This window comes from Muscardinus avellanarius (assembly GCF_963383645.1).
Source record: "Muscardinus avellanarius genome assembly, chromosome: 6".
Taxonomy (NCBI): domain Eukaryota; kingdom Metazoa; phylum Chordata; class Mammalia; order Rodentia; family Gliridae; genus Muscardinus; species Muscardinus avellanarius.
In genome coordinates this window covers 42571-258616 of record NC_137791.1, presented here as the reverse complement: position 1 = coordinate 258616, position 216046 = coordinate 42571, and the positions used below count along the sequence as shown (strand labels likewise).

The 216046-nt window shown below is 45.7% G+C and overlaps 4 protein-coding genes across 8 annotated transcripts; 2 read left to right on the top strand and 2 right to left on the bottom strand.

The window, feature by feature from the left end:
• Window positions 1–24282: 24282 nt before the first annotated feature.
• On the top strand, window positions 24283–91201 carry SEC24D (SEC24 homolog D, COPII coat complex component; the record flags this gene model as incomplete). 3 transcript variants are annotated; one of them, XM_080697619.1, is made up of 22 exons in its annotated part: window positions 24283–24400; window positions 33019–33148; window positions 36063–36211; window positions 37597–37848; window positions 38094–38224; window positions 44130–44241; window positions 45667–45794; window positions 62677–62815; window positions 65182–65297; window positions 68193–68317; window positions 71415–71606; window positions 72489–72582; window positions 77068–77184; window positions 77610–77780; window positions 78907–79003; window positions 79117–79262; window positions 80199–80337; window positions 81053–81171; window positions 84427–84606; window positions 86096–86287; window positions 87506–87595; window positions 91061–91201. In XM_080697619.1, the coding sequence occupies 22 exons, from the start codon at window positions 24283–24285 to the stop codon at window positions 91199–91201; spliced, it is 3078 nt and encodes a 1025-aa protein (XP_080553745.1). The 3 variants fall into 3 exon arrangements, with proteins under 3 accessions (XP_080553745.1, XP_080553744.1, XP_080553743.1); XM_080697618.1 differs by having other exon boundaries at window positions 36063–36244; window positions 38097–38224; XM_080697617.1 differs by having other exon boundaries at window positions 36063–36244.
• Window positions 91202–94469: 3268 nt separating this feature from the next.
• METTL14 (methyltransferase 14, N6-adenosine-methyltransferase non-catalytic subunit) lies at window positions 94470–112264 on the bottom strand (the record flags this gene model as incomplete). The annotated part of the gene is made up of 11 exons (XM_080696963.1): window positions 94470–94774; window positions 96870–97080; window positions 98886–99002; window positions 100993–101085; window positions 103565–103706; window positions 104429–104519; window positions 106156–106243; window positions 106590–106670; window positions 107942–108029; window positions 109197–109285; window positions 112199–112264. 11 exons carry the CDS (start codon window positions 112262–112264, stop codon window positions 94470–94472), a joined length of 1371 nt encoding a protein of 456 aa, XP_080553089.1.
• Window positions 112265–126560: 14296 nt separating this feature from the next.
• On the top strand, window positions 126561–163226 carry PRSS12 (serine protease 12; the record flags this gene model as incomplete). Its single annotated transcript, XM_080697816.1, has 11 exons — window positions 126561–126894; window positions 131997–132147; window positions 139443–139621; window positions 141813–141954; window positions 143684–143877; window positions 145335–145476; window positions 148574–148779; window positions 153386–153464; window positions 154067–154189; window positions 160142–160422; window positions 162919–163226. 11 exons carry the CDS (start codon window positions 126561–126563, stop codon window positions 163224–163226), a joined length of 2139 nt encoding a protein of 712 aa, XP_080553942.1.
• A 7907-nt stretch (window positions 163227–171133) lies between these two features.
• CSGALNACT2 (chondroitin sulfate N-acetylgalactosaminyltransferase 2) lies at window positions 171134–198754 on the bottom strand (the record flags this gene model as incomplete). 3 transcript variants are annotated; one of them, XM_080696967.1, is made up of 7 exons in its annotated part: window positions 171134–171426; window positions 179708–179789; window positions 186174–186268; window positions 187959–188137; window positions 191171–191272; window positions 193912–194128; window positions 198097–198754. In XM_080696967.1, 7 exons carry the CDS (start codon window positions 198752–198754, stop codon window positions 171134–171136), a joined length of 1626 nt encoding a protein of 541 aa, XP_080553093.1. The 3 variants fall into 3 exon arrangements, with proteins under 3 accessions (XP_080553093.1, XP_080553094.1, XP_080553095.1); XM_080696968.1 differs by lacking the exons at window positions 171134–171426; window positions 186174–186268 and having other exon boundaries at window positions 179704–179789; XM_080696969.1 differs by lacking the exons at window positions 171134–171426; window positions 186174–186268; window positions 187959–188137 and having other exon boundaries at window positions 179741–179789.
• Between the last annotated feature and the right edge of the window lie 17292 nt (window positions 198755–216046).

The following is a 216046-nucleotide window of genomic DNA, read 5'->3' as shown; positions in this document are numbered from 1 at the left end:
CACATCAGAGGGAGCTGGAGGGCGTGAACGGATATTTTTCTCTCTGTGGCCTGCAGAATAAATCCCATAAAAAAAGGAAATTTTAAAAGGCTGAGTGTGGTGGTGATTGTTAACTCCAGTACTTAAGAGCCTGAAAATAGCTTAAAGCTGATTGTAATTCCAGTACTTGGGAGGCTGATACAGGAGGGTCACAGATTTGAGGCCAGCTTCAGCAACTTAGCGAGCCCCTCAACAACCTAGCAAGACCCTGTTTCAAAACTTTAAAAGGAATGAGAAAAAGAGAAAATAACAAGGAGTAAAACTCTTTTTTAAAAAAAAAATACTCCTTGCCAGGCGTGGTGGCACACGCTTGTCATCCCAGCATTTGAGAAGCTGAGACAGGAGGAATCACAGGTTCACAGCCAGCCTCAGCTACTTAGTGAGGCTCTTTGCAACTCAGTGAGACTCTGTTTCAAATATAAAGAATAAAAATAATAGGGCTGGGGGTGTAGCTTGGAGATACAGTGCCCCTGGGTTCAATCCCTAGTACTGAAAAAAAAAAAAAAAAAGCCTATTGCATGGTTTGGAGTGTTTTAAATTTAAATGTTCCATTACCCCTTCCTGCTAAGAACAGAACCCAGCAGTCAGTCAGCTGCATACAGTGTCGCCTGCCTGCCTGTTTTACTACTTTCTCATTACATCTCCAAATCTGGGTGGTCCAATATGAAAGCAGATTTTATATGTGTTGTGCCAAAAATGTGTAAATGGAACACTTTAATTTTCTCATAATAATCTTATTTTCCATAACAATTGGTCCCACAAAAAGAAAACACAATAAGGAAGTGCCTAGAAAGTTAGTGTGGGCTATATGTGGAATAGGACAGCATAGCTTTGGGCCAGAGTCTTACAGGGCCACCAGGGCCACATGCTCAGCCCAGTTTCACCCCCTTCAGAAAGATAAGCTAACTTTCCCCCAACCTTTCTTTTTTTTTTTTTTTTGGTAAGAATTTTTTTTTTAATTTTATTTTATTGGTGCACTGTATTCATACATCATAGTGGGATACAAACTTTTGTAGACATACATGCACACATCACCCAGTCAGCCCCCACCCGATCCCCACCCCATTCTCTCTCCATCCCTCCTTCCCATGCTTGGCTTAGTGGTTGACATCTAGTATTATAGCAATTTATCCAAAATTAAAAATGATAATCTCACATAACAGTTTCATTTGTCTGATACCAAGCGTTTGATGATTTAAAGATAGCATTTCAATATTTCTTTTTGCTTTCTTTCTTACTAGAGCATATTTTTTTCTGTTTCTTTTTTAGGTGAAACTATCATATATTTATATATTTATTTTTCAGAAAAAAATCTATCCTAATATGGAGTATGAATTCTAGATACCCAAAACGATCTTGAAAAAGAACAAAGCTAGCAGATATATATTTTCTGATTTCAAACCATATAAAGCTACAATAATTGAAACAGTGTAGTACTGTTCTAAAGGCAGATATATAGACCATTGGAGTTAAATACAAGCCTAGAGCTAAATTCTTCCCTATATTATCAAGTTATTTTTGACAAGGTTTCCACGAACATTTGGTGGTGGAAATAATAATCTTTTAACTAAATATTGTTGAAAAATAATAATTACATGGAAAAGAATAAAATTGGACCTTTACCTAATCCCACATACAAGTATTAACTCAAAATAGATAAAAGACCTAAATATAAATCTTAAGACTATAAACTTTTAGGAGAAAATCCGGGTCATAAAACCTCACAACATTGAAATTGGCAGTGATTTCTTGGATATGATTTCAATGGCACAGGCAACAGAAGAATATACAAACTCCCTAAAAAATAAATAAAAAAAAATATTGTATATCCAAAGACAATGTAAACAGAGTTAAAAGTTACTAATAGAATGGGATAAAATATTTCCAATTGCTGTATCTGAAGGTATATTAATATTCCAACTAGAAATCCTAAAAATTAACAACAATAAAGGCAAACAATACAACTTAGAGATAGGTAAAAGACTAACATAAATAATGAATCTCCACAGATAACCAATCTTAGTTGTCTGTTGGATGGAAACTCTTGTTTCTCTGGTTCTGGTGAGTGTTACCTATTTCTTCTTTGTAGTTAATCTCTTTGAGTATTTTCTCTAGCGCTGGTTTTGTAGACATAAATTCCTTCAGTTTCTGTTTGTCATGGAAGCTTCTTATTTCTCCATCTAATTTGATAGAAAGTTTTGCTGGATAGGAAATTTTTGGCTGGAAGTTGTTTTCTTTCAGAGTTTGGAATATGTTACTCCAAGCCCTTCTGGCTCTCATGACTTGGTTTGGGAAGTCTGGAGTGATTCTAATTGGTTTGCCTCTGAATGTCAGTTGGCCCTTTGTTTTTGTTGCCTTTAAGATTCTCTGCTTGGCTCCCACATTGGTCATTTTGACAATTATATGGCGTGGGGATCCTCTTCTCCGATCCTGTCTAAAGGGAGTTCTATAAGTTTCCTGGATCTGTGTATCAACCTCTTGCTCTATATTTGGAAAATTTTCTGCTATTACTTCCTTGAAGAGATTGTTGATCCCTTTGGTATCACTTTCTTTTCCCTCCTCTATTCCAATTATTCTTAGGTTAGCTCTCTTAAGATGGGCCCATATTTCTTCAATGTCAGATTCCTGCTGTTGGAAATTTTTTTCTAGATTAGAAACTATGCATTCATTTTTGGATTGCTCATCTTCTAAGAGCGAGATTCTGTTCTCCATGTGGTCTAATCGGTTGTTTGTGCTTTGAATTGAGGCCTTTACTTCATTAATTGCATCCTTTATCTCTTTTTGGCTCTCTCTGAGTTCTTTTCGAAGCACCTCTATTATTTCTACAGTTATTTTCCTGATTTGATCTTCTAGAAATCTCTGATTTTCTGTTTTATCAGGTTCTGATGTTGTGGGGTTGTGCACATTCATTACTCCAGTGTTATTCCTCTTTCCCATGATTTCGGAGGTTTGTGCCTTCTCTGGGTTCTTCCCTTGGGTCACTATGGCTTCACTTAAGGTGCTCTGGATCTCGAGTCTGTATTATCTCAGACCCCACTACTTCTTTACTGTGTTGTATCACAGAGTCTCCGACCCAGGGAGTCGATAGAGGCTGCTTTAAACTATGGGGGGTGCCAGGTTGCACGTTCTCCTATGGTGTGATATCTCTGCCACCACCACTCCCTCACTGGGTCAAGTCCCAGGAGGCACAATACTGCGATTTCTCCTCTGTGGCCCGCAATTTGACTCACTGTTCTTGAGTACGCAGATGTAGCTGTACTGGACTCGGTGAATTCACTGCTGCTGCCGCCGCCGGTGGCAATATGGCGCCTCTGCCACGCCCTTGGCCATGAGGCTGGCGTATTTTTTCTTCTCTGGTTTCGTTTTCCACTCTGAATCCCTGCAGCGTGTGCTGAGCTCAGCCACTGGGAGCTTTAAATGCTGTCTGCGCCGAAAGATCCCGCCTGGCTGTTCCGCAGCGGCTCACCTGGCTTGCTGTAGCCGTCTGTTGAGTTCGCCGCTGCTGCCGGCAGTATGGCACTGCTGCCGCGTCCTCGGGCGCGTGTGTCTCCTCTGTGGCCCTGAGCTCTGTTCTCAGTCCGCTTTCTCTCTGGAGCCTGGTGGTTTTTTTTGTTTTTCTGGTGATGGTGTTTTCTGGCTATGAAAGGCGCTCTTTTTGTGGTAATGGAGATTGGTTGTTAGCGGGACTCTTAAGCCCCGCTTTTCTCGGTCGCCATCTTCCCGGAAGTCTCAAGAATTTTTTTTTTATTGGTTCACTGTATTCATACATCATAGTAGGATACATACTTTTGTAGACATACATGCACACTTTTCCCAGTCAGCCCCCACCCAATCCCCACTCTATTCTCTCCCTATCCCTCCCTCCCATGCTTGGCTTAGTAGTTGACATCTAGTATTATGGCAATTTATCTAAAATTAAAAATGATAATCTCACATAACAGTTTCATTTGTCTGATACCAAGCTTTTGATGACTTAAAGATAACATTTCAATATTTCTTTTTGCTTTCTTTCTTACCAGAGAATATTTTTTTTCTATTTTTTAGGTGAAACTATCATATATTTATATATTTATTTTCAGAAAAAAATCTATCCTAATATGGAATATGGACTCTAGGTACCCAAAACGATCTTGAAAAAGAACAAAGCTAGAAGATATATATTTTCTGATTTCAAACCATATAAAGCTACAATAATTGAAACAGTGTAGTACTATTCTAAAGGCAGATATGTAAACCATTGGAGTTAAATAAAAGCCTAGAGCTAAATTCTTCCCTATATTGTCAAGTTATTTTTGACAAGGTTTCCACGAACATTTGGTGGTGGAAATGATAATCTTTTAACTAAATATTGTTAAAAAATAATAATTACATGGAAAAGAATAAAATTGGACCCTTACCTAATCCCATATACAAATATTAACTCAAAATAGATAAAAGACCTAAATATAAATCTTAAGACTATAAGCTTTTAGGAGAAAATCTGGGTCATTAAACCTCACAACATTGAAATTGGCAGTGATATCTTGGTTATGATTTCAATGGTACAGGCAACAGAAGCGTATACAAACTCCCTAAAAAATAAAAAAAATATTGTATATCCAAAGACAATGTAAACAGAGTTAACAGTTACTAATAGAATGGGATAAAATATTTCCAATTGCTATATCTGAAGGTATATTAATATTCCAACTAGAGATCCTAAAAATTAACAACAATAAAGGCAAACAATACCCTTTAGAGATAGGTAAAAGACTAACATAAATAATGAATCTCCACAGATAACCAATCTTAGTTGTCTGTTGGATGGAAAATCTTGTTTCTGTAGTTCTGGTGTGTGTTACCTATTTCTTCTTTGTAGTTAATCTCTTTGAGTATTTTCTCTAGCGCTGGTTTTGAAGACATAAATTCCTTCAGTTTCTGTTTGTCATGGAAGCTTCTTATTTCTCCATTTAATTTGATAGAAAGTTTTGCTGGGTAGGAAATTTTTGGCTGGAAGTTGTTTTCTTTCAGAGTTTGGAATATGTTACTCCAAGCCCTTCTGGCTCTCATAACTTGGTTTGGGAAGTCTGGAGTGATTCTAATTGGTTTGCCTCTGAATGTCACTTGGCCCTTTGCTTTTGTTGCCTTTAAGATTCTCTGCTTGGCTTCCACATTGGTCATTTTGACAATTATGTGGCGTGGGGATCCTCTTCTCCGATCCTGTCTAAAGGGAGTTCTATAAGTTTCCTGGACCTGTGTATCGGCCTCTTGCTCGATGTTTGGAAAATTTTCTGCTATTACTTCCTTGAAGAGATTGTTGATCCCTTTGGTTTCACTTTCTTTTCCCTCCTCTATTCCAATTATTCTTAGGTTAGCTCTCTTAAAATGGGCCCATATTTCTTCAATATCAGATTCCTGCTGTCGGATATTTTTTTCTAGATTAGAAACTATGCGTTCATTTTTGGAATGATCATCTTCTAAGAGCGAGATTCTGTTCTCCATGTGGTCTAATCGGTTGTTTTTGCTTTGAATTGAGGCCTTTACTTCATTAATTGCATCCTTTATCTCTTTTTGGCTCTCTCTGAGTTCTTTTCGAAGCACCTCTATTATTTCTACAGTTATTTTCCTGATTTGATCTTCTAGAAATCTCTGATTTTCTGTTTTATCGGGTTCTGATGTTGTGGGGTTGTGGGCATTCATTGCTCCAGTATTATTCCTCTTTCCCATGATTTTGGAAGTTTGTGCCTTCTCTGGGTTCTTCCCTTGGGTCACTATGACTTCACTTAAGGTGTTCTGGATCTCGAGTCAGTAGTATCTCAGACCCCACTACTCCTTTACTGGGTTGTATCACAGAGTCTCCGACCCAGAGAGTCGATAGAGGCTGCTTTAGACTGTGGGGGGTGCCAGGTTGCACGTTCTCCTATGGTGTGATATCTCTGCCACCGCCCCTCCCCCACTGGGTCAAGTCCCAGGGAGTACAGTACTGGGATTTCTCCTCTGTGGCCCGCAATTTGACTCACTGTTCTTGAGTGCGCAGATGTAGCTGTACTGGCCTCGCTGAATTTGCTGCTGCTGCCACCGGTGGCAATATGGCACCGCTGCTACACCCTCGGCTATGGGGCTGGCTTTTTCTTCTTGGTTTTGATTTCGACTCTGAATCCCTGCAGCGTGTGCTGAGCTCAGCCACTGGGAGCTTTAGACGCTCTCTGCTTGGAGAAATCCTGCCTGGCTGTTCCGCAGTGGCTCACCTCGGCTTGCTGTAGCTGTCCCGTGAATTCGCCAGTGCCGGCAATATGGCGCTGCTGCCGCTTCTGCCGCATCCTCGGGCGCGAGGCCGGTTATCTCCTCTGTGGCTCTGTTCTCAGTCCGCTTTCTCTCTGGAGCCTGGTGATTTTTTGTTTCACTGGTGATGGTGTTTTCTGGCTATGAAAGGCGCTGATTTTGTGGTAATGGAGATTTGTTGTTAGCGGGGCTCTTAAGCCCCGCTTTTCTCGGTCGCCATCTTCCCGGAAGTCCCAACCTTTCTTTTAAAAAAATGAAATAAAATAAAAACAGAGAGCCAGGCATGGCGGCTCATGCTTGTAATCCCAGCATGTGGGAGGTTGAGATAGGAGGATCGGGGTTCACAGCCAGCTTCAGCTATTTAGGCCCTTTGCAACTCAGTGAGACCCTGTTTCAAAATAAAGAATAAAAAATAGGGCTGGGGGTATAGCTCAGAGGTAGAATGTCCCTGGGTTTCATCCCCAATACCGCAAAATATAACGACAGGCTGGGAATGTGGCCCCTGTGCGGGGAGCTTCCTGGTGTGCAGAGGTCCTGGCTTCCATCCCTAGCACTGAAAAAAAAAAAAGAAAAGAAAAGAAAGAAGAAGAAGTGACAGGTGCAACATGAAGCAAAAGGAATCAGAAAGCTTTCACCCTGGAGATCTCTGCTTCTCCGGTCTCTGGTTCCTCACCTCCAGGCTGGCTTCTGACCCACTGCAGGGAAGCTCTGGGCAAAGCCGCATGCTTGCAGAGTCCTCCACCAACGCGTCTACTCGCCTGTCCTCTCCACGTCCACCGGGTATTATTGACCGTGTCCTCCAACCGCTCCCTCCCTTGCACTTGAGGGCCCAGCGCACTCTTGGCTTTGCCCCCTGCTCCCCTCCACCAAGCCTTGGTGCTCACAAAAGGTCCTCCTTTCCCCTCACTGCCTACCCTTTGTGGGGTTCATTCCTTCACCCTACAGAACTCAGCTGTCCTCCGCAGTCTCGATCTTTCATAACTCCATGCCAGTGATTCCAACTGTTTACAAGACCTAAAACGCGACAGAGTAAAATGGAAGCTAATCACCAGTACTGCTTCTCCAACCACACTCCCTGCCTCAGTTGGTTCCCTCCAACTCTGGTCTAATATCACTGTGAGGTCACAGAAAGTGAAGGGGTGATGGGATTGAGCTAGTATTGATGGTTAATAAGAGCTATATTAATGGCTAATAAGAATAAGCTTTCTTACTTAGGCAAAACAATAAAATCCTTTTCTCTGCCTCTAAGCTGTCCGCCAAGAGCTGCAGTCAATATTGACCTTGGTCAGCTAAAAGTTAGCCATTAGCTCAGCTAAACATGGAACATTAGATTAAAGTTAAGAGAACCCTATATTGATTGCCAAGTACACAAAAGAGTTGTAGCCCAGGGCCTCCATACTCTAAAGATGAGTTTACATAATAAATAACTTCTAGCAAATAGAGATTAAAAAAAAAAAATTGGCTAAAACTCCCCAACGACGTGGAGGATGGTACAGGCCTTCATCAAAGAGGACATGTGCCCCCTGACTTTGTTAACCAAGTAATACATCTTGGTCGTAACAAAGGCTTGCACAGGAGATAATGGGCGGGCCCACACCTGTCAGATCAGGGGCAGATAGAAAGACTACTGGTCAAGCAGGATGGGAGATTGTGAATCCTTATGAAAACTGAAAACTGTTCTATGTTCAGAAACTTCAGTGTGTTACTTTCAAGGCACTCCACTGTGTCCCTTTCTCTGACACAGTGCTTTATAGTTCTGTCCCTTCTTTCTACCTTTGCAGTAATAAAATTTGCCTAAGCATGCAGCAGTATAGTTCTGGCTATTTTTTCTAAACTAGCTAAGAACAAGAACCCCCCCAAGGCAACATTTCAAACCATTAAGGGGCATGTGTCTTCTCTAATCTGCACAAGCTAGGGAGTAATTGAGATACTAGAGGGACTCCAGATAATGAACAAAACCCAGTGGAGCCAGGGAGGTGGTCTAATGCAAGGGGAGGGGGAAGACTGGGGTTCATCAGTGTAAATACTGTCATCGACTATGTTGCATGTGTGGATATGCCAACTTCAGTCTCAGTGCTCTGTATCGGTAAGAGGAGAAATGGGGAGGTTTACATTATGATGTGAGACCAATGCACCAATAAAAGTATATCTCTATGTAATACATATATATATATATATATATATATATATATATATATATATATATATAAAATCTGTGATACTGAGGTTGAAGCCTGGACAGCAGTACTGCAACCAAGCCCAAGATAACCGCAGAGCCTCCAGTCCTCAATGAATCAGCAGCCATCCACCCCCAGTCCTCTTTCTGTGGGAGAAAAATACCCCATGTTGATTGAAATAGCTTTAAGCTGAGATATTGTCACTTGCACCCAGCACATAGCTTACTGATACCTTTGGTCAATACTGTCTCCCACCCAGCCAGTTCTTTATACAGAATCAGGAATCAGAACTGTTACCATCACTGAAGATTTACTCTATACTCAGTACTTGACACATACATTTTATTTACTCTCAAGCAACCATGCTAGGCCATTATGAGTCTCTTGTACTGATTGAGTCATAGATCCTAAGAGGTAGAACCAGGATTTGAACTTTTCAAACTTTTATCTACCTAAATTGAGCATTTTTTTTTCAGTGCTGAGGGTAGAACTCAGGGCCCCTTCAAATACCTGTTCTGAATTATTGCTGTCCCGCCCCCAGGCCCCATGTACCTCTTCCCACCCATCCCATGCTCCCAGTTACCCCTAAGCCCATGTGCCGGCGTCTGGGGAGGCTACCGTGCTTCTGCCCCTCCGCCTCACTTGCCAGACCCCTCTCAGCAAGTGCTGGGCCACAACTCTCCCAGTGACCCCTGTTCCAGGCTAGCCGGTTATAGAATTCATGCGCACTCTACAGCCAGCGAGGAGTTTCTGAAACAGAAAGCCATTCTGTTTCTCCTCTGTTTAAAATCTTCAGGCTCCTAGGATGAAGGTAGCACTTTCGGCCTCTTATTCCCCACCTTGGCCCCGGTGCTGTTCTCACCCGGGGCAGAGTGGACGCAGAGCTACTCTGAGTGCCTCTAACTGCTTTGTTGTCCCGTCTGCTCGGACATTCCTAAAGCCACCGAGACCTGGCCTGTTACTCGGTAGTTCTTATCCCTCTTTTGGGCTGAGAATAAGACACCTAACCTCCAGGAAGCCTGCCTGGCCCTCCGGCATCCAGCCAGGGGCTCCCATGCTGCTCTTAGAGATTGGGTCTGCAAGGTTCCCAGAGTCTCACGAGCTCGCAGGTGGGCATTGGGGGAGTGGGTGGGTCTTGAGGGCTCTGGCCTTACACACTTCTGGGAGTGGTGGGGCACAGCGGGAGGAAGTCGGGATGCCCTCGAGGCCTGTATCTCATCCCTGCCTCCCCTCCCCTCCTGGCTGCCATGAGCTGATACTAGTCATGACTTGGGTTGTACTTTTGGAGGAATACAATGTTTTAACAAGTGCATCTAATTAAAAGACCTGTGAAATCCAGCAGAGTCACTGCACAGAAATTTCTAATGAGCTTATGGCCCTTGTTACAAGACTTTCCATTAAGCGAGGAGTTTCTTGTTTATAAGTCAGAGAAGGAGGATGGATTAGGTCACTCTAACTGCTTTTCCTATGAAGTACACACTTTTATTCAAAGCTAATCATGACAGAGCCTGACTTAGAGGGAAGGTTTCAGTCCAAAAGCAAAATCAGATAATGATCATTAAAACTGATTTCACTTCATTTTTTCCAAAGCCATCTCATCCTGCCTTAGTAAATAAATGAAATCCAGATGTTGGAATGATGCAAAATCCTTTGTCCTAGTGGAGCAGAGACATGCATTTAGTCAGCCCAGCCATTCAATTGAAAAACAAACCTGTTCATTTCTTCACAGATTGTTTCGACTAAGGAACCCCTGGGATGTAAATTATTAAGAATTACAGATAGTTTTCAGGATATAAGTATGTACCGGCTACTGCCCAGGTTCAGTGGTGTTTTGGCCAGATGTACAATGTCCCCTGCAAAGTTCACTTATCAATGTTCAGGGCTGGTATAATTAAGTTATGAGGGCTATAATCTCTCAGTAGAGAAATCCACAATGGGTCCATCTGGGCGGTAGCCTGGGCTGGTGGGCTGTGGCTAGACAAAGTGGGTCCCTTGGGGTGGCTTCACCTAGAAGGCTGGTGCGGGATATGCCTAGAAGGTGGTGTGGGCCCAGGTAAGCAGCGCAGGTGAGCTTGCCTCCAGGGACTCTGGGCCAGCCAGGGGCACTTCCGAGAGTTCTGATTCGGGAGGTGAGTGTCAGGATTCTGGCCTGCAGTGAACAAGCACAAGCACCCTGCAATGCCCCAGAGCGGCGCCACACCTCAGAGGTGGGGCTGTTTGGACCAAGATATCAGGAGAGTTCAGTGGAAAGCCTGGCAGGGACACAACCAGAGACTTAGATACCCCCTCCCCCCCGAGCGCATACCGTTCTATTCCCAGCTATGAATCAGACATTTCCTATGGATCATCTTGTTAAATTCTTAGCCTCATCTATGGAATTTATTAAATTAAATTCCATACATGAAGGTCCCACCCCCAATCAGCCACAGCCATTCTCAGCAAAACACCCTCATTCACCTCATGATTTGGCTAAGGACATGCTACAAAAGCTCTTTCTACTTCCTCCTGTCCACTATTTCCCCCCCTAAAACTTCACCTCTTCCATCTTTTAGAAAGTATCTCGGCCGGGCTTGTGATCCCCGCGCTTGGGAGGCAGAGACAGGAGGATCGCGCCGGTTCGAAGCCAGCCGTGCGCGCTGGCTTAGGAGACCCTGTTTCCAAATAAAAATGTAAAAATAGGTCTGGGAGTGTAGCCCGGAGGTAGAAGGGCTTCCAGGAACCCCAGTACCACCAAAAAAAAAAAAGAAAAGAAAAAAAAAAGAAAGTATCTCTTGCCAGCTGTGCTGGTGTACACCTGTAATTCCCAGTACTGGGGAGGTTGAGACGGAGGACCACAGGTTCAATACCAGCTGTGTCAACAAGACAGTGCTTGAAAAAACAAACAAACAAAACAAAACAAAACAAAAAGAAGAGCTGGAGGTGTAGCTTGGAGGAACCCCCAAAAGATTCAATTCCTGTACCAAAAGAAAAACAGAAAGAACCTCTTCTTTGCCAAGAAAATGCCTTATCAACCCAGCAAAACTTTCTATCAAATTAGATGGGGAAATAAGAAGCTTCCATGACAAACAGAAACTGAAGGAACTTATGTCTTCAAAACCAGCGCTAGAGAAAATACTCAAAGAGATTAACTACAAAGAAGAAATAGGTAACACACACCAGAACCAGAGAAACAAGATTTTCCATCCAACAGACAACTAAGATTGGTTATCTATGGAGATTCATTATTTATGTTAGTCTTTTACCTATCTCTAAATTGTATTGTTTGCTTTTATTGTTGCTAATTTTTAGGATTTCTAGTTGGAATATTGATATACCTTCAGATATAGCATTTGGAAATATTTTATCCCATTCTATCAGTAACTTTTAACTCTGTTTACATTGTCTTTGGATATACAATATTTTTATTTTTTAGGGAGTTTATTTACCCTTTTGTTGCCTGCGCCATTGAAATCATATCCAAGAAATCACTGCCAATTTCAATGTTGTGAGGTTTTATGACCCAGATGTTCTTCTAAAGTTTAAAGTCTTAAGATTTATATTTAGGTCTTTTATCTATTTTGAGTTAATATTTTTATACGGTGTTAGGTAAGGGTCCAATTTTATTCTTTTTCATGTAATTATTATTTTTCAACAATATTTAGTTAAAATATTATTATTTCCTCCACCAAATGTTCGTGGAAACCTTGTCAAAAATAACTTGACAATATAGGGAAGAATTTAGCTCTAGGCTTTTATTTCACTCCAATGGTTTATATATCTGCCTTTAGAACAGTACTACACTGTTTCAATTATTGTAGCTTTATAAGGTTTGAAATCAGAAAATATACATCTAGCTTTGTTCTTTTTTGAGATCATTTTGGGTATCTAGAGTCCATATTCCATATTAGGATAGATTTTTTTCTGAAAAATAAATACATAAATGTATGATAGTTTCACCTAAAAAAAAAAAAGAAAAAATATTCTCTGGTAAGAAAGAAAGCAAAAAGAAATATTGAAATGTTATCTTTAAGTCATCAAAAGCTTGGTATCAGACAAATGAAATGGTTATGTGAGATTATCATTTTTAATTTTGGATAAATTGCTATAATACTAGATGTCAACCACTAAGCCAAGCATGGAAAGGAGGGATGGGGTGGGAACAGGGTGGGGATCAGGTAGGGGCTAACTGGGCGATGTGTGCATGTATGTCTACAAAAGTTTTTTTTAATCCCATTATGATGTATGAATACAGTGCACCAATAAAAAAATTTTTTTAAAAAGAAAATGCCTTATCAACTTTATCAGCTCTCCTTCCTTTTATTTCCCAAGCCCAAAATAGAAGCCCCAGCCCTGCCACCTTTCCCAGCCTGTCTTCATACTTCTCTCTTTTGTTGCCAAAACATTGCTGGTAGTCACTGCATCTATTCTATGATATCCTCGCCCTATTTCAGGGATTCACTGCTGTAAACGCCTCCTTAGCCGGATCTCAAGGATCTCAACCGTAGAACAAAAGGGCCTTCTTCAGCCCAGTACTCAGACCTCGTGTCCTCTGACAATTGCTAACCTGCTTAGGGCCTCTCTGTCCCTCTTCCCCACCCCGACCACTAAGCACGCCCCAACACACTCTGCCTGCTCTGTGGCCAGTGATAGACCACCTCAGCCTCAAACCCTCCTGTCCCTGGTGGGTGAGTGGTGCTGCACTCCCTGACCCCTCCCTGCCCTGCCAGAGGTCCCTTGTGCTGTCAGCAGAGCACGCTGGAGGGAGACCGTGGGCCAGAACTGGAGCAGGGGCTTGGTCCTACCTGCTTCTACATCCTCTGGCATTAGTTTCAGGGACAGCAGCTCATTCTGTCTGGTTGGTAGCTATTCCACTCCTTACAGCCTCAAGACTGCCCCCTGACTGGTATGAGGGACTGGGCATCCATGGGTCTTCATATCCACAGAGCCCTGAAACCAGTCCCTTAGGACACCTCAGGGTGACTGTGCTTGTGTATTATGCAATATGCACACTGTCAAGGCTGATGCTGTGCCCAGTTTAATATGGGGACCATTTCACAGTTTCCTGAGGAATTGGGTTACTTGATTGCCGTACTATTAGTCCCTAAAATGAAGAATTTCCCCACATTTAGCATTTCTTTACACTGCTTTTTAATTTACTCATTGCTTCCAAAGCAGAAAATTAGAGAATATTCACTTCTGTACTCTTCCTTTAATGTTTTGAAAATCACAGCATTCGCAGATGACAGATTCGTCAAGAGTACCCCGAGTTTAACATACTACAATCATATGAATAGCTTGATTATTTATTTATTTATTTATTATTTTGGTGATGGAATCCAGGGGCATTCTACCTCCGAGCTAGACCTGCAGCCCTATTTCTTATTCTTTATTTTGAAACAGGGTCTCACTGAGTTGTAGAGGGCCTCACTAAGTAGCTGAACTAATCTAAAACCTGTGATCCTTCTGTCTCCCAAGTACTGGGATTACAAGCGTGTGCCACCACCCCCAGCAAACAAAGTAAATTTATACTCTTTATTGGCAATATTATATGGGAGGATGCCCATTATTTCTACTCTTTGAAGGCTCTATTTTCTTCCTTATATCAACAACGGAAAAAGAGAAAACTGTTTTTTTAGGACACACATATTTAAACTGGACATGATGGTGCACATTTGTAATCCCAATGCTTGGGAGGCTGAGACAGGAGGATCACAGGTTTTCAGCCAGACTCAGTAACTTTGCGAGGCCCTTGACAACTTAGCAAGACCCTATTTCAGAATAAAGAATTTAAAAAGAGGGCTGGGGGTGTAGCTTGGAGGTGGAATGCCTCTGGGTTCAATCCCCAATACCACACAAAAAACCCTCTAAACTTCTAAAAATGTGTTTTAGAACACACTTAAAATATATAAAAATGTTTAAATTATATTTATATGTTTATAATACCCAAAGCTCTGGAGTGGTCCTTTGCATCAGTATAAACCATGGCTCAGCATGAAGTTCTGCTTCTAGGGAGCCTTGCTTTCCTGAAGTGGGATTCATAACCCTCCCTGAGAACTCCACAGGCCAGTCTGAACCAGATATGCCAACTCCAACACACAGAGAGACACTGGGTGACTCCTTTAAAAAAATTTATTGATGGCTGACACTGTGTTCAACCCTATTAAACGGTACAATAACTAAAGAAACAACACATTTTTGTAGGATACTCATTAATACATGCCGTGCACAAGCTGCTAGATGCCAGGGGTACAGCAAGTTGGATGTGCACAGCCAGCCCTGCTTAGAGACAAGCCGTGGAGGGCTGCAGGCAAAGGTCAACATGAAGCCCTTGGCACCACATGACTGTCCTGGAGTAGAGGCCATCGCTGTGTTATGCAGCACAGTATCTTGCAGGGGTGGTGAGGAGAAGGCAGCTGGAGGAGAGACCACCAGGTCTGAGAGGCCCTTGTGGGGAGAGAGGGAGAGGCTAGTGGTGCGGGGCAGGGCGTGCGTGTGTAGGAAACTGGCGAGCCTAAGACAGGTGGCCTTTAGCATACGTGAGCTATGTCCTTAAAAAGACAAATGGATGACACTGGCAGTACAGTGACGGGATGATTATTATATTGCATCTTTTCCCACCTGCGTCAGCTTCCTAGCCACGTGCGTCTCTACTGTCATGGTGGCGTGTTTGCCTCCCCCGTAGCCTGGCTATTTGTTTGAGGTTTGTGAAGTTCCCCGCCTGCTCGTCTGATTGTTTCTACCCAGGTTCCTTGTGCTATGTCCATGAGATCCTCACAGACGCCGAGCTGCCGGCGCCCTGATCTTGGACTGGAGCTCGACCACCGTGAGCCTCAGCCGTTCTGCTTTAGCAGTGGAAAGCAAAGTAACACGTTTACAACTGTCCTGTTTTCCCAGCTCTTTCCGCCTCCAGTCTTGCAACGGGCTCACAGCAGGGCCGCGGCTCCTCAGGTCTCCCATGGGTTTCCATTCCCACGCCCAATTCAGGTACTTTCTCTTCTAGGATGCCCTTCCCTGCTTCGTCAGTAAAGAGTATGAACTCACCTTGGCGGACTATTCCCAAGAACGCTTCTCTTCATGTGAGGGTAAGCAGTATGTTAAACTTCCTCTTTATTCATCATCTTGAAAGTGATTGTTTGCATTTAAAATCTGTTTCTAGGCCAGGCGTGGTGGCGCACACTTGTAATCCCAGCATTCGGGTAGCTGAGACAATAGGATCATGGTTTGAGGACAGCCTCAGCTACTTAGTGAGGCCCTCCGCAACTTAGTGAGACCCTGTTTCAAATAAAGAATAAAAAATAGGGCTGGGGTGTAGCTCAAAGGTAGAATGCCCCTGGGTTCCATCCCCAGTACCACATAAAATAAATAAATAAATAAATAAATAAATAAATAAATAAATAAAATCTGTTCTGAACCATTCCTAGTTGATTTCTTCTGTCCTCAGCCAGGTGACATGACTTTCTCCTCCACAACACAAAATAGCCTGGTGTGGAGCGTTTTGCACAGGCTCAGGGCGTGCTGAGGAAATAGAAGAGAAAATTTAAACAGCTGGCAGAAGTACCAAATTACATATTTCTTGTAACCTTCCACCCTATAAACTGGCAAAAAAAAAGGGGGCTGAGGTTTATAAAACACATGTCCAATATCCCACTGTCTATTATACCCTTCAAAAGTGATCTTATTTTGCTGAACGTTATGGCCTTTGAATGTTATGCAAATTTCATTTGTATGGATTTGATGTTCTTTTACATTATAGTTGGGATTTTGTTGAGAGGCTTCCCCCCACTCCAGAGTCAAATTTCGAGTCTTTCATTTTAAGGTGGTCATTCACAGTTCACTTTTAAAAGGATTAAAATTCCTTAGCAGCAACTCATGGTCCTGTTTGCCATCCCTGAACTCAAGAGGTATCAGAGTGTGAACGGGCCTGCTGGCGGCCCCTCCCACTGTTGGATTCAGGTCTGACCAGCAGCCGCCTCATAGCTGGCCAAGGAGCACAGGGACCTGGAGGGCTTTCCAGGAGCCAGGCTGATGAAAGGGTGCGTCTTGGTGCAGGAAAAGCCTTCAGCTTAGTGACTTACCCACACCTAACACTGCCCATGAATTCCTCTTGAGCAGAACTTGGTTCACTGTTCCAATCCTACTTCAAGAGGAATTTTGTCAAAGGTTTGTAATGAATGGTATCAGCAAGAGAGCTGCCTGGCATCAAGTGGCTTGGGGTTCCATGCTGAGCCAGGTCCTGCAAGGAGCTGCGAGTCACACGGGCAACGTCTCCTGAACGCCGAGGCAGAAAGAACCCGCACAAGACGAACTTGGTGGGAACAGAGGTGGGTCCCTGAGGAGGCACAATGTGCAGAGTTGATTATATCAAGAAGCCTTCACCCGACTCTGGAGATGGAAAGCCCCACGTTGACACTCTGGCCTGGACTCTGGGCCAGTCAGTCATGCTACATCAGAGCATCCTCACGAAGGCAGGACAAGTCCCATAGCTTCCATTCAGGGCCCAGTGACCTGAGAGCCGCAGGAAGGCTAAGACGGTGGTCACACTTTCAGAACAACGTGCAGGAAAGGAGGGAGCTGGGTTTTGTTTCTTGTGTGTGTTTGCTTGTTTTGTTTTTTTTTGTTTTGTTTTTTTTTAAGGCAAAGGCTTAATAATAAAGCAAGTTCAGGAGAGCTTGCTCCTGTGACCTCGAAGCTCCTTGCAGGACCTGGCTCCGCACAGGACCCCAAGCCACTTGGCAGCAGGCAGCTTCTTGCTGATACAATTCATTAAAAACCTTTGACAAGATGAGAAATAAGTAAAGGGGGCAAGGCAGTTAGAAATCAGAGAAGAAGCCGGGCATGGTGGAATACGCTTGTAATCCTCCGTTTGGGAGGCGGAGATAGGAGGATCGCGCAGGTTCGAAGCCAGCCTCAGCTACTTAGTGAGGCTCTCAGCAACTTAGTGAGACCCTGTTTCCAAATAAAATATAAAATAGGTCTGAGAGTATAGCCCAAAGGTAGAAAGCCCCTGGGTTCCACCCTCCCAGTACCACCAAAAAAAAAAAAAAAAAAAAGAAAGAAATAAGAAAAAAGAAATAAATAAAAGAAAAACGAAATCAGAGAAGAAAAGAGATGCAGAAAGCACCCGAGAACTGGCCGATGGTAGGGAGAGCGTAGGGTTGTAGGCACTGGTGCCCTTGATGCTGAGAGCAAGAACCATCAAGATTTACTGCAGCAGATGCTCTATGAAAGAGTGGAGAACTTGAAGATAAACTAGTTTTTTCCCATATACTTTCTTGTGTCAAATATTCTGCTTCCCTGTGGGCCCTGTGGTCAGTTTGGTGGGGCAACCAGTGGCTTGAGGCAGTGGAGCAAGTGTACCCGTGCCATGCCGCAGGGGAAGATGGCTCTGGACTCAGGGCCCAGAGGCTCGCAGGAGCAACACTGTGCGGCTTCCTCCCCACGCAGGGACACTGTCTGCAGCTTGTAAAGATGTGATGTCAACACTGAGTCAGGAGACAGAGAAACTGCTTTTAAAGATAAATCACCCCCCAGGCGTGGTGGCGCACGCTTGTCATCTCAGCAGTCGGGAGGCTGAGACAGGAGGATTGCGGTTCGCAGACAGCCTCAGCTACTTAGTGAGGCCCTCTGCAACTTAGCGAGACCCTGTTTCAAAATAAAGAATAAAAAATAGGGCAGGGGCTGTAGCTCGGAGGTCGAATGCCCCTGGGTTCCATCCCCAGACCCGCAAAAATAAATAAATAAATAAATAAATAAATAAATAAAAAGACTATGAGGCAAAAGCAGGTTTGCACCTTCCTTTGAGTTGCCTGGAAATACTGGATACAAGCCACAGAAAGAATGCTCGGGGGAGCCCGGAAGGCCAGGGTCAGAGCTAAGCTCCCGGCACAGTGCTGGGTTACAGCGATATCTCCTCGTCCCCTCCTTTCTTCCCTCCCCGTCCGCTCCTCCACGCTGCACTGCGTTAGCATGAGCTGTAAGCAGGCACCTTCCCTCCTCTCTCTCCCCTCTCTCTCTGGTATGTGTCTGGCACCCTAAAGAGACCTGCATGTACATTCAAATTTAATGCATGCATACACAGAATAAAACTGGCTTCCAAGGAGAGTCCGGGCTGACTTCTAATTTTCCATCTCTCATTGTCTTTCAGTTACTTCCAGTACAGATCCCTCCCCTAGCTCCAGACGTGTACGTCTGGACGGCTTCACTCAGACGTTCCACAGTCGCATGTAAAGAAGCTGGACCCCAAAGAAGCCCGCTCTTCCTGTTCGTTGCTCCCTTAAAGAGCGCCACAACTCAGCCACCAGCTGCCAGGGCAGCTCTGAGTGGCCGTCTGACTCCCTGCCCTGCTTTCTGCCCACCGCATCCACCCACTGCAGGGCCTCTTCCCACCGGTCTGACGTTCACGCCGCACCTCTGCTGCCATGGTGAGGTCATCATGTTTGCTCACCTGATTGTCCCAAGGTGTCCTCACAGTATCGCCCCACCATTTTTGCTTCTTCCTCTTCTCTGTCCTTTCTCTGTTAGGTAGCAGTATAGAGATTGGCAGGGCAGGGGAGGGAATGGGGCCAAGGAGCCAGCCAGCCCTCAGGGGAAGAGGTGCTGAGACTCCCTGCCCAGCTGCAGTGGCCAAGTAGACACACACACACACACACACACACACACACACACACACACACACCAGCCAGGTTTCGCCAATGGGAAGGTTTCTAACATGGTCCAAACAGCACAGTACACTCTGCTGTGGGTGAGAAGAGAAAGTGGCCTCCCCAGATGCACACACGGGGAAGCTTTCCAGACTGAATAAAACTCACCCCGTTCTGCACTTCTGAAATTGGACTCTTTCTCTGGAATGTAAGCCCTTTGTCATGGCTCTCCTACACAGTCCCTGGCTTCCCTAATAAGCCTTTTGTACTCCCGTGCTTGGCCTTCCCACATGAAATGGTTCTCCTGGGAAGCAAGGACCTAGGAAGAGATCACCACCCTCTAATATTAACTTCCAGAGGATGTTATCTCCCTTTAACAACCCCTAGCTGGCCTTCCTGGGAAAGCCCGCTGCGCACTCTCCCATCCAGTGCCTTCCAGGACCCACGGCCACCTGGCTCCCTGATGATCTCCCTCCGCTCTCTGGAAACCCCGACTTCGGCGACCGGACTAGCACCTCTGAACGCCCGTGCTCCTCTCCCTCCTCCCCGCTGCTCTCCCTGGGGCCTCAGCTTCCATGCCATCTCAATCCGGGAGATACTCATCACTCCCCAAGCCTGGCCTGTGTCCCTTACATATCCCCATGGCAACCTGTGTCTCCTCACAGAAGGGGAAGCAGCCCTGCTGTGATTGTAGGCCCTGAGATCAGGGTTGACAGCTCTTTATGTAAAGGGTCAGGCAGTATATATTTTAGGTTTTGCAGGCCTTAAGAGGTGACGGTTACTCAGCTTTGCTGTTAGAGTGCAGGAGCAGCCCAACCACAAGTCAGCAGGGAGTCGCTAGGTAGGGGGACTTGGGGCCAGGAGGAGGAAGCAAAACTAAACCTAGTGGCCATTTAGTAAGAAAAGGAGACTGTGCTTAGTAGCTCTGGCCACTGGTGGTACTGTGCAGCTAGTTGATACCCCGGGTACTCGGAGGGAGTACCAGGGACATACGAACAGAGTGATAACAGAAGGACACATACAGAGGTGAGACAGGTGGGCAGCGCCATGATATCCAGCCAGCCCTAAGTCTGAGGGGCCATGCCTATATTCTCAGTAAACCTCAGGTTCCTAACCTAGTAAATGATAGATTGAGATCAGTCCTCAGGGAACATGGGGCTGAACCCTCACATCTCCAAAGTCCCTTCTGGCTTCAATGATTAGAAGTTCAAAATGTCGGAATTGAAACCATGAGATGTCTGTCCTGGTTCAGGTGAGCTGGCCCTTGAGCAAAGGTGAAGGTTGATTACAGTTCATACTCGGCTGCTTGGGAGGGTCAGCAGGTGACCTGGCATGGCCAGGCCTGCACTTGGCGACTTTCTGACTGGCCCCTCTCCTGAGTGGCAGCCATGGGTGGGCCACCTGTCACTACAACTACCTGGCTGCTGTGCCAGCCAGGACCTCCCTCCACCAAGCATGTCCATGCCACCTAAGCAGGAGAAGCCATTTGAACCAAGGCTTTCAAAGTGGATTTCCAGCCATGCCTTACTATCTTACACATCTTCACTGCCAGAAGACTTAAAACCCATGCACAACCCATGTAGACCCAGCAGTGTCCTCACGGCAGTTTTTACCTAGAGCAATCTTTAGGTTAAAAAAAAAATTGCTCTAGGTAAAGAGTTTGTTGGTAGCTTTTATTTTTGGTAACCCAGAAGAAAGTACATTTTAAAACAAAATCACTGGGCTGATATTGCGAATTTGAGCAGAGTTAGCCATGCCAAACCCAGATGGCTGAGGGCCGTTTAACAGTTGGGGGCAATACTGAATTTAGGGCAAGATGGAGAAACAGGTCTAGTTCCGGGTCTCCCCAAGGTCGCCCTTATTAAACCTTAACTCTCTCTCTGGAGGGTGAACTAAAGGCTGGGCACTTTTACGTGAAGAAGTTCCTGCTTGGGTGGGGCCAGCAGTCCTCTTTCACTGACGGGGTGCACTGCACACTAGGAGCACAGGACCCCAGCACCGGCCTCCACGGAAGGCCTCCTCCACACTGTCCAGCGGGGCCCACAGGCCGCCCCGGCGCTGCAAGTGTGCACGCGCCACACTTCACAGCAGCTCCTCGAGGTCGGTCACGTGCCCTCCTGTGTGTGCAGTAGCGCAGCGCCTGAATCTTCTGTTCAAACAACATGGAGTGGCCAGCCTGCATTCCGCTGCGGGGTGGACGCAGACCACCTAGTGCCCTGTCCTTCCTGGGGCTCACGTCAAGAACACCTCCGATCTAGCAACACGTTAACGTCTGGCGTGCTGAAGAGCAAGAACAGGGAAAGAAAAGTAACCGGAAAAAAATGGGAAAAGGGGAAGAGAGGAGACTGACGGGTCAACTCTGGCCAGCCTCGCTCTATACCCCGCCCGGTGGCCACGCCCACGCCGTAACTCTGCTGGACGCCACGCCCTTTGTGATCCCGCCCCCTAAGAGGCCACGCCCAGAGGTACCACCCCGCCCTGTGCCTCGTCCTGTCAGGTGGCTCTGCCCCCAGTGGCCACGCCCCTCCTCCCAGCTCAGGGCCGACGCCCCGCCCCCTAGCCCGGTCAGGCCCCGCCCCTCCTGCCCCGCCCCCAGAGCGCATGCGCGCTGCGCGGGCCGGCGGCGCCGCGGGGCGGGTCTGACGTGGCAGTCCGGCGGCGCGGCGAGGCACCCGGAGCAGAGCACTGCCCGCAGCGGCGCGCAGCTGAGGAGCCGCAGGTACGCCGGGTGCCTGGGCGGGAGCGCGGGCCGGGGCGATCGCGGAGGGGCCGCGGGCTGCTGGCGGGCTGGGGGCGCGGGGCGCCGTCCTGGCCCGCGGCGGCCTCCGGGAGGGCGGGCGGGCCCGGGTCCGGGTGGAGAGGACGGCCGTGGCTTAGCGCCTTGGCGTGCTGATGCTGGGCACGACGTGCCGCCCGGGTGAGAAGCTCACCTGGCCGGGCGGGGCGGGATCTCGGCCACGGGATGGAGGTCTGCTGGGACTGGGGCTGGGGTCTCCTGGTGACAGGGGACTGGAGTCCGCTGGTGACGGACAGGGGCCTGGGTCCGCCGGTGACCTGAGGACTGTGGTCTGCCGGTGCCAGGGTTCTGGGACTGGGTCCTACCGATGACAGGTATTGGGACCGGGCTCTGCCGTGATTGGGGCTGGGGGCTGCCAGACGGGGTGCTGGGGTCGCAGTCCGCTTTCTCTGGGTGGCGGCTTCCCAGGTTTTGGCCCTGGGCCTGCCCGGCCAGGTGGCTCCCTGCCACGTCGCCTCTGGAAGCTGAGTCAGGGTTCTGCAGCTGGAAGCTCAGCGCGAGGAAGTTTGACGTGGCAGAGAGGCGGTGAGAGGAAGCAATTCCTCCCCGGCCCGATGGAGAGGGACCGGTCGCTCCCAGCTCCTGACGACATCTCTGCCCTCTTCTGGGATCCAGCAACAGGCGGCTGCGTGGGTGTGTTCCTGCGACTTCCTCGGCAAGGGGGTTGGAGGAGCCCGACCAAAGCTCAGGCTGCCACGTCTCTCTGCGCTCCGCGGGAGGAGGGGCAGGGCTGCCCAGCTCATCAGACCGAGCCTGCTTGCTGCCTGTGTTTGCTTTCCCCATCCAAGGAGGGGGAAATGATCTCATATTTTCACTTGGTTACTTTAGTTTTGTAAACTTAGGGTTTAATATGAAAACGAAAGCAAATCACCAATTTTAGGCTTCAGATTTCAAATTTGAATGTCATTTCTGGATGTAGACATATCCCAAGTCTTAGCAGGTATGACCAATCTTTACTAAGAAGGAGCAAACAAAAGAATAAGAGGAAGAGTATGCTGGTACTTGCTGGAGAAACTGAAGAGAAGTTGCAGAATCAGTGTTTTATATCTTTGTGGGGTACTGGGAAATGTACCCAACGGTGCCGTACCCCTGAATTACATCCCCAGAAACATTTTATTTTTTTCTTTTGAAACAGGGTCTCACTAGGTTATCAAGGGCTGGCTTTGAACCTGCGATCTTCCTGTCTCATCCTCCAAGTACTGGGATGACAGGCACAGGCCACCTCATCTGGCTGGAGGCTTCATTTTCTAAAAGAGGAAACTGAGTCCCAGAGGCGGTTTTCAGCTCATTCTATGTTTTACATCTAAGAATGGGCAGAAATGGAGTGAAAACCCACTTCCTTTGCAGGATCCAGATTCCTTTCAGTCTTCTTATAAAATGCCTTTTGAAAATAGTCCTATGGAATGTCTCATTTTGTGAAAACCTGGAAAAATGAAAAATATAAAGCAAAATTATGTTCTTGTTCTCAGTAGGCTCAAGATGGGTTTGCTGTATTTGTCAGTGTGTGAAATTGTTCTTAGAGATGTGGTACCATTTAAGTCAGAAAGAGAGTCTGTCTGAGAAACTTTCCACTGGTAGCTCTCAAAAGGCTATAGCTGCTGCTCAGGTTGGTCGGATTGTGAATCATAAAATAAGGTGCTTAACAGCTTTATCTTCTGCTTGTTTGTTGGACTAACTGCCAGATTAAAATGATTACTTCAAAAAGCACGAAAAGATACAGGTCATAGCTGGACATAGTGGCACACCCTTGTAATCCAAGTACAGGCAGATCACAGGTTCATAGCCAGCCTCAACTTCTTAGGTCCTCAGCAACTTATGAGACCCTGTTTCTAACATAGGGCTGGGGGTATACTTCAGGGGTAGAATGCCCCTGGGTTCCCTTCCTAGTATCCAAAACAACAACAATAATAAAGATGATAATAATAATAACGATGGTGATGATGCAGGTCCTGTATATCTGGTCGCAGCCCCTGGAAGACAAGGAGGCCGGCCAGTTGGGTGTATCAGGAGCTCTGTGCTGCACAGTGGCCCTGGGGCCCAGGTCACATGAGGGCAGTGTCACCGTGAGAGGCTTTTCCTGAACATTTGGCTGGCTGTGGCCATTGGTTCTCTGCCTGAGTATGTGCCTAGCACTGCTGAAGAGGTATTACTGAGTTCCAAAGAAGTATAGGCAAAGCTGTCTTCAGGGATAAGGACATGGCATATCCCATTGTAAGATATGAAGATACCGCCCGTGCCTTATAACTGGTGCCTTTTCTCCAACCGTCCTAAACATTAACAACATTGATGGTTTTGATGATCCTACATGATGAAAGCCCTCCTTTGACATGCTTGTTTTTCTGTTGCAGGGTTCTTTTGCAGGACTACCCACTGGCATGATATTTTCACAATGAGTCAACAAGGTTATGTGGCCACACCTCCCTATTCTCAGCCCCAGCCGGGCATAGGCCTTTCTCCACCTCATTATGGGCACTATGGGGACCCTTCCCATGCAGCTGCTCCACCAGGTAAAGGGTGTTATTGGGACTGGGATGTGATATTCAGTCATGCCTCAGGCTCATAGATAGAGGATGTTCTGAAAGAGTTGGATGGGCATTCTGTGATACCAAGGTTGGAGATTACAGGATCATATGGAAAAGGTACTCAGCAGTTTGATTATTTATGGAATATAAGTTTGATTTTTAAATATAGACTAAAACAAAGACTATTTCTTGAGTGTTTTAGTGTTATCACTAGACTTATTTTGCTGTTAATAAGTGCTGTGAGGTTATTGTAAAAATGAATTGAATATATATGTTAAGGTGGTTTGGACAATAATATTATAAAGTCAGTTTTAGATTAGAAAAATACTATTAGATTTATACCCTAAAGATTACTTACTGATAGTAATAACAAGAAAAACATGGCCTTGCTTTAAAATCATTATTGAACAATATGGTTGCTTTAAATTATGGGCCCCAAGCATGAGTCCTGGCTCTGGGATGGCCGTGGGGAGAACAGTGGTGGCATGGACTGACAGCTACTGTCCAGGCGGCAGGGGCCACCTTGAGATGCCCTCCTTCATCGAGGGGCTCCTCTGAGAAACTCGACTTTAGGAGAGCGGCTAATAATAGCTGGCTTCAGGCCTGATGGTCCCCAGTTTCCTAAAAACGTTTGTGTAAGACAGTCTGAGCTTCTGAAAGGATAGGAGGAAATTCAATCTGCACAGAAGATACATCACTATATGTAAATGCTCGGGAGGACTAACCCACCAAGTAGAGAGAAACCAGGACAAGATGGGTTTGCATTTCCTCTAGGACCCAGAAAGGCAAGTTTACAGGTGCTATGAGGATTCTGGTCCTGGCTGAGTTTATGCCATTTATGCATTGTAAGTCCTTGTGGAAAGACCACTGTAAGTCGATGCGTGGCCAGCTGGCTTCTGGCTGGCTAGAAAGCATCTAGAAAGCATCTACAGGGTGCAGGGGCCGCGAGGGGAAGGAAGGCTGCATATGGAGCCCTGTTGGCAGCCACACGCCACGCTGCAGAAGGTGCTCCAGCTCCCTATGGAAAGACACCCAAGGGTCTAGTCTTCCTCAAAGACTGAAAGAGCTTCACACAAGAGAATCCTCCTCCTGTCCAGGACCAATCCTCCCAGACATTTGTAACCCTGCTTTTCTTGGTCCTGGAACCATTAACTCATCTTTCTCCAGTTTTTCTCTATTTGATGGCTCATTTTGTTCATTTATATATAACGATAATTAGGAATTACCCCCTTTTGGTTATTTACCATGGATCAAGAACTGGTTGTGAAAAATTAGCATTAATCATCTTATTTAATCCTCATACAGCACTATGAAGTAGAGTACTAGCCTCTTGCAGTTAAGAAAGCAGTGTCTTTCTGAGTTACTCAGGGACTCTGCCCCTGCCTCTGCCCCTCGTGGCCCAGGGTGGCTTCCACTCCATAGCTGGCACCCACCCTGCTGTTCCTCTCTGCAGGTTACGGGAGAGTGACCTCAGCCTGCCCGCCCTCTTTAGAGTGGGCTGTTCATTATTCTCTCTTCAGAACTCTCTTCGCCTTTGGTTTGAGTGACTTTGCTTCTCTTGATTGCTTTTCAGCATCTCTATAGAAGGAGCCTCCTGCCATGTGAGTCAGGTCCTGCTGTTCCCTCTGTTTAGCCCTCACACCTCCTCTGCGGGCCTTTCTACACCAGCGTGGGCCTCCCACTTCTGTGTCTCCACACAGATGTCCCTCCTGGGCTCAGAAGAATATTCCCCACCACTCACCTGCTTACACGGCATCTCATACTCACATCCAGGACGTTCAGTGTTCTTTCATTGAAACCTATTTTACTGGCATTCTCTATCACACATTAGCATCATTCATTTGGCGATTTGCACCAAAAAATACAAAAAGAACCCCAAAACTATTCCTTGTAAGCCCCTCTAAGCCATTGGTTTCCCAGATCTTCTTGGAGCAACTGTAAACACCTTTCCAACCTGATTCTTGCTCACGCTGCTCTGTCTATCCATGCCTCCCTGGATTGCTAAAACATCGGGTAACACTACGCGCCTGCCCACTGCTGCCTTTCTCCTGAGCCGGCAGGATTTTATTCTACGTACAACTCTAGTGACTCTCCTTTGCATAACACTCTTAGGTCCACCCCCCCCCACCCCCGTGTATATTCTAAGCTCCGCATGCCACGGTGTCTTAGTAGCGTTCTTTTTTCCAGTCCATCTACCCCTTCTGCACACGTCACTGTGGATACTGAGTTGTCCCTCGGAGGCCACCCCTCACTCCCGGTCAGCACTTGCCTCCGCACTGTGCTCAAGCCAGGGCTGTGGCCAGTTCCTCAGACCCACTTCTAAGCCCATCTCCTGTGCCCTTCTTGCCCTGCACCACCTCTCCCTGAGATGGTGCAGGCATTCATCTCTTTAAAAAGACCTCAAAACACTTTTAAAAATCATGTGTTTTTTAAAACCTTAATTGACAATTTAAATTACATATAGTTACCATGTGCAGCATGTCCTGAAAACGTGCCTGTGCTCTGGGTACTGGGCCAAGCTAATTTCAGGCGCTCATCGTGAGCGGCAGCCAGCAGCAGCTCTGATCAGCACAGCGCCCTGCTGTTTTCCCCACACGTCCTAATGGCTGCTTTTAATACTGCATTTAACGTGTCTCACTTCTGTTTAAGTCTCTCTCCTGTTCAGTTCGCGCACGGATAGCCAGTTAAGGCAGCTTTCTGTAAATCATGGTGTCTTTAATTACTTACGCCTTTCCCTAAAGGACTCCATAGCTTTGGATACCTCGGTCCGTAGCCGTTCTGTGTCCCATGTCTACCCCCTGAAGACCCTTTTGCTGGTTTTCTGACAGACACAGGCCTCCGGGTTGTGCTTTCCTGGAGTGCCTCTTTTGCTGCAGACCTACCTACCCTTGCTCTGTTTCCCACACAGGTCCTGTCTCCTAGAACGCCTACTGATTGTGCTTTTCAATTCTTTGCTGTGTGGTAACAAACTTATTAGATTTATTGAGTGAGCAAAATACATGTGATATAACAGCAAGGACTAGTTTCAGCCCTTATAGTACTTACCTATCGTAGTAGAGGGAAATGCACTAAGGCTTATCTTTAATTTAAGCAAACATTTCCCCCCCATGAATAGTTTCTAATTTGGTTCAAGTGTGTTGAGTCCAGAGCTAAGTTCAATGTATGCTTCTTTGGTGATGTTGTGTTGAGTAGGGTTTCCTTACTGAGGGTTGGATCCCTTGTAGTGGAAGGGGATTTGTTAAGGGTGTCAGGAGGCACTCAGAATGACAGACAGGCAGTGAGCCAGACTTAGGACCCCACTGCCGAAGGAGAAGCACATCCCACAGGGCCTTTTTCTCCCAGAAAAACTTTCTCTGCCACCAAGCCGAGGAGCACCAGGGCGTGTTGCCTTGCTGACTTGTAGGACATGGCAAAGTGAGTTGTAGGAGAGCCTGGGAAGTGGACTGTCCCGCTGGAGGGTCCAGGCTACAGTGTTTGCCACTATGTGGAAGATGGCCCGTTATTTTAGACATCTTTCAGCAGAAGCATGGTAGTTCATTCTATGTGGTGCCCCCTCCCTGTTGACATTCTTCCGCTCTGCACAGGACCTGGTTCTCTTCATGTCTGATTGCTTTTGAAAATGCCAGCAGTGTGGCTGGGGAGACTCTGCTCAGATAGCAGCCACGCTGATGTTCCTTGCCAGGGTGCAGTCCAAAGGGCAGGCACACCAGCCGGTGGACTCTGAAGTCTGACCCTGCCTGCCTGGTACTCCTGGTCTCCCCACCCGGCCACCCACATTCACGGTAGTGCCCTGCCCTCGGGTCTCAGCTCAGGCTTTACCCATGGTGCAGCTGTGTCCTGTCCCTGTGCTGAGAGAACTCCTGCTTGTCCTCAGGACTTGGATCAGGCCAGCCTCCCCCAGATCCCAGCACCCCCAGGCAGGATCGGGGGTCTCTCAGGTGACAGGTAGGCCTTCCCCAGATCCCAGCACCCCCAGGCAGGATCGGGGGTCCCTCAGGTGACAGGTAGGCCTCCCCCAGATCCCAGCACCCTCAGACAGGATCGGGGGTCCCTCAGGTGACAGGCCTCCCCCAGATCCCAGCACCCCCAGGCAGGATCGGGGGTCCCTCAGATGACAGGCCGGCCTCCCCCAGATCCCAGCACCCCCAGGCAGGATCGGGGGTCCCTCAGGTGACAAGCCAGCCTCCTCCTGATCCCAGCACCCCTAGGCAGGGCCAGGAGTCCCTCAGGTGACAAGCCAGCTTCCTCCTGATCCCAGCACCCCCAGGCAGGATCGGGGGTCCCTCAGATGACAGGCCGGCCTCCCCCAGATCCCAGCACCCCCAGGCAGGATCGGGGGTCCCTCAGGTGACAGGTAGGCCTCCCCCAGATCCCAGCACCCTAGGCAGGGCCAGGAGTCCCTCAGGTGACAGCAGGTGCCTGCTTACTTGGTTATATCTCTGTTAGAACCCTCTGTGCCCTCCAGGCATGTTAAGTACACAAATGAGTGGGTTTGAATCACTGCCATAGAGGTGATTTCCAAAAATAAAAGGGAGAGCATGTCTTCTTAGATTGGTGTGAATAGTTGTGCTTGGAGATACATACGTACATACGTGAGAACTGGGTTCGATTCTCCAGACACATGTGCAGGTTGGTGAGAATGACTACTACCAACCTTATCCAGAAAGTAAGAATATCTTTGGTTCCTTGTAGTGCATGTAATTATTTAAGTTGGAAATATTTTACTGGTACTATTGTGGATTTCCTACTTTTCTTCAAAGTAGTTTTAAAAGTAAACATACAAATGTGCATGTAATTAGGCTATATATGTTTAGTTAGAACATAAATTCTTAATCAAAGGCGAGCGGGGAGTATGGGTGGGAGGGGAGGTAGTTGTCCAGCACCCGTGCCCTTGCCTCGGTGAGTCCTCACAGTGGCCCTTGGAGAGAGCAGTCAGAGCCCAAGGCCCTGACTGAAGGATGAAGTGGCCTGTCAGGCTCAGCCACTAGAAGCTGGGGAAGGGATTCAAACCCAAGTCTGTGTGACTGCAAGTCTCACGTTTCCCAAACTTTGCTGGGTGTGAGGTTTAGAACACCATATAGAAATTTTGCGGATTTACTTATTTACTTATTTTTGTGGTTCCGGGTATGAAACCCAGGCCCTTGTGCATGCCAGGCAAGTGTTCTACCACTGAGCTATATCCACAGCCCATCTGCAGTGTTATAAGTATTTGTTTTTCAAGAAAAATAAGAACTACATAATCTCACTCAAAAATAAAAAAGACTAGCCAAGCATGGTGGTGCACCCTTGTAATTCCATCATTTGGGAGGCTGAGACAGAAGGATCATGGTTCAGGACAGCCTCGTGGTTCAAGGACAGCCTCCGCTACTTAGTGAGGCCCTTTGTAACTCAGTGAGACCCTGTTTCAAAGTAAGGCCAGGGGTGTAGCTCGGAGGTAGAATGCCCCTGGGTTCAATCCTCAGTACCGCAAAAGAAAAAGAGAGAGAGAGAGAGAGAGAGAGAGAGAGAGAGAGAGAGAGAGAGAAAAGAAGAGAAACTGATTCAGAGAAGTTGAGGGTAGTAGTTGCCGAGGGGATGTGGGGCAAGGCTGGTGGGTGGGTACCAATGATAGGAGGAGGCAGGGCTGTAGGGAGCTATTGCACAGCAGCTTCAGTATATACATCACCAATACGAGCTATATGTCTCAAATAGCTGGAGGAAAGAATTTTGAATGTTTTCCCCATAAAAAAAAGATAAATGTTTGAAGAAATATATGTGTTTAACCTGATTTACACCTTACATAATATATGAATGTATTTAAATATTACATGGCACCCCATTAATATGTAAACTTTTTATGTATTAGTTTTAAAAAATGAGCCAGGTGCAGTAGCACACACCTATAATCCCAGTACTTGAGAGGCTGAGATAGGAGGATTGCAAGTTTGAAGCCAGCCTCAACAACTTAGGGAGTCCCTGCTTTCAAATAAAAAAAAGAAAAGGGGGGCCTGGGGTATCGCTTGGAGGTAGAATACCCCTGGGTTTAGTCCCCAGTACCACAAAATAAACAAACAAACAAATAGAAATAAAATAGATAAAATGAAAAACTAAAATTTAAATGCAATATTTGTGTTTGTGGTATATGAAAAAAATAGTTAGATTTTTAGAACTAGGCCTACAAAGCTAATGTAATTTCTTCAGTTTAAGGAATTCTGTCTTGGGAAGAACCCTTTGTAAAAGTTTTGGTATCATCATTCACAAAGACTGCCATGTTGGTGCAGACGGCGCTCTTGATCACCCCGTGTCTGAGAGCCCTTGTCGGGGGTCCTGAGGACAGTGAGAAGCTGCCCCTCACCCGGGTGTTCATTCCACGAGGGATGATAGCGGAGGAGCTGTGGGCACACGGTCCCACCCAAGGCCACATGCAGGGCACGCGGCCCTGGAGACCCGCATGGCTGCAGGAGAGGGCCAAGAGTAGGGCGACAAGCAGAGCAAAAGCGAGCGAGAGCAGGAGGATTAAGGAGCTGGGCTTCCTCTCTCTCTTGCTCTCGCTCCTTTTTAAGAGGCTAGGAGGGTCTCACTTGTACTTTACAGAGAGGAAACAGGTCCTCAAAGAAACTTGTTGCCCAGTTTGTACAGCTACTAGGCACCGGCAAGAAGAGCTCTGCACTACTCTAACCCAGCCTGAGGATGTCTTCCCCTGCCACCGTTTCTCTCAAAAAATAAGAGGAAAATTGCATGAAAACAGCAACCAAGAGAAACTTTGCTTTTCTTTTTTGGGCTTTTTGTGCTTGAGATTGAACCCAGGGGTATTCTACCTCTGAGCTACACCCCCCAGCCCAATTTTATTTTTATTGGAAATGGTCTTGCTAAGTTGCTGAGGCTAGCCATGAGCTTATGATCCTGATCCTCCTGTCGCAGCCTCCCAAGTACTGGAATTACAGGTGTGTGCTGCCACGCGGCTCCATCAGTGGGCTGTGTGTGACCCTGTGACTAGCACTTACAGCTGTGTACCGCCCAGCCCGTAGGGTCCTGGGAACGCTGTAGACCACATGCTCAGGATTTGTGGGGGACAGCCCCTCTCTCCACAGGTATCCCCACACTGGAACCAAGAGGCATTCCAGTGCCCTCCTTTTTGTGGTACTGGGGGTTGAACCCAAGGCATTCTACCTTTGAGCTATGCCCTCATATGCTATTTTATTCTTTATTTTGAAACAGGGTCTCACTAAATTGTGAAGGGCCTCACTAAATTACTGAGGCTGGCCGCCAACCCGCAATCCTCCTGTCTTAGCACTCAGATTGTGGGATTACAAGTGTGTGCCACCACACCTGGCTCTTACCATGCCTCTTACTGGTTTTTCTCCTAGATTTCTTTCTTGATATCTAACTAGCATAATTTCATTATGGGATCTAATATTCTTTGTGATGGAGAATACTTTGTGTTCTGTCATAGTGCCTCTACTATGCAAAGGTTATTTCCTCTGTTTTAGTTTCTGTTTGGTGTTTAAAAGGATTCCCTTTTTATTTTGTTATCATGATGATAATCAAATAATTATGACATAGCTTAACTTTGGCAGGTCTCTACGGAATGGTTAAAGCAGGCTGGAAGTGTTACGGATTGAGAGAATATGGTTGTGGGGAAACTGTTCCCCGGGAACCCCTGCTAGGATCCCGGACACACTTTCCCTCAACCCATAACAAAACCCCAAATGACCAAAAACAGAAAAAAAAAATTTAGATTCTTGTCCTAAGCTAAGAATAAATATACATAGCTTGGACAGTTGCTCAAGATTTAAAGAAGTTTATTAAAAGATAGAAATACAGAGGATAGGTATAGCTCCATATCAGACTGGCATGGAAGGGTGACTCAAATAAGTACACCGAAGAACTCCAGTTTATTGAGTGTTTTTATCCCGACCAAGTCTGTGGCAGTTCCTTTGATCTGTAGATATGCTAGCCCTATCTCTAGCCCAGTTTCTCTGCTGTCTCCAGCCGTATTTGCCCCGAAGGGGGAGGGGGGCTGCCTCGTCTCTGTCTCTGTCTCCTCCGTCTCCTGAACACCTTTTGTTTTACTCCCAAGATGTGTGAAATTGTTTCTCCAGGATCTGGATTTGCTCCCATACCTGGCTCCAGCTTTCTTCCTTCTCTTTAGAAATGTAAATTACAAGTCCCTCCTTTTTGCTAGCCCTGGCTTTCTTAGTATGCACGATATATTTTTAAAATTGGAAATCTTTCCCAATACTGGTACATTAATACATTTTAAAACCTCTTCACAATACTAGTACAGAAAGGGCATGTTGTCCTACCCTTTCTTTCTCCTTCACCATTTTGTGTTGTGATGTCTTCTGCCTTTGTTTTATCTCTTGCCGTTAATCTGCCATCTTTGTTTTGTCCCTTTTCAGGGGCATTCTACCTCTGAGCTACACCCCCAGCCCTATTTTTTATTATTTATTTTGAAACAGGGTCTCACTGAGTTGCAAGGGGCCTCGCTAGGTAGCTGAGGCCGGCTGTGAACTCAGATCCTTCTGTCTCAGCCTCCTAGATGGTGGATTACAAGCGGGAGCCTCCACGTCCAGTTTCTCCTGGCCTTTTAATAGACTTCTAATCCACATGCTATGTTGCAGGTGTAATGAAGCCGGTGGGGCCTCTGGGGGCTGCTGCCCCTGGGGTGGTGCTGTCTCCAGGTCCCCCACCTCCTGGACCACATCAGTTCGGCCAGAATGGAGCACATGCTTCAGGCCATTCTGCCCAAAGGTGAGCTCAGCTCTGCTACGTTGTCTCAGAAATACCTTTTAAATGTGCATGTTTACTGGTTGAAAGTTCCCCCTCCTTGTGATATCCATATCCTTCAAAAGATCAACTGGAAGACTGCCTACAAACAAAGCAATTAGAAAAATTAGGTGGGGAGTATTAGTACATACTTTTAAATGTATCAGAAAGATACTTGTCTCAATGCCACACGTTTTAGTGTAGGCTTATATTCAGTTTATTTTATATTTCGTATTAATTTGCAGTTCATTCGTTGTCCATGATCTTTATTCCCCATAAGACTTTCAGTCACCCCATTCTCTTGTCTCTTTCACAGAATCTCAGTACCAGGAGGTACTTAATGGATTGGGAGGGGCAGTGGACTTGAATCCACTAGCCCCTTTTATTTTTTATTTTGAAACAAGGTTTGAGTTGCTGAGGCTGCCCTTAATGGGTATTCTAAAGTGAGCTCAGATTGAGCCCGCGGGGTCCTGTGGGGGAGGCACCGTGGTGTGGAGGGCAGAGACAGTGTGGCAGGGCTGTAAAGGCAGCCCGGAAACAAAGTCTCCTGTCTATGCTATAGTGAGCTGAGAAGGGGAGAAGCGCGAGGGTGGCCTGAGCCAAGCCGTGAGGTGTCTGGGATGATGTTGGAGCCTGCACCCAGAGGACTGTCCCCTGGGCAGGAGCCAACCTCACCTCTCCCTGCTGGAATCCCTGTTGTTGGCCCGGGGAGCTGCTGCCGGCTGGGCTGCGGCAGCCACAGAGTCTTGCTGCCGCAGCTTGGGCCTTGGCTCTTCCCCAAGGATAACCAGAGCTTCCTTTCCCAGGGTGTAGGCCAGGGGAGGGAGGAGCGAGGAGCTATCTACTGTGAGTCTGCTAGTGGTGAAGCCATTAGTTACCTCTTCAAGGAGCTTTATTAGTTCCTGCTAATTAGACAACTCTTCTGGGATAACGTTCCTGCGGGCATTTGCTGGCTTGACGCTTCAGGCTCTTGTTTGTTGTGATAACGTTTGGTTGAGTGGTAGCTGTGGGATGCGGAGGCTGCGCTGCGTCCACTGGAGTTCAAGTGTGGTCAATCTTGGTTTGAGCGCAGAGTGGGAGTCAAGGGCTTTGTGGACCTGACCCCACTGCGTTCCCAGCCTGCTCATCTTGCATCCGGACTCCAGCATTGCTCACCTCTGTGGCGGCCTCACAGTGCAGGCCCCTCCCACCTGTGTGCAGGTGTTCCAGATGCCCGCTTGCCATGAACCAGCACTTCAAGAGGACAGGAAGTGTCATGTCTTGGAACAAGGAATTGTTCCTTTATGCAGCAATGAATGCACAAATCAGAATCTTAGAACACCTCCTCAAGTCATTCACTGGTGACCACAATATATTTTAAGTGTGTCCAGCAAGGCTTGAACCACATTTTTCTATATGTGTTTTACCCCTAGTATCATTAATTGATTAGCTTAATGGAAAGTTAACTTGTGTTTTCTGTCTTTTTTCAGACTCCCTCCATATATATTTTTATTTATTCATTCATTTATTTATTTGTATTGGGGATAGAACCCAGGGGCATCTAACTCTGAGCTTCACCCTTGCCCTTTTTATTTTTTAAACAGGGACTTGCTAAGTTGCTGAGGTTCTGAATAACTTGCTAAGACTGGCCTCAAACCTGTGGTCCTCCTGTCTCAGCCTTCCAAGTACTAGGATTACAAGAATGTATATGCCACTACACCCGGCTCCAAAATAATTTAAATCAAAGGAAGCCTAGTCTAACTATGTTGGTCTTTTTAAGATTTTTGGCAAAAGAAATTTGAGAATTTTGCTTAGCAATATGTTAGGGTTAAAAGATTTTCATCCTAACATTATAACCCCTTATAAAAATTATCTGCCAGAGGAAAACTTGTACTTGTGGGTTTTGTGAAAAAGCACTTTGATCCTTCTTCATCTATATAATGCAAAGTGTGGGCTATCACCATTCTTGAAATGTGGTTAATACACAGAGTAATAGTTTGAAGGTTAATTTTGAGTTTTGTTAAAATGATTACCCAGTTTGGAGTGTGTGAGAAGACAAGCCCGGGTCAGTGTGATGTTAGGAAGTTCTCAGCTGAGGCCTGGAGAGCTGGTCAAGTGGCAGCGGAGCCGAGACGTTGGGATCAGAGCATGCCACCTGGGAAAATTAACTTTTATTAAAAATTTAAAATTCTATTAAAGACTGATAGCAGGACTCCAAGCATGCTCTGAGCTCCTATGACTGATGAGCGTGATAGAATACTGTTCAGATGGCGGCCAGTGCTCACATGCAGAGCAGAGGAAGTGAGTGCAAGTACAACCCAAATCCGCGGCGGTGCATGCTGAGACTTTAGGATTTGAAAAGTGAGGGAAGCCAAGGAAAACACTCCGCCGTGATCCAGCAAGTCACAGGCTGAGCACTGCAGGTGAGAGGCTCTCTGCAAATAGTGAGGCCCTGCCTCAAAATAGAAGAATAAAATAGGGCTGGGTGTCGCTTGGAGGTAGAATGCCCCTGGGTTTAATCCCCAGAACCAACCAACCAACCAACAAACAAACAAAATGGGTAGGAGATAAGCAGAACTGTCCTGAAGACACAGTCACAGAGCATTTAGTTTATGTTGATCTTGACTTCAGAGTGCCAGGCTGTGCTGGGCTCTGCTTCCCAGTTTATTCCCACAGCGCTTCTGAGTCCGCAGCAGGAGTTTGCACTTTTCTGTCTTGTCCCATTGGACACATGAGTATTGATGTGGGATGCTGCTGCCCGGTCCACTGGGAGCTCGTGTCAGGCTTATCCATCTGGCATGCGCGGCCGGTCGCTTTCCTCGTGCACACAGAGATGGCCATACTTCACTTTGCAGCTATTGACATCTGTGTCTCTCCTGCTTAAGAGACTCCATCATCTTAGCACCTTTTCTCTTCTCAGATTCCCCGGCCCTCCACCGGTCAGCACTGTGGCTTCCTCCTACGCCGCGTACCAGCCCTCTGTACAGCCATCCTACCCAGGCCCTGCATCCACATCCTCTGTGGCCCCGCTGAGCAGTCAGCTCAGCGCCATGCAGATCACCAGCCACGGTGAGTCCACAGCCGTCCACATGGTGACTGTACGTAATAAGAAAGACTGTCTTTGCTTAAAACAGATGCCACTGGCATATCATACTGAAGGAGTGTTGGACCTTTCAACATAAATCACTGGCATTGTGTGTGGCTGTGATTAATTCTCTTCCTGATCACATTGCCGCTTATTTCAAGATGATTGAAGATGGATACTCTACGTTTAGTGTCAGAGCAGTTACAAAAAAACACTGACTTCGCAAGTGAACCTTAGGACAGTGAAATTAGTTTAAGAACTATGAGGGAATTTTAAACTTATATTTCTTATTGTGGGTCTTCAAAATAAAAATAAAATACTCATTGTTGCAGAGTGCATTTTAATTCTGTGTTTAGACCATGGGAAGAAAAGAAGCTCAGAGGTTGTGATGAGGAAAGGAGAAGAGAGAATAGCGGTCACGGTACTGAGACTCCATCAGCAGAGAGGCTTGTGATTCAGCGAGCCCGGAGTCTCTAGCGTAGTAACATCAGAGGTAGCCATTTATCTCGGTGAAGCATGCTTCCATATTACTTAAACTTAGTTCTTTAAACTCCCTATATTTTACTTATTTCCAAATAGATGGGTCTTGAGGCTGGCGGTGTAGCTCAGTGCACAAGACCCTGGGTTCAGTCTCCAGCAGCACCCACATTCCCCAAAAAAGGATGCACCTCAGAGAAGCAACTCAGATTGTTTCACATAATTAAGAAGCAGGAAAATATAGTCAGTCTTCTAGTTATTTCCAATATTATTGGAATATTAGTGGCCCATCCCTCCTCTCTGGTTGTTTCTATGTAGTTCAGAAATTTGTTCAAGTCAAGCACAGAATACAAATAATGTATTGAATGTGTGAGTTAGCTGATTAATAATGCTTGCTGAATAATACAGTTTTCTGCTATGTTATTTTCTAGATAATGTACCAGATACAGGTGTCTTACTTAATGCATCTATCATATAAAGTTAATGTAGTGAAGTTAAAATTTATCCTATTCTTGCTGGGCGTGGTAACGCACGCTTGAAATCCCCGCACTTGGGAGGCATAGACAGGAGGATCACGCAGGTTCGAAGCTAGCCTTGCTGGCTTAAGAGACCCTGTTTCCAAATAAAAATATAAAAATAGGTCTGGGAGGGTAGCCCAGAGGTAGAAGGGTTCCATCCCCCCCCAAATTTATCCTATTCTTTCACTGAAACTAGGAATGTTGCTTTTACCCTTCTAAATTTTTTCGGTTATATAAGATACTCCTGATAGCAGAGTGGAGTTTCAGTTTGAGCCCCCCATATGGTTTGTAAGCGTGCTCCTGGCTTCATTGGGAACATGCGTGTCTGTTGGGTCAGCCGCCCGCTGAGATGGCTGCTCTTCTGTCTTGCACAGGCCCGGGCAAGGCTCCTCCAGGACCCCCACCGGGGGCCCCCTTCCAGGGCCCTCCTGGGCCTCCACAGCCATCCATTCTGCAGCCTGGAGCTCAGGTTCTCCCTCCTCCGCCCACCAAGAATGGGCCTGGGGCCTTGCCTCCCCCGCCAGCACCCAGGCAGGATGGACTCCCTGGGCCTGCTCTGGGTTCACAGTACCAGCCCCCACCTCCGCCGGGTCAGGCCCTGGGCACCGCGTATCCTCCGCAGCAGGGTAAGAGGGCAGGGCACGGAGGGAGGCTGTGGGTACCTGGGGAACCAACCCTGAACTGGAAGTCACTTGTTTTTAAAGGGTGGTGGATTAACAGTGTGGAAGAAGCAGAGAAAAGGGAGCTATGGTTGCTCAGTTAATTTCCCGCCTCATTTAAAGAGCTGAACAGTACATGCTTGACCACAGCATGGTGCTGAGTATTATTTCCGGGACTCCGGGTTATCATTTCCTTCTACGTTTTTTCCAAGGAGCCAACTATGTCCCCGCGATGGCAGGCACGCAGCTCTCCTACCCGGGTGGCTTCCCCGCAGGTCCTGCGAGGATGGCCGGTCCCCCGCAGCCCCAGAGGCAGCTGGACCCTGACTCCATCCCCAGCCCCGTAAGTGCCTCCTCTCTCCTGTGGGCCCCTTGCAGGAGAACTCTCCATCCTCTTCTCAGCGCTCTTCCTGGGAGCATCTGTCCTGCCTTGGCTGGAGGGGAGATCTCATCCTGAGAGGCTTCCCTCAGCAGCTGCGCAGGCCTCTCTGAGAGCTGCCTCTGACGGGTGGGCTGCAGGTCACACTCAAGGGCAGGAATGCCGAGGGGGCTGAGGCTGCTTTATACACAGGACTCTTCTACATTTACTTGAGTATAAACTGGAAGGTACAGGATAAAGTACCCAGTGCTTATTACATGATTTGTAGCATGTTAGAAGTTACATTTCAACAACTCTCGTGCCTCCATTTTATTAAGATTCCCAGTAATTCTTTTATTTACTTATTTTTTTTTGAGATGAGGTCTCACTCTATTTCTCAAGCTGGACTTGGACTCCTAGGCTCCCCTGACCCCACTTGGCCTTCTGCATGTCTGGGCCGCAGGCATGACTTACGCCCTATTTTCATGCTTTTATCACCTAACACGTTGGATCATCCCGGTTAAACCAACGCCGGTCCCATTGCACGTGTCCTGATGTTGCATCTGTGTGGTGGCAATGGCGTCCCGGCCTCAGGGCCAGGCCCTGCACTCTCGGGAGGCTCTGGCTCGGCCCCCTTCACTTGCTCCAGCTGGGCTCCTGTCCTGCTGGTGGGTGGTGTTGATGTCTGTCCCCTGAGCTCACAGTCTCCTGAGCTCTTCTTCCACTCCTCCTCATTGCCCAGAGTCTGACATAGACCCTGTGTGGCCATCCCTGCAGCCCCAGGTCACAGTGGACGCCTGGGCCTCCACGACGGCGCCCCTCTGCGCCTCTGGCTTACTCCGTCTCCCGTTGCCTTGGTCTTCTCACCCCTCTCTTGTCCAGTGTCCATCCTATGCTCCATGATGGTAGTCTGCCCTCCGGTTCTCCGCCCTCAGGTCTGCTTCCTGGGAGCTGTGTGTGACCTGAGGAGACTGTGCCGTGCCAGCCAGTGTTGCCTCCTATGACTTACGTGGTTCTGCAGCCTAACTGGACCAAAGAACCACTGGTCAGACTTTAGAAACGCCGATGTCTCCTCCCATGCATTCAGATTTAACAAAGCAGGGTGTAGAGCTGGGTGTGATGGCACAGGCTTGTAATCTCCGTGCTTGGGAGGCTGAGACAGGAAGATGGCACAGGTTCAAAGCCAGCCTCAGCTACTTAGGCTGTCAGCAGCTTAGTGAGACCCTGTTTCTGAATAAAATAAAAAATAGGTCTGGGAGTGTAGCCTGGAGGTAGAAGGCTCCTGGGTTCCACACCCAGTACCACAAAAAAGCAAAAATGAAAAACACGGCAGGGTGTGGGCCGGCAGGGTTGTGTCAAAGCCCCACGCCGCATCTTGTGCCGCATGCATGAGCATCGCCCGAGCCGCTGGCGCTGCCGTTGTCCTGGTGACGGTCATATTTGCCCTTTTCAAAAATCTCACATCATCTCCCTTCCTGACTGTAGTAATGATAACCTAGCCTTGACCTCCCAGCAGCAAAGTGACTCATATCTTCCTGCCACCGTCCGTGGACACTGACTTTGGCTTCTGGACGCCACCCAGGTGCTTGGCCCCTTCCCAGGGCTCTCTCCTGTATTCTCTATCAGCTGCATCATGTCTCTGACTTTCCAGTGTCAGGGGGTCCCTGCCTGGTCCTTGGAGCTGTCCCTCTCTCTTGACACTGGCTCCTCGTGCTCCCAGCATGGTGGGCACCTCAGTACCTGCTTCTCCGGCTCATCCTGACCCCATTGTGGGGCCTGGGTCTCTGAGCCCTGCGATGAGTTTTGGCTACCTAAGGTTTGGGAGGCTCTGCTCTAGGTGACCACCTGTCTCGTGGCTATTCCTAGTCAGGACTTTGCCCTGAAGTCAGACCCCAGCCTGTGTTCTAGCTCCTCACAGCAAAACACCTGGAGTCACCACTGAGCTTAGTCCTGCTCACTGCTGGCCCAGCCAAGCCTCTGCCATCGCCCACCTGAATGGTAGCGAGCGCCCTCGCCTGGTCTCCCCGCCTTGCCCTCTGCACACTGAGCCCAAAGCTCCTTCCAGTTCTGCAGCAAAGAGGCCATGCCCGAAGCAGAGCGCACGGCATGCTTCACGTCACACTCAGAACCCTTGCAGGCACCTAGGGGACTCCCTTCCTGGCCACCCCTGGCTCTTCTGTGCCCCTTCCTCCCCTGCCGCGCCAGCACCTCCGACCTCCTGGCTTCTGCTCTCCTGCTGCTGTGGCCAGCCTCTTCAGCCAGGGGCGCCTGGCCTCTGCACTGACCTGTCCTCTGTGGGCACACCCTTTGCCGAGGGCCTGCAGGCTGGTGTGACTCCGGGCTATAGGACTCAGTGCCTGGTACAGGGCGTGGTGCTCCGGCCCTGCGTCTGCCCACGGGAAGGTTCAGCCTCGGCTTTGCTCCCAACACCTTGAGCAGAGCCTGGAGCAGAGTATGCATCTCGTGTCTCCTGAATGAAGGAGTGAATGAGTGTTAGCAACGAAATCAAGAAGCAGTAGGTCTGTAGCTCATTTAGACCCTTAAAATACACACATACCCATCAGGCCAGCATTTATTTTTACCCTAAAAGAAATGCAATAGCAACACCAGATGGAACCTGTCTGCATTCTTATTACCAGAATAGCATGCTTTTGCCAGCTGAATAATTCTTCCTTCTGGAAAGGGAAATATAAAGTCGTGCTCACAGTCTCCCACTGTGCTCTCAGCCGGTGCAGGAGCTCAGGGGCCCCTGGTGGCGATGCGCCACGCTTTAGAGCAAGGAAACTGGAGCTGGTGCTGAAGTTCCTCACACTCTCTGTGTACACTGGAGGATTATTCAGAAGTTGAACACTGTCACCAGCCAAAATTCACATAATTCTGCTTTAAGCAGCCATCCTATGTGGCTCAGTCTTCTTTATCCTGAGAGATGTCATTGCTCTTAAGAGAATCACTATATTTTTCTTTCCTGATTCTATTTTTTGAAGATTTAAAGAAGTTTATTAGAAAGAAATATAGAAAATAGAAATACAGAAAATAGTTACAGCCCCATGCCAAAATGGCATGAGGGGGGAGGGTGGCCTGGGCCAACTCACCACTCCTCTTCCTGATTCTATTTTAAGAACTCAGAATATTCATAGAAATAGTGTGAAAATAATTCCAGTGGCTCATCTTCTGAAGGAAGAAGTCACTTTGCATTGTCAAGAATCAGCGCGTTAAATTAGGCTTTGCAGCACCAAGTTTCAGAATCACATGACATTTTGGCTCATTGTCCCTGCCCTCCAAACTGGAAATGGAAACCAAGGGTATTCTATCTCAGAGCCACACCCCCAGCCCTTTTTATTTTGTTTTTTGTGGTGCTAGAGATGGAACCCAGGGCATTTCTCTTCTGAGCTACACTCCAGCCCTATTTTATTTTTTACTTAGAAAGGGGATCTTGCTAAATTGCTGAAGGCCTCAATAGTTACTGAGGCTGGCTTTGAAGCTACGATTCTCTTGTCTCAGCCTCTCAAGTGCTGAGATTACAGGTATGCGACACCATGCCTGACTCTTTTTTATTTTTTGTTTTTAAACAGGTATCACTAAGTCACCACATGCTGGCCTCTATTCTGTCTTACTGTCTCAGGCTCTCAAGTACCTTTATTTTATTTCTAATCTTGTTTTTCAAGAACATTATTTTAAAGTAGGTGTGTGTGTGTGTGTGTGTGTGTGTGTGTGTGTGTGTGTTACTAGGGATGGAACTCAGGGGCCTTCTACCTCCAGGATATAACCCTAGACCTGTTTTATATTTTCTTTGGAAATAGGGTCTCACTAAGGCTGGTTTTGAACCTATAATCCTCCTATCTCAGCCTCCCAAGTACTAGGATTACAGGCATGCACCACCACATCCAGTTTCCTAGAGTAGATTTTTAAGAGTTTTAGTGTATTTTGTAACAATTACCAGAACTGCCATGGTAGCTTTTGCTCTTCCTTTTAGTATTACAGCCAAGGCTCAGTTTAGAAATGTGACTCCTCTTAGAGTGCTGTTTCTAGGAGGACAGGCTTTGTCAACTGCAGGCAGGGAATTTACAAACACGCTTCTTGGCTACGTCTGTTGAGGACTGCTGGGTTTACGAGCCATTGGTGTTGAAATGTGTTGCAGGGTTTTTTAGCCCACTTCATAAATGACTGTTGTTTGAGGTAACGACAATAAGTGTCGATAATAGAAAAACTACTCTCACTTTTAATGACCTCATTGGCCTTCTGATCAAAACCAGTGTTTTGGTTTTCCTGCTGAGCTCTGCGCTCTGGGCCTGTGGCTGTTGGTCTCATCTGCCTTACTGCAGTTGTGTTCAGAGCACATTCTTTGTCCTTCATTTACCAACAGTTCAAGCTCCGTAAAATATGGGAGGCAGATGACAAATAGATGTAAATGTGGGCTGGATCTCTGACCCGCGTGCTGGGAGGTCAGGGTGTCGACGCCGGCAGGATGGAGGGAAATGGAGGGGCTGCATCACAGAGCTTGCTGGAAGGCAGTTTTCACTGTGTGTGTGTGTGTGTGTGTGTGTGTGTGTGTGTGTGTGTGTGTGTTACCGGGAATGAAACCCAGGGGCATTCTACCTCTGAGTGACCCCCAGCCCTATTTTCTTATTCTATTTTTGAAACAGAGTCTCACTGAATTGCCAAGGGCCTCACTAAGTAGCTGAGGCTGTCTGCGAACAGCGATTCTCCTGTCTCAGCCTCCCGAATGCTGGATTACAAACTGGGAGCACAAGCGTGCGCCACCACGCCTGGCTAGTTTTCACATTATTGACGATTTCTCTGGGGATGTTAGGAGCTATACTTCCTGCACTCTTTACTCCTCGTCTTCCCCTTTCCTTCCCTCTTGGGTTCCTGTCTTTGTCCCCTCCTCGTCTTCTTTCCGCTATGGAGAGTGGAGGAGGAAGACCATCCTGAGGATTTAGCTTCTCTCTGTAACTCCATAATACTGGAGTTTTCTCATAGCTTTTATTCCTAGACAGTTATAATAGGAAGACATATTTTAAGCTTTACTTTTTATTGGTGCATTATATTTACTTAGTAGTGGGTTCATTATATATTAGCGTACACACACAGCATACTTGTTCAGTCTACTCCCCAGCACCTCCTCCTGCCCTTCCTCCCTGCTCACCTCTCCCTCTACTTACGCGGTGTCCCTTCTACAGAAGGTAGATCTTAGAATGTCTTTACTAAACAATAACAGGATTATTTCCAATTTAGATGGCAAAATTTGGGGAAATTTTGCTCCTGTTAATTTCTATATAATAGTAGAAAAAACTGCACGGGACACTTTCTCTCTTCTGTTGTAGGGGTACAGAGGGGAAAATACAGAAGGGAAACCAGAGATCAAGAGGATTTTGAGGAGAAAAGTTAAGATTTAGGTCACATGTTGTACATAACTTGTTTCTTCTGAATTAATGATTTTTTAGCCTTATAGAGTTTCTTTTGATTATAAAAACTTTTTTTTAAAGCTTCCAAATTTACTTTTCTACCAGAATGATTTTTAAAATGCTTTCTTATGGTTTTCAAAAAACAAGTGAAATAAAATCAGCATTCTCTGAAATGTCAGGGTTAGAGCAGAGCATTATAGAACAGAACTTAGAAACTACTGATCTAAGCTCATGGAATTAATCAAAGAGGGACTGAAGACAGATGGCAGGCTCTTGAGGGGACGTCTGTGTATGTGTGTGTGTGTGTGTGTGTGTGTGTGTGTGTGTGTGTGTGTGTGAGAGAGAGAGAGAGAGAGAGAGAGAGAGAGACAGACAGACAGACAGACAGACAGACAGACAGACACGAGGGCGAGGGAGTGAGTTCTGAGCTCCTGCGTGGGCTGGTGTCAAGGCCTCACCTCACTTGAGCTTGCTTCCTTCTCCAGATCCAGGTGATCGAGAGCGACCGAGCCGCCAGAGGAGGGCAGGTGTACCCCACAAGCACCAGGGGCCAGGTCCCTCCCCTGGTCACGACAGACTGTGTGATTCAAGACCAAGGTAACACTGACAGCGATGTTTCACTGAGGTTTCTCCCAGCTGCTGGCGAAGGCCCAGCACTCGGGCGGCTGTTGCAATGGGAAGCCCCCCGCAGCTGGGAGCAGCCGCCCACCGCCACCCTCAGAAATGGAGGTGCTCCACATCTCTGCTGTGACGGGCCGGCCTGTACCGCCACCTCTCTCCACCTGTCCCCGCAGCAGCCTCCTCGTGGAACCCTGGTTCTGTCCCTCCCGTCCTGTCCATTCTCAAAACCAGAGTTCGAGGGAACCTGGGCTAGACTGAGGCACTCGAGCCCAGCGGTGGCTCACCATGTCACCGAAGCAAACCAGAGGGCTTGAGTGGCCTCGAGAATCCACCAGAACTGCCCTTTGGCGTCTCTGACTCACCACCAGCTGCTGGTCCCACAGGGCCTGCTGTCCAGCCACACAGGCCTCCCGCTGTTGTTTAGCGAGGCTGGCTTCCCAGGAGTTGGCCTGGGTGACCCCTGGCCTCCCGCGAGCTTTGTTTAAATTGTACCTTTATAGCAAGGCCTGCCCTGAAGATATTTAAGGCTGCAGTCGGCCCCACTCTCCGGTCCCCTCTGTCAGAAAGGCTTTGTTTTAGTAGCTTCTGTCATGTTCTAATGTCCCATTAATGTACTGATCCATTGGGCTTAGTTTTTATCATCTGTGACTCCGCAAGCTCATCAGCTCTATAGAGAAGCCCCTAGGTCATTCCTAGAACAGACACCCAACAAACACTGTCTAATAATTACATTCTTTTGGTCCTGATACGTTATAATTTCATCTCAGAACTTTAGACAACTTTTTATAGTGACTTAAAATATTCTTTGTTATAGATTTTAACACTCATGTATGCCATAGAATAAAAGATATTTGGTCAGGAAACAATGTGTAGTAAAAATAGATTATGGTGTTTTTAAATAATATTCTTATTTTTAGTAGAATTTTCACTTCTAAATTTGATTTCCAAGTTTAGGAAAAAAGCAGAGTCAAAGTGGAACTGTATTTAACAGTCTCCCTGATAGTTTGAAATGGGCACAGATGTGGCAAGCAGATGCATTGGCAGGAGAGGAGGAAGAAGGAAGAATGTGGCCCGGGCTTGTCCTCTCATGTCTCTGTGCCTCTTTGCTTTATAGCTTTCTTTGAATCTAAAGATTGCTCAAGTCAAAGACCCAGCTTATGGAAAATAGTACTAGCAGTTAAAATATATTTTATATCCTTGTAGTAGAATTTAGAGTATTTTATTTTGCAAGAAGTTATAGTGTCCTAGGATATAGAGTGCAGAATTTCATACTACTTTTTCATCTAAGAAATGGAGACAGTTGCAAGTTAGGCGGTGCAGTATCCAGGTGCGCAGTAGGAGATGCTTAGCTGTCTGTGCAGATCGTGTTCTCACCAGATTGTGTGCCCTCTGATGTCCCAGGCAACGCTAGTCCCCGCTACATTCGCTGTACCACCTACTGTTTCCCGTGCACGTCGGAGATGGCCAAGCAAGCTCAGATCCCACTGGCTGCCATCATCAGACCCTTCGCCCCGGTGCCTTCAAACGAGGTAGGCATGCTGAGCAGCCCTGGGGCTCAGGTCACCAGGTCCACATTCTTCTTTGGTCACTATTTTCTTATATTATTCTGTATTATAAATGGGAAGCTGGAATGCACTTATGTGATGCAAAAGCCTCTGGTCATTCAATCCCTGGGGAAAAAAAGTACCACAAGCTGTACTATTTGGCATCCTAGACCCCGAGCACTGCTGGGCTGGGTGGTGTGGCCTCCTGTTTGCAAATCAAGGAATACATTCAGTATTTACCGTACTTACTTTGAACATGTTCTCTTTTGCCGTGGTCCAGAAATTTAGTATAATGCTTACAAACCTTTAAAATCTTTCTCTTTTAAAATCACAGTACTTAAGCCAGGCGTGGTGGTGCACACTTGTAATCCCTGCACTTGGGAGGCTGAGACAGGTGGATCACACAGGTTTGAAGCCAGCCTCAGCTACTTAGTGAGGCTCTTAGCAACTTAGTGAGACCCTGTTTCCAAATAAAATATAAAATAGGGCTGGGGGTATAGCCTGGAGGTAGAGAGCCTGGGTTCCATCCCAGTACCACAAAATTAATAAATAAATAAATAATAATCAGTACTTAAACTGGATGAGGTACAGCAATACGTGTTGATAAGGAGACCTTGCTATATAACATGGGTGTGTGTCTTCAACAGTAGATTAACTCAGAGCATGTGCAGCCGTTTCAGTATTATGTGATGAACAATTTCAAACATAAAGAAACATGAAGGAGTGTGTGGAGCATCTCCACGCTGCCTCCTGTGCTGCTCTTACCAGCTAGCTATGCTTCTCTGTCACGCTGTGCGTTTCCTTCCCAGTGCATTTCAAGGTAAGGTACACTTCGCTTGAGTGCGCATGCCATTCACTAATGTTCTACACTTGCTCACAGGTATTTTTTCCTTGTGAGGCAAAAAAATCATTTAAAATAAAATATACATGTCTTAAAGTAAATGTTCAGAGGTTTTTTGCTTGGTTTGACTTGGTTTGGTATTAGGGATTGAAACCAGCGGCATTCTACCTCCCAACTACACCCCCAGCCCTATTTTATTTTATTGGTTTTATTATTATTATTATTATTATTATTATTATTATTATTATTATTGAAACTAAGTTGCTAAGGGCTTCACTAAGTCGCTGAGGCTGGCTGCAAACCTGTCCTGGCCTCCCAAGTACTGGGATTGCAGGTGTGCGCCACCACGCCCAGCCGCTCGTTGACTTTTCACAAGTGCATTTCCCTGTGCAACCTGCACTGTCATGGCCACCCTGGGAAGTCCACTTGTGCTCCTCTGGCCAGCCCCCTGCTTACAGCCTCCCTCCCCTGACACCTACTGTTTGGATGATTTCCATGATAGGCGTGTCCTGCTGTCGTGGTATGCACAGAGTGTGCAGTCTGGGCAAGTTTTAGGAAGTGGCCTAGCAAGTTTTAGGAAGTGGCCTAGTGTTGCTATCTCTGTGGCCTGTTTCTCTTTACTGCTGACTAGCAGTCCACCACTTAGATGTGCGAGCTTGCTTACCTAGCCCTTTATCAATGGGCACCTGGGCTCTTTCTCTTTTTGATTGTTGTAAACAAAGCTGCTGTGTGCAGCCCTCAACAAGACTCCCCAGAGACATACATTCATTTCTCCAAAGTTGATTCCATGATCGAATGCAGGCCCATGGGCTACATTCTTGTTTAGTTTTATAAGAACCCCAGACTGTGTCTCAGAGTAGCCGTGCCGCCCTCCAGTCCCCTCTCCACCTGTCGGAGAGGGGGTCTCGGTGTCCTCTCCAGTCGTTGGTGCTGTTTGCGGTTTAACTTTAGCAATTACGGGGTGTGTGGTACCAGTGAGGTATATGTTTTATTTCTATGTTTGTGCTTTGAAAAAAATTGAAGCTCACAAGTGAACAGAGAATATTAGAATATTTGTGGGCACACCACCATATTAGCAGTTGTCAATATTTGTCATGTTTTGCTTACAATGGCTTCTTTAAAGAATTAGAACTTCATAGGTGCAAAGTCCCCTTAATCAGGCTCACCCTTCTCTCTCACCTCCCTTCAAGTACTGAGATCACAAGCATGTGCCACCACGCCCAACCGGGCTACAATAACTTTTGTTTTTATTTATTTATTATTTATTTATTTATTTATTTATTTATTTATTTATTTCTGGTGGTACTGGGGGTGGAACCCAGGGGCATTCTACCTCCAGGCTACACTCCCAGACCTATTTTATACTTTATTTGGAAACAGGGTCTCACTAAGTTGCTGAGAGCCTCAGTCAGTAGCTGAGGCTGACTTCGAACCTGTGCGACCCTCCTGTCTCCACCTGGGATCACAATAACTTTAAGTGAGACATGGACGTTCAGAAGATGAAAGCAGCAGAGAACCCAGCCGGGCTTCTCCCTCTGCCGCCTTCCCTTGTCGCATCCCAGGCTGCCCCTGTGGCTCCTCTTAGAAATAAGATGTGCGTCTGCCAGCAAGCAAGCATCCATCCTCGACAGATCAGCGTGTAAGTGGCAGTGCAGCGAGCACACAGTCCGCTTCTCTTTTCAGCTAATAGCCTGGCGCTCATTAGCTGCTGCTGTCTGTGGAGCTGCCTCCTTCTTGAGAACAGCAGCAAAGTATAGAGTATCAATAGGAAGGCGCTGCTGTAGCTACCTCCATGCTGCACACATGCTTTAGAAACAGACACGAACCCTACAGCCCTTGCTGTGAACATGGCGGGAGCCATTGCCCGGCAGGACTGCCACAGCCACGCTCCCAGCCCACGCTTCTGGCCAGTGGAGCTCTGCAGACCAGGGCAAGACCCAGGCAGCAGGAGGAGAACAGCACACCTGCAGGCCGCAGCACCACCGCGTAGCACTGGACGACTGGGGTGTATCCCTCCGCAGTGTCCGTGGCTGCTCCAGGCCACGGTGGTGGACTTGCGGGCTCCCCATGACACACCATCTATTTAGAGACAAGGACACTGAGACACAGAGATAGAACACTGTTGGGCTCAGCGGCTACGAGGTAGCAGAGCTGGGATCTGAGCACGAGCCGCGGGCTCCAGAACTCTCCACTAGACTGCTGAGCGGTCTGTCTCATTCTCTCATCACTCAGCTTTACCTCTTCAGCTCACATTCTCACATCTAGGTGTCTCTCCGAAACCTCTCCTTGGCACCTCATAGAAACCGTGTTCATCCTTCCACATATAAATAAACGGCACTATCATCTGGCTCAAGCTAGAAACCAGAAACTAGATAATTAGTTAATAGAAAACAAAGGACATGTTGGTTTTTAGATACATATAACCTAATAATCAAAGAAAGAAGTTTTCACGTGTCTTTTAATTGAATGAATACTGTTGTCCTCCCTACGAGTGGCATTTTAATTATTTCCCCCAAGAGTAAATGACTTGTCTACTTTCATGTTTGTAAGATGCTGGGACTTGATGGCATTATCTGACTAACATTGCCGCCGTTACTGTGATGTAAAGGCTTTCCAAACAGTGTCCTGATTTGGCATCTACCAAAGGGATTTACTCAGTACTTTTTTTAAAGTTGGTCCCATTGTTTGACAGAACTTTTCTGAGCTACTATTGTGTTAGCAACATTGTAAAATAACCCTTGGCCAAGCAGCTCTTGGCAGAGAACACCCCTACAAGTTTGCTTTGGAGATGGGTGCTGTTTCCATGGCAAACCTGGGTCATCATTGCTTAACACGCCGGACCTCTCACCATAAATTTCAGCTTTTAAATAATTTTAAGTAGTCTTTAATTATATGTTCAATATAATTAACTTTGAGATATTTTTTGGCAAGTGTTCTTAGCTTATATTGTAAGCTTTTTTGATTGTATATTTAAGCTATGCTTTAGTCTTTGATTCTGGGTTTTTTTTTTTTTTTTTTTTTGGTGGTACTGGGGTTCCTGGAAGCCCTTCTACCTCTGGGCTACACTCCTACACCTATTTTATATATATATATTTTTTTTTTAATTTTTATTTTTTATTGGTGCACTGTATTCATACATCATAGTGGGATACAAACTTTTGTAGACATACATGCACACATTGCCCAGTCAGCCCCCACCCAATCCCCACCCCATTCTCTCCCCATCCCTCCTTCCCATGCTTGGCTTAGTGGTTGACATCTAGTATTATAGCAATTTATCCAAAATTAAAAATGATAATTTCACATAACAGTTTCATTTGTCTGATACCAAGCTTTTGATGACTTAAAGATAACATTTCAATATTTCTTTTTGCTTTCTTTCTTACCAGAGAATATTTTTTTCTATTTTTTTAGGTGAAACTATCATATATTTATATATTTATTTTTCAGAAAAAAAATCTATCCTAATATGGAATATGGACTCTATATACCCCAAACGATCTTGAAAAAGAACAAAGCTAGAAGATATATATTTTCTGATTTCAAACCATATAAAGCTACAATAATTGAAACAGTGTAGTACTGTTCTAAAGGCAGATATATAAACCATTGGAGTTAAATAAAAGCCTAGAGCTAAATTCTCCCCTATATTGTCAAGTTATTTTTGACAAGGTTTCCACGAACATTTGGTGGTAGAAATAATAATCTTTTAACTAAATATTGTTGAAAAATAATACTTACATGGAAAAGAATAAAATTGGACCATTACCTAATCCCATATACAAATATTAACTCAAAATAGATAAAAGACCTAAATATAAATCTTAAGACTATAAACTTTTAGAAGAAAATCTGGGTCATAAAACCTCACAACATTGAAATTGGCAGTGATTTCTTGGATGTGATTTCAATGGCACAGGCAACAGAAGAGTATACAAACTCCATAAAAAATAAAAAAATATTGTATATCCAAAGACAATGTAAACAGAGTTAAAAGTTACTGATAGAATGGGATAAAATATTTCCAAATGCTATATCTGAAGGTATATTAATATTCCAACTAGAAATCCTAAAAATTAACAACAATAAAGGCAAACAATACAACTTAGAGATAGGTAAAAGACTAACATAAATAATGAATCTCCACAGATAACCAATCTTAGTTGTCTGTTGGATGGAAAATCTTGTTTCTCTGGTTCTGGTGTGTGTTACCTATTTCTTCTTTGTAGTTAATCTCTTCGAGTATTTTCTCTAGCGCTGGTTTTGAAGACATAAATTCCTTCAGTTTCTGTTTGTCGTGGAAGCTTCTTATTTCTCCATCTAATTTGATAGAAAGTTTTGCTGGATAGGAAATTTTTGGCTGGAAGTTGTTTTCTTTCAGAGTTTGGAATATGTTACTCCAAGCCCTTCTGGCTCTCATGACTTGGTTTGGGAAGTCTGGAGTGATTCTAATTGGTTTGCCTCTGAATGTCACTTTGCCCTTTGTTTTTGTTGCCTTTAAGATTCTCTGCTTGGCTTCCACATTGGTCATTTTGACAATTATGTGGCGTGGGGATCCTCTTCTCCGATCCTGTCTAAAGGGAGTTCTATAAGTTTCCTGGACCTGTGTATCAACCTCTTGCTCTATGTTTGGAAAATTTTCTGCTATTACTTCCTTGAAGAGATTGTTGATCCCTTTGGTTTCACTTTCTTTTCCCACCTCTATTCCAATTATTCTTAGGTTAGCTCTCTTAAAATGGGCCCATATTTCTTCAATGTCAGATTCCTGCTGTCGGATATTTTTTTCTAGATTAGAAACTATGCGTTCATTTTTGGAATGATCATCTTCTAAGAGTGAGATTCTGTTCTCCATGTGGTCTAATCGGTTGTTCATGCTTTGAATTGAGGCCTTTACTTCATTAATTGCATCCTTTATCTCTTTTTGGCTCTCTCTGAATTCTTTTCGAAGCACCTCTATTATTTCTACAGTTATTTTCCTGATTTGATCTTCTAGAAATCTCTGATTTTCTGTTTTATCGGGTTCTGATGTTGTGAGGTTGTGGGCATTCATTGCTCCAGTGTTATTCCTCTTTCCCATGATTTCGGAAGTTTGTGCCTTCTCTGGGTTCTTCCCTTGGGTCACTATGACTTCGCTTAAGGTGCTCTGGATCTCGAGTCTGTGGTATCTCAGACCCCACTACTCCTTTACTGGGTTGTATCACAGAGTCTCTGACCCAGGGGGTCGATAGAGGCTGCTTTAGACTATGGGGGGTGCCAGGTTGCACGTTCTCCTATGGTGTGATATCTCTGCCACCGCCACTCCCCCACTGGGTCAAGTCCCAGGGAGTACAGTACTGGGATTTCTCCTCTGTGGCCCGCAATTTGACTCACTGTTCTTGAGTACGCAGATGTAGCTATACTGGACTCAGTGAATTCACTGCTGCTGCCGCCGGTGGCAATATGGCGCTGCTGCCACGCCCTCGGCCGTGAGGCTGGCTTATTTCTTCTTGGTTTTGAGTTCCACTCTGAGTCCCTGCAGCGTGTGCTGAGCTCAGCCACTGGGAGCTTTAGGTGCTCCCTGCGCTGAAAGATCCCGCCTGGCTGTTCCGCATCGGCTCACCTCGGCTTGCTGTGGCCGTCCGGTGAATTTGCCAGTGCCGCCGGCAGTATGGCGCTGCTGCCGCGTCCTCGGGCGTGAGGCCGGTGTATCTCCTCTGTGGCTCTGAGCTCTGTTCTCAGTCCACTTTCTCTCTGGAGCTTGGTGATTTTTTTGTTTCTCTGGTGATGGTGTTTTCTGGCTATGAAAGGCGCTGATTTTGTGGTAATGGAGATTGGTTGTTGGCGGGGCTCTTAAGCCCCGCTTTTCTCGGTCCCCTATTTTATATTTTTGAAACAGGGTCTCTTACGCCAGCGCGGCTGGTTTCGAACCTGTGCGATCCTCCTGTCTCCGCCTCCCAAGCGCGGGGATTACAAGCATGCGCTACCACACCCGGCAATCCTGTATTTTAGGAACTAAGGAGAAAATCTATAGATTCAAAGTATAGAAGGATTAAAGCCTGTGACTAATTTAATTTTGCATTTTCTTTCTCTGAAATAGGGAGCTTTTATATTGCGTGGAAGTGCATATGTCTAATTATACATGCATCAAGTAATTTCACCTCTAAACCAGATGGTAGAAGCTTTTACTCCATCTGTGGCTGGACTCAGGAATCTCTGTATATATTTTTAGACTATGCAGGGATATAATAAAGTAATTTGTGTGCTTATTGAACTGTCAGTGATAAAGTTTTGTCCAAGACTCTAAATCTCATGATTGTTAATTCCCCCGCTTTGTACCAGGACCGTAACTTTGGGGATATGGAGAGGAGCGGGCACAGTTCCTCTCAGCTAGGACTTAAGATTTGCAAGCAAATAGCTGTTTTTTCCTGTGTAAAAAGGCTGTGCTGAGAAAGCCTTGCTCTGCAGAGTCTGGGTTCAGAGATTCTCAGCTGAGGTCTAAAGCTGTAAATACAGGAGTCTGTCCTGTTAGCAGCTACCTGTCTAGTTCTTTTGTCTTAGCAATTGACTCTTCATATTCTGATAGATTCAGTAGATATGAAGGTGTGTGTGTGTGTGTGTGTGTGTGTGTGTGTGTGTGTGTGGTGTTCTGCATCCAAGCTACACCTCCAGTCTGATTTTATTCTTTATTTTGAAATAGTGTCTTTCTGTGTTGCTGAGGACCTTGCTAAGTTGCTGAAGCAGGCCTCGAACCTGCAATCCTTCTGTTTAGCCTCCCAGATGCTGGGATTACAGGAGTGTGTGCCACAACACCTGGCAAGAAGAGTACTGGGAAGGGCTAGGGAGTGGACACGGAAGGCCAGCACCATCAGAACAAACGCAGCCCCAGTGCGTCCCATCAGGAGCCCTGCACACCCACTGCTGGGCTTGGGGTGGGCTTTGAGCCAGTCTTCCTGCCTGAGGACACTGCTTCTCACTGCATGGGAGGGGACTGCTGCCCTGAATGGCGGCTTGGGTCGTGATGACCGTGATGACCGTGTGCCGCTCACCTTCTTAGGCGGAGAGCCGTGAGTGAAGCAGGGTTGGCCCACTTCTGTAGCTGAGGAAGCTGCACATTCCAGGCTGCTGCTGGGATGCCTGCCTGCCAGCGCTGAGCCCCGCAGCCCCCGGCCCTGGATGAGCTTGCTGAGCCTTTACTTGGCCAGACCCTGAAGCCCTCTCCTGTTTTGTTGCTAGCTTCAGCAGTGCGCCCTTTGCTTCTGCAAGCCTGTGAATTACCTTTAAATGTCCTTCTGATGCTTTTTGCCATAACTGAATTCATTGTGGGGGCTTGCAGCACAGGTCTCAGTTGGTAAATGGGCTCTTGCAGGGTGCTGTAGACGTCTAGGCACTAAAGACAAAGGAAACCAACCCAGAAAGGTGGTCGATTCCTGAGTATTTTTAAAATAGGCCCCTAAATTTTGCTCTAGGCATAGAGGCCTTACCTGTGCCAGGTCAGCTGCTGGATATACAGATAAACATATTGCCTACAAAGCAGAAGCTTTTTTCCCTTCTTGGCTATTTTGCTTCATGGTAATTTCTAAGTCTCTGGTCTAACTTCCATGTCTTTGATCTATCTCGAGTTGACTCTTGTGCAGGGTGAGAGGTAGAAATTTAATTTCATTTTTAATAAATGGTTAACCAGTTTCTACAACACTACTTGTTAACAAGGTGATCTTTTCTCCAGTGTATGTTTTTGACATCTTTATAAAAAATCAGTTGGTGTAAGTATGTGAATTTGTTTCTGTTATCTTCTATTCTGTTCCATTGGTCTATGTCTATTTTTGTACCAATACTATGCTGTGTTTTTTTTTTTTTTACTGCAGCTCTGTAGTATAATTTGAAATCAATCATGCCTCCTGAATGATTCCTAAAATTATTTTTCAATGAAAGCTTCAAATTTCTGATTTATTTTAAAAGTGTGTGTCATAATCCTAAACTATATGGTCATATTTTAAAGCGTTAGCAAAAAAAAAAGTTAGAAAAATAAAATGTACTTTCTTAAATAGAAGCAGAGTGGTGAATATAACATTTAAAGAGCCGTGTTGTCTGAAGTTACTTTGGAAACTGACTCTTACCCCTGAAGGGTTCTGGTCATTCTCATTACCGTGCTATGAAAAGGTCTGGCAGCTGAAGAACAGGACAGTGTCCCTGTTTAGACCCATGTCCTCACACTGAAACCAACTGATGGGAGAGCTGCATTTGTCAGGGTGAAGGTTGTTAGAATCCTATTTTAGGCTACAGTTTAGAAGCTAAATGTACCAAGCTTGTTTCCTCAGTCAAGAAAATCATTCATGTAAATCATAATTTCTATCAAGTGAGGAATAACTTCAGGAGAAGCAAGAAGGAAAAATGAAACACCCTGCCGTGGTAACAGTCAGTGGCCGTGAGAGCGAGATAGGACCTTCAGCTGCCGCACAAGCTCCTCAGCGGGGACCATCTGAGAGCATCCCTATCTCCGTCTCCACCACTCTTAAGACCTGCATTTTCTCAAATTTCAACATTTCTAAAATAGAAGTATGTCTTACTAACAAAGATTTCTTAGCATCATGCAATGTTCTGGAAGCACAATGCTTCTTAGAATTGATGGGTTTGGGAATCAGTGAAATTCACTATTGTCCTTTGCTCAGAACTCTGGGTTAGTCAAGTTTTGTGGATACTTAGATAACACAAGGGCTTAGAGCAGGCATGTCAAACTGTGGTGATCAAATTGGAGAAAGGCAGATGTTCTAAAGTTTTGTGTTTGCAAGCAAGTTTCCTGGGCATCGAGTTCTCATTGACTAAAAGGCCAAAAAGAAAAATTTACCAGCAAATTCTATTTTTACAAAGGAAGGAAAGTAGAAAAAGAAAACCCAACAGAAACTTTAATTTGGGATTGTCTGTCTGATGGAGGTCTGGAATGACACTCAGAGCTGAAGCACAGACAATCTCAGAAGCTTCTTTGTCAGAAGCCAGCGTTGTTAAGAGGGTGGTGGGAAGGGCGGGTTTTGTTTTTGTTTTTGTTCTTATTTTCCTATTGCTGGGGATGGAACCACCCTGTGCGGGCATACCAGGCGAGCACTCCACTGCTGAGCTGTACTCCCTGGTGCATGAGTCAACTGTATTTCTGTAGTATGACCTTGAAACATCTACCTAACTTTTTTCCCTCATTGTTTTAATACTTGTATTGGTGCATTATAGTCTCACTGAATAAATATTTAAATGTGATATTTTCATTATATAATATTACCTATATATGGAAGTTCACTATAATTCTGAAGCCAAGTGATTTGAGGAGGTTTTCACTAGAGACCATGTTCAAACGTTTATTAAATGAGCATCTTCCGCCGGGCGTGGTGGCGCACGCTTGTCATCCCAGCATTCGGGAGGCTGAGACTGGAGGGTCACGGTTCGCAGACAGCCTCAGCTACTTAGTGAGGCCCTATGCAACTCAGTGAGACCCGGTTTCAAAATAAAGAATAAAAAATAGGGCAGGGGGTGTAGCTCTGAGGTCGAATGCCCCTGGGTTCCATCTCCAGACCTGAAAAAAAAAAAAAAAAAAAGAGCATCTTCCTTGTATATAAACACTATATCTGTCACAACTAAATAGAAAGAAGCCGACATCCGGGAGCCCATGTTGCAGATCCCTCCTCTGCCCAGGCTGCTCCCTGGAGCTCCCAACGTCTGTATCCGTGGAAGTATTTAATTTCCCACACACGTGTTCTCATGAACATAACTACTGGGGAACCCAGTGTGTGTTACCCTTGCTTTGGTACTGCTAGCAGATAAGAACAGCTGTGGGGCTGCTGTGGTACTGGCTTCAGGTTCCCTGGACAGGAGTCTCCCTGAGCTCAGCTTAGGTCTCTCTTTTCTTCTCCCTCTATGTTTGTTTCTCTCAGTGTCATCCACTGTGTGAAGGTGTTTAGCCGATCTTCAGAGGTGTATGGGACGGGGTGGTATATGATAGATGTCCACAGAGTGGATTAAAATATTTAAAACTGATTCATTGTTTGGGAAAGTAAAACCATCGTTGATGGTCTTGAGCAATATTTCTTCAATTAAAAATTACAAGAGATAGCAGAAGAGCTATGGTTATAAAATACAGAACTTGTAGCTATCAAGGGCTTCTTCCTGACAAAGATCACCAGCCCCCTCCAGACAAGAGACAGTTCCCCTGCCACGAAGGAGCCTGTGCCAGAGTCTCAGGCACCAACGGCCTCGAGGCCACGAGAGCACACTGGCAGGGTCTGCGGGGATGTAATCTGATGTTGGCCGGGCGTGGGGGTACACCCTAGTGCCAGGGAGGCTGAGACAGGAGAATTGAAGTTTGATGGCAACTTTGGGAGACCTTGTTTCAAAATAAAAAATAAAAGGGTGGGGTGTGTCTTGGGCTGTTCTTACTTTAAACCTCCTCATTGGTCAGCTCCCAGGCAGGCAAACCTTTCTCTTCATAACTTGCTGGGACATTGCTTCGGGCCCTTAGTGGGGTAGGGTTAGGGCGGTGGGGACACTGCCTCATCCCTGTTCACTGGGACCTTCCCGGACACTTCTAGGAAGGAAACGAAGGGGGAGGAAAGGGAGAGGGTGCCACTGGACCTGGAGCCACACTTTCAAGGTAGTATGTGTTAGGAGAGGGGGCGTGACTGGGTGGAGGAGCGAGGACAGCCTGGAGGACGCACGGAGGAGGGGTGGGCAGCGTCCTGCGGACAGGCTGCCCCATCTCACCCTGCGTTGGTGGCAGCTTGGGAGCTGAGTTACAGGAGGAGCTGAGTTACTAGCTGCCTGGGCTGCTGACAGGGCGCCCTCCGTGTGGTGGCCTCAGGGGCCGGCCGCGGTGGGAGCCCAGGCCGTCTCCGTGGGCACCTCAGGCGCCTGCGCTGCCTGTGGCTGCCCACCCCTTTCCTTACATAACCCACAAGTCCACAGAGACTTAGGAGCCATCAGGGAAGCTGTTTTCTTGGCTATTACCTTAGTAAGCTTGTCAGTCCTCTGATTTCTGTGTTTTTGTTCATAAAATGGCCTTGTCTCTTGTTTATGCCCTCAAAATCTGTGTCTTTCTTAGAGGCACATACAGAGGTTTCCTCAGGGAAGCAGGGCCAGTGTAGTCCACCTCAAGAGTGAGAAGCTCTAGGGAAAGGCAAGAAATACACATTCAAGAAGAACCCAGACACCTGCAGAGCAAGCACTGAATTATATATTTAAACCATTAAAGGTTAAGTCATTTCAAGAAAAGTTTAGGTTTCTTAATTTTGTGATAGTAATAGCTTCTATTGGTTCCTTTATGTGTTAATAAGTTATATTAAATGAATCCAGCCTACTTATCTAGGTATTTATTACCCACTGATAAATTGCAGGCCACTTGGTTTAATTTGGGGTTGCATGCTGCCACCTACTGGGTCTGTGGTATAAAAACACCCTCCTGTGTTTAACTCTAGGTTCAGTGTTTAGCTTCTTTCTGTAACTTGCCACTTTCCTAAAGCAGAAAATCTGTGGCCAGAGTATGTTTTCAGTATCTCCTTAATAATATAGGTGCGGCAGCAAAGGCTCACAGCCCGCAGGCTGAAAAGGCCTCAGCTAGTCCTCCTGCGGTGCCCCGTCCTCCGGAGCAGCTGCCTCTGCAGGTGTGAATGCTAGATGGAAATGGCTCGTGCGCTGTGCGTGGGTGGGAGGGATTCCTTCTGCTCGTGCACGCCCTCGGTTACGTGTGTGCGTGGGAGGGATTCCTTCTGCTCGTGCACGCCCTCGGTTACGTGTGTGCGTGGGGAGGGATTCCTTCTGCTCGTGCACGCCCTCGGTTACGTGTGTGCGTGGGGAGGGATTCCTTCTGCTCGTGCACGCCCTCGGTTACGTGTGTGCGTGGGGAGGGATTCCTTCTGCTCGTGCACGCCCTCGGTTACGTGTGTGCGTGGGGAGGGATTCCTTCTGCTCGTGCACGCCCTCGGTTACGTGTGTGCGTGGGGAGGGATTCCTTCTGCTCGTGCACGCCCTCGGTTACGTGTGTGCGTGGGAGGGATTCCTTCTGCTCGTGCACGCCCTCGGTTACGTGTGTGCGTGGGGAGGGATTCCTTCTGCTCGTGCACGCCCTCGGTTACGTGTGTGCGTGGGGAGGGATTCCTTCTGCTCGTGCACGCCCTCGGTTACGTGTGTGCGTGGGTGGGATTCCTTCTGCTCGTGCACGCCCTCGGTTACGTGTGTGCGTGGGTGGGATTCCTTCTGCTCGTGCACGCCCTCGGTTACGTGTGTGCGTGGGGAGGGATTCCTTCTGCTCGTGCACGCCCTCGGTTACTTGTGTGTGTGCTCACTGTCTTTCTGGTAGTCCCACACAGACAGATGGTTACCTGAACTTGCTCTACAAATGTTAGAGTTACCTGTGAGAATGAAAACTAATAATACATGAACATATTAAAAATTAAAAAATTTTGCTGGGTGTGCTGGCGCACACTTGTAATTGCAGCATTCGGGAGGCTGAGACAGGAGGATCATGGTTCAAAGACAGCCTCAGCTACTACTTAGTAAGGCCCTTTGCAACTCAATGAGACCCTGTTTCTAAATAAAGAATAATAAATAGGACTGGGGCCGTAGCTTGGCAGTAGAATGCCCCACGTTTCATCCCCAGTACCAAAAAAATATATTCTTAGTGGCATTATGAAGGTATTGATGAGCCAGGTATGGTGGCACATACCTGTAATCCCAGTACTTGGAAGGCGGAGACAAGAGGAGCATAGGGTCTAGGCTAATCTCAGCAACTTAGTGAGACCCAGTTTCAAAATAAAATAGGGCTGGGGGTGTGCTCTGAGGCAGAATGACCCTGGATTCAATCTCCTGTAACACACACACACAAACACACACACATGCACGCACACACACGTGCACACACACGCACGCACACACACTCACACACACAGACTGATTGATACATCTTCATATCTACTTCTACTTCTTCATATTTACTTCTGTAAATAATCAAAGCTGTTTTGTTTTTTAATTATTGATATTATTTCATACAGAGTAAATTATATTTTTCTTGTGGTCCAAAATGGATCATTGCATTTATTATATATGCACTTCAAAAGAGATACATTTTATTCAGTTAAAATTTGAATAAAAATTAGTGTCTGTGACATCTGGCACACCCTTTTTAGTTCAGATATTTGAGGTTTGGGTTGCCTCTTCCCCATCTTCCCTCAGTATTGAGTATTTCCTGATATTTCATCAGTATTGAGTAGTGGGTTGTATAACTTCAAGCCACATAAACCATCCTGCTTTTCCACCTGGAAGAGAGGACAGAAGGACGGCGGGGGCCAGGCCAGAGGACGTGTCCTGCAGCACATTTGTAGGTCACATTCCACAAACCTGAAAATATCTCTGAAGTAAATATGATATAATGCCCTTGATAAGAGGAACAACTTAGGGCATTTTGGGGAAGTAATTTGCTTTTGTAACGACAGCGTTATTCCCGGAGGCTGAGCAGAGAAGAGAAGTGAGCTGCTGGTGAGCCCACGTGCACTCCCGCAGAGCAGGCATGGGCAAGAGTGCGGCTGGGAGCCCGGCCCCACGCCCCGAGTGAGGTGGGAGCAGTTAGAAAGCCTTGAACATCCTTCATTGCCACCTCCATTGCCCGGAGACCCTACTTACCTACCACCACCTGCTTGCAAAAGAGCGGAAACAAACCCACGTCCCTAGGAGCCTCATTGGCGTCCACGTGACTCCGGTGGTGGCCACACTTCCTTCCGGCTCTGCAAGTCTGAACCTGCCGGGCTGGGAGGGCTGGGGTTTCAGCAGCTAACATCAGTCACTTTAGTCTGGGTCTGCCTTTGAGCAAGCGGGGCAGTAAAGAGAGGCATGTTCCCCAGTTGCGTCTGCCTTGTCTGGCCAATTGCTATCATATTTCATTGCTGTGGACTCGGGGAATTGATGATGGTCTGAACTCTTTGAACATGAGAGGAGAGGAGCAAGGCTGGAAGAGGGAGTGTGGGCCGGGAGCCCCAGCCTGGCCTGGAGCGCGGGGCCCGGGCAGGGCACTGAGGGGCTGGTGGGAGACCTCAGGCGCCCTTGAGGTTCCTACTCCTTGCTCTCTGGACCCTGCTGAGAGTCCAGGGCCCAAGAACCTTTCAATTCATACCCGCTTCTCCCCAAGAACCTTTCAGCTCATACCTGCTTCTCATGCTGCCCGTCCACCCAGCGTGTCGCTCATTACCCCCAGCCAAAGCGAACACACACCAGCCACTTTGCGCCTTTCTGCCCAAAGGTTTGTATGAAAGAGCATGGTCTGCATCAGTGTGTGAAATTGTGTGTATGAAGAACATTTAAAGCCAACTCCTCACATGTTTAAATCTGCCTCGACTTTTAACCACTCCATCTTATCAATATATTTCAAAAGATAGATTCTCTTTTTTTTTTTTTTTTTTTTTTTTTTTTTTTTTTGCAGATCTGGGGATGGACCCAGGGGCATTCGACCTCCGAGCAACAGCCCCGGCCCTATTTTTCATTCTTTATTTTGAAACAGGGTCTCACCAAATAATGGAGTGCCTGCCTCACTTAAGTAGCTGAGGCTGTCCTCAAACCGTGATCCTCCAGTTTCAGGCTCCCAAATGCTGGGATTACAAGCGTGCGCCAGCATGCCCAGCTTAAACCTATCTGTTTGTGCGTTCTTTTGCAGTACTAGTAAGGGGACCTGAGAGGTATTTGGCCACTCTGCTAAATGCCTAGCCCTTAATTTTTAATTTTCAAAGTTTCAGCAAGTTCCTGAGGCTGACTTCAAACTTGAGATCCTTCTGCCTCAGCTGCCCAAGTCTCTGGGATCACAGGCGTGCACCAACACTGCACTGGGACCTCATTTCTGATACCTCAAATGTCTGAGCAGACCAAGAGCAGACCTGGGTTTTCTAAGGCTTTCACAGAAAATGGCCCGATGACCCCCCCACACCCCCCACATCTTACTGTTCAGGCCTTCACCAAAAAGCAGTCTGCTTTACTCACATATTTGTCTTAAAAATATTTAATTGAGAGCCAGGGATGGTGGTGCATGCTTGTAATCCCAGCATTTGGGAGACTGAAACCAGAGGATAGTGGTTTGAGGACAGCCTCAACTACTTAAGTGAGGCACTCTGTTATTTGGTGAGACCCTGTTTCAAAATAAAGAATGAATAATAGGGCAGGGGGTGTCGCTCGGAGGTCGAATGCCCCTGGGTTCCATCCCCAGACCCACACACACAAAAAAATGTGATTGACATGCCAAACAGAGCAGATATCAAAAAATGTTATCTGTAGGGAGGTTTATAAAAACAAGAAGGGTCTTCATGATTTCATTCTGAAAGCTGGAAACATTTTGAAAAACGTGCAGATTTCTAAGGCTGAGCTGCTTCATACTGGAGCTGTAAGTGGTGTGTAATTTCTTTAGATAGTTGCATTTTTGAAGAAATGTCTTATAAACTCTGAGGGAGCTATCTAAACAGAAAACTGCAGTGCAAACTGAAGCTTTCAAATTGGGCTCTAATAGACCTCGCAGAGTGCATGATACAAGGAACAGGTGTCAGCTGGCATGTGGGCACGCTTGTCATCCCAGCACCCGGGAGGCTGAGACCCGAGGATCGCGGTTCGTGGACAGCCCCAGCTACTTAGGCCCTCTGCAACTCAGTGAGACCCAGTTTCCAAATAAAGAATAAAAAAACAGAACAGAGGGTATAGCTCGGAGGTCAAATGCCTCTGGGTTCCATCCCCAGACCCGCCCCCCCCCCAAAAAAAGATACAAGGTGTTCAGGACATTGTTAAGTAAACAAAATCAAGTATTTATCATCATTATAGTTTCTCTTTCCACACATATAAGTAAATATGTGTATACACATAAGCATATATGTATACCTACTTGTGTATTTATAAATGAGACTTGGTCAGTTAATCTGTTTGGGTGTCACGGGCCGCACACGGTGCTGAGGTGAAGCTCCTTAACGAGGGCCGCCGGCTTCCAGACTTTCCTGTAACACCTGGGAGTCATGCAGCCAGGTGCTCACTCCATTGGCTTGCTCCTGGCAGGTTCCACTGTCCCTGGTGGACCACGGCGAGAGCGGGCCGGTGAGGTGCAACAGGTGCAAGGCCTACATGTGCCCCTTCATGCAGTTTGTGGAAGGCGGCCGGAGGTACCAGTGTGGATTCTGCAGCTGTGTGAATGATGGTGAGTGACCCCACTGGGCGCCCGTGGGCGCTTGTTTAAAACACGTCATACCTCTTAGGTGAGGACAACATGGATTTTTGTGTGTGTCTGGCAATACCATTTTCTTTATAATTTCCCTAGAAGGAAGATAAGTTGAACATGCTATTTTGGAAAGCAACAACTCTTTATGTAACTTCATGAGCTTCACATGGAAATTGTGGTATTTCTTCACAAAAGTAAATTCAAACTGGGCACAGTTACACATGCCCACATGAACTAACCCTAGTACTTGGGAGGCTGAAACAGGAGAATTGCAGGTTCAAGGCCAGCACTTGGTAATTTATCAAAGTCCTTTTTCAAAGCAAATAAAATAGGGTAGCTCAGTGGTGGGAATGTCCCTGGGTTTGATCCCCAGGACCACGATAACAAAACAGAACCCCTCAGAGGTAGGGGGTGAATTTCTCAGTCTCCTTCCGCAAAGCTCCTGCTAGAGATGAAGGAGATTTTGCCTCTTGTGTTTTAGAGATTTCTCCTTTGTCATCCCTCGGGGTTATTCTTGAATATAAGTTCGTGATACCTGGGGAAAGCCCAGGTATGACACCCGGGTTCCCCCTCTAATATAAACATCGATTGTTGGAGGAAGAGATAACATTGCTATGAGGTGCTTTCCCATGGTCATTATGGCTCAGTGGGAAGCCACTCCGACACTGAGCTACATCCTCAGCCCTTTTCATTTGTTAAGATGGGGTGTCGCTAAGTTACCCAGGCCATTCTCATGCCTCAGCCTCCTGGGAGCTGGGATTACAGCTATATACATGTGCCCAACTAAAATTAACTTTGAAAGGAAAAGTTTTCATATTCCAAGTAGGCGAGTGATTGAGAGCACACCCTAGGTCCTGCCGTGGAGAAGTGCCCGCGCCCTAGGACAGCAAGCCAGGCCCCTCCTCAGCGTGGTACACCAGCTCTTCCAGCCCTGCCGGATCACCCGCTTTGGCGGAGGCTAGCAGCTTCCACTTCCACAATCTAAATTCAAGGATCCACATGTAAATATGAACATTATAAAGTTTTTTTAAAAAATGACTAGTGCTGGACGTGATGGTGCACACTTGTAATCCCAGTACATGGGAGGCTGAGACAGGAGGATACCTGAGCCACTTACTGAGGCCCTCTGCAACTCAATGAGACACTGTTCTAATATAAAGAATAAAAATAGCTGGGCCTATAACTCAGGTGGAATGCCCTTGGGTTCCATCCCCAGCACCACACACACAAAAAGGCTAGCCACAGAGAAAGTCAAGCTTCCAGAATTTTTTTTAAAAGTCCAGCCTTAGAAAACAGTTTTGTAATTCTCATGCTGATTCACAACTAAAATAAGAGATATGAGTTGTTCGTTTTAAAACAAAAGGAATGACTGTGGTTTTCACAAGTGGAGATGCTGCTCTTTGCCAAATGGTGGCTAGCTGTCCTGAGCTGCTGTTGGCCATGACTCAGGCTGCCCACAGTCTGGGGCCGCAGGAGTGCTCCCCGCAGGCACCAGGCCTTATTTGTGCAAGCCGCAGTGTGGCTCCTGACCGCTGTGTGCTGCTGGACATCGTCCAGGTCTCTGCCAGAACTAACCCTCTGAGACTTTGATCAAGCTAGACTCCTTCAGCCCGAAGTCTTAGTGGTGTGATCTTTCCCTAATACAGTAATCCTCTGTACCTCAGCCGAGACACTGAGCTTTGGATGCAGGCTCCACAGCCAAAGACATTCTTAGTTATAAGTGTAATAGATATTGTAATTAATACAGTAGTCCAAACAACAGTGTTTACCTCTAATAGGCATATTGAAATTCCTAATAGAAAACCCACCAAGTGCTGTGTGCATGTATCTTACTCTCACTGTGAACTACATTATGGTTAGGGGTCAAAACGCCAGTATTTTAGCCAGGCAGAGTGGCACACACTTGTAATCCCTGCACTTAGGAGGCGGAGACAGGAGGATCACGCAGGTTCGATGCCAGCCGTGCTGGCTTAAGAGACCCTGTTTCTAAATAAAAAAGTATAAAAATAGGTCTGGGAGTGTAGCCCGGAGGTAGAAGGGTTTCCAGGAACCCCAGTACCACCAAAAACAAAAACAAGCCAGTATTTTATCTTGTTTCTCTAGGATGGTCCAAACTATATATGTTCTTTATCATTAATAACTTGTAGGAAAGTCAAGAGGATTTTCAATAAACCCCCAAACTTTCCAAAACTGCCTTTAAAAGTATATTTAGAATATACTACATTCCAGCTACAAAACACTTTTTTCTATGCTCCTTTCCTCCCATATAATATATTTTGAGGGTCTATTAAATCATCCATGTTTATTAAAACAGAAGATTCTCCTTCCTGTTTTGTTTCTGTTAGTTCCACCATCCTATTTCCAACATCTGGACCACATTGGGAGAAGACTGGACCACTGGGAGAAGCCTGAGCTCTCTCTGGGCTCCTATGAATACGTGGCTACTCTGGACTACTGCAGGGTAGGTGCTCCCGCGGCCTTGAGTGTTTGAATGTTTGTGTCAAATTCCAGCGAATAATGTTCATATGTGAAGAACCGGCTCCTGACTCAGGACGAAGGCGCTTCAGTGGTGCCGGGTAGGGAGTGTGCAGTGCCTGGACACTGGTCTAGGCTCCCAGGCCTTAGCGTGATGAGTTGCCCAGCCATCTACCCAAGCATCTGTCCTCAGAACACTGTGCCAGGGACAGAAGCTAGGGTGTGTGTGTGTGTGTGTGTGTGTGTGTGTGTGTGTGTGTGTTACTGGGGATGGAGCCCAGGGACATTCTACCTCTGGCTAAACCCCAGGCCTATTTTATTTCTTATTTTGGAACAGGTTCTCACTAGGTTGCAGAGGGCCTCACTAAGTTTCTGAGACTGGCTGCAAACTTAGGATCCTCCTGTCTCAGCCCCCACATACTGGCCTTACAGGCGTGGCCAGACCCCCCATGCAGCAGCAGTGTGAGCCCCCGCCTCGTGTGTCCCACCGCAGCCAAGGCTGTGGCAGCGTGGCCCGCAGAGTTGTGGACATGCCCCCTCATTTCTCCACTCCACTGCCGCCACGTGGCCTGGAAGCTCCGCCTGGGTTTCCTGGCTCTAAATGTAACCATAAGACTCTGCCTACCTTCCACAAACCTCCTTTTTATTTCCTAAAAATTTAAGTTAAAAATTAAGCTTTCCTTATAAAGCTAACCCTAACTGATGGACCCCAAGCCACCCTCAGTTGTCTCTTCCACTGTGCAAAGCTGTCAGCTCATGCTCTGAACTCCTCAGCCCCTCTGGAGCTGTTTAGAAATGTTTTCAGAGGGAGCCCCTCTCTGGCCTCTGAGCACCTCTGTACACTCCCTGCAGGTGCCCAGCCAAGGCCCTGACTGTGCACAGCACACTCCACAGCAGTAGCCATTCACGACGACTTCTGGTTTTTCAGAGTGTGGTCTCTGTCCCTGGCCTCGCATCTCCCGGTGGGCTACATCTCTCATGTCTGCCCCATCGTGGTGCCCCGGCCTGCTCTCGTCCTGGTCTCTGGCATTTCCTGCTGCGCTCAAGTGTGCGCGTGGAGCGGCTTTCCTAGCTGAATGGCTCTTCAGCTCCTTTCAATTAACATACCCTATCCACTTATTTTAGTGCTTGATATAATTTTCATATCATGTTATATAGACCCAGTTAATGCTTTACCAGTGTAAAACAGTTGGACATACTCAGGGAAATAGGAAACATTTTTTGTACAAATGCTGCATTTCAGGCAAGAAGCATGTCCTGAAGTACAAGCACATTGGCCAGTTATTTATTTCTTCCTGCTGTTGACTGGAGGGAAATCACTTGGCAAAACGTAAACATTTGATATTCTACTTAAATGCAATGTGGCCATCGTAGCCGGCACTGGAAAATTTATTCACTGATCTCTGCAACCACAGCATAAATCTAATCATGTTCTGAGTTTCCAGTTCTCTGCCCAGAAGGCTACATTATCTTGATTTTATGCTTTTTTAGTAGAAACTTAGGCAGAGAGTCAATCTGTTTCTGGGAACAAAAGTCTTAGTATCTTCAAAGTCTGTTGTCTGGAAATATATCAAAAGTTTACTTCATGGGAAATCTCACCCAGCAAGTAAGAAACCAAATAAAAGTTGTACATTTTGAAGTTTTTTAATAAGTTTAATCTTCTTTCTATTTTTCCAACTAGGGTAGTATGCTATAAAGATCTTTAAATTTTATATAACTTAAAATGTAAATGAAGTAGAAATGAGCTGACCTAGGGATTTGGGCGATAAAAAGAGCTTCTTTAATTTGAACATGTGTGTTTTAAACACCGTACACATACGGAAGAACTATAATTCCCCATCCGTGCTCGTTGATCTTAATGTCAAAATCAACTGTAGCAAATACCGTTTGTTGGACACCTACTAAGCGAGAGGGCCTGTGCTGAGTACTTCCTGCTCGTGTTTCCAGTCTTCACAGTGGCCCAGGGTGGTAAGCACCACCCTCACTTGAGGGAACTGAGGCTTAAGGAGTGCAAGAGCGGCCTGGGCCACCCGCTGGGCAGTGACCGGCCAGTCAGAGTCCCTGCCGGTACCCACAGGCCAGTGCCCTGTCAGTATGCTGGGGTGTGTAGGAGGGCTTTACAAAACCCTGCAGTTGCCCTGGGGGACGTCCTTGGCTCGTGTTTTCTGTGCATTTCTTGTAGGAATCCTGATAGAGCAGGAGTGAAGCCATCATAAATCCTAGTGTGCGTGTCTGAGGTGCTGACGGGCCCTTTCTGGGAGCTGTGCTGTAGTTCACTATAACATGAGTCTGGAGCTTGGGAAGGAACTTGGGTAACTGTAGGGAGGAGGGGATCCTTTGCACAGAGATGAGAAAGTAGAAAAGCAACAGCCAGGGAAGTGGAGAGGAAGCCTGGCCTGGCATGGGCCAGGAGAGCGCTAGGCGGGACCCCAGAGGTAGAGGTCTGAGCTGGATCTGACTTCAGTCGCTGTCCTGCAGTTGCAGTCTGGGGATCAGTGCCCTCTAAGAGCCCCATTGTAGTCGGAGGCACGGAACCGGAGCTGCATGGAGAGCGTGCGTGCTGAGCTGGACTGTGCAGAGTGAGCGGGATCCGTCGTGAGGGATTGGCAAGGAAGCTCTGCAGAAGTGGACAGGAGAGCCCGCTGCTAGACAGTATAATGCAGCCCAACTCAGGTCATATCTAGGGAAATTAACGGCTTCCTTTATCTTTTTTGGCATAAGACTGTTCTAGAAGATGAATTGATTCCATAGATGTTAGATCCTAAACATTAAATGAAACATCTTGATGACCTTCCAGTTTCTAGTGAGTGACTAAATTTGATTACAAAATGTATTTACTTTATTATTATATCTGTTGGTGTGATTTGTGTGCTTCTTGCAGAATAACAAACCCCCCAACCCGCCAGCCTTCATCTTCATGATTGACGTCTCCTACAGCAACATGAAGAACGGGCTCGTCAAGCTCATATGCGAAGAACTAAAGACGGTGCTGGAAAACCTTCCAAAGTAAGGGCTGCTGCTCTTCTGTGACGTACACGGCATTCTGGACTAGTAACGGCTAGGACATAAGTGCTGAGTGTCCAGTTGGCATCTCTTGCTGATGAGGACATTGGGTAATTAGTTATAAATCACCAGCACCATTCTTTTGAGTCTTTAAAGCGTCAGAGTGGTCTTTTTAACAAAGCTAAAGAAACAAGTTGATAAAGAAATAATGCTAGGATGAAAGACATTCAAAATGCATTATAGATTAGATAATATGGAGAACCCCAGGGTGGAGGAGAGAGAGTGTATGTGCATACGCATGCATGCTGGGGGGCACTGGGCAGCTGTGGGAAACTGTGTGCTTTCCACGGCACTGACTTTCCAGTGGAAACAAAGCGCTGGGCACCACAGAGTTCTAAGGAGAGAGAACTGAGTTGCTGTTTTGTTACCGATGGCAGATATCCTTGTGCCCAGCAGCACCCGGTCTGTCCCCTGGCGCCTGTCACAGTTGCTACAAGCGCCTCTCTCTGCCCTTGCAAAGGGCCAGTGCACACAGAAAGCTAGAAACTAAGCCTGGCAGCAACAGATGAGCATAGTCCCGTCCTGCCATCACCCGGGCAGAAGACTTCTCAACAGGCTGCCCACATGCTACTTGCTGTCATACAAAGAAGTAAACCAAGCTGATAGCAGTCTTACCATAGGAGGGATAGAGTTGCACAGACACAGCCCCAAATAAATCTAGGTGGGGACAAAACAGCCAAGCTTGTTTTGAAAGACAAAGGGCAGGAAGAAGCAAGCAGGAGAGGTTCCAGGAGAGGTTCACAGGGCCCGTCTCTGGCAGGCCCTTTACCTTCCCTCCTGTCTCCTTCTAACACTTATATCAGAGCTATTTATAATTGTCTTAATGTACAGACCGGTTATTAGGCGGGAACTAGAATCTAGACGGGCAGGAAAATGCCACCCGTCATAGGGGAGGACGGGGTAGGAAGGCAGGACAGGCCCAGGCGCTGTCTGAAGCTGGCGCTGGCCCTGCCCACGCCTCAGCCTCCTCCCACAGCACCCTATCTGCAGAGGGGCTGGGGGCTCAGGGTTGCCATCAGCCCTCGATGCCCGCACGCCTGTGTTTTCTACCCTAGAATGGGCTGGAAGGCATGCTGGACTTTCCAGGAGCCTTTTTGTTTTTATCTGTGATGCTGAAGTTATGATCCTCTCCAGGATGGTTTGGAAAAGCACTGGAGATGTTTACAAAACACCGAGGTGACTCTTGTTGTGAAGGAAGGGCCAGAGCAGGGAGGCTGAGGCCCAGGACAGGCGGGAGTCCCCGACGTGTGGCCACAGGAGCCTCGGGGGCTGGACTTGGAGCCGGTTAGTCTGAGAGAACTAACTCCCGTTTCTGGAAATGCCCCTCTGGGCTATCGCTGATCCCTGAGGCCCCCCCCCCCCAGTGCAGTGGGGAGGTGATGCCCTCTGCCCTGATGGAACTGAGCCCACACTCCTTCCTCAGATGGCAGGTGAGGCTTTGGCAGAGGGACGGAGGAAGAGGACAGAGGGGTATGCTGGTTATTCTCTGCCCCATCCAGTCTCTCTCTTGAAAGTGTTTTTCAAGCCAACTGCCTTTCCTTCCTTCATCTTTTAAAACAAAGCTGGTGTTTCTCGCCCACACTTATTTGTGGCTGTGCATAGCTGTATTTTTATGGCAAGCTCACCCCATCCGTTCGATTTGCTTCTTGTTCTACAGCAAGTGACCTGCCCAGTGGCCGCCTTAAAGCACCTGAAGTCTCAACTGATGTCTTAGGTGTGTTCATCCCTTAGCCAATCTTTTGAAGGGAAAGCCTCGTCTTCTCTATCTAACTTTGAATGTGTGTCTTTGGCCTTGTGAAGTTGCCAGACTTGTCCAGCTTTTCCAGCACAGGAAGGAGGAACTGAGAAGCTTCACCTATAGTTCGGGTCAGGTTCCTGGTGGCTCTGAGCTGTAGATAGTTGGCTTGTTTTTAGTGATGATGATGTTTGAAATGTGTGGCTTTGGGTTTCCTGGTTCACCTGACAGCTGATGTCTTCGTGTTGTTCTGCCAGACTCGTTCTATCACAACAAGGGGCAAAGATGAGAAAGCTGGTCACTGGAAAGCACAGGGCAGAGCCCCATATAACCAGGAAGCCTGCACGTCACTGTGTGGCGAGAGGCAGAGACTTGGCTCCTCCTGTGGTAGAACCTAACGAGGTGGTCAACGAGGCGGTCACAATGGTGAAGAGAATTTTTAGGGCCATTTTTTGTTTCTCAAACAAATTTTTTTTTTTTTTTTTTTTTTTTTGCGGGTCTGGGGATGGACCCTAGGGGCATTCTACCTCCAAGCGACACCCCTGGCCCTAGTTTTTTAGTCTTTATTTTATTTTATTTTTATTTTTGTGGTACTGGGGACGGAACCCAGGGGCATTCTACCTCTGAGCGACATCCCCAGCCCTATTTTTTATTCTATTTTGAAACAGTGTCATACTGAGTTGCAAAGGGCCTCACTAAGTAGTAGCTGAGGCTGTCCTCGAACTGTGATCCTCCTGTCTCAGCCTCCCAAATGCTGGGATTACAAATGTCACCACCACGCCCAGCTTCAAACAAATGTTTAAAGAAACATATTTCCATGGAATGTGAAACATCTGTTCCATCCGGTAGTATTCTCAGGCTACAGTATCCTCATGGCTATAACCCAAAGGAAAACTCGTTTGCTCATGGTTAGAGATTTTGAGTTCAATCCAGTGTGGCCAGCGTCCACGGATCTCAGGGCTCCTGGCAGCGGGAAGAGAAGAGAGGGGACACAGACTGTTCCTCACAGCATGGAGGTGAGAGGCGAGAGAGAGAGGAGGAGGAACCAGATACACTCCCAAGGCCACAGCCCCCAGAACCCACCTCCCAGACACACCCAGAGGAATCCATTAGGTGGATTTACTCACTGCTGAGATGACCACCCTCGTGACTAAGCTCTATCCCCCTGGACACTAGTAGATGATATCGTCAGGGGACCTTCTATGTCTAGCTGTAATGTATCCTGTGGAAAACACACTTCCTGACTTTCAAACAGAAACCTCCGTTCTAAACTCACGGAGGACCCCACATGCTTCTTTGTCACAGGGAAGAGCATGAAGAGGTGTCCGCGGTCCGAGTGGGCTTCGTCACCTACCACCGAGTCCTGCACTTCTTCAACGTGAAGGGCAACTTGGCCCAGCCCCAGATGATGGTGGTCACCGATGTGGGTGAGGTCTTTGTCCCTCTGCTGGACGGCTTCCTCGTCAACTACCACGAGTCGCAGTCTGTGATCCACAAGTAAATGTCTCCTAATACAGTTTAGTGTCTAGCTTCATAATCAAATGCAATTGAATGTCTGTTTTCGGATTGTTTGTTTTACAGCACTGAGGATGAGACCCAAGGCCATTCTACCTCCAAACTACATCCCCAGACCTATTTTTTTATTCTTTATTTTGAAACAAGGTCTCAGTAAATAACTGAGGCTGTCTGCGATCCTCTTGTCTCAGCCTCCCAAGTACTGGCATTACAAGCATGCACCACCATGCCTTACTGAGACATTTTTTTAGAAAAAGTGTGTGTGTGTGTGTGTGTGTGTGTGTGTGTGTGTGTGTGTAGCTGGAATTGTAGCTCAAAGATAGAATGCCCCTGGGTTCAATCCTCAATACCAAAAAAAAAAAAAAAAAAAAAGATACAGTGGATGTGGTAGCACACATTTGTAATGCCAACTACTTAGGAAGCTGAGGCAGGATGATCACAAGTCCAAGGCTAGCTTGGTCAACTTATTGAAACCCTGTCTCAAAATAAAGGGCTTAAAAAAAAAAAAGGCCGGAAATATGGCTCAGTGCTTAACTATCATGTGCAAAGGCTTGGGTTCAATCCCCAGTACTAAAAACAAACAAACAAAACAGAAAAGCTTCTGTTTCAAGAATTTATGATCTCAGAGATCAGTAGTATGGTGAATAAAAATATCTATAAAGAGGCTAATGTCCCATCTAAGTCATGGGTTTGTCCCAACCAAGCTAAGATATGGTGCCCTAGGAAGGCATGATATCCACTCAGTAGTTCACCCTTAGTGTGGGTCATAACATAATCGCCTTGTAGGTCCAGGCTGGAAACGCCAGTGATTTACGTTTGAAGTTCATGACAATATGCTAAACATTGGTACCTCTTGTTCCTTAGCTTATTGGACCAGATTCCAGAGATGTTTGCAGACTCCAATGAAAGTGAGACCATCTTTGCCCCAGTGGTCCAAGCTGGCATGGAAGCACTAAAGGTGAGAAGAAGCCACCGCTGCTCGCTCACAAAGACTGGCAAGTAGACAGACAGAAAAACAGTAGTAATGAAGGAGGAGGCTCCATGTATGAGAGGAAGCATAGTCGTCCTGAAGCCCACAGTCTGCTGGAGACTATTCTGAACCACCCTGGGCTCTCGGGTTTAATGGCCAGGACTGGGAGGCCTCCCACTGCCGCTTGCACTAGTGCTGTTCCAGCCAAGCGACCGACCACGCAGGACTTCCAGCTTGGTTTCTCCCTTTGCTCTTAAGTGAAGTGTGTGTGTGTGTGTGTGTGTGTGTGTGTAGTGTGTGTGTGTGTGTGTGTGTAGTGTGGTGTGGGGGGGCACTGGGGAATGAATTCATGGGCATTCTACTGCTAAGTTATGCCCCCAGGCCTTTTTATTGTTTTCTTTTTAAATAGGGTCTTGCTAGGTTGCTAAAAATCTCACTATGTTGCTGGTGCTGGTCTGGAACCTGTGATCCTCCTGTCTCAGCCTCCCAAGTACTGGGATTACAGGAGTGCACCACCACATCCGTCCATGTGATCAGTCTTAAAGTTAGTCATCATCTAAAATTTGAGATGGGAGAAATATTCCTATCCCACGCTTCCTTTCCAAGGGGTTTTAAAACGTATAAGCACAGGGCCCTGGGACATCAGTGACCGGGAAGGGGTCACTGATGAGACAGAAGCGGGTGAGAGGTAGACCACACATCCAGCTGGGAAGCTGAGTCCAAATCCCCCTCGTCATTTCTAGTAATAAAGACAGGAAACCTAAGAAGCAAAACAATTTGGACTCGCTTACTCAAATCATTACCTCAGCTCCAGAGTCAAATCTCTTTGGCCCTAACATCCCAAAGTTAGTCTTTCAATTTTATTATTAAAATTAAGTTTCAGCCGGGCGTGGTGGTGCTTGCTTGTAATCCCCGCGCTTGGGAGGCTGAGACAGGAGGATCGTGCAGGTTTGAAGCCAGCCTCAGCTGGCTTAAGAGACCCTGTCTCCAAATAAAATATAAAATAGGTCTGAGAGTGTAGCCCAGAGGTAGAGGACCCCTAGGTTCCATCCCCAGTACCACCAAAAAAATAAATAAAAATAATAATAAAATTAAGTTTCAATTAACTTTTAAGGTAAAATGGCTAGCAATAGCAATAACAGGACACCTAAGCAAGAGCAGGAGTCGAGAAGTGAGTTTATGAACTGCTGCCATGTAATTCTGTCTGGTTTCTATTTCGAGTTGTTGTTAGGCAGAGAGCTAACAGGTCTGAGAGCTTGCATCGCCATGTTGAGAGGCCTCTCCCTTTGTTCGCTCTTTCTTTCCGTCAGTAAGATCTAGAGACGCCTCTGTTGTGGCAGGTAACAGGGCCCTGGCTGCTCCTCCTCACGGTGTGGCAGAGGGGACGGAGCTGCGCTACAAAGCATAATGTCTGTGGCTGACATCAAAAGGGTGAGCAGGGGATGGGAACGAATAGCTTAGCAAAGCCCGGGAGCCCAGGGCAGGGATGAGGCGCTCAAATGGACAGAGCACACAAATCAGAGCACGTCAGAGTGGAGCTTTTCTTATGGTGTATCTATGAAGATATTTCAGAACCGACTCCCCTCTGAGTGTCAGGGCTCCTTTCTATCAGAGAGATGCCAAGTAAAGGCCATATACAGTCAGTGGTAATAAACCTAAAGCAAATAGGGGAGACAAAAACTAATAAGAAACACATGCCACTTGTCTCAGAGATGAATAAGGCCTCTTTGAAAAGCTCTTTTGCTTTTGCATACTTTCTTTACAGTCACCCAACTGTCCAGTTAAGGGATATACTATTTTCTGTTGTGAATGTTTCCATGCCTGCAGCATCTCATACTAGACGATCTTTTAAACTCTGCACGTTGCCGGGCACGATGCGGGTGGCAGTGGGCCTGATGTCAACCAAAGAGCCAGCACCCCCCTCCCAGGGGGCAGCAGAGTGTGAGTTGTGGTGGAGCATCAGGGCTCCAGGACAGTTTTTGTCTGAAGAGCAGAGTCGGAAGGCAGAGAAAGCCGGCCACGATGGCCGCATGTCAGGAGGCGCCTGCGCTGCCTGCTCAGCCGCAGCCTCCTCCCATCCAAGGCCCAGCATCCTTCCTCCGCTTCTGTGACTCCTCCAGTTGGCACAGCCAAGTTGCTCAAAACATAACAAATTTGGTAGGGATATAAAGGCATATAATGCTATAGAGCTTTTTCTTGCTTAAATTCTCTGCCCAGAAAAGATTTTATAAGTACATGATTAATGAAATTATGAATCTAAATCTAATAGTGACTACATTTTGTGGTTTTTGCCATACTGAACTTTATGCTTTTTTTTTTTTTTTTTTTTTTTTTGGTGGTACTGGGGTTCCTGGAAACCCTTCTACCTCCGTGCTACACTCCCAGACCTATTTTCCTATTTTATACTTTTTATTTGGAAACAGGGTCTCTTGAGCCAGCAAGGCTGGCTTCTAAACTGTGTGATCCTCCTGTCTCCGCCTCCCAACCGCGGGAATTACAAGCTTGCGTCACCAGGCCCAGTGAACTTTATGCTTTTAGTGGCCTGTAAGTTTTTCCTTCAGTTTGACTGCACAGGCCATTTAACAAGTGTATTTAATCATGACTGACACCCTTACTAAATGATGGCATTCTCCCAGCATTTGCATAGTTCATATTTCTCCTACTCAAATATTAGATATCTGAAGCATAGAGGAGTTAAATCATTTCCTTAGTGTCACTCAGCTGATGAAAGGCTGGACTGCAGCCTTCAGGCAGGAATGAGGACCCGAGCTTCACCCCCATGGTGCCGAAGTCCAGTGCGTCAGGATCAGAGGCTACCTAGGTGGAAACAGGAGTGTGTGTGTGTGTGTGTGTGTGTGTGGTGTGTGTGCTGGTGAAGGAACCCAGGGGCATCCTACCTCTGAGCTACACCCCTTGCCCTATTTTTTATTAGGCTGGCCACAAACTTGTGATCCTTCTGTTTCAGTCTCCCAAGTACTGGGATGACCAGCATGCAATACCACACCTGGCCACAAGAATTTTTTATAGCAAATTCCTTAGGGGAGTCAGTTGGGAAAGGAAAGAAAAGTTGGTTTTTTTTAAAGTGTTATACCTTTTCTTCTATTTAAATGTTTTAGACATTTTTACTCTAAGGGATTCATTGTGGTCATCTCACGCAAAGAAAGTAGAGAAAGTAGAAAATGACGGAATTCAGAGTGCTAAGCCCGCTAAGTGGTACCCGGCAGTGACCCGCCCGCCCTCGCCCCCTCTGGTGCAGTTGGCTCTGAGGACCTACCTTGTGGGGCACGTGCAGCAGTCAGCTCAGCTTGCAGGCTTAAGCCCACTTCCCGCAGAGAGCAGCTGTGACCCCACCCCTTGCATCAGGTCACACTGATGGCACGGACACACCATGGCATCAGGTCGTTTGCGAGGGACACACCGGGACAGGGTTGGCCTTGAGCTCGCTCAGTCTCGCTTTAAGGGACCTGTTCCCTCAGCTAAGCACCTTACTGTCAGTATCAAATAATTAAAAGTACATCTCACACCTGAGCCCCACACAGCCCAGCACCGACTTAGCACAGCTTTCTCCACCCACAGCTTCAGGCAGGAAAGGGGGACAGATGCTCCAAGCTAGAGAAGCCAAACACAGTGCAGATACAGAGGCAGTGAGGCACACGGTGTGTCCTAGAGAATCAAGAAAGGCAAGACTGAAATGTCCAGTGCAGGGGCAAGCGAGGAGGCCTGGGCTGGGAAGCAGCCTGTCTACCTGCAGAGGAAGTGGCCAAGGCTAGGCGTGGTTCTCCCACCCTGAGACGCAACAGTGGAGCTGCTGCACGAGGCTGCCGCGGGCTCCAGGAGAGGCTTATGGAGATGGGCACAGCCGCTGTTGGCAGCAGTTCCTCCCAGCTTCCTGCCCTTCCTGCTCCGCCCAGATCAAGGGCAGTGGGCTTCTCCTATGCCAGAAAGCCCCAGGGGCTCCAAAAGAGCCAAGCGCCTGGCAGGACTGTGGCCAGGCTCAGGCACCGCGGGGCTGTGCAGCGCAGCTAGAGGGAAGCCAGTCAGACGAGGGTCAAGAAGCCCTGCATCTCCCTTAGACCAGCTGTAATTGATCTGTGCACTAAAGGCTCGAGGCAGCACTCCTCTGGCACTGTGACCCTGGGATCTGCCCTCTGTTCTGCTGTCTGGTTTTATAGTGTGGGACTCGTGGGGTCCTGAAAGTCTAAATGTAGGTGGGCTGGAGGAAAACGTGTGTATCGTCTCAGTAGCTTTCAAAGCATCATGCCACACGGACCAGCACTCAGATACCAACTTTCATTCCAGACATGTAGCGTTAGGCTTCGCCTTGGTAAGCCTCAGTTTCCCAGGGTGTGAAGTGAGAGAATTGGTACCTGCCCAAGGACATGAAGGATGCCTTGCAGATGGTGTGAGATGACCACAGTGAGTCCCTTAGAGTAAGGCCTGCCCCACAGGCAACTCCTATCCCTTCTGTTTTAGGCCGCGGAATGCCCGGGGAAGCTGTTCATCTTCCATTCCTCCCTGCCGACGGCGGAAGCACCAGGGAAGCTCAAAAACAGAGAGGACAGAAAGCTGGTCAACACAGACAAAGAGAAGGTGCTTTATTACTGTGTCATTCCTGGAGATGCCTTAGCCTGTATGAGCGGCAGAGGAAGAGTCAGTGTGTCTTTTTTTGAAGGAAAGGGGAAAAGCTAAGCTCACTGTGAGCTTCATCTAAGTATCTGTGTTAGAATTAGAGCCCAGCCTTTCTCTGGTGCCCTCAGCTGAGCCTGAGTGGGGAGGCCGTGGGGGAAGGGAGCCGTGTGCAGGATGCAAGCAGGAGATAATGGAAAGGTGGAGCTGTGTGCAGTTCCCAGCACCCCCCCACACACACACGTGTAAATGGAATGCCTACAAATACATCTGTAGCCTGATATCTCCCTGGAAAAAACACATTTTCCATTTTATAATTTCAATAATAATTAAGCAGAAACACAGATTTTAAGTATTTCCTTTTCCCTTCCTGGCACCTTTGTTTTCAGGTCCTTTTCCAGCCCCAGAGCAATGTCTACGACGCTCTGGCCAAGGACTGTGTGACCCACGGCTGTTCCGTGACACTCTTCCTCTTCCCCAGTCAGTATGTGGACCTGGCCTCCCTGGGCCTTGTCCCCCAGCTCACTGGAGGGACACTCTACAAGTACAGCAATTTCCAGGTGAGACGACAGCCCTTGGTCCTGCTCCATTTACTCCTATTTTAATTTGTACCTTAGCTCATGGGTTAAGAAAGCTGTGTCCTTTGTGGGCAGCTGGCAATGTGAATGTCTTCCATTCAATAGTATTATAAGAGAGAAAGGTACAAATAAGGGCAAGAACTCGCAGGGAGTAGTTGGATGGGCCTGGGTCATCAGCTCCCTGCCTGTCTCCCCCTCCATGCCTTGGGGCTGGGAGATGAAGGGGGGTCTGCCTCTCTCCCACTGAACCCGTGAGAACTGCCCGGCACCTCACTGACCAGGCTGGACAGCACTGTGGCCGCTGGCACCGGCCAGTGTGTTTCCTCCTCTGAGTACCCAGCATGGCACTGTGCACAGAAGCATATGGCATTAGTGTTGTTTAGTCATGGCTTGTGAATAGCCGCTGAGATGCAGCACTGGCTGAGTGGTTAGCAAGGCCAGGAGAGGGGAATTCCACTGCTCAGCAGGAGCTGGGCTGCGTCTCCCCAAAGCCCAGTGTGGTCAGACTAAGGTCCTGGGGCGGAGTCTTTCCTTGGCAATCTCCTGGGTAGGGACTTAGTCTTGTCTCTGCCACCAACTCCTGACAAGGCCCTTTATGCACTCTCTATTTTCCCAAGTGCAAATAGAATTTATAATAGATTTTCCCAGTTGGGCGTGGTGGTGCACGCTTGTAATCCCCATGCTTGGGAGGCTGAGACAGGAGGATCGCGCAGGTTCAAAACCAGCCTCAGCTGGTTTAAGAGACCCTGTTTCCAAATAAAATATAGGTCTGGGAGTGTATTCCGGAGGTAGAAGGCCCTTGGGTTCCATCCCCAGTACCATCAAAAAAAAAAAAAAAAAAAAAAAAACCAAACACAAAACATAATAGATTTTCCCATCTAAATGTTATAAAAATGAAGAAAGTAATAGATGTGAATTTCTTTGGGAACTTAAGAGTCACTCTCCAAGATCTTATAATTTTTTTAGTCAAGGAAACATAAGCTAGGCACATCAATATGCTCAATCAGAGTGACAAAATAGGAATTATTTAAAACCAGGTTTTTAAAAATAAAAATTGTTAGTATTTTACTGCCACCTGGTGGACATTGAGGATGCTTTATTTTTTCAGTTGCATTTGGATGGCCACCGGTTTTTAAACGACCTCAGAAATGACATCGAAAAGAAAATAGGCTTTGATGCGATTATGAGGGTCCGCACCAGCACAGGTAACTGCCCTCATGGGCTGGGCTCTGAGGTATCACTGTCTTCAGACTAAACAGCAGGACAACAACAAAAAGAACAGCGAAGTAAGTAGACGCAACCGGCCGTCTCCCTCCAGGCTTCAGAGCCACCGACTTCTTCGGAGGGGTCTTCATGAACAACACCACTGACGTCGAGATGGCGGCCGTGGACGAGGACAAGGCGGTGACCGTGGAGTTCAAGCACGACGACAAGCTGAGCGAGGACGGCGGGGCCTTGATCCAGGTGCCCAGCCTCACCTTGCCTTGGTTGTTACAGCCTGTCAGCGGGGCCTGGAGGCCCCACCAACTGCCTCAGTCTACCCATAAAAAGGCCACAGCAGAGGCAAATGCCACTGGACAGCGGGTCTCCCTGCGGCTCACACGGTGATATATAAGCTGTGCACGCCCCATGCAGCCCTGTGTGCCCTGTGGGGGCCACGTGGTTGGCACCATGGGCATCGCCAGCTGCTCCTCCTGCCTCCGCCAGGCCCACACACTGGGGGCTCCCCCTGCCAGCAGAGAGCCAGGCGCTGGACGGCTGGCCGCAGAGCTGCTTCCTCCCAGGGAGGTCCTGAGGGCTGCAGAGGAGGGCCACCCCAATGACCCATGGTCATTAATTCACCTCCTTAAAGGCCCTCTCCACACAGAGCTATATCCTGAGATCTGTTAGCATTCAGGACTTCAACATGTGGATTTGGGGCACAATTCAGCCCTACCTCGATTTATTAGCAAGTAGAATAGGATTTGACTTTGTAGTAACTAAAATTAACTAGAAGCCATGGAGATTTTCAGTTAAAACAGGAAAAGACACAGCTGATTGCCAGACATCACACCACACTTAACAGTGGAAGAGAGTGGCGTTAAGAGAGGAAGGACTCCCACGTTTCATAGTCACAGGTCGTGGGTGTGTCTACAAGTGCCGCTCTTGTGTATCATCAGCATGAGACTCAAGTACGCGGCAAAGGTAGTTGCTTTCTGGGGCCCTCGAGGGGCCGCAGCACTGAAGGTAGCGTCTAGGACCTGGATCCTTGTAGTGGAGTCTGGTCAGGAGGTGGCAGGCAAGCGCTCTTCGTGTCTGAGTGGCAGGCCACCCAGAAGCCCAGCAGGTGTTTGGTCACTACCCTCCCGGGCACAGGAAGTCCCTGGAAGGCTGAGCCGTCCTGTCTGTTCACTTCTGCAGTGCGCGGTGCTATACACGACCATCGGGGGCCACAGGAGGCTCCGGATCCACAACCTCAGCCTGAGCTGCAGCTCACAGCTGGCCGACCTCTACAAGTGCTGCGAGACGGACGCCCTCATCAACTTCTTTGCCAAGTCAGGTAACCCTTGGCTAGCCTGTGGTACAGAAAGCCTTGGTAGGAATTAGCCGGGGCTCAGCTCTTGGTATCACCAGCCGCGAAGTGTGGTAAAGTGGCGTGAGGTGGGAGGTGGGGCCTCCTCGAGCCAGGTGCGCAGTAGAGCATCAGTGTCAGTCCAGATTAGTACACGGGATCCCTCGGTTCAGGCCGAGCTGTGCAGATTTGTGCAGTTTCCTTCCTGTGGGAATACGAGTTGAATCTGGGAGGGGATGGGGATGTGCCTGTGCCCCCTGCCACCGTGGGGATGTAGGAGACCGTGCCTGACACTGGGCTAGCCTCTGCCAGCCACACCCGGGTATCTTTGGAGTTGGCAGCCCACCACCTCTGCATGTTCCGAGATGCCACCCTAAGGATTGGAAGCAGCAGCAGTCTAGCCCATGGGATTCAGGGTGTCAGAGAGACACTGCTGTCTGTCCTCTGTGTGGAGGACTCTGTTTATCATATTCTGATGATAAGTCTGGACACAGTAACCTTCGGCTGTAAATAGCCCTTGTTCTCCATCTGCCACCTGTCACGTTTAATCCAGAAGAGACTTATCAGCTGATGGCTGTAACATTTTTAAATACTGTTATCCATGCTGGCTGATCTGAAGGTAATAGAAGTTTGTCCTTTTCTGTTATTTGAAGAGCTCGGTTTCTAAAACTTTGAGGTCTTTATGATTTTTTTTTTCACACAGCTTTTAAAGCAGTTTTACACCAGCCTTTGAAGGTCATCCGGGAAATTCTAGTTAATCAGACTGCACATATGTTGGCATGCTACCGGAAGAACTGTGCGAGCCCCTCTGCCACCAGCCAGGTAAGCTGCCTGCCAGGGGGGTTCAAACAGCTCCTCCCCCTTTCAGCATGTGGCCCCCTCCGAGGCCTGCTGCCCTGCGCTGGGTGGCGCCTGGGGACTGCCATGTATTTATAGCCAACGTTAAAAACTGGGCCTTACAGCTAGGCAAGTGTGGTGGTGCACACTTGTAATCCCAGCATTTGGGAGGCTGAGACCAGAGGATCACGGTTCGCAGCCGGCCTCAGCTATTTAGTGAGGCCCTTTGCAACTCAGTGAGACCCTGTTTCAAAATAAAGAATAAAAAATAGGGCTGGGGGTGTAGATTAGAGGTAGAATGCTCTGGGTTCCAACCCGAGTACTGAAAAAAAAAAAAGCTGGGCTTTACAAAGTGCATGAATCAAAGATGTGTGTGCCTGTTTAGCTGACAGTTACCACATCGTGTATACACATAAGAACAGATGTGTAAGAAGTGTATATTTCATAAAATAAGCAAGTTCTGGCTTGTATATAGATACGGGTATTTTGTTGTGAAATGTGTGTCCCTAACTACATTTCAGACATCTTAAGCAATGTTGACATGCGCTGATGCAGTAATCACATTGTGTTTTATAAACATAAGTGAGTTATAATATAAATACTGGAATTCTTCCTACTTAAGAAGAATTTTGAAGGAATTGTCTCTGGCCTTCCTGTAGTAGTTGAAATTTCAGAAGATCCCTTAGGTAAGACTCATTTCGACGTCCATAGACAGAAACCTCGGGTCCATGCTGATTTTTACATTTGCTCTAGCTCACGTGCCCCTCTGGTAGACGCAGGACGGCACCCGGGGCCAGGTCATGGAGGCCGGTTAGGGCGTGACTGAGAAAACTGAAACAAGTTTTAGGCTTACGAATGCGGGATAGGCTGTCTTATTCAATCTCATGGCTCATCATTCCCAGCTTGAACATATCACATTGCCAGGCATGGTGGTGCACACTTGTAATCCCAGTACTTGGGAGGCTGAGACAGGAGGATTGCAGGGTCAAGACCTGCCTCAGCAACTTATCAAGACCCTTAACAACTTAGTGAGACCTTGTTTCAAAAAAATAGGTCTAGGTCAGGTGTGGTTGCTTGTATTCCCAGCGCTTGGGAGGCTGAGACAGGAGGATCGCACAGGTTCAAAGCCAGCCTCAGCTACTTAGTGAGGCACTCAGCAACTTAGTGAGACCCTGTTTCCAAATAAAAAAGAAAATGGGTCTGGGAGTGTAGCCCAAAGGTAAAAAGCCTCTGGGTTCTACCCCCAGCACCACCCACACACAAAATTAAAAATAGGGCTACAAGTATAGCTCGGAGGTGGAATGCCCCTAGGCTCAGTCCCTCTACCCCAGGTCAGCCCGTCTGGCGGTGCCGTGAGCTGAGAGAGCGAGTCTGTTGACCTGCACTGCAAGTGCAGGGGGTTCTGTTGCTGTTTCTTAGCAGTTTTCCAAGTTCTGCGAAACTGAGCCGGATCCCCACTCTGTTCTCACAAGAAGGGCAGTTTGGGAGAAAGTTGGAGGTTTTATACAGATGATCTGTTGATACATTTTCTTCTCTGCCTCAGAAACATTAAGACTGTTTCTTGTTTTCATCTGCTCTCCTCTTCCTCCCTGTCTCACCTGCTCCCTCCCTCCCTCTTCCTTCTTTCTTCAAGATGCTCTGTCTGTCTGTCTGTCTGTCTCGGCGGTGCGGGGATGGGACCAGGGCCCACCCAGGAGGCAGCCCCAGCGCTGAGCCGCCCCGGCCCTCTGTCATCAACCCATTTCCTCCTCCTCAGTTTCCATCCTCGGTACCCTCCTCTGCTGTCCTCCCTCTGCCTCCTCTATCGGACCTTGGCCCTGAGGGCGTCATCGTGGGTCACGCACGCCCCACTGTGGCCCCAGGATGACAGACGCCACACTGCTTCATGTGACCTGGCCACTTAGAAGCAACCGGCTCAGTCTCAAGATACAGTCTTAACACAGAACCGACTCCCAGGTAGTTTGTGTTTCTATGTGGAAATGTGTGTAAGAGGCCTGGCCAGCACCCAGCCCAAAACTGCCCGGGCTGAGGAACAGGGCCACGACCAGGGCCTCCGTGTTCTGATCAAGTTTCCTTCACCAAGAAAGTGACCCGGAACCAAGTGTCACACAGAGATGCTTTATGCCAGAGGCACATACACTGAGAGTGTTCTCACGAGAAAACATCTCTGGAAGGAGCTTGGAAGTTGCTCGGAAAGAAACTACCAAGTAAAACGCTCTGAAACACGTCTGGCTGAATGTCTGTACCCCTAGCTTAGCTCTAAGAAGAGACCTGTGATGTACAGAGATTTAACAGAGCACCAGGGAATGTTCTTTTCAGTGTTGACGTGTGTGTGTGTGTGTGTGTGTGTGTGTGTGTGTGTGTGTGTGTGTGTGTGAGTGATACCGGGAAGAGAACCCAGGGACATTCTACCTCCGAGCTACACCCACAGCCCGATTTTTTCTTTGGTTTTTTGAAACAGGTCTCACTAGCTTGCTGGGGCTGTCCTCAAACCTGCAATCCTCCTGTCTCAGACTCTTTTTAAGTACTGAGATTACAGGTGTGTACCACCACACCTAGCTTCAGTGTGGATTCTGATAATTGTGTATACTTTTTCACCACTGACATAGATAACAGTTATAGACCCGGTATTTCAGGGATCTTTTACCGGTTAGCGTTGTCTCTTGTGTGTTTCGGTTTGGGCCTGTCCTTTGTTGACTTGTACTGTTAAAGACACCAAGTGACACTCAGGTCAGACTTGATTATTAACTGTTCTTACAGAACTGACTTGGGGAAAGTTTAAGCAACAGAGGCTACTCTATGAATTTGTTTCTTTTGTGGTTCTGGGGATGGAACCCAGGTGCATTCTACCTTTGAGCTATACTCCTAGCCCTGTCTTATTTTTTCATTTTTGAAACAGGTTCTCACTCAGTTGCTGAGGCTGGCCTCAAACCTACGATCCTCCCGTCTCAGCCTCCCAAGTCGTGGGATTACAGGTGTGCATGTGCTACTGTGCCTGGCTCTTACTGGAGGGTTTTCAGCTATCAGACTATCTTTCTAGACCTGCTGCCTTGCTGAGCTGTGGCGTGGTGTGTGTTCTGAAGCAGTGAGAGGAAGGTCCTGGGAGCCACAGTGAGGATGGGGAGGGGCATGCCTTTAATCGCCACAACTCCAAAAGCAAATGGTGTTTCTGCCCTGTAGATGAAACTCGGTTCTTTCTCAGCAAATGTCAAGCATATTAAACAAATGTCTCTTTTTCAGCTTATTCTACCAGATTCCATGAAGGTATTGCCAGTGTACATGAATTCTTTATTAAAAAACTGTGTGCTGCTCAGCAGACCCGAAATCTCCACGGATGAGCGGGCGTACCAGAGGCAGCTGGTCATGACCATGGGCGTGGCTGACACCCAGCTCTTCTTCTACCCACAGCTCCTGCCCATAGTAAGCACTGCGTGGCCCCCAAGCAGGCCAGGCCTCGTGCCTTCCACAAAGGCGCCCAGCGCGCCACAGCATTCAGACACGGGCCGTGGGGCGGCTCGCACAGCGTGCCAGCACAGTGGTGGCCCGGGGTGGTCAGGAGGGAATGACTGTCCCTCCTGATTCCCGAGCTGGTCATCTTCAATTGAGCAGGCACCTGGAGATGTCTGCAAACACGTCCAAGCAGCTAAGCTTCAATTGCTGAACTCTAGGGCACTCAAGGCAGCTGGCACACGTACAGGATCAAGCTGCACACACATGTGTGCCCATCTACACATGTACACATGTCCCACGCCAAGTCAGATTGGCTGTGACCAGCCTTGCTCAAATGTAGCCGGGCTTGCCAGTCAGCAGACATCTGATACCCAGACTGTGCAGGCTGGTGGGGCGTGAGGCAGGCCTGCCCACCAGCCTGCGGGGGAGGGAGTCAGCGCACGGGGCCGCTCTTGGGGCTGGACACCACACCTGAGCACTCCCACAGAGCACAGGGCAGTGCCCCTCACTCCCGTCCTTTTCTCTTCTCCCGTCCTTTTTTCTGAGATCCAGTCGTTGTCAGTGTCTGTGCTCACTCTGGAGCGCCTTGGCGCCTGTGTTCTGCTGCTGGCTGACCCTGCTCAGCTCACCGGCTGGTCCAGGCGCTGCGTCCTAGGAAGCTGTTTTGTCTGCACTCAGTCTGTGGAAGGGCTTGCCTGTTCTCCTGGTTTAGCCATCATTTATATGCTCTGACTCCCAGGTCCCGTCTCCAGCGGCCTCTCTCCTGGGACATGGGGCAGCCCCTGGTCCTGCCCTGGCCCCTCCTCATCCACCTGCCCTGCCCTCCCCATCTGGAGACCTCCCCGATCTCCATTCTCCCACACCCATGCCCCGTGTGTTGGCCACAGGCCAGCTCTCCTTCCCAGCATGCCTGGACGCTGACCAAGGCGCCCTCCTTGCTGGCTCCTCTGCAGTGCTGCGGTGGCCGGTCCACCCCACCCCGGCCCCTCCCAGTCTTCCCCCCAGAGGTCAGGGTGGCCCTGTGAGATGCTGTTGGCCTGTCTGCTCGGGGGGTCAGCGCTTTCCTTCCCAGGAAAAGCAGGGTGCCCACTCCAAACCCCCTGCTGCCCTGCTGCCTACAGACACCTCAGGACAGGGCTCTGGCTGTCATGTAGCCAAGGCTCCCAGGCTGCCCACGTGGCTGCCCACCCACCTCCAGTCCCCGCGGCCTGGCCACAGGCCTGTTTTGTTGTTTCTCCCTATAGCTCTTATAGAGTCTATATATTTTACATCCTGTCTAAAACAAAACAAAACAGGTGCACAAGTCAGGACTCTTGTGTATGTCTAGAATGATGCCCAGTACATAGTAGACTCTCACCAAAGATGCGTTGGTAGGGAGGGAGCAAGGGAGGGAGAAGAGGGAAGAGGGAGGGAAGGAGAGGGAGGAAGAAAGCCTCTCACTCTCCCCTTCACCGCGCAGCACACGCTGGATGTCAAGAGCACCTCGCTGCCTGCTGCTGTGCGCTGCTCTGAGTCCCGGCTCTCGGAAGGTGGGATCTTTCTTCTGGCTAATGGCCTGAACATGTTCTTGTGGTTGGGAGTAAGCAGCCCACCAGAACTGATCCAGGGCATATTTAATGTGCCATCTTTTGCACACATTAATACAGATATGGTAAGTATTTTTATCGTTTGGGGATAATGTACATTGTATAGATTTTGAAATAAATTTTATATTACAAAAAAGAAAATAAGGCATAGAGTACCTCATACAAATGAGAAATTCGTGTTTTGATGAAATGAGAATGTAGTTAACGGAATGGGTACTTACCTACGTGTGAACTGAAGTATGGCTTTAGTAAAAACTGCTGACATCCATGTTGTACACGGAGGCCCTGCCATGCTCGTCTCCTGACAACCCCATTTCGTTTCATTCTCTTAACAAATCAGCGAGAGGCTGTTGGGTCCATGTTTCACAGATGAGCCAGTTCGGCGCAGTGACAAGTTGTTTCGGGTAGTCAGTGGCAGAGGTGGAATTCATGGCTCAGGCTCATTCTCAACTCCAAGCTGCATACTCAAAAGAGCGCAGAAGCTGGCACCATGGCACACACCCATAATTATAGTACTAGAGAGGCTGAGATAGGAGGACGGCAGGTTTGAGGACAGCCTTAGAAACTTAGCCAGACCTTGTTCCAAAGTAACAAATAATAATAATAAAAAGGGCTGGGGTATAGGTCAGAGATAGAATGTCCCTGGGTTCATTCCCCATTACCACACACAAAAAAAGGACCCACCATGATGCCAAGGAATACACGTAGAGATGGCATGTGAATGCAAGGTGAGTGCCCCCCAACCCCTGTGGAACACATGATCTCGGCCTTCCCTAACCTGGAGCTCTGCAGCAGCGCGCCCTCACTCACCTCCCAGCGGCTCTCGAGTGCTCCCAGGTCTGGCACGCTCCTCTGGGAGTGTTTCACTCTGTCTTGAGATACCTGAGTCCAGGGTCCATGGGTTGATTCCTTAACCACTGGCCAGGCACTCCTGGAGAGTGATCCTCATGGGGTTCTCATGGGCCCGGAGGCCCTGGCCGCAGCCTGTAGGAAGCGGTCAGAGGCACCCTGCTCTAAGTCACACCTGCGTGCCAGTTCAGTGGCATGCATGTCAGATCCCAGACGATTCTTATTTTCAAACACAAGATAATTGGTTTGTTATGAATGTTTGCCAACAAAAATGAGTAATTTGGGGATCATTTTCTCCACGTCTTAGTTTTCAGGTAAGTGAGCCAAGCTGTCCATATGATATGGTACTAGAAGGATGCTTTTTTAACATTCTGATATTGCCGCTTCAACCTAACTCATGAATTGTGCTGAAACTGTGGTTTTCTTCCATCTAGACGTCACTGCCTGAGTTGGGAAACCCACACTCTCAACAGCTCAGGACGATCATGAGTATTATCCAACATAAGAAGCCATATTCAATGAAGGTAAAAATAAGATTTTTCTTTCTCTTTGAAGTGCTTTTTAATTTCTTAAAGGTTTTCAAATGAATGTTCTGTATTCTTGTGCCATAATCTTTGGTAATAAACTCGTGACCCAAGAGCATCTACCCACTTACAATCACAGCTGCAGCAGCACCCTGCGTGGCTGTGTCTTTGCTTCTGGGTGCTAACTCGTGACCGCAAGCCCACTGAGGTGAGCAGCCTGCCTCCGGGGAGGTCTGGGGCAAGCTTCCCCTTGCTGCCTGGTGCAAACTACTGCAGTAGCACACAAAATGCTCTGGTACTTGTGTTTGAGTAAAATAATTTTAAATGCCCAGAACCCAAGAATATCGCACCTCGTTTCTGAGTCCCAGCTGCTCAGCTACCTTTTACCCCAAGTTCAGAATTAGTCTCCCAGATTTGGGGTTTTGGTGATAGTGGCCACTGCAGGACTGCAGTACAGTCTGCCAGGCAGGCCTCTAAGGAGCAGTGCTGTGGGCCACTTCCTGTGGAGCAAGATAGATACTCAAGTCCCAATGTCAGCCCCAGGTGGAGCTGAGAGAGAGAGAGAGAGCTGTGAACCCAGGGCCCTTCCAGAACTGCCTTCAGTCCACATAGACCCACCTGGGTTCCTTTTAAGGACAGAGCCCAGAGGTGGCAGCAAGGTTCAGCCAGATCCCTTCCCCACACAACTGGCCCAAACACTCTGGAGACAGACCAGGTCCCACCAGATGGCTGAAGCTACAGGTTTAGAACACACAGCAGGGACGACCCTTCCCTCTGGCCACAGCTGCCTCCCTACCCTGTCCCCCGCAGGAGAGACAGGCTGACCTGGCCCTCCTGCTCCACAGCCCTCCCCCAGGGAAACAAGACTCTCCCCCACTTCTCCCACCTTTCCAACAACCCTGACCAAGGCCATACCAGCTTAGGTTATAAAAGCATCTGGGGCAGCCAGGTATGGTGGCACACACCTGTAATCTCAATACTTGAGAGGCTGAGACAGGAGGATCGCAGACTAGAGAACAGCCTCAGCAACACAGTGAGACTTTCAGCAAACCAGAGACCCTGTTTCAAAGCAAAAAATAAGAAAAGGTCTAGGGTTGTAGCCTGAAGGTAAGAATGCCTCTGGGTTCAATTCCTAGTACCACACTCACACACAAAAAAATAAAATTAAAAAGTAAGTAGCCAGATGTGGTGGTGCACACTTGTAATCCCAGTACTTGGGAGGCTGAGACCAGAGGAGCATACGTTTGCCACCAGCCTCAGCTACTTAGTGAGGCCCTCTGCAACTTAGTGAGACCTTGTTTCAAAATAAAGAATAAAAAACAGGACTGGGGGTATAGCTCAGAGGTAGAATGACCCTGGGTTCAATCCTCAGTTCTGCAAAATTAAAAAAAAAAAACCATCTTGGGGTAAGTTTTGAAATCGGTATGTAAATAAAACAAAGCAGCTGATAATTCCAGCCAAATAATTTTGGCTGGAATACTTGAATCAGATTTTCTTAGGCACTGTCTGCTAATTTATCTCCTTTATTTGTAAGATTTCTTTGGCCTTCCCAGGGTATTACACAGAGATAGAATTTAAAGTATCTACTACTCCTGGCAGATGTCAAAGCTGAGGGACTGGGGCACACCTGATCCCACCTGCCTGTCAGCACCACCTCCAAGTGACAGATGTGAACCAAGGCCCCAGGAAGGAGCCGGTGGGCGTGGGTGGCACACCTGGGCCCAGCAGGTACAGGGCCAGCTGCTCAGCACCTCTCCATACTCAGGATTCCCCACACAAATACAAATAAATTTCTAGAGTCAGGATTCAGCCACCAGGAGCATATGCACCTGCAATCCCAGGACTGACTGGGAGAGTGAGACAGAAAGGTTGCAGGCTCAAGGCCAGCATGTGGCAACTTAGTGAAACCCTGCTTCCAAATTTAGAAAAGACTAGGGGGTAGGTCAGAAGCAGTACACCCCCGGGTTCAGTCTCCAGCACTACCACCACTAAAAAAAATGAGAGGGGGACTGAGCAGGAGAAAAAGCTGACGTTGAGCTTGGCATGATGGCACACCAGGCCGGCCATGGGGAGGCCAGAGGCCACGAGGCAACTCAGTAAGACCCTGTTTTCAAAAATGCTGAAACGGAAGGATCAAAAGTAACAAAATCAGATCTAGAGGGAATGCTACCTTTCAGGTTATGCTAATTACTTCTTTGAGAATCAACCACTTAAGACTTTTTTTTTTTTTTGGCAGTACTAGGGATTAAACTCAGGGGCATTCTACTTCCAAGCTACATACCAGGCCTTTATTATTATTATTATTATTATTATTATTATTATTATTATTATTATTATTATTATATAAAACAGGGTCTAAGTTGCTCAGGGCCTCACTGAGTTGCCAAGGCTGGCTTCTAACCTCCGATTTGTCTTAGCCTCCCAAGTACTGGAGTACAGGTGTGCGCCACTGTGCCTGGCTTAGACCTCATCCTTATTTTGGGGAGGACAAAGAAAGGTTTTACCCCAGTATGTTCCCAGAAGACTGGAGTCAAGGCATGGTACTCAGTTCTAGTCCTGCCCGCTCATGGTGTGCCCTGGACGGCTCTGCAGGCTCCCTCCCCACTGGCTCTTGTCCATGAATCTTCCGCTGTCACAGCTGTTGCTTCTCCAGCATTCTGCTTCTCGCTCCTTCCTGTGTTCCCCTGTCCTCACCTGCAGCCCACCAGAGGCTTCCTGGGAGTCTGTCTTGTGCTCCCATCTCCCTCCCCGCCCAGCTGCTGTGCACGCCAGCCTGCTGAAGATGGCTGAGCCATCCAGCGCACTTAAGACTGACACCACCCTTTCCAGGCACAGCCTGTGCTGGCCTTCCCTCACCATGCGCCCGGGAGTCGAGTTGAGACCATGGGCTTCTTTTGCATTCGACACATTCTGCAGGGGCCTCCCTGAGACTCCCATCTCTAGAGCTTCCTGAGACAGGGGATGAGCTGGCTCTGAAGCATGTCAGTCCTTTGAGGCATCTGGTAACAGGGTCTTCCTAATCATGTAGGACCTGCTGCTAGCATTTTACATTTTCTCACATCAAGTTGGAATCCAGTGTGCCTCAAGTTTGTAGCACATCTGAGTTTGGCAGGGCCAGCTTGCACACACTGTCCATGCTGGGCCGCACAGTCCTCCAGGGCATTGGTGTGTGGGTTCCATGAGATTGCCCCAGGCGGTGCTCGGCAGGTCTCCTTGGCACCCAGCACTCCGGACGCCTTCCTGTCCAGCGCCCACACTCCACCCCTGCACCTTCCTCAGAAGCCTGCCTGCCTGTGCTCCTCTCCTGAGCCCCTGCTTCTGACAGCTGTGGCGCTGGCAGGCCATCCCATCGCAGTACCCAGGGTGGGAGGCGCTCCTCCACATCTTACCCAGGGTGGGAGGCGCTCCTCCACATCGGTGAAGCTGAAGCCGTGTGTCTGTAACAAGCTGCTGTTGTTTCCCTAGCTCTCGATAGTGAAGCAGCGAGAACAGCCAGAGGTGGTTTTCCGGCAGCTCCTGGTGGAAGACAAAGGACTCCACGGAGGGGCATCTTACGTTGACTTCCTCTGCTGTGTCCACAAAGAGATATGCCAGCTGCTTAACTAACTGGCCCTTCTGTCACTGATGTATTCCTAAGGAGACCATCTCCTCCTTGGTGCCTAATCTTCCGATGGTAACAGGATAATTCTGATTTCTTGATCATTTTCAGAATGGCTTTCCGGAGACAACATGTAGAACTTCAGCTACAGTGCTCAGGGATAAAGTCAGAGAAGGTACAATTACCAGAAAGGGAAGAGTCTACTTCTGATTGCACAATTTTTAATTTTTAAAACTGATGCAGTTTGCATTCATGAAAAGCAGAGTTTACAGAACATAAGCATTCTCAATCTTTCTTTGTGCTAAGACATAAATTATTTTTAAACTGTATAGATTTGGGATAAAAAGTTATCTTGGTTCTTCCTACCACTTACAGTGAGGGAGAAAAAACTTAAATTTTTACATTATACCTAATTTTTTAAGCCATGTAACTCCACTGAACACGTGTCAACCTAAGGTTTGTATAGCAGACTTTTCATAGCCCTGGAATCTATCTGGTGGAACAATTTGTGCTGTACTTTTTTTCATAATTATATATTGTTTTTGTTAAAACTACTTTCCAGTTGTTTTGTCTATAAAATTGTCTTTATCAATACCTAATGGTTCTTTGTACAATTTTGACAGTTTCTACTTGTACATAATGGATCTTAACCAGTATAACAATAAATCACTTCATATACTCTGTGTGTAGACTTACTCATTTTCTAATGTATTTCGAGATTCTGAAAAGAAATAAAGGCAATGTTCAAAGTGTCTAGACAGAGTAATAATTTGGATGAATCACGAAGAACAAATAAGGATAACAGAATTATCTTTTTTTTCCAGGATTAAAGAGTGATAAGTAGCTGGGTATGGTGGCACACATCTATAATCCCAGTACTGAGGAGGCTGAGACAGGAGGAACATAGGTTCAAAGCCAGCCTTAGCAATTTAGTGAGACTTTGGCAATTTATTATGACCTTGTTTACAAATAAAAAAAGAAAAAAATAGGTCTTGGGTATAGCTCAAAGGTAGAATGCCCCTAGGTTCATGTTAAAGACGGTGTACTTAAGAAAGGCATTTAAAAAGTTCTTGAATTTGTTCTTCTGGGCAAAATGAATAGAAACTGGATATCTGACACCATTACTGGGCACAGATAAGCCCAGGGGTAGCTTTTTGAGGTTTTTTTTGATATTGGAGATTGAACCCAGGGACATTCTACCTCTGAGCTACACCCCTAGCCCTATTTTTTTATTTAAAAAGAGGGCCTCCCTAAGTTGCTGAGGCTGTCCTTGAACCTGTAATCCTCCAGTCTTAGCCTCCCAAGTACTGGGATCATAGGCGTGTGACCCCATGCCCACTCTAGGGGTAGTTTTGAAGGCTGACAGCCATCTGTCCTGTGCTGTCTGCCCTGTCTGACTCTATCAATGGTATGAAATACTAATAGCCGATATATAATGAAGTACATATCATGTCCCAAGAACTACAGTGTTCCGTGAGCATTTCTACTGTATTCCTTACAGGAAGCCTCAGTGCCATTTACACATGAAGAAGCATGTCTGGAGCAATTGTGCACTTTGCCTATGTGTTCATGGCTGGTGAGGTTTGCGCAGAAGTCAAGAAGTGAGCAGGATAACACACTGCCAGGACTAAGTTCCCCCTGAGCCAGCTGGAAGGACGTTCCAGGTCGATCCAATGGCCTAACAAGAACCCTAAGCTCCCAGACTTGTGTCCAGAAGCAAATTCAGGTCCAGGAGATGCTTCTTAGAAACAAGAAGTAGAGAAAAAATTTAAAAGCCTGCAGGAAGCCATTAGTTGCTCTCTCGGTAAGATAAACTGGGGTGCAGCTCTCACAGGGTCTAGGCCAAGCAAACACTGCACGCAGCCCTGCCCAGCCACGCACCTGAAGATGGGCTGCTCTCTACCTTACTCTTCCCAGGTCAACTCTGACGAGGAAAGTTCTGCTGAAGGTCAAACAAAATATCCTTCCAACCAACACTAACCAACTGTGATCAATGATATCCACGTAAGGAAGGTGTCAGTCAAGTGCTTTCTCTACTAGGAAGTATAACAGGTTGAACTAAATCCATCAACTTTTAAGGTTTCAGTCTCATTTCTAATTAGTCCTTGTCTCAAAACAGAGTCTCTGGAGGGTGTAATGATAAGTTCACCTTAGTATGAAGGTTTTCATACCACCCCGATCAGACTTGGACTTGGGAGGAGGGGACTTGGGTCGCAGCCTCTCGACCTCCTCTGTGCATCCAGTCAAGTAGGAGTTAGGGGCAGTGAAATACGATGCGTAGGTTTCTGCATTGTAGTTGCTGTTTGAAAACCTTCATATTAAGGTGAACTTATCATGCCACTAAAATGCAGAGACCAAAGAAGAGTTTCATTTTAAGACAGTCCTTTTCATTTGGTAACAATAATTCCATTTATAGAAAAAAAATGCTCTCAAATTTCAAAGGTTTAAAGTTTCATTAGAAAAATCATAACAAAAAAAGTAGTTTTCAAGAATATTAGTAGTATTTCACTCATGAGATTCATCTAAACATGAGTCACAGTATAGAAAGAGAAAGGAGAGCATAGTATTATACAACCAGCCACACAACTGGCCTGTATGGTTTTCATTAAGTGACCACAGCTCAGTCTCCACACTCCACTCGAGGGCTCGCCTCCTGTTTACACCAAGCTTTTCAGTAACAAGTTAAGTCTGTAGTCATCTCTTCATCACCAAGTACTCTCTCCCCAAGCACCCGATACATAACCAAGAATCTCTCCTGGTGCCTCCGTTACTTTTAATTTGCTGAGGAATATGCACCTGCTTTGGATGTCAGTCCAAGTTCAAGTCTGCACCAGATTCCAGCACCTTGCTTCTTAGGAAACATGGCTGAAAGCCACCCGCAGCTACATGACTACACCTGGTGATGGGCTCTTGTTTTCCCTCCAGCCAAGTCCTACCCCTTCCTCACCTGCCCCTGGGGCCCCACCTACCCTTGAAGATTTAGATCTGGAAGGAGATTTTGTTCAAAGTCAATCTCTTCAGTACTCAAACCATGTTTAAATTTATTTAAAAATATATTTTTTAAGGAAAACAAGAGCAGCCTACCCTCCACTCTGTCCAGTACAAGCCATGACAAGAGGCGTGTTTGCTCCCAGAACAAACCAGGCAGCACGTGAGTGAGCTGCACGGGAGCTGGCTGGGACTCCTGGCAGCCTGAGGAGACTAAAGCGAGATGTGAGCCAGAGTTCGGAAGTGGCCCCACGGGCAGAGGGGCATTAGCAGGAGGGGTCCTCTGAGCTACCGGGGTGGAAAACCGCCTCTGTGTGCTCCTCCCCGGCCCCCCCGGAAGCCGCCCCTCTCTCCGCGGAAGTTGGACCGATTCCTCTCGCGGCCACGGCCAGCGGACGCGCCCCCTCGCCCTCCACCACGGGGAGCGCCACCACCCCGATCAGACTTGGACTTGGGAGGAGGGGACTTGGGTCGCAGCCTCTCGATCTCCTCTGTGCATCCCGTCAGGTAGGAGTTAGGGGCAGTGAAATACGATGCGTAGGTTTCTGCATTGTAGTTGCTGTTCGTAAGCGTCGGTCCAACTGTAAGCCAGCCTGAAATGAGAGAACAGGTTACTCTTTACTCAGTTCTTCTTATTAATCCTTTAGGGACTAGTCAACTGCTCATGCATTTTTTGGTCTTTCTTTTTTGGGGGGACTGGGAATCGAACCCAGGATGGTGCACTTGCCAGGCAAACACTTTGCCAATGAGCTACAACCCAACCCTGCCCGTGCATTTTTAAAAATGTCCCTACCACTCGCCCAATACTGATCATCTTTACAGAACACACAGCACTGAACTGTGGTCCGACTTTAAAGATGTCTTATGTACGTGTCTCGTTTCTCCTCCTAGACTGTAATCTTTACTACGTTCTCCTCACTGTTCCCCATCCACGGTCTACCTTCTGTGAGAACAACACCTTGGAAAAAGATATTACACACTCCACCGAGTCCAGGGCCCATTTACCCTAATGAACTGTATGCGACTTTGCTACTTTGAAACACAGTGCCAGTTTTGCCCAACCACAGGAAATGCTCAGGTGCTGGCTGGTCCTAGAAATCCACGACACCACGTCACTCCTGTGCATCCACCTTTCCAAGGCTAAAGGCCTGAATAGACATCACTCAAGAGGATGTAACACTGCTCACAAACGTGAAAGGATGCTCAGCCCCACACACCATCAGGGAAATGCAAATAAAAACCACAATGAGAAGCCAGGCGTGGTGGCGCACGCTTGTAATCCCCGCGCTTGGGAGGCAGAGACAGGAGGATCGCGCAGGTTTGAAGCTAGCTGCGTGCGCTGGCTTAGGAGACCCGGTTTCCAAATAAAATGTAAAAATAGGTCTGGGAGTGTAGCCCGGAGGTAGAAGGGCTTCCAGGAACCCCAGTACCACCAAAAAAAAAAAAACCAAAAAAAAAAACCAAAAAACAAACACAATGAGAGCCAGTTGCGGGGTGTACACCCATAACCCCAGTACTTGGGAGGCCGAGACAGGAGGATTGCAGGTTTGAGGACAGCCTTAACAACTAGTGACTCTCAGCAACCTAACAAGACCTGTTTCCAAACAAAAAATAAAAAGAGCTGGGGATGTAGCTTCAATCCCCAGTACCACAAAAAAAAAAAAAAAAAAAAAAAAAAAAATCACAACGAGACAGCATCCCAATTAGAATGACTATTACCCAAACATAAAATATACGCTGGTAAGGATGCAGACAAGGGGAAGCGCTCACACTCTCTTGTTGGGGATATATATTAGTATAGCTACTATGGAAAACAGTACAGAGGCTCCTCAAAAAGACAGAAACAGAACCCCACATGGTCCAGAATACCATGTGGCATTGGGTATATAGTCAGAGACTGAATCAGCCTGTCAGAGAGACACCTGCACTGACGTGTTTACTGCAGCACTGTTCAAACAGGCAGGACATGGAAACAATCTAGGTGTCCATGATGGAGGGATGAATAAAGAAAATGTAGTACAGGCAGGAACAGTGGCACATGCCTATAGCCCCAGTACTTGGGAAGCTGAAACAGGAGGATCACCGGTTCAAGCCCAGCCTCAGCAACTTAGTGAGACCCTGTTTCAAAACAGAAAATAAAAGGGAATGTAGCTCAAAGGTAGAATACCCCTGAGCTAAATCCTCAGTATCAAAGAAAAGAAAATGTAGTACATGAGATATTCAGCTACAAAAAGAATGAAATCCTGTCGTTTGCAGCAACATGGATGGAGCTGCAGGGCATTTTGTTAAGTAAAATAAGTCAAACACAAAGACAGTGATCACATGCTCCCACACAAGGAAGCTAAAAGGCTGATCTCAAAGAAGAGAACAGAAGAGTGGTTAGCAGAGGGCTGGCTTAGGTTTAGGGAGGGAGGAAGGGTGGCCAGTGGGCCCGGGTACGGTGCACAGGAGGAATCACTTCCAAAGCCCTGGAGCACAGTAACTGTACTTGGCAAAAATTCACCGAGCACTTCAGAAGAGCAGCAGAGAGGAGTCTGGATGCTCCCGATGCAGGGTACTGTGGTATGTACTTGAGATGAGCGGTGGCAAGTGTTCCACTTTGACAGTAGCACTAGGTGCGTGTGCCGAGGCGTCCCCATGGCCCGAGCTGCGCATTACCACAGCCTCACTGTTTAGACCGAGGCTTACCTGGTCGGATTGTACTGTCTCTTCCAAAGAGATGAAGACGTCTTCTACCGAGACAGAAATGCTCGATTATATGAAAGATTTCTACGGGCTTTTCTATATTTCCAATCTCGGGTTCTTCGGTGATAATTAGGTCAATGTCAACGTTAGCATGAATGAAGTCCCCGTCTGTGCTACGCTTCACTGTCCCTTTGATCCCCATGAGGCAGTGTTCCTAGGTGGGAAGAGCAAGCCAACCGCTTTTTAACAGTCATATCTGTAATATTTCACATTTCTTTTTTTTTTTTTTTTTTTTTTTTTGCGGTACCAGGGATGGACCCAGGGGCGTTCTACCTCCAAGTTATACCCCCAGCCCTATATTTTGAAACAGGGTCTCACTAAGTTGCTGAGGCTGGCTGCGAACCGGATCCTCCTGGCTCAGCCTCCCAAATGCTGGGATTATAACCTGCACCACCACACTCAGCTAATATTTTACATTTTTAATGACCTCAATTCCAAAACAGTTTTCACTTCTCTGAATCTTTGGTATACAGTTATGGGCAAAAAAAACGACAGGCAAGCCTACATCTCTAGATGTGGGATAATGGCCAGTTATATAGGAAAACTGTTCTCTTCTGCTCTTCCCCAAAATATTCAATATTTCCAGAATACTTTCCTGATGTGGGTTTTCCCCATGCCAAGCAATTATCTACTTCTCCATTGATACTATAATTCAGTTCAGTTCTGACACCATCTGCCTCATCAGCAAAGATGCCAAGCATGTCCAGGATGTCACAAGTGCTTCTGGCCAACAGGCTAACCTGAGGCTCCAATGATTTCCCCTGGTTGTGGACATTCACCAGAGTGGCTCAGAGAATTCACGATATCTTTTTTTTTTTTTTTTTTGGTGGTACTGGGGGTGGAACCCAGAGGCTTTCTACCTCTGGGCTAACTTCCAGACCTATTTTATATTTTATTTGGAAACAGGGTCTCACTAAGTTGCTGAGAGCCTCACTTAGTAGCTGAGGCTGGCTTTGAACCTGTGTGATCCTCCTGTCTCAGCCTCCCAAGCGTAGGGATTACAAGCGTGCGCCACCATGCCTAGCTGAGAATTCAGGATATCTTAATAGGAAAGGATATAACTCAGAACAGCCATGGAGCAGAGGCCTACGGTGAGATGCAGGCACGGAACTAGGGGCTTCCAGGGTGCACCGCCCCAGCAACCCCGCAGCTTCACCAGCCCACATGCTCCCCAAACCCTGTTCTTACGTGGGCATGATTTTAATATAAGAAAGACTTAGAATCAGAGACCCTCCTGCCAGCAGCTCCCTACAGAGCAAATAATAAAATGGTCCAAGCCTAATATTGGTGGAGCAGCCACATGAAGAGAGGTTCTTGGGGGTTTGTTTGTAGGAGAAAAAGAGAAATAGGACTCTAAGATTTTCCATTATGAATTCTGACATTTTTTCTTTTCCAACCTAAAGAAAGTAGAAAAAATCTGGAGCCAGGGATATCAGAAGCCCATACCTAAGAGAGTTTAGGACATACAAGAACATACATTCTTGTCCCCAGCACAGTGGGAGTTGACTAAGGTTGTGAATAAAATACTTTAACTTGGATGAGTCGGGCATGGTGGTGCACACTTGTAATCCCAGTACTTGAGAGGCTGAGACAGGAGGATTGTGGTTTGCAGCCAGCCTCAGCTACTTAGTAAGACTTTCTGCAAATTAATGAGAACCTGTTTCAAAATAAAGAATAAAAAATAGAACTGGGGGGAGGATAACTTGAAGATAGAATGCCCCCTGGGTTCCATCCCCAGTGCTGCAAAAAAAAAAAAAAAAAGAAAAAAAGAAAGAAAAAAAGAAAAAAAGAAAGGAAGGAAGGAAATTAACTTGGATATATTCCTGTAAACCTCAATTCTAATTTGACAAGTCTGAGAAAAGGACATTTCCACCAAAATTTAATAGTATACACAGATTTGAAAAGATTTGGAAAAAAGTAATGAGAATAAAGAAAACAAAACAGTAAAGGCAACAATACCTTTGTTCTCTGGAAAACAGCCTTTGGATCTAAAGTCTTAGTCTTCCCAGGATTGTTTTTATTGGTTTTAATCCAACAAATATCTTCACATCTTCTATAACCCCACTTGCGTAAACACTAGAAATAAAGGAAAAAACCTTTAAATGAATAATAAGCTAACACAAGCTTCATAGAGGGATACTGAATTCCAAAATAGCGTGGTAATTCTGTTTTAGCGCCAACAGAAGAAAAGAAATGCAAGTCTTCAAAAACACAGCCGGAATACAGAATGCATAAGCACATCTGGACGTTAACATAGCATACTCTATTAAGTTAATACACTACAAAGATTAAGACCCTATTTCAAAGTAAAAATACAAAGGGCTACGGGGCCAGGCATGGTGATGCATATACCCCGTACCCTGTACTCTGGAGGCTGAAACCGATCACAAGGTCAAGGACAACTTCAGCAAGCCGAGACTCTCGGCAACCGAGAGACCCTCTTTGAAAACAAAACGTATAAGGCTGGGGATGGAGCTTGCAAGGAGGACGTCCTGAGTTCTATCCCCAGCATCACAAAAAGTGAGGGGTGGTCTGGGGGAATAGCTCAGAGAGAATGTCCCTAGGTTCAATCCCCAGTAATACACATACATACACACACACATGAAAAAAATGGTTGAATTTCAGTATTTGAGCACAATTTCATCTCAACATCCTCCTACTTATTATCTTATATAAGCCTACTTAAATTCTTTAATTGTCAAATAGATGACCCCCCCCAATCAGCATGGTTAAGGGGACCATGTGCTGCCCGATGAGCAGATAGACCCTAGAAATGAAAAGCCTTGTCTCTAACACCTGATGGCATGGGAGACTCTCGGGAGGGACCTGTGCAGGCGCCTACAGCCTTGCTGTTGGTGACAGCCAAACCAAACCCCATGCTGAAAACCCTAACACCCAGCCAAAATGCTGGTGTTTTAACCATTACTCTTAGTTAAAACAGTTGATATCCACCAGGTATAGTGGACACTTGTAATCCCCGCGCTTGGGAGGCTGAGACAGGAGGATTGCACAGGTTCAAAGCCAGCCTCAGCTACTTAGTGAGGCTCTCAGCAACTCAGTGAGACTGTTTCCAAATACCCCCCCCAACACACACACAACAGTTTATATCATTTTGTTTCCTTTTGGCAAAATACTACAGCAAGAAAATTTAAAAAACAGAAAACTCTGAAATAACTGATTATAAAAATATACTTAAAGTAAGAGTTACAACTTCTCTCATTTATTCATTCAAATTAAACTATGCTATCAAAATGCTATGATTACCCCAATTTAATTTGATTCCATTTGGAATTCAGGAGTCAGAGCTATTCAGAGTAACACTTTTTAGCTACTCATAAAGAACATTAAATGATACTAAGCAGCTCAATTTTGTGCTATAGTCTATAGCTTCAAATCTCTAAACTGAGGCGGGCGTGGTGGCCCACGCTTATAATCCCCATGCTTGGGAGGCTGAGACGGGAGGATGACACAGGTTCGAAGCCAGCCTCAGCTACTTAGTGAGGCTCTCAGCAACTTAGTGAGACCCTGTTTCAAAATAAAATATAAAATAGGTCTGGGAGTGTAGCCCGGAGGTAGAAAGCCCCTAGGTTCCACCCATAGTACCACACCAAAAAAAAAAAAAAAAAAAAAATCTGTTTCCCTTCCTGCTCTGCAACAAACTATTTTGAAAGAGCTACCTTCATCCCTAGTGGTAGTTTCTAAAGTTTTTTCTTCTGAATATATTAGAACTATTCAAGGAACAAAGAACAAATAACATTTATTTTTTTCTTTTATTTATTTCTTTACTTATTGTTCTGGGGGCTGAACTAATCAGGGGCATTCTATTTCTGAGCTACACCCCCAGTCCTACTTTTAACTCTGAAACAGGCTCTCACTAAGTTGCTATGTGTCTCACTAAAGTGCGGAGACTGGCCCATGACCTGCAATCCTCCTGCCTTGGCCTCCCAAGTCATTGGATTATAGGATGTGCCATCACCCAGAACTACATCTTTAAACATTTCAGGAAACACTTTTTTACTTTTTTTCTAATGAGTTTAAAAACTGCTTTATAAAAAGAGCATCTTACCACTCTTCCAAGGTCCAGTCCCTCCCCGGAACCACACCAGAGAAATATAAATGATCGGGGTGCTGCGATCTCATCAATTTCTAACTTCATAATCTACAAGAAACCAAGCAATAATGCATATAAGTATTTTGTTTTTCATTCATCCCATATAAAAAAGAATCTTTAAAATTACTTTTTCTACTGCTGTTTTGTTTCTTTATACACAAACAATAGATGTACATATGCAAAAACACATGTAAACACATGTTTTTACACAGAAAGCTTATAGGAAACTGAATCTACAGAATTATAAAACTTTATAAAATAGACCTGCAGGGAAATTCTACAGCAACACCTTACCATTTCCAGAAAGAGGAGCCAAAATGGAAAGTGGTTAATGAGCCTGAAGTTATAGGCAAAATCAAAACAGTAAAATGGGAAGGGCTGTAATTTTCACTATCTACAGAACGGCTCTCAGTAAGTCAATATACACATTTTCTTATGATTAGGTCTAAAATGCCAAAGAAATCTGTAATTGTTTGCCTTGTGTTGAGTATGTCACATTAAACCCTCAATAATTAAGTCTCTAAACTTTGGGAATAGAAGCAACCAATCTATATGACATTCTTTTTCTTCCTGCTTCCTCTAAGAAATTTCAGAGATCATGGTTCACACAAGAATTTACCAGCTTCATTTACTAAGAAAATGTTAACTTCTACCTGAATAACAAATAGAGCAATGTAGGTTAAAACTGTATCATCTCTAACTTAAATGGAAAACCTTTCTTACAGTAATAATGGAAATAATTTGCAACATGTATTAATCTATTCTCTTACTTCTGATACTTTTTCTTCAGTCTTGAAATCTTCACTTAATTTACTTAGAGTAGAATGACATTTCACCAACTGTAAGAACACCACGCACACACATGCACTCCTTCATGGTTACGTGGGTTCTGTGGGGTGCAGCTAAAGACAAGTGGCGACATGCCTTGGAGAACGTTAGCAAGTTAATTATTCTTTAAAGCTAAGTGCCAACAGTATGTAAGTGCTTAGTCTTTAGTAAAGCACAGTGGCAGTGACCCACAAAACACCAGCCTTATGCCTCAGTCCTCGTCTGAGCCTCCGTCTTTTCTGCACAAACACTCCCAATTACCTTCTTGAACTTCCCCATTCCCTTGGTTTCCATGGCATTCAGATGCTCCTGGTTTTCCTCTTGCATCTCTGCCCTTTCTTTATATTTTTATACATATCCCATAAATGCAAATGCTACTCCCATTTTAACGTCTGTCCACATCATCTTAATAATCATCCCAGGTGAATGCACCTGAATACTCACACAGGTTCAATGTGCCAATCCTCCTAACATCTGTTTAAGAACAGATCTGTCCATTTTTTGACCCATATTCCTATTCCCTCTTCCAATACAATGTCTCCCCCCACCAAAAATCAGCTGGTCCCTCTAATTTGTTTCTTCTCTTTGATTCACATTGGGTCAGCTCATCCTCTCATCCCAAGACAAATCCTGAGTTACCCTGAACTCTCCCTTATTCCAAACACTCATCCTACCAAGTATGACCAGGTACTGAATTGATAACCTTGTTTCCACTTCTACAAGGACACCCTAAATCAGGTCCCTAGTCTCAGGACTCGGCCACCACAGAGACTTCTAGCTGTGTCATCCCTTATCCAGACTTCCTTCCCTCTAGTCCAGCTCTACACACCAACCTAATGTTCTCAGAAAGCTGGTGAAGACTTCAAAGAGTTCCTAGTATCTTCAGGATCAAAGGTCAAGCTCCTAAGAGGTGCACAAAGGCATCCTCTCCCCACACCAGACCTGGCCCCTGCCCTAGCCCTCTGTCCTTGCCTTCCTCTTCTTGGAATCCATCCCTTCACCCGGCCAACTCCACCTAGCTCACAGTCTCCGAGTTCCTGCGTGCCACCTCCCAGGTACCGCCTGGTGAGCTCACTGCATCCATACGCAGCCAACAAAATCACAATGCAATTACTGGTTTAGACCAGTATTCACTTTACTACACTGTGTACTTGTACATTGCCTAGTAGACTGGTACTCAGCACTTGTTTCTTTTGTTACTGGTTGTAAAAACAGACACTTGTATAACTAAAGTTAATGCTTACTTTGTTTTATTTAAGAAATATAACTATCATAATAACTATATTTTACTGAAATCTTGTGTTTACGTATCCTTTTGTCTATGCAATATTATAGGGTAAGTTCCCCGAAGAGGAGAAATTATGATACACACACACATACTCTCTGGTTTACTAAAGCAATCAGTTGTAGAATGAATACTCAATAATTCTATCCACTCAGACTTTCCTACCTATGTATCCAAGGATTCTAAGCATGGAATGGAGTCTATAGCCTATTCACTCACTACCTGCTCAACATGTGTCTCCAAAAGAAGAATCCACTTAAAGGTAATGTACCCTACACGTTCAGCTACAATTTAAACTCTATTATCTACAATCCTACAAAAGCAGGGATGGTATTTATAATCTCACTTTCTAGTCAAATACACACATCACTTGGAGAGCGAATAAAGCCATTGCAAGGTAGAAGCGTCACGTACATCGTCCCAAGTCCAGCACTTCTCGTTAGCAGTGATGCCGGTCTCTCTGTAATACTCTTCTAAAGGAGGCTCCAGGAGAATCACATCAAATTTGGGTGTTAGTTCCCTAATGTCAAAGGTTTCTATATCTGCTTGTAAATACCTATTTGATTAAAGCAAAAACAGAAAGAGTAAAAGATTTTCAAATCCCCTACAGATAGCAATAAAATAGTTTAGAAAAACTGTTTCTCAGTCAGGCTTGTTAGGACACACCTGTGATGTAGTACTTGGGAGGATGAGACAGGAGGGTCACAGGTTTAAGACCGGCCTGGCTACTTAGCAAGACTCTCGGCAACCTAGCAAGAGCCTCTTTAGAAGTAAAGAATTGAAAGGGCTAGGAGCATAGCGCAAAGGCAGGACAGCTGCGGGTTCAATCCCAGGACAAAAAAGAGAGAAGGAAAGAAAGAAAGAGAAAAAGAGAGAAACTTTCTCAGTAATTTCAAATTTCTCTTTCAAAAACAATAGTTTCTAAAATGGACATAATTTTATTAGTTTGTTCATTACTAAAAATACTTGATATAGTCTCTTCATGCTACCTAATAATAAATTTATTCCTAGCCTTCACTCACACAGCATTTCACTCCTCTTCTGAAAGAGAGCATGCAGAGGGGAGGAGGCGGCCCCGAGGCCTCCTGCCGCCCACCTGTCTCTGTCGCCTGCTCTGCCTTCATTTCACAGGCAGGTCTGAAAACATCGGCGAAAGCGCCTACAATTCTATGACACTGATTTTCTTCAAAAAAGAAGAAAAAGAAAGGTATTGGGATTAGCAGTCTGATGCTTTCAGCCTAAGCTGGGAAAGAAAGGTACCTGAACAGAAGCACTTACATGGGAGGAGTGTTCGATGTGGCTATCAACTCGTCCTTTAGCCTGATGAGCTCCCTCAGCTTAGGGTACTCTTCAAATCTGTCAGCCAAACCTGAGGCGAGACACAGTCAGCCCTCAATGTCCACGCAGTGAAGTTAGCATCAGTGAGGTTCAAGGCATGAATCCTCCAGAACACAAATGGGACACAGGCCGCTTTACTCTCACACCCTAAAAAATGAGCATTTTTCTTTTCTGTTTTCCTCCCCAAAAGAAACATAGAAATATAAATTATTTAAGCTTAATTAAAAACCTGAAAGTTAGCCAGGCATGATGACACACATCTATAATCTCAGTGCTTGGGAGGCTGAGACAGAAGAGCACGGGTCTGAGGCCACTCTCAGCAACTTGGCAAGACCCTGTTTTGAAATAAATAAAAATGGCTGGGTTTTAACTTGGAAGTAGAACATTTGTGGGTTCAATTCCCAGTATCCCCCACCAAAAGAGTTAAGCACAGCATTACATTTAAAAAAGAAATAAATTAAAAAGGTAATTTAAAAAAAATCCTAAAGTTAAAAAACTTTCAACAAAGAAAAAGAGTTAGATGAGATAATATATGCCTGTAATCTCTATACATGGGAGGCTGAGACACGAGGACTACAGATTCAAGGCCAGCCTCAGCAATTTGGAGACCCTGTTTCATAAAAAATAAAACAGGGAGCCAGGCGTGGTGGTGCACGCTTGTAATCCCAGCATTCGGGAGGCTGAGACCAGAGGATCACAGTTCGCGAACAGCTTCAGCTACTTAGTGAGGCCCTTTGCAACTCAATGAGATCCTGTTTCAAAAATAAAGAATAAAAAATAGGACAGGGGGTGTAGCTCAGGGGTCGAATGCCTGAATTCCATCCCCAGACCCGCAAAATAAATAAATAAATAAATAAATAAATAAATAAATAAAAATAAAACAGGGCTGGGAGTGTAGCTCATAGGTAGAATGCCCCTGGGTTTAATCCCCAGTACTACAAAGATAAAAAAGAAAAAAATTACAAGATCCAACAATTCTATGCCTAGATATATGCAAAGAGAAATAAAAATATACATCTACATAAAAAAAACTTTTACAGGAATAGTCATAACAGCATTGTTTGTAATAGTCCCAAAGTGAAAACTCAAATAAGTGAATAAAAAAAACATAGTATACATACCCACACCAAAAAATGTAATATTATTCAGCAATAAAAAATGATGGGCTGATAATGTACTAAGTGCTACAGCACTGACAGCCCTTGTAAACACTATGCTAAGTGAGAAGCCAGTCACAAAAGACCACTGCTGTATGATTCCAACAATGTGACTGCCCAGAACAGGCAGATTCATAGAGAAAGAAAGCATATTAATGCTGCCCTAAGCCTGGGGTGGGGAGGGAAAGAGAGAAGGAGTAAGAACTGACTGCTAAAGGATACAGGCTTCCTCAGGGAGAAGAAAACTTTCTAAATTAGATTGTGCTAAGTGTTGCCAACAACCCCGTGGATGTACTAATAAAATGCTGAATTATACCCGTTGACAGTGAACTGCATACTATATAAATTATCAAAGAAAGAAAGAAACAGTGTTTGATAAAAACAGAGGTGTTACTGGAAGCACCCAGAAAGTCAAGGTGAAAAGACAGTTCTGTCAGAAAGTCTCTAAAGCGGACAAACTGAATGCGTGCAATCCATAGTTAGCAAAAGGGTGATCCAACACAGACGTACCTACGTCCCTGATGAAATTCTGAGGCCTATGCCCAGTGTCGACAAAGTGCTGGCAGTAGTCGTTATGGGGGTTTAAGCTCTGTGTTCCCTACAAAGAAGGTCAACATTAATTGTAACAGCATGTGCTTTAATGGCAGGGACACCAACATCATACTTTATTTTTTATTGCAAAGTCATATGGAAGACGATGATAAAGTTGTAATATTTGAAAACACAATTAAAATGACAGCCTTACTCTCAACAGCTGGCATGAATGAATCAGTACCTCAATCTAAACAGCCAAATATCAGAATAACGCTTCATGAATCATCTAAACAACCCTTATAATTCTGACCCCTCAATAACTGAAGAAATCCTTAACATAAATAGTATCTGTGATCTTTTCAGGCACGGAGCTTAAATGTGAAGGCAGAGTTTGAAATTAATTCTTTTACCTTAAGAAAAGTACTAGAATCTTTGTAAATCTCTTCTTCATATGGCAAATTTTCTTCTTCCTGTTGCATTTCTAGTTCATCCTTGAAAAATGAAAAGTGTTTTATGTATATTTTATATCTATAGACTAGTTATCCTATCTAAAAACAGCATAAATATCGTTTCCATGATATAATGTTTCAAATCAGTATTAGAGAGATATTAACATCTTTACTTTTCTTCATTAGATCTTCACTTATTATTTTTAAATAAAATAAAAATTTTCTTCTCATCATATTCATAATTACCTGTAACTACTAATGCTTTGTTGACTGAATTATCTAGAATTATTTATCTCATATATAATACTATAAATTTTAGTATTTAGCTTGAGTCATTAAAGATATGATCACCAATGGGGTAATTTTATTAGATTGAGCCATATGAAACTGCAGGTTTTATAGGTCAAAAATGTTAGAATAAGCCGGCGTGGTGGCACACACTTGTAATCCCAGCATTCGGGAGGCTGAGACCTGGAGGATCACGGTTCGTGGACAGCCTCAGCTACTTAGTGAGGCCCTCTGCAACTCAGTGAGACCCGGTTTCAAAATAAATAATAAAAAATAGGGCAGGGGGTGTAGCTCGGGGGTCAAATGCCCCTGGGTTCCGTCCCCAGACCCGGAAAAAAAAAAAAAAAAGTTAGAATATTAGCAATTGTATATGGTTTGACAGACATAGTGTAACTATAAATATTTAAGTGCATAGCAAAGTATAACACACAGGGCAAAATTCATGAGCTTAGGTATTCTATCACTGAACTTCTAGAGACTTACTGAAACTATACACTCCTTTCTCTAGTAAATATGTAAGTTTTTTTTCCATAATATTTTCTTTTAAATACTGCTGTCACACATTTAGAGGTTGTTTTTTCCTTGGGCTTCTTGCCAAAATGGTCTATGCTGCTCTCTAGTACAAGAGTTCTCAAAATATTATAATTGTACCAATAATGTTAACATGAAATTGTAATTGTACCACCTTATCATATTTACATGAAATAGCACAATTCAAAAGCAGACTACTGCAGCCTCTCAGAGCTTCTGATACACTTACCTCTTCACTCTCCTTAAGAAATCTTCCCAACAGTGCTTACCGGCATTATGCTAAGAGCTGCATGCCCAGCCTAACTTGGTCCACACACCCTTGCGCTGAGATCAGGGACTGATAAAAGGTCTTATCTGACTGGTAACAGCTACTGACAATTATTTTAACACATCTGAAAGCTCAGTTTCCCAGGATATTTGTTTCCCTGAATGTCAATCTATTATTGTGAGGGTTTACTTTTTCCTGACCACAAAATAACCCATGTTTCACTTGCCTTATATTCTTCCACCTTATCTTCATCTGTCTCTCCTTCATCCTGATACTTACGTTTTGCATTTGGAGCAGAGGTATCATAGGAAGCCCTGACAATTAAAACAGAAGAATCACACATGAATACGTACAAAATATATGCATACATCTATACTGAATAACAGGTTATTTTCTGTGTATGTGGTACTGGGGGTGGAACCCAGAGGCTTTTCTACCTCTGGGCTATACTCCCAGAACTATTTTTTTATACTTTTTTGGAAACAGGGTCTCAGTAGCAGAGAGCCTAAGTAGCTGAGGCTGGCTTCGAACTTGTGTAATTCTCCTGTCTCAGTCTCCCAAGTGCTGGCATTACAAGCGTGCACCACCATACCCAGCTGAACACCAGGTTATAAAACCAGAACAAAGAAATGTTTTCCTAATGAAATATTATCTCTTTAACCAGTTCATATATCATCCAAAAAGTCATGCAATCTGATTGATAATTCTACACTTTTTTAATAAAAAAGCAACCAAATGAAAAAATAAGCTCTTAGAAAGGATATATTATGAAAAGAAACATATATTATGTATTATTTTAATCTGTCTTGGGTAAAACTGGTGTCCAAATTGATAAATAAGAACACTGAGCTGGGCGTGGTGGCGCACACTTGTAATCCCAGTACTTGGGAGGCTGAGACAGGAGGATTGCAGGTTCACAGCTAACCTCAGCTACTTAGTGAGGACCTCTGCGGCCTTGTTTCAAAATAAAGAATAAGCCTGGCGTGGTGGCGCACGCTTATAATCCCAGCATTTGGGAGGCTGAGACTGGAGGATCACGGTTTGCAGACAGCCTCAGCTACTTAGTGAGATTCTCCACAACTTAGTGAGACCCTGTTTCAAAAATAAAGAATAGGGATGGGGGCGTAGCTTGGAGGTAGAATGCCCCTGGGTTCTATCCCCAGTACCGAAAAAAAAAAAAAAAGAATAAAAGACAGGGCTGGGGTGTAGCTCAGTTCAATCCCCAGTACTGCAATAAATATGGTAATTAGTTAAATATATAATTCTTTCAGGTATATTAGCCAATACTTAGCCTAACTTTTCTAACTGTTCTCCATTTTCTAATTAGTTTATAAGTGGGAACTTACTCTATTCCAAATAAACATTTCATAATTCATGAACTGACAATACAAACCAATGTTTTCAAGATCTTTATTTTGATGCTTTCATACTAAAATCCTTCATTATATTAACACGTTACCAAAAAGCAGCATCCAACTGACCTGCAAGTTTCTCTTGTTTCAGCAATTTCTCTTTGCTCATCTTTGCTATTTAACACAGCACCAATGCTGTCAGCACTTTCAGCTCCCAACTAAGAAAAGGCAAAAATCAACACAAGTCAGACGATAATGTGCTAGGTAGCCTTTCCAGGCATTTGTAGCAAAATTTAACATATTAAGCACTTAAACAAAAAGACATAAACCATACAATGCAGACATTAATTAGCTTGCAAGACAAACTGGAAATACTTTGGAATTAAACAATGTTAGTTAAGAATGGCTTTGACAAAGCCCCGGCGTGGTGGCGCACGCTTGTAATCCCAGCATTCGGGAGGCTGAGACCAGAGGACTGTGGTTCATGGACAGCCTCAGCTTCTTAGTGAGGCCCTCTACAACTCAGTGAGACCCTGTTTCAAAATAAAGAATAAAAAAATAGGGCTCAGGGGTCAAATGCCCCTGGGTTCCATCCCCAGACCCACCCACACACAAAAAGAATGGCTTTGACAAACAGGAAGGGCACAGGGTACACAACTGTAATTCCAGTACAGGGGAGGCTGAGATAGGAGGATCACGTGTTCGAGGCCAGCCTCAGCAACTTAGCAAGGCCCTCTGCAACTTAGACCTTATTTCAAAGTAAAAAATAAAACAGAGCTAGGGATTTAGTCCAGAGGTAGAACACCTCTGAGTTCAATTCCAGGTACTATGATAAGAAGAAAAAAAAAATCTTTTAGTCATCAAAAGCTTGGTATCAGACAAATGAAACTGTTTTGTGAGATTATCATCGTTAATATTGGATAAATTGCTATAAAACTAGATGTCAACCACTAAGCCAAGCATGGGAAGGAGGGATGGGGAGGGAACGGGGTGGGGATCGGGTAGGGGCTAACTGGGCGATGTGTGCATGTATGTCTACAAAAGTATTTTCTTTATACCATTATGATGTATGAATACATTGTACCAATAAAAAATAAAATAAAAAAAAAGAAATTGCCAAAGGGGGGGGGACAGCAACACATAGTTACAAAGCACTTACTAAAAGGCAACTTCCACACTAAGGATTGAACCCTGGGGCCTTACCTCTGAGGTACAACCCCAGCCTTTTTATATTTTTGTTTTAAAACATGGTGTTGCTAGATTGCTAAGAGTCTTGCTAAATTGCTAAAGCTGGTCTTGAACCTGCGATCTGCTATCTCAGCCTCCCAAGTACTGGGAGTACAGAGTGCACCAACACACCTAGCTGTGCTATTAAATTTTATACTTTGTAAGTTCTAGGAGGGAAGCACACCTGTCAGTCACAGTTCATTTGCCAACACCTCCTAGAGTCCTTGGTATCTGCTGGATGTAAGGTCCACAACAAAACTGGTCTATTAAATATTTTAAGTCATATAGAGGTTTGAGTTCAAAATCAAGGAGTAAAACACTTATGGCAACAAAGAACTATTGACTTTCTTTCCTTCCTTCCTTCCTTCCTTCCTTCCTTCCTTTCTTTCTTCTTTATTTGTGATGGTACCAGGGATTGAACCCAGGGGCATTCTACCTCTGAGCTGCATCTTCCAGCCCTACTTTATTTTTTATTTTGAAACAAGGTCTCACTAAGTTGCTGAGGCTGACCAAGAGCCTGGGATCCTCCTGTCTCCATCTCCCAAGTACTGGGATGACAGGCATGTTTCACCATGCCCAGCTGCCACTGAACATTTCTGAAGACATGAATGATTAAAATAAACTGGGAAAAGGACCATTCAGGAACGACACCTGATTTGTCTAAGATCTTACTATCAGAGGGTCAAGAAATAGATCTAATTCCAAATTCCCACATTAAAAAAAGGTATCATAAGCCTATTCATTGGACCATAAAAAATTGCAATACACTAAAGCCAAGATTTAGTGCTGAGAATAAGAGCAAGTTAACTCTCTGAAGCCTGTGAGGCTCTCCCCATCAGTTATTGATCTGAATGGCAGAATGGAAATCAGTCTGACTTTAAGTAGAACTGTGTACAATTTGTATTCTCTGCATGTGTACTTCACTAATAAGCATCAACTTCCTTATCCACAAGAACCAGTGAAGGAGAAAGGTTTGTTTTGTTTGTTTTTACAGTACTGGAGATGGAACCCAGGTGTATTCTACCTTGGAGCAACACTCCCTGACCTATTTTTTTTTTTTTTTTGGTGGTAATGGGGTTGGAACCTAGGGGTCTTTTTACCTCCGGGCTATACTCCCAGACCTTTTAAAAAATATTTTATTTGGAAACAGGGTCTCACTAAGTTGCTGTGAGCCTAAGTAGCTAAGGCTGGCATCGAACCTGTGCGATCATCCTGTCTCAGCCTCCCAAACGCTGGGATTACAAGCGTGCGCCACCACGCCCGGTACCTCCAGTCTATTTTTTATTCTTTATTTTGAAACAGGGTATCACTGAGTTGCAAAGGCCTCACTAAGTAGCTGAGGCTGTCCGCAAACCGCGATCCTCCTGTCTCGGTCTCCCAAGTGCCTGAGTTACAAGCGTGCGCCACCACGCCCAGCTCTAGGAGAAAGGTTTAGAAGACAAGCTTTAAGACACAAACCTGGGGTCAGTTCCAGGTGAGTGACCAGGGGGGAAGTTACTTAACTTTTGGAACCTACTTAAGTATTCAATAAGTTAAGACAATACTACCTAATTCCGGCGGTGGCTGTGACTACTGCAGAGTAAGAATTCAAACATCAGCAACAGGTGATGCCGAGCGTGCTGTGCATACGATGTAGAATTTAAAGCACACGCGGGCTGCTTTCAGTGCAGTCTTTAGGATGCCAAAGAACACTGTAAACTTACTTAGCAACATTTTCAAGAATTCGGTGCTCACCACCAGGAAAGGCGCGACACCGGCCATTTAAACAGTGCAGAGAAATTAGGGCATGACAAGCCCCTCATCCTTGCGTGGGCCGCGGTCATCTGCCCACACGGCCCAGTGGTGAGGACGCGGACCCGACCCGCGCCCAGGACCGCGCACTCGCCCGCCGGCCCGCCCCGGACCTGCTGCGCGAGAAGCTGTCGCCGCAGCTTCTGCCGCTCCCGGATCTCCTGCAAGCGGCTGTCCATGGCCCCACGCTCGCGTCTCGCTCCCGAATGCCTGTCACTCGCGAATAGAACCCTGCCCAGGCCTCGGGGCAGTCCGTGTCACTGCGCTGGCCCGGAGCGCCCGCCCGCCGCCAGCATCCTCAGCCCCCCGACCCGGACATCCGGCGCGCCGGCATTGGCTGAGCTCTTGCGGAATTCCCGCCTCCCTAGCGCCGCGGGAGCCAATAAGGAGGCCGCAGCGCCGGAAACCCCGAGCGAGCGGCGGCGCAGCGACCTCGGCGCCTAGCGGCTGTCGGTGGTTCCTGTACGCTCAGCCGGACCTGGTTACCTCCGCTGTCGATTACGTGGCTGCCGGCCTGGCTTTTAGAAACCTGTCGCGTGCCTGTGTCTGAATCGAGAGCACAGACCAGGCTGGCGAGGCAGAAGCGGGCTCTCGCGCCCGGGTCTCCACGCGCCGCGGCGGCTCCTCCAGCTGAGGCCTAAGGTGCGGGCGGAGGCCGTCCTGGCCTGGACAGGAAGACAGGACAGGGCCAGGTGGGCAGCCGGAGAGGGCTTTCCCCCGACCGAGGTCCGCGCCATCCCAGGCCTGGAAGTACGCCCTGTGTTCCTCGGGAACCAGTTCTGATTGAGCAGCAGGGCTGGGGGCCCGCCCGTAACCTCAGCCCTTGGGTGGCCGAGACAGGAGGGTCGCAGGTTTGAAGCCAGCCTCAGCAACTTCGCAAGGCTCTCCAAATAAAAGTGTAGCTCGGAGGTAGCATACTCCGAGGTTCAATCCCTAGCACCACACAATGCGCGTGCACACACACACACACACACACCTTGATTTATGGCAACAATATTTGGAACTATACGGCTTTGTGTGTGTGTGTGTGTGTGTGTGTGTGTGTGTGGTACTGGGGTGGAGCCCAGGGGCTTTCTAACCCCGGGCTACACTCCCAGACCTATTTTATATTTTATTTGGAAACAGGGTCTCACTAAGTTTCTGAGAGCCTCACTCAGTAGCTGAGGCTGGCTTCGAACCTGCGTGATACCCCTGTCTCAGCCTCCAAGAGCGGGGATTATAGGCGTGCTCCACCACACCCGGCCTTATAAGGCATTTTTTCATACCTGCATTTAAGCATGTTTCTCTAAAAATTAGTTACTTTACTACCTGCCAGTCATTTGGCTGCTATACCAATTTGCACTATTTACCAGTTGTTATGGTTTGGATTTAGAATGGCGCCCAAACCTCAGGTTGTAAGACAAGACAGCCATGTTGGAGACAAGAAGCTCAAACTGCTTCTGGGCTGTGTTGTGAGAGTTAAGTCCCTCTGCTTGTGTCGCTGCTTCCTGCTGCCCACACTGAGCTCACCAACCCAACACGGACTGAAACCTCAAAAATCTCCAACTGAGCAAGTAGGTCTCCTGAGTTGCAGTTCTCAGATATTTGAAGTCACAGTAGTGAGAACACTGGCTGAAACACCGAGGATGGGCACAGTCACTTGTTTAATATGTATTGATAGTGTTTTAAATGGCAAGCACTGTAGTGAAGTCTTATCAAAGGTCCAACATGAAGTAACTCAGTTTTTCTTAAGGACTTTACAGTCTAGAGGAGGAACCACATCTCTCCATAAGTGCAGTAGGGACTTCTTAACTGTGGTTTTTGGTTTGGGTGGTACAGGGGATTGAACGCAGGGACATTCTACCTACAAGCGGCATCCCCTAGCCCCCATTTCTTTCTTTTTCAAGTTTCATTTAAGTTGCTGAGGTTGGCTTCGAACCTGTGATCCCCTTGTTTCAGCCTCCCAAATCCTGGGATTACAGGCATGTGCTACCAAAGCCAGTTTACGTATGATGTTTGAGCTACACAGTTGCCTACATACTGCTTTAAGTTGATAGTTGGGCTGGGAGTCTGAAAACTGCATTTAATTATACACAATCTTGACAACATATGGCATATTATTGTAGGCAATGCAAACAGCATAGTCTTTACCCTCAAAAATTAAATCTCAAGTAAATATGAAAGAATCTTTGTATATATTCTCAAAACGAAGATATTGAAGCCAAACTATGGCAAGCACGGTAAATCTCATTATAGGACTTCTAGCATCAGAGGAGGAGTAATGGAGAATTAGTTGCTTTGTTTGTTTGTTTGTGTGGTACTGGAGATTGAACTCAGGAGCATTCTACATCTGAGCTATACCTCCAGACCTATATTTTTATTTTGAAACAAGGTCTCACTAGGTTGATCAGAGTCTCACTAATGCTGAGGCTGTCCTTGAACCTGAGATCCTCCTGTCTCAGCCTCCCAAGTACTGGGATTACAAGCGTGTACCACTATGCCCACTGAGTCTTTATTGGCCAACTAATTGTTACTCAAAATTTTTCTCTGATTGGATTAACCCCACTGTTTTTTTTTTTCTCTCCCACTCATTAATGGGTAAAATATACAATAAATCATGTTGATTATGATAAATTTTAGAAAGAAAAATAACTTTGATCTGTGGCAACAGAAGCTTGAAAAAAAATTGGACATTTTCTCATCCTTAATGGCAACTGTATTCCAACTTAAATTCACAACTGTATTTGTTTTGCTATTCTAAATTTTAAACTTTGTATAGAATAAGCCAAAATACAGTTTTATATCCATAATACTTTATTCAGGAAAACTGGGAATTGCATTATTAAGAAGAAACTACCATAATTAAGTCTAGATTGGTAGTTGATAGAAACAGATATTTATCCCAGGGTAAAAGAGAATATAACACATATGTGTTCACACATACACATATGCACACACTAATGTATAATGCAGAAAAATTTTGCTAAGATATACAAGAAAAGTACCCTCATATTTAGAATACTGGACAAGCAGGACTCAGTACACAATCATAGCAAGTTGATTGTCTTCTTCTGCGGCCCTTTCTATGGGCTGGCTCTGCTCTGCCCTAGATTAAAACATAATTCTTCCATGCCTTGGATACTTCAGCTTTAGACTCCATTTAAGAATAAAAATATGGAATCAAAATCTCATTCTGGCATGGAGTTCAGGTATCTTTCCTGTCCCATCGCCAGGCTGGCGGCAGCTGGATAGGCATGGACAGGAGGCAGACAGGAGGCCATATAGGCTGCCTGCTTCTCTTCCCTCAGGGATCCACTCCAGCTCTGTCTCAGTCAGGCTACAACCCACCTAGAGAGGATTAAATGGAAGGAGCTGAAAGGAAAAGTTCAGACTAGACAGCACTGTCTTCAGGACCGAGCCCTCGGACTTTCTGGGTTTGGCAGCTGCTGAACGTCCACTCTTCTCAAAAGCACTTTCATGGCTCCTCCATCACCTACTCTGCTCACCCCACGGGTTCCCATGAGAAGAACTAATGCATCTCTGTTCCCACTTAATTTACTTGGCTTTCTGCAAGGACTATTGACTCCTCCTGGCCATCCTTTTGAGCAAGAATCTTAGAAGACCCCACGCTGGCCTTCTTGAGTGGGAAGCTAATATTTGTTTCATGGGAAAACCACATTGTTTCCCAACAGACTCTGATTTTACTGCTGGAAATAAGGAAACCCAAAAACCCTCTTATGAAATGGTTACTCTAAACATCCACATGACCCCTTCCTATCTGCTCTCTGGGTCACTGGCAACCGTTCTCTTGTGCTTCAGAGTTTCCGCATGAGAGGCCAACGCTCCCATGTGCCTCAAGGTCCCCACAGATCTCCAGTGTTCTCAAAGCCTCCCCCTGGGATTCCCCTCCGCTCTTCCTTGAAAGGACGGGGTATGACAACGATGGTCCCCACAAACGCCCTCACCGATCTCGACTTCTGGGCCTAGGTCTGTACACCTAGGCTTGTGGAGGTGGTGAAGTGGCTCAGATCCCTGAGTCCAGCCACCCTCTATTTCTTGGGTTAATCCTACCACATGGTCTGGATCCTCCACAACAAATTTTGAAGTGCAGTATTTTATATATGTTTTTTTTATTTTGAGATAATTGTAGATTTTTACATACTTCAAAGAAATAATACAGAGAGGGAAAAAGGCATGGTGATGAGTGCCTGAAATCCCAGTTTTTTTTTTTTTGTTTTTTTTTTTTGAGGCTGAGACAGGATCCCAGATTTAAAAACAGCCTCAGCAATTTAATGAGGCTCTCAGCAACTTAGACCCTGTTTCAAAATAAAGAATAAAAAATAGGGCGGGGGGTATAGCTCAGAGGTCTAATGCCCCTAGGTTCATCTCCAGACCTGCAAAAAAATAGAAAAAGAGAGAGAAAGAGGGTCATTTCTTACTGATAAAAGGAATCATCCAAAATGAAGACATAACCATAGTAAGTATTCATACCCCTAATATTGGCATACCTACCTACAGAAAACTCCTGACTTGAAGACCCAGATAGACCCCAACACAATAATCCTGGGATACTTCATCATACTTCTCATACCATTGGATGGGCCGTCTAGACAAGAGATTAGTAAAGACACTTTAGGCCTAAAAAAAATAACCACTATAAACCAATTAGACCTAACAGCTATTTATAGAATAATCCATCCAACAACAGCTGAATACACATTCTTCTCAGCTGCTCATGGAAGCTTCTCCAAAATAGACCATATTCTAGGCCACAAGACAAGCGCTAGAATCTTGACAAGATAATCATTAATTCCTTACATCCTCCAGGTCCTAACAGACTGAAAGTAAAGATCAACAAGAAAAAGATCCAGAGGAACTACACAAATACACAAATTGAATGATTCGCTACTAAATGAACACTGGATCAGGGAATGAATGAAAGGAGAAATTTGCCAGGCGTGGTGGCGCACACTTGTAATCCCTGCGCTTAGGAGGCTGAGACAGGAGGGTCGCACGGGTTCAAAGCCAGCCTCAGCTACTTAGGCTCTCGGCAACTTAGTGAGACCAAGTTTCCAAATTAAATATAAAATAGGTCTGGGAGTGTAGCCCAGAGGTAGAAAAGCTCCTGGGCTCCAAATACTAGCTATTTGAGGCAGGCATAGTGGCACATTCTTATAATGCCAGTACTTTGGAGATTGAAACAGTACCACCAAAAAAGAAAAGGGGAAAAATTTTAAAATTCCTGGAGTTAAATGAAAATATAGACACAACTTACCAAAATATATAGGAGGCCCTAAAGGCAGTGTTAAGAGGAAAATTTATAGCATTGAGCATTCACATAAGAAAACAGTCTCCAAATAAACTATATTTGTCTTATATTTCAGTGAAAAATCACCAACTTTTATGAAAAAAGGACACCTTTATCACAAAAGAAAAATTACTGGCACAGGTGTCTGGCACCTTTGTCAAAAATCAATTGGCTATAAGTATGAGGATTTGTTTCTGTACCTTCTGTTCCATTAATCTATGTTTTTGTTTTTGTGCCAATACCATGCTGTTTTTATTAGTATAGCTCTGTAGTATAATTTGAAGTCAGGGATTGTGATACCTCCTGCATGGTTCTTATTGCTGAGAATTTCTTTGGCTATTGTGGGTCTTTTGTTTCTATGTATGAAATTTATGACTGATTTTTCTAGGTCTGTAAATAATGACATTGGTATTTTGATAGGGATTAGATGAAAACTTTCTTAATTAAATACTAGCTATTTGAGGCAGGCATAGTGGCACATTCTTATAATGCCAGTACTTTGGAGATTGAAACAGGAGGATCATAGGTTCAAAGCCAGCCTCAGAAAATTAGTGAGGCTATCAGCAACCTAGTAAGACCCTGTTTCCAAATAAGAAATAAAATCAGGCTGGGGTGTAGCTTGGAGGCAGAATGCCTCTGGGTTCAATCCCCAGTTCCAAAAAACAAACAAACAAACAAAAAACCCTAGCTATTTGGATTCAAAACTATATCAAGAAAATATGACCCAGGCTGGATCAACATATGCAAAGCAATACATGTATTCTACCACAGAGGCATAAAGGAGACAGCCTGCAGCCACAGTTGGTAAAGTGAGGAGGCTCCGAGTCCCTCAGCTCTCACCTCCTGTGTACTTAGGGAACTGCGAAGCTCTAACAATGATCCAAGGACTTGCCAGGTTTTGTATACTTTTCCCCACAAATATCTTTGTTTTTCTAAGAGGCTTGTAAGTTCAACTATATTTTGTCACCAATCAAAGCCACCAACTGAAGCAGGCTGAAGCGCTGGCTTGCGTTGGGCCGTCCCGCGCACCAGGGTGCTCGTGTTTCTGCTTTCCTGAAGTTTCTCACTCGTGAGCTCACAAGGACACTACACACAGCCATGTGTCCCCTTGAGACACAGTGAGGGCTGGGCAAGGCAAGCTCTGCTCCCTGAAACCGGGATGCTGGTTCCACCAGGACCTCGTCCATCCTCACCAAACCTCAGCACCCTCAGGCACCATGCCTGCGCACGCGGCCTTTCTCTTTCTTCTGGTCAGTATTAGTCATGGTATATTAACAGAGTGGTGCACAAGTAAACAGCAAGCTGGCTTTGACACTGTCTCCTGAGGCTGGACACTGCACGGGGCTGCAGTCTGCCAGGAGCTGAGGCGGTCCAGGACTCCTGGGTGTTTCCTGGAGCGAGAGCCCCTTGTCGGTCTTTCCCTCACAAAGGAAGAGGAAAGGCAGACCCATGCTTCTTTGATCTTTTTTCTTCCCTTTCCTCCTTCTCTCCACTTTTGAGGGAAAGTCTCAGAGCTGGCACATCTACATTATATAGGTAACAGTTTTCAAAAGAGGAATTTTTATTAATGAAAAAATGGGAAGTGAGTAAACAATTTTAGAATAAACTGTGTGGAAAAATATCCTGAAGTGGGTGTGGGAAAAGACCAGGAACACTGAGGGGGAGCCCAAACGGAGAGAAGAGCGGCAGGCTGAGGGCGTGCAGGAATCATTTCCCGAGCCAGGTGGCGGCCCAGGCCTGTTATGCCAATTCTCAGGAGGCTGAGACAGGAGGATCGCAGGTTTGAGGCCAGCCTCAGCAACTCAGTGAGGCTCTGTTTCAAAATAAAAAATAAAAAGGGCTGGGAGGAGTGACTTGGAGGTAGAATGTCCCTGGGTTCGATTCCCAGAACATAAATGAATGAATGAATGAATGAATGAATGAGCGAATGGATGAATGACCACAGGAAATCAAAAGCAGCAAGCCGGTTATTGTTTTTTTCAAAGGGCTTGGTCTGGTTGATTTTTCCGTATATGCATGATGCTGGGGATTGAACCCAGGGGCTTTCTACCTCGGAGCTTCACCTCCAACTCATTTTATCTTTATTTGGAAGCAGGGTCTCACCAAGTGGCTGAGAACCTCACTTAAGTTGCTGAGGCTGTCTTTGAACATGTGACCCTCCTCTCCCAGTGTCTCAGAGTCTAGGATTCCAGGTGTGTGGACATGCTCGGCTAGCCCTTTTCGATTTTCTGAAGCAGAATGTTGCTCTATTGCTAAGTTACCATGCACTGGCCCCGAGCCTGCATTCCTCCCATATCAGCCTCCTGAGTACTGGCATCACAGGCATGCATCACCACACACATCAAGAAGCTGAGATTTTAATTAAGTACAAATTACTTACTGGACTTCAGGGTCTCCCAAAACATGGGTGAGGTTTTTTCCCAGGGTTGGCATGTTCTCAAGGATCTGCCATAACTTCTGACCAGTTCTGTGTCTGTCTGGATTGTGAAACTGCTTGAAAAAACTGCCTTGCGTGTTTGCAAGGCAGTATTTAGCTCTCTAATAGTGTGGAGCAAACACTGCACTGATACACAGGGAAAAATGGAACTAAAGCAAGCCGCCTGCTGAGTGCTTACCATGCAACAAACAACAGAATTTACCCCGGGCTCAATTCCTAGTCACACACACGTGCACCACACGTGCACACAGATGCACACATGTGCACATGCACATTATTCAACATATGCAGAGTCGTCCTCGTTGTTGCACTGCAGTCTTCCACAAAAAAAAAGCTAACCATTAGAAACCTGCCAAGAATAAAATTGCCTTTCTTTTGTGTATGCGTCAGTCTGGGGATTGAACCTAAGAGCTGCCTCTAAGCCGAATTGCTGAGGCTGGCCTCAAACTTACAGTCCTTCTGTCTCAGCCTCCCAAGTGACCACACCCAGCTCACCCCACTGCAGTCTCACCCAGCCAACAACAACGCTGCTTAATCTCCTGAAGGCCAGAGAGACTAAGAGATGGGAGTCAATGAAAAGTAAACACCAAGAAGCTCCCTCTACAACACCAGGGTCCAGACAAGAGAAGGCCCAGCACCCCGAGGGCTTGCACGAACCACAAACCCAGCTGAGCCCTGCAGCAAAATGCTCGACAGTGCCAAGTCAGCACGCCTCCAGTGGTTGGCAGGTGCTGCCAGGTGGGCGCACGTCACATGCACTTTGCACTGTGCTTTCTCTTTAATCCTCCTCACTGAATATATTTTGAAAACTTACGAATCTAGAGTCAAAATCTTAGCTTCCAAAGAAACTCCTGTCATTACTCATTTTCTTAAGACCCATGGTCATTCTTCAGTTTTTGGGTCACTTGTCAGTGTTTAAACATTTTAAGCCTTCATTTTGCAAGCTCTGTTTTTTAGACCGTCCCTCATTTTGTGATAGACGTAGCTAAGGTCCAACAGTTACTGTCACAGTTATTTTTCTGTGTTAGTTGTGTGTGTAGAGGGGGAGTGTTGGGGATTGAACCCAAGCGCTTTCTCCCTCTGAGCCACACCACCAGCCCTATTTTACTTTTTATTTTGAAACAGGATCTCGCTAAGTTGCTGAGACTGGCCTTGAATCCATTATCCTCCTGTCTCAGCCTCCCAAGTGCTGGGATTACAGGCATGTGCTACCATGACTGGCCAAAGTTATTGTCGATCCTTTGAATCAAGACAAGCCCGTGGGGGACACACGCAAGGCACTGGTAATCATTCTTTCACAGAACAAGACCTGGCTGGTTACTGTTTGCTGTCTTAGGCTCCGTGGTGAAATCTAACATCTTCTACCAAGTCTCCTCAGCTGTGGACTCCAACATAACAAACACAGGGCCACGTGCTGTCCTTCTTGTAGACTTTCATCCACTCATGATCGCTTGATAGCAAACAGCATGAAGTCATACGCAGGGGCTTTTACCCTGGGCAGAAATTTCTAAGCCTTCTAAAAATAAAGGCCAGTCTAGGGTACCATCATCCTTTTAATACCCTGAGTTTGTTTCAGTACACTACCCAGCTGTAAATACTGCAGCTGTGCCTTTATTTGAAAGCTGAATTAATCTTTCAGTGCCAAAATGAGCCCTATCTCTCCCTCATAATGTAACTGTTAGGCAAGAGGGGGAAAAATACTATTTCTAAATTCAAGTCTACCAGCAATTTTGTTTTCTAGCTGTCCAGTGGCTGTTGCTGTACTGTGCATAGACAAGAGCCTGTGGCTTTCTGAGCTTTGGTTGGGAAGGGGCAACGAGTGGGGCAGTCAGCTCCACACCTCCCTGCACAGGAGGCCGCTGCGTCACGTGACACACAGAGCTTTTGCCTTCAGAGAGCTGGTATGATTGAACGCAGATGGTCTGCATTGGATAAGATTTTATCAAACTAAACCATAGCTGGCTTCCTTTGTGTGCTTATCTTCAGAAGTATTCTTTTTTATTTTTATTTATTTTATTTTATTTTATTTTGCGGGTCTGGGGATGGAACCCAGGGGTATTTGACCTCCGAGCTACACCCCCTGCCCTATTTTTTATTCTTTATTTTGAAACCGGGTCTCACTGAGTTGCAGAGGGCCTCCGCGAACCGCGATCCTCCAGGTCTCAGCCTCCCAAATGCTGGGATGACAAGCGTGTGCCACCACGCCGGCTATGCAGAAGTATTCTAACATGGATGGCCTACAGGTGATAGGGTCTTCTTCATACAAACCCTGCCCCCTGGGAACTTGGCAGGAGTGCCTGAAGTTGTGGGTTTCTTGTTCACTCCCTGCTTTTTTCCCCTGTTAAAACATGAGTAATTCCAGACTGGTGACACATTAGGTCTATGGGACCTTCTACTCAACATGTAGATGAGTTGGACTGACAAAATCGTGTGTGTGACGGGATGGAATCCAGGGGCATTCTACCTCTGAGCTATACCCCAGCCCTAAATTATTTTTTTATTTTGAAAGAGTCTCACTCCACTGTGGAGCTCCTCCCTAAATTGCTAAGGCTGGCCACAAACCTGTGATCCTCCTGTCTCAGTCTCCCAAGTACCTAAAACCAGATGAATAAAGATTGAGTCTACCCACAAAATAGGGTGGGAGATGCAGTTGTGAAAAAACTACAGCACTTTTTCTTGGAAAACTTGTACGGCCCACTACACATACACACATACACTATCTTTACATGTTCTGTTTTTGAGCAGTTTTGCAGAACAAAGCTGTGGCAGCCAGCTCAAAGACCGCCCCATGACCCTACCTTCTGAATCCCGTTCCTCCCGGCCCTCCGCACGTGTCAGGGGTAGCTTTTGCATAAGCAGTGAGACATGACAGAGACACCTGTGTGTCCTCTCTGAGAGGAGGCTGCACAGTCACCGTGGCCTCTGCCTTGGCTTGCCCATTGCTCTCTGGCACTCCCACAAGGGAAGCCTGTCCTGAGTTGTAGGTGCCACTAAGGAGCCCTGGTGGGACTGAGGTGTCCAGCTCCCAGCCTTAGACACAGGCCTCTCCCAACAGGCCTTCCAGTAGCCGCAGTCTCACAACTTGTCATGACTTTGCACCAGAACCATCCTGAGTAGACCCCGCCCCTTGGAAACTCTGAGTGATAAAAGCTGCTCATTGTTCAAAGCCACGAGCTGTGGGGAGACTTGGCATATCACTACAAGTAACTAACACAATGACCCATCCAACATGCGTCTCCAGAATCTGAGGGCTAAATACCCACGGAACACCACAACTTCAGAGACGGAAGTATGGACGAGGTGTACGCTCAGCCCTGACAGGACTGGGTGAGGGGACTCGGGAGGTCTCAGAATGATCCAAGGTCTATGCACACAGGCTGGTCTCTCAAAGCCTCCACTGTGCCCCAGAAAACAAATCCCAGCTGCTCGAAGGCTGTCTCTCCTCCCTGCCAGGGAGTGTTTCATGGAAATGCGTGTGATCAATTCTGGTCCACAAGGCTTGAAGGAAAACTCTAGGAGGCTTTGGGAAGAGATTTTATTTTTCCCCTAAAAGGCCCAAGAAAAGCAATTTTCTCTTCTTCCTCCGAGAAGAGGCTCCATCTGAATGCCATGTCTTGTCATTTGCCGTGGTCTGACAATAGAGGAAATGCTGAGATGGCCAAGCAGAGAGGAGACAAGAGCATGCCTGGGTGGACAGGGAGCAGCCACTGCTGGGGAGGGGGCTGGGCAGGCAGCCGTGGCCAATGCTGAGCGGTGGTGGGCCTGGTGCTGAGGTCCGGCCTGAGGCCCTGTGGCTCTTCAAAGGCCCTGTGTTAGAACATCCCTGGTTGAGGCTGTTTTACCTGCAGCCTCACACATCCTCACAGATGTGAAGGGAAGCTGGTGGTCTGTACTTTTAGGGCTAATCCAAAATGGTTCTAAAGTGATGTCTGGAGAGCAGACCCATCCTGCTGGCTGCTGATTGGTCTTTTTTGTAGCCTCCACACCACCATTCTAGGAAAGATGAAAAGGTCTCATTCACACACTCCTGGGAGGTCTTATTCAATGACTGCTCATTGGTGGCCATGTTAGGTCCAACCGCGGTGGTACGTATTCTTCCCCTCAAGGAGGTTGTGCTGAAGGAAATGCTGAACAGTATGAGCGGTACTGTGTGCAGGGTCTGGGAAGGATCCTGCACTTGGCGGCAGTGGGAGCTCAGGGTCCTTTTCCACCGAGACCCTAAATCCCGCTCTGACAAGCGGCTTGGCCCTGCTATTCTTCCAGTCTGTCCTCATTCAGGGCCACAGCCATGTTCTGAAGGATTTGCAACCATGTAGGCAAGTTCCTCAGGAAAAGCCTTTTACCTGGAATACTTAGTATTTCATTGGTTTAGCAACAAAACTCATGGTGTGGGAGAGAGAAGAGCTCATGAGCAGAGCAGGCAGCCTGGCTCCTCGCGTTCTGACTGACCCGCTGAGGGTGGTGGGGAGGGGTGCTGGAGGAGCTCCCTGCTTCTGTTAGGAGGGGGGTTGCACAGCTGCAGTTGCTGGTGCTCACCACTGAGGCGTTCTCTGTGTGTCTGTGTCCAGGCTCTATCAGACTAGGCTGGGAGGAGCTGTGTGTGTGTGTGTGTGTGTGTGTGTGTGTGTGTGTGTGTGAGAATTAAACCCAGGGCATTCTACCTCCGAGCTATCCCCCCAGCCCGATTTTTTATTCTTTATATGAAACTGGCTCTCACTAAATTGCGGAAGGCCTAAGTATCTGGGGCTGGCTGTGAACCTGCGATTCTCCTGTGTCAGCCTCCCAAGTGCTGGGATTACAAGGATGTGCCACCGCGCTTTCTGGATGAGACTGGAGGTGACAGAGGGCTGTGGGGCCCTCGGGCTTCCCAGTGCCCCTGTGAGATGTCATTTGTTTCTCTGTTTCCTTGTTTGTTGCCACTGCAAGGAAGGGAAGGGAAGCCGGGAAGAGCGGCTCTGCGGTTCTTGGAGTTGTCCTGGGTGGGCTGTGGCCCTCTGCTGTGTCTGGACGTCTGCATAGACAGTGATGTGAGGAGAAGCCTAAGAGCAGCAGGAGGGCTGCCTAGGGTTCCCAGCCTCTCCTCCACTGTCCTGTGATGCTGGATGGAGGACACTGTTCAGGGACCTGTTTGGGATTTGTAAATACCAAGCCTCTGCAAGAGAGGGTGTTTCCAGAGGAGGGAAGTACCATGTGAGGGCCGATCGATGTAAGTCATGCTTTCAGGTATGACAGAAGGCACAACTCAGGCCCTCAGATCCCCAGCCACAGTAAACGCTACTTTATTTTCTAGGAAAGGCATATTTTAAAACTTAACTAATGAAATCCAGATGAGGGATTTTCTCTGGGTAACTCCTCTTCTGTGTGCAACTTTATCGCCCGTTACATGTGAGGGGGACTTGGAGAATCTGCCGCTCCTCTGCAGGGAGCTGGAGGGGCCAGACTGCCCAGACTCTGCTTCTCTCTGGACTGTTTCAACAATCTTCTCTTGTACTCTACCTCCCTCTCTGACTGGTGCACAGAAGTGTGGGCTTTGGTTGTGTCTACAGACTTCCTGTTAGTGTGGAATCCAGGACTGTAGGAACAGAAGGAGGAGCAAGCCAACCAGTGTGCACCCAGGCGGGGGTGGAAGAGACAGTCGGAAGGGCTGACTGTCAACTGTCAGCTCCTACCAAAATAAGCCAACCGACCACCCAGACATGTTAATCATTCACTTCTGCAAGTACAGCTGTAACTGCTTTGAAGCCTGAAAAGTTTTAGTAAAAAACAAAATAATGGGTAAAAGCATTTTAAGTAAAATATCTCAAGTACAAGTTTGGCAAACACATTTTTGGTTTCCTAATATCTTTTATGTCGTTCTTTCTGAGGTAAATATTTCATTAATAGGAGTAAAAAAGAATGCCAATTAGACAATTCATAAAGATTAAAGATGAGTTAAACTAGGTGTAGGGAATTCAGATCCCAATTAACAGTATTTATGTATTTGTTTGTTTTGCTACTGGAGATTGAACCCAGAGGCATTCTATGGCTGAGCTACACCTCCAGCCCCATTTTCTATTTTAAAACAGGGTCTTGCTAAGTTGCTGGGGTTGGCTTCCAACCTGTGATCCTCTTGTCTTAGCCTCCCGAGTCCTGGGGTAATAGGTGTGAGCCACCGCAGCAGCGCATATTTAAATTTTCTTCGGGGTACGATACACCTACACCGAGGGTTCTTTCTTCGGTGGGACAGGACCATGAGAAAGCCGGCCTTCCTTTGCCTTGGTCAGCTGCAGTGGCAGTCAGGAACGACTGAAGGGGCTTCTGATGCTCTCAGCCTGTTAACTTTTCACGACTCCAAGCCCACCTAGCCAACAGAAGCCACGCGATGCGCGCAATGAATGGGCTGGCAAGTTCTGGGGGGCCTCGGGGGGCAGGTGTCAGAGAGGCCGCGGGGGTGGGCCGGGGCGGGGGGACGGGATGGGCACCTGACCTGGCTGGAGGGGGCGCCTGGCCCCGGGCCCAGGACTCGCAGTAGCCGGCGCTGTCAGCGGGGTGGGCAGGGGGCCGCGCCTCCGCACGACGCTCCGCGCGCCGGGAACCCGGCAGCTCCATCCCGGGAGGTGTGCGGGGGCCGCGCCCATCTGCAGCCATCGCCGAAGGACACCGCGCGAGCTGCCGGCGGCCCTCCCCGCCTGGCGCGGGGAGCGCGCTGGGAGGGGGCTCGCGGCCGCCTGCCCCGCCCGGGCAGAGCCGAGCCGCCGAGCAGAGCCGCGCCATGGCGCTCGCCGGCTGGCCGCTGGCGCTGCTGCTCGCGGCGCTGCCCGCGGTGGCCGCCAGCCGGCCCTCGCCCGCCCCCCGCCCGCGGCCCCCGGGCCCCGCCGCCTGCAGCTCGGGCCCCGCGGGGGTCAGCGCGACGGCCGCGGGCGCGCGGTGCCTGCGCTGGGCCGAGGTCCCGCGCGCGCTGGAGCGGCCGCCGCCCGCGGGCTGGGCTCGGCTGCGCGGCCAGCGCCACCGCCTGTGCAGCAGCCCCGACGGCGCGGGCCGCCCCTGGTGCTTCTACGGCACCGGCCCGGGCCGCGCGGACTGGGGCTACTGCGACTGCGCGCCGGGTGAGTGCTGCGAGCCGAGCCGGGCGCGGGCGGTGAGCGTGTTGTGAGCTCGGGGTGTCTGGTGTGCTGTGCGCGCCTGGCTGTGCGATCTGCACTGTGTGGTGCGCTGTACATCTGTGCAGCTCGTGTGTGGCGCGCTGTGTGTGGTATGCCTGTGTATGATGCTTTAGTACGTTTTATGTGTGTGGAGTATATGTGGTGTGTGTGCACACTCAGGGCGATGTGTGCCTGTTGGGCGTTCATTCTCCAGATCAGCTCACCTTGGGGCGTTACTCTGTGTAAGAGGTAAGGAGACAAAGTCGCCCATTGCTTGTTTTGCAAAGGAAAACATTATTGTCATTAATATCGTTATCCAACGTGACAACCAGCATCCTTCCCCGCTTCTTATAAACCCTGATTTTGAGAAGGTGCCGTAGAGTTTTGGCCTTGATCCCGTCTTTGACCCGCCTTTGGAAAAGCTTGGCGGACTTCCAAGCCAGGCTCGGGGCTCACTGTCTGGGTCGGGATGTGCACCTTCCTCTGTGAGTGATGGGAAGGAGGGAGTCAGGAGAGGCGGAGGACGCCGCCGCGGCCAGTGTCCAGCAGTCCACTGTCGAGCTGTGTGAAACTCGGGGGCCTGGCGGTAACAGCAGCAGAAGTTACTGAGACCTTCATGGGTTTGTAGTAAGAAAAGTGTCACAGCAGTAAGTTGAGTGTGAACAAATAATCTGCCCTAGAACAGTGTCCATTTTGAGTTTGGAAGTTTTTAATGTAATATTAGGGGCTTTCTCCTTTCTATAAAAACTGATAAAAACCTGACCTCCTTCAAGCTTTGAATTTCTCCAAAACAAATTGCCAGCTTTCATCCAAGGTGAGAGGCAGGAGTCTCCTGAACCGGGATCCTGGAATACGCGGTGCTTTTACAGGGAGACTTTCACAATGTCCTTCTCTTCCTGCAGAAATGTTACTTATCTGTGCCTTCATTGCATTAGCACTTGAGTTAAAGTGATAGAAGAGTGGAGATCAATCACCCTCATTCCAGAGATGAAGTCATTGCTGTGCTTGGGTTCCATGGGCAGAATGTCAGTGTGGCTACAAACACTCAAACAGAGCTCCTTACGATGATCTCATCGTTTACAGAAGAGAGTATTTGTAGTAAAACAGTCTGTCTAGAAAACATCGATAGTTTTTCATCTTCTAATTATTTATACTTTATAAATAGATAAGGGTGAAGTATTAGGGAATAAATGTACAAGAAAGAATACAACTTCTCAAATTACATGAAAACATACTTAAAAAGGAAATCAGAGTTTAAAAATTACAGTGAACTATTGCTCTTTTTAAGACGTGTTAAATAACTTTCCATTTCATATTCCTAATGAGGAGAGTAGCTTGTCCTTGGATTCTGTACTACCCTACCCTTTAGTTGGATGGAAGCTTCAATCTTTCAGTACCTGTTCACAGCTAATGCCCACCAGACAAGCCCCAAACACTGCCTAAGGGTTTGTACAAGATGTTTGGGCTCAAGAAAAGCAAAGGAGCACCCAAGACGGGACAGCAGTGCCCTCCTCTCAGGAGATAGGAGAGCTGGTGGCCAGGTGACCTTGAGCTCCCATCACGGACTGTCTTGATAGCTGCGTTCACCCTGCCTGTTCACACAGTCCACACCGTGGCTTTCCTGGCCCTCCCTACCGGCCAGCTAGGGCTGTGAACACGAGTGAGAGCACTGTGCTCTAGGGACTCTGCAGTGCCGGGCGAGGCTCTGAGCTCTGGGCAGACTTTCTCCTCTGGAGAAAAGCAGATTTTGAACAGATTAATTCAAGGACCATTCCAGCCCTGGGCACGTGCAGAGAGTGACTTGTCTAATCATAGCAGTGAGGAGTCTGTGCCGATGCTGAACTGAGCGTTTTATTTGTTTTCTCTTGTAATTTTCATGGCAAACTTATATGGAGTTTTTGCATCTTCGGCTGGAAATCTCAAAGGCATGTTGCCAGGAGTACAGAAAAAAATAGGGTTAGAATGTGTTTTCCCCTCACCGCTCATCTCACTACTTCTTTACTCATGCGCATCTAGAAATGCCTGTGCCGTGCAGTAGTCCTCACTTGGTGGTTTATGGACTAGCCTAAAGGAAGAAAGAAAGGGAATTATGAGTAGTACCATGTCTATCATTTCCAATCTCTTGTACTTTAAAAAAAATCCCCAGTTGAAGGAGCAGGGGGTGGGCTCAGGAAGGCCCTGCATGTGGAGAGGAGGTGTGCTCCAGTTAGAGAGCAGAGCTGAGTGGTGGTGGGTTGGGGAGGGCTGCCGCCAGGCCCTGGCCGCAGGCATCGTGCACTTTGGTGACCAGGAAACGCTCTGGGGATTGGAACGTTCTGAGTCTGCCCAGCAAGTTGGTTCTCGTGAGCATTTGAGTCACTGAGGGCTTGTGAAAAGGCACATTCCTGGCACCATCCTCAGAGCCTGAGTGGTTCCCAGATCTGGATCAGGAAAGGAGTGTGTGTGTCTAAGAGGCAAGTTGGTTTGAAGGGGAATGGCCGCTGGTATTTATTTGACCAGTGTAGGATAATTACAACCTTGTTCATTAGAATATGATTGTTAACTGAAATGACCACCATCTGGTTACTTTCACATTTCTTACAGGAAGAATGAGCTGACTGATTTCCCCCAACACTCCCTTGCAGAAGTCCTTGCTTCCTAGCTAGGAAGGGTGGTCACTTTTCTAGTCTCAGGTGGGTGTGGTAGATGGTGTGTAGATAAGATCCTCCTCCTCCTCCTCCTCCTCCTTCTTCTTCTTGGTACTGGGGAGTGAACCCATGGACAACTTCTACCTCTGAGCCACACCTCAGCTCTATTTTAGAAAGATGGTCTTGCTGGGTTGCTGAGTCTCCCTAAGTCTCTGAGGCCATCCTTGAACCTGTTTGTCTCCTGAGTACTGGGATTGCACGCATGCACCACCATGCTCAGCAGGAGCTTCCCTCTTTCGTAAGCAGCCAAGAGAAGCCACCCTTGGGTGGCTGATGACTAGTGGGGAAAAAGGAAGAATACGATAGAACTCTAGTGCCTTCTGTCGCCGTGACACATACCTGAGACGATGAGTTGACAAGGAGAAGGGTTGTTTTGGCTGTGGTTTCAGAGCTTCAGTCCATGTTTAGCTGGCTCCTTGGGTCTGTGGCCAGGCAGGAGCACATGGTGGGGAGACAGCTCATCTCCTGGTGGCCAAGAAAGCGGTGGGGTCCCAGTCCCAGCTTTCCCTCCAAGGTCACTCTGATGACTCCCTTTAGGCCCCCAGGCCTCTGCCAGGTTCCCCACCTCCAGGAGTACCGTGGGCTGGCAACCCAGCCTAAAGGGACCCCATTGAACTGTGGGGACCCCTAGAGCCACCCCATCACAGAATGACTGAGAGCTGCTGCCTTGTGCTGGGCCTGCCGAACCCTTGCAAGCCCTCCTTCCAGCGGAGGTGACCGGCATGCAGGCCAAGTGCTGCTGTTTGTAGGTCCTCCTCTTTGAAGTCCATCTGATATTTGAAGCGAGTGCTAATTCAAAAGTGAACGGTGCCGGGCGTGGTGGCTCACACTTGTGATCCCCGCGCTTGGGAGGCGGAGACAGGAGGATCGCGCAGGTTCGAAGCTAGCCCCGCGCGCTGGCTTAGGAGACCCTGTTTCCAAATAAAAATGTAAAAATAGGTCTGGGAGTGTAGCCCGGAGGTAGAAGGGCTTCCAGGAACCCCAGTACCACCAAAAAAAAAAAAAAAAAGTGAACTGGGCCATGCCACACACTTGTGGTTTTGTTGTGTTTGTTTGTTTGTTTTTTGTTTTTGTTTTTGTTTTTGTTTTTTGGTAGTACTAGGGTTCCTGGAAGCTCTTCTACCTCCGGGCTACACTCCCAGACCTATTTTATATTTTTTTTATTTGGAAACAGGGTCTCTTAAGCCAGCAAGGCTGGCTCCGAACCAGCACGATCCTCCTGTCTCTGCCTCCCAAGCGCGGGGATTACAGGCGTGCGCCACCACGCCCGGCTCATGCCACACACTTGTAATCTCAGTATTTGGGAGGATGAGACAGGCAGCTCACAGGTTTGTGGCCAACCTCAGCAACATAGTAAGACTCTCAGCAACCTAGAGAGATACTGTTTCAAAACAATAACAACAAAAATCAGACTGAGAGTGTAGCTCAGAGGTAGAATGCCCCCAGGTCCCCCCCCCACACACACACACACTAAACTGAAAGCTTTCCCTCCTCCTCCCTTTGCTGATGCCTCTATTCTATGTAGCAGGTGCTGAAAAATATTTTTAGTAATGCCAGATTTGATACATTTGCTGGCTGAATTTTAAATATTGGGCTCAATCTGGTTCAGGCAGATACAAAATGCTTACATTTAGACACTATTTCACTCTCAGCTAGTGTGATGATTTTTTTTGTTGTTGTTGTAAAAAAAAATAAGATATCCAGTTACTACTGCTTTTTGTGAGCTGTTGTCTATTGTGGTCATTGTGTGTGTGTGTGTGTGTGTGTGTGTGTGTGTGCTCTCGTGTTAAGGAACCTTTGCAATAGTCATTAGGTTTATAACTGTGAAGTCAAGCTGAAATACCCAGTAACAAAATGCTGCTGCTCACAGGATGTACCTTTTTGTTATAAGTATGTTGCAGATACTAAAGTAACAATTGTAATCATTTTATATGTAAAGTGGAAATGATTATGATAATATTAAGGGGGAAAGGTGGACACAAAACTTACAAACATTATGACTATGAAAATAAAAATGCTTGGGGAAATTTGGAAGAGAAGACAAATGATAATTATGGCTTGATCAACTACATTTTTTTTTTTTTTTTTTTTTGCAGTATTGGGGTACTGGGGATGGAACCCAGGGGCATTCTACCTCCGAGCTATATCCTCAGCTTCTTGTGTGTCTCCTCTGGTTTCTGAGGTTGCTGAGGAGAAGTGGTTTGGGACTGTTTCCTCTGAAGGGCTATTTGCAGAACTGCAAATTAGTGTGGAGTATTTTAGTTAGCTAAAACACCATAATATTATTCTACACGCATGTTGAGATGGGAGAGTAAAATGTACACCTGCTCATGACCAAGGCATGCACGCGGGTCTGACTTGCCTTCTTTCTTGCTGCAGGCCCAGCTTTGTCTGCCCTCCGCCTCGTGGGGGGCAGTGGCTTGCACGCAGGGCGAGTGGAGCTCTTCCATGCCGGCCAATGGGGGACCATCTGCGACAGCCATTGGGATGACGCGGATGCAGAAGTGGTCTGTAGGCAGCTGGGCCTCAGGTGTGTGTTGCTCTTCTTGTTTTAAGTTTTGTAATCTGTTACCTACTCAGAGGCAGGTGCTGATGTTTAAGGTGCACACTTCCTAGAAGAGCCCCCTTTGGATCTTTTCTGGAGTTGGCTCCCTGAAGGGCACTTGCGGAGCTCTGAGTCCCACCTGCTTGTGTAGGGGCTCGCGGCTTCTCACCACTGCGCTGCCAAGTCCTCCTGCCTCTCAGTAGTGACCTGAGGTTACGCCCAGGTAGTCCGTGGCAATGGCAACCATGAAACACTAGTTGTTAGCCTGAAACTGAATGTTAACTCCCAAATATTGCCTAAACTTGGAGCTTCTTTCCCTCATTTGTTAGGTATGTGCGTAGAACAAAGGGCATGTATTATCATAAAGGGAAATAATTTCCACACAGGAAGCAGGAAGCAAAGCGTGACCAAGGAAGACAGCAGCCTGAGGATCCGCAGTCCATGCTGTCTCAGGCCTGGTTGATCTGGGGTACTTTATAACATCAAATCTTGCAATCACTTTCTTTGTAATTCTTAACATTGGCAATAACAAGCCCAAAAGTTTATCCAAAATTACATTAGGGATTGGTTTCTTTGTTTGTTTTGCGATACTAGGGATGGAACCGAGGGACGTTCTACCTCTGAGCCACACCCTCAGCCCTATTTTTTATTATTTATTTTGAAACCGGGTCTCACTGAGTTGTAAAGGGCCTCACTAAGTAGCTGAGGTTGTCCATGAACCGTGATCCTCCTGTCTCAGCCTCCCGAATGCTGGGATTACAAGCATGCACCACTATGCCCAGTTTAGGGAATGTTTTAAAAGTCAGATTTTGATTTACATTTAAAAAATCTTCCATCTGGCCCTTTGTGGGAAAATTCCTGGGAAAGAAGCTTTCCTGTCCCCGATGTGTTTCTGCAGTTAAAAGTTAACACGTTCTATCCTGGAGCTTGGCACCTGGGACCTTTGTATTATGGTCCCCTCTGTTTTTTAAGATTCTGTTTCTACTGAAGTATTTTAAAGTAAAATTTAGATGTTTTAACATTCATCTCAAAATATTTCAGTACATCTCTTAAAATTAAGAACATTGTCCTACATAGGCAAATTATTATTATTATCATACTAATATAATTTGTAACAGTTCTTAATATTGTTATGATCTCCCATCAGATTCAGATTTTCACAGTTGCCCCACAATATCCTTGGCAAGTGGTTTATCTGAAGCAAAATTTTAACTTGGACCTTTTGGTGTACTTGTGCGGTCGCTCAAGCCTCTCTCCAGGGCTGTGAAGGAGCACATGCAGCGTCCTGGGGCCTCCTGCTGGGACTTGCCTCTCAAAAGCACCACCACCTCCTGTAGCACCACAGGCTGGGAACCACGCCATTAAGTACAGGATCACTGGGGGGCATTTATCCAAGTCCTGCAATCAGGCAGCTCCTGTGCCCAGTGCCAGCCCTGTGGAGGTTGGATTCTCACGGGCTCTCTGGCGCTCGGGGCTGACATTGCTCACTTACCTTTCACTTACCTTTCTTGTCTTTAAAGTTCTCATGAGCTCACATTAAAGCAGTATTCTGCGACTCCTCTTCCTGTATAATTTGCTTTGCTCACTTAAAGGCTAAGTGCTTTCAGATGGAAGAGTTTAATGGCACACGGTTGACAGCAGACAGTATGATGGTTCTTGTCTCCATTTGTGATTCATTCGTCAGAAGATCCCATCCCAGTCTTCTCTGCTTCGCTGAGTTCCCAGAAGGAGGTCACGTGATGCCTCCTTGGCATGGTGGGTGCATCTTCCCCGTGAGATGCTGTCTTTATTGACCCTCATCTTTCAATGATGTCTGCATATTTTGGTGGCTGGCAAGCTTCCTAAATACAAAGGAATTATTGTACTTAAGACACTTAAATTTGATTAGCTCAGAATTTGGAGAAATATGAGAAGGAGAGGAGGCAAAAGATGATAGAAATTAGATAACTTGAGAATGCATATGCACTCGTGAAGGTCAGGGGAGACCTTGAGTCCTTTGGGTGTGTTTAACATTAAAACTGTCATTCAGAACCCTTAAAAGCATAACTTAGAATAGTGACATCATACTTTTTATGTTGATGTGACCTAATTTACGTAAGATTAAAAAAATGTGGACCTTAAAGATTTCTTTTTCGTTATGAAATTATTAGAACTGTACTGGGTAGTCAGAATAAAAAATCTTATGGTATAAGTTACTTAAAGTATTTTTATTTTCTCTCATTTTACTATTCCTTAAATTAAAAAAAAAATTTTAGAAACTTGCTGGGCATGGTGTCACACACCTGTAATTTCAATATTTAGGAGACTGAGACAGGAGTATTGCAGGTTTGAGGCCAGCCTCTGCAATTTAATGAAGCCCTTAGCAATTTAATAAGACCCTGTTTTTTTTTGTTTGTTTGTTTCTTTGTTTTTGTTGTTGTTGTTGTTTTGGTGGTACTGGGGTGGAACCCAGAGGCTCTCTACCTCTGGGCTATACTCCCAGCCCTATTTTTTATATTTTATTTGGAAACAGGGTGTCACTAAGTTGCTGAGAGCCTCACTAAGTAGCTGAGACTGGCTTCAAACCTGTGCGATCCTCCTGTCTCAGCTTCCCAAGTGCTGGGATTACAAGCATGCTCCACCATGCCCGGCTTAATAAGACCTGTTTGAAAATAAAAATAAAATAGGGCTGGGTCTATAGTTCAGAGGTATTGCCCCTGAGTTCAATCCCAAGTACCACAATATGTGGTATATAAGAATATATATACAAATATACATTTTTAAGAAACTTTATAATAAAGATTAGCGAGGCCCTCAGCAACTTGATGAGACCCTGTTTCAAAATAAAAAATTAAAAAAGGGGGCCAAGGGTGTAGCTCAGAGGTAGAATTCCTCTAGATTCAACTCTCAGGTACCCCCACCCCCAAACACAGGGATGCTTCCTTACTTGTTTCCATCCGATCTCTAGCAAGCCTGAGCATCTAATCAACATGGCAAGTGCCGTCGATGTTCCTCTTTCTATGAACACCCAGGACCTCTCTACTGCCCTATTTTTTCAAGTTGGTTGCTTTGTCATTCACTAAATTGTAATAACATTATCCTTGTTAATTACCAGAAGAGTTTGGGGCTGCTGTTACATGTTGCAGTCATTTCTTCCAGAAGGTTGGTTTGCCTTTTGACTCTATGATACACTTTATTATATTTTGTTATATTATTTGTTCTAATTATGATATATTTTGTTATATGGTATATTTTGTTATATGTTATATTTTTAAGATATATATGATGTATTTTGTTATATTTTATATTTTTAAATATATATATTTTGTTATACATTGTATATTTTGTCCTATGGTTGAGTACACTCTTCCTCTTTATTTTCTGACTTATGGGCCCCTCATTTCTCTTGCACCCGTGGTCATGGGAACTGTGTGCCTGTTACATAGTCTAGAGCCTTTCAGGGGTTCTTCACGTCCTTCTCCCTTCCATCCCTCCCTCACTCTTTCTCTTCTTTCTTTCTCTTTCCTCTTTCTCTCTGTTTTCTTTCGTCTTTAAGCCATCTGGACTTCAGTTTTGCTTCTGTTATGAGTTTGGGATCAGGTTTTATATTCTCCTTCATTGGGCTCAGGTTTCCTTATAGCAGCTGATCAGTGAGTTGCACCCAGTGAGGTGTCCTCAGTGGACCCTCTCCTTGCCTCTGTTTGTCTTGGGTGGACCAGGGCAGCTATCCCGCTGCCTGCTGTCTGGCCCTTGGTGAAGCCACGCTTGCTTCCTGGCCTCCTCTCTGTGCTCTGAGTCCCCGTGTTCCCTCAGTCATGTTATATATTTGCTTTCATCAGGCTCTTTCCTCTGGAGCAGAGGCCTTCAAACTTTCTCTGTAAAAGTCCAGGGAGTAAATATCACAGACTCTGCAACTAGCCAGCTCTGTCGATGTCATACAAAGGGAGCCTTAAACAATAACTTGGGAATTAGTGTGGTTTTTGTTCCAATAAAACTTTATTTTTAGACAGTGAAATTTAAATTTCATTTAGTTGTCACATGTCACAAGTTATATTCTCATTTAAAAATTTCCCCAATCATTTATAAAATGTAAGACCACTCTTAGCTAATGGACCACATAAAAGCAAGTAGCATTCGGGATTTTAAAACTTCTTCATAGACTTGTAGACTACTGCTTGCTACAAGATCATTTTGGTTAAGGAAAAAAAAAAAAAACCTCTTTCTAGAAAAAAAAATAATGATCTTTGCACAAAATGTTGTCTTTAGTGAGGGAAAGGACCCAGCATTTATTGCACTCCCAGTACTTGGCAGGCTGGGACAGGAGGCTCACAGGTTCAAGGACAGCCTCAGCAACATAGTAAGGCTCTCAGCATTCTACCTCAGCGCCACCGCTGGCTGCCTCTCCACTGACTTGGGCCCTCTCACGGGGAGGCCCAGGCCTGGCACACAGCCTCCAGCTGCTCTCCTCTTCTCTGGGCCAGTGTTGGCTTCTGTGTTCCATACACGAAACAATAGGCCTGCTCAGGCCTCCCTCCTGGAGTATTTCTGGAAATTACTCACAGCCTCTACATAAATTTTGGGTTTTACTTTCTGTAGATGTTGAATATAGTATGAATTTAGCATGAATAGATTTTCTTTTGGACGGGACTACTTCCACTATAAGTAATGTTTAAACATTTAAATTTCTTCATAGACTTGTAGACTACTGTTACAAGATCACTTTTGTTTAAAATTTTTTTCTAGAAGAAATTTCTCTACACAGAATGTTTTGTCTAGTCTCTTACAACTATTATGAAATATTTTATGTGAGTTAAGATACTTTATAATTTTTGCCTCTGACTATGTCTCTCCCCAGCTCAAAAGTCAACTTGCACAGGCAGAGGCCTGTGGTCTTCTGGCTCACCACTTTATTCTACTTACTTGTTTACTTGGTGCTGGGGATTGAGCCCAGGGCATTCTTCCTCGGACCTAGACCCCCTTCCTCTTTTATTTTTTATCTTGACAAGTTGTTGAGGCTGGTCTTGATCCTGCAATCCCCCTGTCCTAGCCTGCCCAGTACTGAGATTACAGATGAGTGCAACCACACCTGGTTTGGCGCATAACTTTATAATCTGCAATAAAGTAACACATGTATATCCATTGCTTTATATGATATGGATCACCTCTATAAATAAATACTTTCAAAATTATTTTACAATAAACAAAGCAAATTTGTACCATCAAGAGCAGAAAATGTCGACATGGGCTGACTCCCCTCCCTCATCACTTTCTTGACTTTTTTTAGGGCAGTGGGGAGAATAAAGCTATAGTGCTTGTGCAAACTGAACCCCAGTGGTCTTATATAAATTGCTTAGCAGTGAAAAATATGTTATTCACTAACTACTGGGGAGAACTCCTTAATCGCACCGGGAGAGGGAAGGGAGTACATTTATTGAGCTCCTGATTTTCATTGTTGAATTCTTACAACCCTGCAGAGTAACCATTGTCGTCCCTTGTTCAGATCCGCATCCTCGGCCTGGAAGGTGGTAGCAGCTTTCCAAAGGCAACCAGCTTGTTGAGAGAGGAGCTGGATCTGCGCCTCAGGGTCTATGTCCACGTGCACTCCTCCTCTTCAGAGTAGCTTCAAAGAATGAGCTTTGAACGTGGTCAGCAGTGCAGCAACCCTTACCTAAGGTCCCACTTCCCATGGTTCCAGCTACCTGCAGCCTGACAATGTTAAATTCAGAGAATTTCAGAAAGAAGTGCTTCATAGGTTTAATTAATTAATTAATGTAGTGGTGCTGGGGATTTAACACAAGGCCTCATGCATAAGAAATTTAAATGTTAGCTGGGTGTAGTGACCCGCACCTATAATCCTAGTACTGGGAGGCTGAGACAGGAGAATCACAGGTTTGAGGACAGCCTCAGAAATGTAGCTAAGACTCTCAGCAACCTACTGAGACCCCGTTTTAAAAAACTATAAAAGGCTGGGCGTGGTGGCGCACGCTTGTAATCCCCGCGCTTGGGAGGCTGAGACAGGAGGATCACACAGGTTCGAAGCCAGCCTCAGCTACATAAAATAGATCTGGGAGTATAGCCTGGAGGTAGAAAGCCTCTGGGTTTCACCCCCAGTATTACACACACACACACACACACACACACACACACACACACACACACTCCATAAAAGGAGTAGTGGTAGCCGGGTGTGGTGGCGCACACTTGTAATCCCCGCGCTGGGGAGGCTGAGACAGGAGGATCGCGCAGGTTTGAAGGCAGCCTCAGCTACTTAGTAAGGCTTTCAACAACTTAGCGAGACCCTGTTTCCAAATAAAATATAAAAAAGGTCTGGGAGTATAGCTCAGAGGTAGAAAGCCTCTGGGTCTACCCCCAGTACCACCAAAAAAATTAAAAAAAAAAAGTAAAAGAGTAGTGGTAGAACTTGGAGTATAATACCTCTGGGTTCAATTCCCAGTAACACACACACACACACACACACACACACACACACACACACACACATTTAAATTACTATTCTTAGTAGTGAGATGAATCTTGCACTATCTTGTGTCCCACCTTGCCTGTGGATCATCCTTTGTCCAAATCTCTCCTGCACACCCTGCTGTCCCGTGAGCCACTCAGCAGCCCTCGTGCTAGTCAGATCAACTGTGATGACATGACACTATATTCAGTGGCCCTTGTAGAGCAGTCTCCCACCGTCCCACTTCACCTCGTGATGTACATACAGCATTGTTACCATCTCACACTGTCACAAGAAGGGTTGAAGCCAAACCCAGCAACGCAGCCAAGCCCAGTTTCAAAATAAAAAATAGGGCTGAGGATATAGTTCAGAGGTAGAACACCCCTGGGTTTGATCCCCAATAAACACACACACACACACACACACACACACACACACACACACACATACCTTAAAGTGGTAAATTTCATGTTAAGTATATTTTATGACAAGTAAACTTGGTTATCTAGAAGGAAGAAGGCTGAACATGGGGACTTTGGAGAACCAGTGACTTCTTAAGGTTCTATTACTGATGGTCAAAATCTGAAGTTTCATTACTGATGAGGAAAAGGAGGGAAATAATGGAGAACATCTCATAGTATTTGAAGTATGTGGAATTGTGGAAAACATAAAGTGCAACAACATGCAGAAAAGAAATGCAGACAATCACGTACAGCCTGAGATGAAGGTCGATGGTATGTGGGGATTGATGATGATTATGTTTTTCCAGGGGCTAAAGAAATAAGTCAGATCAGCCTTTGGTAATCACATCTGGAAATCGTGTGTTCTCCTGTCTCTTCAGTGGCCTTGCTAAAGCATGGAGCCAGGCATATTTTGGGGAAGGATCTGGCCCCATAATGTTGGGTGAAGTACACTGCACTGGGAATGAACTTTCAATTGAGCAGTGTCCGAAGAGTTCCTGGGAAGAGCATAACTGCAGCCATAAAGAAGATGCAGGGGTGTCCTGCACCCCGCTAACAGGTGAGGACCGCGGCCATGGAGATGCGGGTGTCCTGAACCCCCGGCAGGGCCATGGAGATACGGGGCGACCTTAACTCTCGGCAGGTGGGGGCCTCACTCCTCTCATACCATCTCTGGCCCCTAGCACCACTGTGGCTTGGCAAAGCCCCCTTCTCATCATTTGGATAACAGCATCAAATGACCATACAAATAAGTCTCTCAAAATAGACTAAAAAACGCCCAATGCAAATTATGTGTGTGTGTCGGTGCTGAGGGTGGAAATCAGGGGTGTTGTACCTCAGAGCTATACCCTGAGCCCTGTTTTATTTTTTATTTTGAAACAGTCTCACTAAGTTGCTGAAGGCCTTGCTAAGTAGATAAGGCTGGCCTTGAATCTGTGATCCTCCTGTCTCAGCTTCTCAAGTACTGTGATTACAGGTGTGTGCCACCATGCCCAGCTACAAATTATATATAAAAATGCTATCTCTTGCTTGGAATGCATGCTAGTAATCCCAGTACGTAGGAGGCTGAAACAGGATGCAGGTTTGAGGCCTCACCAACTTACGAGATGCTCAGCAACCTACCAAGACCCTATTTCAAAATAAAAAATAAAAGAAAATAGAAATGGGGTGTATCTCAGAGGTAAAATGCTCTAGATTCAACCCCCACTACCACCACCAAAAATCAAAACAAGCAAAAAAGCTATATTTTTATTCATAAATATTTTTAAATTTTTTTTGTTTAAGGCATTATAATCCTGTAAAATTAGATGAGAAAATATGACTGTTGCAATATGTAGTACCCAGTAATCACAACAGTGTGCAGTAATAAATTGAAGACATTAGATGTTATAATGAGGTCTCCCGTTCATTACCTATGAGCCAGTCACGCTCTCAGGGTCTGTGGCTGGTGCAAATATGTCTTGATGTCTCTCAGTTGAACTATCATAGCAACCCAGCCAGCGCTGCTGCATCCTGCCGCAGACCATTCCAGACTGCAGAGGTGTGGCCCAGCAGGTGCGGTGCTCTGAGGAGGCACATCTCAGAGCAGGAGTGTGTGTGCACACACGTGTGTGTGCGCGCGTGTGAGAGCTTGTGTGCCTGTGTGTGCTGATGTATTTGGAGGGGAGAACAAAACTAGGCAAGAGAAGTTGTGTCATTACAAACCCATTGTTTCTATGGTAAAAAGAACTAGAAAAATTCTGCTTAATCTTTCTTTAGGAAAAATCAAATTACCTCTCAGGTCCTGTGGAATACTGAGTTTATATCTTTTTGTAGACATCTCTACATGTTGTTGTTTTTACAGAAGACTATCATGTTTATACAAAGTAGAAATTCATACTTTGTGCCTGAGCTAAGCACTTCCGTTTTTCTGTTTCTCTCTTTCAAATGGTGAGAGCCTTGCTTTGCTGCTGTGAGGGCTGGGGAGGTAATGCAAGTCACAGCAATGAGGCAGTATTAATAAGTGGTCCAAAGACCTTCTGTTTGCTTTAAAAGATCCCAGATATTCATGAAAAGTAAGACCTTTACCCAAGGTTATTGATGTTTTACTAGGGGGAGGGTGTATTATTTCAGATGGAAATGGCTTTTAAATTTAGTTTAAAAAATTAAGTTCACTCTCCTGTGTATCTGCTTAGACTCTTTTTTATAAAATTCTTTGGGGATTAATTATTCATTGAGTTAATAAGATTTAAATTTCAGATCTGTATTATCCATAAACGAACAAAGGCAAGACAGAACCGAATTTTTATAATGCATGAATGCTAAGGATTAACTGGTACATTGGCATGGTAGATTGTTCTTTATTCAGCACAGCTTTTTCTGTCTTCATATTTCAGTACTTTTTGTTGTCAGCTAAAATTTTGAAGTATTGCCAGACACATTCTTTTTCTTTTTAAAAGTAAACAACCAATTTTGCTTACGTGTGAGAAAACTGAAGTTATGGGAACTTTCCCAAATATTAGTTCATCTATTATAAAGCAGATACTTTGGAGTTACATCAGAATATATTTTTCTACTCAGAGGAAAGGAGGGCACATAGCAGGATGAGTGGGCTGTGCTGTCAGACTTCAGGAACAGCGCCTCGGGGCGCTCACGGCCCTTAGTTTGACTGGAGACTTGGAGAGGCCTGCCGGTGGTGCTTCTGGGAAATGGAATGTCCTTCACCTTTTCCTGGGGGTCGGTGTGAGTCTCAGTGTCCCCTCCTTGTGCAGATGGGGCCATCAGGCTTGCAGGTGGCAGAGGCAACCAGGAGGGTCGCCTGGAGGTGTTCCACAGCCGGCAGTGGGGCAGCGTGTGTGACCACGGCTGGACAGAGCGGAGCACGCGTGTGGCCTGCCAGCAGCTGGGGTTCAAGTGAGTCCACAGACACACAGCAGGCCTTGCTGTGTAGCTCTGCTCGACATTTCTGTAGAGCTAAAGTACCCTTTCTCTACCATCTGTGTGTCTACCACCTACCTACATCCGTACGTGGGAGTACAGCACCAACAGCACTCACCTCTCCGGTCGCGCCCTGCTCGAGTAAGCGGGTGCCACCAGCCCCTTGTGCCAGTGCAGGCTGGGCCTCACACCTGACTTCATTCTGGCACATCACAACCTTTGGATGTTGTTAGTTTTGACATCATTGAGTCTAAAATTGTAGCCACGTCCAGTGACAAATGAGTTGGTATTACATTCTTCTCTTTCTCAGAATGTGATGACAATTATTACTTTGATTTGAGAAAAATAGCCCTCTTGTCATGAGATGACCTTTGGCTTGCCTTGGCCTCCCCCGAGAGCTGCGTGTCAGGCTCTGGGTCGTGCATTCCAGAGTCAGGACTTAGTGGGACGTAACCGCAGATGACGCCTTGGAGCTAAATATTTGAGCAAAGGTCATGAATGCCCATTCTCTCTTGTTTTCCATATTTCTGTTATTCTCATGCTTGAAAACATTGGCAAATTGGTTCATTTCAGCTTAAGATGGAGCTCATTGCAAATATTCACTAAATCCTAAAAATATACTTTATTCAAATAGGGCAAAGCCATGTTTACACATATGTATTACAGTTTACAGAAGTAATATAAAGCCAATTAAACTGTGGGAAAGAAAGAAGATTTAAAAAACACTGTTCAGCCAGGCCTGGTGTATGTCGTAGTTGGACTGCCATGGGTTGTATGGCTAGAACCCAAGGGGGCAGTCAGATTCTGTTACAGCCATACAGCTGGGATGGACAGATGCTGGTCATTTTCTGGGAAAATGGCACAAACTGAGAGTGATAGCAGCATGGGATTTAGTAAAAAAAATATTTGCATAGGAAGCAAGTAGAAATTCATGACAGAAAGATCTCTTCCTAGTCTTAATACAGAAATAAGAAAAATGTCCTGAGGGAAAAAATCGGCCTGTCATTATGACTAAGAGTTGAATTTCGTGGACTCTCTGAGAACTGAGGACTATCGACCTGATGGTATTAAGCTCACTGATTTCTGGAGGTTTGGATTTTATGGAACAAGATAAAAACTGAAGGGAGACTGGAAGAAGGTACGCAGCAACCTGACCGCAGCTCCTGAATTCACAGACCTTGGCTCTTTCCCAGCATGTGAGCTGTTACGGTACACCAACAGAATGAAGCCAGGTGGGACACAAGTGTCACGTATACAGCTTGGAAAGTTGAATTTGCATAACCTTGTGAGAAGCTGAGAGCACTGTCGTTACTCTGAAATCCAGGTTTTCCCGTAGACTGGGCACCGTGCTTGAGCAGGCCCTGTCCATCTGGAGACAGCCTGGGAAAGCTGGAGAAGGGAAACAGAGCCCCTCAGAGCCATGGGACGAGCTCACTCCCTCCCTCCACAGCCGCACTGCCCTCAGCAACTGTGGTTTCCCTTTGCATTCTGTCTGCTTGGAGGGTTAAATTGTAGACAAACCCAAGAAGGCACTAGTGCACCCGCCAAAACATGTTAAGAGGATGTAAATGAGTGAGGTAGACACAGCTCTGTTTCCCAAGGAAAGAGAAAACAACACCCCAGGAGCCATGGCTGGCTAGCTTGTGTCGGGGCTCCTCAAATCAAGAGACCGCATCTTGTGTGGGTGCCTGTCTTATCTCCACAGATACGGCAAGCGAGTCTCTGCAGGCCACTTTGAAGAAAGCCGGGGGCCCATATGGCTGGAGGAGGTCACCTGCTCTGGGAGGGAAGTCGCCCTCCTCCAGTGCTCCCGGAGGCCCTGGGGCAGGCATGACTGCAGCCACCAGGAGGACGTGGGTATCGCCTGTGGCCCCAGCACAGGACACAGACTGTCCCCAGGTGAGTCAGACACCTGGTGGCTGCTGCCTTACTGGGCTGCAAGGTGGCCATTTCTCATTTTTGCCTTTAAAAAAAAAAAAAAAAAAGTCCATTTTCCAAGAAAGAAATATCTTTTCAGTCTCTGCACTAATGTCACGAGGTTCTACCCTTAAATTGTTTTTGTTGCTTAGAAGTGTAGGCTTCTCTATAAACATGTACCTGGAGAGCAGAAGCAGCTGAAATACCCTGTGCACAACTCCTCTCCCTGTTCTGACTTTCATTTACCCCAAATTCTGACCAGGTATTTGGAGTGGGATTTTTAAAACTTCCTTCCCACACTTCTGGTGGCTCCTCTAGTTTCAGCCCTCACCACTGGCATCTGTTGCTTGTTCCTCCCCCCACCCCCTTTTTCTCTTTCTTTCCTTTCTTGTACTAGGGATTGAACCCAGGGACATTCTACCTCAGAGCTAAACCTCTAGCCCTTTTTATTTTTTTGAAACGGGGTCTCTCTAGGTTGCTGAAAGCTTCACTAGGCTGCTGAGGCTGGCCTCAAACCTGAGATCCTCCCATCTTGGTCTCCCAAGTACTGGGATAGCAGATGTGCACCACCTTGCCCAGCTCATTTTCAAGTTTTGGTTGGCTTCTAAGTGAATTCAGGGGTGTAGCTCTTCCTTCTAAGGTGTGCTGTATTCCACAACTCCACCAGGGGCCTTCCTGATTTCCAATTGCAAATTTCTTTAAACTCATATTTAGATGAAAAGTAGCCAGCTCTTCTAACAGTCTTGAAATAATTATAGATGCAGATCCTCTGAGAGCAAAGAACAATTAAACATTCTTGAGAAATTCTTAATGCCTGACCAGAAGGGCAAATAAGTATGAACAAAAAGCATAGTTATTCAAAATACTTTCCAGGACACTCTCAGCTCTGTCGTACATCTCTGTATGTATTTTGGGATATGCGTGAATGGATGTTAAAATAGCCAGGCATGGTGGTGCACACTTGTAATCCCAGCATTTGGGAGGCTGAGACAAGAGGATCTGGGTTTGAGACAGCCTGTTTCAGCCTCCCAAGCACTGGAATTATAAGCATGCAACACCACTCCGGACGCCAGCCTCAGCTACTTAGTGAGACCTTCCACAACTGAGAGACTGTTTAAAAAAAAAAATGTTGCGTTTGTAAAGTCTCTTTTGCTTCCGCGTAGGTTTGCTTGTGCTGGCTTTTTTTTTTTTTTTTTTTTTGCGGGTCTGGGGGTGGAACCCAGGGGCATTTGACCTCTGAGCGACATCCCCTGCCCTATATTTTTTTATTCTTTATTTGAAACAGGGTCTCACTGAATTGCAGAGGGCCTCACTAAGAGAGCTGAGGCTGTCTGTGATCCTCGATCCTCTGGTCTCAGCCTCCCGGATGCTGGGATGACAAGCGTGCGCCCCCACGCCCGGCTGTGCTGGCTTTCTAATTCTTCTGTTTCATGCTGTAGGTTTTCCTATCAGACTGATGGATGGAGAAGATAAGAAAGAAGGTCGTGTGGAGGTCCTGATCCATGGCCAGTGGGGCACAGTGTGTGACGATAGCTGGACAGACACCGATGCGGTGGTGGTCTGCCGGCAGCTTGGCTATAAGTAAGGACACTGAATATTTGGATGTCACTTTATTTTGTGTGTGTGGGTCTGGGGATGGAACCCAGGGGCTTTCGACCTCCAAGCTAGACCCCCTGCCCTATCTTTTATTCTTTATTTTGAAACAGGGTCTCACTAAGTTGCAGAGGGCCTCACTAAGTATCTGAGGCTGTCCGCGAACTGCCATCCTCCGGTCTCAGCCTCCCAAATGCTGGGATGACAAGCGTGCGCCACCACGCCCGGCTTTGGATGTTACTTGATGAATGTTTCTGGGTTGTTTTAGGCGTGTTCTACGAGTCACACTTTAGTGCCTTTTAGTTATTTATTTTTGCATTTCTGTGCTTTTTTATTAATGATTTTGCCTTTTCTGTACTTTGGTGCGTTAGAGTCTCACATCATGCGTAGAGTGACACAGCCATGGCATGGATGCATCATACATGAGCCTCCCTGACTTCTCCCCACTCCCTGGCCCACAGCAGAGATTGAGGTTGGCGATGGCATTGTCACACGGGTGCAGAATACCAGCGGGGTATTCTGCACCCGTGTGAAGAATTCCACTCTTCAAACAGCTGCAGTGCAGTGCCCAGGCACCCTGTTGTGTTCTAGTGGAGGATGGCAGTGGCTCATCCGTTAGCTGAGCTTCCTTCAAGCTGAGAGGCAGTGTGACAACATGGTTTCCAGTAGACAGACAAGGACAGTTGTTTGCCATGCAAAGCAGTAAGCCCTAAAGCTGGTGCCAAGAGGTCTGGAAGGCGGGTCCTTGCTAGACCCTGGCCAGCGGGGGGCATCCTTCCTGGTTCTGCACAGGTCCATGTGGGCAGCAAGGGCCTTGCAAGTGTTGACTCGGGGGTTACAAAACATGGAAAAGCTACAGCCTGGAGCGTTGTGAAATTTAAGCTAGTATCTATAAATTGTATAGATTGTAGTAGATTATCCTTAATTCTGTATCTATGCATATCTTAGATAGTGACCAATTCATTTGGTTACTTCTTTGTAGAATATATTTTCACCTTAAGAAATATTTTATTTTAATAAAAGTTCCAATGTTTTTGTAAACTTGAAACTTAAAGTTTGTTTTTGGTTAAGAAATGACTATTTACTGCCCCGCTTTAGACTTCATTCCTGTTCCAGCTGTCCTTATGGTCAATGGGTTCATTATTTGTGATATAGATTTTCTATTTACTATTTTTAAATTCATAATTACTTTATTAATTGTTTTGTGGTACTGGGGTTCTTGGGAACCCTTCTACTTCCGGGCTACACTCCCAGACCTATTTTATATTTTAATTTGGAAACAGGGTCTCTTAAGCCAGCAAGGCTGGCTTCGGACCTGCATGATCCTCCTGTCTCCACCTCCCAAGTGCAGGGAATACAAGCGTGCACCACCACGCCTGGCTCCTAAATACTTTATTAATTTTTAAATGTATACATTTTGCCGGGCGTGGTGGCGCACGCTTGTAATCCCCACGCTTGGGAGGCGGAGACAGGAGGATTGCCCTGGTTCGAAGCCAGACTCACTGGCTTAAGAGACCCTGTTTCCAAATAAAAAATATAAAAAATAGGTCTGGGAGTGTAACCCGGAGGTAGAAGGGTTTCCAGGAACCCCAGTACCACCAAAAAAAAAAAAAAAAAAGTATACATTTTGCCTTTGTGAGATGAGTGGACATTAGTGAGTCAGTCCAGGAGTGAAACTCAAGAACCATTTAGCTGCTCACACTGGGCCCCAGATGTGCCACCCTAAATCAGCCCCAAAGCTGATCCTCCGCTGTGAATCCATCCGACTGTGCCTCCATCCCACACAATCACAGCACCCATCCACCCTTCCAGTACTCATTGTATTTATTTATTTTTGGTGTGTGGTGCTGGGGATTGAACCCAGGGGCATTCTACCTCTGAGCTAAGTCCTCTGCCTTATGTTTTCATTTTTATCTTGAACCAGGGACTCACTAGGTTGATGAGAGTTTCACTACTTGCTGAGGCTGTTCTTGGATCTGTGATCCTCCTATGTACTGGGATTACAAGTGTGTACCACCACACCTGACTCCAGTACTTATTTTAAATAAGTATTAACTGTAAGCTCCCATATATTGTTACTTTTATTATTTATTATTATATTTTTGTGGGTCTGGGGATGGAACTCAGGGGCATTTGACCTCCGAGCTATATCTCCTGCCCTGTTTTTTATTCTTTATTTTGAAACAGGGTCTCACTAATTTACAGAGGGACTCACTAAGTAGCTGAGGCTGGCCATGAACCACGATCCTTCAGTCTCAGCCTCCCAAATGCTGGGGTTACAAGCTTGCAACACCACTCCTGGCTTTAACCTTTTACTTTTTTCTTTTTTGGTGGTTCTGGGGTTCCTGGAAACCCTTCTACTTCCAGGCTACACTCCCAGACACCTATTTTTTATATTTTTATTTGGAAACAGGGTTTTTTAAGCCAGGAAGGCTGGCTTCAAACCTTCACAATCCTTCCGTCTCCATCTCCCAAGCGCGGGGATTGCAAGCGTGTGCCACCACGCCCAGCGAGAATGTTATACTTTTTTTTTTTTGTGGGTCTGAGGATGGAACCCAGGGGCATTCGACCTCCGAGCTACACCCCCTGCCCTATTTTTTATTCTTTATTTTGAAACTGGGTCTCACTGAGTTGCAGAGGGCCTCACTAAGTAGCTGAGGCTGTCCGCGATCCACGATCCTCCAGGTCTCAGCCTCCCGAATGCTGGGATTACAAGCGTGCGCCACCACGCCCGGCTAATGTTATACTTCTTAAAGGTAGAAAATTATAGGGTGATTTCCCCCTGCCTAATCAGAGTGTAAGACTGTCATATTTTGACATGTTATTAAGTGTTATTTTCTAAACAGAAGCTAAATTACAGGCAGCTGCTTCCATAAACTATCTATGGGGTATGAGAACAAAGAGGTACAGTTATTGCCTCTCTTATTCAAATTTTTTGATAGTCATGAAAGAAATGATTTTTGGTATACATAGATGCTAATATTAATTTGTAAAAGTTAAAGAGTAAAATAGAATTTGAACATATCTTGTGGTTTATTCAGGTGCATGCCTGATTTTCCACATTCTTAAGAAAGCTCTGTTTCAGAGGTCCCGCCAGAGCAAGAACCATGGCTTATTTTGGAGAAGGAACAGGACCCATCCACCTGGATAATGTAAAGTGCGAAGGGAACGAGGCTTCTCTGGCTGACTGTGTCAAAGATGACATCGGGAGACACAACTGCCGCCACAGTGAAGATGCAGGGGTCATCTGCGATTATTCTGTCAAGCAGATGTCGGGTAACAGCAATAAAGGTGAGGACCCGAGGGCCCGAACCAGCCCTTGCCATGGAGGTCGTGGGCAGCTTGAGCCTGAGGGGAGGCTGCAGGAGCTTCCTCCAGCAGTCCTTGCGCCGGCTGTGCGGGAGCCAAGCAGTTCCTGCACCACACTCAGGTGAGGCTTGTGGGAGAGCCGGCTCCAAGCAGGAATGGGGCCTGCAGCCTGGAAACCAACTCCTGTCATTTCTATGTCCTTCCTTCCCTGGATGTGTCCTTGTCACTATCCCTAAAGATTCAGAATTGATAGCTACTTCAGAAAAAGGAAAGAAATAAAAATATATCCAGAAGTGGTGGTGCACACTTGTAACCCCAGTGCTTGGAGGTTGAGACAGAAGGATTGTGGTTGGCGGACAGCCTCAGCTAATTAGTGAGGCTCTCAGCAATTTAGTTGTTGCAGGGGATAGGTTGCAGGGGGGGGGGATGTGCGTAATGTGTGTGTGGGGAGAAGTAATTCCCCCACCACCACCACCACACACACAAACAGAAAAACCGTGGATTCTTGTCCTAAGCTAAGAATAAGTATTCATCGCTTGGACAGCTGCTGAAGATTTAAAGAAGTTTATTAGAAAGATAGAAATACAGAAAGTAGAAATACAGCCCCATGCCAAGATGGCATGAGGGGATGACTCGAATGAGTACACCCAAGGGCTTACACGCGGACTTGGCCTTTTTACACCCATGACCTCCATCTTGTTTGGGTGACTCTGACGTGAACGTCCCTGTAAGGTACCTCCCCTAGCAAGGTGTGGTGAGGTGTCTCCTTTCATGGAGGGCAAGGTCAAACCCTGCCCCATCCCCCCCTAGATCGTGTAGATCTGTCTTTAGAAAGAGGAAGCCCCAGCTCTCCTCTATTGACTTGTTAAGTACTTTGAGCTAGGTTGATTTACACTGGAATAGCTGCCTGTTGTTAGGCCGAAACCAAGTCCTTTCTTTATCCATGTCTGCCTCCATTTTAACACAACTATTTTGAAATATACCAATTATTTTCTTTTGAAATATATTAATAATCAGAGCTTTCCCAAATCTTCCTAGGTCATTCCCCATACTGGCACATAGTGAGACCCTGTTTCCAAATAAAATGTAAAATAGGGCTGGGAGTGTAGCCCGGAGGTAGAAAGCCTCTGGGTTTCACCCCCAGCACCATAAAGAAAGAAAGAAAGAAAGAAAGAAAGAAAGAAAGAAAGAAAGAAAGAAGAAAGAAAGAAAACTACTAGCCAAGCCTGGTAGCGCACGCACGCTTGTAATCCTCGCACTTGGGAGGCTGAGACAGGAGGATTACACTGGTTCAAAGCCAGTCTCAGCTACTTAGTGAGGCTATCAGAAATTTAGTGACCCCTGTTTCCAAATAAAATATAAAAAGAGGTCTGGGAGTATAGTCCAGAGGTAGAAAAGTCCTTGGGTTCTGTTACGGATTGGGATAATATGATTGGGGAAAACTGTTCCCCTGGAGCCCCTGCTAGGGTCCCAGACACACTTTCCCCCAACCCATAACAAAACCCAAAACGACCAAAAACAGAAAAAAACACGTGGATTCTTGTCCTAAGCTAAGAATAAATATGCATAGCTTGGACAGTTGCTAAAGATTTATTTGTTTGGTTGGTTTTTTTTTTATTTTGTGGGTCTGGGGATGGAACCCAGGGGCATTCGACCTCTACCCCCTGCCCTATTTTTCTTTATTTTGAAACCAGGTCTCACTGAGTTGCAGAGGGCCTCACTAAGTAGCTGAGGCTGTCCACGAACCGCGATTCTCTGGTCTCAGCCTCCCAAATGCTGGGATTACAAGCGTGCACCATCACGCACAGCAGTTGCTGAAGATTTAAAGAAGTTTATTAAAAGATAGAAATACAGAAATAGTTACAGCCCTGTGCTGGAAAGCGGCCTAGGGGGGCAATTCGAATGAAAATACCAAAGAATTCCAGTTTACTGAATGTTTTTATCCTGCCCAAGTCTGTAGCAGGTCCTTTGATCTGTAGATATGCTAGCCCTATCTCTAGCCCAGTCTCTAGCCGGATTTGCCCCAGAAAGGGGGGGGGGCTGTCCTGCCTCCAAGCACAGCCCTCTACACCTCTTGTTCCATCCCCCAAGATGTGTGAAATTGTTTCTCTTGGGGCTGGGATTTCTCCCATCCCTCAGGCCATTTGTTTTTCCTTAGAAATGTAAAGAAACCTCTTCCCTGGCTCCAGCTTTTTTCCTTCCTTTAGAAATGTAAATTACAAGTCCCTCCTTTCTGTTAGCCCTCGCTTTCTTAGTATAAATGATATATTTTTAAAATTGGAAATCTTTCCCAATACTGATACATTAATACATTTTAATACCTCTTCCCAAGCCGGGAGTGGTGGCGCACGATTGTAATCCCCGCGCTTGGGAGGCGGAGACAGGAGGATCGCACAGGTTTGAAGCCAGCCGTGCTGGCGTAAGAGACCCTGTTTCAAAAATATAAAAAAATAGGTCTGGGAGTGTAGCCCGGAGGTAGAAGGGCTTCCAGGAACCCCAGTACCACCACCAAAAAAAAAAAAAAAAAAAAAAAAAACCTCTTCCCAATACTAGTACAGGTTCCACCTCTAGTACCACAAAAAGAAAGAAAGAAAAAGAAAGAAAGAAAGAAAGAAAGAAAGAAAGAAAGAAAGAGAAAAGAAAATTGGGGTTGGGGTGTAGCTTGGAGGTAGAATGTCCCTGACTTCAATCCCTAGTACCCCTAATTATAATAATAAAATGTTTCATAGCACGGTGTAAGCATATCCTAAAATGTGAGCTATTATATATTTGTTTCATTATTTATACCTTTGTTTTTATGCCATTGTACCTTATTTTATTTATTTATTTATTTATTTATTTATTTATTTATTTATGGTGGTACTGGGGTTCCTGGAAGCCCTTCTACCTCTGGGCTACACTCCCAGACCTATTTTATACTTTTAAAATTTTTGAAAACAGAGTCTCTTAAACCAGTGCGGCTGGCTTCGAACCTGCGCGATCCTCCTACCGCCTCCCAAGTGTGGGGATTACAAGCATTTGCCACCACACCCGGCTCTATTGTACCTTATTTTGATATCTTTCTGTTCTAGGCACTGCTACCATATCATAACAAAAATTGTAATCTTAGGTCAGCTAGTTTACAGAATTTGGTATATTAATCAGTTGATTTCATGTTAAAGTTTAGGACTTAAGCCAGGTATGGTGGTGCAGGCCTACAATCCCTGAATTTGGGATGCTGAGACAGGAAGATCACAGATTTGAGACCAACAGAAACTTATTAAGGCACTCAGCAATTTAGTGGGACCTTGTTTCAAACTAAAAAACAAAATAAGGCCAGGCGTGGTGGTGCATGCTTGTAATCTCAGCATTCTGGAGGCTGAGACTGGAGGATCGTGGTTCGTGACAGCCTCAGCTACTTAGTGAGGCCCTCCGCAACTCGGTGAGACTCTGTTTCAAAATAAAGAATAAAAAATAGGGCAGGGGCTGTAGCTCAGAGGTCAGTTGACCCTGGCCCACACACACACACAAAAAAAAAAAAGAAGAAAAGAAGGTTGAGTATATAGCTCAGAGGTTCAATGCCCCTGGGTTCAATCCACAGTGGCCAAAAAAAAAAAAAAAAAAAAAAAATCACCTCTTAAGATGATTAAACTTGAGCCATTTGTTCCTGGCTGTCTGATGGGCCCCTGTGTAAGTGGACTTCTTCTTGTTCTTAGCGTTTTAATAACAATGTACGGTTTAAATAGGGTTCTCTTTCTTGCAGTCAGCTGCGCTGCCCAGAATGATGTAAACGTTGAGTTCTGCTTGCTCAGTACCCCTCATCTCCTTTCTTGGCATTGACCTGACCTGGAGCATTATTGGAAACCTGTATTTTATTCTATATGATAATCTGCAGTGTCACCTAGAAGATTCATTCTAAGAGATGAAGGTTAAAGTTTTGACAGTGTGCCTCTGAGCTCTACTCCTCTTGGTACACGTTGTGGGGATGAGTCCTCAGGCCCTTGCCTGGTGGTTGTGGGGACCATTAGTGCCCAGCAGCCTCCACGGTCCTGGCTATCCACAGAGAACAGGAGTAGATGTCTATACTTTATGTACTTAGCCAAAGAAATAAAGCACTCGTATATTTTTTTTCCTTTGTGGTGCTAGGGATTGAACCCAGGGTCATTCTACCTCTGAGCTACACTCCTGGCCCATATTTTTATTCTTGATTTTGAAACAGGGTCTCACTAAGTTGCAGAGGGCCTCACTAAGTATCTGAGGCTGGCTGCACACTTGTAATTCCAGAATTTGGGAGGCTGAGATGAGAATCGCAGTTTTGCAGCCAGCCTCAACTACTCAGTGAGACCCTGTTTCAAAAATAAAGACTAAAAAATAGGGCTGGGGGTATAGCTCAGAGGTAGAATGGAACCCCTGGGTTCCATCCTCAGTACTGCAAAAATAAAATAAATAAAAATAAAAATAAAAAATAGGGCTGGGGGTGTAGCTCGGAGGTAGAATGCCCCTGGGCTTAATCCCTTGTACCCTTCCCCAAAAAATCAAAATAGAGGGAGATACCAGGACACTATGTCACTTTTATTTTTCCCTGATTAATAACCTATTTTTGCTTCAGAGTCCCTCTCGTCTGTTTGTGGTATGAGGTTAGTGCACCGTCGGCAGAAGCGAATCATTGGCGGGAAAAATTCTTTAAGGTAAGAAGCTCTTCAAAGAAGGTTCTTCTTACCTTAAAATATTAGAGAATTATTTATATACATACAGTGTTTCAAGCATGGGATATTCTATTATTGTATAAGGGAGCTGTTGTATTCATTTTATCTTCTAAATTAAGTGCCCATTAGACTTGTAATTCCACTGTCTTTTGACCTTCCTTCAGCCATGCTCTTCAATCACTAACCTCTGGCTTCTGAGACAGATGTGTGGCTGGAAAGTGATGGGCAGAAACAGTAATTTAACGGGAGAGCAGAAAAGATGTATATGTCATTTAATTTAGAGTACATTTCTTTCGGTCTTACTCATTTTATATACTTTTCGATGTGGAATTCAGTGATCAGCACCTTCTTTAATTATTAAAGACTTCTTCAGGCTACATGGGTGTGGCAGTGAGGGGGCCCTTGCCATCAACTGTGAATCTCCAGGAGTGTCAGGAGGGGTGCATGTGGGTGCCCATGGACTCGGGCCACCCAGGTGTGCTCAGGGCTGTGGGAGCATTGCCTTCCCAGGTGGGAGTGGGCTGGTGGCGGAGCCCCTTCCCAGTCCTCCCCAAGTCCCTGCTCTAGTGCTCTTCTCTCCTCAGGGGCGGCTGGCCCTGGCAGGTCTCCCTGAGGTTGAAGTCCCCCCGTGGAGAGGGCAGGCTGCTGTGCGGGGCGACGCTGCTGAGTAGCTGCTGGGTCCTGACGGCCGCACACTGCTTCAAGAGGTATGTGTGCCACTAAGGGGACGCATTGGCCCCAGTAGGAAGTGACAAGTATAAGGAGTTTTATTACACTATTTAAATTTTGTGTTAGAAAATTGTCCTAATAAAAAGTTGGAAAGTGAAATTCTTGAAAAACCCTTCCAAGTAAAAAACTGTTTTCTGATTTTCTCTTGAGTGAGTGCATTCCTCTGCTCCATTATCTCTTTGCAGTCTATGTTTATTTACTTTGCTATCATAGGTTCCCAAAGTGGGTGATACCTCCTTCTCTGGGGTGAGGTAGAAGGAAATACGGATAGGTAAAGAAGTGCAAAGTTATCACTGCATCTTCTGTGTATCTGCTCTTAAAAAGGTAGATTTCCGGTGGTGGGGAGTGCTGGGTACTCTGTTACTGACAATGGGGAGCCAAATCAGCTTGACAGGGGCCCTCTGCAGCTGGTAAACTTAATGGGAGCCTATTTATCCTGGGCCTTAGGGCATATAGGCCTAGGCGTTCAAAGTGCAGAGTATTAATGTAGGAAACTTACTCCAAAAACAGAGCTTGAGGGTGAAAATGTGCCTTTTGGGCTCCCTGAAGGTCGGGCTTGCTGGATTTGCCAGTGTTTCCACTGGCCCGCTCCTTCCGATGGTGGCTAGTCAGGGACGGTCTCATTCGTGTCTGCACACCAGCTGCGTAGCTATTACTTGGCACACAGCAGACACTTCTAAGTGATCGTTGCATGATGAAAGCCAGGACTCCATTGCCAGGAAGTGGGTATATTTAAGAACGTTGGCCTTTTACAGGATGGTGGTTATTTTAAACAGATCAGTAGATAACTCCATCCATATGTCATTTGGAATTTCTTCCCATTATTTGCACAATAAAGATGAAGACTGTTGATGAAAGACACAAGGAACACCAATGACGTGAGACGCTTTCACATACTTTGTGATGCAGGGTTCTTAAAATGTACTCTATGTCCACCTGACTTCATCCGTAAGCTGCTGCTTTTCATAGACTCTGTTTGGAATGCCTGAGGAGGCTACACTTCTCATCTTTATTGCAATAAGGTTATTAAAAGGCATAGAGCCAGTTGCTAGTGATTAGAACAAATTCTAAATTTTGTTGTTCTATATTCAGGACTTTGACTTAAAACAATTTTTCTTTAATTATGAGGAACTCTGAAATTATCAATATAGATTGTAGTATAGAAGCAAAGTAGTGTCTTTTTAGATTTATTTTGGAGTAGGAATATATGTTTCAAAGATATGTTAGGCTAAGTTAAGGCCTGGCAGAGGACCACCTGGATTATATATTTAAAATTAGCTCCTCTGAGCCGGGCAGGTGGTGGCACATGCTTGTAATTCCTGTGCTTGGGAGGCTGAGACAGGAGGATCCCACACATAAGAAGCCAGCCTCAGCTACTTAGCGAGGCTCTCAGCAACTTAGACCCTGTTTCCAAATAAAATGTAAAATAGGTCTGGGAATATAGCCCGGAGGTAGGAAGCCTCTGGGTTCCACCCCCAGTACCACACAATAAATAAATAAATAAATAAATAAATAAATAAATAAATAAATAAATAAAATTAGCTCCTTCAACCCATTCTTTCTCTCTCTCTCTCTCTCTCTCTCTCTCTCTCTCCTTGTTGTGTGTTTGTGTGTGTGTGTGTGGTACTTGGGATGGAACCCAGAGGCATTCTACCTCTGAGTTACACCTCCAGCCCTATTTTTTATTCTTTTTTTGAAACAGGGTCTCACTGAGTTGCAAAGGGCCTCACTAAGTAGCTGAGGCTGTCTGTGAACTTAGATCCTCCTGTCTCAGCCCCCTGAATGCTGGGCTTACAAGTGTGTGCCACTACACTGGCTTTCTTTCTGTTTCTCTTCCCTTTGCTTTGTCACTGCTGGACCTCTGTACATAAAGGTTCTGCTTGGGACCCATTTGACGCCTGTTCTTACAGTGATGATATAGGCCAATGCCTTTTTTTTTTTTTTTTTGGTGTTGGGGATTGAATCCAGGAACATTCTACCTCCAGGTTTTGCCCCAGCCTGTTCTGTAATGTTTGGGTTTGTTTTGAAACAAGGCTCTTGCTAAATTGCAGAGGTTGTTGGCTAATGCTTTGTGTGTGTGTGTGTGTGTGTGTAGAACTTGGGGCTGAACCCAGGGGCATTCTACCTCTGAGCTACATTCCTAGCCCTATGTTTATTTAAAAAATTTTTTTTTTTTTTTTGGTGGTACTGGGGGTGGAACCCAGAGGCTTTCTACCTCTGGGCTATACTCCCAGACCTATTTTATATCTTATTTGGGAACAGGGTATCACTGAGTTGCTGAGAGCCTCACTAAGTAGCTGAGGCTGGCTTCGAACCTGCGCCATCCTCCGGTCTCAGCCTCCCAAGCGCTGGGATTACAAGTGTGCGCCACTACGCTCAGCCTTTATTCTAAATTTTGAAATGGTCTCACTAAGTAGCTGAGGCCGGCTGTGATACCTGCGATGCTCCTGTCTCAGCCTCCCAAGTGCTGGGATCACACATGTGCCCACCACACCCGGCTGGCTGATGCTCTTGAGCAGCTATTTAGAGTGTTATTGTCATCCATTATCTTATTACATAGGATGAAAACATTTTGTTTATTTTTCTGTTACAGAGGAGTCGCTGTTTGACATTACCCTCATTATCAGAGAAGTTACGGTGAGAGCCTGGGGAGAATGAGACCCAGGTGCCAGCGTTCAGACCGGCCTCCATTATGCTCAGATCATATGGGGTGCTCTCTTTATGGGAGTTTTTTGGGAAGACTTTCAGAGTTCTAGTAATCCAACTTAGTCTTTCACAACTCTGACACATTGTGAGGCATCTAAAACATACTTCCATGGCAGTGCAGCAAGAATACATGACATGATTGGTGAATCACAACTTAAAGGCTTGTCTATTATAAGTTTTCCTACTGGCAAAGCAATAGATTTTGGAATGAAGTCCTGTTCGTAGTTTGAAGAGGAAATATGAATAAATTGAAGGTATTTTGGTAATTGTGAATTATTCACAATATAAATTGCTTACTTTTGCTATTTTCTGTTCTAAATTACTACTACTAATTACCATGAATTGAACTTGCATCTATAGTGGTACAGCCGTACAACTGAAGGAGAAGTGCCTGGCTATTAAATGAATCCATTTAATTGCTTATTTTGATAGCAAACACAATCTCGGAGGGTTGAATGTGCGGACTTGAACAAGGGCTCTTCTTTCTGTAATTCCACCTCAAATTCGCTTTGTCAAGATGTCTTTAACTGATTTTATCTTTTTGGCTTTTTGCCTAGAAATGCCAGAGCAGCTGGAAACTGTCAGAGATGATTACTCTGAAAATCAGAAATGCCTAGAGCTTTAAAATTAGTGAGAGAAGTCATAGCCGGGCCTGGTGGCGCACACTTGCAATGCCATCATTTGGGAGGTGGAGACAGGAGAATCCGAATTCGAGGACAGCCTCAGCTACTACTTAGTGAGGCCATCTGCAACTCAGTGAGACTCCATTTCAAAAATAATAAAAAATAGGGCCGGGGTATAGCTTGGAGGTAGAATGGCCCTGGGCTCCATCCGCAGTACAAAAAAAAAAAAAAAAAAAAAAAAAAACAGAAAAAGAAAAATAAAAAAGGCGAGTCACAGAGGTCATGAGACTTGCTTTTCAGCCTGTGTTCCATCATGGCCTCCTGTGTAGCAGGGTTCTTAAGAGTGGTATGCATAGTATCAGTTGTGTGGAAGCCATTTCTTGCATGCACACTGGGTACAAGATTCTACTGAGAAGGTCTCTTCTCCCTCAGTAACCAGAACCATTTACATAAGGAACTTAGACCACTTGCACAAGCAAATTTATATTTTTATTGGTGCATTGTAAGTTCACATTATAGAGTAATAGTGACACACGTGCTCACAGCATTGGTGAGTCACCCCTGCAGCCCCCGGCCCCATACATGATATCGAGATTGGCATTGATAATTTCACATATGCACCTAATGTCAGTGGAAGTGTTTCCTTCACTAAATCTCACCTCACCCAGCCCTGCCATAGACGCCCCCATTGCTCCACGGGTTTCTCCTTCATCTAAAGTCCCTTTTGTACCCCATTCCATAGGACCCTGCACTTCCTGTGACCTGCTAATCTCACTTAACATAATGTTCTCTAGATCCCTCCATTTTCCTGCCGATGATGTAATTTTGTTCTTTATTGCGAGTAGAATTCCATTCTGTGTATATCCTGTAATTTTCTAACCTATTCATCTGTTGATGGACACCTAGGTTGCTTCCACAATTTGGCTATTAGGAATTGTGCTGTTATATAAATGGTATGTTATTACTATATGATTCTTTTCTTTCTTTTTTTTTTTTGTGGTACTGGGGATGGAACCCAGGGGCTTTCTACTTCTGGGCTATACTCCCAGACCTATTTTATATTTTATTTGGAAACAGGGTCTCACTAAGTTGCTGAGAGCCTCACTCAGTAGCTGAGGCTGGCTTTGAACCTGTGCGATCCTCCTGTCTCAGCCTCCCAAGCGCTGGGATTACAAGTGTGCGCCACCATGCCCAGTTTTTATTTTTTTTATTTTGAAACAGTGTCTCACTAAGGTGCTGAAGCTGGCCTTGAATCTGCAATCCTCCTATCTCAGCCTCCCAAGTACTGGGATTATAGACATGTGTGTGCCACTGTGCCCAGTGAGAACTCCTATTTTAGGTATAAATGTTAGAATTAAGGTAAAGCCGGGTGTGGTGGCACAAGCATCTAATCCCAGCATTTGGGAGGCTGAGACAGGAGGATCGCTGTTTAAGGACAGTCTCAAGCTACTATTTAGTGAGGCCTTCTGCAACTCAGTGAGACCCTGTTTCAAAATAAAGAATAAAAAATAAGGCTAGGGGCATAACTTGGAGGTAGAATGCCTCTGGCTTCCTTCCTCAGTATGGCAAAAAGAAAAAAAAAAAAGAATCAAGGTAAATTGGTTTAAAAAAACAGGTTGAGAATTATCAACCTAGTACATATTATTTTTTTAATCAAATGGCTTCTCATGGACAAAAGAAAACACCATATTAAAATAAGTCATTCAAGCTGCGCGTGGTGGCGCACGCTTGTAATCCCAGTGCTTGGGAGGCCGAGACAGGAGGATCAAACAGGTTCGAAGCCAGCCTCTACAACTTAGTGAGACTCTGTTTCCAAATAAAATATAAAATAGGTCTGAGAGTATAGCCCGGAGGTAGAAAAGCCCCTGGGTTCCACCCCCAGTACCACACACACAAAAATTCATTCATTCACTAAATCAATAAACACACGTTGCGTTCCTACTCCAAATGTTTAAGATTTCTTAGTGAACATGGCAGGTAAAGACACTTTATTTGGAAAGATAGAGAGCAATAAACATAATAAATAGCAAACTAACCTGTTAGAAAGTGTTGCTTTATAGCCAGGCGTGGTGCGCACACTTGTAATCCCAGCATTCAGGAGGCTGAGACCGGAGGATCGTGGTTCATGGACAGCCTCAGCTACTTAGTGAGCCCCTGTTTCCAAATTAAAATGTCTGGGAGTATAGCCCGGGGGTAGAAAGCTCTGGGTTCCACCCCTAGAGCAGATCAATGATACTGGGAGTGGGGGTGGGCGTGGGAGGCCAGGGTGGGTTGCACGTCCAATCTTGGAAATGACAGAAAACAGAGATGGCAAACTTAGGGCGAATTCTGCCCCACAGGCTTCACACCCATGTCAGCTCCTTCTCATTGGGTGAGGTCGTGGCAGCTTGATGATCAGCCTACTCCCATGTGCTTCTCAATCAGTTGGTAACTGAGTGCAGAGGTGGTGACAGTGGGTTTCTGGGGTCAGAGAAGCAGGCTAACCTTACAAAAGGGACTACTGATCTGGACCCGAGTTCCGGTCCCTTCTTCACCCTTCCCTGCTGACAGATCGCCAGTTCAGTACTGAGCCAAGCCTCTCACGCTCCCTCTGCCTCTCAGGTATGGCAACAACACGCGGAACTACGCTGTGCGGGTCGGGGATCATCACACTCTGGTGCCGGAGGAGTTTGAGGAAGAAATAGGAGTTCAAGAGATCGTGATTCCTCGGGAGTACCGGCCGTACAGCAGTGACTACGACATCGCTCTGGTTAGATTACAAGGACCTGAGGAGCGGTGTGCCCGATTCAGCACCCATGTTCTGCCGGCCTGCCTCCCACTCTGGAGAGAGAGGCCACAGAAAACAGCCTCCAACTGTTACATAACAGGCTGGGGAGACACAGGTAACAGAAGCAATACAAAAGAACCAACAAGAAGTCTGGTATTATCCACACATTTGAGTACAGTGGGCATTAATTTTAAATGGGTTAAGGTTAGCTGCTTGGAAATTGGCCAGCCGTGAAATTCAGATATGTAATAGGTTCATACCCTGAGGTATTGTTGGTTCTAATCAGAATTTCAGCACATAAGGGAGAACTCAATTGCCAGTGCAACTTATAGGTAGTGAATATTCCATTAACTTTTAGTCCCTAGACTAGCAAGAGGACAAGAGAAGACTTTTAGACTCTTCCCAAGACTTGAGCCTATGAGTGTCTGTGTGTGTGTGGTTCTGTGGATTTAATTCAGAGGTCTACTTCTGCGCTGCATCCCGGCCCTATTTAATTTTTACTTTTAAAACAGTGTCTCGCCGGGTGTGGTGGCACGCGCTTGTAATCCCCGCACTTAGGAGGTGGAGACAGGAGGATCGCGAGGTTCGAAGCCAGCCTTGCTGGCTTAAGAGACCCTGTTTCCAAATAAAAAATATAAAATAGGTCTGGGAGTGTAGCCCGGAGGTAGAAGGTTCCATCCCCAGTACCACCAAAAACAAAAACAACAAGCCGGGCATGGTGGTTGCGTATGCTTGTCATCCCAGCATTTGGGAGGATGAGACCGGAGGATCACGGTTCACAGACAGCCTCGGCTACTTAGTGAGGCCCTCTGCAACTCAGTGAGACCCGGTTTCAAAATAAAGAATAAATAGGGCAGGGGCTGTAGCTCGGAGGTAGAATGCCCATGGGTTCCATCCCCAGACCCGCAAAAAAAAAAAAAAAAAAGTATGTATATATATATCAAAATAAAACAACAACAAAAAACCAGTGTCTCATTAAGTTATGGTCAGCCTCATTAAGATGTTGAGGTTGGCTGTCAACCGATGATCCTGTCTTAGCTTCACAGGTACTGGGAATTTATATTTAAGAAGCTTTTCCAAGTCTGGCTTGGTGGCGCACGCTTGTAATCCCAGCATTTGGGAGGCTGAGACAAGATGATTGCAGTTCGCTGACAACCTCAGCTACTCAGTGAGGTCCTTTGTGTCTCAGTGAGACCCTGTTTCAAAATAAAGAATAAAAAATAGGGCTGGAGGTGTAGCTCAGAGGTAGAATATTCCTGGATTGTATCCACAGTACCAAAAAAAAAAAAACACCAAAAAACAAACAAACAAAAAAACTCTTCCATGTAACTTTGGCCCAGGAAAGTTTCTTTGCCATGGAGCCCTTTACCAGGCTCAATCTTATAGATTGCCTTAAATACAGGGCAGAAGCAGACTGCTGAGGTTGAAGGGAAACCCACTTGCTTCTCCTCCACCCTCCCTTCCCATTCTCCCCACCTGCAACCCTGAGCAAGAGTGGGTTTAGCTTACATGGTCAGGCGAATGCAGCCCCTTGAAATGTCTTGCTGTAGAGGCAGTGTACCAGCTAGTGCTTCTGAAAACAGACCTAGTGCTCATCCGAGTTAGGTCCTCATCTTACCAATGACTTTTGGTAATGGAGATTGAACCCGGGAACATCGAGCTACCTCCTTCCATTTTTTTGTTTCTAAACTGTTGCTACATTGCTGAGGCTGTCCTCACATTTGCAAGCCTCCCAAGTACTGGGATTACAGGCATGAGCCACCATGGCCAGTGTACAAATGACAAACAAGGATATAGAGTGGCTGGCTGCTCTCCAGTACAAGGATTTTAACTGTATTTTGTAAATGTGTCTAGTGTATTCCTACAGATGATGAAGATAAGCTTCCAGTGAGTGTTTACCCCATAATACAGTGAAGCTGAACGGCACCTACACTATTTTGTATTGGCAAAATGTAGAATATTTGCAGTTCAGTTACAGAATACTTGGAATGTGAACAGCATCAATTATGTTTTAACCACAGAGCAAATGACTGGCTTACCAGCAAGTACTACATCAGGTGGTTAGCCTGATGTGCTTCGTTTCTGAAGCCGTCATCCAATACCATATTCCTATTTAGTACAGCTATCACTCTACATGGAATTGCTATTCATCACCTAATCCTCAAACTCGGTGGCAATGTGCCAAAGCAAAACCGCATGGTTTTCAGCTTTTTATTATTTTCAAACAGGGTCTTGCTAGGTTGATGAGTCTCACTACCCGCTGAGGCTACCCTCAGGCCTGCGGTCTTCCTCAGACTCCCAGGTACAGGTGTGCACTACCATTCCCAGCTTGATTTTTAGCTTTTGGATTCACAGAACTACTAGAGCCTGCAGGAATACTTTCTTTAGGTCACCCTTCTCTGTAGCTGAGCCCACCAGTGGTACTAGCTACTCCTCAATCGTGTCAGTACTAAAAAAGTATGAAGGGCACCTTAAAGCCAGCAGTCCAAGGGCAGCTAATAACATGCCACTTGGTACTATCCACTTCACACACATGCGCACGCGTGCACACACACACACGTTCAATGTACTGTCAAGTGTAACCCCACTAACTGCTATCTGGTCTGAGTAGGGAGAGCCTATTCAAGGACTCTACAACAAGCAGCCATCCCTGTACTTCCCAAGAGGTTTTGTGAAGAACGCTACAAGAGCCGGTTCACAGGGAGAATGCTCTGTGCAGGAAACCTCCGTGAGCACAAACGTGTGGACAGCTGCCAGGGAGACAGCGGGGGACCCCTTATGTGTGAGCGGCCTGGAGAAAGCTGGGTTGTGTACGGGGTGACTTCCTGGGGACATGGCTGTGGAGTCAAGGAATCTCCTGGTGTTTACACCAAAGTCTCAGCCTTTGTGCCATGGATAAAAAGTGTCACTAAACTGTAATTCCTGGGAACATCTAGGAAACCCAGTAAAGAAAATTGGTGGAGAAAGTTCAAGCTCCAGCATAACACTAAACCAGAGATGACATTGAAAGGGGACTGAGGCCCGTTTCTGCTTTCTGTGGTGACCAACTGTATACCCCTTGCTGCTTGAGGCTCTGTGATGTTAATCTCTGGGTTATGGACACCTCAGTGTTTAGCATTGTTCCCTGCCCAAATCTTACTAAAGAATGTTATTCTCACTGAACTTTTGCCTGCTCCTCAGCATTCCCCATTCTTTACTGATGTTACCATAAAGTACCCACTTTCAACATAAAAGGCCTTTTTCTGCCAGCGGCGTCTTCTCCTTATGCACAACTTCTCAAGATTTCACATCTATCATCTCTGTGGCATTTAAGAGGAAATCAAAGGCCAGCAAACAAACCCCATCATCACAGTTGTGATAACAGGATACTAAACCACACGGACATCTACCTGTCGGAATATGCTCCCTAATTAAGTGACTTGTTAATTATCCTTGTTGTGGTTAGGGCTGTCACCGTGGGTTCCTGTTCTTGGCTAGTGTAGCAAAAAGCCAGACCTGCTGTGGCTTAAGCATGGTTTTATTAGTACAGGCAGAAGCGGGTAGCAAGACTGATGCCTCTGCAAAGTTTTGTAAGAATTTATGATCTCGTCCCCTCGTATCTAGCTACCCACATCTTTTCCCACCAAAGCACAGGCCAAAATGTGCCTGGTCCACTTTAAACCTTGTATTGTCTACCTATGCCCTCAAAGTTCTCAAACCCTGATATCTACAAGAAGTCACTATACTGAAAACTTGTTTTTGTGTGATGGCAGGGACTGAATCCAGGGGGCATTTTTCAGTTGAGCTATAGCCCCCAGCACTATTTTATTGCAAAACAGGGTCTTGTTTTAGCTAACCAAGGTCAACCTTGGCAGGAGCTTAGACACAGGATTTTATTTTTCTGCTTAGTTATGGAAGCTTGTTCTTATTAAGAACCAATATAGGTTCAATCCCCATCACTAAGCACTAGAAAAGTATGTTTATGCAACCTAATATCACACGTCAGCACATCCATTCTAAGCCCCTTTACCACCTCACATCTGTAAATTACAGGTACTGGTAAGACATTAAGTACCCATCAGTCCTAACATGTGCCAGGCACCTTGCAGCTGACAAAGGCTATCCCTATTCAGCCAACAGATCTCTCACCTCTCATGTTGTTTCCCTCTGGCATCTTCAGGTGGATAAAAAATAGCTGTGGGTAACCTTTTCTCACAGTATGTTCTTGGCAGTCAAATTATCATCTAAACCATATGCTAATACTTACTGCCCTAAATTCCAAGCAGTTTAAAAACTGAACAAAAGCCAGGCGTGGTAGAGCACACCTTGAGACAGGAGGATCGTGGACAGCCTCAGCTACTTAGGCCCTTTGTAACTCACTGAGGCCGTTTCAAAACAAAATAGGACTGGGTTAGGGGTGTAGCACAGAAATAGAATGGCCTGGGTTCCACCCCCAGTACCACCCACCTACAAAATCCTAACAAAGTCAGCATGAAAAAAAACCCTCTCAAATGGCTAAAGGAAGTAAAATTTTGTAGAAACCTGTACTCTGCACATGCAATGTGTGCTGGGATTAATAGCAAGGCCCGGCGGCCCAAATTTGTAATCCTAGTAATTGGGAGGCAGAAACCATGAGGATTACAGGTCTGATCAGCCTTGGCAATTCAGTGAGACCCTGTTTCCAAATTTAAAAATAAGGCTGGGTGTATGGCTCAGCAGAAATGCTCCTTGGTTTTGGACCCCTACAAAATCTGTTTTGTGGTACTGGGGATTGAACTCTGGGATGCAGGGTCTTGCTAAATTCCTGGGGCTGCACATGAACCTGTGCTGTCCTATCTCAGCCTCCCAAATACTGGGATTACAGGTATGGACAAAACCTTAAAAAAAAAACAACTTTTAACAGTTCCCTCAATCTTCTGCATAAGACTCTGATCTTTGTGGGGAATAAATTGGCAATTTTTATGTACAAACTTCTCTCAAATGCTTTAGACCCTCAGCGCTTTCCTCATTCATGCTACTTCCACACAATTTCTGACGGTAAACATAGTTTTGGTACTGGGGACTGAACCCAGGGTCCTACCGCCAAGCTATACTCCCAGACTATTTTCTACTTTATTTGCAAACAGGGTCTCCCTAAGGTGCTGAGTCTCACTAAGTAGCCGAGGCTGGTTTCAAACCTGTGCAATCCTGTCTCAGCCTCCCTAGCGCTTGCTGGGATTACAAGTGTGGGCCAGCTTCCCTGTTACAGTTTAAGATGTCATGGTGGAAGATAAATGGTACCGTTTGAGGGCGAGGGTCACTGTTTAGGGGAATAGTTCCCGGGGACCTTTGTTAGACGCCCTGAAACAATTCCCCTCAAACAAAAAAAACCACGGGTTCTTGTCCTGAGTGGAGGATAGATATGCAACATCCCAAACTCATGTTGAAGATTCAAAGGAGTTTATTAAAAAGATAGTTACAGCCTCATGTTACCCAGGGGGTGCTTCAAATCAGGGAATAGACTTTTTATACATGACATCCTCCATCTTGTTTCATGTAATACGGACGTAGTAAAAGTCCCTGTAAAGTTCCTCCCCTTTTCCCACTGAACTTAGTTTACACCCAGATGTCTCCTTTCACAAGTAGACTCCCTCCTCCCATCCTAGCTAGAATATCCAATAATGTAAACCTGTCTTTAGAATGAGAAGTCCTAGTTCCCCTCCTTGCTAATTACCTTTAGCTAGGTTAATTTACATTATAATACTTGCCTGCTTCTTGGCAGAAACCAAGTCCTTTCACAGATCTGCCCCTCACCCAATTTTTGAAAAATATTCATTAATAACCAGAGCTTTCTCAAATCTTCCTAGGCTATTCCCCAAACTGGTACATTCCCCAGCCCTTTTTATTTTGAAACAGGGTGTATGTCGCTGAGATTGTTCTCTAACCTGAGATTCTCCTGTCTCAGCCTCCCAAGTACTAGGATTACAAGCCTGGGCTACTCCACTTGGCTTTAAATATTAAGTTAATTGAGGTCTATGCCGAAAATAGTGCCAGTAGTTTCCAGAACATTATCCAAAACACCCCCTCTCCAACAAAGGCTTAACATTTTGGTGTTCCACAGCAAGATACTGCATTAAAGTTTCACCCAAATCACTTTGGGCTTCCAGATATCTGAAAAAGAAAAGAAAAACAACACTATAAAACTCAGATCTGAAACCTCACAGCTAATTCAGGTACTCCCTCTTCAATTGGCTACACACTCTTTTGTGACTGGCCACTGAACCCAGGGATGGTCTACCTCGGAGCCTGTCTGTACGCAGGGTCAAGCTAAGTTACAGAGTCTGGTCATCTATGGAGTTGCCCAGAAGCCTGCGCTGCTGCCTCAGCCTCCTAAAAACTGGGATCAGAGGGCTATCACGCCAGCTTCTTTTCAGCCTCTTCAAATCCCACTGAACGAGTAACCTTGTATTCCACGGCTACAACAGGGCTCCCTTCAACCCTACACCTCCTCGACACTCACCTCGAGGCTCCCAACACCGTCGCCGCCGAGCTCAGCTCCCTGGAAACGTGAACAATGGTTAGGACATGTGGCTGGTGACCTGGCAGCGTTCAGGTTTCTAAGTGAAGAATGTCACTTGTGCAAGTCAGAATCTGATACCAATTAAATGGTGACAGCTTTGCCAATAAACAAGAACATACTCTTCCATGGCTAGGAAGGGAGACTGCCACGGCTGACAGGTCCCAAAGACACATGGAGACCCGCGATCCGACCGCGCCGAACCCGCGCCGAACCCTCGCCGCACTCACCTGGCTCAGGCTGCCGCGCCTCCAGCCGGCGACGACGGGCCGGGAGCCCGTGATGGCCGCAGGGGTCAGGAGCCCACGATGGCGCGACCTAGCTGCACGGCGCCCGACGAGAAAGGCCGAGGCCCGCCGCGTGGCGTACTTATGGGGCCGGAAGAGCGCGGGCAGGCTCCGCCCAGCTCCTCCCTACTTCCGCCCTCCTCCTCCCCCCGCCCACCAGGGTCTGGCTCCGCCCAGCTCCTCCCTACTTCCGCCCTCCTCCTCCCCCCGCCCACCAGGGCCTGGCTCCGCCCAGCTCCTCCCTACTTCCGCCCTCCTCCTCCTCCCCCCGCCCACCAGGGTCTGGCTCCGCCCTACTTCCGCCCACCGTAGGTCGGGATGGAGTGGGTGTCCCACTGAACTTGAGGATGGGGGCCGAGCTGTTCTCGCGATACTGCAAACTCCGTCGTTGTTTTCCGAGGGATCCCTGGGTGGGGCGTGCGGGTGGGTACTCTGGCCTGCACTGATGTTTATTTATTTGCTTATTTTAATTTTTTTGGTGGTACTGAGGGTGGAACCCAGAGGCTTTCTACCTCCAGGCCATACTCCCAGCTCCCTGGCCTCACCTCGGCCTCCTATGGCCCACGGCCACCTGTCCCCCAAGGGCAGAGAGCAAGACCAGCCATGTGTGCAGGCGGCAGCCATGGTCAGCCTCACCTGGCTGCAGGAAGGAGGACACATCCCAGGATGGGCCGGCAAATGTACATCACCTGGTCTGCCCCACTCACCAGCTGCCTCACGTGCGAGGAAAACGAGGCATCTCCCAGAAATCTCCACAGCTCCCCACAGGCGCCCAGCTGCGTGAGGTGGGATCCTGTGAACCCCAAAAGGGCAGGAGTGAAGCAGGGCAGAGGACCTGGAAAAAGGAGAAATTAAAGCAGCCATTTGCATTCCCCCTTCTGTAAGCGAAAGACTAGTGGGCGCCTGACCGACCAGTCCTGAGATAATCATTCACATTACGGAACAATGTGAAAAATGTGCAGAAATTACTGTTTCCGAAAAACCCAAATCTGACCAGTTATAAAGAAGAGACAGAAAACGGCAGGAAGATTTAAAAGCCCACTCCCCAAGGGCTTCAAAGTCACTGTCTTTCTGGACTCCCCCTCCCTTGTGGGGGGAGCTGTTTTGTTCTCTACCTTTCCCTGAATTAAACTTTTGCCAGGCTTAAATCCCAGTTTGTAATCCACGTTTGTAATCCCAGCACTTGGGAGACCAAGACAGGAGACCGCACAGGTTCGAAGCCAGCCTCAGCTACTTAGTGAGACCCTGTTTCCAAATAAAGTATAAAATAGGTCAGGGAGTATAGCCCAGAGGTAGAAAAGTCCTGGGATGGCACCCCCAGTACCACACACATACACAAAAATAAACTTTCATATTTTTATACTTTTTGCTAGTCTTTGATACTCATTCATTAGAAATTCACTGGACAGAAACATTGAACAATACAAATAAATGAATTCACTAAACTATCATTTAATTTTTGGTAATAAAATGCTTTATTGGTACCTTTAATGTCAAAAACATAGTAATGTTTCTGCTGCTTAGCTCCCATCTTTAAAAGCTAGTTTAAAAAAATAGGAGTGAAAGTAAAGTCATTTAATTTTCTCAAAAAAACAAGCTGCAACTTACCTTTACAAATAATTGGTTTCTCATTTTAAAACCACAATTCACTGGTCTTCATAATAATTGCACACAAAGGAGACAATGGCCTGAATGGTTTTGCAGAGAACATTGTACACATCTTTAAAAACACCTAAACACTACCCAACTTAAAACTTCTAAGAGTCATTCATTAAGCCATTGTAAAATTGGATTCACAGAGCACCTATAAATTTGGAATTTGTAACAAACATTTCAGATAAGATTTACTGAGCAAAAGGATAATGGCAAAAAAAAAAAAAAAAAAAAAAATCGCGCCGGGCGTGGTGGCGCAGGCTTGTAACCTCAGCACTTCGGAGGCTGAGACAGGAGGATCACACAGGTTCAAAGCCAGCCTCACCTACTTAGTGAGACCCTGTTTCCAAATAAAGTATAAAATAGGTAAAGCCCCTGGGTTCTACCCCAGCACCACACACACACACACACACACACACACACACACAGAGTGGCAGTAAGGGGTTTATATAGTAGGTCCCTTTTTTAAAAGTCAGAGGTTAAAAGAGTTTATGCATGCCTTTCACCTTCTCTCCGATTTCTGGACCTAACAACTGATCCAACAATAAAAGAGCCATGTGTGATATATAATAAAGTGCAGTCCTATATGAATATAATTTAACTTGCCTCATTACTACAAGGGATATAATATTAATTTACATTTCAATTAAAACAACGTTCTATCTGCAAGTATATATTTCTCTAAAATAGTCTGAAATTCAGATTTCCATTCAGACTGCCTTCTCCTTCTTTTCTCAAAACAGAGTGATCTTATGGTATACCTCATTTAATTATTTCTCCCCTAAGAAATTCTTTCAACTCAAAGTATTATAATAATGCAAATACAGGCACAGCAGATATTAACATGCTACAAAGGATAGTAAACACTATGAATCCATGCTGAATGAGATAATAAAAGCAAAAAGACACTCTGCTTGTCTATCCTGAGCCTCTCTGGAAGGCCCTGGTGCATGTGGCTCGCACACTGGTGCTCCCGCACATAGCTAGTATCTGCATTCCAATACCACTAGACGATATTACAACTTCTTCCATATTTTGTTCAAAATAGTTGACTGCAACTTTGACTGCTAATCCTGAACATGATGATAACATACTAACACATGACATTTTTTTGGGGGGCGGGTCTGGGGATGAAAATCAGGGGCATTTGACCTCTGAGCTACCCCCCCCCGCCCTATTTTTTATTCTTTATTTTGAAACAGGGTCTCACTAAGTTGCAGAGGGCCTCACTAAGTAGCTGAGGCTGTCTACTAACCGCAATCCTTCAGTCTCAGCCTCCTGAATGCTGGGATTACAAGCATGTGCCACCACGCCTGGCTAACACATGATATTTTTAATGAAGTCATAGATCCTACTATTATCCATTTGTTAAAAACAGACATTCTGGGCAAAGCAACAATAAATTAAGAGTTTTGATTTCTATCCTCTCTTGATTGGTTGTGATTTCAGAATTAGTCTCTGCTTTGACAAAAGAGGATTCTTTAAACTATCAACCAATGTTCTTCGCTTAAAAAATGAAGCAGGTGCTAGGTGTGATGGCGTATACCTGCAATCCCAGGTACTTGGGAGGCTGAGGTAGGAGGACCTCAGGTTTGAGGCCAGCCTCAGAAACTGAATGAGACTATTCCCCCTCCCCCGAAAAAGGGCTAGGATGTAGCTCAGTGGTAGAGCATCCTGGGATCCATCTCCAGTATGGGGCTGGGAGGGCAGGTGACCGACGTAGTTGTCAGTGGTTGACATCGGTCCCACTTGGACCGCTTTGCAGGAATGTGCTGACTGCCCCCTCATCAGCCCAGCATCCCCACCCCTCCACCAGATGCAGTCACACCATGCCACCCTACACAGTCAAGACACAGGCACCAGGCAGAAACTGACTCAACGCTCCTTTTGGGACAATTATCAAATTTCATTTTGTCAACTGTTCCATAGTACAGTCTTCCCACAAAACAGGCTTTGCCTTGAAATACTTGGATTTTCTTCTATCAAGCTGAATTGCTAAATTACTGTTAGAGCATGAAAAATGAACATGTCAGCTGGGCGTGGTGGCACACGCTGGTAATTTCGATACTTGGGAGGCCGAGACAGAGGATCACAGGTTCATAGACAGCCTCAGCTACTTGGACTCGCTACAACTTGGTGTGAACCTGTTTCAAAAATAAAGAATAAGAAGTAGGCCTGGGTGTGGAGCTCGGAGGTAGAATGTCCCTGGGTTCAACCCCTCCACACACACATACACAAAGAAAGATAAATGAACATGTCTTCTCTGGAAGAGGCACAGCATCTGGAATTAGAATTAAGGCTAAACCAGTAGTGCTAGTTTAGGTTCAGACTGTGGTGTGCTGAAGACGTTGCTAGCCGACAGGCTCGCTGTTTGTCCTGTATGCCTGTTTATGAAGGTGCCTCTCTATTTCCTCCCTGAAGACCATCATTCCCAGGTGGGAGTGAGAAGCTTCATTCATGGCTTTGGACTGGATACACATGCGGTACTGCTCAGGGGTCAGCTCATCCACACAGTGCTTTTCATGCCAAAGGTGGAAAAGACCAGGAACTGGAGTCCGGATCACGATAAGGTCACCATGTAAATATTTTCGATAAAGATGGACATCTTCTCCACCCCAACCTTTTACTTCCATGTCAAATCCACCTGTGTGATCAAAATGGACACTGTAAGTAACTGCCTACCAGCCAGAGCACAAGCAAACACCACAGAAATTTAAGTGTTCTGCTTCAGATGAGAGGGCATGGCATTCTCCTACATTCCAGGAGCTCAAGTTCAGTTGCTAAGAGTAACGAAATGAAGTTAAACATTTGAGAACACTTTGTAAACTTTTTACAGAAAGTCAAATAAAAGAGAAGTAAATATTAATCACCTATATTCTTAACACCATTAATATTTTATAATGTTTTCTTTTCCTATTCTTTGAAATACAACTTTTTCTGGGATACAGAAAACTTCCCAGAGGAGAAAACATAAGGAAGGGCCAAATGGAGACAGTTATAGTTCTACTAAATGCTATGATACATCTCAGCTTTTCTTCCTTGTGGATATGAATAAGCTTTTCCAATATTAGATGACATAGGGTATTGAAAATAAATGGTCTTTGGTTTGGCATTTAAAGAGCCTGAAAATCATCATTCTGTCCTTACAAGTAAAAACCTGAACAAACTGAAAAATCAATAATTCCTCTTAAATCTCACTCAGAGGAGTGGGGTCAGAGACAAAACTTTGTACCCAGTTTGGGAAGACGGACAGGCAGGCACAAAGAATCACAAGTTACAGAAAAAGAAATCTCTGTAACTGCCAGATTGCTAGAGGCTCAGTATAGACAAGTTTGAGAGTAAAAACCCCAGAGACACCCTTTCACTTGTGAAGGTTTTACTCATAGGAGTTAAACTCTAGGGGCTTTACCAAGTCCTCATAGTGAAGACCAAAGGAAGACAAAGGAGAAACCAGAGATGAACAAATAAAGCAACCTAACTGAAGGGGATGGAGAGAGGAAGAAAAGTACCTAATGTACATTCACAAACATATAAAAATCAATCACTAGCCGGGCGTGGTGGCGCACGCTTGTAATCCCCGCACTTGGGAGGCTGAGACAGGAGGATCGCGCAGGTTCGAAGCCAGCCTCAGCTACTTAGTGAGGCCCTCTGCAACTCAGTGAGATCCGATTTCAAAATAAAGAATAAAAAATAGGGCAGGGGGTGTAGCTCGGAGGTCAAATGTCCCTGGGTTCCATCCCCAGACCCGCCAAAAAAAAAAAAAAAAAAAAAAAAAGGTATAAAATAGGTCTGGGAGTATAACCTGGAGGTAGAAGGGCTTCCAGGAGCCCCAGTAACCCCCCACACACAATCAATCACTAAGCCAAACATGAGAAGGAGAGAGGGGGAAGGAACGGGGTGGGAACTAGGAAAGGGATAAATAAGTGATGTGTGCATGTGTGCCTCCACCATCTTGTACCCCATTAAGATATATGACTAGAGCCGGGTGTGGTGGCGCACACTTGTCATCCCAGCATTCGGGAGGCTGAGGCAGGAGGATCGCAGTTTGCGGCCAGCCTCAGCTACTTAGTGAGGCCCTCTGCAACTCAGTGAGATCCTGTTTCAAAATAAAGAATAAAAAATTGGGCAGTGGGAGTAGCTTGGAGGTCAAATGTCTCTGGGTTCCATCCCCAAACCCGCCCAAAAAAAAAAAAAAAAAAAAAAAAGTATGACTAGCTGGGTGTGGTGGGCACGCTTGTAATCCCAGCATTTGGGAGGCTATGACAGGAGGATTGCGGTTTTCCTCCAGGCTCAGCTACTTAGTGAGGTCCTTTGCAAATCAGTGAGACCCTATCTCAAAATAAAGAATAAAAAATAGGACAGGGTTGGGGTGTAGCTCAAAGTAGAATGTCCCTGGGTTCCATCCCTAGTACTACAAAAAAAAGTATGACTATAATGCACCAATAAAAAAAATTTTTTTTTAAAAGAAAGATCCTCTAATACAAAGTCTTTTTTTTTTTTTTTTTTTTTTTGCGGGTCTGGGGATGGAACCCAGAGGCATTCGACCTCCAAGCTACACCCCTTGCCCTAGTTTTTATTCTTTATTTTGAAACTGGGTCTCACTGAGTTGCAGAGGGCCTCACTGAGTAGCTGAGGCTGTCCGCGAACCGCGATCCTCCAGGTTTCAGCCTCCTGAATGCTGGGATTACAAGCGTGCGCCACCACGCTCGGCACAAAGTCTTAAACTTACTCACTGCCCCCTCTTCAGAAAAATAAATTACTCAGCACTTCTCCTTATTTTTAGTCAACATTCCCCTACTGCACCCGAGGCTACTCCATCTTTGTAGATCATTCCAGCATTCCCTGGGAAGGGGATGGGGGAAAGCTAGACATTTTGAAATATGCCAAAGAATTATTCATGTGGCCAAAACCCAGGAAAACTGTTTAATCAGAGCCCAGCTGATCTGGGAGAAGGGAATACCCAATTCTAGCCCATTCTAGCCATCCTGTCCTTGAGGAAAGGAGGGGCTATGAAGGATGTGTGACATTCATAGCCACTGCAACACTGAGACCCAACCACAGTGTCTATGTCAGCCCTCCTGCCACACCTCCCTCCGTTTTACTAAAAGCCTACTGACTGCAGTTCCTGTGGGTGGGGGAGGTGTGCTTGGGCTTGAACCCAGGGGCTTTCCACCAGTACATTAAGCCCAGCAAAAAACACCTGGAAGATAAAGTAATCACTAGAGCCAGTTTCAGAAAGATGTTGGAAGTATCAGGCTGGGAATGTAAACCAACATTGGGTCATATGTTAAAGACTCTAAATCAGAATGGAGACGACATGTAAGATGGGTTACATAGACAAAAAGAAAATTATGAGAAGGAATTCGAAAAGAATGGCAGAGATCATAAAGACTGTAACAGAAATGAAGAACACCTCTGATGGGCTTATTCTAGATGGGGCTTGGTTGAAGAAAAGGCTCACTGTGCTTGAGGCTATGACAATGGAAACTTCCCAAACTGAAAAGCAAAGAGAAAAAAGATAGAAAATAAAGGAGTAGACTATCCAGCAACTGTGAGACAATTACAAAAGCTGTAACATGCACGAGGGAAAACCAATAGGAGACAAAATGAAGACGGCGGCAAGGGCTTCAGGGAAAAGCAGTGTTGCTTTCTTCCTTGCCAGTCCAGCCCACTAGGTGGAGCTCTACAGCAGGCAGGCAGGGAGGAAGTGGGTTTTACTGCCCCTACCCAGCCTGGACTCATAATAAAGTAGGCGTGTCATTCTGTTTTAGGATTAGTCTGCTACTGTCCCTGTCCCTGGCTCCTGAGCAAACACTCAGAAACTCATCCCAAGGGAGGAGGAAGTTCATACAATTAAATGGTTCCAAAGGAACTATTTGAAACAAGGTGTAGAGAAGTTTAACCCTAAGGGTGCTGTTGAACATAATGACGTTTTTTGTTGTAAACAATTAAGAGGGTGGTAACTCAATGAAGGTAATAAGCTCAACTACAGGCCAGCTAGTCTGCTAGAGGATCAGAGAAAAAGAGAACTAGGAAGAGCCTTTGTGGATGCACAAGCCAGCTAGTCTACCACAGGACCAGGGAGAAAGACAGCCAGAGAGACCCCTCTTGGAACTACAGGCTAGTTCGTCTCCCAGAGAGCCAGGGAGATAGACAGCTAGGAAAATCCCTTCTGGGGTCCAAGCCAACCTCAAAGAGTTGCTTTAAAAACTATCCCTGATAATACCAGTATTTGGCAAGCTGAGACAGGAGGATCGCTGGTTCAAACCCAGACTCAGCAACTTAGTGAGGCTCTCAGCAACTTAGCGAGACTGTTTTCAGATAAAAAATAAAATAGGGTTAGGGGTACAGCTCAGAAGTAGAGTGCCTGCCAGGAGTGGTGTCACACGCTTGTAATCCTGGTACTTGGAAAGCTGAGACAGGAGAATTGCAGGTTCACGGCCAGCTTCAGCTACTTAGTGAGGCCCTCTGCAACTTAGTGAGACCTTGTCCTAAAATAAAGAATAAAAAAAATTGGGCTGGGATGTAGCTTGGGGTTAAAATGCCCCAGTACTGCCCCCTCCCCCCCAAAAAAGAATCCCTAGCACCAAAAACAAAACAACTCCTGAAAAGAAACCCAATTTAATCTGGTCAAATTGTGGAGCAATTAATGTTCCTGAGTGTTGTCAAAAACAAGACAGTGATTAGTCAGTAGGTGAACCCTAACAGTTGAGAGAGATATCAACAGTCATGGAAAGAGACCAAGAACCCTGTTAATTCCAGGTCCACCGCAGGAAGACTGCACATGCCCTAAGGAGGGATATCAGAGCTTTCATAGTGCTGGGGGTGGAGAAGGGGCTCAATAAACAGTCCAGCCAGAGCAATAAATAAATAAGGAAGGAAAACCAACAACAAGCCTGGGTATGGGGGAAATCACCATCCAGAGTTGCACAATACAGTTCCTAAAATGTCCAATTTCAAAAGGTAAATTACAAAGCAAAGAAACAGGAAGATGTGATCACCCCTCTACCCCACCCAGATGTTCCCTTTTAGAGACAAAGATAGCCGGGTATGGTGATGCGGGCCTGTAATCCCAGTACTTGAGAGGCTGAGACAGGAAGATCACAGGTTTGAGGCCAGCCTCAGCAACTTGGTAAGGCCCTCCACAACTTAATGAGACCCTATTTCAAAATAAAAAAATAAATAGGTATGGGGTATAGCTCAAAGGTAGAATATCCCCAGGTTCAATCACCAGTACCATTAAAAACAAAACAAAGCAAAACAAAATAAAAACAAAGATTCCAAAGCAGACATTAGAGTTTATTTTTATTTTTTGTTGCTACTGGAGATTGAACCCAGGGGGCATTCTACCTCCAAGCTCCATATATTGGTACTGGGGTTCCTGGAAACCCTTCTACCTCGGGCTATGCTCCCAGACCTATTTTTTTTTTTTTAATTTGGAAACAGGGTCTCTTAAGCCAGTGTGGCTGGCTTTGAACATGCGTGATCCTCCTGTTTCCACCTCCCAAGCACAGGGATTACAAGTGTGAACCACCATGCCAGGCCCTTTGAAACAGGGTCTCACTTAGTTCATTACAAATATATTTAAAGCATCAAAAATAATTAATTCAACTGGGTGTGGTGGCACATGCTTGTAATTCCAGTACTTGGGAGGATGAAACAGGATGATTGCAGGTTTGAAGCCAGCCTCAACAATTTAGCAAGGCCCTTCGCAACTTAATGAGACCCTGTTTCCAAATAAGAAATAAAATCAGGCTGGGGGTTTAGTTCAGAGGTAGAATGTCTCTGGGTTCACTCCCCAGTGCCACACACACACACACACACACACACACACACACACACACACACACACTAATGATTAAAGAAGTGACAGAGTGTGAGCAGGGCGTGGTGGCACAGGCTTGTAATCCCAGCATTTGGAAGGCTGAGACAGGAGGATCGTAGTTCAAGGGCAGCCTCAGCTACTACTTAGTGAGGCTCTTTGAAACTCAGTGAGACTCTGTTTAAAAAAATAATTGCCCGGCGTGGTGACGCATGCTTGTAATCCCCATGCTTGGGAGGCAGAGACAGGAGAATTGCGCAGGTTAGAAGCCAGCCGTGCTGGCTTAAGAGACCCTGTTTCCAAACAAAAAATATATATAAAAATAGGTCTGGGAGTGTAGTCCAGAGGTAGAAGGGCTTCCAGGAACCCCAGTACCACCACCCCCAAAAAATAAATAAAATAAAAAATAAAAAATAGGGGTGAGGTGTAGCTCTGAGGTAGAATGCCCCTAGATTCCATCCCCAGTACGTCAAAAATAAATAAATAAGTAAAAAGATGTAACAGAACACAAGACAATATCTCATAAAATAAAGAAAATTACTGCACCAGGCGTGGTGGCACACACTTGTAATCCCAGCATTTGGGAAGACTGCGGTTTGTGGACAGCCTCAGCTACTTAGTGAGGCCCTCTGCAACTTAGACCCTGTTTCTAAATAAAGGATAAAAAAAGAGGGCAGGGGGTGTAGCTTGGAGGTCAAATGCCCCTGGGTTCCACCCCCATACCCACAAAATAAATAAATAAATGAAAGAATAAAAGAAAGAAAATTACTAAAGAGAAATTGTACTGGAAATTCTGGAGTTATTTTTTATTTTTTAGTGGCACTGGGGGTGGAACCCAGAGGCTTTCTGCCTCCGGGCTCTGCTCCCAGACCTTTTTTATATTTTATTTGGAAACAGGGTCTCACTAAGTTGCTGAGAGCCTCACTAAGTAGCTGAGGCTGGCTTCGAACCCGTGCGATCCTCCTGTCTCAGCCTCCCAAGCGTGGGGATTACAAGCGTGCACCACCACGCCCGTCGAACTCTGGAGTTAAAAGGTACAATAGCTGCAATGAAAAATGCATTAGAGCAACGTAACAGATTTGAACTACAAAAAGACTCAGACAACTTAAAGACAGATTAGTAGGGTATGCGATGTGATGAGTGGAGTGAAAAAAGAATCAAGAAAATGAACAAGGCCTCAGAGAGTGAGGGTAGTACTGAGTGCACTCATCAACCTTGCCACATCTACAAGAGGAGCACAAGGAGAACACAGCGAGACTGAAGTAGAAAAACACATAAGGAAATAATGGGTGACGCTTTACAAATGTGATGAGAATATTAATGTACATATTCCAAAAAATCCCTACAACCATAGACAGACATTTCACTACACAAGATATTTAAATGGCCAGTAAGCACATGGAAAAATGACCAACAACCTTAGCCATCATGTATTTGCTATAAACAAAGATCATAGTGTGTAATGAATGAGAATGTGGAAATACTGGGACCCACAGCCACTTTGGAAACACCATGACAATGCCTCAAAAGGTTAGACACAGAATGTGACCCAGCAATGTACTCCTAGGTAAGTACCTAAGAGAAGCAAAAACCTATGTCTATACAAAAGAATATATATAAATGTTCATAACAGTACAATTCATAATAGCCCCAAAGACGAAAAAACCCTGAATATCAACTTACAGATTAGACAAAATGTGGCCTAACCATATGGTGGAACATCAGCTGGCCATGGAAAGGAACAAAGCGCTCACGCATGCTACCACGTGGACAGCGTTTGAACACGTCATATACTGTCTGTGACCTTTTATCACTGGACAACTACATTTACATCAAACGCTCAAGACAGATTGGTAGGAAGCAGATTAGCAGATGCCTAGTTTATGGGAGAGGAGGAATGGTGGGACTGCTAATTGGCAGGAGATTTCTTTGTGTGGTGGTGATAATGGGTAGGGGGATTTCCGAAACAAATGGTTTATTATAAATATAAATGTAACATTTATCTGGAATGTGCATAAGATATATTCCTTTTTTTTTTTTTTTTCCGGTGGTACTGGGGTTCCTGGAAACCCTTCTACCTCCAGGTTACACTCCCAGACCTATTTTATATTTTTATTTGGAAACAGGATCTCTTAAGCCAGTGAGGCTGGCTTCAAACCAGCGTGATCCTCCTGTCTCTGCCTCCCAAGCACGGGGATTACAAGCATGCGCCACCACGTTGGCAATAAGATATATTCTATGACTTTTTTCTCTTTGGTGGTATTGGTGTTCCTGGAAACCCTTCTACCTCTGGGCTATACTCCCAGACCTATTTTATATATATATAGTTTTTTTTTTTTTTTTTAAAACAAGGTCTCTTAAGTCAGCAAGGCTGGCTTCAAACCTACGTCTCCTGTCTCCGCCTCCCTGCAAACCTGATCCTCCTGTCTCTGCCTCCCAAGTGCAGGGATTACAAATGTGTGCCACCACACCCGGCTATTCTATGACTTTTACTATGCTGTTGAAAGGAAGCCTCTCAATGAATCATGAGAAATGGAATTTAGTTTCAACTTGCTTTACTGAACATTCTGACATTTTTCTTTTTTGTGACTAAGACTGAAAATGGGGTGGATTAAGCCAGATTCCTTACCACATCTTTGGGATCGAGGGGGTGGACAACTAAGTCAGTGACTCCAACTCTCCCTCTCCCACTTCAAATCTGAACTAAAAGAGAAGCTCTTTTTTCCTTTGTCTTAAATACTGGAATTTTGATAACAGTTTAGCAAACAAATGAAAAGAACTTCATCTCTAAAAAAAAAAAATAAAAGTCCTTAGACTAGATAACCCAGCATTACTCGCAGCTGTAAAAACCCTGGCGCATAACAGCACAACGATCTTTTGTAAGAGCACTCCAAGTATGTGTTTTAAAAAACTAGTTGTGTTTTAAAGAAAGTAGTAAATATCATTATCCTATTATCTTTATGACCTCATTTCTGCTAATCAAAGACATTAATTATAAGCTCATTTTGCCTTTTATTTCTCCAGATGTAACCCCAGATACTCTTTATTTAACAGAAGAACACTCAAGGTCTACAGCAAATACGTAAATGTAAGGTTTATTTACCAATGGTCAGGAAATCTGATCGATACTGACAAGTCATTCCAAAGCCAAAATCTCGCCAAAAACCAGAATCCTTTTTGTGAACCTTAAGTTAAAAAAGAAAAAAATTCAATTTAATCCCTTAAAAACTAGAAGTTTTAATCAACATTGAAACCAGTTATTTTCCAAAAGATACTTTATTTCTGTGATTAATAATGGATCACATGCACTTATTAAATGTATATAAAAACAAAAAAATAGTCATCTGCATAAGCAAAGGATTTTTTTACCACTTGCAATCTAACTGAAGCCAGGTGTGAGGTGAGGTCAGTAAGTCCAGCAGTGTGGTCCTGTCCTCAAGGGCATACATTCCAGGAGAATAAGTGTTCTACAAGCACACACTGACGCTCCACGGCCCACTCCATGCAGAGCTTGTTCAGGTCCTACCCAGCACCTCTTCTCCCTGCCCCCTCCTGATTGGTACTGTTCTGTTCTGGGAATTATCTGCCCCCAGGTAGCCCCCAAGCTTTAGGAAGCTCTTGTCACCTGGTACCTTCTGAGTGACTCTACACTAGTGAGACAGTGGACAAAAATCAGTCCAACGACTTACAAGGGAGGTTGTTGGGAACTTGGGAAAACAAGGGCTTCTAAAGAGCCACTAGAAAAGACACTCCCTCTTTTTCTATGGCCGTGGGCTAACTGTGGCCTGCTGCCCACTTTTAAATAATTTTATTTACAGCGGTGGAGTTGAGTAGTTACAGTAGGAGTCTATGGCTTACAAAACCTAAATTTTCCTATCTGGCTGTTTTCAGAAAAAGGCTGCTAATCCCTGGTGTAGGATACAGATACAAAGCTTAGAACTGCCAAGTCCCTTTCTACTATGAGGGAAAACAGCCTTAAAAAGAAGCTGTCCCTATTAAAGTCCAAGTAGAGACAAAAAACAAAAGGCAAATAAACACATGCACATTTCAGGTGGTTGATATGCGTCAGGCTGGGGAAGAATGTGACAGAGAAGAACCCTTTGCAGCTGGCACAGCAGGCTTCTCTGAGGAGGTCAGTGAGGCAGGCTCTGCGCAGAGAGGTGGGCATGTTTAAGCAGGAGAGACTAATATTTACAAGAGTGGGGACAGTCTGAAAATGCTGTTGTGTGGAATGGGAGAACCAGTTGGAAAACAAAATGAACCAGGCAGTCCAAGGGCTAGGCTTAGGGTGGGCTGGTAGATGAGGTGTGCGTTACCTCTTCTAGAATGTAAAGCTACTCAAGGATGGGACTTTCATAGCTTCTGATTATTGCTATAGTAGTCCCTAGTATCCATGACAGTGCCAGGCACATGTAAACTTTCCATAAATATGTGTTAAAGAATAAGTAAGTGAATTTTAGGAGCAAAATTTTGGTGGAAGAACCAAGACTCTGGTAGTCTTATCTCTTTAGTTAAAAGATATACTTCATACAAAAAAAGTAAAACATCCACTTCCACATCTTTACTTAACACCAATTTTGATTTTATAAATACAATGACCTTGTAGCTTAGTTTCTATGAAAATTCTTCAAATAGTACCAGACTGGGGAAAGGCCTCATTCGTTTTATCTGATTTTTAAAGCCACACGCTTTTACTGAGGAAAGCAGAAGGAACGCAGCTTCGTCCTGTCAGTATTTCATTGCATTGCCTCATCTGTCCTTAGAATCACGTGAGTCTCCAGCCTCAGTCCCTCCCGGAACAGCAGGCCCACAAAGCCACCTGGTGACACGCGCACCCTGGGTGTCTAGCGGGCAACACACGCCACTGTGGCTCCAGCTCAAGTCCTTCTTTGTCCTCTCTCAGCTCTCCTGGTCCCGGCATCTGAGCCATCGGCATCCTCTGCCAGTTCAGCCTCCCAATCAGACCCGAAGCTCTCTCTAGTTATACCCCACCCAGGCCAGTCTGCTCCCTGTTCACTGCAAGAGGCCAAGTGGCTGCTTCCCACGGGCACTGCAGTCTGTTCTCCCTCCAAGTGCGCTCTGCACTCACATACAATCCAAACGCCTCCTCGGCCTCACAGACTGGGCTGGCCTCCTGCGCCTTGCCTGTTGGCTGTGGTCCAGCCACCTCAGGAGACTCCACAGCTGTCCCTTCTACTGGAGTGACCTGCCTCAGGCACTGTTTGGCTGCTCCTGCCTGCCATCTGAAGGTTCCTCTAACAGCCCCTTAGCAGAAAGACCTTCCCTCCTTTCTTTCTTTTTTATTTTACATTTTGTGGTACTAGGCATTAAACCCAGGGGCATTCTACCTCCGAGTTACATCCCCAGCCCTATTTTTTATCTTTATTTTGAAACCCGGTCTACTGACTTGCAATTAAGTAGCCAAGGCTGGCCATGAACCTCGATCCTCCATGTCTCAGCCTCCTAAAGGCTGGGATTACAAGCCTGCACCACCACATCCAGCCTCCAAGTTCTGATTCTTTTCCCAACAAATCATAAAATAAAACTGTAAGCCAGGCATGGTGGCACATGCTTATAATCCCTGCATTTGGGAGGCTGAGACAGGAAGATCATGGTTTGTAAACAGCTTCAGCTACTTAGGCCCTTTGCAACTCAGTGAGACCCTATTTCAAATAAAGAATATAAAATGAGGCTGGGGTGTAGCTTCGAAGTAAAATGCTCCTGGGTTCTATCCCCAGTGCTGCTAAAAACTAAATAAATAAAAAAAGAAGACTGTAAGATTTTTAATGTTTTCTCAAATTACCCCAAATATATGTTTATTTTAAGGCTATTTTCAACATGTATTCATATTTGCACATGTTAAATTTTCTGTTTATTAAGATTTCATAGTATTAGTTTCCTGAAATGTTTGGTGCATCTTGGTTAATTGCTACTTGTTTCAAAATTACTTTTCAAAAATCCGTAGCTCTCAGCCATGATTGTCATGGCCTTCTCCAGTAAGAGCAGAGTAGGGCAGAAGGTGGTTCCTGGAAGAATGTGCCCCTGGTAGCGCATCTCTGGAGTCTAGGGGCTCCTATCCACCCTGATCTGCCTCTCTGCTGTAGAGACCAAACACACTGCTGTAGTCTGAGCGTAGCTCCTGTGATGCTGCTGCTCAACTGGTCCAGGCTCTCTCCACTCCCTGTCTGCCAGGAGCCTGGAGGACACCCAGGAGACTCATCTTCATTCACTGTTCTCGTGACCATGTTCTGGCTGCTCTCTCCTCCAGCAATGCTATGCCAACTGTTGCCACCTGAGAGAAATTGCTCTAAACTATGTCTACTGATGGCGTCTCTCATTTCTCAATACTAATGCCTGTCTGTCTCTCTTTCTATTATATTGCGGACTGAAGCCAGAGGCGCTCTACCACAGAGTCACATCATTAAACCTGCTAAATTTTATATATATATATATAATATATATATATATTTATATATATATATATATATATATATATATATATATATATTTTTTTTTTTTTGCGAGTCTGAGGATGGAAACCAGGGGCATTCAACCTCTGAGCTACACCCCCTGCCTTATTTTTTATTCTTTATTTTGAAACCAGGTCTCACTGAGTTGCAGAGGGCCTCACTAAGTAGCTGAGGCTGTCCTTGAACTATGATCCTTATCTCAGCCTCCCGAATGCTGGGATGACAAGCGTGCGCCACCACGCCTGGCTGTTTAATTATATTTGAGACAGGATCTTACTAGGTTGCTGAGACGGGCCTTGAACTTGTGATTCTCCTGTTTCATCCATCTGAGTGACTGGTATTATAAGCACGCACCACAATAATTCATTTTTAAAAAATTTGGGGTATCAGATAAGGTAGATGTCGGAGCTCAGTCTGCCACTTTGCCACAGACGAGGTGGAGGGGGTGTGTGTGTGTAACTCCAGCTCTCAAGCTCTGTAAGGTGTTTGTATAAAGATAATGCTGGCTCCATGAAATCGCTTAGGTAATTTTTTTTTTTTTTTTGCGGTACTGGGGTTCCTGGAAGCCCTCTACCTCTGGGCTACACTCCCAGACCTTATATTTTTATTTGTAAACAGGGTCTCTTAAGCCAGCACAGCTGGCTTCAAACCTGCCCAATCCTCCTGTCTCTGCCTCCCAAGCGCAGGGATTACAAGCGTGTGCCACCATGCCCAGCTAGCTTAGGTAATTTTAAGGCATTAAAATTACTGTTTGAAAGTTTGGAAAAACTCATCAATAAAACATTATGTTTTTGCACCTACAAGGTAGTTTTTTGATAACTGTTCTAATTTTTTAAAAGGCTCTTAGATTTTTCAAAGCTTCCACCTCTTTTATTTATATAATACTAACAAGTTGTCTTGATATTTTATAAATTCTCAAATATTTCCTTTTATATAGAATATTTTAAACTTACTACATAAAATTGATTTCTCTCAAATTATATTTTCATTTCTTTTATTTTTTGTGATACTGGGGATGGAACCCAGGGACATTCTACCTCCGAGCAACACCCCCAGTCCTATTTTATTATTATTTTTTTTGTGAGGGGGGGGTCTGGGGATGGAACCCAGGGGCATTTGACCTCCGAGCTACACCCCCTGCCCTATTTTTTATTCTTTATTTTGAAACCGGGTCTCACTGAGTTGCAGAGGGCCTCACTAAGTAGCTGAGGTTGTCCGTGAACCGCGGTCCTCCAGTCTCAGCCTCCCGAATGCTGGGATTACAAGCGTGCGCCACCACGCCTGGCTCCTACTCTATTTTGAAGCAGGGTCTCACAGAGTTACAAAGGGCCTTTCTAAGTAGCTGAGGCTGGCCACAAACCTGGGTCCTCCTGTCTCAACCACCCAAATGCTGGGATTACAAGCATGCGCCATCACACCTGGCATCATATTTTCATTTTCAATGTTGTGGTTTCCTCCCTTTTTTTTTTTTTATTCTGGAGATTGAAACCAGGGGTATTCTATCTCTGAACTATACATCCAGCCCTTTTTATTTTTTATTTTGAAACAGGGTCTCACTAAGTTGCTGAGGGTTTCACTTGATTGCTGAGGCTGGCCCTGAACCTACAATCCTCCTGTCTTGGCCTCCCAAGTACTGGGATTTCAGGTATGTGCCACTACATGTGGCTGTGTTTCCCATTTTACTTCAAATCTGCCCAATTTATGAGTTTTAAAAAATTATCTTTTCACATAAACAATAAGTTCCTATATTTGTCAACCTATTTTTACTTCGTTAATTTCTGTCCCGCTAATTTCTTTCCTTCTGGTTTCCTTGAAGTTTTTATTTAAATTGACTTCTTAGCATATTTGTTTCTACTTTCTTAATGTTAACATTAAAATAGTATAATAAATGCAATTGAGAAATTCTAACAAAAGCTACAGTGTTTCTAGCAGTAACTTGCCAGTGTTAATTTCTTAATTTTGAGAACAAATGAAACAGGTTATGTAAGATGTAACATTAAGGAAAACTGGATCGAGTATAGGAATTCTCAACTTCTCCCTAAGCCTAACTTTATTTCAAAAGAATAAGTTTATCTAAAAATTTTAAAAAGCTTACATAAGCCAGGCATGGTGGTGCACGCTAGTAATTCCAGAACTTGGGAGGCTGAGACAGAAGGATTACAGGTTCAAGACCAGCCACAACAATTTAGTGAGACCCCCAGCAATTTAGTGAGATCCTGTTTCAAAATAAGAAATAAAATAGTGCTGGGGGTGTAGCATGGAGGTAGAATGCCCCTGGGTTTTACCTCCAGTACTACCAGAAAAAAAAAAAAAAAAGCTTATGTAGGTATAGTTTGACAATAAGTTTAAGTTTTGATATATGGTAGTCTCATTCTATAATTTTCTTTTCTTTTTTTTTTTTTTTTTTTTTTTTGGTCGTACTGGGGATGGACTGTGGTCTGAATGTTACCCCTACCACTTCTACCTCCGGGCTACACTCCCAGACCTATTTTTTATATTTTATTTGGAAACAGGGTCTCTTAAGCCTGCTGAGGCTGGCTTCGAACCTGTGCGATCCTCCTGTCTCCGTCTCCCAAGCGCAGGGATTATGAGCGTGTGCCACCATGCCCGGCTCATTCTATAATTTTCTATCTAATTTCCTGTAGTATATTATTCTTAATCTGAAAGAATAGATTTAATTTTTTTTTCCCCCCGGTCTGGGGATGGAACTCGGGGGCATTCAACCTTCGAGCTATCACTTAGTTTTGAAGTAAAAAAATGTAAAAGGATTTTGTTGCGAGTGTGAGAGATAATATGGAAATGTTTATCCTAACCTTGTTTTAATTTTAACTTTGCTTTCTACCTAAACAAACATATTCAACAGTGTAAAAAGTGTCACCAGGCTTGGTGGCTAATGCCTGTAATCCCAGTGTTGGGAGGCTGAGATAGGAGGATCACAGGTTTGAGACCAACCCCAGCAACTTAGGGATTGTCAACAACCTAGTGAGACTGTGTTGTAAGCAAAAAATAAAAAAGAGCTGGGGGTGTAGCTTGGATATGGAATGCTCCCAGTACAAAAACAAGAAGGAAGAGGAGGAGGAGGAGGAGACGACGACTCACCAGCTGCTGTTCCACAGGAGGCGGCACATCCTGGTTGGCATAAACAATGGCAGGATTGTAAAGACTGAACACCACAGGGTAAAACACCTTTTTACCTATAAATATATATACATTTATATTATACAAGGAAGCTATAAAATGAATCTTCATTACTATATCTACTGAGGCTTTATTAAGGTCCTTTTAAAATCACCTATGATAATTTTGTCTTAGTAATACTGTATTTTACCAATATTCAAGCTACAGAATATTATGTTGATTTGATGACCATGATGACGCTATTGCAGCATATCAGAAGGTAAGGCTATAAAACTATACTCTGCAGAAGAATAGAGAAAAAACCTTCAGGGGGCTTCAGGTCGATTCCCTTTGACTCTAGGGAGGCACATGAAGGTATTCTCCCAGCTATTCTTTAGATTTAGCCATCTAATACTAGTGACTTCATTCCATAAACATCAACAGATGTAGATTAACCTTGGAGAAACATCTAGAAATTTCTGTTAAATCTACCCTTCAAACAGATTCATTAAAAACAGTAAATACAAAGAAGTTGGGAAGATAATGGTTAGAAACATCTGATGTATTGGCCCTTCCAGAAGACCCCTGATATTAGTGTTCAAACTGATGGCACTTACAGGACCCTGAAGAACGAGTCTATCCCCCCTCAGTGGACAGTGGCCCTCCTGGAGCTCTGGAGTGACCTGGCAGCCTTTTCACAACCCTAGCAGAGACTCACAACTCCTTCATTCACACCCATTTAGGGTGGAGAGGCAAATCTATTTCTGGATATAAAAATATTTCTTTTATACTGAACAAATATGTCTCCTTCTGCTTCTGTGTTTCGGGCTTCATGCTGTCTAGAGTAACAAAAACAAACCTCACCCACATGTACTCACTAGGCTCTCAGCCACTGACAACTGTCTCTGGTCAAACATGATCAATAAGAAATTAGTCGTTTGCTAAGGTGCAGAGTTCAACACAAAAATATACTGTGATTCTTTCATTTAAAAATTATTTAATTGGCAAATGAAAATGTATGTACGGTGCACAGTGTGTTCATATCTGTGGATTGATTAACTCATGGTGATTATCTCTCATCTACTTCTTATTATTTTTTGGTAAGAACATTTCTTAGCATTTCAAGTATAATACATAGTTACTGCAGTCCCCATGTTATACGCTGTATTTCTCCTGTTGAGAATCTTTAATATAGAAATACATTTTATATTTAAAATTAAATTTGATTTATATTACTGCCATTTGCTCATTCATTTTCAAAAAAATCCAAGTCATATGGCAAAGTATAGCAAATCTCCCCAAAGTGCATAATCTGGAGTCCCCGCCTGTTGTCTAGCCCTCTGCATCAGGGTGCACATGCGTGTGAGTGTGTGTGTGTGAGTATACAGCAGAGAGTGGACACTGTCTGCTTGAGGCTGAACACCTGACTCTCACAACTCCACATCATCTGTGTGGCTCTCTTTCTGACCTGAGTTGCTTTCTCCCCATCAATTTCTGGACATCTATTTCTTTGGCTTCTTTATTTTGCTTCAAATGTAGCCATTGGAATTCGGTTCCAAAAGAACAAAAGATATTTGCTTCACAGGGTCAGATTTTCAAGTTCTTACTCAGTATTCCAGCTAAATTATTCCTAATATAACTTAAGAAAAAACATTCTAGGGCGTAAGTAAAATTTTCTTCCCCTCAAATTAACCTGATTCAAAACATAGGACATGCTAACACTGTTCTCAACTCCGTACTCAGCTCGTCTATTGACGTTTTACGCACCTGGCTCAGCATTTAATCGGCAGCTGTTAAGGAATTCGGCTGAGAAATATATATCAACATCACAGAAAAACATCAAGACCTCTCCCTTGTCCCAAGCTCGGGCACCCACATTTAGTCCTCGTCCACGGTTAAATTCTTCATTCAGTGAGACCAAGGTGTAATTGTGAAAATTAGACTCACTATGAGGAAAGCACATACAGCAAATGGTAAATCCCACTTTAACAACGCTTTTCCTTCAAGAGAACTTACAAACTATGTTTTATGCTTTAAATATTTTATCATGTTGGTTCCACATTCACATTGGCTTCATGTGTTTGATCATCACCAGGGACAGATATTCACTAAGCATCACAGTTGAGGAAATGTGCTAGCAACATAAGACTTAAAAAGTTACCGCACGGCCACTGTTCCTCAAGATATTAAAAATCTATTGGGGAGATAAATACACATGGAAAAAGAGCCATGATGTTTGGTAATCAATGCAGTCTGCATAAAGAGAGTTTTCCTGGTGTGCTTCAGGTCTTTGCACAAACGCCCCTCATCAGAGGTACAATTCCGATGCCACACGGGAAGCAGCCCCATCTTCCACTCTTGCATCTCTGTTCTCTCCCCCAGCTTTCATCTCTATCTTCCTTTCTTTCTGTCACCAGATAGTTTGTTTGAATGTCTGCCTATTCCATGGAGCAAGGATTTTGTTTTGTTTGTTACTATGCACACAGTGCTCTTCAGGATAGGAGTTTAATAAATATTTGCTGAATGAATGGATGAACAGCAGTTGTGTGTGTCGGGGGGAGATCACTTATATCTGGAGTTGTTAGAGAAGATATGAGAAATGGAACGTAAGTTATGCCTGGGTGAAAATCCTGAATTCAGTGCCATGAATGTAAAGTCATTCTCAAAAGCAAAGAGGTGAGAAAGTAGAGAGCATTTTAGAGAGCACTCAGGCGTCGGGCCAATCAGATGGGGACCAACAGGAGAGATCAGGCCAGGAGCGCCTTTCATGCCAGGCTGAAGAGAGTGGTCAGTACCCTCGGGGCAAGGGGGACTCTTCTGCTGGACCACTTGTTCTCACACTGAAGCCTCCAAACTCACAGCACCAGAGGAGACGCACATTCTCAGCCCCACCCAGACAATGGCTCAGAGGCAAAGGGTGGAGCCAGATGTTTCCGTAAGCCCTCCAGGTGCCTGTCACTCAACTGGAGAACCCAGGCACTAGAATTCAGCTGGATCAACAACAGGAGCAAGTGAGGAAGACCCTCTTACAACGGCACAGCAGGAGTGATGGAGATGCAAGCAGAGGCTCCAGTGTGGAGTGGGCTCTGCGCCCAGGGCTCTTCTCCCCACCTACGGCATGTAAACCTCTTCCCTCTTGTGTGGAAACTGACCAGTACCACTCGCATGCCCCGCACCAGGAGTAAGCGCTGGTCACAGAACACCCCTCACTCTGCCCACCCCAACCATGTCATTTTCTGGGAATGGGGACCAGGCTCAAGTGGGGCCAATCACAAAACCCCCACCCCACCTGGCCAGAGCGACTGGCTCAAGATTGGGGAAATGTCCTTCCTTGGGATTATCTCAACTGGAGCTGGGAGAAAGCTCTTTCCTCTCTGATGACAAAGCTGAGATGTGAGCCCAGAGCCACCAACAGCCACATCCCTCACCATGTGGAAGAAGCCAGTCTGCAACAGGAGAATGAAGTCAACATGCAGAGAAACAGGCAGGACGATGACAAGAGAATGCTGGGGTTCCAGGCCCTGAGACCCCAAGGGTCTTTCTTCTCCAGATTCGGCTGTAACGTCCCTTTTACTTCTGGGAGGTATCCAAGACTCTCCAATGCTGTTCCCATGTTCCTTAAGCAAGCTCAAGTTTCTAACATTTGCCACAGTTGAGTCTTGACAACACAAGGACAACTTCAGCAATACCAGGACAGGTGCTTGGTATTTAGTAGAGTGAAGACCAGTAAGGAGGGGAAGAGGGAGGGATGACAGAGGGAGGCGGACTGGCACAAGGTGGGGCAGTAGCAAGGCAGGGACAGAGGAAAGGTCCTGTGGTAAGTATGAAGTCACTCGCCAGAGGTGATTACAGGTAAACATGAGTGAAAGACTCTGGCTCTCAGAGCCTGGGGCTCATGAAAGTAGCCTGACTCTGAGCTGAAAGAGGGCCACCGCGGACTGGTGTGGGGAGGGGAGACAGCGAGCCGTGTGTATTTATGTACATCAAGGCTGTAAGAGGCCCTGCAGGGAAGGGGCAGAGACTCACAGCTGCGCCCAGTCTTCTTCCCACTACCCCAGCCAGACTCCCAAGCAGTGTATCTGGAACACAGTAGTTGGGACTCAATGAATGTTAGTGAACAATTAGAGAAGAGGGACTGGCCAAAGCTGGACTGTTAGGGAATGGCCACGACTAGCAGAAAGGTAAAGGAATAACTAAAGGACATGGAGTTGGTATGGTTAGAGAAGACAATCTAATATTTACAACATATTTACGTTTACAAAATATTTACATTTAGCAAACATAAAAACACTTTAAGAAGGAAGTGCTGGTTAGGGTGTCAAATGTAAAGCCTTGACTAGGGAGGATAACAGAGAAAGGCTGACTTTGGCTGCTGGGCCCTATCTTTGGGCCCACACCTTAAGAGAAGAAAACACTGGGATCTAAAGAGTAAAAAGTTTAGTTTCAAGAAATTATGAATTAATTTATTCAAACCTCTGAGAACCTACTATGCACCAGGCACTATATGGGCTGCTAGGCTCTAGATCTGCTGTTCTGTGAGGGTTGGCTGTGAGAAGACAGAAATATATCAGTGTCTCCTGCGGAGTTTTTGTTTGTTTTGTTTTTAGGATATGGGAGACCCAAGCATCATTTACAGAGGGAGAAGAAGGAACTTGAGGAAATGGAAGGACAGAAAAGTGACAACAGCTCAGGAGACAATGGTGCCGACATGCCAGCATTAGACTTGGGGAAAGGGAAAGCAGCCTCACATAGAAAAGCAGAACACCCGAGCATGCCAGGCTGCTGCAGAGTAGCGCGGGCATGGAGGTGTGCAGGGCTACACGTGAGAGGGGGAGCTTACCACCACCACCACCACCACCCTCCTGCTCAGCCAACTTGTACAGCAGCCATTCAATATTACTGGCTCTTTAAATATCTAAAATCCTTATTCTTCAAATAGTGTTATACATAAGACTCCACTATGGACATGGCTCACCAACCTTGCGACAGATTCTAGGGCAGACTTGACTTTAGACAGTCCTTCTTTACCAAAATACACCACTGTGAGATGAATCATCTTGTCCTGATGAATACAAACATCCCTAACAGAATTGAAAAATAAAGTGTGGTCAAGAATACATAGGAGGCACTACAAATTCACAACACAATCACACAAAATAAGTCCCTACTGCACAGAATAAAATCACATGACGCGTTCTATAAACGTAAAAGTGCCAATACTGCTGAACTAGTGAAGGCATCAAAGCCAAAGCACACAGCCCTGCCACGAGCACAGCTCTTAGCAGTCCAGGGCAGGAGGCCAACACGCACTGCCACATCTCAAAACATTTCTGGGACTTCTGCTTTAGGATTGTTTTCAGAAGCAAAATTATAAGCTATTCAAGGAAGTAATTTTAGTTAGTTCAGAACAAAAAAAAAAAAAACTCAAAAGCTATTTTCTACTCAAACCAATTCCAAAAATTATACTATTATCAAGAATAATTATTTACCATGACTAAGATCACTTATTTAAAAGAATAACATAGCCTCTGAAGGCAATTCCAAGACAGTTGATTACAAAAATAACTTAGGTAATTAGCTCTCAAGCAAGGTATTTCAAACAAGTTAAACTCATCTAGAGGTATGACTCTATTTATCATGCTGTGGAATGGTGTTAGCCAACCTTTCAAAACAAGAATAAAGATTAAGCTGGCCATGGTGGCGCACACTTGTCATCCCAGCATTCGGGAGGCTGAGACCGGAGGATCGTTGTTTGCTGACAGCCTCAGCTACTTAGGCCCTTCACAACTCAGTGAGACCCTGTTTCAAGATAAGGAATAAAAAAATTGGGCAGGGGGTGTAGCTTGGAGGTCAAATGCCTCTGGGTTCCAGCTCTAGACCCGCAAAAACAAAAAACCAAAAAAAAAAAAAAAAAAAAAATTAGAACCAAGCTGGGCATGGTGGTGCACGCTTGCAATCCCAGCATTTGGAAAGCTGAGACAGGAGGACTGTGGTTCACAGCCAGCCTCGGCTACTTAGTGAGGCCCTTTGCAACTCAGTAAGAACCTGTTTCAAAATAAAAAATAAATCAGGACTGGGGTGTAGCTTGGTAGAATGCCCCTGGGTTCCATCCCCAGTACCGCAAAAAAAAAAAAAAAAAAGAAAAAGAAAAAAAAAGATTAGAACCATAGACTACTGAAACTAGTATGTTAAAGTAATTATAACATGGCAATTGTTTATTTTAAACAGAAAATCAATATTTTCTCAAATAATTATTCTAATACTTTAATACTTTAGCATTTACAAATATTCAAATTTAATGACAAAAAAACCCATACATACTCTGCTTCCCAAGAGGGCATAACCTACTCACTTATTTGTTTGTTTGTTTGTTTGTTTGTTTACTGTGGTACTGGGGATGAAAACCAGGTACATCCTACCTCTGAGCTCCACCCCCTGGCCTAATTTCTTGTTCTTTATTTTGAAAAGGGTCTCACTGAGTTGCAAAGGGCCTCACTAAATAGCTGAGGCTGTCCACAAATCACGATCCTCCTGTCTCAGCCTTCCAAATGCTGGGATTATAAGTGTGCACCACCACGCCTAGCACTTACTCTCATTTTTTGATGAAGGTTTATATTTCTAAATTTATTTCAATTTTAAAACTCAAAATTATTTTCAAGAGAATTCTTTATCTTGTTTGGGATGGTAGTTTGTGAATGTATACATTTGTCAAAAGTCATGAAAATATGACTTATTTTCCATAAAATATTCTTTAAATTTTACTTACAACATATAAATTTTAATGTATACAAAATATGTTTCCATCAAGGCATTTTTAAGCATTCAATTTGCCCTAACACATAAAGGTCATCAACTTCAGTTTCTAAGCCTGGTGTGGTGGCACAGGATTGTGATCTTAGTACTTGGGAGGCTGAGATAGGAGGATCAATGGCTTGCAGCCAGCCTCACCAACTTAGCAAGGCCCTCTGCAACTTAGTAAGACCCTGTTTCAAAATATAAAAAATAAAACATGGCTAGGGGTGTAGCTCAGAGGTAGAATGCTTCTGGGTTCCATTCTTAGTATCACAAAACTTTAATTTCTAAGAGTTGTTACCTGTATTTACTTCAGAGTTAAAACTGTCATGAAACACAATATACTATACAAGCTTTAAGAAAAAGCAGAATATGCCAGGTATGTGGTGAATGCCTGTAATCTCAGTACTCAGGAGGCTGGGATGAGAGGATTGTTAGTTCAAGGCCAGCCACAGCAACTTAGCAAGACTGTTTCAAAAGAATAAATAAATTAAATAAATCAGCCGGGTGTGGTGGTACATGCTTGTAATCCCAGCATTTGGGAGGCAGAGACAGGAGGATCGTGGTTCGAAGATAGCCTCAGCTACTACTATTTAGTGAGGCCCTTAGTGAGACCCTGTTTCAAAATAAAGAATAAAAAATAGAGTCGGGGATGTAGCTCGGAGGTAGAATGCCCCTGAGTTCCATCCCCAGTACCGCAAAAATAAATAAATAAATAAATAAATAAATAAAAACTTAATAAAAGGGCTCGAGATGTAGTTTGTAGATAGAATGCCCCCGCATGCGCACACACACACCCCAAAACAAAAAGAAAAAGCAGACTATATAAAAATAAAGATCTCTTAAAGCCTATAAAATTATTCTATAATTCTAAGCAAAATGTGATTTTTATAAGAACTTAGCCCAATTGTAAGGTCCTGGCCATTACCTGAAGTTCTGCATGAACTGGGCAAATGTCTCAGTTCTCTCAGCCAGTGGCACGATGATGTTAATGACTGATCTAGTAATGTCAACGATCTCACTCTTCACTTTCATGAGTGGTCCGAAAGGGCGGAAGAGGCTCACATGTCTGTATTCCATAAGGTCTGCTTTCTTAAAGAAGAGTTCATACTGCGTGCCCTTATCTCTCTCAGTGCGATAGTAACCTAAAGAGAGAGTCAGCAACAAAGACACGTTCACGTCAAAGCTCACAAGCTCAACAGAAGTACAGACTTTACCCTAAACCCAAAAGTATTAAACCAGACCTAAAGGGTTTTTATCTATTTGTGAAAATACTTATTCACACTGTATATTCAGTAACAACCATTCCTTAAAGAGGAGATTTTAAAAAAGGCTTACTCCTCTGCTATATTACTCAATTCATAAAATATGCTCCAAATAGTAATTACCTCCTTTTTCTTTTTTTGGTAACTGGGGATTAAATCCAGGGCACTCCCAGACCTTTGTACTCTTTGGTTTTGAAATTGTCACTACATTGAAAAGTGTCACTGAAAGTGTCACTACATTGTGGAGGCTGTCCTTGAACCTGTAATACGCCTGTCCCTGTCTCCCAAGCACTGGGATTGCAGATGTGCACCACCATGCCTGGCTAATTATTATTTTTTACACATGACTTTTTAAAATACAAGAGCCTATCACTACAGTAACCATTAAAAAAATTACTTATAACAATACTGAATTCTGAGTCCAAGAGCCAAAACTTCTCTGTTGCTCAGTTTGGTTCACCAAAAATGAATGAAGTTCCTTCATGTCAATCACTGATGGTAAAGAGACCACATGGCCTCGGTTTTGAGGACCAGTCTAGTGAGAAAGACACTTAATGAGTGAATTCAGACAAAGAAAGATTAGTATAGATTTTAAAACAGTGATATGAAATGATTTTATGAGAGAAGTACAGAAGTCCACTGGGAAATAAGATTTTTAAGTGAAACACTCAAGAGAGGTTAGCTAGACTTATAGATGTATGTGTTACTCAGTCCATATCGGGATAAAATGGTGAAAGACACAGACGTACGCGGACACCTCCGAGGTTTACAGTGTGGCAACAGAGAGAAGCCAGGAAGCGGGCAATGCCACCCACGTACTGAGCAAGTCCTACTAGAGAGGCCGCAGTGCAGGGGCGACAAGCACATATACGAAGCACTGCAATCTTAGACTTGAGGTTGCAGATGGCTTTCTGCAAGAAGTAGCATCTGAGCTCAGGTCTGGAAGGAATGGGGGCTTCTCAGTGCTTACAAGTAATTATTTTAGGGGAGAAGGTAGTGGCACAGTAGAAGAAAAGCAAGGTACAAAATATGTCCATGCAAAGAAAACCCTGAAAGTGGTAGTATCCAACAACAGTCATAAGCAGAAGCTGCAAAATATAGAACTGGCACAGCTTCCTTTCTTTTTAGACAAAGCTAACATGTGGACATATCACACATTACTTACTCTTATTTCCTCTGCAGCTTTCAATTCTCCCATAAGCTACACACATAGAGTGAGAAGACAAAAGCTGATCTTCAAGAACAGTTAGAAGAGTTTTGAGAGAAATAATTCATAAAAGATGGCAGGAAGTGACAGCACAAACAAGGAGTCCACGGGGAGAACTGGCTCAAATGCCCGGCACAGAACAATGCTCTGCCTGACGGCCACCAGGGACTCAGCACACTCCCCTAGAACACAAGGGAGAACGTGGTGATCTGGGTCAGAAACAACAAGGCAAAGACCGCGTACATGGCCAAATACGCAACCAAGCATAACAGAACCTTTTAAGAAATATTTATATCCAAAATGGATTTAAGCCTGCAATTAAATATCTAGCAGGTTAGAAACATATAATTATTCCTGTTTTGAGCAAACAAGAGGTATCTTAAATTTATAGCAATGTTCCTTACCTTTAAGTCTTGTCCCATCGTAAAAATCCCATGCCCTTTCTGTAATCTGCTTTAGGAAAATAGGTTATTTCCTTACCTTTCTAATGCCTCAAATGCAAAACTCTGTATGCCTCTGGGTGTTCTGGTATGCATGTGCTTCTACCTCCTCCAAAGCAGAAAATAACCAACAAACCACTAAATTAGACTTTTTTCTTTCCTTATCAAATAGTCTTCAAATTTTGAGCCTTAGTTCTGTGTGTGTGTGTGTGTGTGTGTGTGTGTGTGTGTATGTGTAAATGTCTCGAGGGAGAGAGGTAACTGGACCTTCTACCTCCAGGCTCTAACTCCAGCCCAATTTTATTTATTTGGAAACAGGATCTCACTAAGTAGCTGGGGATGGCTTTGAACCTGCAACTCTTCTGTTTCAGCCTCCTAAGTACTGAGATTATAGGTGTGAGCCACCATGACTGGCTTAGTTGACATTTTTCCAAAAACATAAAAAGAGCAGGTGTAGTGGTGAACCCTTGTAAGCTCAGTACTTGTTTCAAATAAAGAACAACAACAACAGCCCCATGTATCCCATCCCTAGGGCCGTGGTGGTGGGGGAACACATAAGAAGGAACATCAAGCTGAGTACAGTGGCACATGCCTATAATCCTAGTACTTGAGAGGCTAAGAAAGGAGGATTGCAGGTCAGAGGTTAGCCTCAGCAATTTAGCAAGATTATTTCAAAATAAAAAATAAAAAGGAGCCAGGCCCACACTTATAATCCCAGCACTTGGGAGGCTGAGACAGGAGGATCGCACAGGTTCAAAGCCAGCCTCAGCTACTGAGTGAGGCTCTCAGCAACTTAGGGAGACCTATTTCCAAATAAAGTATAAAATAGGTCTGGGAGTATAGTTCAGAGGTAGAAAAGCCCTTGGGTTCCACCCCCAGTACCACAAAAAATAAATAAATAAATAATAAGCTGGGGGTGGTGGCACACACTTATAATCACAGCATTTAGGAGGCTGAGACCTGAGGATCACAGTTCGCAGACAGCCTCAGCTACTTAGTGAGGCACTCTGTAACTTAGTGAGACCCCGTTTCAAATAAAAAATATGGCTGGGGTGTAGCTCAGAGGTCAAATGCTCCTGGGTTCCATCTGCAGATCCACAAAAAAAGTAAATAAAGGTAGATAGATGATAGATAGATCGATTGATAGAAAGAAGGAAAGGAAGGAAGGAAAGGAAGGCAAGAAGGAAGGAAGGAAGGGGAGAGAGAGGAAAGCCAGGTGTAGTGGCGCATGCTTGTAATCCCAGATTTGGGAGGCTGAAACAGGAGGACTGTGCCAGCCTCAGCTACTCAGTGAGGCCCTTTGCAACTCAGTGAGAACCTATTTCAAAATAATTAAAAATAGAGCTGGGGTTGTTGCTTGGAAGTAGAATGCCCTTGGGTTCCACCCCCAGTACTACAAATATAAATAAATAAATAAATAAATGGGATTGGGGATGCCAGGTGTGGTGGCACATGCTTGTAATCTCAGCATTTGGGAGGCTGAGACAGGAGGATCTTGGTTTAAGGACAGTCTCGGATACTTATTAAGGCCCTCTGCAACTTAGTGAGCCCCTGTTTTAAAATAAAGGAAAAAAAATAGGGCTGGGAGTATAGCTCAGGGTTTCCATCCCCAGTACTGAAAAAAAAAATGGCAAAAGGCTAGGTGCACTCTGGTGGCAGAATACCCTAGGTTCAATCTCCAGTACTAAGAGAAAGAAAAGGGGTGAGGGATCAAGATCAGATAAACGATGATGCAAAGCATACATATGCCAGTGCAGACGCAGTCCACAAGAGCCTCTCAACCTTAGTAGTTAGCATTCTTGCACATGTAGGTTTGCATTTAGTCTGTTTGATCCTTATTCTCTATTTTTATGAGGTTCTCATTATAACTTTTTCCAAAAAATCACTGTAAATTATCGGTGGAGTACTGAGGAGGCGGAGACAGGAGTATCTGAGGTGTGCATCAGTATCAGCTGCTTAGTGAGGCCCTCTGCAACTTAGTGAGGCCCTGTTTCAAAATAAAGAATAAAAAATAGGGCTGGGGGTGTAGCTTGGAGGTAGAATGCCCCGGGCTCAACCCCCAGTTCAAAAAAAAAAAAAAATTTCTTGGTGGAATGAAGTAACAACTTAAATGTTTTAGTACTGGTTAATGACTGACAGTCACATAAGTACTAGTGCTGTCATACTAACCTAACTCTTTAACAACATATCTTTCATATTACCTTCGATGAAATCATTTTCATTAAATATAAGTTTCTCTCCAAGGGGATCCTCATCTTCCTGGTCGTCATCTTCGTCAGGATTATTAATGACTTCAAGGCCAGCTTCGATAACTTCTACCAATTCGTCGCGTTTGTCTTTTCTAACTGGCTTTTCTTCAGGATGGCGAGTGAGACCCATTTCCAACTGGAAAACTTTCATTAAGGTGAAACTTTCAAAGGGAATGACTCCATACTCACTGGGTAGCTTGGCTCCTACACTAACTTCAGCCTTGTCAATCTGGGAATGAAGAAATTCTAAAAGATCACTAGGTGCCTGCTCTTTGTTGACCTGGTAGCTTATGCCATTAGCCCCTGCATTCTTTCTCTCTTGCATCGCTCTCATCTTCTCGCTCATTTCTTGTAATTCTTGCTTTAGTTGGGCAATTTGGCGTTTCAGACTGGTTGCCCTGGTTTGATAATGTTCTTCCTGCTCCTGTAGGAGGGCTTGATAATACTCTTTCCCATAATTTTCCCCAATGACACCAGGAAGAGATGCGTTTCCATCAGTCTGTGGGGCACATTCCAGAAGGTACATAAATAGTATCAAACTGCAGAGCAAGGCAAGGCCCAAGAGCAGCCAGTGGGTCCGGATGGAAAGTACGGATCCTCTTCGAGACATTTTACCAATATGTATTTGCCCAAGAAGATAACCTGTTATTCATACATTTGGCAAAAAGTTATCAAAAATTAAAAACAAAATTGGCACTTCTAAGTAAGGCACCAAAATGAACTCTGCTGTAGCTTAAAATGTTTCTTTTTCAGTAGTCTTGACTACTTGCAGGAATGGGATATTAAGTAGACCTCCTGAACAGTGTACCATGATATCCAGAATAAAGAAATCTGGTCTAAAAATCCGTCATATTGGTGGTGACTTTTCTGAAAAATAAAAAAATCATAATCTATCAGAATTTTGTTTCCCTAAGTATATCAAACTGCTAGCAGCTTCCATCAACTTCATCATATGACTAGTATATGCAGAGTATAATTAGAAGTGCTAATATAATGTAAAATGATCATAAGGAGTGGGAGAAATTAGAAAAAACATTTTACAAAATATTCAAATATTATATATAATACTTTATTTTTGCGGGTCTGGGGATAGAACCCAGGGGCATTCGACCTTCGAGCTACACCCCCTGCCCTATTTTTCTTTCTTTCTTTCTTTCTTTCTTTCTTTCTTTCTTTCTTTCTTTCTTTCTTTCCTTCCTTCCTTCCTTCCTTCTTTCTTTCTTGGTGGTACTAGGGGTGGAACCCAGAGGCTTTCTACCTCCAGGCTATACTCCCAGACCTATATATATATATATATATTTTATTTGGAAACAGGGTCTCACTAAGTTGCTGAGAGCCTCACTTAGTAGCTGAGGCTGGCTTCGAACCTGTGTGATCCTCCTGTCTCAGCCTCCCAAGTGCGGGGATTACAAGTGTGCGCCACCACACCTGGCTTATTCTTTATTTTGAAACAGGGTCTCACTGAGTTGCGGAGGGGCTCACTAAGTAGCTGAGGCTGTCCGCAAACTGTGATCCTCCAGTCTCAGCCTCCCAAATTACAAGTGCACATCACCACACCTGGTTTATATATAATATTTTTAACCAGTATGTTTATGTACCTATAACCTCCTGACTGGGACATTAAAACTATGATCATAATTTATGTTCTATAATTTGTCACAAAGATTCTACTACTTTATAAATTTAAAATTATATTGCCTTCCTGTCCTCCCTTCTTCCTTTCTTTTCTCTTCTTTCCCTCCCTCCCTCCCTCCCTCCCTCCCTCCCTCCCTCCCTCCCTTCCTTCTTTCCTTCCCTTTCTTTCTTTGAAACCCAGGGGCATTCTACTTCTGAGCTACCCCCCAGCCATATTTTTTCTTCTTTATTTTGAAACAGGGTCCCACCAAGTTGCGAGGGCCTCACTAAATAGCTGAGGCTGGCCTCAAACTTGTGATCCTCCCTCCCATCTCAGCCTCCCAGAAACTGGGATTACAAGCATACACCACCATGCCCAGCTGCTTATAATTTTTTATAACACAATATTTCAATTCATGTACCATTTCCCAAATAAAGCATATGATGATTTGGAACTGAACATTCGTAAATTGTTTCTATCATGGTAAGAATGGTTTACTGGGGATAATTTCTTCCATTTTATCCAATTCATATATTCTACTTCATTAATTTCTGTTGCTCAACTCAACCAATCTAGGAACCTTAAAATTGAGGTTGTGTGTGGGAAACAATTTTGGAAGGTCATAGTCATCTGGAAAACACATTAAGAAAACACTTTTTATATCCCAAGTTCTCTGGTAAATTATTTGAGCATTAGATCACATAATTCTTTCCATTGTATTACATAGCAACAGATTTCTTACAAGTCTGGAAAGGTTTAGAGTATATATAAAGCAAAAAAAAACCATTTTAATCATGTTCATATGCTGAGAAAAAATAAAAAACCACTTATAAACTCACAAATTTACATGCTACCTTTCATGCCACAACTAGTTCTGTGAGGTCTTCCCATGTCTATTTCTAAACTAAGGATTCTTCACTCTACAGAGAAGTTATAAACTTAAGTGCAGTGAGGCAGAGGGCCTCCACTGCAAACAGCTTCCATTCTGAGGAAGATCATAGGTTCGAGGTCAGCCTCAGCTACTTAGTGATGCTCTCTACAATTTAGTTTCAAAATAAAGAGTTAAAATTAGGGCTGGTGGTGTAGCTTGGCAGTAGAAAGCCCCTGGGTTCAATGTCTAGTACTACAAACAAACAAACAAACAAACCCTGCATACTTTTATACATATTTCATATAGTCCTTTTAGGATAACACTGCTATTAGCTTCATTTTGTATAGGAAAGATGGTTTAATAAATGAAGAGATTTAAATAAAGTTTACTATGAAGTGGACACACTAAATCCAAGATGGTCTATCTTTTGTTCCCTTTAAAGAAAATACAGAATTTGAGATACTTAACATGTTATTTAATATTATGGTTCAATATTTCCCATTGAAATGAAAAAAGGCTGCTGTAGTTACTTTAGAATGTAAATGTCTGTAGCATAGTTTTGTGCAAAATAAGACACTTCAGTTAAAGTTTTACTTGCTTATTTTCTAAAGAGAATTCTTTAGCCACATCCTAGAAGACTATATTACGACAGTGCTAATTATACTGAGAATGTTATTAGAAGAACCCGGGATGTAGCTCAATGGTAGCGTGCCTATCTAGGTTCATTCCCATGTACCACAAACAAACCTAAAACACCCATTTTCTGCTGTTACATCTTGATCACCATTTTTCTGTGTAATGCATTTATATCATAAATAAGGCTCATTTACAGCTCAGAGTTAATCCAATCAACCTTCTAAAAACAAACACAGACAGTAAAGTGTTTTGAGGAGAGAGAGGGATCTATGAAGATGGAACATGAGCTGTTAAAGGTTGTAAGCCAAAAAAGATCTCAGAAGTCATCAATTCTAACTCAAAATTACTAAACAGAATTCCTTTAGAGCCAAGATGAAATAACAGACACCAGATTTACTCTCATGTTTGAAATAATAGTCAACAACAACAAAAGACACAAATCTGTTCCCTCCCAATGAAACAATAGTTTTCACAATATTGAACATCCAGTAAGAAAAGGCAGCAATCCCTGGAGAAACAAGGGACAAATGACTGACAACATATGCCTTAGTTTCCAGTCTCTGTCCCAGAGAAGAGAACCCATCCAGAGCCTAGACGATTTCCTTGTTTGACAGGATGGAGGTGATGACCAGAGGAGCCAAGGTGGCTAGGATGCAAAGGATACAGTACCAGAAAGGAGAGGCAGCAGCCCTTAGAGCTCCAAGAATCTAAAGAGGACACCCTGTGGCCCTAGCGGGGCCACTGATCATTACAGGCTTATGAGGACCACACAAAAGATTAGAGGACACTGAACCCAGCGCTCATACAGGGCCAGGAATAGTACATGTTCTCACCAAACAAACTGGAAAACCTCAAAATTCATGGGGCACTGGATAGAGTACTCAAATAGGTCTTGCCTCAGTAGTGGGAATGATTAGCTCTAAACATGGGTTTGGTCCTGCCAACAAATGTTAAAAACAGAACCTGACAGAATCAAATTGTTTCCAAGAAACAGCATAAGCTTCAAGAACATTTATAGGAATATAAAAATACCCACCATGCAACAAAATAAAATCTGCAACATCTGACATTCAAGCAAAAATCATCAGCCTAATGAAAAAAGTCACTAATTAAAACAGTCTGAAAAATAACAGAAATGTGAGAATTTATAGAAAAGGACATTACGCGGCTATTATAACTGTTCAGAAACTATAGAAGCATGGATGACCTAAAAAAGGTTCCAAATCAAATTTGAAAAGGTGAAAATTTTGATGACTGCGATTAAAAAAATACACTGGATAGAATTAAGAGTGCTTTATATGTTTCAGAATAAAATCTTAGTGAATTGAAGACACCTGTTAGAACTTTCCAAAATGCAGAAAGAATAAAAATAATAAGTAAATATTAAAATATATTAAATAAAAAGAAAAAACCAAGAGCATCAGTAAGCTGTATGATGACTTCAAATAGTATATGCCTCCAAAGAATGTGGAGGGGTTTAGAAGAAAGATTTACAGAAATAAGGCTGAAAGCTTCCTAAATTATTAAAATGATAAAACCATAGATTTGAGAATCATAAATAAAATTAGGCATAGAACCAGGGAAGGTGGGCATACCTATAACCCTCGTAATTTGGGAGCTGAGGCAGGAGGACTGCAACTTAAAGGTCAGCTTAGACAATATACTGAGGCTCCAATCTCGACACGACAACTGAGCCAAGGACACACGATGGTGAATCTGTTCAGACTCAGCAACAGAGAGTCTGAAAAGCACACACGGTGAAGACACACGCCTTCTGGACACAACCCACATGAGAAGACTGTGGAGCAGTGTCTTAAAAACAAAGGGAAAAGCTGGGTGTGTGGCGGCGCACGCTTGTAATCCCAGCACTTGGGAGGATGAAACAGGAGGATCGCACAGGTTCAAAGCCAGCCTCAGCTACTTAGGCTCTCAGCAACATACTGAGATCCTGTTTTCAAATAAAATATAAAATAGGGCCGGGATTGTAGCCTGGAGGTAAAAAGCCACTGGGTTCCATCCCTAGTACCAAAAAAACAACAACAACAACAAAAAGAAAAAAAAAAAGGGAAAAGTTGGGCATGGTAGTGCTTGCCGTAATTCCAGTACTTTGGAGGCTGAGACGAGATAGCAGGTTCGCAGCCAGCTTCAGCTAACTAGTGAGGCCCTCTGCAACTTAGTGAGCTATAATCCCAACATTTGGGAGGCTGAGACAGGAGGATCAGATGTGTAGTACAAGGGACAAATAAAACCTGGACCGAAACCTGGAAAACTATGGGCCAAAATAAATCTTTCTTCCTTTTAAGTTGATTATTTCAGATATTTTGTCACAATACCAACTTTAAAATGACGTCAAACGTTTGCTTCAGATTATTTAAAGTTCTACCTAGGCTGGCTTATAAATCCTTCCTTAACATTGCATTAAATTTCTGAGCTATAGTTATCTGTGACTTGGAGTTGAGAAATTAATTATACAGTTTTCTTTGAATTCTGTATCTATTTTCCCTAGATTTAGTTTCATTTTGATATAGTATATCCTGAAGTATTTCTGGTGGATATGGGTAAAAACGGCTATATTTTGCCCCCAATTTATTTTGTATTTATTTATTTTTGGTGGTATTGGGGTTCCTGGAAACCCTTCTACCTCCAGGCTATACTCCCAGACCTATTTTATACTTTTTATTTGGAAACAGGGTTTCTTTCTTTCTTTTTGGTGGTACTGGGGTTCCTGGAAGCCCTTCTACCTCTGGGCTACACTCCCAGACCTATTTTTTACTTTTTATTTGGAAACAGGGTCTCTTAAGCCAGCGTGGCTGGCTTCGAACCTGCACGATCCTCCTGTCTCCGCCTACTAACCGTAGGGATTACAAGCATGCACCAACACGCCCGGCTTTGCCCCCAATTTAAATGACAGTTTGTTTAGGGATAAGATTCTGAGTTCAAAATAAATCCCATGGGTATTTATTTATTTACTTATTGTGGTACTGGGGATTAAACCCAGAGGAGTTCTATCACTGAACTATACCCCAGTCCTTTTTATTTTTAGAAAACAGTTACCACACACTGGCCTCAAACCTGTGATCCTCCTGTCTCAGCCCCCCAAGTACTGGGATTACAGCTGTGTGACACCACACCAAGCCTGACACAGCACTTTGTTTCCATCCACTGTGACCTAGGAATGGTAAATCTGCCATCTACTGAGTTTGCAGGGGAAGATGTAGAGAACAGTGTTGTTAGCGGAACTAACATACCTTTCCACAAACTCTCTGAAAAGGCAAACTTTCTGATCATCACCATTGCACAGATGAAGAATGAGGCCAGAGGGAAAGGTTCATCTGTGTTTGCCAGTCATTTGTCATCTGATCGATACACATATCCTCCTGGCTCAGGCTGCCCAAGATTCTGCCTGCATATTCCTACCCTCAGCATCTCTGTGGTGATGTCTCCTCTTTCAATTCACTCTTGGAACTCCTATTAGACATACATCGGCTCTTCCAGATCTACTTTCCATGTCGATGCTACTCTTTCCTACCTCTATTTTTTTCTTTTTTCTTTTTTTTGGGTGGTACTGGGGTTCCTGGAAACCCTTCTACCTCCGGGCTACACTCCCAGACCTATTTTATATTTTATTTGGAAACAGGGTCTCACTGAGTTGCTGAGGATGGCTTCGAACCCGCGCGATCTTTCTGTCTCCGCCTCCCAAGCGCGGGAATCACAAGCGTGCCCGCCGCCCATAGTTCTTTACTCCATTTTTAGTTACTTTCTTTTGGTGTCTCATTTCCTCTAACAACCATGACCTTCAGAACTAGCTCCAACGGCCGGGCGCGGTGGCACACGCTTGTAATCCCCACACTTGGGAGGCTGAGACAGGAGGATCGCAAAGGTTCGAAGCCAGCCTCAGCTACTTAGTGAGGCTTTCAGCACCTTAGGGAGACCCTGTTTCCAAATAAAATATAAAAAAGGTCTGGGAGTATAGCCTGGAGGTAGAAAGCCTCTGGGTTCCACCCCCAGTACCACCAAAAAATAAAATAAAATAAAAAGAACAAGCTCCAACGGACTTGTCTAACAGTTACACAAGCAATGACTGTCTGAGAAAAGACAGCCACAGATGTGTAATACAAGGGGCAAATAATAATGTGGCAAAGAAACAAATAATAAGTCTTTAAATAGTTATGCTTTTTACCAACCTTTAATGTTATATTAACATAAGAGATTCAATTACTTTTTTTTTTTTTTGGTGGGTTTGGGAATGGAACCCAGGGGCATTTGACCTCTGAGCTAATACCCCCTGCCCTATTTTTATTCTTTAGTTGAAACAGGGTCTTACTAAGTTGCAGAGGGCCTCACTAAGTAGCTGAGGCTGGCCACGAACCCAGATCCTCCAGTCTCAGCCTCCCGAATGCGTGCGCCACCACGCCCAGCTTCAATTACCTTTTTTTAAAAAGACTCCATGTTAGTTAAAATGTATTTACCTACCTTACGATTCACTCTACATCTAACAAATGCATACACATGTTCACCAGAACATTTATAAAAATGTTCATAGCATTCTTAATATATAAACTACATAACATACAAAGGTTGTGAATAATATGTAAAAAGTTGTGTCCATCAATAGAAGAAATTTCAAATATCATACAATGGAACATTACACAGCAATAAAAAAGAAAAACTGATACTATGCCATGATATGCATAAATAAAACATCATGGGTGACTTACTGAACATATATTGAGTATGCTAAATGATTTAATTAATATAAAGCTCAAAAGAGACAACACAGTTGTTGTAGAAGTCACAATATAGACTGTGGAGCGGAGGTATAACTAACTTGGAAGAAGCAGAGTATAGGAAAAGTTCTTGGGATGTTCAATGCTCTACAGTTATGATGTAGCAGGTAGTCATTAAAGAAGAAATTAAGTATGCATTCATTTGCTGAATTATAAATAAAGGTTTATGCACTTTTTTGACTTTGTATGTATTTTATACCTCAGCAGAAAAGTTAAAGGAAAAAATGTAATTTCCAAACTGGAACTGAAATGTGCTTATTTAGGCCCAAATTGTCTCAGCCATACATATTGGAAAGCAATATCCTTTCTGCATTTAGTCACGTGACTATGTAAGCTAGTAGCACGGTCATAAAATACTTTGTTTCTCACTTCCAGGATCAAAGGTGCTATTTTAACTCATTACAAGATGTCATTAGCCAAATGTGGTGGCTCAGGTTTGTAATCCCAGCATTTGGGAGGCTGAGACAGGAGGATCAAGGTCTGAGGACAGCCTCAGCTGCTTAGGCCCTCTGCAACTCAGTGAGACCCTGTTTCAAAATAAAGAATAAAAAATAGGACTGGGGATGTATCTCGGAGGTAGAATGCCCCTGGGTTCCATTACCAGTACCGCAAAAAAAAAAAAAAAAAAAAAAATGCCATTAATTGCACCATAAATGAAGGCCCAGTAGCCTTGAATGGCAGTGGACTGTCAGGACATCGCATACATTTTTACAAAGCAGGCTAGAAAGCTCCCTGGGCGTGGGTCTGTAATCCTGGTACTTAGGATGCTGAGACAAGATAATGGGTTCGAGGATCAGCAGCTCAGCGAGCAGTTTCAAAGGACAACATCAAAAAGGGCTGGGTGCGGCCCGGGCTCGGCTCTCAGGACAGGCAGCTCTAGGCTAGCGGGCGTCAGGGGTCAGCTCGGGTTCACACCCGGTCCTCGGGAGGGCGGTCAGTGTGTGCTCGCTGCTCAGTCACAGTGAAGATGCACGCACTCTGCACGGCGTCCTCATCCCCGGCTGCAGCGCGCTCGGGTCGGCCAGGCCCGCGCCCCGGAGCCTTCGACCCCGCTGCGGCCACCAGGCCGGCCCAGACCTGGCCGCCGCAGCCGGCAGGGAGGGCAGCCCGGGACCCCCAGCATGCAGGCGCCCCAGTACTCACCACCGGAGGGGCCGGGCCGGCCGCCGCGACCCGCAGCCCGCCGCTCCGGGCCCGCCTAGGACGCCCGCTTCCGGCGCGCAGGAACCGGCCGCCGCGCCCCGCCCACAGGCACGACGCGCCACCGAGGCCCCGCCCACTGTCCCTGCAGCCCACCGAGGCCCCGCCCACAGGCACGACGCGCCCCGCCCACTGCCCCTGCAGCCCACCGAGGCCCCGCCCACAGGCACGACGCGCCCCGCCCACTGCCCCTGCAGCCCACCGAGGCCCCGCCCACAGGCACGACGCGCCCCGCCCACTGCCCCTGCAGCCCACCGAGGCCCCGCCCATAGGCACGACGCGCCCCGCCCACTGCCCCTGCAGCCCACCGAGGCCCCGCCCACAGGCACGACGCGCCCCGCCCACTGCCCCTGCAGCCCACCGAGGCCCCGCCCACAGGCACGACGTGTTCGCCCACTGCCGCCAGGCATGCAAACCTCTTCTGGAGCCCACCGCCGGGACCACCCACAACCCCAGGCTCCGCCCTCTGCCCCAAGGATCCCCTCACTCCGGAGCCCTCCTATCGACTGCCACAGGACCCCTCCCCCTGCCTCCAGACTCCGCCCACCCCACAGTCCTCCTTTCCACTACTTAGCAAGGCTCTCAGCAACTGGAAGTTTAAGTTGGGAAAAGATGGTGGTGGGGGGGGGCTCATCCTAGAAAGTGACCTCTTGGGAAGTGGGTTTTTAAGCCTTCCTGAGATTTCTAATTTGTTCCTTTATGGTTGGTCAGAATTGGGTTTTGAGGATCCAATCACTTTTGTACAATTTTGATTCTTAATTGGAATTGCTGTCTTGCAGGCTGGTTAGGGCCTTGATATTCTGGGACTCAACAGTCTTTCACTTTCCTGCTCACCTCACCCAGTCTCACTGAAAGGGCAGCCGAGGGGCACAGTGGCGGAGCGGTGGGTCCGAGGGCCCTAGGGAACACAGAATCTGTTTCCAAATAAAAAATGAAATAGGTCTCAGAGTATGGCCTGGAGGTAGAAAAGCACCTGGGTTCCACCCCAAGTACCACACACAAAACGAGGCAAAATACGGGAGGCCATTCAGGCAACAGCTCTCAGGGCTTTCATTTCACACTGAACTTCATTCTGGATGTAAAGAGGCAGCTAACGTGAATTTTAATTGGTTAATTAATGCTATGAGTCTTACTGATACACTGGCGAGAAGGACAGGTGACACATAATGTCTTTGACAAATACTGAACCCTAGCTACCTTCCCCCGTCAACCCTTCTCAGAAGGAAGCACGTGGAGCAGCCGTTGCTCCTGGACCCTACGGGCAAATAGCAATACCAGTACAATTTGGGGGCAGCTGATAAAGGATGAATGGTGGCTGCAGCAGGAGTCAGGCTGGGCTGGGGCTCCCCTGACTACTAGGACAAGACTAGGGATTCCAAAAAGAGATTGAAAATGGACCAATCAGGGCCCAGTTCTATGGACCAATCAGAGCCCAGCTCTAAGGACCAATCAGAGTCCAGATCTAAGGCCCAAACAGGAGAGTTGTCAGGCTATATAAGCCAGCCTTCTGCCCTCCAAGTAGTAGCGGCAGAGCAGCTGGGCATCAGAGCAGTCAAGGTGCTGAGGGGTCAGTCGTCCAAGGGTCCATGGGCCGAGCAGTGGAGTGGCCAAGGGGCAGAGCAGCAGAGTGGCGGGCTGAGGAGCCGAGGGGATATAGAATCCGATTCCAAATAAAATATAAAGTAGGTCTCAGAGTATGGCCTGGAGGTAGAAAAGCACCTGGGTTCCACACCAAGTACCACACACAAAGCGGGGCAAAATACGGGATGCCATTCAGGCAACAGCTCTCAGGGCTTTCATTTCACACTGGACTTCATTCTGGATGTAAAGAGGCAGCTAACGTGAATTTTAATTGGTTAATTAATGCTATGAGTCTTACTGATATGATACACTGGCGAGAAGGACAGGTGACACATAATGTCTTTGACAAATACTGAACCCTAGCTACCTTCCCCCGTCAACCCTTCTCAGAAGGAAGCACGTGGAGCAGCCGTTGCTCCTGGACCCTACGGGCAAATAGCAATACCAGTACAATTTGGGGGCAGCTGATAAAGGATGAATGGTGGCTGCAGCAGGAGTCAGGCAGGGTTGGGGCTCCCCTGACTACTAGGACAAGACTGGGGATTCCAAAGAGATTGAAAATGGACCAATCAGGGCCCAGTTCTATGGACCAATCAGAGCCCAGCTCTAAGGACCAATCAGAGCACAGCTGTAAGACCCAAACAGGAGAGTTGTCAGGCTACATGAGCCAGCCTTCTGCTCTCCAAGTAGTAGCGGCGGAGCAGCTGGGCAGCAGAGCAGTCAAAGGGCTGAGGGGTCAGTCAGCCGAGAGTCTATAGGCTGAGCATTGGAGCATCGGAGCGGCCGTGGAGCCAAGGGGCAGAGCGGCGGAGCGGCAGGCTGAGGAGCCGAACGGACTAGAATCTGATACCAAATAAAATATGAAATAGGTCTTGGAGTGTGGCCTGGAGGTAGAAAAGCACCTGGGTTCCACCCCAAGTACCACACACAAAGCGAGGAAAAATAAGGGAGGCCATTCAGGCAACAGCTCTCAGGGCTTTCATTCCACACTGAACTTCATTCTGGATATAAAGAGGCAGCTAACGTGAATTTTAATTGGTTAATTAATGCTATGAGTCTTATGGATACACTGGCGAGAAGGACAGGTGGCACATAATGTCTTTCACAAATACTGAACCCTAGCTACCTTCCCCTCAACCCTTCTCGGAAGGAAGCACATGGAGCAGCCTTTGCTCCTGGACCCTACAGGCAAACAGCAATACCAGTACAATTTGGGGGCAGCTGATAAAGGATGAATGGTGGCTGCAGCAGGAGTCAGGCTGGGCTGGGGCTCCCCTGATTACTAGGACAAGACTAGGGATTCCAAAAAGAGATTGAAAATGGACCAATCAGGGCCCAGTTCTATGGACCAATCAGAGCCCAGTTCTATGGACCAATCAGATCCCAGCTCTAAGGACCGATCTGAGTCCACAACTAAGGACTACTCAGAGTCCAGATCTAAGGACGAATCAGGAGAGTTGTCAGGCTATATAAGCCAGCCTTCTGCCCTCCAAGTAGTGGCAGCAGAGCAGCTGAGCAATCAAGGGGCTGAGGGTCTGTGGGGCTGAGTATCAGAGCAGAGGAACGGCGGAGGAGCCGAGGGGCTTAGCCGCGGAGCGGCGGAGCGGTGGAGCGGCGGAGCAGTGGAACCATGGAGCAGCCCAGGGGCTGAGGAGATTAGCGGCTGAGCAGCGGAGCGGCCAAGTAGCTGAGCGGCGTTGCGGATGGACCGAGGGGCTGAGGACATAGAATCTGTTTTCAAATGAAATATAAAATAGGTCTCAGAGGTAAAAAAGCACCTGGGTCCCACCCCAAGCACCACACACAAAGCGAGGCCAAATAGGGAATGCCATTCAGGCAACAGCTCTCAGGGCTTTCATTTCACACTGGACTTCATTCTGGATGTAAAGAGGCAGCTAAAGTGAATTTTAATTGGTTAATTAATGCTATGAGTCTTACTGATACACTGGCGAGAAGGACAGGTGGCACATAATGTCTTTCACAAATACTGAACCCTAGCTACCTTCCCCCGTCAACCCTTCTCAGAAGGAAGCATGTGGAGCAGCCTTTGCTCCTGGACCCTACGGGCAAATAGCAATACCAGTACAATTTGAGGGCCGCTGATAAAGGATGAACGGTGGCTGCAGCAGGAGTCAGGCTGGGCTGGGGCTCCCCTGACTACTAGGACAAGACTAGGGATTCCAAAAAGAGATTGAAAATGGACCAATCAGGGCCCAGTTCTATGGACCAATCAGAGCCCAGCTCTAAGGAACAATCAGAGTCCAGATCTAAGGCCCAAAAAGGAGAGTTGTCAGGCTATATAAGCCAACCTTCTGCCCTCCAAGTAGTAGTTGAAGAGCTGTTGAGCAGCAGAGCAGTCAACGGGCTGAGGGGTCAGTCAGCCGTGGGTTCGAGCATTGGAGCGGTGGAGCGGGTGTGTGGCGGTGTGGCCGAGGGGCCGAGGGGCCGAGCAGCAGATCAGTGGAGCAGTGGAGCAGAGGCAGCGGCAGCGGCGGAGCGGCAGAGCGGCGAGCTGAGGAGCCGAACGGACTAGAATCTGTTTCCAAATAAAATATGAAATAGGTCTTGAAGTCTGGCCTGGAGGTAGAAAAGCACCTGGGTTCCACCTCAAGCACCACACAAAGAGCGAGGCAAATAAGGGAGGCCATTCAGGCAACAGCTCTCAGGGCTTTCATTCCACACTGAACTTCATTCTGGATGTAAAGAGGCAGCTAACGTGAATTTTAATTGGTTAATTAATGCTATGAGTCTTACTGATACACTGGCGAGAAGGACAGGTGACACATAATGTCTTTGACAAATACTGAACCCTAGCTACCTTCCCCCATCAATCCTTCTCGGAAGGAAGCACGTGGAGCAGCCGTTGCTCCTGGACCCTACGGGCAAATAGCAATACCAGTACAATTTGGGGGCAGCTGATAAAGGATGAACGGTGGCTGCAGCAGGAGTCAGGCTGGGCTGGGGCTCCCCTGACTACTAGGACAAGACTAGGGATTCCAAAAAGAGATTGAAAATGGACCAATCAGGGCCCAGTTCTATGGACCAATCAGAGCCCAGCTCTCAGGACCAATCAGAGCCCAGAACTAAGGACCAATCAGAGTCCAGATCCAAGGACCAAACAGGAGAGTTGTCAGGCTATATAAGCCAGCCTTCTGCCCTCCAAGCAGAAGCAGCCATGCGGAGGAGCGGTGGACCGAATTTAGGCTCTGTTTCCAAATAAAATATGAAATAGGTCTTCGGATATGGCCTGGAGGTAGAAAAGCACCTGGGTTCCACCCCAAGCACCACACACAAAGCGGGGCAAAATACGGGGTGTCATTCAGGCAACAGCTCTCAGGCTTTCATTCCACAATGGACTTCATTCTAGATGTATAGAGGCAGCCTAAAGTGGATTTTAATTTGTTAATTAGTTAATGCTATGAGTCTTAATGATGATACACTGGCAAGAAGGATGGCTCATACTTAATGTGTTTCACGAATACTGAACCCTATCTATCTTTCCCCTGTCAAACCTCAGAAGGAAGCACCTGGAGCAGCCGTTGCTCCTGTACCCTATGGACAATTGGAATATCAGTACAATTTGGTGGCAAATGATAAAGGATGAAAGGTGGTTGTAGCAGGAGTCAGGCTGGGCCGGGTTTCCCCTGCTTCTAGGACAAGACTAGGGATTCCAAAAAGAGATTGAAAATGGACCAATCAGGACTCAGTTCTAAGGACCAATCAGAGCCCAGCTCTAAGGACCAATCACAGCCCAGAACTAAGGACTAATCAGAGTCCAGATCTAAGGACCAAACAGGAGAGTTGTCAGGCTACATAAGCCAGCCTTCTGCCCTCCAAGGAGTAGCGGCAGAGCAGCTGAGCAGCAGAGCAGTCAAGGGGCTGAAGGGTCAATTGGCCTAGGGTCCATGGGGCTGAGGGTCTTTGGGGCTGAGCGGCGGAGCGGCTGAGGGGCTGAGGGGCGGAGGGACCAAGGGTCGAGGGACCGAGCGGCGGGGCCGAGTGGCCGAGGGGCTGAGGGAACATAAAATCTGTTTCCAAATAAAATATGAAATAGGTCTTGGAGTATGGTTGGAGGTAGAAAAGCACCTGGGTTCCATCCCAAGCACCACACAAAGAGCGGGGCAAAACACGGGGTGCCATTCAGGCAACAGCTCTCAGGGCTTTCATTCCACACTGGACTTCATTCTGGATCTAAGAGGCAGCTAAAGTGAATTTTGATTGGTTAATTAGTTAATGCTATGAGTCTTACTGATACATTGGTGAGAAGGATGGGTCATACATAATGTCTTTCACAAATACTGAACCCTAGCTACCTTTCCTCAGTCAGCCCTTCTCAGAAGGAAGCACCTGGAGCAGCTGTTGCTCCTGTAACCTACGGACAATTAGCAATACCAGTGCAATTTTGTGGCAGCTGATAAAGAGTGAAGGGTGGCTGGAGCAGGAGTCAGGCTGGGCCAGGATTCCCCTGCTTCTAGGACAAGACTAGAGATTCCAAAAAGAGATTGAAAATGGACCAATCAGGGCCCAGTTCTATCAACCAATCAGATCCCAGTACTAAGGATCAATCAGAGTCCAGATCAGTCCAGATCTAAGGCCAAAACAGGAGAGTTGTCAGGCTATATAAGCCAGCCTTCTGCCCTCCAAGTAGAAGCAGTCAGGCAGAGGAGCGGCAGAGCGAGCTTAGACTCTGTTTCCAAATAAAATATGAAATAGGTCTCAGAGTATGTCCTGGAGTGAGAAAAGCACCTGGGTTTAACCCCAAGTACCACACACAAAAGAGTGGCTAAATATGGGATGCCATTCAGGCAACAGCTCTCAGGGCTTTCATTCCACACTGGACTTCATTCTGGATGTGAAAAGAGGCAGCTAAAGTGCATTTTAATTGATTAATTAGTTAATGCTATGAGTCTTACTGACACACTGACGAGAATGACAGGTCACACAGAATGTCTTTCAGGAATACTTGGTTTATTTTATAATGCTCATTACACTCCTATCCTTCTCTAACTAAGCCACCGGTTAGATAGCATTGGTTACCTGAGGCAACATGTGTCTCTGCGGGTAATCAAGGTTCAGGATCGCTGTCACAGCCATCATTGATGGTCGAGGTGCAGATGCTCCATGTCCGGGGAGTCAGACGGCGATGAGCACAACTGTCATTTAGAATAATTGTCCAGCAGCTGCCAGAGGAATGTTTTCTTCTTTCCAGGCTAACTTTCAGCCACTTAGACAATTGGGTCAGGACCACCAATCTGGCCATTTGCTAGGTCTTCTATATCCTAAATTGATGTCACTACTTATGTAGACTCATTGCTTCGACCATCATCTTGTTTTCTTAGCAGTTTCATCTTATGGACATATGTCCAGGATGTGTGTCCGTTATACTCACAACAGTTAATTTTGTTGTTGGGACTGGGGATGAATCCCAGTGGCATTCTTGCCCCAAGCTACAGCCCCTATTCTCATTTATTTATTCCTTTATTCATTTACTTTTGCTCTACTGGGGATGAACCCCAGGGGCATACTACTTCTGCGCCATACCCCCAGCCCGATTCTTTATTCTTTATTTAGAAACAGGGTCTCACTGAGTTGCGAAGGGCTTCACTATGTAGCTTAGGCTGTCTGCAAACACCGACCCTCCTGTCTCAGCCTCTGAAATACTAGGATAACAAGCGTGTGCCACATGTCCAGCTGTGCTTTATATTTGCTTAACATGATCGTCAGGCTTATGTCTTCCCACATAGAGGCAATTAAATTATAAATAATGCACCAGACAGAGCCACAGGGATGGCCCAGGAGAAGTCTCCCAGCTCTCCAGAATCTCTGAGTCCTGACTGCCTGTCTACTGAACCATAGCTATCCTTCCCCCTCATCGACCCTTCTCAGAAGGAAGCAGCTGGAGCAGCCATTGCTTCTGTTCCCTATGGGCAATTAGGAATACCAGTACAATTTGGGGGTTGCTGATAAAGGTTGAAGGGTGGCCGGAGAAAGAGGCAGTCTGAGGTAACTGCTCCCCTGACCTCTAGGACAAGACTAGGGATTCCAAAAAGAGATTGAAAATGGACCAACCCAGGCCAGCTCTATGGACCAGTCAGAGCCCAGCTCTAAGGACCAATCAGAGCCCAGAACTAAGGACAAATCAGAGTCTAGATCTAAGGACCAATCAGGAGAGTTGTCAGGCTACATAAGCCACCTTCTGTCCTCCAAGTAGAAGTGGTAGAGCTACCTGGCAGTAGCTGCTGCTCCTGATGTAGTGTTTTAACTTCCTACTGGCAGGAGAGCAAAGGCAGTAGTGACTGAAGATACTGACACACGCAGAGCAGTTGTGCTGAAAAGCGGAGCTTGGGACAGATTCTACGGTGCCGCCTCTGAGTAGTTGTTGGCCAGGCCCACCAGGAGCACCTGTCCACAGCAATCCTCTCAGACCTTCTCAGGCTCTTCCACCTGCACGGGATCTCTGGTGGAGCAGAGATCATGGTTCACCACTAGGCTCGGCTTCTGCTTGTCCTTTTGAATTGTCCATCTTTCCCCACACAAGTCTCATTTCCCCCAGATTCCCATGAGCCCAACGTGTGCAGAGCCATGGTACTGGACAGCTAGAGCTAGCAATTGATTTGACAGCACTTCCTCTGCAGTAGTGGCAGGCCAGGCCCTCCATGAGCTCAAAGCACAGAGACCTTTTCAGGCTCTTCCATGTGCACGGGATCCCTGTGCCACTGGGAATCATGGTGCGCCACCAGGTTTGGCTTCTGCACGTCCTTTTGAATTGTTCATTTTTCTCCACTCAAGGTTTGCTTTCTCCCCCCTCTGTGCACACCCACTTCCCCAGTCCAATGAGGCCAGAGAAAATTGGAATTAACAGGCTACCTAGTCTGGGAGGCTCTCCGGAGTCAGCAGTGGTATGAAAACAGTAAATATGTCAAAGAGCACTGCTTCTCCCCACCCTGAAACTGAGGTGAATCCCTTCCTCAGGAGCTCTGGAGGTCCTCCATTTCTGCCCACTGTGGCTCTCAGGGGAGCAGAGCAGGTGGTCCTGGCCCTGGGCACCCTAATTTGATAAAAGAGGAGGCTGGTCTGCAGACCCAAGGGCCATGACACGTGGCCACTGGCAGAGCTCGCTAAGGGAGGGGCCGCTCCAAGCTACATGGGCAGCGAAGCCATGGGCATTGATGAGATGCAGAATGGAGTGCCAGTTGGTGGAGCGGGCAGAGA